Source organism: Idiotropiscis lumnitzeri, chromosome 1, assembly GCF_059441095.1.
Source record: "Idiotropiscis lumnitzeri isolate Australia: NSW breed Sydney's pygmy pipehorse chromosome 1, RoL_Ilum_1.0, whole genome shotgun sequence".
Lineage (NCBI taxonomy): Eukaryota > Metazoa > Chordata > Actinopteri > Syngnathiformes > Syngnathidae > Idiotropiscis > Idiotropiscis lumnitzeri.
Window position 1 is genome coordinate 34,745,447 of NC_142391.1, and position 239,925 is coordinate 34,985,371.

The window sequence follows — 239,925 nt, forward strand, 5'->3', positions numbered from 1 at the left end:
TCAAGATAATGCGCACACAAAACTCTTTAAGACAAGTTCAGGTACACTTAACTGCATTCCTATTTGAATTTGATGCCACAAGAAAGTGATATTAGACTGTTAGTTGTCGTCTTAGATATTCATAAAATATTTTCCATTAAAAGTAACTTGGAAATGAGCATAATCTAGACACTTAATGACAGCCACGTGTACAACATAAGCTGTAACAAAAATGATATAATTACAAAGATAATTCTCAGTGTGGTTAAATATTAGAAACAGCGTTCTGTATCATGCAGCCTATTTCTACACCTTCCAAACTCCAAGCAGAGCAATGAATACTCTCAAGTTAATACATTTCTAATGGTGTCAATCAAAGCCAAGTGTTAGTCAATAAAAAAATTATTTTTGCCCGTAAAACATTCCTTTTCTTTTAAAGGACAGACGAGATAGTAATTATCAAAAGTGTACATAGTTAACATTTCTATATTCATTTGGTAACAATATTTTGTTGTTACGACACTCCCTGTTTTAACAACACAGGTACTTCAAGAACTATTAATATTAATGTTTTCCCCTCTTTTGTCTCCTCACTCACAAGCTCTCCACCCACCTAAAAACATCAGATAAGCCGGAGACTGATGAGGCCGCCTCCTCCACCAGAGCGTGCGTTACTGGGAGACTGCGCACTGATTTCGTGCACGCTCACTCGAACAGAAAAAGAGCTCTGTGGAGCAGAAATGCTTCTCTTATTAGCAAAACTCATTCACCTGCACGCCACATTGACTCGCTGGCAATTTAACAATAAATCACGAGAAATGCCGATGGAGGCCCGGCTGCAGACTGACGCCGTGACGCCACCGTGCCCTCGCCTGTCACTTTAGACACTCTGAATCATTTTTGGGTTCAGTGACCTCGTTTCATCTCTGATGAACTGAAAGGTCATCTCACAGGCTACGCAAGCAATATGTCTGTGGCTCATCGTCTCCCAGTGCTCCCAGTGATTGCTCATTCAATTTAGAAATACTGCACCTTAGTGTAATATTTCACTGGGGATCCTGGGAAGTATTTCATGCAATTATTTCAGCAAAGAGAAAATTAAACTGAGAGCTGCTCTGGGAGTTGTCTCGTTCTTGAGTTTAGTGCAGGATTCTGGTGCTCAGACAGTGAAAATTGCACTGGACGAGCTTGGCGGTCAGCAACATTGTGCCGTGCATAAATGAGCTGGCTAAATCCCAGCAAAGAATCTGTGCGCTACTTATCAGCCTAAACACCTTAAAGCTTAACTAGCTGGACAATGGCTGAACATTTTGTGCTGCCAGTTGCTGAGCTTACATCAGCTTTCCCTCATTTGCAGTTTGAGAGTCGAGTGAACATGATTCTCACCGATTGGTTGACACGTATTGGTCGCGGCAAGCACACATATTTTGTTAACTGCATGCGTTTCCTGTGCAAGGGTGCATCTCCAGAGTTGCTGACAGTGATACTTGCAGGACCGAGGCCTGGCCTACTTAAGGGGCTGCAAAGAGGAGGGCAGGCCAACTTGTCAGCAGCACTAGGTGCTTGCTGCTTAGATAAACCTGAAGGATTAGTGGCCCAGTTAAAGTTGGGGCAAAGAGGATTAGCCTCTTCTCTTCTGAGGTGGCATGAGATTCCCTGCATGTCCTTCAGCACTGCTGGCCATGAGAGATGAGAGCAAGTGGATGGGATGGGGGGGCTCCGGGTTACGCCCCTAGTTGTCTCAGAGAGAATCACCTTTTTGGCATGTTTTAAAAAAAATAAAATAAAAAGAAGAAGGAGAAAGGTGAGAAATAATAATTCAAGGTGAAATGCATTGAGGCACTCCATAGATGGTTTCCAGCGTGTGCTTTCATTAAGAAGGCAAAAGCCGGTAATTACCGGCCAGGTGTTACGGTGAGGTCAGCCATGGTTTGGCAGGAATGTATTTAGACGGTGTGCATCCTTTTGTAAATTATTTGTCATTATGGTAATGAGACTATGCACTGAAATATCATATTTACATAAGAGATTCGGAACATCCTGCTCGATTTACTGTCATTTCGTCTAGCAAGGCTTCGTGCCGTCACACATTACAGACCTCTACTGCCACCAACAGGCAATCGACGAGAACCGCAGAAACCCTCAAATGACAAAAGGTAACGAAGAGACAATGAAAATAAGAATCTTTTCTATACAGTCTTACTTGCATGAATAAAGTTATAAGAAAATAAATAAATAAATAAATGAACAAATAAAAAAATAAATAAATAAATAAATTAGGCTACGGTGTGAGCTGCAACCGATTCCACCTGACTTTGGGCAAGAAGCAGAGTACACCCTGGATTGGTCGATAGCCAATCGCAGAACTAACAACCATTCTCATTCACAAGCACACCTGAGTACAATTTAGTCTTCAGTGAACCTAATACAGATGATTTTGAAATGCCAGAGGAAGCTGGAGAAAATTCATGCTAGCAGAGAAAGTACATGTAAAATCCACCCAGGCAGGCCCTCAGCCAAGATTCAAACCTTGAACCTCAAAACTGTGAATCAGTTAGGTAAACCAATCACTAATCACCCTCATTATTTTACGTAGAAAGAATTCAACCATTTTTAACTATACACTCCTGTATTGAATTTAAACTGTTTCTGACATGTAGGACAAAGAATACACATTATGCATACGCATAGAAAATACACGTTTGACTTCAAACGTCTCTCTGTTTATTGTACTTTTTCTTGTGACCAGCAACCCACAGTCCAAAATATATTCATAACAAGAATGCAAACACAGTGAAACGTGACCTGTGACCTTCAGATGTAAAGCATCAAGTTAAATGAACACTACAACTCTCTACATACCTCTTGAACTGTTCAAATGAAAGCACCACAACTAAAAAATGGCAGCATATACATAAATAAGAAGCACGAAAACAAGATGTTGCACAGGGCAAGGAGCCAAATGTGCCGAACATTCTCTCGCAAATAGAGGCGAGGCCTCCGCGTCGATTATGCAAATATCCTGCAGCTGCGAGGGGCATAATAACTCCGGAAATTCAAAGACTAACCACGCGATGTAAGGCTATTGTCTAGAACTTGCTTGACTGCTGTAACCTTGCTCATCAGGCCCATTTTTGCTGAACAATGGCTGCGTTTTGCAATGATAATGCATACCGTATATTGGAATGAGCACAATGCATTGTTTTGCTCCGATAGCTGCATGCCTAAACTGGCAGACCAGGCTTAGGACTCGTTTTAAATATATATACATAATTAATTCCATAGCAAAATATACTATAATAAGCATGGACACTCTATAGTCACGCGCTTATAGAGATCACTAACATAACACTGCTCTAGCAACGCTAACAATCCGATTTATTGTTGTTTTCTTCCTGCTGAGATTGTCTAGTACATTTTAAACAAAGTTCGCACCGTGAGTGCAATGATACAGTAATCCTGTTTCTGTAGGACTCAATTATGGGAATTCAGTCCTCTGACTGTGTCAAGTCCCTGAGTAAAATGCAACAATACAGAATATTTTAATCATGTGTTTTACAACACATATTACAGCTATAGTGCATCATTAATGTTGTTGATGCCAGGATTTTTTCTATAAATAGCGGATTATTGGACATGTTCTACATCCATTGTCAAATTAACGAGGGCACCTCACAATCCTATTGGCTTCTGAGAAATAATATTTACAATTAGGTCCAGAGAATAAAATGCACATGAGAGATGTGCAAATGAGTGAGTACACTGTAATGTTTGATCTCCTTCATGCACACAAAACTCTTGTTGTCTTGTAACGGGAATCGCAGCGTTAGTCCTCTGTGGCCTTCAATGCCTGGACGTGAGGGGCTCCATCTCGATCACTAGATCGCGAGGCCGCGGAACTCGATTTAACTCCACCACCCGTGGGACCACAGTGGACCAGCGGTCTGAGTGGGAAAAACAAAGAATGGACTTGCTTTACTCTGTAATGAATCACAGGGTGGTGTGGAATGTGTTTGAGGGCCATTCCACCAAATTGGTGCCATTTGTATCACCAGGAAATGTAATGTATAAACTACGAGCTTTCTAACCATAGACAAAAATGCGAGTTTAAACAAAATATGTGGATGTGTAAAATACATCCTATGAATATATTTCCATCCATCCATTTTCTGATAATACATTTTTCATTGCATGTATAAAAGATCCATGACCCTAGCCCAACAACAGAGAACGCAAACAAAAAATAACCGCACACTGTATTTTTTTCAATACAACGGACTCACACATAAAATTTACCATAGAAGGATGGCACAAAACTGTAGAACAGTAAACCAACATTAAGTGCAAGAACTTTTTTTTTAAATAAAAATCATCTCAAAATAATTTTATTGAAGTAGGTATTATTTGTCCTTATTAGGCCTACTCACATTGTACTTTAAGGCAGATAAAGACCCAGTCTAAGCACAACTAAGACATGTCTGCTGTCTAGTGGTGATTTTTGGTATTACAACTTAAAACTAAATACGATCCCTGCATATTAGCAGTTTGGCAGCCACAGTCTTGCATATTCACTGATTTCTTTTCCAATGTTTATTTTTGTCATATTTTGGATTTTTCAAATGTTTTCCACATTTTTTCCCCCTATCACCACCAGCCCCACCCTAACCCCGCCGTTTGTGGAAAACATTTACCAGCATTTACCATTTATCGTTTAAACATTTCTTCGTTTTTAGGGTTTGAAAAAAATGTTTAGGTTTTTTTTTTTTTTTAATTAAGAAATAAATTGTCAACCAGCTGAATATCATGTTCAGCCCTTTTACACAAATGATTTATTTCTATTTGAGTACAATAAAACAATGATCTAAAAGATATAACAGAAATGTGTTTATTTTGAAAGAATTACAAGAAGCAAATGGCACCCATTCTGTGAAAAGGCCCCTGTGCATTTATATTCATGAAGTGCAGAAAGAATCTCACCCCTCCTCAAGCCTCTGACACTTTGTTGAAGACCGTTGGCCTGGCAGGTCTCATTCTTGCCTGGGTCCTCATTGATTATTGCCAGGTTTTGATTCCAGTGGCACCAGTTCACCTCATCCACCCTGTTGAAACACGTCATGTGGCCTCTTCAAGCTTTAATTTGGAAACTTCCTATTTACAGTTTTTACGATTTTGATCCACAGTTTGAAATTTGGTGGATACTTTCAGTGGATTTATCATTCATATCCCTGACCTGATCAGAATATTTTGAATACTAGCTTTTGCCCCATTCTAAAGAATTGACAACATCCTACCCAACAACAAATTTAGAGCATAGATATACCAGCATTGCATTGCTGGAGTTGTACCCTAAAAGCTAGTACTTTTGTACCTTTGACCTCTAAAGCACGAAAACAAACCTGGTTATCTTTGTTACAAATTACGAGAGTTAACTTTACTTCAGATAGTGTACATGTCCCACATGACCCAATAGAACACTAACAATACAAAATGCCCTCATTTCTCCAAGTACAGAAAAAAATGACCAAAGTACCTGAAGCACCATCGTCGGTCGGGTGTTCCATCCCAGTTCTTGCCGACAGTAACCATCTCGCCTACTCGAAATGACTTGCGGATACAAACTGGGAAAGAGCGTTCAATGTCCAAGATAGTTGTTGCCCACTGCAAACAGACATTAGAAGATGTTTTTTTTTTTTTTAATTGAAATACCTGGAACTCTTTTTTTCGCAACCTTTTCAACATTTACGTTTATTAGCACTATATTTATAAAGATATAATGTCACAATGTGCTCATTTTAATATGTGGCCTTTTTATGCTGACTGGGAGAGAGAGAACACGTCATGATTCTGTTACTTTCGTGAGGCATGTGATGTTTCTTTTAACTTGTGTATTCCACAAAATATGATTCCATTCAAAATGAAGGGCTAAATTTACTTAATGGGTCTATTTGAAGCTCATACATGGATCACATTAAATTAACAACAGTTGGTAACACGCATGGATAATTTAATATACGTGTGAAGTACAGTACGTGTGAATGAAACTTAACTGATGTCATAATGAAAACACAAAGTTTTCCCGGGATTTGATTCAGTATTTTTCTTTAAGAAAAACCCACTGACCTGCAGCTTCCAGATCTTTTTGCTCTCCTTCGACACCTGGCCCACCGTCTCCCCCATCAGGGCGATCAACATGTTGAGCAGCAGCACAAAGGTGAGGATGATGTAAGTCACCAATAGAATGAGGAAAACCGCAGGGTATTGTGCACTGTGGATCATGTCCAGCTCTCCCATCCCAATGGTCAACTTGAAGAGGTCCAATAAGAAGATACTAAAGGTGTTGGGATCCCTGCACTTGGGGTACGTCGGGCAGCCTCCGTCACAGGCCGTGCCCGCGGGAGGGCACACAGTGAGGAGGGACACCAGGGCTATGCAGGATTAAAAGATATGGTTTTGACTTATTTATATTTTCCCTTTATTTGTTAAGCATGAATAAAACATATCAACAGACATTCTATTAAATGCGCATGTACAATCTAACGAGAGTAATAATGTCGTATAGGCCTAGTGGCCTACAGTACTTTTGTTCATTAATTTAACATTATGGTCAAAAATTGTTAGATGGAATATGAAGGAGGTTCTAATGCAGAGGCTGTGAAAGATAAGTGTACATTGGCTGAGCCTGAAGTACAAAAGGAGATAATCATACCATCAAATAACATATTTGTAAAATGAATGTTTGTAAATACTCTTTCAGTTTTATTGTTGTCTTACCTGAAGCATAGCCAATCATGAAGAGTACGTACACCAGTAGAAACCTGAACAAGTCTTTGAAAAGAATCTGGGGATCAAACACAAACACAAACAGGTCTCATCTTAGTTGCTGTGGTATTTGAGGTATGATGATGACTTGATTTTCATGGCATGGCGTTCACCTTTTGTATCATGATGCTGTAGGTGCCAGTGAGCTTAAGACCTCTGGTGAAGTAAAGTGTGTTCATCCAGCCCAGGACAAGCGCAAAGACCATCACCGACACATAAGCCTCAATGCCAGACAAGTAGAGAGCGGCTGTGACTATGATCAGTATAGAGTAGATGAAACTAATAGGACAAAAAAAAAAAAGAGTCAAGGATAGCGTACGCAGTGCTTAAGTTTGACACTTTACTGCCATATCAACAAATGTACAAAGGTGTTCAACATCCAGTGCTCTATGTTTTAATTAAGCACGCAAACTTGAAAACATGGCAGGGAGGAGATAAACTAGACGATTCAATTAAGAGGAAGCAGAATTTGCCGCGGGTAAAAATTCACAAGATGTGAGGTAGAGTCATGTGTGGGAGGTAGTGTGAGACTTACTACAGCAGTTGAAAGGATCCATCAATAAATAACGACTTCACCCCAGGGCACTTCTTCAAGAAGAGGTCCTTAATCTGCAATGAGATGAACACACATTTCCATAAATGCAACAACAAACACTCATAAAAGACACAAGTGAGTAACCAGCCATTAAATATTTGAATTGAATTCACATTAGTTATAAGGAAGAAGATTCCGGATGCTAATGTGATGACCTCTCCTGCCATCCGCAAGTAGTCACTGGATGTTGTATACGGGTACGGGGGCTGCAAGATAAATTGAACAATCTAAATATATATTTTACTGCATAAAAAATGTCAACTATACAACGATAACCATACACTCATAGCTGACAATGAAACCTACTTCTCTATAGTAAATTAAAGAAACAAATTTTATGTCAGTATGGTGGACAGAGATGGGCAACTGGTGGTCCCACGCTGAGCAAAGCAAACACCCGTTTTCTGTGGAAAATATATAATGGAGGTTTATCAGCGTTTTTATTTTTTGTAGAAATGTTTATATTCTTTTACAATGCATTTAACAGATGTTCACGGGGGAGAATAGGGACCCGGCCGGAATACCAAAAATCCACGTATAATTGATGCCCATTGAAATACATTTGGGGGGAAAAACAGCAGGGTTCCACTCCGTAGTTTTACCATTATTTCACATATTTTTTTTAAAATACATATGTCAATATAATACTTCTTGTATGTTTTATTTGGGGAGGGGCTGTTTTGTTATGGGGATTTTTTGAGGAGGGGGGGAGAAATCCCTTTCTTCCTGGAAAATGTATAATGAAGATTTATCAGCATTTTTTTGAAGAACTTTTGGGGTTTGCAAAAAGATCTAATAATATAGTGGGGTTCCCCTGTTTAGTTTTAAGTTGTAACAACTCTATTCACCACCAGATGGCAGACATGGTTTAGTTGCGCTTGTGTTCTATTTATCTAAAAAACAATATGAGTAGGCCTAATACTGTAATTTTCGTAGGTTTGGAATGACATGCCGGATAAATATAATACCTGATAATATTACAATTTTGAGTTCCTAGATTTTTGTAAAGAAAAAAAAATCACAATTCTTGCACTTAATGTGGGTTTGTCGTTCAACAGTTTTGTGCCATCCTTAAATTGCGCTCAAGAGATTTTTGTGCTGGAAAAACAAAATGATGTGTGATTATTTTTTGGATTATTCAAACCCTTTGTTGTTGAAGGCTGGACCTTTTATTAATGCATTGAGAACTTAACTCTGAAAAGTGAAATATTCAGATATTATAATTGGTCATTTGTTCAGTTAAAAAAAGACATATGCACGAATCTTGGTCATATTTAAAATGGCATATTTGTCAGTAACGCTATTGAAAATTTTTAACCACTTCCATCATTTAAGTTGTCTGTCTCTTGTACAAGTATTTTGTGTGAGTGCACTTGCAGTTGACTCTCTGGCTTTCACAGTTTCTTCTACCCACCGTTCCCTGTGTCGGGTGGTAATAAGCCACCAAGGTGAAGACGATCATAGTGAAGATGTAGGAAATTACGTTGATGTAAAAGGTCACAGCTGCAAACTTTTGCCACTTGGCCCTCAGCAGTTCATTGATGGGCTCCACTGCCAGCATTTCATGACGGATCTGACAACAAGACATTGTCCTCTGATTTTTTAATTCACTGGACTTGAAAGAAACTATATCTTATAGATGCTTTTAGGTTGTTTTTTGGGTGTGTGTGTTTTTTACCTCACTATGACTGTTGTAAACAAGGATCTCCAGCACAGATGGTTCACCTCCACAAGTGTCCAATGAAGACAGATCATAGAGGGAGGAGTACACTGGTCCATACGCCCAATCCTTAAACTTGCGCGACAGATGACGGACGTCCTCATCTTTGATCTCACGTCGGATGATGTGTTGAAAAACCTATGAAATGAAATTTACATGATTCCATGCAGGACTGAAAGCGAGGGTTTGTTGTGTTTTTGTACCTGAATGTTGTTCTGTCAACAAAAATCTGCAAAAACACTTCAATTCGTTGTATTTTTTTGTTGTTGTTGTTTTCTTGGGGGGTTTTTTGTTAGTTTTTTTTTTTGTTTATTTCAGGGGGTGTTTTTTTTGGTTTTTTTTTGTTTGTTTTTGTTACATCCTAAAGTGTCAGAATTCACAATGTCACAATGTAAAAAAAAAACACTCAGTTTTCCAATTTAGTTGGATTTTTACTGTGGGTCTGACAATGATTTGATTTTGGCGATGATTGCCACTGACCTTCACGTGTAACAAAGTCCAAAATTCTATTCAACTAACAGCAGTGACAATCATGCTGTTTATTAACCCTAACACCTCAAACCTACAACTCAATTTTATGTGGCTTGAGTAATCATTTTTTCCCCATGACTTTATTTCCAAAAGTAATTTGGCGATAATTAGGGGTGCCACATGGAGTATATTCAGTAGAAAAAGTGCAACTGCCTCGCATTCAAGCTCAATTTCTAACTCCTAGACATCATGGCTAATGAAACACTTTCGGCAGTGGCTAATGTGTGAAATTGTTTGAAATGGCATAAAAAAAAAAACAAGCGTGATACGAAGGTAACATCAAGTGGCATTTAAACAGCCTTACCTTGGCTCTTCAGAACAATGACAAATGCCATAGTTCATGTTTTTTACAGCATATCACAGTAATACATTATATCACTGTTCAAACTATTACTGTTGAATGTCTCCATCTCTCATTTGCAAAAAAAGATTATGTCGTTTCATTGTAATTGGAAATGGCATCAAATATGTTGCTTTTTATACAAAACATTAACAATTTGTTTTGAAATTTTGCACCATAGCTGTAAAAATTATAAATCAACGTTTGACCTTAAAAACTGTGATTTTTGGCCTGCAAGTATTGTTTTTAGTTATGCATGTATGAATGAAAATTGCATCCATTGTTTGGGGAAGCTCTAAGTTGAATTTGTGAAATTGTTGTACTTGTTGTCCTATTTCCCATCAGTCTTACCCCGATCTTTCCTAGCTTGGCCGCCATCATGAGTGGAGACATGCCATCATTATTGAGCACCTTCTCCAGGCTGCAGTCTGGGTACAGTTTGGCGCTCTTGATCAGAAGCAAGTCATACATCTTTGTGAGGAAACGAGTGTTGTCCTTGGTGTTGTCCGCAATGTGCACCAGGGCGTGCAGGACAGTGTTGCCACGGGAATCTTGGCGCCGCAGGTCAGCCTTCTTGTGGGGATTCTCGGTCAGGTAGTGCACAATGTTAGGCTGGTTGGTGCATGCGGCCAGTGAGAGAGGAAGCTCACCTTTGGGAGGCAGAGGGGAGAATTCTGAATTCACAGTGGAAGACAACAATTTGCTTGGAAAAACCCCCCCAAAAAAACGTTAATGAATACGAGATTTAATTAGGAACTGTTGCTGGCTTCTGTTTGTTTTTGCAAAGCATACCAAACATGGATCAAAGATTGGACTTTAATCCCTGCTATGTAAACAGCACAATTAGCAGTTGTTGGAGGGAAGGTTGCAATGGGGCCAGAGTGCCAAAAGCAGCTGCAGAAAATGAGCCGTTGCCATGGGTGACAGATTACTTTGTCACCTCGGATAGAAACGCTCCTCTTCATGGATTTGCACGGGTGCACGCTGAGTGTTAGCGTGAGTCGAAATCCCATTAGCCATCAGCCCTGCCAGGTTCCTGTTCACCTCGCCGCAAAGCTCCGCAGCAAATTACTCACACTGTGCACGGACACGCTGGGATTTGGGAATGACAACCGTGCTACGTGCAAATAGAAATCATCTCCTCTGTGATGGGTGAGGAGTGAAACATGCGTTTACAATCAAATATGAACAAGCCTTTATATTGACTAGACAAGACAGTAATGAAAGAAGGCGCAATCAACTGCTTCATTGCTTTCAGTGTTAGATGGAAATATTGAATCCGTTGTGTATTTTTTTTTCTAATCATTACCAGAGAATAATGAGAACAGGATTTTGTAAATACACTTCTCCTGCGAATATTTCTTCATGAGGTGCTTCTTATTTTGGTTCGTTTCATTGACGGATAAAAAATGGTGACGTTAAAACAGCATAATGCTCTAATTGAATTCCATCATCCATACATTTATTGATGAGCTAAGTGTACTGAGGTTTGTGGTTCGGATCTCGGCCTTCTTATCTTCCCTCCTTGCTCGTGTGTTTTTGTTCTGGGTAGAAGCACTTCATAAATGTAACAATGGACATTTTTCAGGTATCTGGCCGTTGACTATTTCTGTTTGTGACAACTTTTTACTTTTGCTCCCCTCATTTGAAGATACTTCTAATCCTTACCTTATAGGCTCAATTTGTTTCAACCTCCGCAGATGACAATGCAATTTAAAAAATGTACATGAATAGAGAGAGGAACAGTCAATAACGTTTGATTATTGATTAATTGATATCTTGGAGACATATATGTAGTGGCGAGAAAAATCAGGAACTGGAGATTAACTTTTTTTTTTTAGATTTTTTTAAAAGATTCTTTTAAAGAGTTTTTTAAAGATTTTTTATAAGATTTTTTTAAACATTTTTTAAAGATTTTTTTAAAAGATTTTTTTTAAATGAGGAGGCAAAATATTGCCTATCCATGGCTTTTTTAAAAAAAAATTAATATCCATCTATTCGGACACTGTGCAAACAAGTACAATTTTTTTGTATTGTCATGAGCTAATTTACTGTTGTATTACTTCATGCACAACATTACCGAAGCTACAGGAATTTATTAGATTTGATAGCATAAAAGCCTTATCCATTGCTAACTAGTTCTTGGTTAAAAAAACAATAAAAGACATGTAAGGCGATTTTTCTTTGTCACCTTTACTCCTGTATCTATCAAGTAACCAGTATCTGTACTTCAACTTAATTATACAGTGCGAGTACTTCTCTACAATCTCTGCTTGCAATAGAACACGTGCACCCATCTAGTGGTAGGTCAGTATAAATCAGCCACATCGACCACCAGAGGGCAGTGTTGGATTTTGCTCTAGGTGAGACCCAAAGCTTGCCTTCCAACACAGGATGTTTGTTTTCCACTCCAGAACACAGTCACCTTTATCTGATGCAACTTGAACATGCGTCATACTATACAGATGTGTTTGTGGAGCATAGCAGAGCTCCCTTCAAGAAACCCTCGTGAAAGGTGGAGTCGTAGTGCAAGACACTGGCAGTGTCTGAATTTGCCAATTTAAAAAAGGTGTGGTGAAAAGGTGGCACTTATATTTCCCTGCCAAGAACATGTACCAAGAAGGTCCTCTATCTTGGCAGCTGCTTTAAATGCAGTCAGAGTGGAAACGAGTGCCTGGTGAAGCTGTAGGCTCGGCACATCATTCATTACCTCTGCATCATTTCCTGAACACAGGATCCTTGTCGTCAGTCTTTCATGACTTAAAGAAGAGGTTTGAGGTTTAATAAAGTGCTTGGTTAGAGACAAAGAAGCACAGTTTAAAGTAGGCAGAGACTATTACCAAAGTAGAAGTAGCCACCCTCATCCCTGGGCTGGAAGAAGCGTCCTCTGGCCTGTGCATAAACATCAGCTCCTTTCTCCACAAGTAGTTCCACATACTGCTTACAGCGACGCTCGATGGCAATGTGGAGCGCCATCTGACCTGACAAAAACATCAATGTTCAATGTATTGGCAAATTTGTGATGAGAAATGATCTCAGGATAACCCGCTTTTGCCAAAAGACTTTCAAGTTGTTTTATAAGAGTGTGAGCAATCTTGTTTCAATCATGAGAAGGAGGTGCAGGAAAGGGCAGAATCTTTCTATGGAAACTTTTTTTCTGTTTTGTCACATAAACCCAACAGTTTTTTAGAACTGGTGGAGAATGAAAAAACCCCAAGGTGCATTTTAGCCTCTGTGGAGAAGAAAAATTGTGAGCACCTTGGACAAGAATGAAAAAATAAAATCAAAATCAGACGCACTCAAAGTCAGGCACACAAAAGAAAATCATTTCTACTTCTGTATATAGTCATTGAGCACATTTGCACTGTATATACTGTAGTCATTTTTCTCACGTTAGGACCTCGACCTCCACACCCACCCTCCGCCAATCTAAACATTGGTAACTTTGACACAGTGCTGGAAGAAGGAGGGACTCAAATTACACCAACAAATGGGCCATAGTCATACCTCGGTAGTAGACATCCCTGAAAGGTGTGTTAATAAACTCCCTCAGGTTTCCTGTCTTCTCTGCTATGTCCACGAGCAGCGGGATGGTGTCATTCTGCCCACTGTAGAGGTTCAGCAGGGCTTTTGGAAGACATGTTTTACCAGTGGATGGCTCTGATGGAAAAGAAATGACAATTAAACAAAGAATGTGGAGTGGTTTTTGTAAATGACAAGCGGGAATCTGGCGTTTTGAATACTTTAAAAAGTACAACCGAACTCAGTTTTGCTCTCATTGCCTTTTTAATAGCATAAGCTAGCATGCATGCTAGCTTATGTTTTAAGATAGCATACCATGCCTGCACCCTATAATATGGTGAGCCCTATGTATATTTTGAATTATTTAACTACAGAAATAAAAACATATTACTGAGACAGCGCCTCTTAAAACGGTGTGTCTTTTGGACGTGAAAATACACAGCAGTCTGCAGTTAGAATGGCTTCCTTCTAGTTGAGATGTTCGTGCTTTGAATGTCAGGTTAGGCAGAAAAAATGAACTCCTTGTCTCATAATACTCGACTTGCACTTTGATTTCATCCATCCAATGGCAATCTAATATATCTTTTAGAATTTTGTATTCATATTTTTTGTCATCTCGTTTTCTATAATTGCCTCTTAGCAATAAGGTAAATTTTATCATCATCTATTAAATCCTTGAGATTGTGTATGTCATGTGGGAATTTGTATAGAGAATAACAAGATAAATACAAACAATTAGGACGTTTTGAGCATTGTTGTACATTTTCAGGTTAAACTGAAGCAATGAAATCAAGTCACATCTCTATTTTTAGCTTCTTTCTGAATAGTCTTTCAGACCGTTAAACACCTCAAATAGGCCACAGCTTGCTGTGATTTTTCTCTGCTCCCCGTTATAAGCTTAGAGCATACACAGGAAACTTTCCTTGGGACTGCCCATGGTAGGACAAAGTCTATGACATCAGCGCCCTTTCCCGGTCAAATCTATCTGGGTCAAAGAACCACAAAGACCCAGAGGATCAGCGGAAAACACAAAGTCAACAAGGTGGAGATTACAATGGGTTCTGCTTGACAACTAAAGGCCCATTCTCTGCCAGCTCTGTTTAAACACATCCTGAGAATGCGCACACTCGCAGGCCTACCTTTGAACTCCTCATCCGTCAGCCTCTTGTGGTTACTTTGCAAGTACTCCAATAGGCCTTCCAAGGCCTCGGGATCCCCACGTGACACACATTCAAAGAGGACAGAGCGGTTGAACACTTTCATAACCTTTGGGGGGTCTTCACTTGGACCGTCCACATTGGATGGCTCTGTTTTACTATGGAGACAGAGAAATTGCAAGTGTCATTTATCAACTGCAAAATATTTCAATTAAAGGCAGAACACAGTAATAACAGTGCTGTAATAAACTACAATTTTTTTAAAAATATATACTCTTGCCCATATAGTGTCGGGCTCTGTGTTTGAGCACGGAGAGTGTTGGGTGGAGGCAGTTGTCTAAATATTACCTCAACGGCCACGGAAGGCACCAACAACATGCGCTCTGTTAGATTACTGAAAGAGGCCCATAGTGTGTGTGTGTGTTGTGTATATGGGGGTGTGCATGTAGGTGTGTGTGTGTGCTCACATTTGTGACACACCTCAGTCTACAGCACTTAAGGAGTATTCTTGGACAATATTTTTCCAACCCTTGTGCCAATTAGACATAATGTATCAAGTCTATTTCAGTAATTTCAAATGGATGATGTCTGTGAGGTGTACACGTGATCCCGAGTGTCATTTAATGTTAATAAATTGCCTTCTCACCCTCTAGGCAGCTTCTTCCTGCGTCGTTTCTGGTTACTTGTGTTCCTGTAGGTGCCATAGTCAAAGAGGGAGTCCATGGGTGCTTTCTTTGGACCCGGGACCACGTTTGATTCATATATGGTGGTTTCCAGTAGATCCATAGGGTTTGAAATGCCCTTCTTGAAAGCACCTTGGAACTTCATCCGCAGGTTTTGTCTCCCGTCTGTAGACTGAACCAGTTCCTGGGTTGAATCCTGGCCAGGGTCCTGAGTCGATGGGGAACCATCCACACTCTCAAACAATTCTGAGAACTCCGACAAGAACTGCCCTTCATTCTCAGCCTGAGCGACATTTCCATTGGAGGGGTCAACAGAGAGAGCTGCGCTGGCTGGGACAGAGCTGACGTTGTCGGCCTTGGACAGGGCAAGGTGGCACCTTCTCAGGAGGGTCGTAGCAGAGCGACCCTGTAATAACAATAGTTACATTTCAGACAAAGAATAAAACAAAAGCTATGTAAATTAAATATGGCCACACTGTTTTTAAAAAGTCAAGTTAACTAAAAATTTCAAGGCAACAAACTTAAAAATAATTAAGTTAACTTAAAATATTAAGTTGGACAAGTTCGTAAAAAAAATGTTATCTCCCTGTCGTGAAAATTGACTCTCCCGCATTTCACAACAAAGAAAAAAAGAGTATGAAGAACTAATTGTCCCATTTTATTGTATAAGTAAAAACTACTTCTCTGTTGCTCTTGCCTTGGAGCCATAAATGGCAGTAATTTACATTTTAACGTTGCTCCTATTAAATGATGGTTTTAGCCCCCCAAAATTAAAGTAGGTTGTTTTTTATTTTTACAGTGCATTCATGGTTTCTGTACCTCATTCATTGCTTTTATCACAACAGTGTGGTAAATTCTTCGTCAAGCAGAGTGGAAATGATGCTGAAGCATGGGTTCAACCTAAAAAGTACCAAAGAAGAGTTACTGCAAGGCCAACTATAAAACTTTCTGCACGCTTTTGAAAATGGTTTGACCAACAAGAGTTGGTTCTCTGACATTTGGAAAATTTGGAAAACTGATGCCAAAAGCAATAAGGTGACTGTAGCGTCTGGTCTCTCACTGGTCAGAGGAGCCAGCGAGCAGTACCACTCTAAAGAGCAAGTAAGCTTCAATTTTTCCCATGTCATCCCTTAAAGCATCCTCTCAAATCGTGCGTTGACTCATGCCTATGCAATCTTATCTAAGCCCTGAAAGGGAACAAGACAAACACAAGAGGGGTGCTCGGGGGGAGTGGTCTGGCTCTGAGGGACAGCCATGACTCACACACAGGATTATCATGCCGTTACACTTCACTTCACATTTGATATTGAATACACACACTAAAAGATGATGACTTTGATGAACTTTCTTTTACTTTAAAGTTTAAGTAATATGATGTTTAATGGAGGTGTCTGACGGGCTCCTCTGTACGCACCAGCTGTCTGATTTGACAGCTCAGATGCCCTAAAACAATCAGTCATACTGAGAGACACGGAGATGTGATGATGATGATGATTCTAAAGGCTCATGACTGACAATGGCCCTAAGAACAGTATTTTCAATCGGTAGCATTGAAGTTTTTTGTTTTTGGTTTTTACACAGAAACATGCCACTGGACACTGCTCATACACACATTGCAACTACAGTACTGAATGGATTTTCTCTTGGGAAGGTCTGGACTTGAACCACATTAATTGCTCTACTGGTGTGACAATACAGGGGAAAACAAATCTCCATTAATTCCCAAATTGATTTTTTTATATAAAAAAACATTTTCTTAAATTAAAGAAGTACTCGTGTGAACAGAAAACCACGGGAAATGTGCTAATCAACAATAATGTTCGGATTTAAAATGTTTACATGTAGCTTCTGGCGTTGTTGAAACGTATCAAGTCAGCAAAATGAGCAATTTACCTTAATCTGCAAAGTGGTTTGATTTCTCTGCCATCTCAATTCTTCTTCGCCATTTCCAGAGATTTACATCCACCCAAAGTTGAATTTTAGTCTGTCTTCAGCTTTGGACCTTCAGAGGACAGAAACCGCTTCAATTTAGACAGCCAAACCGTGCTGAAATGCAGAACAACGCACGCTTCTTGTTGTGATTTAGGGTGGAGGAAAGTTGTCGTTTTCTAACTTGGCTCCAAGTTGGCACTGACGCGACAGTGTAACATGCAGTACCAGAAATTCACACAAGGTGGGGACACTTGATCGTGAACAGAGAATGAACAAATTCTGTGCTATGATAGAAATGGAGTATTGATTCAAGTATTTTACGTAAGGAGAAGTAGAAAGCTTAAAAAGAAAAAAAAAAAGCAACAACGTTAATTTTTTCACTTATTATTATTATTATTATATTATTATTATTATTATTATTATTATTATTATTTCTGTCTTTCCCTCATATATTAACTTGTATAGAAGTCATACAGAGACAAGGGGATTATTCCGACAGGACTGAACTATACCCATGTGTCGATCTTGCGCAAAACATATTAAATGCTGAATTAGCTCATGATAACTGAAAAATATTCCTTTGCCCGGATAGTGTTTTGCGGATCAGACAGAGAAAAAGAAATTGGTAGACCACATGAGCAGCATCTTCTAAAATAAAATCACCTGTAATGAAACAATGTGATTTCCTAGGAATGTTATAGAAAATGAAAATTTGAAAACATAAACACTTGCAGAGATTTTGGGAAATAAAGTGTTACATATTTATATTTGTGTCATGTGTCATCATCAACACGCTTAACCTGTACAAGGTCACTGGAGGGTGCTGGAGCCTATCCCAGCTGACTTTAGGCGAAAGGCGCACTACACCCTGAACTGGTCTCCAGCCAGTTACTATATGTGTGTTGCCCCTAATTGTTAAATCGATGTAACTTTTTGTAAAAATATAAAATCATTAAACAAAAACATTAAAACATTCTTAATGTCTACATGAATAATATGAATTATTAAGAACATATATTTAAAAATAATTTGCACAAATTTATTATTTCAGAGGTGTCTCAAACTGCTTACCCTTCGCATTAAAAAACCTCTCTCTAATTCTCACTTTCAAAAAGGTTGGTGACCCCAGGACTGGAAAGTACAGATATCTGTTTTCAATTCTTAGGTCATGTATCATCAGCCACACCACTTATCATGTACAGGGTTCTCAGGGGGGCCTATCATCAGCTGACTTTGGGCGAAAGGCGCACTACACCCTCAACTGGTCGCCAGCCAGTCGCAGGGCACACACCGACACCATCACTGAGCAGGAACCAATCCCATGCTGCCTGCACTCAAGTCAGGTGAGAGTACCGCTACACCATCAGTGGCTAAAATGTTAGTTGTTCTGTAAAATATTTGTACTTCATTACTTTCCACCATTTGTCATTCTGTCATTTGTACACAAATACGGTCAATTTCATGGTTGCAATCTTATGAAAGAACAAAAAAAAAAATGTAAGCGCTTGCCGATAGACAACTAATTATAGACAACAGTCAAATGGACAAAGATAAACAAATAAAATGTTACATTTTTTTTTTTATTGTACATAGTTATGCACATCTATAGCATGCTTTTGCACATGTGCATGCTACAACCAAGTTTCACTTCATGTACAGGGAGCAATTTGAGGCTTTCGGAATTTACTAAAATGTGAAGCACTATTTTGAAAGACTATCAAATGTTCATTTGCAGGTTTTGCGGAACAGTAAACAGCATTTTTAACACATTTTATATTATACTGCATATGAGTAAAAATGCCCACAATCAATAATCCCATTAAAACAATATCAATTCGTTCAAGTCACGTGGATCACAATAGCTTTGAGAGCCTACCACCATGTCAGCTGTATGCAGATATCACATATTCAACACTAAAGTGCACAGATAGTACATTTGTATTACTTGAAGTGTAAACAAATCGCATAAGAGAAGGACAGTGGGTTGTTTTGCACTCAAACTCTGTAGTCAATATCAGCATTCATTTTATTATACAGGTCATAAATAGCATCAACTGTGGCAGAGAAGTTGATCAGGAATTTTTTAACTTTCTCCAGACATTCCTCTTCCTTGACTTCGCGGCCTTTGGACAGCGCCTTCAGGAAGTCCGATCTGTATGGTGCAGCAAACAGAGCTGCCTAAAAACAAATACAAATCTCAATTATGTTACACACAGTTTAATATTTAAAAAAATAAAATGGAAAATATTAGTGTTTGCATCTTTAGCTTGACAATGTTTCCTTATGCGGTTGTAGTTGGCAGTGGAGTAGGACCGCATGATTACACATTTTATTCATATTTTGCCCCTCTCATAGGCTAAATCCAAACAACGGTTAAAGGTTAAACATGTTAAAACCTCTCTCAATATGGTGGTGGTAGTAATCATATTATTTCTTGATAAAACTCTCTATGCAACATATTTGATTTCAATAGACGATGCACCAGTTGAAAGCTCCATGGTTCAAATTTCAACGCAGGTTCTTCTGTTTGGAGTTTACAAGTTCTCTCATGCTTGCGTGAGGTTTTTTTCCAGATACTTTGGCTTGCTGCCACTTTCCAAAACCTTACATGTTCAGTTAAGTGAGCCCTTTTAATTATCGTGAAAGTGATAGTCAGCAAGGTTAGGCTCCAACTCACCTATGACCCCGATGAGCATTCGAAAATGGATAGGCTATGGGCATCTAGTGTTTCTGCTTTTACATCTTGTGGGCGTATATGTGATCAAATATGTCAGAACTCACCTTGAAAAGCTGTTGAAGCCACCAACCATGGTACCGCTTCAATGTCAGTTCATATGCTTTAGTCACATTGACCCGAATGAGGTTGGGGTTGTTTTCATCTTTTTCACCATCCAGCAGGCTTTGAAGGAACACGTGGATAAAGCGTAGACTCCTTGAGATATGAAGGAGATTATGAACACACACGACATTTAAAGGTTGACTGTTTACACATGTGTGTGTTACAGACACACCTTTTCAGCCACATGAGTGCCAGCGTAGCTCCAACTTTGGGCCATTGTGATCCATACATATCCTTCTCAACCTCCAAAATCTGTTGAAGGGTCCTGAAGCGTCCTGGGTTGGTGTCGTAGACTGTCTTGATTTTCTAAATATTTGACCACAAATATACACTCTTATTTTGTGACAATGTGACAAATATATCATTGCCGTCGAGTGGAATGCTTCCATCACAAAAAAAAAAAAATTTCAGGGAACAGAAAAAATAAGTTTGTGAAGCAATTAATATTGCACTGCCAAAGAAAGAAAGCCATTTTCAACACACTAAATTGTTCAGTAATTTGTGAAAATACTGAACTTCTGGGAAAATATGAAATTGACCAAATTTGCACAGAGGTTTCCACCTGACAGTGACGATATGATGTGCGTGTGATAAATAATAATAAAATAATACTTATGCACAGAGGTGTCCAAGATGTATTCCTCTAACTTTTCTGCTTCAGCTGTCATATTTGTGATTCACAACAAGGGATGTCACACACGGACATAAACGATAGGGGCAAGGCAGTCTTCAAGTGCCTATTTCACAGCGGTGATCTGTGATCGCCTCAGCCAACTTTACATCATTCACCTGTGAAGGTTTGCTTGCGGTTTCAACTTTGCACGCTATGATCTTCTGCATGGACTGGAGCGAGTCTATTTCTGCTTCCGGAATGTCAAAGGCTGTGTGCACTGACTTTGAAGGGAATGAGAGGAGCCTCTTAAAATACCAAAAGAACAAAAACTCGACCAGTGCGTACAATTAGACCGTGCACTGGGCATGAAAATAGATGTTTGGCTAGTGAAGTGGTATCTGTGTCATAGCATTAGTACAGACGTACAGTATCCACTACCAATACCAGTATCGATACTGATACTGGTGATGGTAACGATACTGGTAACGGATTCTGTGCATTCCTAGAATGCATATGTATGTACGTAAGTATAAATATACTATATGTTTGTACTTCTATATGTATTGTGCTACCACCGGCTCTCAGTATGGGCCGTGAGGGCAAATCAGGGAGTCAGTGTGTGTGTGAGGAGTGTTTACGTATGAGTTATAGCCGACAGCAGTTCTTGCATCAATGTGCTTTCTATTACCACCCACGGTATTAAAGCGACTGAAGTGCATCAGCGACGTTACGATCCTTGACCACATATGAGGGCATTTCAGTAAGTATATTTGTTAATCTGAAGCAGAAAAGTAGGCAAGAAATAAAGTACATTTGCCATGGTAGAAATTTGTTAGATTGCTTCAGGTACATTTACTTGTACTTACTGTAATATTTGCTAATATGTCAGACTTGATGGGTGCAAAGATAGTCGAGCCAAGGCAATCTGGGGACACATTGCATCCAGAACTTTAGGAAACTGAACATGCAATTTGTATTCATTCCAAAGTATGACAAAAGAAGAGCAGTATTCAATATGTGGCATACATTCATATTCAATATTATTGTATTTGGAATTGTATTGTTTTCACAGATATTTTGTTTTGATTACTAGTGCAAGCCATGTTAAGATGGTAATAGTTTCATGTTATTGCTTATTTGTACATTAGTTGCAATGGCTAGCTATGACCACTAGAGGACAGCGTTCGCTGCTTGCATGTGTGGCAAAAGGGGACCAGCGCATTCTAGAGCGAAGAAGAGCCAAACATAAGCTGGAAACAGCAGTACAGAGCGAACGTTGTGAATAAATGTGAATATTTTGTGTTTCAGCAACCCAAAATAAAACCCTTCAAAAATTAAATGTGTAGCGACAGATTGATAAGGATAAGTCATTCTGCACCCCGCTACAAATACAATGATGTGTTATTTGTGCACACTTCATTGAACAACCAGGATACAGTTTTTTTATTTCAACTCAGATGGTTAACCCTATAGCAACCTCAGCATGGAGCCGCTAAAGTGTCTCTTTTCATAGCTCTATTGGTACAGTATTATCATTAGTTGTTCTTGAATTAGGCTACGAGACAGGTTGAGTATTTGGTGTCAGGAAAGTGAACAGTGACACAAGTGGACCCACGTGGCGCTTGCTCAACTTACAGGCAGCTTTCATGCCCTGTCACTAATGCCCTAAGGCCACATCTTGTTTGGGAAACTGAGCTGGATTATACTTAATTCCTCCAATAAATCATAAAGGTCCGAATCAATTTTGCAAATCGATATGTTTAAAAATGGCATAGGAAGGAACAAAAAAGCAGAATTCATCCAAAATGCCTTGAGCTTTAGCCGTAATGTTTGCAGGAAGGTCTCGCAAAAAACAATGAGAAAGTAGGCACCAGACAGTGCTCGTCACATCCTCATTTCATGGCTGAGTGGGCCAGTAATGGGTCATAGCCAAAAGATTTCTGGGTCAGCCAAAACAATGAGGCTCTCGAAGAGTGTTCAATATTGACATCAGACTTGGTTCCTCTCAAAGGTTTCACATAGCAAATTCCATAGAGAACCTTTTAGCATATTAATATAGAATGAAGTGGCACAAAGATGCCCCGCGCACATGAATGGGCAAGCGGAACTCAACACCATACTAATCATTTTCACAACTTCAAATCCAGGGCAGGGAATTAAATTATGCATGATAAAACAATTGGAGACCGCTTGATGAAGAGAAACGTGATCCAAAGAATTTATTGTATGAGACAAACAATTCTGTTTAATTTTAACCACTAAACAAAGAAAGCAATTAGATCATTTTATTAATTCCAAACAGTACTAAGCATTTAAATGCAAAAGTACTTTTTAAATTTGCACTGTCGAAATGAACACAGGGTCCACTCCAGTATCTAAAAATGATATACGTACATAATAAAGATTATTTTTCTAAATGTTCCTGATATGAAAGCCTATCACTGCTTACCTCACGATAGCATACTTACCAAAGAATGGTGGCAGGTAGGACGCAGCCTCGAGAAAAGGTCTGGTTTCCACTTGTCTGTCAGCTGGTAGTGGTCTAAACTGGTGCTCCAGTAGCAGAGCCATGGTGTCTTGTCCGCACAATCGCTTGTCCACTCAGAGGTGATGGGAACACTCTGATAGACTTAAAATGACCTCCACGAGACTCGGGTGACACACACGCACACACACGCACCCCCCCCACCCACATACATACGCACACACCCGCGATCAATTGATAAGACAAACAGTAGACACTGGTGTGCTGAACAAGAGTGCTGATTTAGAAAAGGGGAAAGTCAGGATCAAGCGTTTTTGATCAAGTCAATGACAATTCTGAATGACTACTTCCTTGTATAAATCCCACTTAAGCAAGTTTTTTAATGTGCAGTATTTGACTGGAATTATAATCAGACTGACAATCTTAATTAGAACTTTAATTCACTGTAATTGTCCAAAAAAATTTGTATACCACTGGAGCTGTATAAAGTGAAGAAAACTGTAATTTTATGTCCCCGCCCCCTCAAAAAAAAACAAAAAAAAACATGATGTGATGCACTTGATTGGCTTTCGTGGATCACAAAAAAAATATTTTGGGCTGTATCTGGCTCCCAGGCCTCGGGTTTGACTCCCGTGATTTAGACTCTTCAATTAACCTAACATATTGAGTGGGAGAAAAAAGTCCTCACAGGAAGGCCAGAGACTGTGAGGCAGATGTGCCAACCACTAGTTGTCCGTCTCCAAAAGTAGGTCAATCTCACCCGTGGGGGAGGAGTTCGACGCACTAGAATAATGTTTAATTGTACATACACAACAGTTGGTGGCAGTAGTGCTCTCATTGTCAGCGTGAGACGCAAGAAGTATTAGCGCAAAATACAATACAATACAATGCAATTTTATTTACATTGCACATTTCACAACAGCTGGAGCTGTAACAACGCGCTTTCGGGTGGTTTATTTTATTTTATTTTATTTGGTTTCATTTTATTTTTGCACTGAGTACTGTTTAAGACAAGAAAAGAGCCACCGTGGAAAAATATTTGATGATAAAAAGAAAGACATATGTTTAAAAAAGGCAATACATTTCTTCTTTGTTTTAAGCTGATCAATATTGCTTTTTATTGGTCCTACAATGTTAATATGGATGTCATTTTACGTCGAGGTAAACTTTTAACAAATTTTATACACAAATTATACCATTGATATCACTGCAAACATTTGGGGGCGTCGAAATACAGTTTTTCTTCAAGGAAATTAAAAAATAATATTTTCCACGGGGTCTTAACAGAAAGTAAGAGGCAGTGAGGCCCACTGTAATAGGATAATGGAGCGATGGCTGATATACTAGTATATTAATTGGGTAATTGACAAAAACATGACTAAATGTTGCTTTTGTACTGCGTATGATTCTGAACATCCGGTATAAAAAAGGCACACGGACACACACACACCCACACACACCCGCAAAAAGAAAATACACACTTTCTTTATTGTGAAAGATCTATTACATCCTTTGATCTCTCCGACTTTCCGTAGTAGAGTGAGTAGCAAGTAACCAGGAAGTGGAACTACAATTTGACGGCGGTAACCACGGATGCCTCCGGTTAATGCACTTTTTGAATGTTCTTGCGTTTTAATACTAAATTATGGTTAAAGTTAACTCGTAAGAGAATACATCCGACCTATTAGAGCCAAATGATTAAAGTAATATATTTTCAGTGTGTTTTGTAAATTATTTTATAAGCTAACGGTTATCTGTTGGATGCGTTTGCAAGCAAAACGACAACTTCGTCACGTAGATGGAGCGAGGAAACTGGGCTGTGCATTTGTCGTTTCATCAATGTGTCTTTACAGGTCCATGGCTCTGCCGACCCTTTCCACATATGTGCCCTATCGGCAACGGGCGCTTGGCATCCAGTTGGCCTGGAAGAGGGAGCAACAATGTCGGAGGCGGGAGCAGTTGGCCCTCAATGCTAAGTACTTCAGGGACCAGAGTGTCCGCAACCATTTCTATTCCGAGTGGACCTCTCGGCACTCCTTCGAGCAGAGGTGGACAGCTCACAACAAATGTCATTACTTGCATTGATTGATTGACATCTATATGAAGGAGTCTTATGATGCACCCCCTTGTACCCCACCGGCAATTTTAAACAGTACGCTGGTGTCTGAAAATACGTCTGTGACATGTTATTGTCAAAATAAAAGTCATTATATTCAGCATCTTTCTTGCCATGGTCGGTTTGAGGTTGATCAGTCTAATCTTTTGTGGCAGCCTTCATCCCGCCATACACACGCTTGAACCAAATGGCAAATCCAGCTTTCTTTATTGACAACCAGTGAGTCCCGCTGGCCTTTCTGCTGCACTCTCCTCTTCCGCTCTTCTCGGTGAATGTTAACAGCGACCAGCTTACCTGCTTCTATAAAGTAGAGACCAGAGTGTAGGAAACAAGTCAACACAATTAGAGTCAATACATTTTAAACCTATGGCCAAACGCATACACAGAGTGTTGCGTTTACGAACTCGGAACTCTCAGTACTCAAAGTACATCAATATGAGCTAATTGCCAGACTGAGATTGTCCCTCGACTCTTGCCCTAAATTAGCTGATGATAAGCGGTATGAAAATATGAATGGATTGATGACATGCTCTCACACTATATAAATGTGTATATTATATGGGTCCTTATTTTTGCAAACATGGAAGCCTGAGGCAAACAACTTACCGTATGGCTGTGCTTTTCCAGCATGGCAGCATATTGTCAACAGAAGCTGGAGGATGACAAAACCAACACCCTGGAACAGCGCAGGATGCGACTCAAGGACATGCTTGAAGAGGAGCAAAAGCAACTGGACAAGGAGATGAATCTTGTGCAACCTCACAGGGGTACAATGCTGACAAAAGCAGATGGTCAGCATTCGATAAGAGATGAGAGGAGAAAAAAGGTAGTTAAAGCAATTATTATTGTCATATTTCCTTTCCGCCTGTGTTTTATACTTATTATATATTATATGTTATATTTATTGTTATTGTCTTGTACTTCTAGCTTGCACAGGAGCTTCTGAAGGAACACCGTAAGAGAAGCAACCCTGAATTGCAACAGGTAGCCAATTTGATTTTTGAAAAAAAAAAAAACAACTAATTTATTGGCTGTGGAAGCATAACAAATAGGACAATGTTTGTGCCTCTTGCTATGATAATCAATGCTATCTCTCTTTTGTAAATGACAAACACGCTAGGGCTTTCCCAAACAATTATTTTGGTAGTCGACTAATCAACAGTCGCAATTAGTCGGCTAATCGGATGTGTAAATTGTGGCATGTCGCACCAGCAAGCAGCTGTTATTACATAACCATAATTAGTTTACAGCTTAATTCTCTATGTATTTCAAAATTAACGATGATACATTCAACTTTTATTCAACTTCACATCTTGTACGAACCTTTCTGAGATGTTCTTAAATGATGGTGCAGCTTAACTTGAAAGCAATATTGTGGCCTTAAAGGTTTTGGCTTAAATTGTTTAGTGCATTTTAAAATTAAACCTAAAATATACACTATGCAGAGTTGCATTAATACTATGAAACTATCTATAAATACAAAAAGAAATACATTAAGCATTTTTTTAAATGTAGAAAGTAGTGAAATCAGAGGAGTAAATTAGGAAAATGCACTGTGCTAAAGAAAACTAAAATAAACACGATTATTGTTTTTTAATTTTGTTTTGATTTAACCTTTATACCAAAGATTTTGTTTTTCTTTACTAATATGGGTAATTTAAAGGGACACTTCACTGATGTTAACATTAGCACTTATATAATAGGTGCGCATGTAAAAATGACATCTGTACTGCCCTTGCCCGAAAATATTCTGTCGTGATTTAATTTTTTTTTTGGTGATGAAATTTACCACAAATTTACCATAGTTTTGGAGCTCAACTTGTTATTTATTTTAAAATTTTTTCGGTTTCAGCATCTACGTCACGGCAGGGAGGCAAGCGTTGTGATATTGCTCGCTTTTTCATAGGGGTGGGCCATCTGACGATATTAGATTGTTAAGGGGTTTAATGAGTTGATGATCTCATTTAACCGAAAGATCGTGAGATCGTCTACGGGCCACATTCCACACAGTTTAGCTCTATGTGGCTCAGAGCCGCTGATGCGTACCCGACCAACCTGTCACACAGTGCACCGTGTGTGACATTCCCTCCTCCCTGTTTCTTTGATGTAACGGGAAGCCATAGCGGAAAGTCACTACGGAGCATAGCATGTCCAGAAAAGAAACTCCACATCCACAGCGTGGCGTACAAGGAGTAAAGCAAAGTTATTTGCAAACACTCCGTTCGGATGTCGGATGGCAACACGGCGAACCTAATTCCTTGTGGAGAGGGTCTCAAATTCCTTTTTGCATGTAATTTGTTCACAGGCTGAGACAGCCTCACAGCAACATCAGGTTTTCAACCCCTTGCAAGTACCAATATCTGAAAAGAAACAGGTAGGAAATCCAGCAAGACAGTCTTAACATCACTTTTCTTTTTTGTCATTTGTAAGCTCAGTTTTCATATTTAATATATTCTCACATCCATGCTCCAAACATGGTTTGTAGTTGAACTTATAATTTCTTCAAACATGCAGCAAGAAGTGGAGGCGCAGGAGATGTGTCGCTTTCAAAGCGAATGTGAAAGGACCCGAAGAGAAGACCTTGAGAAGATCAAACAGGCAGAGGAAAATGGAAATCTTGAAGAGAGTGAGCGAGCACAACTTCGTCAAAAAATGGAAGAATTGAAGTTGATGGAACAAGAGGTACTCAGAAGTCTACAAAAGAAGATGTTGAGGGAAAAAAATGGTACAATTAAAGTTTTTTTTCTGGCTAAGGGAACTCATCTAAAGAAGGAAGAAGAAACTTTGCAAGTCAAGCTGTGGGAGCTAGACAAGATGGAAGTAGAGAGGAGAAAATGTGAGGATAGGCGCAAAAAGGTTGAAATGCGGTAAGGAAAACGCTTTTGGTGCAGAGACATTCCGGCTGGTGGAAGACTAAGATATTTGAATATTTCTCCAATTAGGCATTTCCTGGTCCGACAATACAGAGCTCAGCTTCGGAGGCGAGCCCAGCAGGTGCAGGAAGAGCTGGTGAGTCTTTCAATTGTTGCTTACTAAGTTGTATTCCTGAAGCCATAGTAAAGCTATTAATTGACATTTCATCAAGCAATCAATTCATTTCGATTTTTGTTGAACTGCTCCCAAAAAGAAATAATAAGAATGTCTCTCATAGATGTTAAGATGACTGTAGGAACTTGCGCACAATGGTTGACAAGCCGAGACAAAAAATGTATTCGGCTATTCATGGTGTATAGGCACCAAGCCCAACCACCAATAGAGAATTCTGCAAATAGTTACCAGGGGAAATAATGATTTGCATTACACAAAAAAATAAATACATAAAAATTGGGTTTGTTTTTGGTGGGGGGAGAAAATGTATATTGGAGGTTTATCAGCATTTTTGGTTGAACTTTCTTTTGTTTTTTTTCAGTGGCCGTCAATGATACACGGATTTGCAATATTGGCAGGGAATGGGGACCGTGCTAGCTCGTGAAGGCCGACAATCGGCATGGAATTGGTCTTATACTGCAACATGAGTATGCCAAATAATTTTGGGTAGATTAGGAATGACAAATCACAGTATGTGGCTATTTTGTTGTTTACCTCAAACCCTTTGTTCCTGAATAGTGGATCTTTTTAGACGTTCATTATGAAATGTCGCACATATTTTGTCCATCTTTAAAATTGCATTTTTGTCATACTTGTACATCTGGTTATGATGTGTGTGGTCCTCTGTGGTATCCCCAGTAGCACTGATGAAAAATGGCATTTATGTTGCCCATCCCTGATGTAGTGTTGAAAAAAAAAAAAAAAGTACGATTCAATCATGACGATGTACTTAAAGCGTTGCTGTGTGTATGTATGGCTTCGTACCCTGCAGGAGTCTGACCGTAAAATCCTGGCAGCCTTGCTGAAAGGAGAGCAAGAGAAGGTTAAGAAGGAGGGGGGACGAAGAGAAAGGGTCTTCGCTGATGCTACCTGGATGAATCGTGTGATTGAAGAGCAGCTTCAGTTGGAGAGAGAGCGGCTAGCCGAGTTGGACTTCCTACACAGGTGAGCAACAGCTTTCAGTCCGCTCTCCAAAAGAAACTTTGCTTGTGTTCAGTATCACTCCCTAGCCACTATTTACTGCTCTATATAATGGGTTGCCCATTTTCTAGTGCTGTTTGAATGTGTAATGACTATGTTGTCATATGTATTTTTAAACCCCAATATTCTTAAAAAAAAAAGAACTGATAATCACGATACGTTTTCTATCCGTCAACCTTCCAATTCAGAGACGAAGCGCAACATATATGGGAGAAACGAGAAGCAACATGGGAACGGGAGAGAAAAGCCAGAGAACTTCTCATGCATGAGGTGCACTTTCTTCTTAATAAGCACATTTGATATCTTATTATCTCACAGCCATTGCAAAACATTAAACAAGTAATAAAAGGGGAATTAAGCATGCTTGTATTTGCCTTGTAAAAGGTGCTTGTAGGAAGACGGCAGCAGCTGGAGTTGAAAATACGGAAAAATCGCGAGGCGCAATTAGAGTCCCTGAAGAAACGGGAGGAATTGATCCAGGGGCTGGAGAAAGAGCTCAGATGCCAGGAGAGGGAAGAAGCGCAGCGGTGCAGAAAAGAACAGGTGCAAGAGATTGGTGCTCGGGTTTTGGATCACTGCATTAGAATTGTTTTGACTGTTGAGGCAATTGAATGAAGAAACTTTAACATTACTTCGCGATGTAATGCAGTTTGCATGTGCGTCCTGCAGGAGGAGCAGCAGCTCAAAGAGAAGTGGGAGGGGCAGTGCAGGATAGAGGAACCACCGAAAGAGATGGATGCTCAACTCATCCTGGAGGAGGCGCTACAGCAGAGGGCTATCAACAACGCATACCCGCCAAAGGTAAGATCACAATTCAGTGAACAAGCGCGTTCAACTGGCAAATGTAAAGCCCCAGTAATCCTTTTTTTTTTTTTTCCATTCCAGGTGTTTAATAAGCCTAGAGTAGCGTGGACATGAGCAACATCAAAACAATTGTTTTCTTTATTTTAATCACAGTCAGTGCCTTATGAAAAGGCCTGTATGCCATCTTTGTCACGTCCAAGTGTTCAAGAGTATATTTTGTACATTCAATTTGTATAATCATTTTAATAAATAGTTGCATAAATTCAATGTCGTCAATTAACAGAAACATTCTTTCCGATGTCATTTTAAATAAATTAAGTTTATTTAGAAAATTATTTTTTCCAAATTGCAACTCAAACAGCTGCATCATATACAGTACAGTACATCCCTGCAATAACGCCATTCAGTAACATTAAGTTGTGCTGAACAATCAGGAAACAAGACATTGATAATGTTGCACAACACAAAACACGGACTCACACATTGGTTTTAGCTCTCGTTTGTAACAATGCCAACATTGTATTGGCACACAGACTGCATCATAGTGCAGCGAAAACACATTTTCTTTTCATCTAGTTAATGGTGGCTCACACAAGCGTTGAATGCATTCCCCAACTTAGCGAATGCGCTGCCGCAAGTGCACTGCTGACTGGCTACACAGGAGGGCAAATCAAAGAAATGAGCTTTTCTATTCCACAAATTGTATTGCAAAGCTGCACAAGTATCTGTAAATTAGAATTGAAAGGAAGCAACAAAAAGGTATTCATCTTTACAACACGATCCCAACATTGCGCAATTGGCATATTCTCTCATTCACGCTGCCTGCCGACATGCACACTAAGGATGAGAAGATTCTCCCATCCAGACTTCTGACACACCCGCCAATGCGGAACCACCAAAGAGGCGTTATTTGGTGAAGTCTGAGAGTCGGTCTGATTTATGCATCGTGGAGTTTTCATGAGACGTGAATTCCGTAGGGATCCATTTAGAAAATGTTACAAACCAAATGTGAAATAAACTTGCGTCGTGGATAAGTTAGACTTATCGTTGAAGGGATGGCGGTACACAGCCGTTACGTGGGGCTATAGCCCCATCACATATCCATGTAGCCCCAGTTAAGATCCTGCAGTATTATAAGATTTGATTTTTTCATATTCTAAAATATATCAATTATTTTCTCAGCCTCTTTATGTATTGGTCAATGGGAGAATCTGCACAGCCAAAAAGTGTGCAGCAATGCCTTTTCTAATTGAAGCACATGCGAGAATATGCCCCTTGATGAGGGGAAGCTGACAGTATCATGTGGTACTGGATGGATTTACTAGTACTGTGCTTCATCCTACTAGATTTTAGAAGAGGAGATAAGGTACATGTTTTAACCTACCTTGAGTTAAATTGTGCTATTACAGGCAATTGTAAAGCTGGGATTTGGTCAAGAGTCCATCTGTACCAAATTGTCCAAAAATAATAATTTAAAAAAATGAAGTCATGCATATATCCCAAAGGTGAAAACAAAACAAGAATAAAAAAAACTAAGGACTGAGATGCATGTGGTGCTTCAGTGCTGTCAGTTGGTGTTCTCCTTAGTGGTGATGGTGACAAGCTGCTTGGCTGCCTTGGCAATATCATAAGCACATTGGATGACCTGCTGGGTGACAAGCTGCATGTCCGGTCCTGGGCAGCCTTCTGGAGGCACCGCCTTCCTGCATTCGCTCTGAAGTCTGCATGCACTGGAAGTCAACAAGCGCAAAGAGCTTCTCACAGTCTCCGAGCGTGGCCTCTGCGGAGAGAAGTGAAATTTGGAAGTGGAAAACGTGTATAAGGCTGCAGATGTCATTTCATGTTCATCGTTAGATATCATGCATTCCCACTCTTGAACTGACTCTGGTTTGCCCCCAGTTTAACAGTTTTCTGACCTTTGGGAAGAGCGCAGCCATTTCTGTTACAGCCACATGTATTCTTTCTGAGCAAGGTATGAAGCTGTGGGAAATCAAAACAAAGAATTACGAAGATTGATTCATTTTAACAACAGTAGTGTAAATTCACAACACACAATGCAGTCAGAAGTCCTATTACAATAAATCCATGCTCGACATTTCAAGCAATACAGCACACATTTTAAAGTTATGTTAAAGTCTTGTTTCCAACACATTCCGCTACAAACAAAAACAAAACGCTGGATAACATCGCTCATTAGAGAGTTCCAGAGAGTTAAGAGAAACAACAATCCTGTATACGAGACCTACATAAACTCAATCGAACTGTCTAACAGGTGCGTCTCAACAAATTAGAATAATGTGGAAAAATCAATAGTTAATTGATTCAGTATTTCATGATTTGATTTTTTTTTTTACCGTTTTGAACATGATTGAGATTACAGCTAATAAAGACTCTGGGAAAAAAAAAAATTTCCATTGGAAATAATAAAAAATGACTGTAAAATCAGCAGTTATGAAGTATTTTCCTCCATTTAATCCGTACGTACGAGTTTCCCTTTTTGAATCCACATTTTCTGCGATATTCTTATTGAGATGCACCTGCATAAGCATCTTTGTGTAAAATAATAAATAGCTTTTCCATGCTAAATCTTTCAGCTAACTGGGCAAACAGCAGCTCCAACAAGGATTTCTTCGCCTTTGGGACCAGAGCATCACGATTCAAATCCCACAGGAATAAGACAAACTAACCAGTTGCTGGCAGGACGTCAGCCTACAGCCTGACTACCTTCGGGGTACCTTTATTTTGGGAAAATTATATTATTATCAGACTTGGCTTAAATTTGACCTATAAATTTGAAAGGGTTTTTGAAAAGACTGAGATGTTATGTCAAGGATAATCATACAAACAAATAGATGGACAAACGGGCAAACTCATGCTGATGCAAACCTAACCATAAATAAATCAGACCCATGTAGTGAAAGCTGGAAAGAAATATTGTTTGTGTCAAATGATTCATTAGTGGGTAAGAGAGTGGAGAAAAGGGTGGAGACAGAGGAAGATCAAACTGTGCCTGGGAGGCAGGGACAGAGGCCAGAGTACCAGGAGGAAGGGTCGGGGGATCGCAGGCTGAGTGGCTGAAGAGGGGCGGGGGGCTTCTCAGCCCAAGGCACCAGAGTGCTGAAACATCCCAGACTGTGCCTGAGGCGGCGCACGCCTTCACGCTCACACGGTCTGCTGACAGGCATGAGGCCCGAGGACAGCGAGCGCGAGGAGAGGAGTGAAGATGCCAGACAGGTCAACAAACGGAACGCGACAGAGAAACGAGAGGTGCAAGAGGTTTGAAATTAAACAGTGGACATTTCATAAACCTGTCAGATCTTTCTGACCTCTCATGTTTGTTATCCTGAGCTGCTCGCAGAAGCTCCTGGATGTTCTTGGTGATCTGTTCGGTTTTGCGGATGACGTCCTCTGTGCTGGGAAGTGTCGGGTCCGACCCCACCTCCGCGTCATCCAGCTCAGGGATGGAGCTGCCCTCGCCCAGTCGGCCACTGCTCCTCAGCCTCCCTCTCTTGCACAAACTGCGACGGGGACACAACTTTACAGCTTGCAGCAAACTTTTTATTTCGTGTAAACAAAACAGTTTGATTATCTCACAGTTCTTACCCAGAATCGTCCACCTCGGAGTCGTTGAATGTATTGTCATAGTCGCTTTCAGGCATGCTGCTCTGCTTCTCTAACTTGGAGGCCTGCGGAGGAAGCGATTGATGGCGCACGTCATTGGGAATATAAACCAGAAACATCTGTGGTGAAAACACAAGGTGAGGGCTGCAACACACTCACCCCACTACGGGATAAAAACCAACTGTAATTTACTGTTTATATTGTTGCCAGCAAGCGTGAGCTCAAATCACAACAGTCATAAAACAAGTAAAGCTTTTGCAGAAGAAGTCTGAAACTGGCTAATAAAGCTGTGAAGCAAGAGTGTACACTGTTAAAGCCATTTCACTGATTGTTAGTACAGTTACTTTTTTTTAGTCTGCATAAAGTAATTGCAAATCGCTGACACCAATGGAAAACCATTAAAAAAAACATTATTGCAGGGGAAAACGGCAATGCTACATCTTTAACCAATTAGGTTCACACTTTGGCAGGATGAAGAAGACTGAAACACTCGTCTAGAGACAGCAATGATCACGAGATGACAGCACCGTGAAACAAAAGCTTGTTCTTCTAGTGAAGAGTGGACTGTGAAGAGTTTATGACGAAGAGGAGAAAGTCCAGATGGTTTCAAAAAATAACCATCAAAACATGAGAGTAAAATTAACAAGCAAACCTCCTTGATAGTATCTGGTACATTTTCACTGACTTCATAGTATGAATACATGCGAAGCATAAACGCAGTCCATGGCTCATGACAGCATATGAAATGATATCAGATGTTTATACATAAGCCACAAATTCCTGGATGATCGTTTTGTTACCAGACTGAGACGGATCATGCTGGTTTACAGTGCAAAGTGGTTTTGCATAGTTGGAGACAGCAGCACCGTTACTTTGCACTGAAGCTACAAAATGTATGATTAAGCATTAATTTATTTCATAAGATCTTATTGCAAAGTATTTTATCTTAGATTTTTCGGTCTTGATGGAAGTTATATATAGATTTTTATTTTTTTTGGGGGGGGGGGGGGGGGGGCGAAAAGAGTAAGTAAAACAGGAAGTCAACACCAAAAATATATTTGCAATAAAATGTTCTATGCGCCTTCACTAGTCTAAATATGGCATTTTGATTATATCACATTTGTAGGATGTGAGTTTCTAAGCAAAATCCACCCGTTTTTAGTCAAATCAGGCGGCGGCCATTTTGTGACTTTCATAGACTGAAAATGAGTTGTGCAGGGCTCCACTAAAGATCAATCACGGCTCACCTGTTTTCATTATGATCCCTGAGGAACTGTGATGTCATTTTCAGTCGACAGAAGTAAGAAAAAGGTGGAGCCCTCACATGGTTAAAATCGGATGGATTTTACTACTTAACTAACGCAATAATCAGAATGCCGTGTTTCGACTAAAGGGCTTGCAAAAAACATTCTTGAATTGACATTTATGGTAACAAGGTTAGTTAGCACAACACAAGCCGGTTTGCTTCAAAACAATTTGCTGACTTATTTTTACTTTTATCTTTAAGTTGGGGTCCATTAGTTCCGCAAAACAATTTTCACATGAGCAAGACTTAAAGTATTTTGTTGACCTGCCCAACTTAAAATATTATCCAAGTTTGTTGCCTTGACATTTTGACTGCACCCAACTTTTTTTTACAGTGTACTTGTAATCAATTGACAATACTATATATAAGATTCATTGCTGTTGAGGTTTGCAGTGGTGTAGCGTTACAATGTTTTTTAAACACACCTTTCAGTTCTGTGTTGCCAAGACGTGAGATCGTATTACATTGTGTGGCTTTACCTAATGTTGAGCGAGTAAATGGGACATTTTCTACAAATAAAGAAACCTTTGTCACAAGTGACATTGTTTTCTATACTCAATATAGAAATGTTGTTTCCTTGACAGTTTTTTTTTTAGCCAGACAGCGAGCGAGACGTTGATGAAGGCAGGTGTTTGATAAGGTGGCTCATGCAGATTGGCAGGCAGGGAGCGGCGATCGATAAAAGAGTGAGGCAGAAGGAAGGTGATAAAAGCACCCAGTGGACTTGCTGCGTCCCGCAAGGTGAGCCCCACATGAGGATGTACTTAACCTTTAGATTACTTTCATCCTTGGACCAGGACAGGGTGGACGGAAATGAGGGGAGGGATGAAGAGGTGGTCACAAAAGCGCCCTTTTCCTTCTAAAGATGTGGTCCAAATCACATTTTAGGGAGACAAAGATTAAATTGTAAAAACTAAAAATCAATTAATTCTTTCGAATTAAACCTCTAAAAAGGACTTGACGTGTCTAGAGGGGTAAAGTAAAGAAACTTACTTTGAGAATCGATAACACCTCAAGCTGTTTCAATAAAAAATGAACACACTGAGCTTTTCCTTGTTACCAAGCACACGTTGCCTAAAAGTTTTGAGATCACCTCAGGAAGAGAAAGCATCTTCATTTGAACCAAACGGGAAGAATAGCAGATGAGTTCATGAGTTTGTCATGCAGTACAAAAACACAGTCTTTGTATGGTTGTTTTAATGCTTCATCAACATAAAAGACAATACAAGACTGAAAATTAAATCACAATATTACCATCTCCAAGCAAGTACAAATAACCGAATGTCTAAAAAAAAAAAAAAAAAGACAAGAGGCACACCAGTAAACAACAGATGGATGTCGATAAAGGCCTTGCAGCCTTAGCAGAACCGGACAAGATGAGGTGTGAGAGAATGATTGTGATTTTAAAGATGCCCACAATAAAAAGAAAGGAAATGGGAATGGAAGACACTGAGAGGTAAAATGAGAAGAGTGAGGAGGAAAAGGCGAAGGAATGCAGGGAACAGGTCTTACTTACATGAGGTGGGAAGGGATGCAGGGTGGGAATAGCCTCTTCTGGGTAAGGACTTTCCCCTTTAGGGAGAAAAGGCTTCAGGCCCGAGCCGGTCTCGTACATAGACATGGGCCGACTTGCCCGAGCTGATTGCCGGCGTTTCAGGGCTGAAGGACTGGAGGGATCGGGATAGTCTGACGTGCTGGGAATCTGATAGATATTGGCTGTGACCTGCCGCCTAAGAGAGGTGTTCTCACTTTGCAGAGATTGCAGCTGGAAGAGACGGTCAGCAACACACTAAGAGGTGCTCTCAGCAAAGCAAGCCTTCATCCACTAAAAGTCACAGGCGGATCATCTTTCTTTTTAGGTTTACATCGAAAAAGCCAGTGATAAGCAAGCAAAGGACTGATTGCGCAGCTAGGTGACACAGGTGGAAGTGGAATCAGAGGTGCCATTACAGATCAAGCGTTAGCAGCAATGGAGATTTAGAGATTGACTAAAGAAAGAGGTTTTGTTGGCATTGGTGATATGGATTATACTGTATTGCATCACTACATTCACACTGGATTGGATATGGATGGAGGTTGAAAACTAGGAGGAAAAAAATCTATTCATCTCATTATGTGAGGATCACAACACTATCATGTTTGCCAGATCGGAATAATTACTTTTAGAGATTTCTACAATAATGTCCGGTGAGGAAAAAAAATAATACTGATGATACTGTATATTTACTGGACAAAATCTGAATCTCCCTTTTTTGTCCAAACATTAAAAAAAGTAATGAAATCATTTTTTCCCACAGACTAAGTCAAATATTGGGCTCAAGTCGTTCATTTACAAAACAATCCTGCAAAAATAAATGACCCGTGTTTCTTGAATTACATTAAAAATGATACAGTGACTATATTTAAAATAAAAAAAAAATCCACGCGTACTAAAAGCTCAAAAACATGACTAAGAGCACACAATAATGTGATGAAGCATGGCACACACATACAAATCAAGTTAGTCACTATCACCTATGTCATTGATTAAAACAAACATGCATTTTAAAACACTCTTGTTAGTAACTTGGCAATATTGACCAGTCAATTGTGAAATGAACTGGAGTGATTTCCTCATCGTCAGATGACTACAAGTGAGCATGCTGGCCGACAACAGAGGGAGGGTGGAGCAGAAGGGTGTCACAGCAGCCTTCCTGTTCACGTAGTCGCGCACGGCCTAATTACAAGGCACAGGCCGGGCCGCTGTGGCCCCCCCACACCGATCCCCACCCTGACTCAGTCCAGGCCATCGGTGATGTTAGTGATCGTATTGTTGGAGCCCGGCGGATACCTTTTTCTGCATCAGTCGCAGCTCATCGCTCAAGTTGCTGTTGGCTTTCAGGAGATGCTGAATTTTGGCCTCGGAGGCCGAGAGAGCGTTTTTCACCTCAAGGTACTCCTGCATGGTGATGGGGCCATCGGAGAGGTCAGAGTCCAGGCTCTGTTGGGAGCAGAAAACGCATCCATTGTTGGGACTCGGGAGGTTGCACAAGATTATCTGACAGCAAAGTTCCCGTTTCACTGTGAGAAATTTGAAGCATGTCACCTTTGTCCGATCGCCTTTACTTGAAGGGATTTCTTGGTCTGTATCCTCATCAGACGCGACGCTATCATAGTCGGGCTGGTCATTATCCTGGCTGTCACTGCACGGCCTGCCAGACACGTTCTTCAGGATGAGATCCACATTGTCTGCAATTCAAAGCCACAATTTGGAATTCGTCTTCTGTGCTCAAAGTTTTGTGTCAAACAAAAATAAAAATAAGCTCATCCCAGTATGGCCAGCCCAGATCCGGCTTGCATATAGGCCAGGTGGAGAAAGCTTGTAAATAACTAACTGGGTAGATAGTGTGACGTCATAGCAACATGACAGTATAACCCTGCAATGTATTCGAGAAAGAAAAGGAATGTGACCCAGTAAATAACAATGTAGCACATCCACCATTGTGTATACTTTCTTTTTGGCGTGTGGCTTTTAATTATAAGAAGACCAGACTTGTTTTGAGAACATTTTTGTCTGATCCTTACATGGAAGTGATGATTTTCTGTCAACAAATAAAATGGAATTCAGCTCTGTGGCTGATGGTGCAACACAGAGTACAGACCATTGTTTTGGTACCCATTCACAATTTTTATCTACTCAAAATAATATGGGAGGAGGTTCAATTCAAAGAAGGCTTTAATTACTCACCTTTGGGGCTGGCTGCTGAATTCCCTTGTTGTCTCCGCTTTGCATCACTTAGTATGTCAATCACAAGAGTCGCAAATTCATGTGCATTGAATCTAGCAAGTTTTTGTCGTCCCTAAATAAAAAAAAACAACAACTCATTATTATGTGGTCGGTATGCCAAGTGGGAAAGCAAGCATTTCAGGACGCTAACTTGCCTGGTTTCTTGTGGAGGAATACTCTGGATTGACGGGAAGAAATGGCACCACAGTTGTCTCTGTCACGAGGGCACTGTGATTCTGTGTTGCTAACCACACTTCAAGAGAGCGTGACAACTCAAATCAATTCACTGTGGTTTTATTGTAAACATCAGTGTACAAAGAAACATATTTCAGAAAACAAGTCAGTGCAGAACCCCATTCCATGTTAATTATGTACGACAATTTAATGAAGAGAGGCAAGAAATAAAACACATAACTGGTTTACACTCTCGTGGAAATGGGCTGTGCGCAAATCTTTACCTGCATCAGTCTCTCGCCTGTCAACCTCATCATACACATCCATGGCCAGCTCCTCAAATAAATGATTACTTAGCTGCAAAAGAGTAACAACATTGGATATTGAATGGAGGAAAGAGACAAAGTGGAAATAAAATACAGTCAAGGGCGCCATCACTTACTGACTGCAGCTTCTTCTTTGCTGCCTTGGCCAGTTCAGATAGATCTAAACTGCTACAGTGAAATATATTTTCATCAACTTGCTGCTGAAATCTCAAGGCAAACATTCATCTGCATGCCATTTGATCATACTTACATGTTCCTAATCCATCAACAGAATGCATAAAGGAAGACCAAACATCATTTAAATGCTAGTTCTGTGACTCGAATAAAAGCTAAAAGGGTGAAGTGAGACATATTTGTAGGTACTCGGTTTCTTCTGCCACAGACAGTGGATGTTTCAGCAAGTTCCAACAAGCCACTTCAAAGTAAAGACAACTATCGGCTGCTGCCACTGCGAGTCAAGTTAAATGCACTGCGTGAGAAAATATTCTGTGGAAAAGCTTACCTGTCAGCCATTTGAGGAACGATGAAGTGCTGCCCATTTTTATGGTCTTGAGGGAACAAGAAGAATGATGTGAATTTACTTCTCAAACTCAAAACTAGGAAACTCACAGTCGAGGTTTGTTCTACTTTTTACTGCACATGCTTCATTTTGTCCCACTTTGAATAATTCACTGAAATTGTCGCACACCTGGTTTTCTCCCACACAGGTAGAACGCCAACCGATCTGTCAGCTCATACTGAATCTCCACCAGTCTATCCGCCAGGTCGTGGTGGCCGGCCTCCCTAACAAGACAAAGAATTGAAACCCCGCAGGAACCAACATCACTTGCTTGAGTGTAATAAGAACACGACTAACCTCGCATAATCGATGGGACTTTTGCTGTTGCTATCAGGGGCTCCAGGATCGGCGCCATAAACTGTTAACAGTTCAGCCTGAGAGACTTGTCCTGCCTTTGCTGCCACGTGCAAGGGAGTGTTTCCTTTTTCCTTGAAGAGAGAGAGAATGTGTGAGGCCAAAATTCAGCTAGAATGGGAATTGCAAGTCCATTAATATCTGGATAAAAGGTGACTTCTCATTAAAAATGGGGACTTGTTTAAGGTTTATTTTGTTTCCCTGGCAACGTTGTGAATTGTGATAGAATCATACAAGGGGCCATTCATGAGGAACCTACGAAAGGTTAGATATAAAGTGGCGGGAACCTTACTGGGTGAAAAAAGTTTGCTTGAGCTCCCAGAGAGAGCAACCTCAAACACGTCTCAAGATTTCCAGTGCGAACACTTGAATGAAGTTGCTAGAAGAAAGAGGAAAATAACTTTCTTCACAATGAACTGATGTTGTATTTTCCTTGTGAGCAGCAGCAGTATTTCTCCTCACCTTACTCAGATCCTTGGATGTTGAGCTGTCATCCTCCCGACAAGGCATGCGGTGGACAAATGCCAGCATTTGATATTTGGCTTTGATGAATTCTGACTTGTTGGGGCTGTGACGAACACATGGAATTGAGCAGTCCACAGAAAGTAATAAGGAGTGAGCGTAATGCAAGGAAAATGTCAATTGTTTTGAAATAAGAACAACTCACTGCAATTTGTCTTGGGGGTTGGCCTTGCGTTTTCCACTCATCACAGATGCTGGGTCCAGAAGGGAGTGCTCCCAAATTGAATTTGCGCCATTGCTGTATAACGTCTGAACCATCTATGTAAAATGGAAAACATGGACATTTTTCAGTGATTCAGAAGAATCCACTAACGCTTTCTAATTTAGGCCAAAAATCAATCGACTTGTCTGCACAGGACCAGTCAAAAGTTTGTTCACACGTTCTCATGCTATTGAAAGAGAAACTGCCCAAGCTTTAGACAGGTCGTGTATAAATGTGCAACAATGGAATTGTAATCGTTCATAAATGAGCTAAGACATCATCTCAATGGGTACTATCATATTATGTGACTCAAATACAAAACAAGAGGAAACAAAATAAGAGTGTGCGTTACTTGTAGCTGCGTAGGAGGCCATGACGTGTGCGTCAGGTGACGGACTTGTGAGCTGTGTCTGCCCAGACTTCGATGAACACTGCAGCACTCATCACAAATCAACACCCCCCTGTTCACTGAGGCCCAGCGGGGTTCTGTGAGGAAGGGAACAGAACACTTACTTGCTGTTCACTGTTGCGATGTAAAAATAAGACATCCATTACAAACAAGTACAAAAGGCTGCTTTGTTTTTCTTTACAATTCTAAAGCAAATCACATGCTGTACTTGCCAAGCTAACAGCTACAACATAACCTCATTTTAAATATAACAACTAATGCTGTACAGCAACAATATTAATCACCTCCAAACATGAATAAATAAGTGAACAGCTACAATCTTTGGCAGTGTTGCCCAACCTTGGAGCGTAGACACCCATTTTACAATCGAAAAATCTCTCAGGACACCACCTAACAAAAATGGCGCAAAAAGCTATCAATAATTAAATATAATCTTATCTCAATTTACACATAAACTGACTTAATCATTCTGAAATATCGGCCTGTTTAATTACATACAAATCCATTACTTTTTCTGTTACATAAGTGGCAACCGGTTTATACCAGGTTTTGTTGCACCATCTACAATGCAAGAGCAATTGTTCTGTCACAATAGGTGGCTGGCATAGAGGGATGAACAAAGATATTGGAAATGAATAAATAATGATTGTATACATTGCCCGCTACATTCCAATGATTTATCTTGGCAGACTAAACCCGGTCACAAATGACGTAAGATAAAAAGATTCATTTTCATCCAGATCCAAAGTTTCATACATATTCCTACATAAAACATAAAGATCACATTATGGATTCTCATACAATCCAAGTCATCAATCGATTGATTGACATTGACAGTGGATGTTAGATTTTAAATGGAGACTTTAGAGTCAAAAAAGACTCTGAACTGCACATCACAAGGCCTCCAATTCTAGGTGTGTGTTTCACAATAAAAACTAAAAATTTATACTGCCCTCCTCCACTAGAGCCAATAAATCGTAAGACGTGATTGGCTGATGCTGCGGTAGGACAGCAGCTGAAGTGGGAACAGCTGCAGGGGGTTACTAGTCACATTCAAGGCGCCTGGTTGGAGTTTGAACAGTCTCACCAAAACTACTGTCCTTCGAGACCTCTACGCTGGTGGGCCTCCTTTACGCTTTCGTCAAACAAGTGCTGCTAAATTTAATAGCAGATCTTGAAAATCTAAAAATATTCACAGCCAACAACTGGTCACAGTTGCAAGGGAGTGGCAAGGGAGACCAGCTGCTTTAGAGACCTTAATGTGTCAGAGTGACAGGATGAGCGGCAGAAAGGGGTTTAAAGCTTGATGAATTAAATGGATTTTCTCTTTTGATCAATTGTGCTTTTGTCTGTGTTTTAATGTATAGTGTTTACAGGATATCCCCCCTCAGAAAAAGACTTCCGAATTGAAAACACTCGGTCAATTCAGTCAGCATCCTGTTGGGCTTCCTGTGCTTGCAGAAAAACATCACGTCACAACTACAGAAAGGGGATTTCACACTGAATGAAAGTACTAGTCGGATTACTCAGAGTTTGTGATACAGTAGAGCTTTTATTGTTAATACTTTGTTAAATTTCTTTTCACAACGAATTATGGAAAATTCTCAAATCTGATGTTCAGATTAAGTTGTGTCAATCCATTGATTGAGTCACTTTAGGATCATAGGATGGGATCTCCTGTTTAGCGTGCAAACAAAACAGGACGGAGGCTGACAACATGCATTCATTCAATAAATGAATACACACATGCGAGTCCTAATGTTCCAAGGATAAAATTAATATTAAGAACTGAGCGCTTGAGGTGAAATGGCATCTTCCCCTGGGAGCCCGGATAGATGTCAACAACACTAAACATGTCACACATTGCATTTAACAGTAAAGCAGACAGTAGCGTGGGTGGGCCCAGCAGCACTAATAATCCGATTAAAATCAGAAGGACGGGGTGTGAAACTAGTGGACCAAGTGTCAAAAAACCAAACGTCGTTCCAGAGTATCAAGAACGGATGCGAGGTAACGCGGTGAAACGTGTCTAATACTCACTTACCTGGGACGCAACAGTCTGCACACACCTCCGTGTTCCTCATGCGTTTGGACATCCTAAAGCGTGGGAATGTTTGCAGAAATTAGCTCTGTATATTGGCAGTATGCACGTTGATCATTGATGACTCCCCGGAGATGCCGTCTGCGTTAGCTAAAAGCTAGCCAATTAAAGACAACCCCAAACAGCAAGACGTTACGTCCGATTGAGGCCGTTTGGGAAATCATTTTAACGCCATCCTCCTTCAGCGATGAATGCCGATTCCCTTAAAGTTAGCTGATTTAGCACCTGGCTAGTCGACAACACTACGCCCGCTTAACGGGACGCGCTGCGGTCTGTGGTGGACAGACAGCAGCAACGCCACAGCGAGCTTCAGTCTGCACAAACCGTTAGTAGGAGAACCCCCAATGACGTCTTACAGGAAAACCTTCTCGTTATATAAATTGGCGGCATAAAATTGGTTCTTAATTGTCCTCTTTCATTATTAATTACACTTTGCATCACAATTCTAATTATTTATTGTGTAATCGTAGCATTGGTTGTGCCGAAAATACCCTGCCATACACAGATGAGGGCAAATTTAAAACGCAGTAGTATTGCGGGCGTAAATGGAGATTTGAGTAGCGACGCTACAGTTACAGAACTAGCACAATGGTCGTACAAGTATCACGTCTATGTCCTAGTTGAATGAGATCAGACTTGAGAGGCATTCGTGTGCCAATGTTTCGTTTACATTTTGTTCGTAATCTCAAATAAATGACATCGCGTGGTAACAGACGTGCTTATTACGGCTAAAGGTTATAAATGGCATGATAGCTGTTGTATAGCACGATTAGCAGTGAAATATCCAATTTTGATTAACTTACTAAATGCAACAGGCGATCCTATTTTGGGCATAATTCACCTGCGCTTTTCCACATTTATATGTCTTTCTTTGTGCATTATACATGCACAGCCAAGACCAATACACGATTTGTAATTTTTATACGGGTGTATAACTATATACCACTGTAATATGTGATGTTTCATCGTTATGTACATTTGTAAAATATTTGAACACCCCCATTTTGTTACGTTAAATGGACGTGTCCAGCGGGAACTTACTATTTCAATTTTTGAGGACAAAACATTTAACGTTATTTTTTATTTTTCCCGATGTCAATCGGACGCTATGAAATTAACAATCATGTAAAATCTTGGATATGTCCGTACGCGTTTAATTTGCATTAATTTTAGTTTAATACGACTAGGTTTCTAGTTGGGCTACCCCTGCAATTGTTATGGACTCTTCCTGCCACTTCCTTGTTCGAACTTTTGTTTTGAGGAAGGCATAGGCATAAGTTTAGTGAGACTGCCACTACTCTGATTTATCATTCGAGAAATGTCAACGCCATGACCGATAATAATTCTATAAGTTGGTTGGGAGACGGCATTGCTATCACCGTAGTCGTGTCTAGAACAAGCTCGCTAACGTTGCTATAAGGTTCCAAATAGAGAGAAGATGTCCGCAGCTAATGTTAGCGAAGACATTCCAATGGAGTTCCCGCTGCACGCCTCAGTTTGGGAGAATAATTACAGGAAGCTGGAGCAACAACTTACTCTATTGCACGTGAGTAGAGCAGCTGTCTACCCGAATATGCAAGGCACAAATATTTGTTAGCTCAACGAAGCTAGGAATCTGCTAAGAGGAAATAGTGGGCCGCCTTGTTTGACAGATCCTGCTCACTGCCACACATTTGACGTTAATATGCACCTGATTTCGCTTTCTGTTGACTGCTTTGCATTTTTTCACTGTTACCATTTTACATTATTTATCTACATATAATTAAATCCGTAATCACCGGCCACAAATATGTGCACTTGCTCAATCAATTCTGTTTTTAAAAGATCAATGGTCAATTTTGATTGATGCCAACAAATACGTGTTCAGGATCAGAATGTCCTTTTTGTCATGATTCAATTATACGCATGTTTATTCAAGTACTTATACTTTGAACACTTAATGCTGTGCCTGTATTATTTATTTATTTTGTTGTACACTCTGTAATGACGATTCATTTTGATTACAGAAGATCAATTCAACATGTTATTGTGGGTGATTTTGTTACAGTGAGTCCCGTCAGTAATCCCGTTACTGACTTGTAACAATTCATAAAAAGCTGTATTAATGAGCTCAGAACACATTTTTTTTGTCATGCTGGAATTTGTCAAAGATATTTAATTATTTTGAAGTATTATGAACTGCATGCTGTGCAATAACTCTGCAATTGTGTCAGAAGAGTTATGTTGTGCTTATGTTGTCCTTTCCGTGACATTTCCTGAAGTGCACGTCCCTTTTTTTTTTTAATTCCTCAGAATGACATTGAGACTGTGGATCCCAGAGGTCGGACACCTTTGCACCTGGCTGTGTCACTCGGGCACATGGAGTCGGTTAGAGTCCTCCTGAGACATGGAGCTCAAGTTACGAAAGAAAATGCTAATAATTGGACAGGTCAGCATTTGACCACTTCATGCACTGCTGTTTCCTGGATGTGTCTCACCGATGTATATAATTTAGCTGTTTCTGCAGGTTGTAACTCTTTTTATGTACCGGTAAACATTTGTCTTTGTTCTGTCTCTCAAGTGCTGCAAGAAGCCGTCAGCACGGGAGATCCAGAGATGGTTCAGTTGGTTCTGCAACGGAGAGACTACCTGAAAGCATCAACAGCTTTGGAAGGAGTACCTGGGCTTTTGTCAAAGATCCGAGAGGTTTAACTTAAAACATTTTTGCCCTTTATTTTCAGCAACCTTTAATTTGATTTCTGAAACAAACTATTTTTTTTTTCTGTCTTTCATTCACAGTCACCAGATTTCTATATGGAAATGAAGTGGGAATTCACTAGCTGGAGTAAGTCCTGTGTGAAAATAGAGCACGTCTTGTATTTTTCTTTGCACATTGACTGTCAGTACTGTAAAAACATTGTTGTGCTGCTTTTAAAAATATACACATCCACACAAAAGCTTTTCAGGTTATACCGGACTAGCTACATAATTTACCTTCTGTATTAAAAAGACTCCTAATGTTTCTACTTACCTTTTTTTTCTCTATTATTCCCCTCATAAACTGTTGTTTCGCAGTCCCTCTCGTGTCACGGGTTTGCCCAAGTGATGTGTGTCGCATTTGGAAAAGTGGAGCAAGCCTTCGTGTGGATGCTACTCTTCTAGGCTTCGAGAACATGACTTGGATCAGAGGGCGAAGGAGCTACCTTTTCAGAGGAGATGGTGAGTGTCTATAACAAAATGAAAAGTGAACTTGTCTGATCCAACATTACCAAACAAGCTGCTTGGCAGATTCATGTGCAGAGTTGATGGAGGTGAACCATGATGATCAAGTGGTGGACACGGAGCGTTTCATAATATCGCAAGAGATGGAGGATGTCACACTCGAGTCAATGCAACCAGCAGAACAAGAAGTGGCCAAAAGATTGACCACTCCAATTGTCAACACCTACTTGGACACCAAGGACATTGCTTTTGAGAGGTAAGGGTCTCATTCTGTTCATTTATTGGCTTCTTCACAGCTTGCACGCTGTGCTTGCCTTCAACTACATTTGGATGGGATTTCTTTCAGGTTTTGTCTGCGCTGACAGATTATTTAAGCAGGAGTATAGTTAGGAGTCCCACCCAATATAGTTGCTTATGTAGCTCATAAAAGTATGAAAGCGTGAAAGTCATGACACATGATTAAAAGCTCTAAAATATGACAAGTTCATTTCTTGAGCTTTAAGATCATCCTGGTTTACACGGTCTAATCTCTTTACTAATCAGATGAGAGTTTCAGGAAATCATTTACCTTATAGCTTTTATAACCTGTATTGCATCTTTAATAACAGCATATGGTGCACTTTCCCTTATAATTATCTTTTTGTTTTTCCTTTTTCTTGACTTTTGATAGGAACAAGACCGGGATTTGGGGCTGGAGGACAGACAAAACTGAAGTAGTCAACGGATTTGAAACAAAGGTTCAAATAAATGGCCATTTCATCAACTCAAATGTGTGTGATTTCAAAACAAATCATTTCTGTTAATTATTGTCATTTGCTGTGGTTTTCTTAGGTCTTCAGTGTGAACAATGTGAATGTAGTCATCAGGACTAGGACTGAACATCTTACAGACGAGGAGAAAGCCAGGATAAAAAGTAGGTGGCAGCAAAATGTATTTCTTCCTTTAAGAGGACATTTTTCATTTTTAATTACTTGTATTCAATGCAAGTGTGAAATTACACAACTAAGTAAATCTTATGTATGCAGCGGTGGTTGTTTTCAAGTGCTCTTCAAATAAAGTTGAGTTTTCGGAGCTGCCTCCATCTGAAAATGTCTCTGAGCAAGCATTTGTGAATTTTCAACATACAAAGTCATGGCGCAATCAAGTTAGTGTCAATAAGAAAAGAAAAGAGTGGATGCAGAATTTCATCACCAAGGCACACTTCGACTTGTCACAAAATGTAGCTATGTGACGCATGCCATTGCCAAACAGGCATACTTTGGCTTTGACGTGGTAGTGCTACAGCTGCCAAAGTTATTCAGTCGTTCTGGAACTTCAGCCAGTGGGGCTGCGAAGTCGTTGGTGGAGAAGCTTGGTGCAGACTTGGGCATTGTGTTTATTAGCAACAGTGGGGCATGCAGATAACTAAAGATTTACTTGGTTGTTTAATTTCCTTGTTGATTGGTTGGCCGAGCACTCTGGACACCCAACTATTTGGACATAAACATTCTAAAGTCAACGTTCCATAATATGTTTAAGACTTTTATACATAAATGTCAGCACTATGTTGCATGTGCGTCTGCGTTCAATGTTGTGTTGTTGAATAGTGAATGTGGACCTTTCTCTAAAAAGGTGAAAGGAACATTTTGGAGTCTCTGCTTGGGACAGTTGAACAACACATTAGTGCACAAGGGGTAATGCGCGCATCCTGTGACCCAACACATTGACTGCATACACTGCACTACCACAACAGGCTCGCCATGCACATTCCAATGAGATCAAACTCAACAGCTTCTTCAAAAGTTACCAAAAGATCACGAGAATGGCACTCTTCTTGGGAGCAAAAGTGGGAAAGAAATGTTTCCATTTGTTAGTTAGCAAGCTACTGCCTGCTTCCAACACCATGACATAAAACATTACAAATGGATTGGAAGTGACATTTAGATGTATTTAAGTGACGGAACCAGCAAAATGTTAGACGAAATTCAGTAATATTGCTCCAGATCAGTATTTAGAGCCTTTTTCATTGGTCATGGCACCACTTTCATCATAGTTTCATGGAAATTGGTTCATTGCTTTAATGGAATTCCAAAAACGAACTCTCAGATTTACTGCATAAACATTTCTATTTTTGTAGTTTTCAGTATGCTCAATTGATCGTTTGGTGCATTCTGTCATCCTGAGACTCCTAAATTATGATTCCTCTCTGACAGTGACAGGCAAAACTGAGATTATCTTGGCAATGAATGAAATTAAATAGAGCTCGTGTTGGATCTCAATAGATTGTGCAGTTGTACCTGTTTGTCTGCCAGTATCTTTATTATAAAGTTAGTTTTTTTTTTCTGTCTCCAAAAGCTGATGAGGTGTTTGTTTACTGTTAACAGGACCTGACACTTGAATATGCAACTGCCACAAATCCTACAGCCATCACTCCAGAGGAATATTTCAATTCCAATTTCAATTTGGGGCACAGAGACATTGGCCGACCGATTGAGCTAAGCGTGCGAACACAGAAGTCAGACAACGACCCTTCAGATACTTGAACTGAATAGTATTCAGCATTCAAGCAATGTTACCTTCTCACTCAGGTTTAAAGGGACATTGTGGATGAGCGAAGATCATCCTCTGTCCTTGGTGGAGCAGGTGACCCCCATCATTGATCTCATGGCTCGAACCAGCTCGCATTTTGCACGGCTACGAGACTTTGTCACGCTGAAATTTCCTCCTGGATTTCCTATCAAAATTGGTGATTGCCATCACGTTGCGAATGAGGAAACGTACTTTTTTTGTCTGTGTGTGAAACATCAAAATGTAGTGATTTCTTGTGTTTTGCAGAGATTCCTCTATTTCATGTGCTGAATGCCAGGATTACTTTTGGTAACGTTAATAAATGCACTACTGAAGAGGAAGCCAACGTAACACCAGCAGGCACACCATCATCCTCAGGAGACGACGAAGAGGCCAGAGGTAGAAACATACTCAAATTGCACTACCAAATGTATCAAACTCTTTCTTTGCTCCACAACTGTCGCTTCCGTGCATTTCCAGTGCCTCCAACATTCCGAGTGTGTCCGTCTGTGTTTGCCATACCCGACAACTACCACCGCAGAGGGGGCAGCCGTCACGCCCCTGCGTCCACTAATGACGAGGAGTTTTTGCAGTACGCAATCCATCAAAGTCTCTTGGACTCCCACATAGGCTCAGGCCAGGTGAGGCCTCACCGGTTGCTCCTAATTTGCTTCCGTTTGTCCTACTCTCTTATCCATTGTACTGGGAATCACTTTTTGTCGCCACAGGAGGGCATAGGGAACGATCCACACAGCGAATCCACTGACGCCATGGTCAACAGCCAGAGTGACAGGTAGATATTCAAATGGAACCGTCTCTAAAACTGTCATTGTAGACATTGAATGTAATTTGATGAATTCCAAATCTAGGTGAAGCAAATACATTTCATACAGTAGATTCTGACAGATGGATACAGAGATTCATAAAAGAAATTACTCGTGCCATCTAGTGGAGGAGCATTTAATTGTCCTTCTGTCACAAATATAATGTACATTATAATGTAAATTATTTTACGACATGTTAGTATTGCTCACAGTGGTCTGGAATGGCCGCCGATGCAAACATTTCCACTTCATAAACACTCGTTGGCCTCTGTGATTCCAGGAGTATCCCAGAGGGGGTGCTAGTGGATTATGGCGACACCTCCAGCCCCACAAGCACCTTCTCCGCCTCAAGCCACGATTCCGAGCTCCACTTGGCCATGGAGCTGTCTGCGCGGGCCCAAGAGCGAGAGGAGCGACTAAGGAAGCAGGAGGAACAAGAGCTGGAGCGGATTTTGCAGCTGTCACTCACTGAAAAGTAGAAGGATAAAGAGGGAATCGGAGTCTATCTGAAAGCTGCCGCCTCACCTCAGTGACAATTGACACTTCCTGTCTTCTATGCAACAACCAATTTTCCCTTTAATTGCCTGGTCTTGCACAGGCAAAACCCTTTCCTCATTTTAACTTTTTGAAGGGTGATTTGGGGTTAGAGGATACTTATTATTCCATATCTACATGCTGAGTCTCCGTCTTCCAGCTTGATCAATGGGCTCTGATGTGTTGCGGGCTTTTAGTACTTTCAGCAGCGGCCCCATCATATCTTTGTCTTACGGCAGCTCCCAAGAATGTTATCAAAAGTGACTACTTCAGGTGACTCGACATTAGTTGCCACTCCCACTTAACTCTTTGGTGCCAGTGGACAGTTTGTATTCTTGGCATGGCTCTAATCCTAAATCTCTGATGTGATATTTCGGGGAATCTAAATATTCCCATAGCGTTACTTTGCTAAGGACCACGAAGGGTTTAATGTCACAAGCCATTTCCATTGGATGATGGAAAACTCAGGGTCAAGTTTTAACAACCCTCTCTTTGGAAGTAGCTTTTAAACTACTGGTAATTTCTCATTCACAAGCTCTCTGCCATACTATTGACTAAAAGTACATGCAGATATCTTGTACTTTTCAGAAGGCCAAGAAGAAAACGCTGCAAGAGAATTTAAATTTCAGCAGCAACTGTATATATTTTGTGTGGAAGTGGAATTTGTATGATTTTATTTTTTTTTTTGGCTGCCTGAGCAATTACCAGCATTAATGCCTCAGTTAAAAAATGCAACGGCAGTCTGTCCAAGCAGCCAAGCAGTCTTGATATTCCTGAAGGCAGTCTGCCTTGACCCTCCTGTAGCCACAAACAACTGCAAACCTCTTGTGTGTGCGGACATGTTAGCCAGATCAGGACTCCTTGATTTGTTGTTCCAGCATGTGCCAACAGACATTTTGTCTGTTACTTGATGAAAAGCTTAGCCTTGTGCCACTCAAAAATTTTCTTTCCCCAGTATCTGATCGTGAGCAAGTTGTACCCTCAGTGATGTTGAATAACCACTATACTGTAGTTATTTTACATATGACCAACCACTAACTTGAGCGCTTTCGGCAAATCTTACCCTCTGTGCTACATGATAAACTATTGAGCCGTTATAATGTTATCATTTTGCCAACCGTTTGAAAAAGGCCAACTTTTAGTTCAGTCAACTGAGATCTTTGTAACATAGATACCATTTGAGCTGCAACTGTTCGTAAAATAAAAGCACTTTATTTCCATACTCGTTGACAGTGATTTGATGCACTTTGATGCAGCTGTATCAGAAATGATACCTTGACGAAGCAACTAATGTCTACTTTTGATTGCATTATTAAAGAGGTTTCAAGTAAAAAAAAACACGAGTAAACAATTATTGTGACTTAAGTGGTGTGTGATAATTATGATCTTTGAGAAAATCATTAATATGATATACAAGAATGCAATCCATCTGAGGGACAACAAAGACAAATGGTTTGATTTGTGAGGGTAAAATCTTTCGCCGCGCCCTGGAGGCCCACATCCTTACGCTGACCTGTTACCCCATTATACTCTTGTAACGGTGTGTCGCACCAAATTCTTTTTCACATTGCACTGAGCAGTTCCATGTTTCCACCGAGCCATTGGTAAAGGATGTACCATTCCACCTTTTCTGCTGCTCATGTTCTTCCTTGAAATGAGCAAAGCCAGGGCTTCCTTTTGTAAAGAAAGATAGCTCTTCATTGTAGTGGTACTGCCGCACATCCCTGTCATGCTGATTGAGCGCAGTATGAATTTTAAGGTTTCATTTTTTGTGATTGAGCGCAGTATGAATTTTAAGGTTTCATTTTTTGTGAGGCTGCCATTGTGTTCCCGTGACTGCATGACAAATAATTGACATCTTTTTAGTCACATCTACTGTCTCGGGTTTGTTGTTTTTATTTAAATAGAGCCAGAGATTTGTTCACAGAATATATTTATCACATACTGTACTACAGTAAAGTCATAACTGTTCAAACAAAAGGGACTTTCTTTTAAATAGCAAAATCCACGCAGGAAGGCCGGAGCCGGAATCAAACCCTGCACCTCTGCACTGTGAGGCCATTATGCTAACCAGTCGGGACCCGCCCGCATCAAGCTTTTTTTTTTTTGAATATTCTTTTTTTTATTGGATATTGTGTAAGTTTAATGAACAACACTTGACTGCAGTGTTGAAAACATCCAAAACATTTATTTACATTGTGAGGTCAACAAGGTGCATTCCATCTAGAATAATTTATAGTCTTCTTTAAAAATAAATAAAATTCAAATATAACTCAAGAATGGATAGCACTTGATTTCTACAAGCATAATTGTGTATCGCATGAGGTGGGATCAAGGTGCCCTTAATAAATGGGCAAGTGGCAGAGCCACTCCAAGGCCCACCTTTCTCTGTCGGGTGGATTTGATGACCATTAAGTAGCCCCTTAGGTTGTGTTTGAATCCGAGTCTTTGTCTCTGTGACTGAAGAATGAAGAAACGCTCAGCGCCTGGGTAGAGGCTTGTAGACGCACACGGCCATGATGATCATCAGCAGCAGCAGGACACCGAGGACGCTACCCAGCGTTACTGGACACAGAAACCCGTATCAAATCATTCAATTGTATTGTATCTTATTTTGCATGTTTCTAATTGTCGATATATGTAGGCGTAAAAGGGGCGAAACAACAAAAGGTGTGGTCAACCCTTGGGAACGTTTGGAGCTTGAATTGATGTCTGTTTCTTACCCAGATTTTGTTTCTGTAAAACCACGTAAGGTCTCTCGGCGACAGAGAACTCGTCGTCTTGGCCACCTACCAATAGCATTAGTGACATGATGAATAAAGACTGTGGGACGGCAGCTAGCATCACCGCAGTGGAAGCGGAAGAAATGTTGGCGATGAGAATGATGTTGATGATGAGGGTGATGAGAGAGAGAGAGAGCGTGCTTCCGCTAGGGGAATCAGGGTCCTAAAACCGTCCAAATTTTTTGACTGAGCTCAAATCAACTCACTTAGAATGGAAGATTAAAATTGTGGAACTAATGAGATTAGATCAGTAAATAGGCCTATACAATGATAATACAGGATGCATTGCACTGTTTTTTTGTCATTTGCATCTGTGACCAAACGCGCTTTACTGCCAGAGGACATTTTGCTACATGAGTGGCGCAAAACAGCTAGCACTGGCATGCAAAGTATTTTTTCTATTTGAATTAGTATGCGACGAGCCTATCTGATCGTGTCAGTCACAAAATATATTTGTTTGTTTATTTATTTGTTTAGTTCATTATTTATTGGGTTAAGGTTCATAGTGAAAATAGCATTGAGTAGGATTTGAAATAGCATTGCATGTAGTACACTCCTCTTAAAGTTATTGATCGAATTGTTTAAAAAAAAAAGTTTAAAGATGCAATCATCCACAAAATATGCGCATCAGTTACTCTGGGGGATATTGATCTGCAGGTCAATGTGATGAAACTAAGGAACGTAGCAGATCCATGTACAGAATATAGAACTACTGTGGTCATTTGGTTGATGATACATAGAATCAAAGTTGGATCTCCATTTTTACAGGTCTTGGTAGTCGTGCTAGCTGTAGACCTGCAGTACAAAAGGTATCAAATCTCACATCTCACTGGAAACCATCATGCAAGTGTGAGGCGTCTCTGAAATGTCGAAGAGCAATCAAGAATTGATGTAAAGGTCAAGCTCCTTGAGGTTATATCCTTCTATAATTTCTTTGCATGATTGATGTGAGTATATGGCCTTTACCTTCATCGCTATAGAATTTATTTGGGTGCACCAATTCTTAACAGATAGTGCTTCTAATTTGCAGCAACGCTTTTTGAGAAATGCAAAGTAACATTAAAATTCATATTTTTGTCACTATACATATAGTAACTTAAAATGGTCAGAGATTCTGGTGTTTTTAATTTATTCATTTGATTTTGGATACTGAAATTGTTTTCTATTTTTTTTTCTCATACATACTTTTACATTGTCAGGGCAGCCTATCACAGTGCTTACATCACTTTTGCTCGTGTGGGTTATGTGTTTATGGTGCCAAAACCTGTACTATAATATTATGTACTATAATGTGGTGTCTATATTGTGTATGTTTTGCCTTACACTCCCTGAAACAAGTCGAAACCTTTTAAATCCTTCCCCTAATCCCAACGTTTAAATGGAAGTCAGAATTACAGTAGGTCTAACTATAATCATATAATTTACATATTTTGTGAATTCATGTTCATAAAAATATATATAATGTACTGTATGCCCAGTAATCACACTACTATAGTTTTGCCCCATTGCCTTACCTTGTGAAAATTGTATTTTTGTGTTGCCGTTTGAATTGAACAACTGTAATACCTAATATTTTTACGTCCGTTTTGGTCACAATTTCATAAACAGAAATAATGTGTATATTTTAATAAAACTGCTACCTTTAACTGTCAACACCCGCACTAGTTTTCTTTTTGTGCTTCATGGCAGACAGGGAATTATTATTGTTTTTTTTTTATTCTATATAGGTAGTCAAATAATACAAGTAAATTACACTTAACAATCGATAAAGGAGCACACAGGAACGATTTTTATATTAAATATTTAATTTTATTTTCTTAATATCATTAACAATTAATGCAGCAAATCCATTTTATTTATTGTCGATTTGGTCTTTTTTCCCTTCCACTCAGTGTCAAGCCGCTGATGTTTGGTAGGTAGCGCCGCAGCATCCTATTAAGAAACATCTGTTTTATGTGTTTGCTGTTGTCGACTTCAATAGTCACTGACACAAAGAAGCTTTGAACATCGGCTAGCCGCTCAGAGGTGGATCATACTGTATGTTATAAGATACTCTTGTGTATTTTTCTACCTGTTGTGTTTGAAGTGATGGGGCTTGGTTTCCTCTCCATAATACGTGTTTGCGTGAATGTGTGTGTATGTGTGTGTGTTGTATAGGTGTTTCGTGTTTCATCCTAGATGAACTCTATTGTGTATCCTGTCTGTCTTCGGACAAAAAAAACAAATGTTCCTTTTTAAGGTCAGTGGTTGAATTTGTTCAATTTGATATGAAGCGATGTCCGTCAACTGTAAATAGCCATCTCGTAAGCAAGGAAAAGTCATTCATTTTCATTCAAAAGCTGGTATAGAATCCTGCACATGTGTATAATGATGCTGTTTTACAAATAATGACATAGTAGACAAGTATGAAGGTCTCTGGTAAAGACAATGTTTCTACAAACTGATGCCAGAACTACATCATGTGTTAAAGAGGAAGTCACGCCAAAAGTTTTCTTTACATGAATTTGTTCTTAGCATTCCCACTAGTCTGAACATGGCATTCGGATTAATCTTGTCTTTGTGGAATATGAGTTAGGCGGCAAAATCCAAAAGTCTTTAGTTATCTCACTGGGCGGCCATTTTCTTACTGAAAATGACATCACAGTTGTTCAGGGCTTAGCTAACGAACAATCACGGCTCAGCTTCCGAAAACAGTCGAGCCGTGATTGGCCGTTACTTAAGCTCTGAGCAACTGTGATCTCATTTTTAGATGACATAAGTGACAAAAACTGGTGTATTTTGATGCTTAAGTCATATTCCGCAAACAAAATGCAATGTTTAGACTAGTGAAGGCGCATAGAACATTTTATTGAAAAGATTTTTGGGGGGTTGACTTCCCCTTTAATGATATAAAGTCACACACAAAACATTATTCAATTAAAAAAAATAGCTCAACACACATCTATCTTTTATTATATTTGGAAAACAGTAATTGACTTGCGGAAATTCCCCCATGCAAGACAATGCACGTGATTTTCTTTCCTGACCATATGTCAATGTGAGAAAAGTACTGGGAACAGACTTTTAGAGACTAATGCTATAAAACACGAACTTGTGAAAACTTGTTCCGTTGGTGCAGACATATCTGTGAGCACAGAAACAAGTATTTATTTTAAAATATTAGCAAAATGTACCTTTTAATTCAGCATTGGTTTGATAAATAAAAAAAAAAAAAGACCACATTAGCTGTAAACAGTCATTATGTCACAGATAAACTCTTCAGATACAAGACAGACAGAGATGTTCTTTTTTCATCTGCTGTATCTTTCTATGGGACGATGGCCATGTTTAGGCTGTCGGCGTGAATGTCTGGTAAGGTCCTCTCCGGTCTCAGACACACTGCCAGCCTCTGTCAGTTGAGAAGTGAGTCATTGACAATATGCAAAAAGTTTTCTACTCAAAGCAGATATTTATTTTGTGTATTTACAGACCTGTTTGAGAGAGCCCGGTGTCCACACCATTTTGTAAACCATGTAAATAGGGATCCACATTAAGGATGAAAAGCCAATTATGTATCCAACTGTGATGCTCCAGTCCGGGTACTGATAGTCAAACAATGTGAGCAGTGGGGCTTTCAGCAGCGAACTCACCATGATATACTGAAAATAGTGGGGGAAACGTCACATTACCAGACAGGTGACACGGGACTCTTCATATCCTGCTCACAGTTGAGCTCAAAGTGAATTTAATATACCAATTCCTGAATAAGCATCTCCGGGCTGGAAATGTGGCAAAAGAGTGAACAATGTGTGGTTGTTGATCCGAATATGTGTGTTTATGAAAATGTATTCCAAAATATATTTTTCTTGATTTTTGGAATGATTAATTCATTGCGACTCCTTCTGGTGTGCGAACAAAGAACACTTTCACAACTAAAGTAAGTGACTTAGCAAGGTGCAGGAATATTAATAGATTTTTACAGAGGATCAAGAATATATGCCAGTGAATGTTAATTTATCTGTCTACATGTGTTGCTATGCCATTTGTGTTATAGTGCTGCCATACACAAATACACAAGCTGTTCAGGAAATTGTACTTATTTTCCCGAAATTCCTGATAGCCACCGTGTTCACAGCCTTTGTTGTTGAAGAATGGATCTTTTAAACGTGTTTTGGAGCATGAACTATATTACGATACAGTAATATACTGCGCTTTAGTTCAATGAAAGAACAGACTTATGCGCATATTTTGGTCTCATGAAAATGGCATTTTTGTTTTATATTCCGTTAGGAAGTTCCCAGTTCTATATGTCCCACCTGGTAAATCTGGAAGACATTGTGGCCCACCTCCATTGTTAGAGTTGCCCATCCCTGAACTAGATCATGGATGTGAATTTGATGTTTGCAAAAACAACGCACACAATTTCAGGCATGTTGAATAGTTTTCATCCAAATGTCGACTAGACTTCTTACCGCCAGAAAGGCTGGACTGATTCCAACCCAGCACACCTTCCAAAACAGTCCTGGTGCTTTGCCCAGCATGGCTTCAACATCATTGCTAAATCTGTTGATACCTGAAAGCAAGAGATGGAAGACAGCATTTTGTCTTACGGTTGATTCTCTTATATTGCAATCACAGGAAAAGATCAATCAATCTTGTGTTTACCATAGAACCAGGCAACTGCAATGGCCTCAAGGAATCCCACAGCAATGATGGAACATCCCACCCCAAACTCCTCCAGCAGCTTCACAACGTAGGCACCACCCTGCCATTCAGTCAACGTTAATCATTTTTTTTCTCCTCCTAAAATACATCATCTTTACAAAGAACATGATGACCATGTGGTCAGAAATCTACAACAATCACAACATACATTGGTAAGAGTACTCAAAGAGCCCAGAAAGCAAACCACCACCAAGCAAAGGACAAAAAGTTCACGTCTCTGAGAGAACTGATCGGGGTATTCATCCAACACAGCCGTGATGATCGCCTCCAGCCCACCAAACTGAAACAAGTAGAAAGTAATTGTCCTCAGATTGTCCCATTATTTGGGCTATCTATCACTGCATCTACATTTTTAATCGATGCAATATCTGTGATTTGTCAAATTGTAACACCCTGGGGGGAATAACGTGTCTTAGACTAGTTTAATACATCCAACAGTGGGGAGAATTGATTTTCAAGTGTTTCAAATGTTATTTGACTTGATTATGTACTGAATGCAGATGCCAGGCCGTACCGTACTGTCCAGCCCCAGAGTGATCATCATCACAAAAAATATGATGGCGAAGAAGGTTGAGCCCATCATGTTGGCGATGGCCTCGGGGTACGTGATGAAGAGTAAACTGGGCCCTGAGATTAAGACAACATATTATGAGTTGAGTGTGACTCTGGATAATGTTTAATATCTTGGGATCACCTTTATCTCTGGCCACATCCTCAACTTTCACTTTCCTCATCTCCGCCATGTAGCCCAGCACCGTAAAGATGACGAACCCGGACACGAAACTGGTCACGCAGTTCACCAAACTGGTCACAATGGCATCACTAAAAGAAAACATACTGGATGTGCATATTGATTTTCTTGATTTTCAAAATCTATATCCAATTGAAAATGTGGTTGGTATTTTTCTAATTTATTTCACTGGCCTGAGACAAGTTGCGTACGCTAATTGAATGTCATACATATCGGGGATAATACAAATTGTTCAATCGTAGGAGTCAGCTCTCACCGATAGCAATTGTTGGTGAAAGGGTTATAACTGGAGAGTGCCAGGAGCACTCCAAAGCCTGGACCAAGGGAGAAGAAGATCTGAGCAGCGGCATCTACCCACACCTTTAAAACATGTGCAGAGGAAAACATAAGTCTGCGAAAGCAAATGTAACAGTAACAAAATCATTTTATTCAAGGTGAAATCCTCAATAACTCATCATTGTTATTTCCCCAAAGTATGTGGAAGCTAAGTGGTGTTGTGTCATTAAAGCATATACTGGAGCAGCCATGTTGCCACCCAGCTGCACGCCGGGAGATCTGAAGAGCAGCGTGTTAAAAAGAAGAGGGCAGCGTTGTGAGTCAGAAAAGGGAGGCCTTTGTTAATGGGCAGAAAATCTAAACCAATTATGCATCTTATTATGCCGCTCTGTAGTTTATTTATGCATCTCATTTCATCTCATCCATATTCGCCTCCAACCAAGAAGCACACAGGTTTTACCTCCCTGAGCCAGAGGGAGAGAGATACAGGAACAGCCTTTTATTGTCAGTTTCTCAAGGGATCACATATCAAATAGCTATAAAATAATATTACTATTATTATTATAATTTCCTCGCTGTAATTTGAGTTTGACGGGTTTAGTATCTGAGAACAAGACAAAAGACTAAAATCATCAAATGGGATTTTACGATTCATTTTCCATCTTGCCAAAAAGTTCAATTACCAAAATGAATCAGAAGCTTTCTCATTAGTCAGGCATATCCAATGTTCTAAATGCACTACAATCTAGAGCAGGGGTGGGCAAACTACGGCCCGGGGGCCACATGCGGCCCGTTGAACGTTTTAATCCGGACCGCCGAACTTGAAAAAAATTATATGAATAAACCTTGTTAATGTTTGATTTTCTAAATACTGTGGAGTGCCAAAGACAGATATTTTGTTGTAATGCTTTTGTTCATTTTCATTTAAAATTAAATGGGGTTTTTTTCTCCAATGCGGTGAGGTTACCAAAACACTCCATTCATCTGCTCCTGGTCCAGCCCCTCTGTCAAATTTTAGAACCCAATGTGGCCCACCAATCAAAAAGTTTGCCCACCCCTGATCTAGAGCATATCATAACCTAGAGTCGAGATCGGTGTCATGAAAAGTGCAAAGTGTAGAGATATCTCCCCTTCGGTCTTATGAAACCCAAGCTGATCACTTGCATTTTAGAATTTTAGATCGAACTGTGCATTTTAGACTACAGAAAAAAAAATCACACAAGAGGCAGAACAGCTGCTGAAGTTCAAAGAGGTGATGCTGCAAATTCAAACCTTAAACTACATTCTAATATACTGTAACTATCTGTAAAAAGGGTTAGGATTGTGTAACTCTTTTGGACATGTTAAATTTTCAGTGATTGAACCACTCACACTAGTCTCCAGAAGCTTCTCCCAATTGGGTTTTAGGTAAAATTCCACGCCTCTCCAAGCACCTGGTAGTGTTGCGCCTCGGATCAACAGGATGAAAAGGACAATGTACGGCAGGGTGGCGGTCACCCATACAACCTGGATGCAAAAGAGATAAATAATCACCATCTTTTATAGGAAAGGGGGAGAAAGCAGAGACAACCTTTCCCGAAGTCTTCACTCCCTTCCAAAGACTGAAGTACACGATGGTGAAAATGAGAAAAAGGCAGAGCATCAACTGCCAGCGAACACCTCCCACATTTGCCAGACCTGACGATTTGTGGATCTCAAGGACATTCCTCCTGTTAGGGTTGAACACATGCAGCCATCAGAACACGTTCACCATGCAAGACTCAACTCCAAGCAAGACGCTTTAAATCTATTCATCTGACATGTTTTTTTTTTTTTTTAGTCCCACTTACGTGCACTTACGTGTAAAATTCCTCTGCCGGAGATCGGGAAGAATTTGTCCAGGTGACGTTGTCCATGCCAAAATAATTAGTGCAGTTGTCGGTGTTCCATGCGTTGTCACAGTTTGTCCATGGCAAGATGGTGGAGAACGAAGAGTAGAAGTAAAAGAGGGCCCAGGCGATGATGGTGTTGTAGTAGAAGGAAACATACAAAGCGATGACGCAAATGGCATAACCTATACCTAAAACACAAAGAAAGTAGTGCCCATTAATAGAAAAGAAATATTGAAAATTTTGTTTTGTCGTCTTTCTAATAGTATTTTGGTTACCTTAATGTGCCATACAAAAGGGCAGATTTCCTAATAGACTTTTTCTTTTTTAGTTTTAGTTTTTTAAATTGGATAACAAATTGTGACATGTTTTTCCTCCAAATCTGTGCTGCGTTTGTCTTACCTTTAAAAATGGGACAGATGTGTTTCCATATGGATATGGCTCCAGTTCTGTGGAATTGTCCCAGAGCCAGCTCCATATAAAAGAGTGGCACCCCGCCAAAGATGGCCATCAGAATATAAGGGATAAGAAAAGCTCCTACACTCTCACACGCACACACACGCACACAAGCCAAAATTAAGATGCACAGTCACACAAACTATTGGATTAAGTATTTATATTTATACAGTTTTGTAATGTCACATGACAGACAAAGTGAGGATGTTTATGAGGCTTGAATTTAAATTCAAATGTTTATTTGTGATATATATCTGGGTTGCATTTTTCTGCTATTAATTTCATTAATTAAATCTAATCGTATTCACAAATAATGATGTAATTTGTGAGAAAAATAGACTGCTCCTAACTGCTGAGCAAATGTCATCCTAATATATGTCTGCATTTTAAGAATTGCATTTGATTTTTTTAGCATTGTCAAGGGATTTTTTTTTTCACTCGAATTTAATCACAGTGGTGGGCAACTGATTCATTTATTTACTTTTAACATACTGGTCAGATGAAGTGTAATTACTTTCATAAATGCTGAATGTAATTAAAAACAAACGATTTTCTAGAATTCTAATTTTGATACAATGCAATTGTTTAAATACTCTTTCATGTAAACTGATTATTTTTCGAGTGACGAACTACTTTCAGCACCATGGACAGTGCATGTGCACCTTCTGTTTTTTTTCTCATTATTCTCTGATGATTTAAAATGACGTGCAAATATTTAACGTAAATAAACGACGGTGAAAGTAACATGAAAATCTTACCGCCACCGTTCTGGTAACATATGTAAGGAAACCGCCAAACATTTCCCAAGTCCACGGCAAAGCCCACGACAGACAAGAGAAAGTCCATCTTTTTGCTCCATTTGTCCCTAGAGTCCGTCTGCGTGATGACCGCGTTGCTGGACGCGTATCCGGGCTTTGGGGAGCCGTGGTGGATCAGACTACCGGCCATGACCGCTGAGATCTGTTGGGCCACCGGACTGCGAAGTCAGTCAGAGGAGCAGCACCATGAGGGGTGGGGAGGGGGTAGAGGAGTTTTCCTGTAGTGGTAACCAGGAGCTGGGGGGGTGGGGCTTGGATAGTCACCTGGATTCCGGTCAGAGAAGATCTTGTCAAAGCCTGCGCTGAAGTTCAGCTTGATGAAGTCACATTTGAATTATTAAAACAAGTTTTTTTAAGCCAGAAGAATTGTATATAGTATGTTCACGTTCATGTAATCTCTTTCATTTCTTTAATATTTTTCCACACACTTTTTGGGGTGCCTTAGTGGCTTGCGTGACCCAAGTGGACACTTCTTCACTTTTTTGGGTTTCCACACATTTTCTATACATTTTTCTTATGTGGGTTGCAGGTCAGCTAAGCCTATCAAATCTGACTTTGAGCAAGAGGAGGAGTGCATCGCCAGGCACATGAAAACAACCCTTCATAATTGCCCCTCCATCCGATTTTTATATATCGGTGGGGTTGTTGGAGCAGGAGCATAAAAAGGGAAGCCCGCATTTCCCTCTTCTTCCTCCATCTCTTCAAGGAGAGCTCGAGACGTTCCGTCAGCCTGACCACGTGAGGCTCCATTTTCATGAGAGAGGCGTGGACTAAAACTGCGCAGGGGCAGACTCAACTAAGTTTTGGTATTTTTGCAGACTCGTGTAAGAATCTGCAACAAGGCACATTTAAAAAGGGTGTTGTGCCCTTGTGGGTATGAACACCGCAGAATTTATTCACAGCTAGTCAAGTGGCTCCTCTTATTCCCTTCAAGTGTACATTCGAGAAGCACATTAATAGTCCTTGACATAGCAGAAGAAGACACTGATTTGCTTTGTCCTGCAGCAAATCGGGATGCACATAGCATGTTTATAAGGAACTGCAAGCTCCCCTCCACACGCGGATGATTTGAAGTTGCAAGGCCGGGTCGAGTCAGGCATGTGTGAGGGGGCACCCTCAAAATTTGAGGGGGCATTATTACATTGTATATGTATCCTCAGAATGACCAGCAGAATTGAATGCAAGCAATCTTTACACTTGTGTTTACAAGGCCGAGTCCCTGAGGAGAATGAGATACATGAGGTTGGGTCAACCCTGCTGAAAGATTTGCAGGAAAAGTGAAGATGCGATTGTAAGATATCAACCTGATTGCAGTTAATTGGGTGGGGGCGGGGCTTTCTTAAGGGCTCTGCACACACAGAAAATTTGTGCTCAGTCTGTGGCAAGGAGGGGACATTGCGCTCTGTAGAATACGCTACAGCTTGTCTACTCGAGGAATTTGGTTGATGGTTTTGGTTCCTAATTCACTACCGTTGCTAATACTTAGACGGGGTTCCTGCAGGTAAAAAGTTTATTCTTCTTTTTGCCGCAAATTTTTCACGTGCGCTGGGTGTCGGTACGCCAAGCAACCAAGCATCGCATAGAGAGATGAACCAATATTACCAACAAGTGCACAGAGGCTTGCGTTGGAATGCAAATAAGGATCTGCCAGTTTTTACGCAATAGCGTAGTAACGTGGTCTATATAGCGCCCATCCGTCATATGTTCTGCATCTATTCTGGGGCGGCTCCCACCTTTCCATGAAGGTGTCCAGGAAGCATCTAAACCAGATGCTTGAGCCCAGCTCTCATCTCATCCGCTTCACATTCGGCCATGAACCGCCGCAGCAAAAGTTGAAGATCGTGGCTTGACGACGCCAAGACAGCCACATCATCTGCAAAAAGTAGAGACACAATACTAAAGACCACCAGAAAGCCACGGCTGCTCGTGAGTCCAACCGTCACTTATCCAACTTAACGTTGGCAATGCAGACTAACACTGCTCATACATGGACCAAGAAGATCCAAATCAGGGGGCCAGGACCACATTCTCAAGCTAGTCCACTGCTCAATCGCTAGAACGAAATGATGACCAGACTGCAATGGATGGCCAGTGGGCAATTTGAAACACAATATGACGCTATACAATGTTTGCTGAAATAGTGTAAAAGTCCATAAAATCATACGAAGCACTGCAGGACCGCCGACTTGGTATGCCAGTCAATAGGCACCATCCCCAAATTTGTTCTTGTATGTTGCAGAGGCATGACAACCAGAACCCTACAAGATCCAGACCCTTTAGAAACTCGCGGATATCGCCCCCCCCCCCCCCCCCCCTTGGGGCTCTGCAACCATGGAGCTTTTTGGTGACGTCAACCCAATCGATAGGAGAACCTGTCTCCGAGTCCCAAGACACTCCCCACCAATTCGCAATGTCCGTGTCAAGGCCAGCTGCTCCACATCCCCACTATTGTGCTGAAGGTGCACTGTCCCGAGACCCCGTCATTCCCCATGGCCTCAAGTTTTGGCATCAGTGACCACGGATGCTGCATTCCGATTGGCCTGCTCATATTCTGCCCCCGAGTCCCACACGTCAAGGTCTCCACCTTCGATTGCCGCCCATGACATACCTATGCCCGTTGGCCCGTCCCACAGTTGGTGAGCTTATGGGAAGGGTGACTGACTCACGTCACCTCTTTGAGCTGTGCCTGCCTGAGTCCATCAGGCGGGCCCTATGTGTCTGAGCGTGGTAAAACTTGATTCATTTTGGGTTATCATGGTTTGTCTGGTTCTTCGCCTACAGGACCTGTTTGATGCAGTTCATTTTTATGCCACTACAAACGACAATCACAATAATTACATTTAATTAATAGACCACTCGGTATCAATTAAAATTCTACATAATTCATTTAAAGACAGGATTTTTTTTTTCGCAAGATATTACATTTTAGTATAATGTTCAAAAAGAGGTCACAGCCAATATTCCAGTGAGCAGGAAACCGTGATCTCAAATGTTTCTTTTACAATTACTTGTCTACATGACAATATTTTGTATTCAGACACACATTCCGATGCCCGTGCATGCACAGTCATGGCAAAAATAACTAAAAACAAGCGAGTTTTGAGGCAAGCAAAAGCCAGCAAGAAGGCTTCATATATGAAGTTTGATGCAGGAAACTCTTCATACGGTAGCACCTTGGACCAATTGAACCGCCTCATCAAGCACTAACATGGTTTAGAATAAAAGCATTGAAGCTAAAATGCGCTCATTAAGAAAATCTGATAAATGATAAATCAAATCTATCGCTTGAAAAACCTGCATACCGGATATCTAGAGAGCTCACGTTGGCCTGTGAGTGCATCAAATGAAGTTAGTCTGGTAAATGGAGACGACACTACGGCACATACAGCACCATCATGAATGTGTCACCTAAAAGAATAAATGTCTGTGTGTCCAGTTCCATATGGAGCCTGTAATAAACTAAATGGACAAAAGTACGATGCCATTGCAGCGCCAGAAAAAAATAGAAAAATATAGTTTTGGTCTTTCCCCCCTTTGCAGCTATAATAGCATTCACTCTTCTGAGAAAAACTTTTTCCAGGGTGTTGGAGTGAGTCTGTGGAATTTTTTATCCATGCATATAGAAGACTATTTGTAAAGTCAGTGATCAGTGATTTCCGGTGAGGCAGCCTGGCTTGCATTTTCAAGTCAAGATCCTCGCAAAGGTGTTTGATATAGTTGGCTCATGTTCTTCCACACCAAAATGCCTTCATGGAGAAGGATCAGCCAAGAAGGGCGCAAGCTGTGGCTGATCAGCCGAGGTGTTCCTTTCCTGGGGGTCTAAAAGTAACAAGACAACAGCCCATGTAGCGCTGGCCTTCTCGAGCATTCCATTCTGTCAATGTGCATTGGCACGCAGCAGTAGAAGAACATCGGACTGACAGGAGTCTCCATCGCCCGTTAGAGCACGTCGACTCCAATCACACGCGGACATGTGCATGTCAGAGATGCCCGCAGACGCTGCTGACAGGCAAACACACATTGTTGTTTCTCTAACTTACCGATACGATGAAGCACTGAGCTGTTTCCAATGATCCTTCACCAAAATGGCGGCCATGCTTCGAAACAAGAGTTTGCAGATAACTCTTTTCACCCTCGTCTCAGCGATGATGCTCAAGTTGTTTGTATGCTAATGACAACAAACCCATACTGGAGTTGGGGGAGAGCTCTGGTGTGCTGTTTACTCGAGCAGAAGCCGTGCTTTGACATTTAACAACGAGTTATTACCTCATGTCAGAGTCAGGTGTGAGTCATTCTCGCAAGGGAATCCTCAGATAAACATGTTTGCAGGGAAATAGAAAGAGAAAGAAAGAAGGAAAAGCATTGCAGGATGCTGGGCTTTCCTCTCTGCCTATATTCCTCAAGTTGTTGTGAGTCTTTGACGGGTGCTAATCTTAAAACTTTTGTTGCTTTCGGATGGGATTGATATGTAAGACTAAAGGATTTCAGGTCAGTATTTGGATGAAAACACTATTTGGGCTGCCAACTTGACATTCACATTCTCAGTTGGGTTTTGTTTTTTTCTGGTGCTGGGACCATGAAAGCATCTTTGGGGGGCATCCACCTCCTCAGTCTGTCATGCTGCATAATCACTACATTCTTTCGCCAAGTGATCCACCTGACAGCTCTGTGCCTCCAAGGCAGAGATGGACTCATGGCCCTGAGACTCCACCATCTGGAACATTGATGTATATGCCCACTTCATGCTGGTAGTTTTACTCATTTGGTGGAACTTGTTTTAATTTCAGACAGCTGGAAATTAAAGCGTTTTGTATATAAAGTTGACGGTATGGTGGTTTGCATGTCCACCTCTCAGTTCTGTTCTCGGTTCTTCTTTTGAATCTCAGCACTGGCCTTCTTCTTGTGGCGTTTGCATGTTGTCTCCAGGTTTTTGTAGGTTTTCTCCAGGGACTTTCTCTCATATTCCAAAAACATGCATGCATTTTGGAAGACTAAATTTTACAAACTGTGCGTGAATGTGACTGGTCTACCTACCAGTCCAGGGTGTAAACTGCCTCTCACCCAAAGTTAGCTAAGATAGGCTCCAGCTCTTCGGTGAGCTTAATGAGAACAAGTACAGTAGAAAATAGACGGATATATGATTTTCTTAAAATAGTTGCAGTCACATGGATGGCATGAATAGAAAAAGTGTTGAATTTTATCTAGAACCATTTTATTCATGTAATAAGAAGCAAATATATATACAATATTCGAAAACGTTTGCTTGTAATTTTCAAATTCAGCAATAAGAAAATCAAGAGCCATTACAGTATATTTCATCTGTGCCTGTAATTTGTCCTATTGACCAAAAGAGGGCCCCATAACAAAATGTATTGCATCCATTTTCTTCTTGTCTGACAACAAACTGTATGAGCATATATATATATATATATATATATATATATATATATATATATATATATATATATATATATATATATATTATTTTCCAATTTTGTTTATTTTATTTTATTTATCTAATAAATAACTGGTTCATTTATTTGTTGTAAATTGTAAAATGAAACATAAGACACCCTAAGACAACCTTCATCAGTCCCACAATATGGATATGGTAAAATGTAAAATGAAACATGTAAATTAAACCATTTTACATACACATGTAATTTCTAAAAGTATATTAGTAAATAATCAGTTAATTAATTCTAGTATTTATGAATAATGTGCCAAATATAAAAGTATAAATATATTGATAAATATATCCATCCGTCCATTATGTGAGCTGCTTCCCGTCACGTGGGTCGCGGGCGTGCTCGAGCCTATCCCCGCTGTCTTCGGGCGGTAGGCGAGTGCGCCCAGAACTCGTTGCCAGTCAATCGCAGGGCACACAAAGTCGCACAACCACTCGCGCTAATTTAGAGTTCTCCATCAAACTACCATGCAAGTCTTTGATTGGAGCAGGGAATCGCACCCTGCACCACTGTGCCGCCCCAAATATACACATCAATCCATCTACTATCCAAGCCGCTTATCCTCACAATATTGATATAAAAAGTATTATTTTATTCAAATAAAATGTCATATATGAATGTCCTAATGTGTCGTTTTTAAAACAGAGTGTGGCTCTCTATAGACCAAAAGTTTGTCCACCCCTTGATCAAATAGAGAGGCTGGAAGAAAGACTGCAAAAGTCTCGGCGTCCAATGGAAACTCTTGCCTGCATCTTTAAGAGGCGGGTCCTGTGTGGAGGAGGCGGGGTCGCGAGACACTTCTCGGAGTCGCAGGTCTCTCTGTTTGATGGGAGGTGCTGCCTGTGCAGGAACACTGGACCCACTGGATCCATGGCAACAATCATGGCAGGTTGGAGACCCGAATACGTCCACCATACATCGATTAACATAGCTCAATTGAGCTTCCAAAGCTTGCACCGAGTGAGCTTTAAAATGGCTTGTGCTTCTTTTGTGTCTAGAAGCCGAGACGCGCCAGAAGCTGCTGCGCACTGTCAAGAAAGAGGTGGGTGTCTTCAGCTAGCTACAAAAACAAAACACTTTTTCTTTTTCTTTGGACGGCAAGGGAAAAGACTCCCTTTGAGATTTCTAACGGCCAAAACACGGTGGTACTCTGAACTGTTTTCGCGATGTCGTCTCCATGACACCTGTAAATGTCGTGTTGGATGCTCCTCCTTCAAATCTGTGAAAGTACAGTGTTTTTTCCTCTCTTCCGGAGCAGTACTCACTATTATGTGTGTGCGTGTGCGTGCGCGCGAGTGAGTGAGCGTGCGTGTGTGCACGCGCGCGTGTATGCGTTATGTACAGTGCGGAAACAAATATGGATGCTTCTCTTGGTTTGGTCAGCTTTGTCTCTCAAACATATGAAGAACCTCTTCACTGAACGTTACTGTGGTAACACACTAACTTGTTCGGCCGATTCGCATATCTGAGAATTCCTCCCAATTTATTTTCAATATTTATGTTTCAGCTTTTTTTGCCCCGTTTCTCGTCTATTACGTATAACAAATGTTTATCAGAGTTTTTTTTTACCCCCTCGCCCACCAATGCATTTTAACAGACGTCAATTATACGCAGATTGGCGATTCGCGGGCCAGCCCGTCCCTACCCTGGCCAGCAGGGGTCGGTTGTCGAGGTGATTCCCTCAGTGTATCTCAGACTGCATCTTGAAAAGCAGAGCTGGCCAGTCCGTCCCGGGGGCGGAACGATCCGGCCCTCAGTGGGGGCAGTGGGCGGGGGCATGGGTCGATGGGGAGTAGGGGTAGAAATTTAAAAAAAGGGTTTGATTAACAAAGGCCAGAGTTGATTTTACTCCAGCCCACGCATCGGCCCTCGTGCATGTGATGAACCTTCTCGCGAAACTGGCTAACGACAAAAATTGTCTCAGAATGCATCCAAAGCGCTACCACCAACTGTTTGTGTATGAAGAGACGTGAGACAGCAGTATGTGTTCAAGTGTGCCTGGATTTCCTTATTCTGACTTCATGTAACCCGCGGCTCCCACCTGCTACTGGGGCAAACCATTACAAGATAGGGGGAAATACCACTACCCCAATAACACCAACAGTTTGTACTAACTTGTATTGGTCACGTTTGTGGAAAAGACAAAAGAAGAAGAATGAGACGAAGGAGATGAATAAGACCGTAATAAGCCCATAATAAGGTAAGCGGATTTGAATAAATTAACCTCTGCCGTTAGCATCCCTCCAATGGCGGCGTCATGCACTGAGATCGCGGTCGGAGGGCGGGGGGGCTGACCGGCAAAAAAAAAGGGTCGATTGCCCAGCTCTGTCGAAAAGTAATGAACAACCGACAGCCACTTGCAAAGCAAAGTTGCATTGTGCCACTACAGAAAGATATTATTTGCGGGTTATATTTTCTGCATGCGACAAATTCATGAGTAGTGGAATGAAAATATCATGAATATAATTCAAGCAACACATCACTACGTGACACACAACATAAAGCGTGTTTATTTTAATTTCTAAAATGGGCATAAATAATGATCTATAAATATTCAATTTTGATTCAACACAAAGATAATGTGCCTGCTTTTGTGAAGAGCTATGAATATCCAAGAATATTTACTAAATTTAGAGGCTGAAAATCTGAGAATTTGGTGAATTTTGAAATAAGCAGTCTCTAAAAGATTCACTAATGAGCAAAATAATTGTTGATTCATTTGTTAATTGATTAGTTGTTGATTAATTAATTGCAGCTCACTATAAAAATACAATTATTAGCTATCTGTCTATTTCTTAAAATATTAACATTAACATAACCAGCCCCACACCATGTTACTGAGCCAATGAGGTGGCAAGTAAAACAGGAGTTAATCAGTTATGCTCAGTGAACTGAAGTCTCAAATGACATCTCTAATGGTGATGGTTTTTATGTGCCGTTTTACGTGAGTAGAATCCAAGAGTGGCGCTTTTTGTGGCTGGGAGGGTGTCAAACTCGTGCACTTCCATTATTCGGGGTTCGCACATCCGAAACAGCAATTAAATACGAGCATTGCAAAAGCTCCTCTTAAAACCAAATGGCAATTATTAGTGGTGTGCAAACAGGGAGATTAAAAACAATCACAGTGCTTGTAAACCAACATCATGGAGGCAAAAGCAATGAACCACACTGTAAAATAAGCTCAGGCATATTCTGCTTCAGGATGCCAAGAGATGCATTAAATTGGTCAGACAGCTCTTTGGAATTGGAGAGGTCCAAATTCATGTTTTTCCTCCGACAAAACCGGGAAGTGGTGATCATTGGACTAAACAATGTCATTTTAACCTTAATTTTCATTTAAAGCAAAACGGCTGAGGATCAGTTCCCAAAACTATGCGGCAAAAATGAGAACACGTCAGCAATATATTTTTTAAGTTACTTTGCCATTAGCACAATTGTGTGAATCATTTTGTAGCAGTTAGAGTGGGCAGGTAGGAAGATACAGGCCAAAATGAATCACTGTTGGATCCAAATGTTCAGGGTACAATAGTTTGTTGTCAAACAATTCTGAATCATCAGATTGGAAATAGATGAAAAACATAAAGGCTGAATGTCTAAAGGTCTGCACTCTGCAGCCGACTCTGCTATTGTGGCTTTCGCTGGGCTGGGAGCTTCCTACTGTTTGTTCTGTTTAGGAGCTTCTCCCTTAACACATCCGCTCTTTTAATCACATTGTTACCATGGCGATTCCCAAGACACACTGAGGTCCTCATCTTGTTCAGAAAAAAAACAGCAGGAACTATTTGTCACGTTTTGTTGTACAGTCACTTCATAAATACAATGTCGTTTTTGTAGCTTTTGCTGTCTAGAGTTCACTTGGTTGTGACGTATTCTATTGTTTGCTTTTGCCGAGTATAGGAAGGAGCTCTACTTTCGGCCTGGATTTTAAGATTAAATCAAGGAAGCTTCGAAAAGCGGAATGTTGAAAATGTAGTCTGATTAGTTTTGAAGTCTCATCAGTAGTAACAGACCCTTTCCATGATGAACTCCATACTCACAATACAAATGAATGACTTAACACACGATATAAGTCAAGTCAAATTCATTTATATGGCCCTTAATCACAAGAAAGTCTCAAAGGCACTCACAAGCTTACAGTTGACTACGACATCCCTTGATCTTAACCTCCACGACGGCAATAAAAAGCTAAAAAAAAAAAAATAACATCTGGGGAAATATGAGAAACCTTGAGAAGGGACCACAGATGGGGGGGAATCCCCCTTCCAGGATGACCAGGTTGCAATGGATGTTAGTTGAAAAATATGAAAGTCAATCAAACGAAGTGCTGCAGGAAGATGACTTCAGTGGAGCGGGTCCTTGTCCATCACCTGAAAGGGGGCAGAAAAAAATGAAAAATAGTTCAACTAAATGCTGAAGTGTATGAATTAGTCTTCAGTCGTTAGCAACTGCGAACTTCTTTTTGGCTCACGAAAAGAGCAGCATTTTGCAAACAAAGGTTTTGGGACTGAGCAAATGATACCACTAAGTTGACAAGATAGGAAGGTGGTAAGACATGAAACATTTTATAGATAAGTAGCAAAACCTTGCAATCACCTCTCAATTGGACCGGGAGCAAATGCAAATTGGCTAGTTTCGAGTAATATGATTGAACTTTTTCGTTCTTGTCAGGAGTCGAGCTGACACCTTTTTTACAAACTGCAGTTTTTGATTTTGGGAAGTGGCAGAGCAGAGAGCAAAACATTACAATAATCGAGGCGAGACATAACAAACGCATGGATTATAATTTCTACGTCATTAGTTGATAGAATTGGTCACATTTTAGCAATATTGCTCTGGTGAAAAAACCAAAATTCTAGTCATTTTCTTAATGTGCATTTGAAAAGACACAGTTGAGTCAAATATAACGAGATTTTTTCTTGAATCACTTTGGACAATCGTACAATTATCAAAACTCAGAGTGGTGTCTTCGAATAGATGCTGATGACATGCTGGGCCAATGATCAACATCGCTGTTTTGTCTTAGTTAAGAAGCAAAAAAAATTAAAGACATCTATTTTTTTAATTTCAGCAAGGCACGCCTCTAGATTAAAGCAATTACGCGGGTTTGCAACCTGCTCAAACAGTAATCTATGTTTATAGAAAGAGTGATGGCGCCTTCCCAGTTATGGTGAAGGCCGTCCACTTTCAGCAGGTTTGGTCAGCCGCAGAAAGAAGGCCAGTTATCTACAAACTGTAGTTCCTGCTCACTACAAAAGCTAGCCAGCCACCAATTAAGCGAAAATAATCTGCTAAAACTCTCATCATTGCCTCTCGTAGGCAAGGGGCCAGAGACGATTACTCGATGCCGACTTATCTTTCTGGCGAGATCACAAGTCCTTGCTGTGTTCTTCTTTGCGATCGCTGATTGCCTCCTCCTTGTATCATTGGAGCCGACGTATAACACATCCGAGTAGCTAGTGTTGCTCGCACTACGCTGGCGTCTAGATCCCGTGCGTGCCAGCTCCCTGAGGTTAGCTTCTGGCCCACGAATACGCATTGCTGTGCCTCCATTTCCAAGCTTAATGTTGCGAGTAACGGTGTCACCGAGAACTAAAGTGCGGGAGCCAGAAGACTGAGGTGGAATGCAACTGCGATGCGTCTTAACAGGCTCACCGTGATTAGCAAGCCGCTCACTACCCCGCCCTCCGGCCGCGATCTGGGTCGCCTTCTGGCCTCGACCCTCCGGCCTTATTGATAAAAATTGTCGGCCCCCGGCTTCTTAAAGACACTCTCTAAACTCCAGTGTTAGGGAGAAGATTAATGCCGTTCACGGTCACTAGCGAAACATTCTACTGTTGGCTTCAAACCAACGCAACATAATTCATCCAATCACAATATAATCACTTTAATATTTATTTATTTATGTGCGACTGACATCCACTTCTCATCCCTTTGAACTGTGTCATTGCCTGATGTTTAGATAGGTTGGTAGATTTTCTTTTTTTTTTTGTTGGAGCTTCGAATATTATCATATTGTCCACTTACCTGCTCTGAAACGTGAATGTTGCTATTGTGATACTACTGAGTTCACCCATTTTACTTATTTTTCCTTTATGATATCAACTATTGCTTGCCCGATTTTTTTTTTTTAATGAATTTATTTTTTTTGTCTTGATTTTTGTGCAAAAAACGAAGTTCTAACTTCACAACAAGCAGATGTTTGGCAATGTGCGAGCTTCAAGCAGTTTATTGCCCCTCCCAAGTGAAGATTACTGTAAAACTAAACAGACGACAAAGAGAGATACAAGTTGTGTTTGCATTATCAAAGTCCATTGCCTTCAAGCTAACACAACACACAAAACGCCATAGACGGGCTAACAAAACTAGCATCAACCTTTCAACAATTTATATACAGTATGAACTCGTGGTAGCAACACACACGGACCAATCATACAACAATCCTACTGATTACTTATCGCATCAGAAAGAGCAGCGCACTAAATTTAAAGCATGGAATCCTGACATTATTCTTTACGCTCTATTTAATTCAATTCATACTCTGTTTTTATAAACAATCACTCTGCAGAGTGCCATTTTCCCACTAAAAGCACAATTTTGTGAGGCTGGACAGGATGAATGGAATTTCCATTAATTTCCCCACTCTATTCTCATTTAGTTATATGAGTCAGTTTTTTTTTTAATTATTATTAATGAATTAATCTCTGTGTCACTTAAATCTGAGCGTGATTACCTTTATAAAGACTGACTGTTCCGTACAGTATATTGTCTTTTTAATTAGCTCGTGCCTGTGTTCTTAGAGATGTAGTGTACACGTGTAGGCGCCACCATATGCACGTGGTCCTCTTCCACTCGCTTATATGCCATCAGTCCACTGAAATGCACTGTCAAATAACGTGGGCCATTATCTAGAGAGCACAGGATGTCTGAGGCAGCACAATCCACTTCTGGCACAAAAATCGGCTTGAATGAGACCTCTTATTTGCCGCAGCTTTCATATATAACCATTCTGTGCCACCGGGTGATTGTGTTTGTGTTGTGTGCACAGACACAACACACGTCTGTTGCCGAAGGAGAGGGACAGAAAGATGGAAGAGTCTGTGAACCGTACTGATATCAGCACGTTTTACTGTCGTCTGTCCAAATGCTGTTTGTTAATCACAAATAGGTTGAAGCCAATTAAACGAGTGCAAGATTTCATGTAGAAGCTACTGCAGGGAAAGAAACAAATATTATCGTTGTCATAGATAGCGATGGCAGTTATTACACTGAGAAAATTATTCACAGTATTGGTTTGGTCGGAATGTGATATGAACACGCTGTACTGGGAGAATAAAAAGGTGGTGTTTTTATAATCAACCAAGCTTAATGTGTTTGTACATTCCGTAGAATCAAACAAAGTTACAAGAAGCTGCAGGTGTAACATTGAAGGCAATGCTTGCTGTGATTAAAGACGCTCAATGTGAATGATGTGAGCTTCACTTTTAAATTAAACTGGCTAACAGCCTCATATATTCTGAAAAATAATCTCAGGTCAAGAAATAAGATTGCATTGTCAGCTCTTCTGCGGCTGCGATATGGTTGCATGGATTTTGAAAATGGAATTCTGTCCCCTCATTGCCTCTTAATATTATATTGTCTTCTCTTCTAAATAAATAATTATCCCGCTATTATCATGTCGATGTGGTATATCATTATGATGTACATCAAGAGTTGGCTGCTATAAAGAAGGGAATTTGACAATGTCACGCTGATCATTCAAATATTTTACATATATTCTTTTAAACTTGTTTCTTTGGGTTCAAGGAATCTCCAAATTTTCCAATGTTTGTGTAACATAGAACAGAATAATGCACATTCCATAGCTGGCATCATGTTCATTTTCAGTTTGCAAACAAGATAAGGCTTTTCTTCTTGTGGTAGCCAAGTAATGCACTCCGATTTCCCCAAGACAACATGAATCAACCGTCGACTCCACACAATTGACAGAATTCTTGACGATTAGTTGACCGACTAATCGGTTAGTGTGCCTTCGTCAGTTGATGAACAGCATGGCTGTATCCTCTCCGCTTATTCAACTGTGTTGACGCCTGTGGCGGCCACCTAGATGATTAATAATGAAGATTGGATGCAAATAGATGAACCTTTTGCTTCCTGGGCTCTGCGATTGCAGAAGTGAATTGGAATAGCCCGAAAATCCTTTATCACTCTGAGTGATGCCTTCCGGGTGCGCTGCATCGAGGAGTCTCATTTCACCCGTCTGCTGAAACGCGCATTCATCAAACTGTCACAGCTACGGCTACATTTGCACGTTGTTCCCGACAGCCATGGCCACCGCGTTTGCATGAAACATAGTGCGGCGTGGGATTTTGGCCATTTCCAAGTCTTGGTGCTTCTGTTTACAGTCCAACATGGTATCCGTGACGGTCAGTGGTTGGACGGGGCTGCTGAGTCCCGGAGGCTGAAAGGTTTACCACAGCTACCAGTACGGTGCCTCTCGGCCCGTCGCAATCTGATGGGGTCACTTGTGTTTCTCGACATTCTGTCAAGGATTACTTCAGATGAAATATGGAAAGCAGCCAGCTTTGGAGCAGAGTCAAATGAAGCTCCCTTTAGGGGCCCGTCTTCGGAGGTGGCGAGTGCCAGATGCCTGGCAGGTTTCCCGTCCCACTACAGCGGCCTCCAAATTTTAATAAAACCTGTTATCTAGTGTCAGGTTAAGTCGTGGGCTCCCCGTTTGACTATACAATCGACTCGGTTTTTCATCTGCACCGTAACCGCTATGGAAAACGTGGTGACAGTTTAAAAATCTTGCTGGGCACCCAAGGCAATCACAGCATGTCATAATTTGGTTGTCATGTCCCACTGCACTGTCTCCTGACCATCCGGTTTGGGCCCCGACGGCCTAAAAGAGGGGAAGCCACGAAGTGTACACATTGCAGTATCTGGGAATTTAGCAGCAAGTAGAAGCAGATAGGTTAAGGTGACATTTTAGTTGCAGTTATAACATCTACAAATCATCTCGATTGATTCTCTGCGATGCCAAATGATCACAGATCTTTGACATGACTTAGCCGCAGTGAGGTTATTATTTGAGGGACTGCTTTCATTTAGTTGCTCCCAGAGATGAATGAACATTATTGACGTCTGGTCTTCAGCAGAACTGTACTGTGCAATACGTGTCGTCTCCATAGCAACCTGCAGACTGTCAGTGCATGAACACTTTGCCTAAGGAATACATCTGAGACCTGATCAGTAACCCAGATAAGACAGATGAGAAATAAAAAAAAATAAAGCTGCCAAAAGTCAAGGAATCTAATCAGGCTGGTGAATTCATCATGAACATGTGTGTGTTGGTGCGGGAATAATAATTGTTGATGCTCAGGGTACAAATATTACTCATCTAAAGAGGCAAAATGTGCATTATGACTTCTGTTACATAGAAAGTCTCTCTAGGTTCAAATGTTTTGTTCCCTTTTGTTTTCCAATATAAAAGCGTTCGTAAACCTGGCGTAACCAGAATGTTCATTTTCCAAGAGTTTATTACACCTATCTATCTGGGGAAAGAGCCAATGGAGGCTATTTAGAAAAGGAGCAGGCAGTTAAAAACTGGAAAGCCGCTTGGACAAATGTACCTGTCACACCCATTACATGCTAATATGATCAACAAATATTGCAGCGAGCTTGGTGTCTACGCCAGTCTGAGGACAGGTGGAGACATTCTATCCATCAAGCAAAGTGTCCAGTGCTTTATTTATCATCAAGTCACGTTGTCAGATACTGAATAGTGACTGACACTTCCAACAAGTGTTTTTTAATGATTAAACCTTAAAATGCTTTATGAGACAGAAACAAGCCAAACGGGAGGCAGTAGAAGGAAAGGCTGCCCTATAAAATCTTTTTGAATGAACCGCTCTTGCCTCATAACAGTCGTCAGAAATAGGAGCATCAACTTGAATGCTTTGTAGAGAAATGTCCACCAAATGTAAACACAGCTGAACTAATTCACCAATGTTGACATGCAAACAAGACGAGTGTGGTCTATTGCTTGTTCGCCTTGATGGTGACTTTGCTAATGCGAAGAAAGAGAACTTTATTGACAGGTAACTGGTATCAGGATCAAACATAGCAACGATTTGATAGAATTTAGGGCCTTATAAAGTTTGTACGAGTCAGTTCCAGAGCCTAGGATTTTGGAAAATGATCGCAAACCATTGTGACCGAAAAGCTGTAAGAGTAGCAAATCCATCTATGGTCAACCTCAAACCGCGCACCCTTCAGGCCTTCACAGCTGTTAGGATGGTTCAAACTCAGAGTTCCTTTCCATAGTTAAGCGTTACATACATTGTATGCCCTTAATAAAAATGCATTTCAGCTGCACAAGCCTGCGCTGATTATGTCAGTTCGCATCAGTTTTTAAGTGATGGAAGAAACTCCAAGTGCCAGAATGAGCAGAATAATTCTGCCTGGAGAATGTGCCAAATGGAAGTCTGTTTGGATGAAGATCTTAGCCTAGCCGCATTTTTCTGCTTCGACAATTTTCAATGAAACCGATTTTTACTTGAGTAAAATCTTCGAATTAAAGTCAAATCATCAAATAGGAACTATATTTAGATTCAAAGACTGTTCCTATAGTTTTCTTTAACTCTTGAATATAATTCATCTTCTGCCGAACAAAACAATCAATGACTCAGCTTCACAGGCTTTCCTTCTTATTTTCCTCTCATCGACACCTTTCTCAAAGGTTCGCACATACGGGTTTCGTTCTTCCCACGTGTGTCACACTCCAGCAGTGTTGATTTATGAGGCTCTGCTGAGGTAACTTCAACAGGGTTATTTTTTTCTGAGGTGATACGCCAGAGATGTATCACTATTATGGGGTTTGAATTTAGCTATGCAAAGTGTGCAGATTACTTCAAACAAGTAAAACAGAATGTAGCTTGTGGGTATAAAATATGAACTGGCCGGCGTGGGTGAGGTTGGTAATGGACAGACTTGTTTCGACAGGAAATTATAAAACGGTCACAACGACTGCGGAGCGGTGCTCGGCTCGCGCAATGGGACTTCGCCATGGTGATTGATTTATTTGATCTTCTTAACAAGTGTTCTTTAGCTGTTGTCAGGAACACAGGGGGAACTTGGGATCCCCATGACAACCAATTACGAGTGTTATCTTGAGAGCATGCATATCTGACCTTGTTTCGTTTTGTTGTTGTTGTCGTTGTTGTCTGCAAGAAAAGATGTCAGAATCCTTTAATGCAACACAATCAGTTGCTCCCGCCCGAGATAGAAAATGTGGTTGACATAGAATAGAAACGAAAAATAACAAGAAAAATCCCTTTTTACTTCCAAATGTAACACTTGGATTCATTGGAAAGATCCTCTGGGTGAGACATAGTGACTCATTCAGCAATTTAGCACTCATCCCACTCCAATTTTAATTCGCTTTCACTTGTCAACGGCAGTTCTCCTAAAGTGCTTCATTTGTCTACCTTTTTTGTTTTTTTTCCAGGACATCCTTCTGATTTATTCTGAAATATATTTATCCCTCATTCAACAATCCATTTAGAGACTGTGTGTGCAGCTGTGGCATATTGATGAGTGAGTCATCCAGCATCTGCCGTGTCATTGACAGGTGAAGCAGATTATGGAGGAAGCAGTCACCAGGAAATTTGTTCATGAAGACAGCAGCCATATTGTTTCCCTATGTGGTGAGTAAGCAAACATATCGCAGGATCACACCTCTGCTTATTGAGAGACTTTGCACTATGAACAATCCTGCAACAGAAAAGCACATTCTGTGTGCATTTACATTTACATAAACTGGTAAATTGTATTAAAAAAAATAACGGGAAGAATCATCCTATGGGTGCAAGAGTGTCGTAACTTAATTATCATGAGCTGTAAGGCAGCTCATTTATTAATTTAGCAGAAATCACGCACAATTTGTTTTGGTATGCCGGCCGGTGTCAATTTCGCTCCAGAGGGAATAATGGTCATAGAAATAATTAGTCTACCCGAAAGCACCCAATAGAATTCATTAATGGGCCAAACAGTTATAGGTAAATAATAAAAGGCAAAAATATCAAGGGTACTAAAGTTGTTTGCTGAAAGTAACACACTTTAATTTTCCAACCATGTATTATTTTATGTTTTATCCACTTCCATCTTTCTAGCCATGGCTCTGCAATATCTTTACCCCGATCGACCTTTTTAATCATCATTGAAATGTTTGGCTCTGTTCTTTTCACCAAAGCAGAATAAACACTCTCAAACCTTTGCCTTCCGAAATTGAACAGGCCCTTAATTAATGTTTGTAATTACACCTGAGATTACCATGCACTCTTCTGTCAAAGAACTTCCGTGAAATGTATTTGTTGTACTGGCTAACTGACTGAATCTATTGCACTCTTCTATGTTTCTGAAACAAGAGATGGAATCTTTTCCCACTTGCCTTCTCGGTATCTGATACAATACTCTAATTTTAAAAAAAAATCATGTTTTTACTGCATAGACCAAAATATAAAGTAATACCAGTAAATGCTATTAACACGATTAAAAAAAAACCTGAAAAATACTGTTGATAGCTGGTTCCCCCATTTGTGGGTGTCTTTGAAAGACAGAAAAACTTACTGTAAGGTTATCTATCAAGTGAATGGTAACGTCAATTTAATCTGAGCTTTTTAGTCGAGCTAGTCAGTTGTTTTTGCTTCATACAAATTTGGCTGTTAACACAACATGGTGTCAAACCAGTGGCATTAAAAGTTATTTTGTTTTTATCACCAAATGGTGCCAGTGAAGAATGATATTATTATAGAGTGTGAGAAACACACTGCCCACATGCAAGCCCCGCTTGTCAGCTGTTTGGCTCAGACCAAACAAGATTTATTTGTGGCGTTCACTTCATCAGTTTGTACAGACGTATCTTTGGATGACAGTAAAACAGTTCAACATAAGCAAAACATGTAAATAATCATTTTTTAAAAGTTTAACTGTAAAAAAAATAGAATGAAAACAAGTAATTTACGTTACTTGTATTTATGTAAAATGAATACAACTATGACAGTATCAATCAAAACTGAGCTTCATGACTCCTTTCCCAAGGTACAATTTTACTTTTAGTTGTTCCTCTTGCTCTTTACTTTTGACTTGAACCACTTAAAATGAATTCAGCTTTTCTGTAGTATCTTTTTTTTTTTTTTTTTTTGGGAGGTGGTGTGTTACAAAAATACGAATAAAATAATAGACATCCAAATAAAGCACAAAAAGCTGCCATTTAATGAGCTCTCAATAAGCATTTCTTAAAGCTTCTCTGACATTTTACCTCAAATTCCATGATGATGGTAAAAGTTAATTTGTCAGATTCCCCAACAGATGTCAGAACAGTTACAAACGTCTGAAGCTGCGGTCACCGTGACATTTAATTCAATTTAATCCTTATTCCACATCAATGAGCATGTTAGCGCCTGGGGGGGGGGGGGGGGCACTGGAGGACCGAGAGGAAATGAGATAAATTTCTCGAAGGACAGAAGGTTGTGCTGAAAATTGTTATAAAAGAAGAGTATGCACACATTAAATCTTCTGTGCTTTTTTTGTGTGGCGCGAGAAGCACGGGTAATTAGATCTCTTGCATTTTACATCCTAAGAGGAACTTTAGTGTAGATAAATGATGTTGCACATTCCTCAGAGATTTCAAACGTTTATAAAGTTTATCCAAATATGGTGTCACGTACTTTGCAGATTTCATCAAAATATGACTGTTTGTCTTCTTTTACACGACACTTATCTTAATATTTAATGTGGTAGGTTTTGTGTTTAATAGTGCATTCATGGGAGACTTCCTTTGCTTGTCAGTTTAATCATTATCCACTGAATCTTTTAAAAGCCTAACTGGTCAGTCGGCGGAGAGTGTGTGTGTGTGTTTTTTTTTTTTCTACCGTCATTTATCTTAATGGACACTAAGCAGTTCACAAAATACCCTTTCCATGCTCTGTTTTGTTGTAAGCCACCTTCCCCCTCTCGCCATCTCGCCGTGGCTCTTGTTACCACCCTCTTTGGGTTGTGGTCCGTGTAGACTAGAATTGAGCGAATGGAGGATGGGAGAAGAGCTCAGGCGGCTCTCCGGAGAGCAATTAGCCTTCAACATCATGGCTACTTTGATGAGCTGCCGTCGAAAGTCCAAACCACTAGACGCAATGGAGAGTGTGTGGCGTGAAAACAAATGATGTGACCGGTGTTGAATAGCCTTAGTTTAAATTATTTAGGGCCATTGGATCGAGTATCTACAGTATATCAATCTCTATCCGAATATGCAATAGTGATGAGTCCACGTCTGCGAAACAGCCAATGTATCGCTCAGTTGCTACCTGTCAACTCATTCACTACCAGCCGAGTGGAAAAAAAAAAAAATGGGTCTTTGACGTTGTCAGGGAACGATGAACAAAGACAGTGACAGAAACTAGGGGACAAGGGCGAGCGCGAGAACAAGAGCATGAACGGGATCAGCGCGCAGTCGTGAAAGTCCGTAACGGAGCGGCGATGTCGGGAATGAAGGGCATGGCGGGAGAAATGCACCGACAATGGGTTGCCGGAGTGAGGTGTTTAAATAGTCCAGTCATTAGGGGAGCAGATGGGAATCAGTTGTGTGAGGCTAACGGGCAACAGGTGCGTGGCTGGTGGGGAACGAGTGCTGAAGGGAACGCCCCACTCAGCTGACCAAATAAACAAAGGAGCACATGGCAGGAAGGTGAAGAACATAACAAAAACACTAACATGACCGACACGGATCATGACAGACGTCTATAGCCGTCAATGGCAGTAAGTGAGTTAAAGAAGAAGAAAGGATTCCACCGTCTGGGTCCATTTTGATCTCATATGGGAAAATAAGAGACATTATTTTTCCATTTCACTTTCTGTGCCTGCTTCAGAGTGCAAGTCACATTGACGACGATGTTGGATCTTTAGCTCAACGGTCAGCGTGCCACGCATTGTAATCATAGATTTCATCCCCGAGTGAGGTTTATAACGCTCAATTGAATTAGTCAGTCGTCGTTTTTCATTTTGGAAGATCAAACATCCTCTTCGATCAGCAATCTCTGTTTTTGGCACACCAACCACAATACCTTATGAGTGTTTTCCAAAGCTAGAGAAATTGATGGAAAGAAATGAATCACTCCTCTGTCAAAACACTGGAGAAAACTTTGTTTCATAAAAATGTACATAGAGAAATCATTTTTAAGAACTCCGTGGCTCAAATACATGTACTTAAGCAACATCAGTAAATATCTGTTACTATCTTCAACTGAGCGAAGCGGGGTTGTGGCAGTGTCCTGCTCTGGCGCTGTTTTTTGTTCATTTTCAAATGGGGTCTCATGGAATTATGAACAGTTCAAATTAGCAGGCAGTGTTAGCATCAAACATTCATCCTTCTGCTACAAAGCAATAAAAATGCCCACTGCAACATCTGAAATTTGTTGCATGTTAATCTGAGGCACTTCAATTGGAGGCGGGTGTGTGCTGACTCTCATTGAACATGAATTTGAATGTGATTGGCAAATTATGAACGCAGCCACATCCCACTTAGGCGCATGTGAACACTCTTGCAATGACTTTATTTTCAATTCCCTTTTCAAGAAGATTTCAAAACAATTCGCTTGAGATGCACAGGTTATGGGTCACATTAATAGTGGAAAAAGCTTTGAAATGATTTATCTTAGGCTTGTTTTTATGATATCACAAAAGCCTTGAAAGGCGGGGAAGGGGACTTTTCATGTCTCAATGTGTTCAAGCAGCATCGATGGTGACTGAAAAGATTTCAGCAAAATATTTTTCTTTATGAGAAGTCTTGCTGGTTGAAATGGTTTTGGTTAAAAGCAGCAAAGAAAACATTGAGTAAAGCTAATACAAATCATTAGGGAAGAAACAGACTTGTTCACTCAGTTCTGTTTTTTAGGAAACTAACAATTTAATTGGCAACACTGAATTTAAACCTTGCTCGCAGCCATCGTGAATGTGGTTTCAGCGGCGACGGCGAAAAAGGACTCGTTCCCATTTCCAAAGCGGCAGGAGATGAGACGCTGTGTTTGAAGGAGTCAGGATGATGAAAACACAGATTGTGATGTTGATGAGTCTCGGCTGCCCCTCCCTCACTCCGCGAGCTCTTCCGAAGCTCTATCTCGCTATCAACAGGGGTTGCCACAGCAACCCCAGTCTTCCATGTGACCCCATGTGAACAGAAGCACAGGATTAGTCCTGTAGAGGACTCAAATGTCAACACGGCTACAGGTGCTGCGGCTGCCATGTCGGCCTTCAAAGAGAGGGCAGTTGTCTTTTCTGCTCATTCTAGTAATTGTTCAAATGTGTTATCTTGTCAGAGACATATCACTCGGGGTAGAGAATAAACGGCAAAAATGATTATGTGGATGCAGTTAATAACATTTTACTTTACACTTTACTTTTAATTTTTACTCAAGTAATTTTGTTACCAAGTAGAGATGGACAAATTATCAGGCTGATCAACTGGACCGAGAACGGTCGATATTTTATATTTTGCAAAATCGCTGATTGACTGCAATTCATAATTTGCGCAATCTATCAATGGCGTGACTCATGGGATCCGCAAAATAAGACTTCACAGCAAACACAACCTTATTCACCCCGAGGTCGTTCTGTACAGCCGTAGTTCATATGTGAGCGTGGAAGCGATTCTATTTATAGCCTTCACTGGTAAAACGTGGGGGAAAAAAACATTTTATTTGCTGTATAATCTCCACTTTTGCGTGACTCTGTAAATTTCATTTCAACATCCATTTATCACAATGAATATGTTAATTCATCAATCACGTTAATGAATATCCCGCAGCACTAAAACCACTTTGCTATTTCAAAACTTTGTTGTTAAAATCATGGGAGAAGCAGGTTGTTAATTACTCCGTCGTAATACAGTTGTGTAATATAATCAAAGAGTTTTGAATTCTTCACTTTGCTTTTTTTTTTTTTTCCCCAAAACTTATGTGCTCAAACAGCTGCGGTGGAGGCGTGCGTTCTGCACGGACTGAAACGTCGAGCGGCTGGCTTTCTTCGAAGCAATAAAATAGCCGCCCTGTTCACGAAGGTGGGCAAGAGCTTTCCCCCGGCTGAGGAGCTGTGCAAGAAGGCCCAGGCGCTGGAGCAGATTATTGAGACTAAGTGAGCGAATAACGCGGAGCAGACAGCCGACAACGATTCCGTGTCGCTTCTGGCGTGTCATCATTTCACCACAACTTGGCATGTCTACTTGCAGACGAAGCCAAAGTTTGCAAAGCCAGGATAGTCTGCGCAGAATGCCTCGACTTCCCAGCCTCACTCCAAAGGCCATGAAGAATCTATGGATTCGGACTGCTCTTTTTGAGAAGGTGTTGGACAAGATTGTCCTCTTCCTCGTGGAAAACAGCAGGTGCTTTGCAAAGTGTCAAATGTCATGCTATTCAACTGTGTGTGTGTGTGTGTGCGCGCTCTGTCCTCTCCACCGACCTGATCCCATTCCTATTTCTCTGTCTTCCAGTAAATATTATGAAAAAGAGGCTGTTCTAATGGACCCTGTAGATGGACCGATCCTTGCTTCTTTGCTGGGTAATTTGTGACTTTATTAACAAGCTTTTACTGGAGTTTTCAAACAAACGTGTATTTGGATCATTCATGCGTTGAACGTGTGGGATATTAACGGTCTTTGCGGTGAATTTCAGACTAAAAGCTTTTTTGTGAAACCTTTCCTTTGGTGATAATTGTGCCCCTACTGAAATTAGTTTCTGTGAATCACAAAAACATTAATTTCACATTTAATCTGATTTATGATTAGTAGTACCCAAGGACTAGATATAGAATCTGATGAAATCGAATACAATAGACGAATAAAAAAAATTCTGCCTTTCATCATAATGATGATTATAATACCCTGTTGTCATTGGGACAGTCAGAGAAGTTTTCAGTTAACAGTAGGCTGCGCGATGTTGATGAGCTGCACTGCATCACATGGCTCCATATGAGGTACGTCAGAAAAGTACCAGGCCTGATTTTGCTAAAGGTTTCATTTCAAACTAAAACTGAACATTGCGCCAGATATTTCCTCTGATTTTCCTAAATAGTCGCTGCAAATGATATAATCCAATCATGCATTGTCGAGTCAATGATCGAGATGTTCCTTGCAGCATGAAATTGGACACCATTTCCCAGAAAGCCTACGAGGTGGCAGTGTCATGGTTTCACGTCCCTGAGGGTGTGAAAATGACTTCTGAAAAGTAGGAGACGCTTCGGCACAAAAGAAGTGTGCATTTCGTGACAAAATCATCTTCATGCATGACACTGCGGAATCTCATGCTGTGGGGAGCATCTCATCATCATGCGTCGTTGGCTGCCACGGACAGAAAAGGAGAGCTCAGAACTCGCCCATCCTCCCCTGAATTAAATCCTGTTGAGAACCTTTGGAGCTTCCTCGGGCAAAAGATCTCCAAGGTGGGAGGCAGTAGCGGAATATCCATAAGGGTGGGCGCAAGTTTACATCCAAACAGCAGCCACGGGAGGCTATTCTGAAACCCTACGAGGAAATTCAAGCAGCTATTGACTCCAAAAAAAAAATACCATCCAATACAACTTTATTTATTTGGCGCATTTCACAACAGCTGGAGCTGTAACAAAGTGCTTTTCATATGGTGTAAATATAAATTAGCGGGAAATTAGCGCACAAATTAAAAGTCATAAACAATAGATACCAGTCTCAGGTTGAGTCGAGCTAAGGAACAAAAATGGTTCTTTAAGCGGGTTTTAAAATCAATGGATGCAAGAATTGTGAAGCAGGAGATGTTGTCGAATAAGCAGTCCTTTGTTATAATGCATCCTTGACCTGTTAAGACGCTTTTGAATAGAATAGGTTCTGATTTGAGTAAAAATGAACTCATAATGCTGCAACTTGACTTTTCAGTTCCCTACATCCTATTAAATGTTTGCAAACGTTGTTGCGCGGAATTACTTGAAATAATGCGTTGCAGTGTTTTCTTATTGCTTATAAGTGCAAAATATGTGTTAAATTTATATTTTGGATCTTATTTGATTATGCAGGTAAAGCGAATAAAATGTTTGCAATTTGTTCGAGCATGCACATAATTTTACAGCTGGTGTGCTGATGTAACTGTACACCCCCCCACCCGCCGCTGTCACAGTGGGACCTTGTGCTTTGGAGTATACCAAGATGAAGACAGCCGACCACTTCTGGACCGATCCCTCGGCTGACGAGTTAGTGCAAAGACATCGCATCCACAGTGGTCACTGCAGGCAGGACTCGCCCACCAAGAGGCCTGCGTTGTGTGTAAGTCAAGTATTGGGCGCACCTTTATGTCTTTGTCACTTTTTGACAAATGATTTCTATTCACCTGCGAGTGCGGGTGTGTTCGGTTCAAACGACTCTTTTAAAGTCGGTGTGTGTCAAGCCAAAAAGCATTAACGCACCAGGTAAATTAAATGGATTAAATTGATCATATTTCAGATCCAGAAGCGTCACTCCAGCAGCAGCATGGATGAGCGCCCCTCACCCTCGCCATCAGCTCGCGACTACGTGGAGTCACTGCATCAAAACAACAGGGCCACGCTGCTGTTTGGCAAAAACAATGTGCTCGTTCAGCCAGTGAGTGTTTGATGAACAAACTAAGCTAAGTAAGGTTACCAAAACATTGGAAGCACTTGATTGTATTATCCAATACAGATCTACACCAATGCAAACTACAACCACAAAACAAATAATCTATAAATAGATATTAGAGCTGTCAAAATTAAAGCGTTAACTAACTAACTAATTTTTTAAAAAATGAACGCGATTAAATATTTTAACTTAGTTTTATTTACTTCAAAAAATAATTTGCATATCTTGCAAAGCCAAATTCAAATACGGTACCACATTAGGTGTACATCTTTAGCACTCAGAACAAAAAGACCCTGATTAAGTTACCACTGGGCCTTGCAAACCAACACTGCTGGAGTGTGACAATGCTTGACGGCTCAACTAAAAATATAATTTTGAGAATTGTTTCGAATGAAAATGCCTGTAAGGATGACACCGTTTAGATCGTATTCAAGGATCAAAGAAAGCCATTAGAACGGTCTTTGATTTAAAATAAACTTCATATTTGGTGAATTTACATGAATTACAAGATATTAATCAAGTTAATACCTGTTACAAGCTTCTTGAAAAAAAAATAGTAGTTGAAAAATTTCGTTAAGAAATGTAATCGCTTGACAACACTAAATTAAATAAAATTATATATATCAAAGATCTGTTTAATTTTGCATCGGATGACACCTTTTCTCCTGATGGCTGTTGCAGAGGGACGACATGGAGGCTATCCCGGGTTACCTCTCCCTTCATCAGACGGCCGACCTCATGACTTTGAAGTGGACACCCAATCAACTGATGAACGGCTCTGTTGGTGATTTGGACTATGAACGAAGGTGATGTAGCGTTGGTGCGTGTGTGTTTGTGTTGGATGTTGCTGTGTGTTTGTGAGATACAAGTTGCGCTGAGCGTGAAACGTTGAAACATTTCTTTGTTTCTGAATAATACAATGTGTGTGCATTATGTGTGTGTGTGTGTGTCTGAATGCATTTGTGTCTCAGAGGCTGTGTGTGCACAGCTCATCTAATTAGGCTCATTTTCAGCAGACAGGCAGCCTGCAGGTGGTTTATTGACTGAGACATTGTCAGCCCAACGAGCAATGTAATTTTCCCGTGTTCGTGTGTTTCTGTGTGACAGTGTGCTTTCTTTTCGTAACAAGGCTTCATTATTGCTCTTATCTCTTTGCACAAGCTTGACTCTTCATTTGAATAACAAAATAAATAAATGAACTGAATTGTTTTTGTTTTCCCTGAATGAATTGCAGCGTGTACTGGGACTACGCCATGACAATCCCTCTTGAAGAGATAGTGTACTTGCACTGCCATCAACAAGGTAGGCCCAGGCAATAAAATGCTTCCATTCAAGTCCCTTTTTATTTTTTTATTTTTTTTAAACCTGCCAGTGAAGTGCAATGGTGAAACCATTTCCCCCGCAGTCGACAGTGGAGGCACAGTGGTGCTTGTGAGTCAGGATGGCATCCAAAGGCCTCCACTTCGCTTCCCTAAAGGAGGTCACCTGCTTCAATTCCTCTCCTGCCTGGAAAACGGTCTGCTTCCGCACGGTCAGCTGGATCCGCCTCTCTGGTCTCAGAGGGGAAAGGTCAGCACCTTTGCTCATCTCTCCCGATGCAATCAATTGACTCGTGTTAGCCATTGTTATAGAGGAACAACACTTGTTCTAAATCATCTCTTACTTGATCAATAAACCAATAATAGACCAACTGCTCGGCCGATGACGACGCTTTGGTTTTATATTCTCACTGCATGCACCAGCACAAATGATGAGATTCTGTTTGTTTTATTGTGTGCAGTGCAAGCAAACGGAATAATAGAAAACACCCACGCTTGTTCGACGACTATTTATAAACTCGGGCATGCAGTGGCTCGTCATCTTGAATCCACATGAATGAATAATTTCTTCTGCTGCTTTTTGTAAACTTTGCCAAGGTGGTTAGTTTTTCATCCGCGTGGGTTTGTCCAGATTTCAGTTTTTTGGCAAAGATTCAGCATAATTTAACATAATTTGACATAATTCAATGAGGCAATTTAAATACAAAAGTACCATTCAAGAAGGTTCATATTTCTTAAATCTCATTCAAGTTCAAGTTGGTAAGATTTTGTGCTTACGTAAGATCTTTGTACGTTTCCTTGCACTCTCTCAAAACACTCGTTACTATTTTCATATTATTTTCCTGTTGCAGGGGAAGGTGTTCCCAAAGCTGAAGAAGAGGGTTCCTCAGGGAACTGGATCTACAGACTCTGTCTCAGACAAGGAAGAAGAAGAGGCCACAGACTATGTCTTCCGCATCCTCTTTCCAAATAGCCTATCAGACTTTGGTGAGACACTTGTTTTTTACAACGCATTTATTGTTCTTTGCATTTTGTTCACATTTGTACGACATCAAATTGTTACACGTTATCGCCTCACTTATTGTGTTATTTGTTTTTTGTTTTTTGTTTCAGTGGTTTCGATTAGAGATTTTGAAAAAAATGTCGAAAGTCGCTTGAGTGTTTTCCACAAAAGGACCTCATACCGAGAATGCAGCTATGATGCTGCCCCACTTGGATTTGTGTGGCCGTCTTCCGTTTTATCTGATTTAATAACCTCCTGACCTGCCATGTGCCTCTGGTCAAGCTCCTTGACGTGTCCCAATAACAAAACCCCTCTAACTCCATCCTATCGCCTTGTCACACCCACTTTCATGCATTACGACAACATAGCCTTTAATTAACTGCAGGATTGACGAGTGATGGATTGATTATGGGCGCTTTGCTGAGAAAGGCTTTTGCTTGCTTTGTTTCCATTGTTTCTTTTCCGTAGGCAGTCTGTTCGATGTTTTCAGTCTTTAAAAACAGTATGATGAAATTTGTGATGTTTTATTTATGATCCAACAGTGCGATCAATTTGGACGTTTTAAGATCTTTTAGCATCGGAGAGCACAATTTAATTTAATTTGACTGCTAATGCCTATGCACAGGATGCAATTACATGTTAACGGTGACAGTAATGATTTGCTTGTGTATGTGTGTGCGCGTCTTCTGCAGTGACTCCACCAGATTTGATGGATCAGAGCTCTGCAATGTGGCATCCCACTCTCAGGAAGTCCTCATGCTCATCCTGCTCCCAGGGCAGCCTCTCCGATGGGTCCACACCCAAAGGGTGCAACCAAGAGAGGTGAGAGAGTGAGAAATAATCACATCAAGGCTTCAGATAAGCTTTTGCTTTGCTTCAACTAATTGAAGCACAGTCACTGGTTGGCCACATCTGTCCATGCAGAGACAACAACAGGATGTTGCAATAGTCCGAAAAATGTGTGATATTTTCCTCACTGACATGATAATGTGTGGGGACAATGAGAACAAGCAAAGCAGATAAAATGGTAATTGGAACTGTGTCAGGGCATCAGCTTGTGTTAGATAAAGCCCTTCACTAATCCACCATCAAGACAACTGCATATATCAAAATGTATCATTAGAATTTATGGAAATATGACCAGAGCTGTGACATTGTTCTTTGTTCTCTTCAGGACTCCTCTGAAGCTGTTATGTGACAACATGAAGTATCAGATCATCTCTAGGGCATTTTATGGCTGTATGTGAACTTTTCATTTCACACTATTCACCTTTCCAGTGGGATAGTGCGCCTCAATAATGTATGTTGACACCAACAAATGGTAGACAATCATTAGGATTTAGTAAGGAAACAATGGAAGACGTTCATACAGTCTGTGTGTGTGTGTGTGGCGGGGTGTGTGTGTGTGTGTTGTACTTGCGGCAAGGAACACAATGAGACAATGGAAAAAGGTTGTCCGTACAATGTCATCAGCCTCGATTTTTCCACAATGTCGGGCACAACAGGTTAAGAACAAAGAACGATAAGGTGGCAGCCATCATGTCTAGAGCTTTAATGTACAAGTCTGTGGACGCAGTCTCATGATGGAGCTTAGTCAAGTCTAAGGTCAGAAATATTATGTGCCCTAAAGTGCTGTCCGTCGCTTCAGTGAATATACTAAATAAACTTGTTTTTACTTGAAAATGTGTTCCCTAGTATCCAGACATAGTCTGAGTAAATGATCAGCATTCAATATCCAGTAGCTAATTCTGTTTAAAGCTTGAAAATATATTCTCAATATGAATTTTGGTTGTGCAGTGAATCATCCGAATGAGGATGGACAAAACTAATCTATGGGGTCTTTTCATTATGTTTTAAGACACTAATATTGTAGCTGTAACATTCCGTGCCTCATCCGTGGCTCAATAAAGGCCAGAAGAGAGAATAAATTCTCATGTTTGAGTAGGATTGCTGAATATCCTATAATAATGCTTCGGCACACGCAGTATCCCCCCCCGGCTTTAAAGCAATGATATCTTAATTTGAATCAACAGGATCCTCGGTACAAGGATTGAATATTGTCCCGTCTCCTCAACCAGGGTTGGCATACTGCCGTCACCTGTCCACTGTGCGCACTCACCTCTCGGCTCTCGTCAATCACACCATCGTTTCGCCCGACTCGCCGTGCGACGCATACAAAGGACTCACAGCAGATGTTTGGCAGATGTTCCTGCAGGACTGTAACGTAAGCATTTCCATGAATCTCCCATTAAGCACTTCTTCTTATCCACACAAAAATGCCTGTCGCCTTACAGCCTCTCTCTTTCTCTCGCTTGCTTGCCACTCAGCCGTCTCACACATGCTCATTCTCTGCTAATTATTTTGCTCACATCATTAGTCTCGCAGCGGCGCGCATGATGCTTCGCTAATGGCTGTGCCAGTATAACCGTCCTCGTTGGGATTGTACATCAGCCTTGTGAATCTTCCAAGCGTGTTCATTGCTCATGAAATTAACATGCTATAGATAATCTTTAATGTTTCCGATTGTGAGGCAATTACATCGAGCCCCAATCAAGACTAGAGACGTTCGCATCCATTCTTTGCTCTGGTCGAGTGCACGGCACATTTGTCTGAAAATAAAAACATACTAGGTTTTGTACACAAAAGTGACAGCAGAAATTTTTCTTTCCAGACGTTCAAGGAGCAAGAGCTGCTTCGTTTGGTCTATTTCGGCGGCGTGGACCCGTCTTTGCGGAAAGAAGTGTGGCCATTTCTCTTGGGGCATTACCAATTTGGAATGTCGGAAAGAGAAAGGAAGGAGGTGAGATATTTTTCACAATTAATCTTATTTTTCCCCTCACCCCCAGAAACATTTTCCCACATTGACACTTCATTTGTGACTGCAGGTGGATGAGCAGGTGCGCTTGCGCTACCAGCAGACCATGCGCGAATGGCTCGGCTGCGAGGAGATTGTTCGACAGCGGGAGAAGGAGCAACACGCTGCAGCTTTAGCCAAATGCTCTTCAGGGGCGAGCATGGACAGTACCAGTTCAAAGATGGTCCATCATGACTCAACCGTCAGCAATGAGGTGACGCATAGCAAGCGTTGAACGGTTAATCATATTCAAGGTTGGTGGGGCCAGGATAATCCTATCAAAACAGAAAATTTAAAATAAATAAAATGAAAATAAAGTGAGTGTAAATGCAGATAAGCATTATAGAAAATTAACAGTGGATGGATGAATATTAGAAACTCATTTTAGTTCACGTCACTTCTCTCAGTTGAGTAATCTGACAACAGTTTCTTTGCAAAGCCACGTTTCGTTTCTGCATTGCAATTACCTACGGCATGCTGACCAGCAGCTCACAGAACTCTTAATGATGTTTATCGCAAAATGGTAGTATCCTTTACTGCCTCTTCAGTGCAGCGGTGAGTTACATTTGACAACACTTGAATAGAGATTGCATACTTTTTCAAATGTGGCGTTTTCTCACATCTACATAGAACAAAATTAATAATTAACAAATTTGAAAATACAGAAGGATACCCCATTTCTAGATAAAGACACACAGCAAAAAAATTTACTCCAGTGTATATAGTGAAACATTCCCGTTTGTGAGAGTGATATCGCGTATGTGCCATGTCATGTTTTGACCACATGAAAAAATAACAATGGAAGAAGGAGAGACATTGGCATCAACGATGTACATAAGTAAACGTTAAGTTTTGCCATGACAATATTAACGTTCAAATATATCAAGCCAAAATAGTTAGCCTCAAGAAAATATTTGAGTGAAGTCTGGTAAGACTATTTGATTTTTTTTTTTAATAAAGACAAGGCGCCCATTTATGTTCATATTTCATTCAATGACATCTTGGCCTGAATGTCTTTACCTGCCAGTCCCGGTCCTCCCAGAGTTCAGACAGGCAGAGTCTGGCTCGTCTGCAGAGTGACTCCAGCAGCAGCACACAGGTAGCACACTCATTGCGTTGCACCAGCGACACAATTTAAATCTTTGCATTTACTTGAAATCACCATGAAACTGGTTAAGCTATAAGCTCGCGCGATGTTTTAAATCAGATTCCTTCACTCTCTTCCTGCTAGTCCTTCACATCATCCCATCCCTTCCCCTGGAGTAGTCTGCTTCCCTTTGGCTTGTTGTTGCAGGTGTTTGAGTCTGTAGAAGAGGTGGAGCAGATTGAGACAGAATCCAAGAGTGAAGAAGCCAAGCAGGTGCCAAAGATGACCAACGGGGCAGTCCAGAACGGCCCAAGTTCTCCCGACTCTGGGCATCCCTCGTCCCGCAACTTCTCAGTTACCTCGGGCCTGTCGGACGGCTCGCTCAGCACAGAGGATAGCGCTGCACCCGAGGCTGCTTCGAGAGCTTCAGCCAAACCTCCTCAGGATGTAGGTCTGACAGAGAAGGACAAACGTGAGAAACCCAACGTGACCAAGACTGAAGTGTTAGATGTACCAGAAGAGTCCATCGAGTCAGAGGATCCGAAAGTAGAGGCGGCTCAGTGTGGAGGTGGCTCCTCAGTAGATACTGAAGGACAACAAGTGCCTGACAAAAATAGTATGGTCATGCCAGGAGCATGTACCGAGTCCCAAGATCATGCTGAACAAAGACTGAAAAATGAAAATGCAGCGAAAACTGCCGGAAAGCATCCGACTGAATGGTTCAAAGGAGAAGACAAATCCAGCCAAGGTGAGACATCACAAGATGTTAGAGTAGAAGCTGACATCAAAAACCCCAGCACATCCGAAGGTGACAAGAAACTGTCTTTAGCCACAGACACTCGCGTGTCTCGAGCAAGAGAAGCCTACTGTGCCTCTCAGAAGGCCGAAGCTCAGGTCCTGACTGAGTCCGATGAGTCTCCCTCAGCCATAGAGATGGAGGAGATTCCCAAAGCCAGTGTCTCGACGGTACCCTGGAGCAGGAAGGCTCCCTGTGAGCCCTTGTCTTCCTCTGAGGACTCGGCCCCTTACACGGATCTCAGACCTGAGGGCGGGCAGGAAAAGCCAAGTCCAGAAGGCACTGAGTCCATATTGTCTGAGGAACCGGAGATGGATAGCCTCTATCCTCACTTTGAGTCTCTGGATGGGTGCGCAGACGCCACAGAAGCCGGCTCGCAACAATCTGCTCAGGGGGCGTTCTCTGTGTGTACCTCTCTTTTTCTCTGAATATTTGTCTCTCTGACTTCATGCAGATGTTTATTGTTCTGTTTTTTCCAGCAAGAGCTTTTAGACTTGTACACGTTGAATTTGCACCGCATTGAAAAGGACGTACAGCGCTGTGACAGGAACTACTGGTATTTCACTCCCGCCAACCTGGAAAAGCTCCGTAACATCATGTGCAGGTACAACAGTGGCAGTCAATTGATTTTCTTTCGTCCATCCATCGAATATGTTGACATTTGACAAATTATGACCAAAATGGTCAGTATTATTGACCAGCTGTAGGAGTAAGTCAAATGCAATGTCCCAAGCTCGTACGAAAGTGAAGTCAAGTCATCGCTTGAGTTAAGCAACTTCAAAGTCCAGTCAGACACTTTTGCTCAGTCATAACATAAAGGGGGTTTTAGAAGGCTCTCATTTTACAAAAAACAAAAGTTGAATGGTGTTTGCGCCATATTGAACATATGAGAGCAATTTAATAAAGCATTCAGTCCTTTGATATTTTTGTTCAAAATGTTGCCATTAAAACGTAAGATCAATAGCTGTCATTTGGATGTAAGGTCATTTAAAGTAACACGGACTTATGAAACACTCTGTTTTTTTACTAATCCTAACACCAATAAATATATTTACAGCTTGTACAAGTTGATTGAACAACTGAAAGTATGAAATAAATGTATTTCGAACGTGAACAAGCGACGCTATGGCTAGGCTATATGTAATTGGCTCAGTATCGGTCCAGCTTCTTTATTTATTTTTTTTTTTGCCCAATGCAGCTGGCAACGATGACGCCTTTTCTTACACAGCAGCACTTTGAAACAGTAATCCATGACTTCACCATGTCTCGGCTGGATTACTGTGATACCTTTTACTTTGGAGTCAGCCAGTCTTCTCGCAAACGTTTCCAATTGGTTCAAAATGCTGCTGCTTGCCTCATAACTGGAACTTTTGAGAAGGAGCATAAAATCCTTATTCCGAGCTTCCTTCACTGCTTACATGTGCTTTTAAGGCTTCATTTTATGATTTTGCTACTTGTCTTCAAATCTCATTCTTGCACTCTTGCTTCAGGTCTGCTGACCAACAACTTGTGGAGGTATCAAAGTCTAAGATAGACCTAGGCTATTATTTCCCGCCAGGAGCCACATGAAAAATTTCTACAGTGATAGAGGGCGCGATTAGCAATATCTTGAATTTACTGCATTTGTTTTCAGAATTTGCAGACTTTTTTTCATTTCATTGTATAAAAATAAAACTGTTGATTAAGTATTTTGATTAGCTGCGACTGCTGATCAGAACAGTAAATACTAAAATAAATGTATTTCCTTTCCGATCATTATTGAATAAAATGGAAATAATGAGCAGTTCAATACAACAATAATTGCATCACTTATTTTTAACTTGTTAATCTTCACACATAGTGGGAGGTCGTCTTCAGTGTTAAAAAAATAATAATCTCTCGTTACGCCTGCCACCTTATCCCATTTCAGTTCCAACTTAACCAAACATGTATTTACCTCTGTGAAGTTAAGAGCCAGAGCCAGGGAAAAATTCTTACGGGCGTGGAATCTTTTCCATTGGCTGACCAAACTATGAAGCAACTTTAAGGCGTGCATTCTCAGTATCATTTTAAAACACACAGATATTGTTTTAGTGTCTTATTTGCATTTATTGTTTTGTACATGTGCTGGTGGGTTGTCAAGTTTGCGCACGCTGCACAAATAAAAACAAACAAATGGCACACTAAATTAAAAAAATGCAAATCTCAAACTGTATTCAGGCAAGTTTTTTTGCCACGCAAGTGCCACGTCCTAATATTGGCAACACTATTCTGACTCAAGTGACGTTTGACTCGAGGCTGACTGACACTCAAGATTTTCAGCATGGACTTAAAGGCTAAAGTACGGGCACTGAAGCAGATAAAAGCAGAGGAATGATGTTTTGATCCCTGTTGTGTATTTACAGCTATATCTGGAGGCACCTCGACATCGGATATGTTCAGGGTATGTGTGACCTGCTGGCTCCACTTCTCGTCATTCTGGATGATGGTGAGTCACAATGCTCCATCGCCGCTTCGATTTCTTCGTCTGCTTTCTGGCTGCAGCATCTTTTTCATCTCTCGCTATCCCAGAGGCCATGGCCTTTAGCTGTTTCACGGAGCTCATGAAGAGGATGAATCAAAACTTTCCACACGGAGGGGCGATGGATACTCACTTTGCCAACATGCGCTCTCTGATCCAAGTAAGTTGCACTTGTACAAGTTGCAAATGAAATTCATCAATTCAGCCACACGCACGATAACTAACTGTTTCTCCAGCAACTACTCTGATTATTCCTCCTTCAAAATCTCTTTTGATCCCTGCTTTACAAACTGTAGATCCTGGATTCCGAGCTATTTGAGCTGATGCACCAAAACGGAGACTACACTCACTTCTACTTCTGCTACCGCTGGTTCCTCTTAGACTTCAAGCGAGGTAATTAGGGGGGTTGAGAGATTTCCATAAGCCATGTTTGGGTTTTAACATTTCAAACAACTGGTCTTGTTAGCCTGATGTGCAAGAAGGCGTTTTGCACTTGTGGAAAAATACATATCAATCCGAACAGGCACTTGTTTGGCCGGATCCAAGCTTTTCGTGTGTTTCCCTTGCAGAGCTGGTCTACGATGACGTCTTTGCCGTCTGGGAAACCATCTGGGCGGCCAAGTTTGCCTCCTCTAGTCATTTTGTCCTCTTCATTGCCTTGGCGCTGGTGGAGATCTACAGGGACATCATCCTAGAAAACAACATGGACTTCACTGAAATTATTAAATTTTTCAACGGTACAACACAAGGCTTTATGACTGCTCGCTAGATTGTTGCAAACAGCTCTTAATAGGCCACACTACAGATTTGGAATATGATTTCATCAACCATGTTCATGTGTGATGAACCAACCTATTGAGAAAACATATTTTTAGACTTTCAATATTATACAATCCAACATTTCAGGTAGCTTCTTCCTCTCTTTTAGTAAATAAATGCATTTTCCTAATGAGAGAATTGTTATTATTTCAGAAATAATGATGTGACATGTCTTGAAATATTTGGACAGTGAAAGAGATTTTGCAATTTTGCCTCAAAATAACTTATTCATATTTAATTAAATGAAATCAAGTTGTGTAGACTGTAGATTCATTTCATATAAATAATATAAATAAATAAATAAATGAATAAACAGCCTCCTAAGCATAGATTTTCTAGCACCCTTGTGCTATTGGCTTGGAATCAGGCCACTAACTTGGCCATTATACAGTATTACAGTTCTTTGTCTTGGTTTGTTTCAATGTTTAGTGTCATTATCCACCTCTCCGATTACTTTTATAGCAAGTGGCTGAATATGAGCAAAGCTTATAGTCCTATACTCACAGTTCATCTTGTTACTTGAAACAATTTTCAGCCAAGTATTAAAAATAATGGTTGCGTTTACAATTGTGCCTGTGAAATTGAAGGTGCTCTGCGTGAAATGCTAGGTATTCCGAAAGTTTAAATGCCATGTTATGTAAAAACCTTGTGAAGGTGAATGTCTTCATGTCACTTCAATCCCATCTTGATAGATTTTGGTGGTGTTTACTAGTGAGATAGCTCTCCTTTTATCAGACATCTTACATTGAATGTTACAATCAGGAGTTTAAGCACTTGACTGTATCTTGCTGCCTCAATAAGTTAAAATCTGAAAATCGGAATAATTACAGCTCTAAGAAGTGCCCTGCAATTGACTCGTGATGCATACATGGTAGAGTCTGCATTTCCTCTATAGTCAGCTAAAATAAACTTCAACTCCCCAGACTAAGCAGTGTGGGAAATGTAAATAGCTTCAGAAGTTATATTCAGCAGAAATGTGTCCATCAAATAATCTTAATGAACATGGTCTTGTCTTTCAGAGATGGCCGAGCATCACAACATCAAGCAGATTTTGACCTTGGCAAGAGATCTGGTATACAAGGTGCAGATGCTGATAGAGAACAAGTGATGTTGGTGTGTGTGTGACTTCTCTTTCCTTCCAATCAAGTGTAAACATTTGTAGCAGCATTACAACAACACACACACACGCACTCACATACACTTACACACACGGTGACATACATTATACTGTACTACAAAATGCCTTTACTATCATTGGTTGCAGCCTTGATCGAGGCTCAATGACAGTATGCTCCTCTATGTTGTTTGTGTCGTCAACAAGATTATGATAATATTATGCTTTAGAAAGTAATTGTCAGTATCTGCAAATACATATTGTGTTTTACGTCAAACCCTCAAGTGTCAATGTTAAGCGGAACAGACTTAATCATACTGTAAGTTAAGTTAGTTGCACATTTAAAAAGAAAATGAAGAGATAAATTCAAACTATTTTGAATGACTATTTATGAAGAAGTACTGTATGTTGCTTAAACTTGTTAAAAAAGACAATGTTTACATAATTAGATTTTTAAAATATAAACATCCGCACCTTCACCTCTCATGTGAAGGAATGAATGAATGTTAGTTTTACAGACACAATTAAAACCAATTTAGAGGTGAGTACCACGTCAGTGATTTTTATATTGACAGTGTTTCCAGTGTCCTCAAGCTGCCTCCCTGCCAAATAGTTGTGTGAATTGTTACTCTTGAGATAATTATTTGTCAATCATAGTCTGATTAATTTGTAAGAGATATTTAAAAATTCATATTTCACACCGATTCATCTGTGTTCTTTTGGTGTTGTTTTTGTTCTAGGAACACCTTTGTATTTTGTTCATTGTACGACTTGGATTATTGGATTGTTCGTCATTTTTGTTGTATTCCACAAATTACATATAATTTATATCCTCGAGTTTAAGTACAGAGAACACAGTGAGGTTTTTATATGACCCAATGAGGTGCAAATCAAAGGTACATGACCATGCTTGTGAATTATTTTCAACGTTGTTTGCAAAAATATGATAAAGAGCTGCTGTTTAAATGTTTAGGCATATTTAATCATTGATAACGACAAATACTATGTGCTTTTAACCATTCAGTTGATATTCATAAGTATTTCCCAAATTTCAAGCTTCCTATTTATTGCCTTTGTTAATGAATGTAGTAAAATGAAATGCATTTCTGTTTCTTCGTGAATGCAAGCTGATGTCAGTAAGCCTTCAATTTATTGTCTCATTTATTTGCTTTTTTTTTATTATTATTTATTGTTTTCACTGGAATGTTGCTATTTTGGTAAGACTTGTATTTTTATGTTGTGCCAAGTTCAAACTGTGTATTGTAAAACAAATTATATTCTGAGAGCTCATATATAATATATATTAAATGGTATATGTTATTTTAACGTCAGAAGAATAACCTTTTTTGACAAAAAACGGACACCAAAAAGGTTGGGTGTTTTTTTTCTTCAACCATTTCATATTCAATGAAATGCAATAATACTGCGGACAGTTTTATGATAAACATGTCAATTTACATTTTACACGTAATCGGTTAAAAAAAACTGCGATAATACGTATATGTCATATAATTCTCTACGGTAGCCGGCTAGGACAAACGCCGCGACGTACACGTTATTATTCGTCAGTACTATCATGATGACAAGCGAGAAATCTATTTGTAGTTCGCTCGTGCAAAAACATTTAGCAATGCGATGTCAAAAGTGGATCGCCCGAACAGGGACTTGAACCCTGGACCCTCAGATTAAAAGTCTGATGCTCTACCGACTGAGCTATCCGGGCCCTTTTAGAAAGCCGATATTTAACAATAATACCTCTCAGATATACAGTGCATTACAAATTTGGTGTTACGATTATGGGAGTCTTAGTTGTAGGGTGAAGGATTGGAAAAAAATGTGTTGGGGTGGGCAAATATTTTGGCCAAACGAGGTCAAAGGAAACCGTCTCAACGTGGGCTTCAGTTTTATAACTGGTACGACTGGTTTTCAATGAGACCTGGTTTTCGGTTGAGGAGCAGCATAAAATAAGTGATCAACTCTTTGGGCTAAAGAAATCCTGCATTAGAATTCACCGTAAAATCAGAGTATAAACAGTTTCTCAATAAACATTTAGTATCTTGAATAAAGCATATCTAAATATATCATCATCTGCAAATTAGCGACAACAAATAAATAATTGCTAAAAAATACAGTCTAAATCTAAAACATGATAATACTGTTCTCGGCAGATAGATATAGGACGCCGTTTTATTCGTTTGACAGTGCTTCTCTCTAGTAGGTGAACCATCTAGCGTCGTTGTCATCTTTGTCTAAGTTATTGCGCATGCGCTGAACAGTACTACAGCACCACTGCTCCATGTTTTGGTGTTCTGTTGACAGGGTCACTTTCGTATTAAAATTCAATGTCGGTAGTCGCTAGGAGATAAAGTCTTTTGTCGTTTTTTTTTCTTACTTTCAATGTTGCACAGCTAACGATGCTAAAAACAGCTACATTTTGCACCGCTTCCGGGCGAATGTGCCACAGGGTGTTACAGAAAATTAATTTTGCTAAGCCTTCATCACACATCGGCTCTTCGCAGTCACATTTCACCTGTGAAAGATGTTGCAGCTCTCACATCGCTAATGGGACGCGTGAGTTCAGTCCTCAACCACACAACTCGAAGGTAAACCGAGGGCGTCAACATGCAGCCCCAAGCCGAACGGATCACGTTTAATGACGTGCTCTTTTGGTTTCCTGCCTGTTTTTGAAGGTGCCCGCAGCTCCAACTTGGCAGCCGCTATCAGAGGACCAGCTGCCACCAGTATGACCTCTTGTTTCCTTTAAAATGTTGGAGTCCACTGACTAGAGACTCCACAACCAGACATGAGAACGTACAAATGACGTATTTGTTTTCCAGCCAACGCGAGTAGCAGCCGAACTGGTGGACAAACTTGAGCGTCTGGCCTTAGTGGATTTCCGCACCAAAGAGGGACTGGCCTGTTTGGAAAAAGCCATCAGATGCGCAGATCAGCTTCATGTTGTTGATACCTCAGGAGTCGAACCGATGGAGTCGGTTCTGGAGGACAGGTATGTAACACGCGTTGGCTGAATGCCAATCCAAAGCCTGCAGCTCATGGGCATGTTGTATGTCTTCTATGCACATCCAGAGTTTTATACTTGAGGGAAGACGCAGCGATTGAAGGCAACCATGCAGAAGAACTTCTGCAGCTCCCCAAAAACACAGTGGAGGAATATTATGTGGCGCCACCAGGTAAAAGACATATGCACTCCCCAAAAAAGTATTTGTTTTGCTTTGTGTAAAGATAGTGCTGCTGGAATTGGCACATTTTTCTTAACATTTACTATCGTAGATTGTTCACTAAAAATGTATTTCTTTTACCTTAGGAAATATTCCCTTACCAAAGAGGGAGGAGCGGACTGCCATGTTGAAGCACTCTGAATTCTGACAACTTGGATCTTCTTTTTCATACTTAGGAATAATTTCATCATTAGCTTTGACGCTTTTTCTCAGTATATTGATATGCGGTGTTCGCTCACCACTTTGCACTTCACATTGCGGATACAGTGCTTTGTGGGGTTTTCCAACTTATTCATCAAACAAAAATAAAGAAAAAAGAAAGCTATATAATGGGAAGACGCGTCGTTACAAAGAGAGGAGGTAACATGAAGGCTACCCATGGGCATTCATACAAGGGGCGTGATTGGTTCCTGGTGCGAAATCAAGCGATGAGAGGATTTTTTTTTTTTACTTCAATGCATGTTTTCATAAACATGTTGACATGATGATTGTGACAATTAAGTGCGTGATTGATGTCAGCAAGACACTGAGTGACTTCAGCAGAGAGGAAGGTCCAGTGTGCCGGCAGAAACTCATTCATCAAGCAGAAAATGGAGGACTACAACCTCGGAGCTCTGAGCACCAACAACATGAGCTTTTGTCAGAGGTGAGGCTGACAAATAGCCACTGACATGGTTTTTTCAGATTGACTGCATCCTTTTTTACATCAATATCGCTGGTGTGCGTCTTAAAGTACAAAAAAAGTCAAATGTGTCTTGTACATTCTTTCACATTTCGCAGACCTTTGTGACCACAAACAAAAAATAAAATGACACTTGAATATTTTTTACGCATTCACAAATCGAAAATAGGTTTGGGCGTAGTTGGCTTGTGAATGAAATTTCAGATGAACCTCAAATGTACATTAAAGGTGAACTTCATTTTGACCTCTGAACTTTTGAACATAAATGACAGACTGTAGAGAAGAAAAGGAAAGTTAACAGAGAGGGTTGTCACTTCCAAACAGGATAAGTGGAGATTGGCACATTTCTTTTCACAGCAATACAAAATAACAGTGTGCCTAATTTGCACAGCGACTGTAGCTGTTCAAGGAATCAAATTCCATCTCAAGTAATTCAGAATCAAGAGGCACTAACAGGCAAAAAATGTGAACTACGACAAGGTGACTCGGAACGAACGCCGTAACAATGGTCAACACTGACGCGTTTTCACCTCAGCAAATCTGGCCCTCGTTGCAAAAAGTTTGGACACCCCTGATGTAAGGAAATGTGGCTTTGTTGACAACTGAACCAATCACTTTCAAACTCATGATAAATGAGCCAAATTCTTCACAGAGCTGTATTGAAACTTAGAGAGAATAGAAACCGAAACACTTAGCTGAAGAAATCTTTATCAGGGTGGGAGGGAGCTAATATGCTGCAGATTATAAGAACGCTGCTAGAAAGCTATTTGACAAACAGCTGAGCAGCTGCACAAAAAACTTTGCTTTCCTCACATCATTACAAGGTAGGTAGCGGCTTTGTGCGAATTCTTTTTTTTATTTGTTTTTTATATTTTTGAAGCTGTACACAGCACTTCTGACACTTCCAGGCTGCTGACCATGGAGATAATCATCACTATGTTGACTGGGACGTCCCAAAGCGTGACCGTGCAGCCTGAGGACACAGTGGGGTCACTCAAAAGCCTAATTGAGACCAAGTTGGGGATCACCGCGCATACGCAAAAGCTAGTGTTGGCAGGCAGCAACAGGACGCCTCTCGATGACGACGCCCGGAAAGTCAGCTCTTACGGCCTGCAGGCCGGATCGAGGGTGTGTCTGCTGGTGAAGGAGTCTGAGACGATCCAGGTGTTCTTAAGAAACGAAAGGGGGGAACTGAGAACCTACGAGATCCACAATAGCATGACGGTGAGCGATTTCAAACGAAAGGTGGAGAACATAGAGGGTGTTCCAGTGAGCCAGCAGAGGCTCATTCATCAAGGCCGAGAAATGGCAGGCGGGAAACTGGAGGACTACAACGTCAAAGCTTTGAGCACCATCAACATGACCTTTCGGCTGAGAGGAGGCTGATGAATAGCTACCCGCACTTCGCTTAGCTGCATCCTCTTGTTTAACATTAACAGAAGTGCCGTGTGTGTTCTTAAAGTCCAGAAATAAGTCCTAGTATTGTCTTCCATTTATTTTTGACAAATGCGTTATCATTAACATAAATCACTCATCTACTTTCTTTCACATTTTGCAGACATTTGACCCATTTTTTTTTAGCACAAATCAGTAGAGGCAAACAAAAAGGGCACTTGTTTTGTTTTTTTCACTACTCAAAACATTTATTGATATTGGGCCTTTGGGTGAAAGATGAAGTATAACCTTTCCAGTTGAATTCAGTTTGAATTTCTTTAAACTTTTCGATGCACCCGCCCAACTGTTGAGTGTTTCATTCCTTTTTTGCATAGCTTGCTGTTCTCAAACAAGAAGATGAACAGCAACATTCACAACAGATGTTTGGCACAATTTTCAATAGCAAAGTTTGATCCGAGATGGCTTATTTTCCTCTAGCAAAAAACATTTTTGAGATTATATATATATATATATATATATATATATATAATTATTTTTTTTTTCAATTGAAGCTTGTGCAATATGAACTTTATCATGCATTGTAATTTGTAGTTATGTTCCAAAGGAACAATTTCATCTTAATTCCAAATACTTAATTCATAAATATTACAAATTATATTACATATTATATTATTGTTAAAAACAAAGGCAGATTCGGACAAAAGAATAGTATATTTGATATAAAAATGTTGTAAAATCTTTTTCAACAGTATTATATTGCATTTTAGGTTGAACCTGAAATTTCACCCAAAAGCCCAATGTCGCTAGCTTTTTTAAAATATTATATTTACAGTATTTTCAGTCATAAAGCTATTGTGTTGGGATGGTGATATTATCATACCAAATATAAGATGCACTTATTCTGATGCTCTGTCACAAACTCAGTCAACTATGTAAAATTAAATCACAGTGTTAAAGTCATTGTAAAGTGTTAATTATTGTCCACATCAGTTAGCTGCTGGGCAGCTGGCAGGAGAATCACAGTTTTCTGGCGCTCCTAATCATACAAACATGCTCCAGTTGCATTTCCTCAGTTGAAACCTTTGGATGTTTCATTTTCTCACCGTTGCAAGGTAAGCATACCAAAATAAGGCGATCACGTTGGCAAACAGCACTCGGAACTGAAAGTGAAAACACACCACAGATTGGACACAAAGCTGACTGGGTGCGGCTGTAGGCAGAATGTCAGTGAAATACGAACCTCAACAGGCACAAAGTTGATGTTGATGAACTGGAAAGGTGTCCAAACTTTCCAGTTCATCTTCAGAGCAGTCCAGTAACTCCCTCGAATCTTGTTTAAAAAGTCATCTGAGCCTTTCGCCTGAGAAAAAAAAAAAGGAAGATTATTCATTGCTTTAGAATTCATTCGGTGGATTTGCCGGTACTGTTGAGCTGTTTGTTGCGATACATATTTATTATGGCCGACATTTTCTATTAACTTGAAATTATGGACTATTTACTTAACATTTTTTAAAAAACTAATAAACAATAATTATTATATACATTATATTATCATAATTAATTATAATAACTAATTTTAGCAAATAACTTGTTGCAAGGTGTTTGAGAACTTTACGTTTATAGTATAAATAAATATAGTATAAATAAGTTTACAAACTACCTGATCTTATTTTGTGGACTCCATCAGCTTCCTCAGCATAGGCGCTAAAATATTATTGCCCTAAAGCGATCTAAGATTACCATCGCATAAATATTTTTTTCTCCAGCTCTCACGTCTTCCTTTAAAGTCTTCTGACCGGTCCAAGTAATTCCCAGTGGACGCACACTTTGTGTGAATTATGCACAATTCATAAATAAAACATGAGGGCAACAGGAATAATGGACAATTTGTGTTCTGGATACTGAAAAGTGAAAGAATATTAGTCCTCGTGTTTGGATAAACATTTACCTTAGAGATTTTCCTATTTGGTTCAAATGATCATCGGTACCCACCTCTAGGATGTTCATCACCAAGTAGAAAATCATCAGGAAGCCGGGAGCAAAAACAAGGCGATCCAATAAGAGACGCTTGACGACACAGTACCGATCTGTAGTTGGCATCCACATCTCCATCAGCTGGTAAAAGTAGTGACTGACTGGTCCAGTAATGAACAAACTGGAACAACATGACAGGGAATTACTGCCACCAAATTGTTGAATATTAATGTTTTAAATGGCTCTAGTATGTATGGTTAAGTGACCACGTCACAGTTCAGCCATTCGCAGGAGGATGAAGCCAACATTTGAATCCAGAAACCTTAGAACTGTGAGACAGATGTGCAATGTCACAGTTCAATTAAGTGCATACTACATAAGGCGGGAAAAGCCAACTAGAACAGCTGAGCTTTATTATGGGTTAGTCAGAGCCACCCTAGTGAGTCATCCCCAGATTGTGGGTAGGCACACTCTTGCAATCAAATTACCACTTGTTTATTGTTACTTCTTTTCTCTCTTAAAACAAACCAAAAAGTTTTTTTTCTTGCTGAAATGTTTATTCATGTTGGAAGATGTTTTCAAATGGTCTGTCTCGGTCTCATATTTTTATTTCCCAGAAAAACAGGCATTTTAAAAGGGATGTGTAGTCTATAGATAGACTATAAGTAAAATCCACTGTAAGTTAGGAATTAATATAAAATAAAAAGGAAAAACAAAAAAAAAAGTCTCACCCATAAATGGCAAATCGTGCAGCTCCAGCTGTGTCAATCTCTTTGGCTGAAGCATTACTTTGGGACTTTTTTCTTGCCTGCAAAATCTGAGAAAGAAGATTTCCCAAGGCTGAGAGGATGCCACTGAAAACAGGAAAGACAAACAAAGGAACACGCAGCAGAATAAATGACAGTGTCAAAACTTAAATGTGGTGAAAATATATGGAAGTCTCAAATGCAGAAGATGACTGGTCGATGAGCGTCTGTCGAGACACAATGTAGTTCAAATTGATAAGCAAAGCAAATTCAGAAAACAAAGGTGCGTGTCAAAAGAGGACACCAACAACTGGCTGCAGAGCACCAGAAAAGCAAACATGTCAAAGTCCACAACTACGAACCTTGTTACAGATTTAGTCAGAATGGGATATTTCTTCAGAAGAAATAGATACTGATGAAGTAACCGATACTGAACCGACGCATCCTGAAGCGGCACGCTTTGCACGGGCATTGTCACCTCTTCTACCACGTGAATTTTAAATTAATTAAACAATAAACATGGGCCGAACTTCGCTAGGGTGGAGTTTTTTCAAACGCTTCCGGTCGAGAGTTGCAACGTCATCACATTACCGGAAGTATTCAAACGGAGTACGTTTTGCCGACCCGTTGGGAAACAAATGAATATAAATTAATAAAAAATACTACTCGCCATTAAATTAAATGTCGTCGTTGGCGTCATATGTTGTTTATCATGTAGAGTAATGGAATACGGAAGACACTCAATGGCTACTCTAGTCTATAATTTTATTTTGATTGCAGTCATGGCATAAAATCCCACTTTACAAGGATATGCTGTTGGAAATTGAAGCGAGATATTAAGTGTACATTTGGCTGTTATGAAGGACTCCTTTGTGAGCCTTTCACGACACAATATAAAAAGTAGTCTTAGAATCACCTGTAGTAATAAATACATATTTGAAGTAGGACTAGTTTCTTGTCTCATCGTTTGGACTTTTCCACTTCCCTAAGAAGCTCACCAAATATTTACTTTTAGCTACCCACCACAGACCTTAACGTCATTTGCACCGCAATTGTCTAATATCAATGACTAAATCACAAGAGCTGATTAATCAATAGATATGTGCAGAACCAGCTAATTTAAGAGCGCAATAAAGTGTTGTTGTTTTTTTATGCATAAACATAACCTCATCACTTCTCAGTGTAACAAGTGAGCCAGACAGAGGTTATCAAATGTAAGAGGGAGTAACATTTTTAATGTATAAAAAAGTAAAAATGTACAAACGTTATGCAACACTAAAATTCAAAATATAACACATTTATAATAACAAACGGCGACAAAGACAAAGTAACTTCGCACAAACCATAACAGTGTTTCTTGTGTAAAGATAATGTTATCTACAGATATCTTTTAAAACGTAGACAAGCTTATTGAGGAGTTCGTGTAGTGACACAACATGGTGCGTGGGGGAAAAATGCAGAGAAGTGCAACAGTTTAAAGGGCCTTCCAGTCAACAGGCGACTTTCCACGTTTGTTCAGCAGCTCATTGGCCTTTGAGAAATGTTTGCAGCCAAAGAATCCACGATGAGCCGACAGGGGAGAAGGATGCACCGCCTGCAGGATGTGGTGACGTTTCTACGAATCCATGGACTATCATTAATATTTTTTTCAAGCAGTTATGTATTCAAAGCAACAAAATGCACTCACCCTGTCAATTGTGGCCCCCTTCTTTTGAGCGTACGCCCCCCAAAGAATGAATACAAGGCCTTCCAGGTTATTGCTGAGCCACTGCACCACTGCGTCGGTGAACGTCTCCCAGCCCTTGTCTTTGTGCGAGTTGGCCTGGTGCGCTCGCACGGTCAACACAGCATTGAGCAACAACACACCTGTAGGGTAGCAGATGACTCCGTTTTGGACACAGTTCAGCTAACTATATTGCTCAAAACCAACCTTGTTTTGCCCAGCCACTCAGATCTCCATGCCTCGGATGCTGGAAGCCTTCTATGTCATTCACCAGCTCTTTGTACATATTCTCCAAACTACAAACGAATGGAAAATATTATCGCTCTGATAGTGGTACCATGTTTGAAAAAAAAATAAAAAATACACAAACAACAACAAATAAAGAGGATAAGATCAAAAGAAAGCTTTCAATTTAGAGTACCTGGGAGGGGGAGGTACTGGTCTTTTGACACTGAAACACAATCCGTGAGCTTGGTTTGGACCATGATACGGGTCCTGACCGAGGATCACCACTTTTACCTGGCGGTTAAGAAACGAGGAAAGTCGACAATGAGAGAGGATATATGAACAAAACAAGGGTTTGTCCTCCACTTCAGCGGTTTATCAGGCGTTTTGCTTTTTTTGTCATTATTTTATGAAACGCAATCAAATGCGATTACCACCGTCATTATAAGTTATTCTGTTTTTACTTTGTCACCATCTGTGGTAACAAGGCACAATCACTTTCTGAGAGAAATCCTTAGGGCTCTCTTGGTAAAATGTCTAATTTACCTAATTTTGTTCTGAAAACCATTTATTAATTACGAAAATATCTTTGTTCATCTACCTATGCCAGTGATATACAATGGCAGGCAGAACATTTAATTACTCTTCTATTAAATGGCAGAAGGTACTTACAATAAATCTGTTGTCATTCACACAACAGAAAAAGTCATGCCTTCCTTTGAGTATATTATCTTGGTGTTTGATTAAACAGGCTCAGATTAAACGATGACTAAAGTTAATTTGGAAGTAAAGTAAACATCATTATTCTCTGAGATTTTTCTGATGTCAAAATCAACTGTCTTGGTTCTGTAAATGTTGTGAAATACTGCACTTGGGGAAATAAGCTGATGACTGACTAGTGTTGAAATTGGCATCACTGGCAACGGCAAAATTAGTCTCCACTTCTGCTTTAGCCACCGTATGAACAACATGAGGAACATTACTTCTGAAATGCTTCCAACCTATGACACTGTACAGGATTCTGCACATGGCTGCCAAATAACTAAAAAGTTCAAAGTTTGCACAGATCAGTTTAGTTGCTATTAACATTAATTAATATCTAAATTTAAGTTAGCAGTATTTAAGTATTGGGGGCTAAAATGCATATTTTTTTCCCCAAACGGCTGAAAATCCTTGACTCCACAGGTGGATTTCTGTTTCTCTTTGGCTTTTTTTTTTCTTGCAAAGCTTATTCAAAATAGACTCGCCTCGGCAAAGGCTGTTAAAAGGGAATATGACAGTATTAGTTTAATTTGTTTTTACATTTGTTGGTATTAAGAGGTTGAAAAGTAGTGATCGCAATTATGATCATGAACATGTGTGATTAGTTGAAGAGAGCACGTGGAACAATAGGACTCACATCTCGAACTTGACACATCTGCGTCCAGGTGAAGACATTTTCAGCGGGTGGGTACACCGTGTGACGTTTCCTCTCTTCGTTAACAAATTGCATCAACTGGGGGAGTGCAAGGGGTGTGTCATTAAACAGCATGAAACGTCATAAAACTGCTCTAACTACCCTTGGAGCACTCTCAAACGTTTGGCGCCCTCTGAGAAATTTTTGCAAGCACTCCTTCATTGTCTTCCAGAATCCACACTGCACGTGCGCAAAAAAAATACAGTCATCTATTGCATGAGAAAGGTGTTGGTAGCAGTCAAAAAGATCATGATAGATTGACCATTAACTGTGTCTTTAAGCATGTTAATTAAGACTAAAACAAAATTTACTTTAAATCAAACAAAACCTTAGAATCAGTTTCATAAGCTATTTGGGGGTCCGTGGAAACTTAAAGTCCCAGGCAATGACTTGTACTGTATTTGCCTAATTGTCAGTCCTGAATGTCACTCCTAATGTCTGTACATGGTACAGAGGGGAAATAAATAAAAACGCTGCAATGACAAAAAAATACTGAATGATAGAAAATACTGCAATGATAAAAGTACTGTAATGGTAAGAGTACTGCAATGATACAAAATACTGCAATGATACAAAATACTGCAATGATACAAAATACTGCAATGATAGAAAAAACTGCAATGGTAAAAGTACTTTATAATATCAAATCCAATGTTGGAGGGTCTCCACTGATTGCTGACGGGGCTGTAGCACCCCCTAGCCCCGGTGTAATGCCAGTCCTCACAGAATAGTCAATTGGGCCACTAACCTGTTTGAAATAAGGTTTGCCAAACTCAGCAGCCAGAGGCTTTTGCCAGCTCTCCCCAAACCCGGGAGGAGTCCGACCGGAAGAGAGCTTCTCCAATGCTGCCTTCTTGTTACGGGCGATCATGTCCAGCTGCTCCTGAGATAGAAGAGCCGACCGGGGGCTGGAGGGCTCTGGATCAACCGCCGAGGATTTGCGCTTCCTCTGCATGGTTGGAGTGAATTGTGCATAACATAGAGCAGGTGAGAAAAGAATACGGAAGGAAACTACCTGACAAACCGGTTGACAACGGAGCGCTAACATTTTTGCGTCCAGTTATTAACAAGACTAAACGGAGTAGTGCTTTTGAATGTAGCTTAGTTGTCGCTGTCGCTTAGAGGAAACTGCAACTGGTTCAAACACGCACCGCTGAAGCTATTTATTTGCAAGTAAGAGTTTAGAGAAATAAAAGCCAATAGGAAATGTTAAAAGCGTTATCCAAAAATATTATGCAAAAAGAAAACGCTCACGGGGTCTTTAGCATCTTGGTCCGCTTCATTTAATTGTTTGCATGACGTCTTTTTGGAGACCGGTGAGAAAAATGAATTAATAGTTTTCTGCCCAATCATGTTCTTGCCTCGGCGATGAGTGCGCAAATATAAATAAATTTAAAGCAATGTGGCAATGAATTGCTTGCAAACCCCTCCTGGAAGTAAAACAAATTCGCGCCAACACTGAAGTGACGAAACAGCGTTATGATAATGAGCTGTGAGACGTTCATGACCCACTGGTGTTTCCGCAACTCTTCTCTGCAACGTTCAATCCACGGTCGTTCAACGCGTGTCGTGTTGTTTGGGGGGGCTTTTTACAATATATGACGGCTTGCGTTAGGACAAAGGATCTCAAACTTGTTTTCATCGCTGGATACTTCGTATTGTTACCTCAGGTTAGCCGTTGTGTACTGTGACTGTAAAAAACACAGGTATGTAGCTTTTTTTTCGTATGGGAACAAATTGTCAAACGGACAGCTAATCTTTTATCTAAACGAGAACGGAATGCATGGCATCTAAAATGAAACATGAACATTTTAAATATTTTATTTTTAGACAAACGCAACACCTACCTTTGACGTCTTTCTAGAAAAAAAGAACATTGCAGTACATCAGAGACAGTTTCAGCAGTCTGAATTATTATGTGAACAAACCTCTGATGGCATTTGGCATTACTTTGACCCCATCTGGGGAGTTTGGGACTTCAGCTTGCACTTGTGGACAGGATATCTGCGAGTCAGAAGCTGAGCTGCACGTTTTTGTTTAAGGACTCAGGATAGGGCTACAGTGTATTGTAATGTAATGTAATGTAACTACAGTTCGTTACATTTCTTGTCCGTGACCTCATATGTTATGTGCGGAAACCAAATCATATTACATCATCCCTCCTCTCGTTTGGTGATTAATATTTTCATAGTATTGAATCGAGGTTAAGGAAACATGTTGATAAGATTTCACGGGCCACATAAAATTTCATCTTGATCTTGTCCATTGGTCTGGCACAATTCATTCAAACTGCCAAACATTTATAGCTGAATGAGTATTAACCTGATTGATTTAATTTAGTTTATTAATGTATAATCCGTGATCTAAAATCATCAGGTTGGTGCTTTACCAGCAGATCATAACAAACCTGCCAAGTTTGCCAACCCAAGAATAGTGTTGTTTTTAATGGTGCATCGTATTATTCTTTTGTGCCGACAGGTGTGAATCTTCAAATGAGTGCAAAGGAGAAGTTTGTGCGTCAACAATCATGGCCTGATGACACCGAAATAAAGAGTCCACTGAAGAAGCTTAAACCAGAGGGAATTGAAAGGAAGGAACAGGTGGTGGATGCTGAGGAAGATGACTTTTCAGATCCCGTTCCCTGGCAAAAAATAGAGTCAGAAGGTCTGGACTGTGACTATGCTTTGCTCTTCACCAAGCAAGAAGCTGACCACCTTTTCCAAAAGCTGGAAGAGGAAGTAGTCTACTCAACAGGTGAAAATCATGTCATTAATCTAAAAGTCATGAGAGGTAAAAGAGTGGTGCCGTGACACTGGTGTTATATTCCAGGGGAAGAAGCAAAGGTGCAAGTGTTTGGAAAGGTGTACGATATACCGAGGAAACAGGCATCATATGGAGATACAGGATTAATTTACACTTATTCTGGAGTGGCACGTTTAGCCTGTCCATGGACTCCCACCCTGGAATATATTCGGGATTCTGTCACCAAAATAACAGGACGCACATTCAATTTTGTCCTGATCAACAGGTAGGAAATATGAAGAATACACAATGGCTTTAATACTTAACTGATCTGTTGTCTTCAACAGGTACAAAGATGGGCAGGATCACATGGGTGAGCATCGGGATGACGAGAGGGAACTAGATCCGCTGTCTCCCATAGCCTCAGTCTCACTCGGCGCCGCTCGAGATTTCGTTTTTCGCCACAGGGATGCTCGAGGTAAACAAAGCAGTCAGCACATCAAGCCTGTCAAGCTGGTGCTGGCTCACGGAAGCCTCCTCCTCATGAACTCGCCCACCAACACTTTCTGGTATCACAGCCTTCCCGTTCGAAAGAAAGTCCTACTACCTCGCATTAACCTCACATTTAGACGCATCCTGTCCACCAGGAAAGTGCAATAACCAACTGTGGATTTGTGGGTGTGCACTGCTGAAGAATTATTTGTAATGGAGAAACTCAGAATTGCAAGAGGCTCAGTTTGAAGATGAATAGAAAAAAAAAGATTGTTTAAAGAACAAAAGAATTGGAATCTAACACAACCACTGGAATGTATGGTGAAAAATGTATTTATACATGTATGAGTTGTACCAATGGTGTAAGTTTGTTTTTCTTGTCACTATTTGTCGTTAAAGGGGACGTCAACCCCCAAAAATTCTTAACATGTTCTATGACCCTTCACTAGTCTGAACAATGCATTATGATTAATATCACATTTTTATAATATGAGTTAAGCAGCAAAATCCACCCATTTTTAGCCATCTGAGGGGGCAGCCATTTTGTCACTTCAGTCGACTGAAAATGACATCACAGTTGCTCAGGGCTCATCGAGCGACCAATTATTGCTCAGTTTCTGAAAACAGGTGAGCCGCGACTAGATGTTACCTGAGTTCTTCGCAACTGTGATGTCATTTACAGTTGACTGAAGTGAAAAAATGGCTGCCCCCTGAAATGGCTAAAAAGCAGATGGATTTTGCTGCTTAACTCATATTCCGCAAATGCAATGTTGATTAGAATGCCATCTTTAGACGAGTGAAGGCACAAAAAAAACATAATTGCAAAGATTTTTTTATGAGTTGACATCACCTTTAGAGAAAAAATAAGTTATTGGGCAAAAAAAACAACCCACAAAAAAATCTTGATATACTGTACTTGGGTTTTTTGTGCTAGGTGGAGAAAAGCAGACCCTGAACTTAGCCATGACTCCTCCATGTTTCATAGACACTACTGTGCAGTGTTCTTGTCGACGGGTGGACAAATCTCTCTGAGTAATAGAAATATTGATTGTGGTGATTGTGTCAAAGGTTCGGCCAACAAAATCTGAAATTAAGTGTGTACCGCCATGTTTGTCAATTTCATTAGTAATTTAGTTTTGATGGACGAACAAAAACAAAGCAATGCCTGATTGGGATTTGATCATTTACAGTCAGTTTTTACAACTTTTGTCAGTTTCAAGTTATTTCAGTAATCAGTGTGGGTCTTCTTTAATGGAGGGGTACCAACATTTTTGTTCACGTTAATGTACATACAACCTGAATCGTAAACTAGAGCCTTCTTGCTTGCTATATACTCAGCTGCCTATCAGTAAATGGACATAGATTGCAAATAAAACTAACATTTATTCACACACAATCATCTTTCAAGATAGCACACAAACATTTCACATGAATTTACTGTACAATAGTGCAAATTGCAAACATTAACAAGAGGCTTCTGCTCCACATCATTCCTTCTCTGCTAGTTTGGAAGAAGGAAAATGGCAGTAACTAGTAATGCAGGGTTAAAAATATTGACGATAACTTGCAGAGAAGCCACTGTCTGGACATATCTGTTAGAACTCCTCTATTGACAAAGCTGAATCTGGACACCAAATTATCCTTCAAATTTTTACATCAGAGTAAAACAATTGTCACGCACTTATGGCTGGATATTAAAAATCTCTGAGGCAGCATTGCACTTTAACTTCAAATGTGCAGCTACAATATGTAAATAGTCATTCTGTAATACAATAACAGACAGATCCAAATAACTGTATGCACAACTGCCAGACTATTTCTACATACATGATTAAATCATCGAGAACGATTATCATCAGTGTCATGTATGCATAATCATCAAATTCTGATCAAGTTTGACTTCTCGTTTCTCAGCATTGAAAAATGTAACCAACCTTCTTTCAAACAGTTCTGAAAACATCAAGAAGGAATGTGCCATATATGAACCAAGTGAGATTTGAATCAGGAATGTAGTGTACTATCACAAGTCTCAGTTTTTCCTTTGCAATCCTAGTCATGTCCACAGTCTTTGGAATTGGAGTCTCCTGCTTTGGATCAAAGCAGGAACTTCCCATGACCACAAATCATTGCTACGATCTGTTCACACAAGAAATACCATACAATCAAATGATGCGCTCTCATGTCAACTCCCATCAACTACGCTGTCATAACGGACAAATCCATTTGTGATCATATGACTGGAAAGGCAGCAGAATGAATTTAGCCATTGAGCCTTCACTTACTCCTGCAACGGCAACGGGGCACTCTGCTTCTGGACTCTCTCGTAGAAAAGCATGTAAGCATTAGAGGACAGCACCTCGTGCAGGCTGGCTTTACGGACCGAGTCGTCTGAGACCCAAAGCCACTGAGAGATGTATGACGAGGAACTGCAAGGCGGGGAGGGGCTGCGTCGGTATGTTACAAAATGTCCTGAGTGCATGTCACCATGGTGAACCAGCACAGCCGTGAGTTGGAAAAGGTACTCCGTGGAGCTGGCGGAAAGGAGATAAAGATTGCGTTTACATAGTGACAGATGGGAAATGTCTACATTTGCTCAAGCCTGCACATGAATTGAGAAATGGATGCCAAAGCCTGTTTCCCTGCTCCAACTCACGATTTCAAATTATCATCTCATCTGCAAGCTTTAAACAAGCTAGTTAGGGACTCTCGAGGACCGGACCTCTATAGCCTTTAAAGATGAGTTGGCATAAGTTCATTCACATTTAAAGCAGTCAGACTCCAGCTTCATCACTTCCTACCAAAGTCAAGGTATAATGTTTTGTTTTTCATTTTGCCTGCAAGCATGCTAAACTTCTTTCAATTATAAAATTGTTCATGTTCCATAAATGATATCCATGTTTAATAAATATTAGATGAGGGCAACTGTTTGACCATGGAACAGGCCACATTGGAAACTCTAGCCTCAGAAGTGGTACAATTTGCACGTCAAACAAAATTTGAGAGGCAAGCCATCATGTGTGATGTCACGTGAGATCTCGGGTCAGTGAGCATCAAAAGGATTAATGGTCTTAATTTTTTTTTGTGTGTTAGGCAACTGCCTTGCAAGACTTACTTCAATGTAATAACACATATAAATGCTTAGCAAAATAAGATCAATACAATAAATATTCGCATTTGGCTGAGAGCATAATGTCAGTCGTAGTGGGTGACATGACAAATTACTAAGTTATCCAAAGAGGACTTTTGAGGATTTATCTTTTTTTATTTTAGGGTAATCAAGGCCTTCATTTTGGAAAATGAATACTAGCCTAACATAATCAAGAAATCATAGTTATGTGATGTTATTATATATATATATATATATATATATATATATATATATATATATATATATATATATATTAGGTGTCTTTCGGGTCTTGTGTTAAAATGTCACTTAAATAAAAAGCTCATGCATTTTATGATGCTGACAGTTTCATACTGGAATGATTTCATTTTATTGCAAATGTTATGGAAAACGGTTTGGAAATTAGAAGCGTCGTAGACCAGACTATGTTCAACTTTGGTCAGTCTACTGTATTTCTAATTCTATTATTTCAAAATCCAAACAAAATGATTTAGGTTCTTCAACTGGATAGCTCCTTGTTATAGTTATTCTTGTAATGGACGATGTCGTCAGGTGTTGGGGAAAACAAGGCAGCTTACCGGAAGTCATATGTGAGGCCCAGCTGAGTGGTCCCACAAGTAGTATGTAAACAGACAGACGTACAGTTTCCATTTGCAAAGGGCTTGTTGTTGTTATAATGCTCGGCATCTGCAAAACATACAAGAAGAAACTATGAATGCATGTGATGATAGGAACAGGCTGGATTATGATAATGATGATGACCATACGTATAATATTAGCATCAGGCTTTTCCACATCTTTTCTCATATTTTCTGCCTTTTGGTGCTTCCCTGCACGTATGGTACGCTGGCTTGTCTGTATGGAGGTGTTGTGTTTGTAGCGGTCCATTGATAGATACTCCGTAAACTGAACATGCTCTTGTCGTTTTATTGGGGTTCCTTCGCTGGACCATGTGAGTCTTTGCAGATGGATGCAGAGGCACTGGGGCAGCTGACGGAGGAAGGAACACATTGGATGAACTAATATTTGCAAGAGCATCTTTGGGTAATGTTGCCAAAGTTGCAATTTCCAGATTAAACAAAATGAGAACAGTCTTTGCCCAAAGTCCAACATTCTTCCTAAACAGTATTGACATACGCTGGCTAAGTATAAGTCGAGGTCATGCAAAAATGCAGATTACCTTTCCCAATTTAAGCTGCTTTACAAATGTTGTCCGCTGACTTTCCAGAAGCTGTCCATTGACTCTTGTCCCTTGTTGAAGCTAAAATGGAGATAGGGGGGAAAACATGAGTCCTTAAGAAGGTCTTTACATTATGCAAGGAAATTCTGATGGAAAATACCTTGGTGCAATTTTCACACTCTACTTCCTTGATAGTTTCTGAGGAGATGAAATGCTGTAGACACTGATCCAGAGAGACCAGTCGACCCTAAACACAAATACTTGTCAGATTAAGGCAAAATGTACATTAAGATTGGCTTTAATGATTATTTCGCTTACCCACTGAGGTAAAGGAATAGATAATGAAAGGCTTTCAAAGGAATCATATCGCACCGGGCTCTGAAAAATAAAACATTCTGCTTGAGGGTGATGCCAGACATTAGGACCATACCATTTTTGACTGTGGAGTCAGCCGTTGTGAATTAAACCGCAAGGATACAAAATAAATTTGACAAAAGAAAGCTAAAATATTTGGGGGAAGCTGTTGCTTTTGTTTGTATGCTTGGAATTAATTAGACACTACCTTATGGTTCACGGAGAATGATTCATTTTCAATAATTATACATATATATACATATACATACATATATATATATATACACATATACATACATATATATACATATATATATATACACATATACATACATATATATATACATACATATATATATATATAGTAATAGTTATAGTTATAGAGTTCACTCTACAGTTTTATGTAAATAAATTAGGTCTTTAATGTGTAATCATATTAACTACCGGTTACCTTAAAAAACAGCTCACCTTTATGCTTTCATGTCAAATAAACTCACTTGATGCTCACACCGCTTGCACAACATGTTGCTCGTTAAACGGCCATGGAAAGGATGCTGAAACTTCCAGGGGCTTGGAATCGGGTGTAGAGGGGCTGCAAAAAGAGGGGGAGAAAAAAACATTTAAGCATGCATGCACCCTAAGACTTGAGTCAAAGTTCCTCTTTTACCTCGACTTCTGCAAGTGCTTGTCCTCTCATCTGGATCGGGAAGGCTCTGACGGAGGAACACATACACAATTTGAAATGTGTATATGGTTGCAACCTTGACTTACCTGTTTCATTCATTCTATCGCCAAAACTGGAACTAAATTAACTTGGATAATAAATTTATTAATTAATTCATTTAAATACCATTAATCCATTCAAGACCACTTTTGGTATTGTTTTAATGAAAAGAAAAACAGCTCTATGGTAATAAAAGAATGTGAAGAAATAAACTGGTATGTCTTCTACATTTTATGGAAAGTTGGGTCTGCAGACAATTTCATATCTCAACTGTTTACTATTTGATTCTGTTTTTCCACAAATGTGATTTAATGTGTAGTTAAAAGTTACAATAAGTGAACTCAAGTTGCGATTGACAAGCTTATCGTCGCTCTCTGGGAAAAACATGTATTTTCAATTTTTTATTATTATTTTTTAAAATTTCACATTAACACAATGTCTGTAACACGTTGACCCCATTCATGTAAAAATAAGAAAAATGCCAAGGCTGTGTTCAAACTGTGGGTCCATTGAGTGATTTGTTTCAACATTTGACATTTAAAGGTGAAAGATGACAGCTCACCTCAAGAGACTGCATGTCAAACAAGTGGGTGACTTTCGGCTGGCAGTCCCTCTCCTCCTCGAGAGATGATGTTAGGACATGAAAGAGTTCGTGAGCATCCTAAGGAGGGATAACAAAAATAAAACTGACTCATTCCCAAAAATAGGGTAAAAATCCCTACTAAAAAGCACCAAAGACCAACCTGCTCTTCAAAAGAACTGATGTGCCACCGGTATAGTCTGAGAACTTCCAGCAAGCACGCAGCATCCAGCACGTCTTCATCCCCAGGCTCATTACTGGACAGAGCTGTTAACGCAGAAACAACCCTCAACTCAAGTATCAAGAATGCTTTGCTTTTTTTACGCCTGCCGCATTGTTTCGCAACCTTTGAGTAGCTGGAGAAGTGTTGTGGACAACTTGTTTTGTTTGTACGACCGGATTGCGGGTGAATTTGAAAACCTCTCCAGCCACCGGATGAAGGACGGACATGCTGCCAGACCCTGAAGCAAAGAGTTCAGGAAGCAAGTGTTGCCCAAGTTCAACAGACCAGGAACCATACCTGTGAGAAAACAGCTCACTGTTCAAATTACATCTTCACAGCTGGCATTATGCATCTTGTGAAATCTCACCTCGCTTTCTCTTCTTTCGCTCCGTGATGGGGCCCCACAAAACGTACACACCAGCCGCAATGGCAGCAGCAACACCACCAATGACACCCCAGTTTTTTAGCATTTTGTTTCTAAAGAAGACAGAACATAATGAGTATAGCGATACCTCGAAGCATAGTAGTTGCAGCAAAGACTTTGGGGGGCGGTTATGATTTTACAGATACAATAGTGAGTCCAGTCAAGACTTGCTAGACTTCATACAACGTGTGTTCCATTTTATTCTTATATTCATTGCTCAGTAATTAAGAAATTCTTCCGCGTGCCCCCTAAAAATGAGCAGTGGGCAAACGTGGTTGGTTGCATCGTGTTGCAAACATGTCTAAAGCCATTTCTGATTTATAGCAAGCAAGCAGAGACAATACAGAGTGCAACCACTCTTTCGTTTTGTTGTATAGAAGTGGAAAAAAAGCATGTAAATATCCAAACGTATAACACCAGTACTGCATGATATTCGTAGAGTTGAAAATTACCAACGTCGGCGAGAGTTGTGCTTCTTGCAACCACTTGCTGAAATTTGACTAACAGCATGCAACAAGCCAGCCATTTGTGTTTGTAGTTATGCTAGCATTAGCGTGTGTGCTAACTTACCAGCAACGCTGAGTTTTATCTTCCAATGATATGCTATCTGAAATCCGCAGAGAGCTACACAAGGTACATAATTACCACACATCAATAACGCATTCGTACCTGTGTCTTCGCTAAGGATTAGAAACACGGGCATTAAACCGGTCGCTTGTTTGTCTGTCTTGTTTGCTGGCTGAGCGCGACGCATGGCGGCGTCGCGACCGGCTTCTATTTTGACCAGGTGAACCATTAAAGCTAAGAAGCTTAATGTGTTAATTGCCAAGTTGAATACTTTACCTGACACTTGGTCCGGTGCCAAGATACTCTCTGACAAGCTTATCCGAGCTCTCGGGTCGGCACCACAACATCCTGTTGTTATTGCGGAACTATTGTCTTCAGCATTGTTTGAGGGGAGCCACAAAGGAGGCGCACTGATGTTTTCACTGTTTAACAAAAAATGTTCCGACTGACAAAACCACATTACGTTTGATTACCTTAATTTTCTGCAGTCCTCTCAATTAAGTATTGTATTTTAATTTAGTATATAATTTTTTAAACTACGTTTGTGTCTCATCATGTGTTTATTTCTTCATTAGTGAGCAAGTGTTATTACATGAATAAGCTACCTGAAATATAAACAAATTTATATTCGGGGATTTATCGTAATCTACTTTGTTGTCATTAACACTCGTCTAGTCTGTCTGTCCTGTTTGTATCGGGTGGCTTCTCATTGGCCGTCTGTGGGTCGCTCTCCTCAGTGCTGAAATCGCAGCTCGTCGTGATCATGTAAACCGCGATGAGGCCAAACGTAGCGTCGGAAAATAAACACCAAAATGGACGATGATCTATTCCAGCTGAGGCAGTTGCCGTGAGTTAAACTGCTTTATGCAATTTGTCATTTTGATTTCATTTAATCACTCTGTATGTCACTTGTTTGTACGGCCAGCTCGCGACACAACAGAATTAGCTCACATTGTATCAGAGCGCCAGCGTCATGTGATGCACACCGATGTCAACACATTAAGACTAGCCGGAGGCAGTGCTGGATGCAATCGTCAAAATCATATAACATTCTGAAGCCGTGTCGTCGCATGTGCGTGTTGTTTGTCTGGATGAGGCCGATTTGCTCTGATTTCGACAATGATGACTTCTATACCTGAACAGTATCTCATTTCAGTTCTTACACTTGAAATCACATACTATTGGGTTGCAATCGAACATTAGATGTGTTGTAATTCGGAATTCCCTGTAATAGAGTATACGAACATGTATGCATTGAAATGTAAGATGAGAAAAATACAACAACCATGAATAGGTCTGTATTTTGTCAGTTTGCGTGACCATATCCAGAAGACATAGTAAACAGAAATGGTCATCAACCTTTTTTAATTGAGAGCTGCTACTTTGAAATTGAGGATCATTTTTGCAAAGTGCTCCTAGTACACACTTTAAAAAAAAATTGCTCAAACTACAATAAAGTTTATGTTTTTATTGACAATTAATGGTATTTATCTCTCTGACTGAATTCACTGATTATTTTAATAATTTCTCATAATTATTATTAATGATTTCACGAGGCGCTATCTTATGAAGCTTATTCCATCTTCAGGGGCGCCGGAAAGGGGGGAATGAGGAGGACTCTTGGGGCCCATGGTCGACAAGGGAACAGAAGAGCCCTTAATAAAATTATAAACTTGACAAAATAACATTAGACTCAATAATAATCGTAGAATTACCCATATATTACAATGCATTGACGGTAACAATAAGTGTATTTGTTTGGTAAACTTTCTCAACACCCCCCTCTCCATTTACGTCAAATGGTTCAGTCCAGTCGCTCGAGCCTGCGGTGTCCGACCGCTTTTCGCGTTATCAAACTCTGAGTGAAAGCGGAGAGGCAAGATGCCCTTCAAGTCAGAAAAACGTCAAACGAAGCTTAGGCAGTCGAAAGAAGCCAAGGGTCGACAATGTCACCCAGTTCGTTCATAGGCAAGGTGGGATCGTGGTTCATGTGATGAAAAGTTCTTGAGCAGCAGCTTGTTGGTTCTTGTTCTATAGATGATAATGTTCAAATTACAATAATTCATAAAAGGCAATATTGTTATTGGTGGTGTTTGCAGAGATGTTTTTTCTTTCTCTACAGATTATAATTGCATTTCATTGTATTGGAAGAGGTTACATAGTATTTAAATTTGGAATTTTCTGGTAATTTATCTTGAGGATTTTATGTTCAATTATTTAAAGAAAGAGATGGTTTGGAGATAAAGGGTTTCAGCCTTGCAGCAAATAATTGAATCTATAGGAATTTCATTATATTTGCTATGCTTATGCTACCAAGTAACTATCATATTGTTTCCACAAATAAGGAAAAGGTCAAAAATATCAATAAAATGCATAGTTGTATGTAAAACGGTATCAACATTTTTGGCCGGCCTAATTGACCGTTCTTCTGCTGGAAGAAGATGGATGGATGGGGGCCCAATAAGATTTCTTTTCATGGGTCCCAAAATCCCTGGCTGCGCCCGTGACCATCGCTGATCTGAACCTTTGCTCAAATCGACTTCTAGGTACCTATATGCAAATACATTGGGATAAACGTGTTTCCAACATTTTTTAGTTGAGATTTATGCTTCTCTCAATATTGTTTCAAATATATCCATCCCATGGTCCCCGATAGTAATTCTCTTAAAGTATAGATCAGGCATCACCAGATGGCGGACCGCGGTCCGGATCGACAGATGGTTTGGACCGGACCCATGACCAATCTATGATGAATTTTTTTCAGGGCGCATTCGCAAACGTTGAAGCTGCAATTCTAGTTAATACAAAAAAGGCGTCACTGATTTGAGCCAATCAAATCTTTTGTTTACGATCCACTGCCAATTGCGCAGCAGACCGGAAAAGAGTGCTGCTGACAGTATGCCGTGCTAAAAAGTTAGCAAGGTCAATGCGTCTTGTTTTAAATGAATGGACGGAGAAATTTAGTTTCGTTCTGGCTGCAGCCGATTCAAAACCAATGTGCATCATATGCTCCGAAACCGTCGCAACATTGCGAAGCGCCACTACGAAACAAAGCACCGCCCTTTTGTGCAAAGTTATCCGCTGAAGTTTGAGGTGAGCGCACGCAAAAACATCGAACTTCGAGTGCAGTATAACAGATTTTCACATTTTCGTTTACAGCCCAGCGGTAAGCAAACGGATGTTCACTAAAAGTATCATGGATTTTGGGGAAACATAAAAAAAACATTCAGAGGTGAAGGAGTGCATAAATGCGGTTGCACAAACATTATTTAAAGAAAAACACAAAACCCAGATGTTTGAAATAATCTACCAAATTCAAATGGCCCTGACTCCGTTCCAACCCAGATTTAAGTCACTGGCACAAACTAACTTTTCTCATAAAGAGAAGTTAAAAATATTCAAAAGAAAAGGTGTTGTCAAAGCTCATTTTGAATTAGTTTTTCATGAGGACAGCCATTTTTATTGATTGTGTACTGCACATGTTGACCTGTTTTACTTGGATAATTCGGCTCTCCGTTTTTTTTATAGGCTGATAACTCTTTGATTTAAAAAAAAAAAAGGTAAAAGATGTTAACTCAATGCTTAGCACTTGATATATTTCTGCAGGAGATATTTTACTGTTTTTTTCCGGAAGTGGCACCCTTAAATTCCTGGAGCCACATTTTCTTGAATGTGAAATAAACGACTGGCAAAGGTGTTTAATGGTAACATTGCTAAATATTTAGTATATAAGTGCGCTCTGTTGAAAATGACTAAATATTGAAATTATATAAAAATGTGAACATAGGCTAGACATTAAGGGAAGTTGGACTTTGGTTCGGACCTTTAAATTGGAAGAAATTTTAGCCGTGGACCTCTGTGACTTTTAATTGAATACCTCTGGTATAGATCATACCAGAATCAATCAAACTGAAAAAGACGGGCATCACAGCTTCCAAAAAGATCCTGGCCATACATGGAAGGTTCCATCTACAATCACATACGTATATAATAATTAACATAATGGATTAAATTAGCGATAGGGAGCTATCAGTGGCAAAAATGCATGGTCCTGGAATCGATATTGTTCTATTCATTGTCGCCAAGCTCTGCTTTAGAGGTGAGATCAGAGGTTTGGTCAACTGGCAGTGGTTCAGAGTAGAGCCACTACTATGCATCGTGAGGAGCCAGATGAAGTGGTTTGGGTATCTTGTTCAGATGTCAACTGAATGCTCCACGAGGAGGATGTCCCAGGACACGCTGGAGAGACGATGTCTCCCAGCTTGACCACAGGACCCCCCCCGGATCAGCTGGATGAAGTGGCTGAGGAGATGGAAGTCTTGGCCTTCCTGCTTAAGCTTCTGGATGATTGATAGATGGATGGCTGAGTTAGAATGTTTTAGAACTATGGGAGGGAGCCGGAGTACCCGGAGGAAACTCGCCCAAACTAATCTGCAGAATGTACAACCGAAAGCACTGAACTTACAGTGAGAACATTTCGCTGGCATTTTGTCAACTGGTCATTATCAGCATGTGAGAGAAAACTGCACCTTCCATTTCTGGAACGCTTTGTGGTATTTAGTCTGCAGAGCTGTCATGTCACACAGTGTGATGTTATTTTCATATTTCATATATTTTATTGAAATGCTGTAAAATTAGTCATTATCAGCCTTGCCTTGGTTGTGTCATGCAATCATATCCTCCAGCCAGCACATGAGCAGCTAAATCAGGTCAGATCCAAAATTCAGAGTGAAAAGATAGCTCATTGCAGCATTTGATGCTTCAAACAAAGCACATCTTCAAAAGAACTAACTTTGAATTGACACATAGTCATTCTATTTGGGGATGAAGGATTTGCAGATTTGATATTTAATTTCTAGTGTCGTCCGCTTCCGTCACACGGGTGAGAGCACACGCTCAGACGATGATGGCGAAAGCCGAGAGTCCTTTCCAGCGGTGCGGGCGGCAGAGCCAAAAGAGATGGTGTCTGTGGCCCTAGCAGAAGGAGCTCCTGTCCCTCGGGAGTTTGCCAACCCAACTGATGGTAGGCGCTGTAATGCGATCTCATTGTTTTTTGTCGATGCACTTTTATAAGCAAGATGATTTACTTCTTTTAGACACATTCATGGTCGAGGATGCTGTTGAGGCCATTGGCTTTGGGACCTTCCAGTGGAAGCTCTCCATCCTCACTGGTCTGTCTTGGGTGAGGACTTCTCTATTACACAGTCTCTGTGCTATGCATTCATGTAGAGTATTATACTTCATGTAGGTTTTTGTCAGTGAACTCCTGATTGTTGTGTTTAGATGGCAGATGCAATGGAGATGATGATTCTAAGCATCTTAGCTCCGCAACTTCACTGCGAGTGGAGGCTACCAAGTCTGGAGGTGGCACTACTTACATCGGTAAATATGCAGTCATATCAGCAATGTTATTAATCTTAATCGTGTGTGTGTAACATTTACTCTGAATGTTTTATTCTCTCCCAAGTGGAAATGTCACTCTGTTTAGACTGGGACCAAATATAGGTAGTCTTTTTAAAATAAAATCAGATACTCAGCAAGCTCTGCAAAAGCATGATAACAATCCTGATCATTTGAATCACCACATTTGGACACCCCTGTCTTGGACTCATCTGGACTTAATATCCTGGATTGTTTCTGTGAAAATCTCCGTCCATTCATCCAGAAGAACATTTGTGATTAAGCTGTCAAAGATCACTGATGATGCAATTGAGATAGCATCTTTCGCGTTACCATCTCTGTTCTAATTCAAAATTTTCCATACTAAACACATCCAAACAGACATTTATGATACCTGTTTCAGTGGTTTGTGTATTCAGATACAGTTGTGCTTGGACAGAAAATGGCCGTTTCAGAAGTTGTAAACTCAGAATACGGACTATAGTCCAAATGCTCGTTTAAAATGAATACAGTAGTTTATTAAGAATGTGTCTTATTGCTCGTCTCCACACCGTGTATGTGTAACAATTAACACTACAGAAGTTTGGAAATTTTCTTTTTTGTAAAAAAAAAAAAAAAAATCATGCAAACATTCTAGTGTGATGTTCTAGAATTCTCTGACATGTTTTATCAATTAACACAGGCGGTGTTTATTGGAATGATGATCAGCTCCTCCCTTTGGGGAAACATATCTGACAAGTACGGAAGAAAAACAGTGAGTATGTTTCTGCAAGATAAATCATCTCTAATCATAAGTGAAAATGGAGGTGGCAGCAGTTCAAGACTTGTGCCTTGGAATGCGATGGTCTCCAATTTCAAAGACTGCGGACAAAAATAATATGAGAACTGGTTGCTGGAGGGATGCTCATTTTTTCAGAGAGGCCCCTAAGCAAGGCGCAAAATTAAAATTTAAAATACATTATGAAAAATAGTAAGTGCATGGATCATTTCAGATGTTGTGTGAGTAAAGATATGATTGTCCTGACCAGGAAACAGCTCATTGCAGTTCTTGTAAAGCAATGGGGCTCTAAAATTTGATCTCACTACACCAGACGTTTGAAAAACTTCTCTTCCTCCATTTTATGTCAAAACAAGAACCGTATTGATTTTTAATGGTTAACTTATTTAATTGTAGCTGAGGCCAAAGGTTTCTTTTCACTGCCCTGACATGTTCAAGATTTATTTTATTACTGTTTCACGTGCGAGAAAGAACCCTCAACATTTTTTCAATTTCATGCAAAACAAAATGGCCAAGTTCATGTTGATAAATTTTGATAGTACTGTAAAATGCAAACGCCCAAATATCCCAAATCCCCAAATATCGTGCATCTTATGTTTATGTTTTGACACACAGGGTCTGACAATGAGTGTGTTGTGGACGATGTTCTATGGTCTGATGAGTGCTTTTGCACCCATCTATGGTTGGATCCTCGTTCTCCGCGCTCTGGTGGGCTTTGGTATCGGTGGAGCCCCACAGTCGTGCGTATCCCTCCTCCATCCATTTTGAACAAACAGCCAGAGCAAAATTTTAGATTAGCAGTGTTGTGTTTCTCTTCGTTAGGGTCACATTGTATGCTGAATTTCTTCCAATGAAGTCCAGAGCAACTTGTATATTGCTGATTGAGGTTTGTACTGAGTATCTCAACTGTCATTTTCTGCCTTGCCTGATGAGTATGGCTGTCAAAGTGTAACATGTACAGAATATCTTCAACGATACTATTCTGTGTCCTCGACTTTTGCCTTTCAGATATTCTGGGCACTGGGCACAGTGTTTGAAGTCCTTCTTGCTATTCTAGTTATGCCTTCTCTGGGCTGGCGTTGGCTTCTCGGTCTCTCGACCATCCCCCTTTTCATCTTTGTCCTCCTATGTTTTGTGAGTACAAATTCAGGAGTAGTTCATGGTTCTTTAAAAGGGACACCATATGAATAACAGACGATTTAATTGTAAACATATTGTTTGGCTTTCTTGTGAAATTACAAGCAGTACCTGGAATTTTTTTGTGAGCTGCTTATGATAGAAATTGTCTTTGAAAAGCCGTTCAGACTGTGTCAAAGTGTAATTTAACTGATTTTGTCCATTCCTTAGTAATCGGGTGTGCTTTTCGCTAACTACCCTCAGCACCACTCTTGTTCATCGTTGCAATACAATGGGCCCTTGTTTTGTGCGCATGGGGAGTTCTTTCTTTCTTTCTTTTGACATTGTTATATATGGTTGTTGTCTTAAATGGACATTTTTGCCTTTGTGGGACTGAAGTACAGCCAACTTAATTCCTGGCAAATTGAAGTGGCTCCCCTCACTCCATTTAAATTCAGCACAGGAGAGGCATGCAGTTTAAGTAGCAGAAGCATAACGGGCTCGAGGAGTTCATGGAGGAGATTGGCACAATACGATGACATCCAGCACACATATCAGCTGAGCTCAAAATGTGCATGCCTGTGCCTCGATCAAATCTAGCAAACTCACGTTTCACCACCTGCGCCACGACTTGGACATCAGTATTTTTTTCAGTGATACTACTTTCTGTCAAGTACACTGGGAGCGTGGAATAGAAAACGCCCTTGGTCTGTCAGAACACCTAGCGAGGCGTAGCGCGGTTTCCTAATTCCAAACACAAAAAATGAATATCCAAATGTGCCACTTTCTACGCTGCTCGCACCTGTGTCTGCAAAAATAGGGCCCTATTTAAATTGTGCATTTTCTTTAAGAAGCTTAGTAAACTGATGAATCTCTTTACTTGGTCGGCAGTGGCTACCAGAGAGTGCTCGATACGATGTGTTGACGGGAAATCAAGAAAAAGCTCTGGCGACTTTAAAGCGGATTGCCATGGAGAATGGTGTGCCCATGCCACTGGGAAAACTCGTTGCAGCCAAACAAGTAAATCAGTTCCTGCAGAATTTAATGCTCCCAATCCAATCCAGCTGCTATTTGTATCATAACTAGTGATTATTGTCAGTCTCCTGATTTCTGTTTTTTCATCAGGAGGATCGAGGGAAGATTCGTGACTTGTTCTCATCGCACTTCCGTTGGACAACAGTGCTTCTGTGGTTTATTTGGTAAATGGAGGAAATAATGATCTCATATATTACTTTTCTACTATTACTGGGAGTACTTAATGGACACATTGACCTTAATATTCAGATTGTTTTGTCACTCGTCCTCAGGTTTGCAAATGCCTTCTCGTATTACGGCCTTGTGTTGCTCACCACAGAGCTCTTTCAGGAGGGAGGTGCATGTGGAAGTGAGTTACTGTGTGTTCAACCAGTGCTTGGTAAACTTGTGTGGTGAGGTTGGGTGGTGTTGTTTTTAAAACAGACAGATAGTCTATGTCATTTAAAGAGTTTATTTTCATGATAAACTAGTAATTAAGTCTCATTTACATATCAATAATTAGTTTAACACTAAGAAAACAAGTTATTTTATAATAAAACGGTTGAAATGTTAGATGCTTTTGTAAAATTGATCATTTTATTATTTAAACATAAAATCACATTAGCTATTTATGAGTAAAGTGAATCACTAGATAAATAAACACTAAATATAGACTTAGTCATTTCAGCAATTTGGATGTGGTCGCCCTTAACAGCGACAAACGGAATGGAAAATTAGTGACTTCTGATGTTCACACAAATGTTTTTTTTGTCCACATCTTGCCCCCGTAAGAAAAAAAGAAAAGGTCTCCTCTGTGACTAGAAATCAAACAGCAATTCTGTAAATACTAGAGGAATCCAAACACTCATAAAGTAACTGTCAACTAGATTTTTTTTGTTTTTTTGCTGTCGTTTTTATGGCAGTGATATTCAAGCATAAAAACAGAGCCACAATATCGGACTGATCCGAGAGAGAAATGTGTTGTTCTTTATTTCCATCTAGTGTCCAAAGGTAATAAGATGGAGCTCAGATGCAGCTTGGAGTGTAAATATTTGAACAGTGATGACTACAAAGACCTGTTGTGGACAACCTTATCGGAATTTCCAGGTAAAATTTCGGTGGAATATTTAAAATACACTGTTTTTCTGAACTATTATTTTACGAGATCACACGCTGAAAATATATATTAAGGGTTGACTGTATTTTCTTTCATTTTTGTATCTTGGCCACGTTACTAAAACTTTTTGAGATTACGGGTTCACGTTCCACAGGACTGTTGGTGACTTTGTGGGCAATCGATCGCTTAGGAAGAAGGAAGACCATGGCCTTGTGTTTCCTGGTTTTCTCTCTGTGCATAATTCCACTCTATGGTTGTGTTGGGAGGTAAAAGGAGAAATTCTTTTCAGCCCTGTCTTTTGTTTTGTTTTGTATCAAATTGTGTCATTGTCTAAAACCAGCACTGCTTTTCATTTTCTTACAGAGCATCTATGACAGTGCTGATATTCATTGCCAGAGCTTTCATCGCTGGAGGATTCCAGGCTGCCTATGTGTATACTCCAGAGGTTAATTACAGTGTTCACATTGACTGGGAAGAAGTAGTAGGACCTTCATAGTATTCTCTGATGTTCTACAGGTGTATCCAACTGCAACCAGGGCTTTGGGCTTGGGAACAAGCAGTGGAATGGCTAGAGTTGGTGCCCTCATCACACCTTTTGTTGCACAGGTAGCACCAGCAAAGTTTGGCACTTTTGTGAAACAAAGTGGAATATCAAGTTCTCCTTCTGCTGCGTTTTGCAGGTGCTGTTGGAGTCATCTGTGTATTTGGCTCTTTCGGTGTACTGCTGCTGCTGTCTGCTCGCCGCCGTGGCATCTTGTGCACTGCCAATTGAGACAACAGGACGAGGCCTGCAGGAATCCAGCCACCGTCAGTGGGGGCAGGAGATGACGGGACGAGCATCTTCCTCACAAAACTCGGGGACAATCCCTCATTCCAGCTCGGGCTCTCAGGGCTGAGCAATGTTTAAGATTATTACAGTGAGGAGTGAAGGATTAAAAAAATGATGCAGCAGCTTTTCATGTGCATCTCAAGTCCCATCTACAGTTTAGACACAAAAGTGACTTCAGAGAGGAAGACAGCACAAAATGCACTTAAGAGTCTTCATCCACCATTGCCATTCCGTTTCCCACTGTATTCCTCCAACAGAAAGGCTGGAATGCTAGGCATTCAAGAATGAGTGAAGATAAGTGAGGTCTGTCAGGCTCAGAAATGGAAAAGTAAGAAAAAAAGAATCTTGCTTTGCATATGAAAAGGGGAGACAAGCTATGAGCTTTTGTCCGTGTTTCCCAACCAGGGGTAGCCCTGGGAGCATGTGAGTACTTTTCAGGGGGTACATGGAAACATCTAATAGTTTATTTCCTAGCTCATCTGGCACAGCTGCGCGAAAATCACAACAGCCGCGTATCAACTCAAGTGTCTCATTAAAGCTCAGATGACTGATGAGGAAGAAAGTAAAATTGCTATTGGGTCTGAATTATTCTTGTTCAGTTTTTTTGTTCTTGATATTTAAGTTAAAATGCCTGTTCAAATGGGAATCATTCAAAGGAGCTCCAGTTTTTTTTGTGGCAAATGATGTGAATTTTGTGCGTTTATTCTTAATTTTAATTATTTTTTATTTGTCTATATTACTTAACGGTATTTATGTTTAAGCCAACATATTTATTTGTATGCTTAATTTGAGTTAGAAAAGAAGATAATTTCTATAAATTTAATTAGGAAACAAGCACATTATTTTCATTTAATAATCAGTTGTGTTACATTTAACTTTTGAAAACTTTTGAATGTGTGAGTGAGCATGGTATGATAAAAAGATTCAGGGGTAAACAAGCCAAAAAGGTTTGGGGACCACTGGTCTAAGAGTTAGAGAATACAATAATACCGTAGCTTCGGGCCTTCCAACTAAAAAAAAAAAAAAAAAATAAATAAATAAAAAGCCTTACAAAATACAAATATATTATTTACCTGGAAAACATCAACTTGATTTGTGTTGGGTGCAATCTCCTCTTATTTTTTTTGTCATTCACTGCAAGATCAAGAAAATAGTCAAATAACCAATTCTGTTACATCATAATGATGGTGCTGAAGCATAAACCTGAACACCAATTTGTTTGAAAAAAAAATGGACAGGACAATTCCAGTAGCAATATTAATTTATGTCACGTTCAATTTCTGAGAATAACTAGTGAGATCAGTTGACAGAACTTTCATTTGAGTATTTAGCATATACATTTTCTATGATATTTCAGAAATATGATTCAATAGAACTTGCATTGCACAGTAAAACACATCATTGGATTCATGTATGGAAACAACAATTTTTATTTATTTTCATCACATCCTACAACGCGTAATCAGGCTGATTAAAAATACTAAAATATTGCTGTTAGAAAACGTACAATGCGAGTATCTTATTGGATTCTAAACATCAAACTGCAAGAACAGTATTTAATGTTTAGTTGAGACGAAAAACCGACGAGCAACTTAATTTATATCTCTGTAAATTCATCAAATCTGATTTAGTTTCCTTGGAAAGAGGTGACATGGAGAATGGTGTATTTTTGCACTTATTCTATAAACTATGCTTTAAAATGAGCTGCAGGTCGTTACAGTGTTAATTCAATCAGTATTCATGCGTAATGTACACTCAATCTTGTCAACACAAAAAAATGTAAATGTACCAAATCATGGCAGTGATAAAAGAAGATTTTTTTTGTCAATATTCCCTATGGGGAATTTTAAGATCTATATGTATGTCTTTTATTGTGAAGTATTTTTAAGATTGTCTTATCTTTGTTATTTAAAAGTGAATAACAATTGCCCCTTACTATGATAATGACATTATTCGGTTATGATTTGATAACAATTGAATCACAAACACTTCTAACAAATTCACAGGTGAGCTTTTGGTCCCTTCCCATTTTGTTCCAAAATCTGACCAAAAAGCCTGGCTGCTTCCTGTGCACAGCCTTTGCAAATGGTAATTCCAAAACCTCCATGGCCATAGTTGTGAATCACCTACAGGACAATCACAGCAACTCAGACACTGAGGAGCCAATATTCATATGTGGAATTGTGATCAAATGTTGAATAAATCACCTCAACTGCAGTGGTGCCACACAGTATAGTCTCTCTCTCTAGTCTGACTTTACTTCGGGCTGGCCTGAGGCCGGTCCAGTCGTCCACTATCCTGGCATGCTGTGGCCAGAAAACAAAATAACTGACATAAAGCAAGATGCAAGGTCATGAATAAAAGATTTTTTTTTTAGCAGAAATCCAAATTAACCTTGCAGACAGATAAAAAAAAAGGAAACAAGCCACAATCTTGCACATAAGCAAGGAAACTGACTAACAAAATATGTTGCATATGATGTGAAATTTGTTATAATAGATTGCAATAATTATATTGTAATTATACTGCTGATTGTGGGTTATGTTCTCATTAGATCGCACATATTGTAAATCTTTGAGCATCGTTGTGTCCTTTTTACATTTTTAAATCAAGTAGACAGGAGTTGGTGTAGGCCTTGCTTATATCCCGCTGAATTTGAATTTTTAATCTTATCAAGACCTTTTGGACCTCAGATGCATCCAAAGGCATGTTTGCTGTGGAAAAGTTTGACCTCAATCTTACCAAACACTTTTGGGGTGGACTGGAACTGCAATTGTAATCACCCTGCCATGAGTGGAAGGAATTTTAGCCGCAGAGTGACACCAACTTCTGATTTCTTTTGTTGTGGGTGTACATATTGTACTAGGGGGAGTCAAAAAGTAATGAGCCCTGTTCAATTCACTTGACTTAGTTTTCAAGAAATGTCAACAGTGTGTAGTTAAAATACTCTCTGAGCACTTCGGTTTCCTCCCACATTCCAAAAACATGCATGGTAGGTTGATTGAACACTCTAAATTGCCCGTAGCTATGAGTGTGAGTGTGGATGGTTGTTCGTTTTTGTGTGCCCAGCCCAGTGTTGTTTTTGGCAGGCATTTTAGATTTAGTCGTAGTCATTTGGACAAAAATGCTTCTCAGTTTTCATCACATTTAGTCATTCCTATTCATGATAGTTTTAGTCGATGAAAAACTCAAAAAGGTTTTAGTCTAGTTTTAGTCAACGGAAACGCCCCCCAAAAAGTCTGAGTCCAGTTTTAGTCAACGGAAACACCCCATAAAAGTTTTAGTCAATTTTCGTAAATTAAGTCGACGAAAACTGGAAAAGGTATTCGGCCGTTTTAGTTAAAAATAGGCATACACGGTTTCCAGCCAATAGCAAAGATTTATTGATCGACTACTAAGGATTATGCCCAAACGAAGGATAGGTTGCACCAGCATTGCATTTTTTGAAAGACAGATTACACGTACAATAGGAAGGGATGTCATTCATTTTGAGCATCTGACGAACCACACGCTAACAATTTCGTCCCGTCTCGTCTCGTCAATGAAAATTCATGTACGTCACGTCATGTTTTCGTCATCAAAGAACCTCGTTCAACTCGTCATCGCCATGAAAAAAAAGGGGCGTTAACAAAATATTTTCGTCATCATCATCGTTCACGAAAGCAACACTGCCTAGCACCTAGCAATGTAAGTCGATACATTCAAAAAAATTTAACAGGTTCTACTTAGGTGTGTAAGTAGGAAGACAAACTGTTGAAATTTTGGGGGGGAAAAAATATCAACTGTAAGTCTTGTAAAATGAACAGGGCTTGTTACTTTTTGAATGCCCCTCATACATGTTGCTGAGATGACAAGAATTGTAATAATACATTACCCTGAGACTCGGCTCAAGCTGGCAAGCCTTTTCCCAAATGCTATTATGAGTTGCAGAGTCACTGCTTTCGTTCCAGTTTCCCACCTGGAAAACCCCTCCGACTACCACAAGACGACTCCTGCAGATACAATCTTGTAAAAACGGGGAACAGAAAACAACACAAGGACAAGTAGACAGCACATCGGTAGCTTTGTAACCACTACCAAAGTGGTAAATGGGATTTCACTTGTATAGCGCTTTTCGAACTTCGGTACTCAAAGCACTTCAACACTGTTACCTCATCTACCATCCAGCATCAAGAGCAAATGTGGATTCAGTATCTTGCTGAAGAATACTTGGACATGGACGACATGGCTGGGGATCAATGACCACTCCACCACTGAGCCATGTTGCCCCACAAAAGAGGTAAAATGGTTGTCGTTGTTTGAAACATTTCTCTGTGTAAAAGGGCTCTGGTTTACATTACATGTACCATATACATTCATTTGAGGGGATACAGTACGTGAAAAATAAAATTGCTACTAAAAGTCACTAAAAGCCTCTTTTACCATGGGATTTTCATAGCTTTTGTGTTTACAAATGTGGTATGCAAGGTTGAAGTCAAAAGTCGCTTGGCCCAACCAGAGAGTGAAGTTTAACAACCCAGGATGCACTCTCCACATTCCTTTGTTAAACTTTAATTGTAGCTAATGCCATCTGCCATCAAAACATCTGAAAGAGACATTTATTCTGGTGCAAATGCACACGTTTCCAGTAAAGAGCCACTGTGGTGGGTCCTGTCACGAAGGGACAGCCGAACAAATCCCATCTTTTCTGTTAACAGGAATGCATTGTCAAAGTGTCATTGAAGTGCTGAAAATGTGCCAGTCTAATGTGCTACCCGGGAATGATATATGGTGAGTTGTAAATCTGTTTTTCGTGGGTTAAAATCCAATGCTTCAACCATGGGGCCTCCACCTAGAAAACGGAAATATGAAAAAGTAATAATTTGTTCCTCTCAAGACCCAAATGTTACATACAGTGAATTGCCGAACCTTTATAATCTGTCCCCGGGCTGGTTGGAGCTCAGGGTCAGGCTGGAGGTCTCCAGATCTCACCCCGGTACAGTTTATTATCACATCTACACCACTTTTAGACAGCTAAAAACAGGGAAGGACAAAAATGTAAAAATGCAAAAGACGTACAGTCATTCATCCATCATAAATAATTCACTTTAGACACAAATTTGTTCAGAATGCAAAGAATATGCGGCTTTAAATGTGTGTGCAGCTAAACAATTTTTTATTTAAAAAGCTAACCTCTGTAAAGGAGCCAATTTTCCTGTGGTAAAATTTCACACCCCGTTTTGCCAACCTGCGGAGGACACCAAATCGAATATTAATACTAGAACACATGACGATTGCGATGCTTTTGTTTCAAGGTGTTTGGACCAAATCTATATTGGACAGTACATCATGTAGATGTATGGGTTACTGTCTGGATTATAGAAAGAAATTAACTTTACAATGTTCACTGGTAAACAGTTTGCTGAGGTAAATTATTAACAGAAAAAATGGAATAGGTCAATTTTGCTTTCAAACATCAATGATAGCATAAAAAGCAGTCACTCATTGACAGTTGCCAATTGACGTTCTTATCAACTATAAAATATTAAGACTTTGTTTTTATGATTCAATTCTACTGGCTCGTAAGAGGGACAAAGTGAATCAAAAATCAAATTATATGGAATAGTGTATATGGACAACCGAATTAAAAGCTGCCACAAAGTAGTCTTAAAATGATCTTTGTTTTGTGCAACTCGGCTTACAACAAACAGGTAACATTGTATATTTTAAAAAGTGCGCAGATCAAAGTGGTTTATGAATTATGGCACTAATACAAGGATTTTAACTGAAATATAAGCAAACATTTCCACCTTATTTGTGTCCATATGTACGATAACTCACCAGTCCATCAGCCAAGGTAAGTATGTTTTACCTTCCAGCATGAGAGCAGTGTTGAACCACCCGTAACTAAAAAAAAAAAAGATATTGGATGTATACGAGAAACAGGTGTGTTAGAAATTAACTCAATCGTCCAGTCAAACATTACTTCAGTACTAAACTTGTGCAATCTCTTTAGGACAAGCCAAATGTTGCGGAACAAATAATGGCTGTATTTTTATGCCCCCTTTTGTGTTTTGTGTTCACACAGCAACTTTTATCGAATTCTACCTGTAGCCAGGAAACATCTCCAGCTCTCGCTCTGTGAGTTGTCTGAATCCCAGAACTATGTCTTTAAATGTTGGATCCTGTGCACAGAAACAACACATGACTGAAGGCTGACTTTATGGCCAGCATGTTGTCCACTGCACCGTTCTATGCGGAAACTGAATCAGAATTGATCTACCGCTTGTAGTTTTAAAGCACCTTCATAAAATCTCAGTTATTGTTTTATGACTGTTGTTGTCACACTATCAGGTGAGCCGGTGACTAGATATTCCATTACTATATTATACTCCACAAATATGAAGCTTTACTCACAGGCATTGGTTCTTGGCAGAGATTGTAACCGGACTGGAGGAAAAGACCCATTTTTACAGCCTCCGGTGAATGGAGACAACTCAGCAAGTAGTCAAAGGTCTGTTTAAGCCATTCCCTGAAGGTAATGACAATGCAGCAGTGAAAGAAGAACATTTTCGAGAGGAATTAGAGTTCAAAATAATACACATGCCTCTCCTGAAGATTGCCCTTGTCATTGAGATAGGGCTGCCAAAGGCCTGCCGCTCCATCACTGGTGGTCAGTGGGGTGAAGCGGTCTGCATACACCTCAATGACCAGTGGAGTGACAATGGAGTGGTACTGCTCATAAATGCTCTGTGCTGTGGACAGACCGATCACTCCAGCACCTATTACGGCCACACGCATGTCTGAAATAACAGAACATGAGATACCAGATCCATTACAAAGTTACAGTAGAATCCAAAAGTGTAAGTCAAACGGTACAGTTTGAAGTCAGCTACAGTCACCGTTACATGCTATTGCAATGGACATATTATCATGTTCAAACTCCACACAGGAGGGGCTGAGCTAAGATTTGAACCTGTCATGACTGTGAGGCAGGCTTGGATGCCACTCGCCCACTGTGCTGCCCTTATTTGAATTATAATTGATGTCAAAGGACTTGGGATGAAGTGTTTGCACGTTATAGATTTTATTGTACTTACTAATCCTTCTATCTAACCATTATCCGAACCACCTTTGCGCACTATAATAATAATAATAATAATAATAATAATAATAATGTATTGTTTTCAAGCCGGTGTATAATTTCATTAAATACAAGACAAGTAGTAGCGCAGCGCAGCAAAACAGCCAATCGATCAATAGTATGTGCAATGGTTGTGTTAAAAGTATTAATATTAAAGCTGACGTGCATTCACTGTATTCACAAGTGCAGCACGCTTGCCCTGCAAAATGTTTTCATACAAAACAACTACAAATTAACGCTAAATTAAACGATTGTATCTAGTTCATCAAATTCACGAACAGAACAACAGCTGTGTTGTACTCCTACTGGCAGTTCAAGAACTAAAGTTGGCGACTCTGCAAGTGTCCCCTCTGCACTTGGTTTGATTTTCAGCGCAGCATACCCAACAACAGAAGTGATCGTCAAACACGTTGAATCGCACAGTGACAATGTGGAAAAAGGTTACTCTACCGTCAGTGTAGAAGCCGATCAACGGATACGATGTGCGTGAAAACACAAAAAAAGTGCACTACCAGTCACGACAGCAGTCAGACCAGCCTCCAATCGCAAAGACGAAGTCAAGCCAGCCGCCACTGTTATTTGTAATACTGTGCAACACGGTGCATTACGGTATGCGCGGAAAGCACATGCTGTTGGCCACCTTCAAAATAAAAGCTCACAAACTCATGTATGCATGTGTGTGGTTTGGATTTAAAATAATTTTATTAAACTTCTCTGTTCACCCAGGGGGGATGCAAACTGTCTCAGAATTGCGTCAAGTAATGTTCTGAATTGAGATCGAAAGAGAAATTAATGTTTACTGTGCATCAATGGCTAACATTACAACTGATAATAAATCAAAATTAAGTTTTTGTGATCCCGCAACCAGACCAGTGCTGGGGATCACTAGGTCACCCCAGGTATGAAACCAAAGTACTGTCATTAAAATCTGATTTGGCATTCCAAAATAAAAGGCAGAAAAAATATCAACTTTTGACCCTTACACTCGATTACAAAAAAATCATTAAAAATCATTAAAAATTAAGTTTTCGTTATCCCGCAACCAGACCAGTGCTGGGGCACACTAGGCCACCCCGGGTGGTAGTACCCTACAAAAGCACTTTCATCAAAATCTGATGTGACATTTCAAAATAAAGGGCCAAAGAAATATCAATGTTTGACCATTATACCCAAATTCGAAAAATCATCAAAAATTACGTTTTCGTTATCCCGTAACCAGACCTAGGCTGGGGCACACGAGGCCACCCTGGGTGTAGTGCTGTGTACCAATCAATGGAAAGTGTCATGACGCGAGGTCTGTGAAGGCACTCTCTACCGCCCCCTTACTTGCGTCCATCTGTCCATTCACCAGACGCCAGGCGGATCGCTAGCCCGGCAGCTAGCTAGCTAGCTAGCGCTAACAGGCAGCTCACCAGGCCACAACGGCCGCCGGTGCACCTTCCGCTTCCAGCCATGGCGTTAGTTACTCTGCAGCGGTCCCCGACCCCCAGCGCCGCGTCCACCGCCAGCAGCGCGACCACCACTGCGGGCGAGGTCTGTTTTATCTCCGGGGGGCTAGGAGTGTGGATGTATTAAAACGAACTCTCGGTTTATCGTAGTGTTTATGGGGAGATGCTAATGAGGAAAGATGCTGCCGGAGGAAGGCCCCTTTTGATGGAAGCCGAAAGTAGCCATCGCTCGTTGCTTCTTAGGCCAGTTAAGTGGCAAACAAACCAATGCTTCCGTTCCATTTGTTTACGTGGTTGGCGATGTCCAGATAACAAAGATTAGCTAGACTTGAAATCCTAAGCAACGTAGCTAACATTAGCTAGTTCGTGACTTGACTGGCTAGCAGTGAACATGACGTTTAATTGAATTTGATTTAACAGTCTACCCGGCACACCAATGTAAACACAAACGACAACCACCAATTCCCCTCCTAAACTGCCCCTCGTTCACTGTTTGACATTTAATGGTGGAGCTTGTGAGACATTCTTTATTTTATTTGATGGCTTAGCTTGTCACATTCCTGTTAGGATTCTAGAAACTGGTCGTTCACTGGCTCTGCTAAGGAGTAACCATAACCAGACACTAGTCAAGTAAAACACTTGTACGCCTCATAGGGGCTTTATTGTGTCTTTTTTGGGGGGGGGGGGTTGTCTGGTTGACTTGGCATTTCTGTTTGGCTCAGACTGACAGCAAATTGCCGTTTCAAAATTTAAACAGTTGTTACCCTCGTCTTTACTAACTGATGGGGGCGCTAACTACCAAGTTTGGCAGCCACCCACAGTCAATGTCCAACAGATCTCGTATTCAGCTGTATTTTATGTTGCTTACTCTACTAATTAAAGGCAATTTTAACCAAAATCTCTCACTATTGTGCACAATTCTAAAATTACAACCAAAAAGATAACTATTGTTCAAGTAATAACTATTGTATAATACGAGAGTCCTGTATGCTGAACACTGTGGTATTTTTTTCATGGTTATTTCAACACTCATTTGTGTTGATTTTAGATAACTGTGGACAGAAAGTGAATGTAATTTGGTATTCAATATTGTTAGGGGTGATCTAGTATGAGACTCAAATGAATGAGACAACAACAAAAAATGCTTTTTTTGCAGCAGTCTCTACTTCTGTGTCATTTAGTATTGCTCATTTAAAAAGGCACCTGTAGTCGTTGGCGCAGCCAGCAGATGTCCTGTGACGAGGAACAGTAAAAGCTGCTGCAGCTATGATGTCATTGGCTCCACGAGGGGTGGGTGTGGTGGTGGAGTACTACTGCAGGAAAAGAGAGCATAAACAGAAATGTAATGTTGAGTAACTCTTGTTTTAAGCTTGATTCATCCTATTTACAGTTGAAGAGCATAGGATGGGAAATGAAATATATTATCCCCGCAAAATAATTGATCATATATGAACATACCCTTCCCATCTGCATATACACACACCTGCCATTCCAAAAGGTACACTTCACAATATATTGTTATTTAATTGTAGATGTGCAATAATAAATTGATTAATGGACAACAAATTGGTTATCAAATGAATATATAAATATTTTAATAATCAATAAATGATTCTACTGCATTGACTTATAATCAATAGATGCTTGTGCATTTTGTGCACTGTTGATTTGAAATAATGTCATGTTTTTGAGTAAAGCGGTGGAAATTAAAAATCGTATTCAATTGATTATTAAAGTAATCGTTAGTTGCCGTTCTAAATGATACCTTTGTGCCCGTAGAAATTTAAATTTAGCATGAATATTTTCATGAGTCATCTTTGAGCAAGCCGATGTATCATTTTGCACAACTAGTGGGAGTGTCCTTTTTTCTGCTTCACATTTGTTACAAGTCATTTGCAGGTGCTACGTTCTCACCTACTGTTCTCCTACGCGGGCATTCATTCACAACTGGATATTTGTGAATATCAGAGATGGGTGTTGTAGCCCAAAAAAATACTCAAGAAATAGCACTATAACTTTCGAATAACAGGATGCAAGTACATGTAAATTAGTCTTCCCAAAAATTACTTGAGTAAGACTAAGTAAGCATTCAAGAAAAAAAAAAACTACTCAAATTCTGAGTAACTGGTGAGTAACTTGAGATGTTTGTGGTTTTCAATCGTACTGGATTGTATTTGATGAAAGAAAAAAAAACATTTATGTGCAAATTCTGGCATTGTCTAACAAGTGGAACTAAAACAATAAAATCTTTATCATTTGAAAAATAATTAAAATCATCAATGGAATTTCTTATGTTTGCATTCTTCCTGACGTGTGTAATGTTGCATGAAAACTACTCCGGCAAGTACAATTTATCCTAAAAGTTACCTGAGAAAATACGGAATAAATGTAGTGTGCTAGTATACTAGTCATCTCTGGTGAATTTTCAAAATAAATCATAGTCAACATTAAGTAGGTAAATATTGTCTAATAATGAAGGGATGTGCGCCAAGGCTCCATAAGGAGACCTGGTAACATCAAAATACGCTTCCTTTACCCAAAAATAAATTTGGACTGTCTCTGATCTTTTTGTTTTAGATTCCCTGTGTTATGTACCATTTAAAATTGCATTGTATGATCAAGAGATTCCTTTTGCTGTATTTCAGGATTTTGGGAGTGAAGATGAACGGCGGATGAATCAAAGGTAAGATCCGTCTCAAGCCACTTTCACGTATGGGCAGAGGGGGCTGAAAAGGGGTGAATAAGGAGAAGGATTCTTGGGATCCGTGATTGACTGGGCCCCTAATAAAATTAGAATGCTGACAAAATAAAATTACACTCAATTACCCATATATTTCAATTACAATGCTGCTGCTCGCCTTTTAACGGGAGCTCGCAGGACGGATCACATAACCCCAATCTAGGCCTCTCTTTACTGGCTCCCAGTGCACTTTAGATTTCGCTTTAACATACTTCCGTTTGTCTTCAAATCTTTAAATGGCCTTGCCCCAGCATACCTCCGCTACGCACCTTCCCGCTGCCTCAGGTCTGCAGACCAAACGCTGCGAGAGGTACCTAAGCGCAGCCTCAGGGGGGATTGTGCCTTTTCTGTTCCGGTCCTTCCCTATGGAATGAGCTCCCATTGAATGTTAGGCAAGCCCCTTCATTGTCCACTTTGAAAACTCGTTTGAAGACACATTTTTATTCTTTTGCTTTCGAATCAACATGACACTGTCGCTGTTCTTCTGGTATCTATCATATACGTGTTAATTTGTGTTCTAATTTCCTACAAATTTATATTAGCAAAGTGCTTTGTTACACCTCCAACTGTTGTGAAATGCACTAAATAAATAAAGTTGCATTATATTTTATTAATATTCACTTTTTGCCAGATCGACTTTTGTTCCTCCATTGCATGTCGGCAGCACATTTTTGACTTGGCTTCTCCTTTGTCTCTACGTAGGATAGTAAACCATCTTACCGTTGCACAGACGTTGCGATTGTAAAGATTTGGACATAATGCTGATTTGGCTGTTTATTATTTGTAAAGCTTGAATCATGTTGTAAATAATGGACAATGGTCAAGGAAAATCTCTTCAGGCCTCAAGACGTTTTATGTCCCAAAGCTGTGCACTCGGTGATCTAACTATGGATGAGGCAAGTAATGTCTAGCTTCAAGATTGTACAAATGTCTGACATACCGTTGTGTTCAGACATACAAAGAAATCACAGGTAAATGTCAAATAAGATTTATTAGACGAAGCCATTTTAAACTGACTTGTATTTTATAGGACTACTGTACAAGTGATACTTTGACTTACGGGTTTAATTTGTAGCGACCAAGCTTGTGACTTCTTTCAGTTGTATATAGTGAATTTATTTTCCCCATTGAAATAAATTTAATCGGCCAGTTTCGTCTGAGTGAGGGTTTGCCCAAATGTCATCATTGTGACAAAAGCCAATTATTTCAGCAAGACAAGAAATATAGTGAGTATAAAGTGACATTTCAGAAAGAAAATCCACTTGTTGCTGAACCTAACCCTTAATTCATGAATGTTACAAAATATATTATGTACTATAATGCAATTATTATTATTATTATTAAAACTGATGTGCGCGAGAAAAAAAAATAAAGGTAGATTTGGAATCAAGTTAAAAAAAATCCTCTCGAAAAGTTTACTCAAAGGGTCCTACCGAATGTTGTTTTTTTGGGGGGACAATGCCGATTAAAAAATAAATAGATAATAGTTTCACGATTATGCCGCCAATTAATTAAAAAAAATTTAATGCATAAAATAAGTTAAAAAAAATAAATAAATAAATAATTTGAGAGTTTGGGGTGATTGGCACCTCTCTCACAGGTGGCCAGTCCTCACCGCTCTTTTCCATCAGCACTCATCCCATAAACATGTTCTGTTGCCCCATGATCAGGTGGCGTTCTTGTACTGTTTAGGTTGCAGTGATTTTAATTTTTTTTTTAATGACCAATTGAACCAACATTTGGTGAAGCTGGGCCTCTCTGTGGAAAAATATCTAATTGAGGTTCTTCCAAACCAGTGTGCTGGTTTGTATGTATTAGTAAGCTGTGAGAAACTGTCAGGTGTGCCCCTGAAACGTATCCAATTTTCATTTAACTCGTGCACAGGAATATACAACTGCATAAACGGTATCCACTAGATGGCAGAAGATACACAATTCCCTTTTATAATCTACCAGAATAAGTCATGGTACGCGTTGGCTAAGTAAATTTGTCAAATGATTAGTTTTACTGTATATACTTTTTGTTACATTTATTTTAACTCTAACATTTGTGCCTTCGCTTAATCAAGATTGGGAAACAGTCTAGATGGCAAGACAAGATCCTGTATGTGGACATTTTTTTTGCACTGGCAGGACGAGTTGAAGTCTTAATAATTCCCCTTTGCAGTGCCAATTATCATTGAGGACAACACCACATATTTTTAGCTCCAAGAAGGGGAAATCACTGTTAGCCAGCATACACTAATTAGACAAGCTGGCTTGTGTTTGTCTCAGGTGGCGGGCAAACACTGCAGCATGTCCATTCTGCCTGAGAGGCACACACAGACACTCAGGGGAGGGGAGGGAGCGCCAGAAGGAGTGGAATCTTAAACAGCACAGAGCAGGGTGGATGAGTTGAGGCTGTCTGTCAGTCTGTCACAAAGTAGCACGATCGGGTGAAGACTCAAAAGCGCCACTGCTTTATGGCGCTTTTTTTCTCAAGGCTGGCGAAGACAAAGGGGCTTGTGGATTCAACAGGATGCATCTGTTTGTCGACGCCTTTCAGGAGGCTATGATGAACCTACCTTATTTTGTGGAGAATGCTATGTTGACTCATAGTGAGGTGCGGCGCATGTGAGTGAAGTTTTGGCTCTTTCGACTGGAAACTTACATTTCTATCAACAGCAAAAATACTCCGAAGATTATGTTGACTTAAATTCCCTTCGAATGTAATTAATTTGTGAATATTGTTAAAATAATATCATGCTGTCCAAATTTGAAAACTGCATACTTAATCATTCAACTAACATGAGGCTTCCAACACTGTATAACAGATCTACTTCAGAAATTGCAAAAAAAATTTTCAGCCTTTTGTTGCTCTGTAAATATATAAAAACAAAAGATTTTCAAAGCACAGCTACCTAGGGCTTCACGCGAAATAGAATAAACAAAGATTCAAGTGCAAACACTGAGGTGGTCTCTATGTGAAATCATGTACGAGAGACTCGTTTTAAGACTTAATAACTAAGGGAAGTAAAGGATGGTGCATTTGTATAAACAATTAGGTGAGATTACAGCAAATGGAACAATCGAGTAGTTACTCATTACGAAGGGAGGGTGAGGATTTTTCACAGAGTCCAATGTTTTCTTAGATACTCTCTACACAGTTATTTTAATGATTGCTTGTGGATGAGCTGAGGCTATCCTGATCTTAGTCCTGTGACCTTCGTGTTGAGTTCACTGTTGAAATGAGCAGCCGGAATTTGTCCACCATACTGAGCAGCAAGCATCTGCTTGTCTCCCTTTCTGCTTCAGCCTCATATTTATCCATTACTGCCCCATCCCCCCTGACACTTGTGAATCTCACACAACCAACAAAGTCCAACTAAATCCACCACAGTGGGACAAAAGCTGTCATTTGAAAAGTGTCCACCCGCATGCTTTGTTTCTGTCGAACTTTTTTTTCCATGATGCTGAGGGCGGAGGGAATGTATTGTGAGGCTCACAAAAGGAAGTTCATTGTTCTTGTAAAATGGTCTGTTTGGTGCCGGCCTGCTCATCTGGAAATTTAGATACTACACTTGTGTACAGGGCTCTATTTGTATAAAATGGTTTTAGACAATGAGGTAGATAACCGATATTTAGAGCCGATATTCATTTTAATTGAAAAGGAGAATATTGGCATCAAAATCTAAAATAAATTAAAAATCTTAAGTTTGTTGAAACGTCTTATTTTGATTTATTATTATTATTATCCATCCATCCTTTAGCCAAGTTGTTTAGCCTCACGAGGGTCTCGGGGATGCTGAAGCCCATCCTAGTTGTCTTCGGGCAGCAGGCGGGTTACACCCTGAACTGGTTGCCAGCCAATTGCTGGGCACACAGAGACGAACAACCATCCGCGCTCACACTCATACCTAGGGACCATTTAGAGTGTTCAATCAACCTACCATGCATGTCTTTGGAATGTGGGAGGAAACCGGAGTCCCCGGAGAAAACCCATGCAGGTACAGGGAGAGCATGCAAACTCCACACAGGAGGGCCGGAGCTGGAATCGAACTCACCACTGTGAGGCCATCGTGCTAAACAGTCATCCACCGTGCCGCCCTATTATTATTTTATTTTATTTTATTTTTATTTTATTTTATTTTATTTTATTATTATTATATTAGCCCCATAGAGTTTTCTACAGTAAATTAAGTCCTACAAAATTACAAATGTTAATGTTTCACTTATCTTTGTTTTGATTTCAACACAGTTTTGAATTGATTCATAATCAGCCATTATATTTATATAAAAAAAAAAAAAGGCAGATGCCGATGTTCATCATAACGCTGAATCTCTGCATCGATAATTGGCCCTGTCGATAATCAGTCTATCCCTATTAGTGCGGCTCAAATACTTTCTTGGTCTACTATTATGTTTTTTGTAATGTCTTTTTTGGGGGGGGCGGTTTTCGACAGTGTTTAGGGAAAACATTTGTCTTCTCTTAGTCTTTCTCAATTATCCTAATTTTAATGTGTACCTGTCACTCAACAGTTTTGAGCTTTCCTAATGATGTCATAGTTTACATGCAAAGAAGGCAGGCGCCATTCTTCTGCCAGGTCCAAGAAATGGAACGACTGAAGTCAGCCTGGAGGAATCGCATCACTATTTTGTATTCACTGATGTCATCGTTTTGACATATTATAGACCAAACCTGAAGAATCCTTGGATTTTATTGGCTGGTGTGAACAATTAATTGCACTTAGTTGGTTCTAATGAATCCTGGAACTTGTTGCGATGTCACTCAGGGTTGCTCTGCACTGAGCCAACATTAAGCGAGGCCAAGTAAACAAGACTGTTGTAGGCGTCAGACGACTTTACCAAGATGGGGTGTTATTTCATCACCAGCAGAGAATTATAAATTATGGCCCAAATGTGTTTACATGTCATTAACTGAACCAAACCCTCCGACTCATGCCCTACTCATGAGTCTCACTGGCCCATTTCTTTAAAAAAAAGGCTGTAATTCTTTTATTGCATTTTTAGTTTTTGAATCTGCTTAAATATCTGATAAAATGCAAGCAAGTTCTATTTTCCAAACAGGTGACATAACCCGTATTTACAGGTTTTCAAAACATTTGAAGCTCAAAGGCCAAATTTGACATTTGCTAAGATACAAAAATAGATCACGTATTGTCATCACGTAGTTATATATATATATATATATATATATATATATATATAGTACTGAAAAAAACACAAACCAATGAAAGTTTGATTAAATTGTTCTTGTTAAAGTTAAAAGAAAAAAATTAGATTGTTTTACTTAATTTCTCAGTGAAGGCCAGTGAGCAGGCTCAATTGTGCGTATAAAAAGGTGAATTCACTTTTAAATTCCTCATTCCTGTTTCAAATAGTCGATCATTACAAGCTCACTGAAAATTAAACTGTCTGCGTTAAAGCATTCATGATTTTATTACTAAATTCCTTAACTTTATTTATACAGCACTTTCACCTGAGATGGGAAAAGTGTACGAACGCTACACAGTGTTTGATCTTTAGCATTTAATTATGTCAAATGTCTCTTTTGTGTTTTACAGCCTGAGTGAGAGCTTCTTCATGGTGAAGGGGGCTGCACTGTTCCTACAGCAAGGGAGCTCTCAGCAGGGCCAGAAAGTGCATCCTCACCACAAACATGCAGGTGAGAAGCACAACAAACATCCAGCGGTAGTTCTGCATTTCGTTCTCTTTGTTTCCATTTGTCAGACTTAGCATGCTGGTCAGTTTTGTCTAATGAGGAAGTGGAACCTTAACTCCCTAACGCTGCAGGAGCTGTTTTGTGGCTGAAGAGACAATGCTGGAGGTTACCTCTCATATTAGCATGTTCCCAATTTGTGGTTTCGCCAGTGCTGATATCCCATGCACAGGGGGGACTTTAAGACGGCATTATTTGGAACATAGTTATTTGATCAATCCTTCTCCTGACACTTTGGCTCAGTCACTTTGACTTGTGAAACATGTATGAGTCAGTTGTACAGTATGTAGAGTAAATTGATTGTATGAGGACTGACTAAGGCAAGACCTTGGCGTGCATGTGTTCACTCATCAGCGAGTGCACCTTTTGCTTTGACTTGATTATTTATGAGTCTTTTTGTGTATTACATATTTACATTATGTTATGTAATTATCACAATTAACTTAATTGCATCGTCAGTTGGTCACGGTTGCAGGTGACACTGCTTGCCGTCTTGCACGCCATTCAGCTTGTCTGAATTTTTTGCTGAAACAAAGTTGAAACATAATACATAATTCTTGGAATTTTCTGCTGATGTTTTGGATTCTGACTGTTCAACACCATCTTTGAACAGGCACCATGCCAACTTGGCTCCCTCAGAGCCATGGATTCACATTCACGCATAACTGTGTGATGCACTCAAGTTTATCCAAAACACAATTTTTAAAAAAATCACATTCATCAAAAAATATATTGACGTAAAGTCTGACATTTTTTGATATACCGTTTTTCATCTGTCTGTTCATGGTTTCAGTATAAATTTGTGGTTTTCAGTAAAGAATGTAATTTAAGCACTGTGAGGATCCAAAACACTATTTAGCCATCTGTCAATCCATTTTGTGTCCATCTTACCGTATAATAAATATTATTCTGTTGATACTGCTCTGATTTGGCACCTTCAGGATGTTGTTAAGTGTCAAGGCTAGAAATGACGCTATGTTGCAGTGTACGTTCCGTTTTTATGCCAAAGGTTGTAATTAACACCTGTCTAGCTGCCATAGTTTGCTTGTTCACGCGTTTCAACAACGTTGGTCTCACATCAATCAACAGTTGTCTGTCATTGCAGTTGGTTCCGCACACTCGGTTTCACAATCCAGTTCAACTGATGGATCATAAGAAGGGATGGAAAAAATGGGAATGACTTACTGGGACTTTGTTGACATTAAAACGGGAAGCCTATTACATCTGTGGACAATAATAGGTTGTATTGGGAGTAAATGACCAGTCGCGCTCCTTAGAATTCTTGAACCCTTAAATTGAATCACTATCTGACGCCATTGTCAATTTTCTTTGACAGGGGACTTACCGCAACACCTACAGGTGATGATAAACATTCTTCGCTCAGAGGACCGGATCAAATTGGTGAGAAACAACATACAGTGCATCAAGAAAGTATTCACAACACTTGACTTTTTCCACATATTGTCTTATATTGCCTTTTACAAAATTGAAAGGATAATAGTTTTCCTCAAAATTCAACACACAGCTCTGCTTATGGAGAATGTTTAAAATAATGCTTTTTTTTTTTAAATACTAAAAAAAAAGCACACTTATGTAAGTGTTGACAGCTTTTGCTCAATACTTAGTTGTTGCTCGTTTTGGCAGCAATTGCAGCCGCATGTGTTTTTGAATATAATGCCACAAACATGAAACACAACACCTATTTTGGGGTGTTATTGCCCATTCATCTTTGCAGCACATCTTACACTCAATCAAGTTGGATATGGAGCGTCAGCGCAGGACTGTTTTCTAATCTCTCCAGAGTTGGAATTTTTCTTCGTTTTTTTTTTTTTTTCAAATTCAAGACTGCGATCTGCCTAGGCAACTTCAGGACATTCACAGAGTTGCCCTAAAGCCACTCCTTTGATGATCAAGGCCACTGTGCTCATTGCGTCACAGCTGCAAATTTGTTTTCCACCCTTTCCTAGATCTGTGCCTCTAACCGACAATTCCTTTGACTTCATTCTTGGTTTGTTGCCTGGCGTACACTGTCAATTATAGGGCCTTATATAGGCAGGTGTACACCTTTCCAAATCATGTCCAATCTACTGAATTCAGCAAAGGATGATCAGTGGAAAATGGATACAGCAAATATGTGATTTGTTATTTTTCAAAAATGTACTAAAAAAAAAACATTTGAACTTTTCATTGTCATTTGCGTTGCTGTGTGTAGAGTTTTGAGGGTGGCAATGGGCAACAATGTGATAAATTTCAGACGGCTGTAACATAATAAAATATTGAAAGAGGGTAAAGCTTTAAAAACTTGTGAATATTCTGGAGCCACTTTAAGACTAATAACGCTATTAAACAAACACACACATTCAGTACAAGCCAGTGGCTTACCTGGCACAGTCAACCCTCAAGAATGGCATTCCTTGTGTGCTAAAGATACTCTACTTGTTCTTTATAATTATCAATTGTGAGAGCAGGTTTGAACAGCATGATTTTGAGAGCATGACCAAATGTTTCCAAGGTGTTCGTTACGTAGTAAGAAGCTTGGAAATATAAAACGAATACATACTGGTTGGACTGCCCATTACCTACATACTAATAATAAAACTAGAGATTTCTGTGTGGCAGCTCTGCAAGTAGTTCTAAATAGTCAGCATTGTTCAAAGCTTTCTTATCATGAGCATGAATACAACTGTAACATGACTTTGAAATGAATGTATATTGTGTGTCCCTGACTAGGCCGTGCGGCTGGAGAGTGCATGGTTGGATCGAGTGCGATACATGGTAGTTGTATACACCAGTGGACGGCAGGACACAGAGGAGAACATCCTACTGGGAATCGACTTTACTAACAAAGACTGGTGAGAAGATGGCTGTGGAATGTGCTACTACGAATAACACCCACATTGACGTGTGTGTGGTAGGGGTGGGAACCATAATCGTTTTTTTTTTTTTTTATGCATCGTTGGTCATATTAAAAAGATCAGTATCGATTCAGAGGTGTTAAAAATTTATATATAAAGTTTTAAAAAATATCAAACTAAAAGCCACTGCTGTCGGTCCGCATAAATAGCACTTCTGTGCCTTTGTATGTCGGATGTGTTACTGTGAGCTCATAACTGACAAGATAGCGTAACAAGCTAAACTCATACGAGGAGCACCATTCTTGCGGTTAAAAAAAAAGCAGTGTTCATTAAGTTAAACAGTAATTTCAATTAGACGCTGCATAGTGCACTTTTAAGTATTAAATTACAGTTTATGCTAAATCCGATTAGACTTAGTGTAAAGTAGTAATTTAAAACATTGGCAAATTAAATATTTTGGTGGCACAAGTAAAGTAATTACACACCATACAAATAATAAAGCATGAACAAAAAATATTTGGTATATTTGACGAAATAATAGTTTTTCCCGAAGTTAGATTCTGCCGAGCGACAAACCCGGACGTGTGACGTCATTCCAAGACAACTATGCCAGAACTCAACTTAGAAAGTGTATTAAGACAGTCAGAAATTGACTCGCAAAGCGCAAATCTCAAGCGTATCTGAGGGGATCCAGATATTTGAAGATTTGGAGAAAGAGGAGCTTGTTGGAATTATGTTCAGTGGACCACACGTACGACCCAGATGATCAGGAGACCGAAAATATTGTGCGGCTGTCAAATCAGCCCCCGGTAGGACGATTCGCACGGGTAGGACATATTGGCAGAACAACGGACATAGAGTGGACACTAGACTCATCAAGCCTGGAAGAATGGTAAAATATATGGACTATGATTATTAGCTTTGCGTTATTGTTTTAAATTCAAAGACTGTTCTCATCGCTTTTATTTGATCCCTGAATATGATCTAAACGTCACCTTTCCAGGCATTTTCCTTCAAAACAATTCTCCAAATTTCTATTGTACATTCAGTTCTGCCAATAAGCGCCACACTCCAGCAGTGTTGGTTTGCAAGGCTCAGTGCTAAATTGAGCATGGTGTTTTGGTTTCTTTACAAAGTATTCAAATTATTTTTGTAGTAACCGAGTTAAAATATTTAACTGTATTAACATTTTTCTAATTAATCTCCCCGTTAACATGGGTTTGTTTTGACTATCGCAAACTAGGTTGCCTTGCCGTAGATCCCCACCCCTTGTGTGTGGATAGGATTTTTACTTTATATCCAGAGTCACACACATCTTCTGCAATATTAATAGTATCACAAACAGTCTTTGCCAATATGATACCATCAAATAATGTTTTCATATTCCTGCCAGCAAAAGCTGTTCGATCGGCATGGTGCTGCCTCTGTGGAGTGACAGTAAAATCCATTTGGATGGAGATGGGTGAGTGCCTCAGCAATTTATCCCCTCATATCAACACTCCAAACAGTGTATGGCATTCCAGCTGGTAGAGTGACCATCTGTTTTATTTATTTATTAATTTTCACCTCAGGGGCTTTACTGTGAATACGGCGGGGCGGACTCATGTCTTCAAACCTGTGTCCGTGCAGGCTATGTGGTGAGTGACCGTCTGGAGCCAGAGTGGCGATTTGTCTCAGTTCATGACACAGCACAACAAATCTCAACATACAGCCACTTTATCAAGTCATTTTGGGTTACCGTATGCAGCAGTATGCCACCTGCTGGAAATGAGTGTTTTGCACTTTACTTGTGTTGTATGAATGTAATAGGGAAAGCACATTTATTGTATTTTATTGTTTAGATGGTATGGATGAAAACAGTCTAAATGCTCTCCACAATCTTTACCTCAAACTAGGTCAGCCCTCCAGGTGCTCCACAAGGCCTGTGAGGTGTCCCGTCGATACAATTATTTCCCTGGAGGTATGGCTCTCACTTGGATGGGCTACTATGAAAGCTGCATTGCTTCAGAGCAAAGTTGCATCAATGAATGGAACACCATGAAGGACTTGGAATCCACACGTCCAGACTCGCCTACTATGTTTGTCGACAAGTTAGTCATCATAAATTACATAAAAATCGGAATGTTTTGTCAGCTTCTGTTCAGCCTCAGTGTTGAAAGTGCACATATTTTTTTGCAATCGTGTTACTTTCTACGTGTCAGCACAAAAATGAAAATCTCTCGATTAGGCCTTCGGAGAGAGAGAGGACAGAGTGCCATATCAGAGCCAAACTCCGAAGCGTCATGACATGCCAGGATCTTGAGAACGTAACGTGCAAACAGGTATGACTCACATGATGAACCTGATTCCACTGTGCCTTGCTTGTTTACTTACAAGGTACTACTTATGACTTGGTTCATGGATGTTTTTATTATTGATCATATTAGCACTGTTTGTGTTCTCACTTTGCTGTTTGTTGTCGAAGCAGTGTTGTAACTTTCTCCACTGTTTGGCAATTTAGATGATTATGTTACATTAGCTTTTTATGTCCAAAAATGTGCTTCTTCAGTTTACTCAATGCAGTGAGAAACAAAATTATTCTCAATCAGTGCAGCAAAAAACAAATCTACACAAATGTTTGTGTGGCTTGTTTAAAGTGAAATTTGTGATCAAAAGTGTCTTGTTTAAAAGCTGTATTCTGATATTACCATTTTGTTAGATCCGTACGGAGTTGGAGCAGCACATGAGCTGCAACCTGAAGGAATTCAAAGAGTTCATTGACAATGAGATGCTGTTGATTTTGGGCCAGATGGACAAAGCTACTCTCATATTTGACCATGTCTACCTGGTAGGACGGCTTATACTGGATCACCAAACTCTGTGGAACGATAATAATAATATACTTCACCTCACCTGTAGATTTTTCTTTTTTTGTAGGGCTCTGAATGGAATGCTTCAAATTTGGAAGAACTACAAGAGACAGGGTGATTTATTTAATATTGTAGAGTGGCTGTAATAATCACACACAGGCTAAATATATTAACATTGTGATCCGTGCAAGAAAAGAATGACCTTTTTTTCTCTTCTTCACAGGGTGGGCTTTATCCTCAATGTTACCAGGGAGATAGACAACTTTTTTCCCGGCACATTCAGTTATCACAACATACGTGTGTATGACGAAGAGGCCACTGACCTGCTAGCTCACTGGAATGATACGTACAACTTCATTGTTAAAGCAAAGTGAGTCCTGATGCAACAGAATAAAAGCTGTTCACCCATTACAGTATGTGATCCAAAGAATATAACCTTCACCCTTCTCTCACCAGAAAGAACTACTCCAAATGTCTTGTTCACTGTAAGATGGGTGTCAGCCGCTCTGCCTCCACAGTCATTGCGTATGCCATGAAAGAGTACGGCTGGTCGCTAGAGAAGGCGTATAACTTTGTCAAGGAAAAGAGGAGCATCACACGACCTAACCCAAGTTTCATGAGACAGCTGGCGGAGTATGAGGGCATCCTTGATGCGAGGTATAGTGAATTGCTTACATTTTTCTTTTTTAACTTCTTGCTAGACTGACTCGTCCTTTGTTTTTATATTCAGCAAACAGCGTCACAACAAGCTGTGGCATCCAGACGCAGACTGTGAGATGGCTGAAGGCCAGCAGCTATCGGTCCAGTGCTGTGGTGAGGAGGAGGGAGACCACCTGACCCCAGAGCCAGCTATGTCTCCCTGCTGTGAAGATGCTCTGCCCGATAAAGGCGCAGCATGCCCCTCCCCTTGCCGAAAAGTAGCCCTGGAGATCAACCCCGCCTACAACAACTATTATTTCCGGAGGCTGTCTGACTCTGCGCTGGACAGTGAGCCCTCAACGCCTGTACGTGGCCCGCCTCTTATTGGCATGGAGAAAGTCTTCATCGAAATCGAGGATGTTGAGCGAGACGCTCTGCTGGATGATGAGGCATTTGATGGCGGAGAGGGTCTGGGGCTCCCCCCTTTCGGCTCATCAGCGGAGGGCACCGCAGCTCAGACCTGCAACCGTGGCCTAGAGCCCCTGGAGGAGCTGCGGCTCCGGCTGGAGTTTAGCACAGTGGAGGAAGAGGATGAAGAAGATGTGCAAAAGGAAGAGGCGGATATGGAGGTCCTGATGCAGCCAGATGACGGAGGGGGTGGAGATGGAGATGGAGGCGGAGGAGCGGCGGAAGCGCAGGATGTCGAAGTCGAAGGGGATGCAGACAGCAATGGCATGGACCTGGCCACTCTGAATGAAAATTCCAACAACAACAACCGTTTTACCTCTCACCAGAACATTAATGTGAGTTTGTATTTGGAAACACAAAAATGAAGCTTTGATTTGTAATATGTTGCACACCAAGTTTTGACTTTTTTTCTTTTTAGGGAAAAGCTGCCACGCTTGCAGCTGATGTGTCTTTATTTTCGCAGATGGATTTGAATTCCAAGCGGAAGGACATTTCTCCACTTTGTGTGTCTGATTCTTGCCTTAAGCTCAGTCCTCCTGACGTCCCAAGTGCTCCGTTCCTGCTATCTTCTCAAGACCTCGAGTGTTCCGACTGTGCCAACAGTGCTTCCTTTGGTTCTGCAGCTCTCCCCGATGTGCCACAGCAGCCAGCTGACTCGGTTCATGTTGTCGGGGTGCAGGACTGTGGTGATGTGTTGCATGTAAATAATGAGTGTCAGAATAGGCCATCTGCCGGCTGTTCGGAAGTTCTCCCTGAGCTGATGGCAGTGGAGTTGCACAAAGATACACCTGCCATGGCATGCCACGTCAACCAGCAGGAGGAGACATTTGTGGAGCTGCCGAGGTCCGGTTTGGTGCGCCGCCACGCAGAAAGACTGGAGAGGCTTTCGGGTTTGACCCAAGAGAGTCTGCATTCTCTGAAGCCTTTGCACGCATGTCAACTGACCAAGAAGAACTTTCAGCACAAGGAGGAAGAAGAAGAGTCCCCTGTCTTTCCTCGGGACTTGTTGAAATCATCTACACCGTGCCAAGTAAGGTTAGAGCCCCTGGTTGTTCCCCTCACCAATGAAGCCTTGTTGGGGGTGGTGGGGTCGGGGATGCTCACCCCCACCTCCTCGCCTCATGGCACCACACTGACGCGCAGCTCCAGCAGTGACAGTCTGCGCAGCGTGAGAGGAAAGCCCGGCCTCGTACGTCAACGGGCGCAAGAGATTGAGACACGGATGCGTCTGGCGGGCCTCACTGTGTCGTCCAGGCTTAAACGGTCCAACTCGCTGGCCAAGTTGGACAGCCTAAATCTCTCCTCCGAGGACTTGTGCTCCGCCTGCTCTTCAGATGCAGGAACACTACTGCTTCTCTCGCTGTCCCCGGAACCAGATCACAGCATGGAGTGGGAGTCCCCTGCCACATCCGCTCAATTCCGACCCTGCCAGGACTTGCACACTTCAGACAAAGCTCTAGCAGGGGAGCCCGTAAGCTGACAGGCATGGTGGTACCCCAGCTCACCCTTATTTCTCATCACGTAGCGCTGCAGAGGGTTGTACAGTTTGTGGGATGAAAAAAAAGAATATATACAAAGCATTCACTTATTTGCCACATTGTCAAACTGCTTTGACTGTGAAAGTCATATTGCTGTATCTGACAATAGAAGCCATCGGTTCACCTCTAACTTGGTTGGGATAAGTGCCTTATGTTTGAGACCAGAGAGGCACATAGTTTCAGGCAGAAGGATAAGAGGATAAAGACAACCTTCAATTCACAGCCCTTAGTACCTGGTATGTACTGAAAAATGGTATTGTATACATTTGGATTATTTTTAAATCAGCCTGGTACAAAGTAGTATTGTTCATTGACCAACCTGTTTTTTTTTCATGTCAGAAAGCATTGTTGTGAAAGTGTTAACTGTAGAGTTGTTTACTACACTGTTTTTGTTTTAGATGCCATAGGCCTTCATGTTGAATTCATGAAGAGCCGTTTCTCGCGAAGTTGAGATAAAGTGATGAAATTGATGCGTGACTAAGCGTGAGCTTGAATGAGTGATTGAAATGAAAAGTGGAGAGAGTGTGACTTTTTACTGTCTTACACCAACATCAGAATTATTTCTGAGTGTGTTGTTCCTTTGCACTGCTTTAAAAAAATATGTATACTGGTACACAACAAGCTATGTTAAAAAATAACATGGAAGTAATGTTAACCACCTCATCATTCCCTTCAATGATCTTTGGGAAAGCAGCAAATCTGTGGAATCATAATGCAAATCGAGGACTTCATATCAGAAATTGTGTTTCTTTTTCTTTGGCCATAGTTCTCTAAATCTTTTTGACATGCTATACGTACAAAAAGAAGTCATGAGGATTGCCAACTAAAGTCGCTATTTTTAAATGTGAAAGACCAAAGCTCAATGGCTGTCTCATCAAATTAAAGCTGTACAAAATAATCATGTCAATCGTGTATTTAAATGCTGTCACATCATTTTGCACATTTGGGAGAAATGGGGAAGAAAAACTTGAGGGAGTTGTTGGGCTTTTTGCTGTTCGGCTTTTATGCTCATATCCACTTTTTTAAACAACGATCACAATAGGTTACGCCAATTTTGGTAACCATGTTTTGGTTTCGTTTTTTTATACTTAAGTATGCAGTAACTTTTGTACTGTACATTGCTGTAGTCTGAATGCATATTGCACTTTTTATGTTATATAATGTACTGTATGTGTCGATTACGAAAATAAAAATGTTTTTTGCCTATATGCGTTCAATGTTTTTATTGTGATTCTGAATCGTATTAAACAGGTCTGTTTTTATTATCGACATGCGCCTGAACTTTAACCTTCAGTGAAGTCGAACTTGGAAGAGAGCAACCAAGAAAGGTGGATTACTTTCCATGTCCCAGCACACGCGTGCCGCAGCTGGCTTTTTTTCATCTTTCCTAACGGGAACTAAGCCAAAACTTAAATATTTGGCCAGGGACTTGACTTTGATGGAGTTCGTGTGTGTTACATCATTGCGTCACCGTGCTGTCATCTGTGTGCTTTGGCTGGAGAGCGATATTCCGAACAGTCAGGTTATATAACGTTCAGCTTCCCCACCCTGTTTTCATGACATCAATGAATGACTTATTTTACACGCTCTTGTTGCTCTTCTGCCCTGTACGACCGTGCGTGCCTTTCGACTGAATAATACGTCTGTGTACAATCGCATGTGATTGGGCACTGTTATGTGGCGGCGCCACTAGCATAAATACATATTTTCAAGCATCACCTTTATGTATATTCGTTAGTTTCAACGGAATATCTCACAAAACAAAGGTTTTGGAATATATTTGAACAATTTCCACCGGATTTTGTTTTCAAACAATTGACCAATAACCCAAGATCGAATATGATCAAATAATACCTGTTAGTTAGTTGAATTGGTCTGTATTTCTATGAATTGACCAGTGATTAATTAATAAAATTATAATTTGCTGATGTAATGCTGCTGCTGAGCTTGAAGCAGCGGGTTGAGGGGGAAAAAAGAAATATGCAAACAAACTGCATGTCCTCCAAAATGGTAGTTTTCGGTCTACAGTAACTATAGGTCTGGGTCGGCCCCTCATTTTGTAATTCCTAGTCTCCAAACTACCACTTTTGTTTTATTATTCAAGTATGCGTCCGGTTTGCATGCTATTATAGTTACAAAGACAAATCCATGAAAAGGGTTACAAACAGCAATATAGGAGACAATGTCCAACGCACACCTACTGCCAAACTAGCATGATTGCTATAATTAAAGGCCATCTTTAAAAAAAAAAAAAAAAAAACATTAATCTTTCCCCAACTTCTTGACAAATCAGCAAACGTAGTTATGACAATAGACAGTGTGAACTTTTTTTTTTTTTTTTTTTCAAAAGTCGTTCACTCGCTTATTGTCCACATGCCCTTGGAATAGAAAGTTTAGTTGGGTGTATTAACTGTCATGGTCCGTTCTGTCATGTCATGTTTTTGTTATGTTTTGCTCAACCGGCGTGGGGGCGTTCCCTTCCAGCGCGTGTCGTGTTGACTGGAGAGACGCGCCCACCAGCCACGCACCTGTTACTCTGGACTCCTTGATCACCTCGCGGCGGGAGAGACGCGCTCACCAGCCACACACCTGATCCTCGTGAACTCATTTAATTAGCCTACTTAAACGCCCGGCGCTGACTGCTCGGCGTCGGTGCATTAACCTTTTGATGTCACGGCTGCTCATTGTCTCTCGGTCACGCTCAGCGCTCATTAATCTCTGTCATTGTCGCTTGAGCCAGTCCCTGTTTCCAAGTCATGTTTTGTTCTGTCTAGTCGCGTCTTGTTTGTCCTCGTTATTTTGCACTTTGTTACCTTTGTTTCTCCCACTACCTTGTTTGCCCTACCCTTTCATTAATTAAATTCCCTTCAAGTTACCCTCGCCTGGCTTCCCTGCATTTTGGGTTCTCTCCTACCTCCTCCACCCGCGGAGCTTAACATTAACTAAAGAACAGAAAACTGCACATTATTTTATTCCCAAAGGAGTAAATCTTTAGATTTTAATCATACTCTAGGCCAAAAAGTCTGTTTCGAACATAGCATCATACATTCAAATTACATTTTGACAAATACAAGACCAGACACAGAAATGGGAGGACCAGATCTTTTTCAAATTTCACAGTATTGCTGTTTTGTCGTCAATATCTTGAAATGTGTCACCAGAGTTACACTTTAAGTAATAATTAGTCCACCAAGACCCATTATAGTTACTTATTCAAGCATAGGATCTTCTGTTGATTTTATGATTAAAAAATAGATAATATTTAAGATAATAATAATAATATAATAACAATAATGTTAGTTAAATAGAGTTTCCCTCAGAAAAAAAAAACAACCGTTCTGGATAATTTATGGATATAGTATTAAACATTATAATGCAAAATCAGGACAAAAGGTGAGCCCAACAAATGTCAATCGTGGTTTTTCTCAACACAGGGAAAAGTAAGTTTACAAGTTTCTCCTCAGCGTATTAGCCAAATGAGCTGTGACATCACATGGCTATAATACGAGGCACCCATTGCTTGCGTGTTTCAGGGAGGACAGATCATCTTCGAACAGGAAACAAAGAACACACTGTCGGTCCTGCCAGTGAGATTGAGCGAGGGCAAGATACACAGATTAACGCCGCTTCTTCTAACTGGTAAGTGTACAACTTCACTGACCTGTACGAGATAGGGGATTCTTATTAAATCCTTTATTTTGGATTGACTAAAGCCAAGGGTCATGGCATTGCACCCATGATATTGATATCCCAAAAATGACAAATGGTCTGCTTTCTGTTTTGGAAAATTTTATTGGTTTTACTTCCTCTTTAAGTGTGAGTATATTGATGCCGAAAAGCACGTGGTGATCAAGTGGGAAGCCTCGGGCATTAAAGGGAATATCAGACAGGATAACGAGCCGCTTGTTAGCTGTGATGGAGGCCCTCAAGGGATGTGCCTTTAACCTGATGAGGTCACATGAATGAGAAAATAAAATGTATCTGTGTCTTTCATTGATTCTTTGCTGGATATTTCCCTACTTCACACAAAATCTATACTTTGGCATTCATGTTTTTAAAATTACGCCATGTACTTCCTTTACCTGGTGCAGCTTTAGAGGGACTGATAGCATTTGTTCCCTGGGCCATGTGTTTGGCCAACGTGCAGGCTTGTCAGATGATAAAGTAGCAGCAGTCATATGTTGTCACACTAAGAGAGAGAAAATAAGACTCGGGCATGATTGTTGTCTGCCATTGTTCTTTGTTTGGCTGAATTTTCTCCACTTGCTCACAAATCTCATTTTGAGAACTCAACAGCATGGGGAAGCCCACACTGACCAATGTGATTCTACACTGCTTGCAATCGTTAGGGTCAGCCTAGATGACTAGGAGAGAGAGGTGGGATACACCTCGGACTGGTTGCCAGTCAATCACATATGGATAAATAACCAGTCAGACTCAAATTTACACCTATGAACAAATGAGAGTCTTCACTCAGCGTAACAATAACGGTGTTGGAATGCACCAAAACAAAATCCATGCAAACTTTTGGAGCACGTCGTCGCAGTCGGCTGGAATCCTCATACTGTGAAAATAACAACTTTACAACAACTTTGAAAACGGCACCTTGTTTGAGTTCCCAAGCACCACTTTGTTCAACTTGTATTATACATTATATTGCTATTGCACAATTACGTCAACATAATACTACCTTAAAAATACATGAAATCGCTCATGTAACACTGGCATTGATTGAGGTATGATTTCTTCAACTTTCACAGTCACCTGAAGCCCCTACCTTTGCAAATAACCTTTAAAACTTCAGAAAAGCTGCCCCACGTACGCCCTGCTAAATCTTCACCTCTTAAAGGTCTAAAGCAGAGGTATTCAATTAAAAGTCACAGAGGTCCACGACTAAAATTTCTTCCAATGAAAAGGTCCGAACCAAAGTCCAACTTCCCTTAATGTCTAGCCTATGTTCACATTTTTATATAGTTTCGATATTTAGTCATTTTCAACAGAGCGCACTTATATACTAAATATTTAGCAATGTTTCCATTAAACACCTTTGCCAGTCAAACAAATATAAGGCGTTTATTTCACATTCAAGAAAATGTGGCTCCAGGAATTTAAGGGTGCCACTTCCGGAAAAAACAGTAAAATATCTTCTGCAGAAATATATCAAGTGCTAAGCATTGAGTTAACATCTTTTACCTTTTTTTTAAATCGAAGAGCGATCAGCCTAAAAAAACGGAGAGCCGAATTATCCAAGTAAAACAGGTCAACATGTTGAGTACACAATCAATAAAAATGGCTGTCCTCATGAAAAACTAATTCAAAATGAGCTTTGACACCACCTTTTCTTTTGAATATTTTTTAACTTCTCTTAATGAGAAAAGTTAGTTTGTGTCTGCCCTGCCAGTGACTTAAATCTGGGTTGGAACGGAGTCAGGGCCATTTGAATTTGGTAGATTATTTCACACATCTTGGCTTTGTGTTTTTCTTTAAATAATGTTTGTGCAACCGCATTTATGCACTCCTTCACCTCTGAATGTTTTTTTTATGTTTCCCCAAAATACATGATACTTTTAGTGAACATCCGTTTGCTTATCGCTGGGCTGTAAACGAAAATGTGAAAATCTGTTATACTGCACTCGAAGTTTGATGTTTTTGCGTGCGCTCACCTCAAACTTCAGCGGATAATTTTGCACAAAAGGGCGGTGCTTTGTTTCATAGTGGCGCTTCGCAATGTTGCGACGGTTTCGGAGCATATGATGCACACTGGTTTTGAATCGGCTGCAGCCAGAATGAAACTAAATTTCTCCGTCCATTCATTTAAAACAAGACGCATTGACCTTGCTAACTTTTTAGCACAACATACTGTCAGCAGCACTCTCTTCCGGTCTGCTGCGCATTTGGCAGTGGATCGTAAACAAAAGATTTGATTGGCTCAAATCAGTGACGCTTTTTCCGTATTAACTAGAATTGCAGCTTCAACGTTTGCGAATGCGCCCTGAAAATATTCATCATAGATTGGTCATGGGTCCGGTCCGAACCATCTGTCGGTCCGGATCCGGACCGCGGTCCGCCATTTGGTGATGCCTGCTCTAAAGCCATGTGTGATGCAAAAAATAAAACAATGAGCCAACTAACCCCGGGTGTTAAGTTGATAGCAATACGAAATGGAGACTTAACAACTTTAGTGACACACGACCGAGGGTCCTTCTGCAACAAAGCTTGCAGGACTTGATTTTAAACATACATACAATTTTACTATTTTATACTTACTATTTTCACTCTTGATTGTCTGGAAAAAAAAAAGACGTTAAATAGGGCTGACAATTACGCCACACAACTTCCACAAAACAAAGAAACTGCAGTAGTTTTGCCACACTTGTCAAACTTAAGTTGTGTTCAAGAGCGTCAGTGAATTAATGTTTGTATGTGTTTTCAAGCTATTTTCACCCCTTGGCCCAATAACAAGTCAGTCAACTGTCTGTTTCCAAAACAAGAGTCACAATTAATAATAATTGCTGGTGTGCCAGGTTTAAAAACAATACAATCTAGTAGTCCAGTAGCACTGGAGTATGTTCGACTATATAAGTCAGTTACATCGTAGGTCAATAAGTAAGTACACAAGTATGGTGAGTAAATACCAAAGTAGGTAGGTAGGTCGGTATGTCAGTCGATCGGTAGCTAAGTTATACTTTAAAATTACCAAAGCAACGTCCACTAACGCACGCTTGGATGAGTTTGGTGTGGAGCAACATTATCTCAACTCCATATTTTTTGGTAAGATTTTGTCACATTTGGGGGACCCATTCTGACCCTTCCGTAAGATAGACGTCTCTCATTTGACGCAGATGGTAAAAGAGCAGAATGTGCAGAGCAGGCCTGACTGCGCTGCAAAAATCTTGTGACTGTAATTTGTCCTAAAAATGTGCACGCAGAGCAAGTGGTGACATTTCACGTGCATGAATACCCGGCAGAAGCAATACAACAGCAGTTATTGTAATAAGATGCTCTGATTCACTGCAAACACAAAAATGACCACCGTGTGACAATGAATTGTTTGGTACGTGATTCTGTCATCACACTTTTTCAATTTCAATTCTGTTGACAGTGACAGGATTATTTTTCTGCAGTTTTATTTGTGTGTTCTCTCTCTGACAAGGTTATTTTTTATTTGCAAATTTGTTTGTTAGTGAGCGAGATTACAAATTACCGACAAAAAAGGGTCAAGTGTCCAGCTCTGATTATATGTTTTCTGTGATTACCGTCATGGCCAGTCAATGAAGTATAATAAAAATAATATCCGATTATTAAAGCAGCATACATAATTTTGATAAAGATTGTCAGACGTAGTTACGAGTGGGGGTCAAGTGCAATCATTGCCGCCTTTTCAAACAATAAACCTCTTTGACCAAAATTGATTCGCTATTCTTATCTCGCTAGTAATGATGTTACATTTTCTTTTATTAATATATTACCTGCCACAGGTGGCCTCTTCCCTGTTTTTTGGGGAAATAATATATCACACACCTTGTCCAACATGACAAACCTGCAGCCTCACAACAAACCATTTTGCTAAAAGTCCACTTTAAAAAAGGCCAAAAACTGAAAGAGGCTACTGCAAGTCTATACTATAATATGGCCTCTGGCCAGGATGGCCTAGTGGTCTAAGGCGCCGCGTTCAGGACCCAGTCTCCCCAGGAGGCCTGGGTTCGAATCTCGAATTTCCCCATTGTGGGACTAATAAAGGCAATATTATTATTATTATAAATCACATGGCTTGGAATTAACCAATAACAGAGCAGCAGGGGTCTCTTTAAAGAATGTGCAGACTTTTCTTTGTTTAACTTTGAAGGCACCAATGTTAAAATAATATTATGGCACATCACCCGAGTTTAAAGTCCAAATTATTATTTTTTTTTAACATTCTGTTAGACTGACCAAAGCATGTCACAGATGTTTTAATAAAATAATCTCTAATCTCTATTTTCTTCCCTTTGAAAAGCAATTTAATTAATTCAGTTCCAATCATTTTGAGGCTGATGTCATGTGAATATAACGCTTTGTCTTTCTCCATAGACCAGTATGGGACAGACCCAGGACAAATTAGAAGGCGGAGAACAGACCCTTGTTGACGGAGTGGAGGACGCACACACTGACTTTGCAGATTCAGACAGTCATGCAAATGATGTCATGAAGGCAGGAAGTGCCTGTGAAGAGGAGGCTGGCTGCTCAAAGGGAAAAAAAAATTCAGAGGAGCCAGACACGGAAGATGTGGATGAGAGCCACTATCAGGAGCCAATAACACCTTCCAGTGAGAAGCACATTGATTTGTGGGTGAGACAGTTTGCTGCTCAAGGAGGAGTGTCAGGAAGTGATAGAGGAAGAGAAGAAGGAGGGAGGGCTACTCCGTTGGTTCCACAGGGCAAAAATCAACAAGGTAGAGTCACAACCGAGGAAAGAGCTTCGACAAACAAGGTGTTCAATAAAAATAAGACTGGAGAGAAGAGTGCTGAGAAGCTGTTTGAAGTTTCCTCGAAGACCAAAATGGAGGATCAGGGTGAGGGCAACCAAAACAAATGTGAGTTGTATGGCCATATTGCACCTTCTTGGGATTCAAACTCTTTAATGCTAGAAATAGAAGCAAACAAAGCTAATCAAGACACGGATCTATCGAATCCAGGCACAGATGACGAACCCAGTTTCATTTTGGAGAAGTTGCTGAAGAAAAACCGAAAGGAGACATGCCCATCTCTTGAAAAAATCCAGGAGATGGAAGCCGATAAATTGAACATGAAGCTAGACATGACCACGCCTGCTGCTGCAGAAACTTTCACCGCTGAGGAAAGGAACACACCAGCATACGTCACCCGGAGCATATTATCGTCATCTCCAATCAAAGCAACACAGGGTGACTTTGAAGAGGAAGGTCCCGCTGACCGTTTGACCAAAAAATCCAATTTTTACAACAAAACTGATACGGTGAAGAAATCAACAAAGACTGCCGGCCACAAGGCAATCATAGCGAATCAAGGCGCTTTAAACCCTTTACAAACAGATAGACATAAAAGAAAGTCATGTGAGGTCAAGTGTGTGACCACTAAAGAGGCCGCGCAATCCGTTGGGCCTCCGCCACTGATAGAAAGTGACAATCAAACGGCAAACTCAGAACATGTTCCCGCAAGAAAACATGTGGATGCCAGTTCAATTTCGAGCCATTCCAAGACAGCAGAAAGCCACCCGAGGCAGGATTTTTCTACGACCAAAAAAGAAACTGAAACACCAGAGCAGCCCGATAAAAAATCCGCCAGAGAAAGTGATGGGAGTGTTTTAATGAGAGAAAGGTCTCCCGACACTGCCAGGTCCAGGCCTGTCTCGGATCTCATAAAAGAAAACATACAGCTGCATGAGAAGCGCCTCCACCAGGATTGGGCCAAGCCCGTCGAGGTCAAATGCGACGAGCATAATCAGTCCGTAAAGGTAGCGCAGATGAAGGCAACCTTTGACTCACCTCACAAATCCCCAGAAAAACCCATCGAGAGGAAGCCTTCCGTCAGAAAAGGTAAGGCAAACTGTGGGATGACAATCAGTAAAACATGTGTGGGACATGGCTGCATAACAGTCATGAATTTGAGGGGTTGGAGTGGGAGCTGCATTATGCAACTTACCATCTGCTTTTCTAGTTTGTGAAATTTTATGTTTTAGCAGCCATAGTTACTACAAGCACTGAGGAATGACACTCAAGTCAAATACTGAAAAAATTGTAAATAAAAAAGCTTGCATTCTCCACGACCATCGTTGCGAAACAACGCCATCGTGTGGTTACATTTTAACAAAATCTCTCTCTCTCTCTCTCTCTCTCTCTCTCTCTCTCTCTCTCGCTCGCTCGCTCGCTCGCTCGCTCTGGCTCTCTTATTTTATTTAACTAATCACAAAAAAATTCCATGATTAATTGCGATTAATCCCTTTTTTTAAACTATGACTTTTTTAATGAAGCTTGTAATAGATAATTATTTGAATAATATCTTGGAATTAATGCAAAATCACCAAATATGAAGTATACGTGATTCAAAAGACTGTTTGAATAGCTTTCTTTGATTCTTGAATAGGAGCTAAGTGGAGTCATCTTTGCAGGAATTGTTCTTAGAAACGATTCTCAAAACGTATACAGTACATTTAGTTGTAAATGCAGCACTCCAGCAGTACTGGTTTGCAAAGCCAAGTGCTAACGTAAGCAGGGTGTTTTGTTCTGAGATGATGTGCTAAAGATGTACAGATAATATGGTACAATATTTTCAAAGTATGCAAATTATTTTTGAAGAAAATCAAACTGAGTTGACTGATTTAAAATATTTAACTGAGTTTAAATAAATTAATCTCCCGAGTTAATGGTTTAATTTTGACAGCCCTAATATGTATGTGTATATAGGGAGGGTACCATGTTGGTGACCACTTGTGTAATTGAACAGTGGTTTCTGAAACAAGATGACAAACACGGTTTTACGAAAAACTGAAAATACGCAGATGTTGCAACTTTGTAAAATTATGCAAAAGAACGACTTCGGGATTTGTTTTCACAACGTGGGCTTGAAATAATTTATTAATATATTTTTAAATATCAAATGAAATGCTGTAGGGGATTAATTGTTGCTACACGGATTTGGTAAGGGGCTATAGCACCCCGTAGCCCCGCAGTGTTCCATAGGCCAGGCTTTTCTCTGTTGTTGGCGGCTCCGGAATGGTCGCGGGGCCCTAAACAGATGCTCAGTTCGCTTCTATTGTGGGCTCTGCAAGCAAGGAAGAAATAAAAAGCAGACACCGTTTCCCTCACAGTCGCGTTATCACAGAACTGACGCTGATTGGTTCATGGAGATATCCATCAAATCCGCTGTCCTAACTCAGCGACCGTCAAACTGAGCCGGTGGGCGGGTCTATCTGCAGAGCAGGGAAAGCACACTGAGAGGACGACAACTTGGATCTGCCTCTCAGTCTCCGGCTGGAATCATTTGGGTTACGTTGTATTATATCACTCTCTTTTTCTCGGAAATACTTTCAATTTCCTCTCAGAAGGTAGGCCACATATCATTTTTTTAGGTGTTCTCTGTTGGGCAACCCTGATTTCCCAAAGAAGTACACGCGTGATTGCGACCGTATATGAGTGGTTTCAAGCTAACATTAGCCGGCGACGGCGCTGAACCAAACTGTCAGTGGGAAGGAAATAGCGAAATAAAGCCTGTCTTAATGGTGCTTTCGATTAGCTCGTATGTGGGCAGATCGACATTAATTGCGGATGTAGGACTTGGAGCGGGCGGGGTGGCGTGGCAAACCTGAGTGCGGCAGGAAAAACTTAGATCTGCGACGAAACAACACTGGAGGAGGTGCAGCAGGCAGAGAAGCCGCGCCCTGGCCGCTGGCACCCTGCACCCGCGAGTTTGCACTTCCGCAATGGGCAGGAGCTGCATCGGGTTAAAATAATCTTATTTTAATACGATGCGTTGTTAGAACTAGCATCGACAAATTGACCCCAGTGTCATGAGTCGTTGTGACCTCATGTTCACGACACGTGGTTAAATGGGAAATTAACTTGACTCAGGTTACATTCAATGAGATTAATGTTATTCCTTCTTTCATTAAACGGCGATTGCATTTTACGAATAGATTTTTAATTTATCCAGAAATAATCGATAACCGACAGTGTGCACAGCTTACTATAAAGTATTTTTTTAGACCACAAATTAGATTTTTCAGCGCGAGCAAAATTGGGGTCTGCAATGTTTCTCAACCTTTATTGGCATTTTACCACTTTACTGAAACCAGAAATCTCAGCGCACATCACCTGACAAAAAATCACAGAAAGCGGAAACAACTTCTACCATCTGGCGGAAGCGCAAGTACTTGATCTAATAGATAGTTAAACAAATGTATATTTTTTTTGTCGTAAAGAAAATAATTATCGGGCCAAACATGTCAAATTGGTTTATTTCCCGAGACACATTGGTTCAGAATCAATGAACTACATTATATTGGTCAATGACTTGCGTTTGTCATCAGTCAGTTTCACTCAAATATTCTTTTTTGGATGTCTTAACTTCTACTGTGCCCTCATCAACATTATTGTTTTAACAACATAGCTACAAATTGATCCTAATTTAAAAGCTCATAAATTCAATGGAGGTCAGATTTCTTCTGCAAGCCCAAGAACATAGCCAATGAAGACAGTGGCTGGAAAAGTGTCAAGAGGAGAGCATGACTTGCAGAATGTTACAATAGCGGTTGTGTGATGTTTTGAGTTACAAGGATTTCTTCACAGAGTCCTACTTTGGCATGAATGCGGTTGACTCACTGTCCCCTCGGCTTGACAGTCTACAGCTGTGTTTAGGCTGGTGAACTATTCCAGACATATCAACTTTGAGTGGTTGTGCTGCAGTGCAAGGTTTTTTTTTTAAGTACATTGACTGCATGGCTAAGGAAGTGGGTCAGGAAGCAAGAGGTGAACAACAGAAGCAAGGGAATTGGAATTAATTTGGCCACTTCTTAGTGTTCATAACCATATTTCAAACATGGTGGCATGACGAGGGATTGTTGTTAACCTTTATTTCTAAGCTAAGGCGAAAACAAGTTAATTTTCAGCCTCCTGCTTGATTCATCTTTTTTGTCTGTGCCTTTGTTAATCTAAAGCGATCAATGCGCCTAATTGACAAAATGAGGCAATTGTTTTTCAAGATATTATCCTGAGGTCCTCACCACCAAGTAGGCACTGTAAACTGCACATTCTCTTCTTGTCCGGTGTGCATGTTAAAAATATTGCTCTTTTGTTTGCAACAGGTTCAACTTGTTCTTTTTCCGCCAACAGCGTAACAAGTTCTTACGCCATGCTACGGACGGGGGCTCGTGATGTTTAAGGAAACAAAAACAGTTCAAATAAACCGCTCTGGGAAAATTAAAGCCGCGAAACAAATGGCTCACTGTTAATTCTGAAACAAAAAAAAAGTTGCACACGGTCTGATAATTGGCCCAAAACCATAGCTACAAAAATGAATTTGACCTCCTTGTGCTTAATCAAATACTTCTACTTGGTACTCATGGCGATTCTGCAGAACTTTTTCCTTGCCATCACAGTTGAATTGCGTTTATTTGTGTGTCTGTGATTCTTAGCACAGCGTTGAACTTTGAATCCCTTTCGATATTGTGTGATGCGTTGGCGTTCCATGTGTACTTGAATGGAGCAGAGGGGTGAGTATACCGTCTGGGGAAGTGAAAAAAACATCACCTTATCTCATTGGTGCACGAAGCACTGGAATGTAGCAGGGAATCAGATCACAATGGTGCTCTGTGGCCTTGGATACAGGAAGGGGATTTAGCTGGCGTCCCTTGCAGTCTTGGTGACAAAAGAAGTGTGGGTGTGAAAGTTATCATAACGACAGTAATGTGTCTCGGGTTTGAGTATCTAAGCATTCTATCAAAACGGTGTATATCGCTTCATTCGCATACCTAATTTTTGGTGGGAATTGTTTTTGTTGCCTTAACTTGGCTTCAGGTCTTCTTTGTAGTAGGTGAAAATAAACTTAAAAATGATTTGATTTACGTCAATCCAGAATTTTGAGTTAGGGCTGCTCGATTATGAAAAAAAATATTAATCACAATTATTTTAGTAATATTTTAAATTAAAACAATTATGGGCACAAACAAAAATGTTTAAATGTAAACAGTACATTGGAGTTTAATTGCTATACACTTATAAATTGCCTGACATCCGTTGTAACATTTAAATAAACAATTTAAATCGAATGCTCAAATTTTGAACAGTATAGTAGACTAACTATAGTAGTAGACATTGTAAAATGAGCACTATTTTAACAATTTCATGTATAAAATGTGTATTATAATCGTTTTTTTACAATTTTTCCAATTTTGTAATCTTTGAGTGTGCTAATCATAATTTTAATTGAATTTCGATTAATTGCACAGCCCTAATTTGAGTGTTAATTTACTGCAAGCAGAAGGGAAAAAAAATCTTTGTAATGTTCACACGTATGTGAAATTTGACACGGCACAGCTGTGGACACAGATAACACACATTTAGTGTCACACACTGGGGCAGAGGATTACTCAATCACCCGGTGAGCAGTTCAGCGAGGGATTCTGCGAGTGGATGGTCTTGCACCGGGGTCCCCACAGCGGCTGGCTAGAATCCTTGGCCTCTGCTGCCAATGTAATCATCACAATTGTCATTTGAGATTATGGTATCGGATGACGTGGGTTTAGCAGCGTTGAATTAGAATATTAAAATTTTTACATAGCACTTCTGTAAAAAAAAATAAAAATGCTCTAAATATATACAAGACTCGTAATAAACGTATTTACAAAATTAGCACTTTGTGCCAACAGCACACTGCGAATTAATGTGGCAAAATGCTGATTTGTTACACACGTAACATGTCATGATCCGAATTTAAAAAAAAAATTATCAGAGTGGTTTAATTTTAGTTCCACTTCATCAAATGCTTCAATTCAGCACTGTGCAGGCCTCGGGATGCAGCTGCTCCGTGGTCCCTAATTAGCGATCAGTTAAGGCAGTCCCGCTTATCGGCACATTAGTATGATCTGTCGATGTGTTTTGCAAATTTAGTGGAGGACATATAAGCCATCAGGTCGCTGTTAATGTCGAACCCTGTCTCTTCTAATGTTGTGACTGGTCCATGTCCAATGATGGCCAAACTATTAATTGGTGTTTATATATTCCATTTCAAGTAGTAGGAGACACAATATTGTTTAACTCAGTGATTTTCAACTTTGGCTTGAGTTCAGTTGTCTACACTCAGAAGTGCTGTCATTCTTTCACTTGACGTTTTCATTTTACTCGGAGTGCAATGGAAAAGCCCCATTCAGACACACTTAAATGATCCAAACATTGATGTGCCAGAAAGTAGGGCTGGGCGATTAACCGAAAATTTACCGTTACCGAAATTTATTAGAATGACCGACATCATTTTGCCCATGTCGGTAAATTCGGTGTCTAAAAAAAAAAAATGAAAAAGGAAAGTCTTTTCTGTCTGCGGCAATGTTCATGCCTCTTTAAGTCTGCTCCAGCGCATGTAGTCACGTGACTCAGGCGCTGTAGAAGAATGTAAACACAAGACGCGTTCGTAGCTGGCGATTCAAATTCAGAAGCGGCTGACACGGCTAAAGACGAAGTAACGTTAGTTGAAATTGGTCTTGTCGCGCTTGTCCCAAAAAGAAATTCGACATCTGTCGTTTGGAAATGTTTTGGGTTCCATAAAGACGATGTTTGCGCAAAAGAACATGAACTACAAAGTGCGTCGTAAGCACCTGAAACAGCGCGTCCAACCTTTTCTTTTTCACCACCCACAACACAACCATGCTGTTGACTTGGAGCTTGTGCTAAAAGTTCAAAGTGAGAAGCAAGGTTGGACAAGTGACAACAGCCCACTAACGGAGGCGAAACCATACGAGAGAACGTCTCAGTGGTGGACGGGATAGCCTAGCACATAGCTAAAGATAGAGCTCCTGAAGTTACAGTGGAGCGCACAGGATTTAAACGCCTCAGGAACCTAGCCGACAAGAGGTACGAAAATATTTGCCGCAAACAGCACTTCCCGATATGGACAACATCGGGACGGGAGCGGAGACATGTCGAGCATTTTGCATCCACATCCGACTTGTGGTCGAGTCGCAACATGCATCCCTGTTTGAGCCTGAAATGTGCAGTACATAGACGACAAGTGGCGACTGCGCACCGGAGTACTCGAGACGGCACATTTTACTGATGAAGCACACGCGTTTGTTTGGCACTGGCATTCCATTGATTTTTTTTTTTTCATTTTATTTAGCATTTTGTTTACAGGCGACTAGTGCCTTTGCACATGGCATTATTTATATTGTTTACAAGATACCTTTACACAAATCTAAGCATTTGCAAATGGCATTACACCATCTCGGCACAATCTATTTGCAGGAAAAGATTTTGTGAGAGGTACCCTTTTTTTCCTGTTCTTTGTGACATTGTTCAAGTCATGCAAAGCAAGCTATTTTGAATGTTTATTCAAATGATTTTTGTACTTCTATTTTTCATTGAAAGTAATGTGTACCAGTTGGTCAATAAAAAAAAGCAGTTAATATGCATTTTCTGCATTTATTTTGATTTTGGTCCTCAGGGGGAATTTATCGTGCATTTATCGTTATCGAGGTAAAATTGCCCAATTTATCGCGATATTGATTTTAGGTCATATCGCCCAGCCCTACCAGAAAGTTAAAAACTCAAGTCTGCTTCTCTGACTTGCATTTTGACACGTAAACTTAGGGCGAGCAAAGTGTGCTGTCATCCATTTTATATTGGCGTGAAGTGTGCTGATGCTTGCCTTAAAATGCGACAGGGAAGTCTGGTGTGAAAAATCGAGGAAGCCCATTTCACGATTAAAACACAATTCCTCCCATTTCAACAAGACTTCCCAAAACTAAAAGCTGAATGCCAGCCCTGCGTTTGGGCACCCTGGCCTGCACTAATATCTGCTGACAGAATGGGGTAGCCATTGTTTTAATTGGAGTTGGTCATCGTATACTCAACATGCGATGGACACTCCACATTAAAGGATGTCTGCCATTTCTATCTATACTAGTGGTGTCCATTCTTCGTCCCGGGGGCCGTTCGTCGCCTGCCCATTGTGTGTTTTTTTTTTTTAGCAGCCTGCGGCAGATACTTTGAGTAACATCTGACATGGCCTACAATGCTACCTAATTAAGGGCGTAGGGATGTGTTCGAAGTGCGGCTGTTCAAAAAGTGAGGAAAGCTTTTTTAGATATGCAATGACAAATTTACAAGAAAATAGTAACAATTTGTGTGGCAACTAAGACTTAGAAAAAAATGGTTTCCTTTCCTTTCAGCTAAATTTCAAAGTCTGATTTGTCACCATATCACGTTAATGATCCTCAAGTAAAGTCACATCTTACTCCAGATGCCTCTTGGTTTCGTTCGAAATGTTGAGATGGTGTTCAGCTGCTGATCTATTCTAGTGGCATGCAGGGCTGTGATTTGTATTAGTGTGTTTAATAAGGTAATCTAAAAAAAAACAAAAACTAGACATCATCCTGGCTCTTGCTTCCCGCTATTTTTCTGACTGCGGCCTTTGGAGGACAAAGTTTGAACATGTTTGTCTACACACACACACACACACACACCCACCCCCACACACACCCCCACACACACCCACGCACACACACACACGCAAACAAACGCTGAAATTTCCACGCACATCTTCTGTAAGAGACCCCTCGTCAGATTTGTAGATTCAGCACCTCATTTTGCGGTAGTAGCCCAGTGCCTCTCCAATAGTGGGGTGGGCCCCTCTGTGGGGGCATGGTGCCATGCTGAGGGTGGTACGTGTGACCCTGGGGCACAATCTTTTTTTTTTCGCTGTACTACAATAAAGTGTAATTGCACATCTACTCCAGTAGTTGGCAGTGACGCTCTCATTGTCCATTATGTGCAGCGAGTATTAACTCCACGGTGTCGGTTTGTTTTGCAGCAAAAATGCTATTATTTATCGTTGCAGCGGAGAGTGGGTGGTGGGGTGGGGGCACAAATTCTTTTTCTTCTTGCTAGGAGAGGGCGTAACAGAAAATAATTGAAGCACTGTGGTGGGCGGACATTTGTAAGAGGAAAAATGAATGATGAGTCTCTTGTCTTTCCTGTGACTGCAATAATTGGTGGCATGCTGGTTCTCGTCAGCGTTAACCCTTGCCAAGCTCTCTCTTAATATTCTATTCAAGGATAAATAAGAAGGTTTAGTTAGAAGTGAATCAATTGTTCTTGACACACTTGCAAACCTCCGATTTAGCAACTAAGGCCTGCTACTCAAGATGATGTCCACGACCCAGTTTAATGAGCATTTTTGGACTTCCCACCGCTTCATGACGAGCTGGTTCCTCCAATTCTGCGGTCCACCTGACTTTGTTGGTCAGGACTGTATTTATTTCCTCCTCCTTGTTCCTCACTCAGGTTGCTATGTGATTGGTAACATTACGTTTCACGTCACAGACTTGACTCTCAAGTCAACAGCTTTGCCTACACAGAATAGATTTTTGGTCATAAATAGTGAACAAGATTTAATGTGTAAACTACAGGCTAATCTTACAGGGTAATTAGGAAGGGGTAAAATTCGGACAAAAGCAAGCGATTGTCTTTCCGTGTATACCAGGCCTAAGGCAGGTAAACGTTCTTTGTATACTGGAACTCAGAGAAGCCTGCTAAAATTTGGTCATGGTGCTTTCCTCTTTGTCATTTCTTGAGGCTCTGGGGTCCTCTTTCTGTCTCCCCACATCAGGGTAAACCGATGATTCAGTTGGCAGTAGGGTACATGACTCTGCTAACATCAGATTCACCCAAAAGATTTGCAGCCACTTTAATTTAGTGAGGGCCAAACCAGGGCTGTAATTCTCAGTCGGCTGTCACTGGGAAGCGCGTCCCACCTCCAAGGTGTGGTTGTGTAACTGTGACATACATCAAGGGGTGTCAATCTGGTGCTAACTAATGCTGGCATAAACACTACTTTGCTGACATTTTCCTGAATGTCACTCTTACTGGTATGGAAGGAGAGGTAAGCGATTATTCTATACAATTTCCAACAGTCTCCAGATGTTTTATTTTCACACCCAATGTTTTTTGTCAAAATACGTATCAAGCGTCATACATTTTAAAGACCCTGTTGTCTTGCTTAAATCAGCAGATTTTTACAATGCAAGTGAGCGACTGTTCACCCTGCCCCTTATTAGTGATTATCGGCCGGGCCATTTTTATTTTTTTTTAAATTTATTTTCCAACTTTCAAGGCAGATAAATTGTAAGATGGTTTATTTTGGCTCACTGAAGCACTCTCGCTCTGCTGTGCTTGTGGCCCTGCCTGCAGAAGCAGATTGGCCCGCCCACAGCACCATCTGATTGGTTCCTTCTGCAGTGGGTAACAGCCAATCAGCAATAAGCTGCCTGTTTGCTTTTTCACCTCAAGTCACACAAACCACGAGAGAGGTCCCATGAGCAGCGGAAGGTAAAGCAACAGACTTTGGCAAAATTTACAACTCACAATAAGCTTTATAGCGATGTTTGTTTTCATGAACTGTAAGACATTCTCTTTTTTTTTTTTTTTTTTTTTTTAGAAAAGAACTTTGTTTTAAAATTCAAAGATCTAGAAAAAAAGTCATTTAAAGTGAAGTGTTGGGGTTTTCATTTTTCAAAATTGTTTACACCATTTTTCCCCCCTACGGCCTCTGATAATCTAGATCGTGTCAGCCCTGAAAAAAAATATTAGTTTAACACTAAATGCATGCCCAATTCATTTTTTTTTTGTTGAATCTAATCTTTTTAGGTACTCGTTTTCTGCCACACCATCCACTGTTGCTTTTTGTGCCGTCTCTTTTTTTCAAGCACTAGTGATATTTGTCGACTTTTGACAGCCTCAGTGTGGACTGATTAGTCCTTAAGCAAACACAAATTAGTGATAGACCGCTTTTTTCAGGGCGTCATGGAGGCTGATAGCCGAGATTTGAAGCTGATGTTCATTTGTTGGAAAAAAAAAAAGGATTAAAATGGTGTCAAAATTTTGAAAAATCTAAACTCCAAAACTTAGTTTAAATGCGTTTATGTGAAGCAAATTTAGTTGTTTTCCAACATAGTAAAGCTTTTTTAAATGTTAGAAAGTAGACAACTCACTTGCATGTCTTATAGTTCAATGAAAACAAACAATAGTTTTCTATTAGTTGTGAGTTGTAGTAGACTTGACATTTATTAACATTTTGGCACAGTCTGTTTCATTTCATTGCTATGCTCGCGGGACCTCTCTCGTGGTGTGTGTGACTGGAGGTGAAAAAGCAGACAGGCAGCTTACTGCTGATTGGCTGCTACAAGGAACCAGATAGTGCTTTAGGCGGGACAATCTGCTTCTGCAGGCAGGGCCACGAGCACAGCAGAGAGAGAGAGAGAGAAAGATGTGTGCTGCAGCGAGACAAAATAAACCAGCGTTTCATTTATTGGCCTTGAAAGTTTAAAAAAAAAAAAGGCTGATGCCGATACTCGGTCAAATGCCTTTTTTTTTTTTTTTTTTTTAGCATTTTCAGTTTGAAATAATGTCCTGTTTTTTATGTAGGGATGGAAATTAAAACACTTTTAAAAATCCTAATCATTGATTAATCAACAGAACAATCAACAAATTAGTCAGTTATTCAAATAATCCTTATTGGTTGCATCCCTCTGAAAACGGCATCTGCTTGGTGGAGAAAGTGTTGTGAGAATATGCGTTCTTGAAACTTCTAGCAAGATTTGAGTGGAGTCTCACTTCACTCTTCCCTCCCCTACTTGAGTCTCCACCCAAAGAAATGCCCTCAGCTCACAAACGTGTGCACTGTCGCACTTGAAGGCTACTGGTTTGATGATTTTTTTTTTAACTCCGCTATCAATTAAAGCAAAGGCGTGATCAACTTACCTGATCTTTATCCATCCTGGGAATATTCGGAAAAAGTCATGTTAATGGACAAAAGTCACGAGGTTTAGTACTTTAAGACCTGACAAATGAGCACATCTAATCAGCAAAATTAGTTTTTTTCTTTTTGCCTGCCTGTTCTTATCATTCACCTGCACTCAGTACTCTGCTTGTCACCAAATCACTGTTTTTGTGAAAAATCGAATTTTATGTTCCCGCGTAAATCTCATGCTCGTAAGGTTTTACATGAGCCTTTGTGAATTTTTGTTAACATTTCAAAGAAGACCTTGTTTGTTTTGGGCTGTTAGGACACTCCCGATATCCCTTCAGGAAGAGCTTCCTGCTTGTGTTATGATCCTTGTCCTACAGAACCGTATGTGCTTGTCCCCCCACTTCTACAGGCTTTTTATGTCATTTTTTTTTTAATGCAGCATTCACTTGTGCTGTGGCAAACAATGGAGTAAGTCAACCCAAACCACAACCACTTGTGCGATTTTAGCTCGTTATGTTCTGTTCGAACAGACCTAGTTTGATTTTGTTCAAACTTTGTTTTGTGGCAAAAAGTCTTTGGTCAGATTTCGTAGCCAAATTTGTAGCATATAAATGAGCTTGTTTTATAACAAGATGCTTCTTGGTAACACATTAAACAAATCCAAGTTTGTGTCATTTCGGTTGGATATGTTTTTGGTTTTAAATGTTTGCTATTCAAACGTTTTTAATTTGCGACGTTCCTCCTTTGTAGTCTGTGTGCATTTTAAATTTAAAACGCTGTCTTGTCTCTCACAGATATGAAAGGAGTTGTGCGGAAGAGCAAATTTCGTCACGTGTTTGGCCAGGCGGCGAAAAATGATCAGTGTTACGACGATATCCGGGTGTCAAGGGTCACATGGGACAGTGCATTCTGTGCGGTTAACCCCAAGTTTGTTGCCATAATTATTGAAGCCAGCGGTGGTGGAGCTTTCCTGGTTCTCCCTCTTAACAAGGTAAGCTGAATACACATACTGTATACTCTCTTCGAAGAATTTGGTATGCTTGTCATATGCTGGTCAGGTGATATAAAAAGTCCACACCTCCCCTGTTCAAATGCCGATCGATTCCAAAAAGATTAGTTTGTGACATCTATTCTGAAAGTACCCTTCAAACCTGAAATAATTGAAACAGATTGGTTATTAAAGTTGGCCAAAATACCTGCCGAGTGGCACAGAAGCCTCATTGAAAGTTATAAAATTGGCTTGATTGCATCAAAAGGTTTTACAACGAAATAGTAAGTTAATGGTTCCATCATTTTTGTCACTGGTTATTTTTCCACAAACTGTTTTCATTACTTTTGTCAGAACAAAGTTATTTGCGTGACCACTATGGCATTTTCTTTCATTAACAGTGGATTACCAATGATTCTGTCCATGTGTGTATTGAAAGAATTGGTAGAAGGCTTTACACACATTTTGAAGCTGATCAGTGATTAAAAAAAAAAGAAAATCTCTCTCTCTATCTGATTGACTGAGGCTGAAAGACTCCCAAATGCTTTACAGCATACATGTTTTGCGTTAATTATACTTCGTTGTTCCTTGTTTTGGTTGTTTTATTGTTTGTTATTATGCTGTTCAGTTGATGTTGACAGTTTTGGTTTTGATTTAAAACCGTGACTGTAAGGAGTGTGGTTTCTAGCCAGATCCCTCGCCCAACATGTCATTACTTGCTGTTAATGGCAAAGTGTCTGACTCACTGCTTGAGTTGTCACAAAAGCTGTCCAAGCACCTGCGGGACTGCTAAAGAGATGCGACTTACTCAGTTTTGCTTTTTTTTTTAAAGCCACTTTGATTAAAACATATGCTACCATGCATGCTTGTTATTACTTAAGCTGAGGCATGTCTTGTCATACCTGTGCTCGTTAATGAAATGCACCCTTTGTATGTGCATTATTCATAAAAGCACAAGCAACAGAGACTCCGCCTAATACGGTGCACCCTATGGTCGTGGCAATACGGTAGTTACACGCTGGTCATATAAGAGGAGCAGCAGCAGCAGCATCAAATATCAGTGGCACGTCTCGTTTTAGTTAAAAACAGAACCGTCAATGGTATAAATATTTGCTCCGGGTCTTTTATTGTATGTTGTAAACAAATAATTCTTTTTCCTTGTACGACTGGGTAGGATGAAGTTGCTTCTCGAGGCCACTTACTCAGCATAGCCATGCATATTGTTCCCTCCTTTTGGAACTCAGAGCTGAACACGCCATTCCTTTCCCTCATGCCTTCAATCTCATCCTTTGTCCCACTTTGCTGAATGTCTGCTAATTTATTCCTTAATTTCCATATGAAGGACGCGGTGAGAGGGAAGGCAGCTCAGCAAGGGAAACGTTTCTGATGATTCCGCTCACGTTTTGGCTTTGTCTCTACCTTATTCCTGAGGACTGTTTTGCACAAAACCTCCTCTAAATAATCAGAAGTTCAAAAAGTTTTGCTTTTCGAAAACGATCACAACTTAAATTTGCAATTGAGAGAAGAGTTCAGAAAATAATCTAACATTTGTAGGAATCGGGTTAGAAATATTTTCTCTTTTTGAGATGCGACAATTTGTGTTCCCACATTTAAGTTTGTAACTGTCATACAAAGTGGACTCGTGTAAACGGCTACCATGTAAACAGAACATTGTCTCTGGTTCATACCTAAAGTTGCGCCCATAATTCACTCTAAGGCTAATGCTAATTGTGCGGTGTATATATATGAGGTAGTTGGAGCTGATGGGAAGGAGGATGGTGCCGCATAAATGACAATTCTTGAAGAAACCTGTTGGGAGTCTGCAAAAGACTTGACTGGGATGTGGGTTTTCCCTTCCAACAAGACAATGATATATTTATATTTTAAATTAAATAATTTTATATTTTGTTTGGTCCTAAAGGAACTTGGATCATTTCAATGTTTGAAAGAATTAATGTTCTTGTTGTGGACCAAAAAAATAATTCGTTTGAATCATCGTAATTTCAATTATTACCTTTAAAAATAGTCATTTTTTTTTCACATCATAATCAGCCCTACATATACTTCTATGTGTTTGTGTGTATAAACGCACGCGCGCACGTGTATGAGTATATAAGTATGTATATACGTGTGTGTGCGTGTGCACTCGTAAGATACACACGAACATAAGTTTAGCCTATTCTCATGCGTTAATCAGCTGATGTTGCTAAAGATTGCTTTATTGCTCAGTCGCTTGTTTCCGCCTTTGCGTCTCCCGCACTCAGTCGTGCTGAGTGCAGAATTTACCATATATGGTCAAATCTGCTCCCTGCCTTGACAGCCTTCCAAGAGTATTTCCTCTGTGCCTGCTATTGGCTGCGCCATGCAGTGTCAGTCCACATGTGAATTTAGAGCAGCTGAGATGAAAGAACTCGGCTGAAGTCAGTTGTCCCCATTAAATGGCACACGTATATGTTATAGTCTCTAACGTTGATTGATTTATTACGTGATCATATTCTTGTAATGTGACACTTTTACTATAATTATGTTCCAGACTGGATTCTGCTGTTTAAGCTTGTAAAAATATTCTAGTTCACAATGAAGCAGTAAGGCAGGCAATCGCTAATATTTCAATTACAAGCCTTTTTTTTTTAGTTCAAGAAAAAATGTCGTGCGTTGTCCATGCTTACAGTACGTTCGCTTATTCTATAATGATTGTGAATCTCTGCATTTCCGTCACTGTATGGTGCTCTTTTCACAGCCCATCATAATTGCTGTTATAAATCTTTCCAGTTCTGACTATGATATACCTTTTAATTCAGCCCTGTTTGTGTCCAGCACTTGGATAGAAAGACTTGTGAAAGGGGAATTTTCCATCACACTGTACAGGACAGCATCTGCATTGAAAAGACATGTGAATCATACCTTGTGCTACAACGGGGAGGAAGTGTGCAGGCCTCTTGTGTCAATGAAAAGAATGTCCTGTCCTGCCGGATGGAATGCTGTTCCTCAAATGTTTTTTGTTTTTCACTGGTGCGCTGCTTTGTGCATGTGCTTACATGCGTGAGTGTGAGTGAATCACCTTTATTTTCTGCTTTACTACTGGTTGCTGTGCAACTCGTTGTTCTCTAGGTTTGGGTTGCTTTTGTTCTATACTGGTTAGAAATTTTACGTAATCGTGTACTGCATTTAGCTTTTTGATCTGGGTATATTAACGCCGTTGAACTTTTTTGTTTCTGTTTTTTTTTTTTGGCTGGCATTTGTAGCATACAACTGTTAATGAATTTGTCAAGATTGTCAAAAGGGATTATATCTCATTTTAGGCCTTTCTGTGTGGACATTGCATTGTTCGCCCCATTCTTGCATGTGTTTTCTCAAACAGAATAGATTGATTCAGACGTTCATTGTGTGATAAGCACTTTTCTATAAATCGTCTTCAACAAGAAACTGGCAGGGCACACTGATTGGATATTTTTATATTTCTGAAGAAATGTGTTACCAGTATGGCAACGTCTGCATTGATTTAAGTCAAATTGATAAGGAAAACCAACACAGATTTTTTGATATATTGTAGTTGACGCCCAATCAAGCAAGTCACTACCAAATTTCCAGCATCTAAAGTTATTACTTGGTTCAAGCCAATCCTAAACCATATAATCTTGCTCAGACACAACATACATTAGTGGTTAAAATATTGTAGAACTGATCTTAACGAAAAAAAAATCATTTTCTTAAAAAAAATAATAATTTGAATATGAAATAAATGTATACAAATAATGATTTATTAACATATGTGTGTATGTATCACTGTGATGATAAATATTAAAATATGGTCAATGTGAGCGTGAACATTTATAATTGTGAAGTTTAAAAACTAAATGTTTTTGGTGTCAATCTGTTTCCCAAACCTACTGGTGTGCGTCAAGAGGTGAATGAGACGCGGTCACTTTGTGCACGGCATACGTTGTTACCTCATGACATTGAGGGACGTTGACATGCATTCGTTTATGGCGGCCCTGCCACATCTAATATGGTGGACACGCTTCACGACCACAAAAGTACTCAAAAGTCTATAGACGTCTATGCTTTGATTTAATGGTGCAGTTTCAACGTTACACTGGTCTTAATGGTGTCTAATCTATAGCGTTAGTGCCTTCTCAGTTAAATGCAAAACCTACATCAAGTTTCGTTCATAACAGACCAGTTATTGGTGGGTGAAACTGTCGCACTTCAAATATATTGCACTTCAATGCGCAAATGATGTGTGAATGTATTCACACACAATAAGGAATTCCACGGTGAGTGACGAACACCTGTTGATCTTTCCTCATGCAAATCTCACTTTATTTTCACATGGGCTGTTAAGTAGTTTAATTCAAAATAACGTGCTTTGCGCACTAGCACCCTTAAATCAATTTCAAATTAATTTCCCCTTTGCTTCTGTTAAGTTGGTCAGGAGTGTACATAGCAAACTAATTCATGCACACCGGCTCAACCGGTCTGAGGACACCTGCAAGAGGGTCTTATTACAGTTTTATTTGCTGTAGCTGTGCTTGCATGTGATGACAAAGGAAAAGCCAGACGTCCGTTGTCAGTTACAGGCATCACAAGCGTACTTTTACCCTCCAGATGTACAGCTAAAATCCCAGAAGAGCAAGATTTTGTGATTTAGGATTTTCTTGAACCAATTAATGACTTGCTTGATATTTGGGAGTGACTTTGTCAACTACAATATATATATATAAAATAAAAAAAAACATTTTCACTTATGGTAAATCAATAGTTAGACGTTAACATACTGGTTACACCTTTCTTCAGGAATGTCAAACTACCCAATCAATGTGCCCTGCCATATATTTAAGGCTGAGTTAACTTTATCCTGCAGTCACCAAATTCTACAGAGACTTCCAACAAACCAATTCGTGAGAGGCTATTGTAGCAGCAGCACGCAAAAATTCTGAGGTCTGACTTAAAGAGGCATATCAGTGGTGCATTCCTCATTAACATGATTTTGTCCCACATTCAGTGGCACTACAGATACTCAAGTTGTAGAAAAAGTTCAGTTTGCGTGGATCACTATGGGTTCTGCGAACATTCGCGATGCTCAGTAGGAACTTAGAGACTGGCGATCGGCACCAGATACCCGTTTCAAGTGCCAGAATTGACACCAGGCCAGCGTGCACGTGTCTCTTCAATGCAAGATCGAACGTGGGATTTTTGCTTTGTTTTAAATTAGAGTGATCTCATGGGGAAACAAACACCGTGAAGAAAAAGACATCATATTATTCATTCATTGTCATTCTAGCTAGTTCTTTCTGTATGTAAATTAAATATCGATTATGAAACCGGTCGGATTCTCCACCACCAGGCTAAGCAAGTTCTCTGGGGGAAACCATGCCTGATTATTTCCACAGATATTGGATCAGTCTCTTTTCTGACTTTGCACTTTTATTTTGAGTTGTATCCCAAAAACAGGACCCTATGGGATCATTTTGCCTTGATCATTTTTGTTCTCAACACATTCTACTGTGATTAATAAAGATAAGATTTTAAATGGGTGCATTTCTTTAATTGATATTTGCGATTCATTATTTTAGTGTTCCCGTCGTTTTTGTTTTTTTAGTAGTGTGCTAAACACACTATTGAGTCTCACTTACTCTGGACTTTGATCACTACCGTTGGCGTTGGAGTACTTGCCGCAATGCGGCAGTCAGGTGACTGCATGGTTAGACAGCTAATCATCATTTTCAACCTTATTTGGACTCTGAAATAAAAGACGATTGTCAGTACTCCAGCAGTGACTTGAGCTGCTCCCATGCACTTATCTAGAAATGACCCAGAGGGAGAAGCGTGTTGCAAATGTGGATACCCTAATCAGTTGCACAGAACATTAAACAGACTTGACCCTCCCTTGTACAAAGTCCACATGCAATTGGCCTTGAGTAAATACAAGTTAGTTGTTTACATAATTTACAGCACAATTCTAACTTTACTGTCTCTTCTTGCCACCAAAGAATGTAGCTTGTTGTTGTTCTGTATGAAGTCAAAATACAATCAGAGGCAGTCAGAGCAAGGCATTGAAGACACTGAAAAAGCACCTGGCTCTCCTTTCTTCTAACGTTACACGACTATCATTTTCACCTTTAAGGAGTCTATTAAAATGCTTTTTTTCTTCTTTATTTTGTCCATGTTATTAATGTAAAGGGTTTAGGATTCATTTTCAGAAGACATATGTGGCTTTCTAAGGGCGGTGGGCCTTGACAGTTTCGTGCAAAGTACTGTGTGTGGTTCAACATGGCTTTAACTCTAAACTTGGTTTGCCACATGTGCAGCTCCAATAAAGTCTTCAAGTCCTTTTGTCACAATTATAGGCGATGCGCTGTAGGCATTTTGGGGCAGCTGGGGGAGGTCATGTAATCATCTTGAAGTTGCTGGTTCGATCGCTAGCTCCCCTTTGATGGTCCTTGTGCTCCAAAACAAGAAACTGAAGCATGGGTTGCCCCTGATGAATAAATATGGATGGCATGACCATAACAGCGGATGTGAATGGCTGAATGAGAGCCCACCGCGTAGTTGGTAATAAAAATTCTCATGCCGCACAGTTTTTCTTTTTGATCGCTCAAGAGAATGCTACCATGTTTTTTTCTTTTTTTTTGTCAACTAAATTACCGATCTTTATGATTGAGGATCTTTTAACCACTTTTTGTTGTTTGCAAATGCACTGTAGATTGTACTTTAGTTTTCCTATTTGAAAACAAGCAGGTGACCAATATGTGAGACTTACTTCCTCTCCCGTTGTCTTTGCAGACGGGACGTATCGACAAGGCCTGCCCAACAGTGTGCGGTCACACCAGTCCAGTGTTAGACATTGACTGGTGCCCCCACAATGATCAGGTCATCGCCAGTAGCTCTGAGGACTGCTCAGTGATGGTAAGATCTGCTGCACATTTTACGCTTCAAGCTCCTCTTTTTAACTATGTTGAAACAGCAGCACACAGGTTTTGCCAACAAATGACCAGAAATTCCCCTGCGTTTATTGCGAAACACGGGCCTGTTGTAACTCATGCGTGGGTGTGGACCTCACCCTTCGGATTAGATTAGAGTCATATTTTATTGAAATCATAGCGGGGAGATTAATTCAACAATTTTTTTGTCTGAGGTTATTATCGTTAATCATTATCATCAGTGTATAGTTTAGTTCATTGAATCAGTTAAATTTCAGAGGATGGTCCATTTTTGAACCGATGCATTTTTCTTATCAGGAAAATTATATGATCTTGCATTTTTAGTTTTATGAATTTAGAGAAATCAATGCAAAACTAAGGCCATTAAAAATGCCTCCTGGTCATGAGCATTATGGCCATTATACATATTGGCCTACATGCGGTACAAATCTTAAAGGCCCTAATATGCACTTTGTGCAAAACGTAGAGCAGGTGCCCCCTTGAGCGCACTGCCCCAGTGACAAACCGTCAGTTCCTTAAAGGTACAAATTTAGCACTTTTTTTTCTGAAAGTGTAGAACACTATCATGCACGTTTTAGATGTTTTCCTCCTCCAACAGCCCTGACTCAAACGATCAAGATCGCTATCAGACTTCTGCAATGATTGCTAATGATTATTTGAATCTAGTGTACTGAAGGAGGGAAACATGTAAAAAAAAAAAAAAAAAGTTCGATAGTGGCCCTTGAGTACTGGAGTGTTGACACCTGTGGTGTAGAGGGCTGAAAGGAGTATAGAATGTTAGAAAATCTTTTTTTCCTGGGGGGGGGGGGGGGGGTAGATGACTCTTCCTGTTCAACCCGGTGTATGGTTGGTCCACTATGCTTCAGTCATCAGCCACTGCACTGTAGGCTTGTGTCCAGTGAACATTTGTTTCCCAATGTCAGTCTGTATTTGCATTTTTAACAAGTGACCCCATCTTTTTGACACAGTTAACTGCTAGGTCACGCATACCCTAAATTGTGTAATATACTGCCCTTCATACTACAATTGGGTTGCTGCTGCCCCCTTGAGTTGATTTTTAGAATACATTTCCCAACAATCGTTTTTATACAGTAGTTACACCCATTTTAGATTCTATTATGGCCATCACTATCAAATACCTTGATTTGATTTCATTTAGCTTATTTCAATTTAATTGAGTGCAAAATATTATTTGCTTATTTGTTTATTTGATTATTGTTCTTTATTTGTGAAAAGCACGGAACGTATAAAAGATAAAAAAAAGAGTACTCTATCGTCTGCCTTTAGCCTTGCTAGAGATGCTCTTAGTGGAAGTTTTCAATCCTTCACAGGTGTGGCAAATTCCTGAGAATGGCCTCATTGCTCCTCTCTCTGAGCCCGCTGTGGAACTGAAGGGCCACTCCAAGCGAGTCGGCGTAATCACATGGCACCCCACAGCTCGCAATGTTCTTCTCAGTGCAGGTGAGCCCTCCTCTTCTTTCTGAAACTCTCCAATTCTATGGCTACTAGAATAATTTCAAAACTTTGCTAAATTCTTCTTTCCATTAATTAGACTATGGTCTTTTGATTGTCTTGAAAAAGTTTGCCCCCGTGAAATATCTTGAGGGATTAAAATGAGACCATTTATGTGCTGTCAGGTTGTGACAACGTGATCATCATCTGGAACGTGGGCACAGGCGAGGCCATGATCACTTTGGAAGACATGCACCCTGATATGATTTACAATGTTTGCTGGAATCGCAATGGCAGTCTCATCTGCACTGCCTGCAAGGACAAGTCTATCCGTATTATTGATCCCCGCAAGGAGGAAATTGTTGCTGTAAGAGAGAAAAAGTGGGGTGGGAGCCATTTTATTCATTTTTTTTAAAGAAGAATATTTTGTCTGAAATGACCAACTCTTCTTTCAGGAGAAAGAAAAAGCACATGACGGTGCCCGTCCCATGAGGGCTATTTTCCTGAAGGATGGCAAAGTCCTCACCACCGGATTCAATCGTAGGAGTGAGAGACAGATCGCCCTCTGGGACACGGTCAGTCATTATGCAGTCTCGCTGGAACACACAGGAGGTCCTCATTTTACAAACGAGTTACAACCTGAATTTCCGTGGAAGTCAGAATTTAATACTGCCTAAATCTCTTAGTAAATATCCAAATACATGTTTCATACTTCTTATTGTTCAAACAAAATTAATTAAAATAAAAAAAGAAATAAAGATATTGTACACCACTGATGAGACGCGCCATCATGTGAAAAAGGTTTTTATGGTAGCGCATTGGTAATGCGTTCCCAAAGTGATCCGCATCCGCAGACGAGACTACGTCACTCAATACATAGTGCTTACGGGAAATGTGGTCCAGCGCGTCGGAATTTCTACAGTGGAGTGATTTGATGGGAGATAGAAATACAGTATTGCGGATGTGGGGTGGGGGTTAATGATGATTCAGGTCTTGTTAAAGTACAGTTACTCAAAACAACTTTGCTGCCAGCGCTCGCAGAGCGCAGTAGCATTTTGGGCTCTGAATGACAATGATTGGCGGCTTAGACAAAAATCATGATTGAGCCGTTCAGAGGCCGTCTTAAGAAAAACAAACATGTTGCATACGGGCAAAAAAAGAGACACGGCGGTCGTAAAGTCGAAACGTAGGTTTGAGTGTGTCGTAACCTGAGGACTTCCTGTATCCCTTGACTTTCACAAAGCGCTTCTAATTTATGTACTTCTATTATTTCCAGAAAAATTTGGAGGAGCCCATGACTGTGCATTGCATGGATGCCAGCAATGGAGTGCTCTTGCCCTTCTATGACCCAGACACCAACATGGTTTACTTTTGTGGAAAGGTATGTTCAAATTCCTCAAGCCCGTCGTCTTAGAAATTCGACCTATATATTATTAACATTTTTATTGCATGTGTTTTGACAGGGTGACAGCAGCATCCGATACTTTGAAGTCACAGATGAGGATCCATATGTTCACTTCCTTAGCAGCTTTATCTCCAAGGAGTCTCAGAGGGGCATGGGCTGGATGCCGAAGAGGGGCCTTGATGTCAACAAGTGTGAAATCGCTAGGTAAGGCCTTGTAAAATGCAGTTCTTACCCTCACCACTAGAGGGCACTATATGGTCAATAAACAAGTCAATTGCTGTTTTTTGTTTAAGGCACTGAACTCTTCGTAAAAGTTAACTTTGTTCATTACCATCAGGTATTATAAACTGCATGACAGGAAATGTGAGCCTATAGTGATGACCGTACCAAGAAAGGTGAGTGTTCACCCTTAGCAGACACTTTGCACTCAGCCAAACTAACCCAACACACTGACAAACACTCTGCTCTCCGCTCTCAGTCTGACCTGTTTCAGGATGACTTGTACCCTGACACAGCTGGGCCCGACTCGGCCCTGGAGGCCGAGGAGTGGCTTGAGGGTAAGGATGGTGACCCCATCCTTATCTCCCTCAAAAATGGCTATGTTCCAACCAAGAGCCGTGATTTCACGGTTGTCAAAAGGAACGTTTTAGATGCAAAGGTGACCAAGAGCACCGAGAACTCTTCCCCGGCCGCCCAGAATACATCAATTGTGAGTATTGCTTCATTACAATTACATGCACTATGGTTTAGTTGATTTAGTACCTCTTTTTCAGTCAATTATTTAATTTGAAAGGGCATCGCATTGGAAGAGTAGTTAGTCATTGTGCGCAATATTCCAATCTTGGCTTGGGCAAAAACATTGGTGTGAATGTGACTGAGTGGCTGTCTGTTTCATTATCAGCCTTGTGAGTGACAGTTGATCCGTCAACGGTGTTTCCTCCCTGGCTCTAAACTTGCCTTATCCCTCAACATGATCAATGCATGCATGGATGTTTTTTTTTTTTTTTAACATATATACAGCACATATAAGAAGTGCGCTGTTCACATGCCAGATTTTTGTGATGGAGAAAAATGAGACTAGGATAAATCATTTCTAAACGTTCCACCATTAATGTAATAAACTCATCCTTGTACAACTCAATAGAAAAATGCCCTCAAAAGCAAATATTGTATGCTTACTTAATGTTTCATTGAATATTGTTTACTTATGAGTAGTATATTTCTTTATCTAAACTTACAAATGACCAGGTCTGCTCTGCTGCTAGCGCTCAACCGAAACACGGTCGTCCACCTCGACCGGTTGCCATGTGCAAGCTATACAGACTAACATACTTTGTTAATGTTGGCTTGTCTGGACACGTTTCGGGCATGTGCTTTCTTTGACAAAAAAATCTTGATGTTACTGTACCCACAGAAATCAGACTCCAAGCTGGAAGAGATTTTGAAAGAAATCAAATCCCTCAAGGACCTGGTCAGCAGTCAGGAGAAGCGACTTGTCAAACTTGAAGAGCAAATGTCCAAAATTGCTATTTAGGGACTCTTTGCCTGCTGCTGCTACAATCCGCAACGTTCCACTGGCTGGGAGGACGACACGACCAGTCACTGCCGAGCTCAATGACAGCGTTTCGTCTGAGGCCTGTCTTGACGACGATCCTTAGCAACATTCCAGATGAACTTTTCCTAGCCAGACCCAAGCCCTCTGCATAACACAGTTGGAATAAGGACATGTGGCAACTTTTGCAGGAAGTGTTCCTTCTTTTTCCTTAACAAAGAACTGTTTCTCTCTTCATTCTATGGCTACTTCGAAAACATGTCTTACACTATCATTTCCTTTTTTTTTTGGACAAAAGGGCCAAATAATTTCCAATATAAGAAATCACTTTTTTTGTTGCCATATCAGAAAATGGTAATGTAGACAAATTGGACTATTTGTTTGCCAAACGCTCACTTGATGACTTTTTCTTGGTGATTTTGCTGCACAAATCAACCTCCATCGTCTTATCTTGTTCTTACTCTCGCAGGCATTACTTGCACTGTATGCTTGGTGCAGTAAATGAAAGTAAACGTCCGCCTGTTTTTTTTTTTTTTTTAAATGTGTCCCCAGGAATAAGCAATTTACCAATCACTAGGAGTCTTATTTGCTTCTGGGAGAGGTTCAGGCACACTCCACACACAATGATAGTTAGGTGTGATTAGATCATTGGTTGTCTTTAATTTCCAACAATCATGAAAAACAGGACATGGTTTGACACAAATAGTAACAAATGTAAGATTGCTCAAGGTATTTCTTTTTATGTACATTGTGTGACTCAGAGCCTAATGTCTTTGGCCTTCTTATTGTATTGTCAGCATGTACATTCTGCCTTTGCCTTTTTTTTTTTTTTTAAGCCCATTTCTCATTCCAGCTGTGCTTATGTCCCTTAGGCGCTCCCACTTTTTTTCCCTCCTATTTAGTACACAAACCTTGATTGTCTCACGTGAGCTGATATAAAGTATCAATTTTCAATACTTTCCATCTGCTTCCCATTGGGAAGGAAAGACGGGTAAAAGTGCGTCATTCACTTTGGATATTTGTTGCCACTGTAAAGCCCTGAAAGTGCCATATCGGTGCGACTGTGCAAATGTTTTGTAGAGCACTGTTGAGTGTTAGCGTGTGTAGTTCAAGTCACGTCGTAAAAGGAAAATGTGAAACCATGTAACGGTTCATCTGGTTTGGTTCCTCAACGAGTCTGATTACTGGATGACAGCTTTACTCTGAAAAATCTCATAATTGCAGCAAGCAGCATTAATGGTCCCCATTTGGAACAACGGTATGACTCTTTAGAAGCCATTTAAAAAAAAAATGTAACATCAAGTCAATATTAGTGGGGGAATATAGTGTGACGTGACTATCTGTGGTGCTCTGTTTGCGCTGTTGGCACCTGAGCTAGGTTTCGCAAAATGGCACAAGACAACTAATCCAAAGGGACACCATAGATTGGAAAAGTTGAAAGATGTATGTTTGTATTATGGTCTAGAGAATGAGTGAAAGCTGTTTAAATGACAATGTGTGTACTTGTGCGTTCGGGATTATTTTTTTGTTTTTGTTTTTTTATTTTTCCTACGCTTTGTGGCTGTGCCGAAGAGGGTATTTTTTAGGGTGGCTGGGTTTTTAAATGTTTCTCCTTGTTAGCGTTCCCTGCACCTTGCCATAATGCAACAGCTGAAACCTCTGTTATATTGGAGGGGCGTGTATGAAAATCAAAGAAAAAGCAACTGAAAATGAACCAGGTTGAAGCCTCATTGCGAGGTGTGCTCAGCATTTTTGTCTTGCTTCAAGTATCAAACATTGATTACAAAAATAAAGACGTTTTAAAACGGGCTAGTGATTGGGTGATTTGATTGAATGCAATTGGCAATGCTCTTTTCAACAGTTGAGTTGATGAAACGTAAACATTTGATGAAATATGTTCATGTTATGAATTTAGTGTGTCTGGCACATGACTTTTTTATTTGAATGCTCATGCAATTTTGTGTAGTTCATGACACTTTAACGTGGGCCAAAGATTGCATTTAAGACATTTTTCTGAATTGGTCCAGATGACACACAACAGATAATCTCAATTTTCAAAGGTACTGAAGAACAACTCAAATGCATTCATAGAAACCTCCACAATTTACAGAAATTTAAATAAAAGTTTGGAGCATATCATTCAATCAATTTCTTGGAAGTTAGACTCCACCAGCCGTGCGACGGCAACTCTTGAGTCCCAAGCCAATGAGCTGCACAGGCACACTTAACAAGGTGTTATGACATATGACCAAAATCATGCTCTTTTCAAAACAACTGAGTCAAAACTAACAGAGAGGCTCTGTTAATACAAACTCAAGGATCACTTGAATAGAATGTCTTTTTCGCTGCATGATTTGGGCAAATGTCACATATATGTTGTGTGTGTATTGATTATATAAATCATCTGACAAACATCCACAGTTTTATTCAACAGAAGTGAAGCAAAGCACAAGAGAAACACAAAACACACAGCCCAAAAGAGATGAATACAAACGGTGAAAATTATATCCTTAGACTTGTACAAACTGAGCATTTCACATTTGAATGAGAGACTTTTAGTTGTGCTTAAACAGCGGGACGCACTTTGATAGTCTATAGTTTCAATCAAATCAGATAAATACTAAAATAATCCACCTAAGATCACCAGCCATATGTTGGCAAATAAATTGACACTTGAAACAAAGCCGTGGTCCATTTGTAAATACTGCTGTTAATTTTAATAAGAAAAAAAGCAATATTTAATAGTCAAACTTCGATAATTTACTGTATACATGAGGCAGCACGGAAAAAAGAATGTTTACACAAAAAAAAAGTAACTTTTTGACAACAAGCATAAACATATTCATCTGGAGTATAATATATACGAATGTCTTTGGTTAAATTAATGTCACAAGTTGTATTCCATAAAGAGTTTGTGGGGAATAATAAGATTAATGCAAAAAAAATCATTAAAAAAAACAAGCAAATACATAGCAAACATGAAATGAAAGTGTCTATAAAGAAATAATTTGAATGTAATCAAGACAAAGTTCCATGGCAACTGTAGCACCCAAAAAAAATAAGTCAAGCTGAATTGTCTTGATTGCATATACAGCAGGACATTATGAGGAGATTCCTCTGTCTTGGCAGGCATGTGTTTAAACTTAATATTTTAGTATTTATATTAGGCAAACATATTACACAACATATCAGCACTTGGGATGCAAATTGTTGGATAAAATGTATACGGAGTGTATATATTATTATTTTACTTCATTATTTTTTTCTCAATACTGTGTAGTTAATGATACAGCATTGCAGAAAATGAGGACATCAACTATGTTGATAATAGAATCTTTTTGGGGATTTTTTATACATTATGTAATTGCTATATAAATTTACCATCCACAACATAAAATTTGCCTTTGTATCCAAAAGTCAGCATTTACAACCCTAATAATTCTCAGACTTTCTCGACACAGAAGAATGACAAATGCTAATTTTGGCGATATTGTAAAGGTATTTCTAAAATAATATAGACGTTTGATGCACTACATTAAACATTATAAAACTAGGTAATATTGATTACCAAAAGTTGTGGCCAGTAAGTGTGTTCGTCAATGCAGCACAATTCCCATTATAAGATATTTGACCATTTATTCAATAGCTTTGGTATCCATTTTAAAGTCTCTGCAAAGTGAAAATAAGTATGTATCAATAATTGGACAGGCCAAAGAAAAGTGTTGCTAACAACCCCTGCCGAATTTGAATGATTAAAACAATTTTAAAATAAAAAGCATGTAATAGAAGGCTTTATGCTACTTTGACATGCTACTTTCTTATACCTACACCTCAAGATAATATTTGAGCCATGAAAATGTATCCACTTAAAGCCTCCGGTGGCTGGAATATATCCCACGAGGTCGCCACAGGGCTTTCCACGTCACGAGGAGAGGCACTAGCCACCAGCTAGCTCGAAAGCGCAGCTCGCTAGCTCCTCACTGTGAAATTTAAGCACCAAGCAATTCTGTGGCATCCAAATACATTTTAAGGGTGAAGCCATAGCTAGCTAGCTAACTGCACATGCTAGAGGTGGAAATGGTCTGAGTAATACGAAATGGTGAAAAACAGTCCAACAATATTTCTCCTTAATTCAGAACTGCATAGTTCGAACATCTCATCACATTTTCAGCACTTATCTTCTATCATGTATAAAATATTTAGAAACAAATATCTGAATTCACTTTACAGGGTCTTTAAGGACCATGGCCCTGATTAGGGCATACAAGTAGAGCGACTGTCTCAAATTAGTAACATCCTTTCCGCTACTACCTTTAAAGCCATTTGAGCATTTATTCCAAATCTTTGATATCCACGTTAAAGTCGACGTACTGGTGTGCTCTTCAACCTCAATAGTAAAGACGTTTTAGCACACTAGCAGAACAACGAGTGAGCACAGACTGTCTTCTTTCCACTGCTGTATGTCATTTCTGTTCCATAATGCAGTGGTCCCCAGCCACTGGTCCGCGGACCACTTTGGACCGGGCCGCACAGGGAGGGGGGAAAAAACTTGCACTGCTCCCAGTTTATTTAGTATTCGAGGCTGAAAAATCTTTTGAAAAATGACCAGCTTCTCTCCATTACATCAGATTTTCGACGCATCTCAAGATGCTAATTGTCTAATTCAACCCACAATCTTGCAAAATGAGTGGCAAAAAGCCCTCAAACCTCCCCCAAAGATTGCCGGTCTGCAAAAGTTATGAACTTGTATGAACCGGTCCGCGGTGGAGAAAAGGTTGACCACTGCCCTGATCAGTCAACTTTGACATTTTCACAACTAAATTTGTGAGTCCAAACTGTGTAACTACATGTAATATGCATGCGTCTATAGGACTACAAGTGAAACACTACTAGATTTTATAATGTCGAATAAATGGTCAAACATCTTTCCATAATTCCCTGTTTGCCGTGTCAATGCGATGCAAGCAGCAGGTGTGAGTGCGCGTTAGTGGTGGGCCTTCTTCAGATGACAGGTACAAACAGGCTGACTGGAGGTGTGCTGAACCTCCTCCCTGCGCTTCGTCTGCTCTTTGTGTTTGGGCTCCTCTCTCCGCTTCTCCACTTCCTCCACGTCCCTGACCTTCCTCACCTCCGGGCGTGGTGACGATCTGACATCCCTGCCCATCTCTCCCACCAAAGCCTTGGAGGGCATGCGCAGGCTCTTGGGTGAGGCGCTGCTCTGCATTTGGACCCGCTTGACGTGATCCACAGCGTACGGCCTTTCCTGGAACTCGTTTGAAACTTTGTGTACGACGTTTTTTTCCACTGCTGACTTACTGGAAGGTTGAGGAGGGACCTTGTAGGCTTCCAGTTTGCGTTTCTGACTCATGGCAGAGGCGCAGCAGATAATAAAGACCATGACGATGAGAAGGGAGGTCACAACAATGATGATGAGGAGATTCTCCTCCAAGAAGTCCACCACTCTGGTAAGTACAAAGTCCTTCAGACGGATGATGGTAGTGGTGATGGTGTTGGTGAGCGTGGGGGTGTCGGAAGCGTCGGGAGCATGGGTAGCGGCGCTGACTTGAACGGGTGCACGTGTGGAGAAGTATTTCGGGAAGAGGAGCTCCAAGCCGTCATCACCGCTACCATCCATGGACACGTTGTAGAACATCGGAGCTCCCCGAGCCACGCCGCAGCACAGTGACAGCAAGGTCACGCAGGCCAAATGGATAACCAAGCGGGATGTCATCTTTCCTGCAACATCATCAAAACAATTAGGTACCGTTCAAGTTGTTAAACACTCTAAATTGCCTCCAGGTATGAGTGTGAGCGATGCTGGTTGTTCGTCTCTGTGTGCCCTGCGATTGGCTGGCAACCAGTTCAGGGTGCACCCCGCCTACTGCCTGAAGATTGCTGGGATAGGCTACAGCATGCACGCGACCCTTGTGAGGAGAAGCGGAACAGATAATGGATGGATGAACAAGCTGTTAAATCTAAGACGTTTTGGTGTCATTAAGCCCCAAAGTTACAAAGGCTGCACCAGCTCTTTCCAGGTTAGGACATCTAGCTCTCAACTGAGAGGTCCCTGGTTTAAATCTTGGCTCAAGCCCTCCTTCTGGACATCGGATGTTCTTCCTGAGCTTGTGTGGGGTCTCACCCAAAGTCAGCAGGGAAACACATCCCCAATGATGACATAAGGACAACCCTAAGTGCTATATTGAATCCTCCATCCTTTATTCTAATACCGATTCTCTTCATTTTGATCATGGGTTATCTGAACATCTACATGATCTCTGGTCACCCCACTATCACCCCCACATCAAGATTTTGCTAAATGTGAGTCTGTGGTGCAGATATTAGAAACATCTTACTGCTGTTTCCACAGTCACATAAACCTGAGGATGGCTTTGCAGCCATGCATTAAAAGTGACTATTAATCTAAGTGTTGACATTGTAGTTGGCATTAAACACAATTATTTGTTTCTCGCCTTTGAGAAGTCAGGAAGGGGGGAATGAATCCAGTACTATTGAAGTGACACAGTTCATCGCACAAATCTGTCCTTTCTTGCGTGGACACAGCTTGAAAGAGTAGCTAGCTAGCCCTTGGGTTGCTTTCAAGGTCAGGAATAAATTTTCACAAAAAGCAATGTGAAATTTTAAGATCATCATGCAACCCCTCAAACTATCTGATGCCTAGGTGGGTCCTGATCTTAAAACAAACAATCCAGTCTCCATCTGTAATCTTAACTACAAGTTTCCACCTTGATGCAGGTTTTCTTCTATTTCCCATCTTGCAGCAGATCTATTTTAGCAGGCAGCAGAGCCATTACTTATTTGGGGTGGAGACAGTCAGTTTGGTGCTGCAGGCCTTATAATTTGTACAGGAGGGAGAAGCCGCCCATCCACCACACTAAAGCCAGCAGGAAGTTCTAGTCCAGATTGTGCGCAGAGGCGTGGGACACCAGTGGCTGCGGCCTCTATACTTATACTGGGCACCAGCTGCTGTGGGCTGGTGCACACAGAGAGAAATATGTTGACTTGCTGAAAGAAAGAAAAAAAAAAATCCCATTGAAATATTATTGGCAATATTTCTACCTCGCGCTGATCACTGAAGTTCCGCAGAGAAAATATGAATATTGTCTGTGACTATTTAAAGTGTGGAACCTACAAGAGCGTGAGTGATGACGGGTTTTGGGCTAAAATGAAGGTGCAGCGCTTCTTGTTGACACAGCACAGCGAAAAGGGCCTCCCTGTGTGGTCACATAGACACACTCAGCCAGATGGTTGGCTGTTTAGCTATTGGAATTCTCTACCCCTCCAATCCCCGTAATTATGCCAAAATTACATTTCCTATATTATGCTGGTGGGTCTACAGTGCCACTAGTGAAAAACTTTACATACCGACTCCAATCATGCATATAGTCAAATAGATGCAAATGATTTGCATTGTGGGCATTTAGATACCTGTATACAGTAATTGGTTGTCAGTCACGTTGTAGGTCGTAGTAGGATTTAAAAGTTCACAAGGAGACAAAATTAAGAAAGACGGCTGACACTAGTATTTAGTCCTTAAATAAAGATGATTTTTGTTGCTGTTGAGGATGCCTTTAAAACAGTCATGTTTGGTAATGAAATATCAATGATAAAACGCATACCTAATACAGAAATATACCGTAAATATATCATACTGAACCAAGATACAATTTCCTATTGCAAATAAATCACAGGTGAATGTGTTTATGTAGTTACCAGGAACGCTAATTGCATCCATAGCATTAAAAGTGATTAAAGTGAACATAGAAACAAATTAGGTAACATAAAAAAAACAAAAGCACATTAAGAAGCACTGCACATATCCTGTCTATGTGATACCATCCAGGAGGAACTTGAAAAGAACCCAAATATGAGTCCATACTTACAGGTTATCCTGGTTGATGTTGTGAGCAGGATCACAGCGAGCTGAAGACAGAGTGGGGGGGGGAAACGAGGGCAACACGAAAGTGAAGGAAGAGAGGAGGAGAGTTTCCGAGCATTTCCCGTCCCTGTTATACTGAAACATTTTTTTTAAACCGCTCCCAGGAAAATGATGTCCATCCCTCTATTTTCAGCTTCTCCTCCCTCGTCCGTTACTGCTCGACTTCATGACATGTTTGAGATGCAAGGGCGCCATAAGAATGAAAAAAAGCTATGATAATTCTTAGGAACTTAACTCGAAAACAGCACTCTGATCCATTTGAAGTTGTCTGGCCAAAATGGGAACATTCTTTTGGGATCAAACCTGCTGCCTTAACACGTGTCGAAACATTCTACTCTGCATTTCTTTCTCAAGGTGTAATACAGGTAAAAATATGTCGTAAATAATATTTCTGCACATACTCAAGACAACAGCAACTTCAAGCAGAGCTTAGGCTTGCGTGCAATCAGACAGCATTGAGTAGTGATTGCTTCATAGGGACTGGTGAAACTCGCTAATAGTTGAGCTGATTATGCTTCAGCTTACATTGACCACGTTGCATTTGGTACATGTGGCCCATGTTTCAGTGTATTTCTGTCCACAGTGGGGCGACTCCCAAATCTCCAGTGTCTCTCTAATTACGTGCCCTTGATTACAGCCTGCCTCTGCAGAGCATACATGACCAGTACAGGGAGAAAGCAAGCCTCTCATCCCAAAACACGAGTACAGAGCCAGCATATAAATTGAAAGACTTTTAGAAAAGCACTTATCGCAACATTTGAAGAGTCTGTGTTTGGGGCATTTCTTACTTAATGCCTTGGTGGTAAGGGCTGATCAGGGAACAAAGTGGCAATTTAGTAAAACTTTCCACTTAAACACCTAAGTCACATAAGATTACATGTAACAATTATTACAGCAGAGTCACTTCTGAGTGCTGCATGAACGTATCACTTAAATCATGTATTACGATTAATTCCAGTAAATGTACAAACTGGGTAAGCTAATAGGTTGAATCAAATTTGATTTCAGAAAAGCAAATGTTGTATATTTTGTTATTGATGTGTGGGTCTGGCTCAGCTTCGCATGGTAGAATTGGTGATGGAAAAAACTTCTCCGACACAGTCATTTTGGTTAGAAAGAGATTTTATTCTCGTCACATGCTGATCTCAAAAGAAGTCTCCCCAAAAAGAAAAAGAGAAAGGGTTCCCCCTCTTTCCGGCCATCCCTTCTTATAGGGAATGGCCACACTGGTCATGAATATCTCATTTTACCTTGTTGCATATGCATTCTCATTCTACTAGTCTTCGATTTTGCCCCCAAAGCCTCTTACGGTGAGAGCAGATGTGGTTGCTCTTTGAAGTGGCCTTCTGGTGCCATCCTGACTGCTACTATCAACTCGAGTGCTCCAGACCTAGATACTGGTCAAGCCTTTGGTCCCCCTGGACAGTATCTCATTTACATTGGAATTTCAACACAAAGACTGGTCACTTCTTTAGTCTCCAATTCCCTCATAGTTTTTTTTAAGAGAATTACTAAAATGTTCCTAGTGGATATAAAAATACACTACACAAACATGAACATTTTATTGCAGTGACCTTTGAATTGTTGGGTTGATGTCTTCAAACTATTTGTAAATAATATAACGTGAAATCCTCACATACATACACATATCTATATATATGTATATATATGTATATATATATATATATATATATATATATATACCAATAAAAACTACAAACTGCTCATAATCAAGTGATGAAGCACAAGTGATGGATTTTCTTACATGTCGCTGTTTCCAAAACGGGCCGTTTTCCTGTAATAGTTGAAATGTAAATAATAGTTTTAAAAAAGGTGAAAATTGAGATTACTGTATACCCACTTTTCCAGGGAAAAATAAATTTCTGGAAAATGGTATTAATACCAGCCAAGTAAAAAAATAAAATGGATCTTTGACGTCTTTAGCCGTCAATGGTAGTAAATGAGTTAAACATATTTAATTCTTGGCTCATTAAGACAATTACATGTCATGCAACAAATCAAAAATCAATAAATGAAGAGGAATTTGAAAGCTGAGCCGTGAGTCAAGGGTCACGTCCCACCTTTTTTTTTTTTTTTTTGTCAATCGGGTGTTAAATAATTCGGGGAAAATGGAACTGCTTCGTTAGGCATCACCAGATGGCAGGGGTCAACCAGCTTGCTCTTGAGCACAGCTGGCAATTTGCATGACTCCCTCAAACACGAAGATGTGTCTTCCCCTTTGTTATTTGGACCTCTTCTTGTATTGCAGAGATCACCAGATAGAGCTCTCAACTGTTTTAAAAATCCACAATAGGTAACACAGCACCTCAAAGAAGTCTTTAAACTTTGATGAGTATCTGCCTACAATTTTCAACATTGAAAGGATCTTTAAAAGAGACCAGGAGGAAACAAGCCAATGATGAGGAGAGAATGGTAAGAGCAGGGCGTATCAGCACAGTAGCTCCTTGTATTGTTTGTTTTATACTCTTATAATTCTCTTGCAGTGATTTCATTATGTTGTCCAAATACAGAATCCTTCTGGTCTTCTGCATCAGTTCACTAGTCTGTACTGCAACATCTCTGTGTCCCATTGGCTGCGGCTGTCTTCGCCCGGGAGTTTTGGTTATGTGTGAGTCCTTGGGCCTGAAGTCGCTTCCTCATTCAGTCCCTCTCAACACTGCCGTCTTGTCAGTGGCGAAAAACCAACTCTGTAACGTGGACCACCTACTCCATCCCTTCACCGGGCTGCAGGAGCTCAGCCTCAGTCACAACTTGCTGGCCCGCTTCCCCCGAGGCCTCCCTCCCAGCCTGGAAGAACTCTTTCTACGACAGAACCGCATCACCTACATCACCTTCGGCACCCTGAGGCTACTGAGGAACCTCACTCGGTTGGATCTGAGAGACAACCGCATCCGTGCCATTCAGCCAGGAGCGCTTCAAAGTCTGATAAAGTTGCAGGTCCTCATGCTGAAGGGCAACAAATTGAGCGGCCTTTCCCCAAATCTGCCTGCTTCTTTAACCCACTTAGACCTGTCTGCTAATTGCATTTTGGCGCTGGGCCTGCCCTCTTTCTTCACCTTGCGCAGCATGCCTGTACTCAAAATCAGCAGCAACTGCTTACGTTCTTTTTTGGACAGCAACTTCAACAAGATACCACATCTCCATTCTGTGGACCTTATCAACAACCTGTGTGTGTGTGAGTGTGATATTTTGTATCTATACCGCCGGATGGTAAGCAGCAGGTCGAGGAGGACCAACACAGACATTGTATGGATTGATCCAGTCCATCGCGCTTTCTATCTGCTTCTAAACCTCACGATGGTGCCCATCTGTCCTGGTGTCCTCATGCCAGACGACAAGACACTTCAACTGGAGGCCATGACGGTGAATCCTGTGTCATCTGGGGTCCAAAGTTCACCGGAGAAAATTTTGGAAGGCTGGTTGGCACAGCAAATAGCAGAAGACACCTCTGCTGGCCATCTTCCTGAAAATAAAGCCACTGTGGAGACAGTCTCTATGACTTGGATTTTAGATGAACTCTTATCTTTGGGGATTTTGATTTATGAGGACTGTTTGACATTGAATACAGACCAAATCATGGTCCTTTCCCATTCAACCCCAAGACCTTATGAGGAAAAAAGGCACAATGAGACCACCGTTTACTCCTCTCCCAAGACGATTACAACCCATCCTGCAGCGACACCATCTTTGTTTTTCACCAAGAATGACACTACCTTGCGCACACCCAACCTCCTTCACTCAGTGCTCATTTGGCTGCTTACAGTCTTGTATTGCTCCTCCTCTTCATGCTGCTGTTGCTAAACAAAGTTCTGCAGCGCCAACAGTGGCACCTCTTGACGGAGATGCTTATGGATGACATCAGCACACTGATGGTATTATATCAAAACAAAATGCAGAGGGACTTAAGATTCACTTTAGTGCTTAAATATGTATGTTAGCCATCCAGCCGTTTTCAATACTGTTCACTCTCTCGATCAAAGTAAGAACTGGAACCTGTCTTTGTGAGTGGTGACCGAATCGCAGGTGACATACAGTAAAGACAAAGTAAGGATTCACACTCGAATTCTATCCGAAGGTCGATTTAGTCTTTAATGAACCTGACATGCATGTTTTGGGGAAGTGGGAGAAAAATCCAGAGTTGTTTTAACTTTCGGCTTGACTCACATGACGAGTTATTACTTAGCATTCAATTGATTAAAAAAAATTTCAACACACCACAGTGAATATGACAATTTTTTGGGTGATGTAAAAAAAATACCAAAATAATTCATTTAAAATCTTTATCCACCGTTTATGCGGCCAATACCAAATACTATGCAATTCGATAGGAAAAAAACGATTAAATAACTGGTGGTTAAATAATTAATAATTCCCAGTTATATTGGTGCAAACATAACTCATCTTGTCACCAAAAGAATACCATACCTGCAGTGAAGAAACAGGATGGCAGCATCATGCGTTAGGGTTGTTTTCCTTTAGCTTAAACTGGGGGGCCTTCCTCTAGGTAGAGAATTACGAACACTTCCAAATACCAGAAGGGTCAAATCCAGGTCCAGAAAGTAAAAACGTTGCCAGTTTGCATGCCATGGGTGCTTCTCCCAAACAGGCAGGATTTGTACTTTATGTATCTGGATTTGGCATCTTTCGGTGTTCGCACAAATTGAATCAGTGCCAGCTCCTATTTAACATAAGTTTGAACATAGTTAATGGTGAATAAAGCCACATCCTGAATTATCAGTGTGCACATTAGTGCAATTGTTATCTTGGTTTTAACTTCTCCTGAAAAAAAATTACATTGAGTTGTACACATTTACGGGTCACACTGATGGTGCCAGGTTTTTAAAATCTTTTTTTTTTTTTTAATCATAATACATGGGAAGGGTTATGGTTTCTGTACATTAACCTACACTTAACAGTTGGCTTTATTGCTATTGTTAATGGTGCATCAAAGTCAAGTGTTTTGTCGAACAAATGGAACACAGCTCATTTATTTTAAGATTGATCTTTAATTTCCAGTTTCAAAATCTCTGTCAATGTGAATACAACTGAACTACTCTGATATCATACTGTTTTTGTCTATATGGTACTTGGTATGAGATTGATGCTAAAAAAAAGTTACTATTGCAGCATCACAAATGTAAATGTTATTGAGCAATAAGCTTGTTATTTTATTAGCAGAAAAAAATTGAGGAATTTATCCATAAGACCCAGGGAAGAAAGGGTTCAACATCTCCTGTACAATCCTGCGACAACATACATGACACATCCCTGAGGTACACCAACCCATTATGGATACTTAATGATAAGATATTAACCGCTGGCCTTGACACTCTGCTCCTCCTTGGTCTGTTTTATTCTGTAGTCCGACAGGGCTGCTTTTATGGCGTCCTCTGCAAGCACTGAAACAGGAGAAGAGAATCGTGTACATATTTCTGACTGAGTCGAAACCGTCAATTTTTAACTATAGACAAATGCCCTTTGTAATGCATCTTCCTTCCTGGTTGTGACGAAGAAGATGATTCATTTGTTTTGAGGGACATTTGTAGTTAAATGTGATGGAATAATCTGGACAGAGCATGGCATGTTTTTGATGTCCCTGCACTGGGATATGCTTTCTGCCATATATATATTTGGTACAACTGTCATGCTGCATCAATTTCTGTTTTTAAATGTGCTCATATTGTATGCTTACTGGAACAATGAAGCTTGACAGGCGGAAGGCAGAGTTCTTTTGCAATGTCTGTGTTCTTGATTCTCAAAGCTTCATCGATCTGGAGAGAAAAAGATGAGAGCGACCACAATCAATACAAGTATGAGTTTTGCAGAAATGTTTAATTCTTTGCAAACTTACCGACTTCCCTTTCACCCACTCAGTTGCCAAAGAGCTGGAAGCAATGGCTGATCCACATCCAAATGTCTTAAATTTGGCATCCACAATCTTACCATTTTCATCCACTTCAACCTAGAGAGTAAAAATAAAGCAGTTGATCTGCTTGACAAACAGCGGCAGTTATATCAGGTTTTTGACCACTACACTTACCTGAAGTTTCATGACGTCACCACAGGCTGGAGCGCCCACTAAACCAGTTCCCACATTCTTGGCGTTTTTATCCAAAGAGCCCACATTTCTTGGGTTTTCATAGTGGTCTACAACCTTTAGAATGATATAAAAACGTGCTTACCACACACAGTTGGGAATCATTATAATACAAAGAGACGTAAATTGGTTTCGCCATGTTTGAAGAACTGCCAGAGCATTTATTCAAGATCTAGAATATCCAGGTCCATGGACTCGTATGCTTTTTGTCCTCACTTAGAAACAAGTCAGAGTACCAGTAGAATATTATTGTAACGTGTTTTTTTTTAATACTCCAAGCCACGTTTGGCCTTGTAACGCGTAAACAAACCCTGCAAGTAAACAACTGTACTGTACTAGTAACACTATTAGGCCTAACTTATAGGCATGTGCCACGCACTAAGTCTTCTGGAATCGACTAGTGACAAAAAGCCAGTGTAAACGTGTAGTTGTAGTGCGCTAAATGGACTTACTGGTGAGAAGAAAGACACACTAGGACATTGACTTGAATCTGGCAATCAAGGATATCGATTACATGCTAAAACGGTTACTGATCCAAACAACCACGCACACAAGCAAACGACATAACAAATGCGAGATCTTTGTTGCAACAATTGAAAAATACGTCAAAACGATCCATTAGATTACCTTCTTGTGATATGAGCAGAGAATATTTAGCTCCGGACGGAGAAACCTTGCGTTCAAAAACAACGAAGACTTTCGTAAGGCCATCGCCATGTTCAGAAGCCGATGAGTTCCGGAAATGCACGAGTAAACACGAGCCGCAATGGTTTGTTTATAAGCACTGTGGTCGGTGGACAAAGGGACGTAGCGCCCACAAGCGGCTCTCGTTTGATATTACAGCTCGGGTCTGGGGGCTGTTTTGTCTCGTTACCAGGCAGACAGCCTTTCCAATATGGCAGCAGCGAGCAACGCAGAGCCTACGCATTTGCAAGATATAGAAGAGGACGACGCAGAGATGGACGATAGGGAAATGGACTCGGAGAGCGATGGCGAAGAGGGCATGGGAGTGGACAACTCGGAGGACGAGGAGGACGAGACGTCAGAAGACGAGAAGGAAAATGAAGCCGAAATCCAACGCCTAGAAGAACAGGTAACTCTTTGAGGTTAGCCGAGTAGCTAAACGCGAATGAATGAGTGCGAAACAAGTCGGTGACAACTTAACGAGTGAAAGCTTGCTATGCTATTTGTGTCCACGGTGCATTACAACAAACAATTGTCGGTTTAAGTTGTCGAAATCGGTTTTATTCGCTACGTTATTGACATGATGCTAGCTGGTCGTGACTACACGCGCCGCGCGTGTTGCTTTGCGACGTCACAGTTTCAGGATGAAAGCCGAACAAGTCATCAGTGCACAAAAAAGTAATACAATACGAACGTAATGTACAATCGTCACGTGTTGCTAAATGCACAATTTAGTTTATGGATTATATAAATATGTTCTTCAGTATTTGCTGCACAAATGTGGCAATTTTCTCATTTGTTATTCTTCAAAATTATTTTTCCAAATTCATTTAGTTAGTTTCTTGCGTACTAGGTATTAAATACAGTAGTAACATTAAAAAAAAGCAAAATAAACACATTAACACACTCTTTTATTAAATGTTTGATACTTAATAAATTGCGTTTTCACTCACTTCCCATCTTGTAGGCCTGTGCTTCTCTGATGTGGTTCTCTGTGCTGCGTGCAAACACAAATTATACATCATAGTGTGAATGAATTTCCCCTTGAGGGATGACTATATATAAAACGAAGTATAGATGTTTTTGTTTACCCCCTTTTATGTTTGCATGACGTGGCCCTTGAGCAGTAAGTTTGCCCCAAAACAGTATATCATTCATTCAATAAATCAAAAAACACAATATTTGACGGTAACTGAGCGCGCCTCATTATGCTACATTTTCGTTCATAAATGTTGAGTCGTAACGTATGTCTACTGTTGTAGGCTAAGTGACCCCTGTAGATAAGTTGGACATGAAAGAAAGATGAGTTCAATTGTAACTGTCTCATCATATGCACTGAATTGTGATTTCTAGCTATCAATCAATGCCTTTGACTACAACTGTCACGTTGACCTCATCAAACTACTGAAGCATGAGGGCGATCTGCTCCGTCTGCGAAAGGCAAGGCAGAAAATGAGTGAACTTTTTCCTCTCACGGAAGGTTGGTGTATACCTACTGCAGGTCCAGATTCAGAACAGCAAGTTTAAATGTATGAATTGTTTACCCGACGTATTCTGTGTAACCTCACAGAGATCTGGCTAGACTGGCTGAAGGATGAGATTCGCCTGACTGAAGAAGAGCCAAACCGAGAAAAAGTTAATGAGCTTTTTGAGAAGGCTATAAAAGACTACATTTGTGAGTGCATACTGACAAAACAAAGATTGGACACCTAGCTGTAATACAATCCTGAGAGTATGTGTCTTCTTTCTACATTCAGGCCCAGATATCTGGCTGGAATATACCCAGTATTCTATTGGGGGCATGGGCTCACCAGGCGGCATTGAACGGGTGAGATCCGTTTTCGAGAGAGCTATCACAGCTGTTGGGCTTCACATGACCAAGGGACAAACGGTGTGGGAGGCATACAGAGAATTTGAGAATGCCATTCTGGCCACAGTACAGGTCAGTATTGTTTTCATTGGCAACATTTGAACTAATGTCTGATGCCGCCGTCCCCCAGTCAAGGCTCGTACTATCTCGCCTTGCCTCATAACTGTGACATTTGTCTTTGCTGATGTATTTGGGTGTGCTCACTTTCCTTGCTGTCATTGTGTTGTTCATCCTCTCGATTGTCTTTCCTTTTAGCCACCTCCTGGCAAGATTCCCAGCCACGACGAGCAAGAGCTGTTGAATAAGCAGCTTCAGCGCATCCATACACTGTTTCGCCGCCAGCTGGCCATCCCCTTAATGGGTAAGGATGTCCTACTCTTGCTCCAGATGAGCAGCTGGACAATGAGCGGCAGTCTGGCTTGTGTTGGCTGGACCTGAAGAAATGTACATGACTCATGTTGAGAAAAACATTTGTTGAACAAAAACTGTCACAATCAGCTTTGAATAGTGAATAAAAGCAATCAAGTCAACGCCCCCCCCTCCCAAAAAAAAAAACAATTTTTTTTTTCAGTTACTCATTAGTTTTGAAAAGCCTTTTTAATAAATGTAGACATAACTGAAAACATTTCTGTGTTATCTTGACAATTATGTGATTATATGTGATTTATGTAAATTTTATTTATTTTAATTGAATTCTTTTTCCCGTAAGACATGGAGGCAACATTTGCAGAGTATGAAGAATGGTCTGACCAAGGGCCACCTGAGGAAATTATGCATCAGTACAAAACTGCTATGCAGCTGAGGGAGAAGTACAAGACTTATGAAGAGTCACTGGTAAGCAACCACCAATGAGAATTTAGACTTGATTTACCTGCTGGGTCACATGACAGTGAAGGCCTTTCTCTTGATTTATTTGGTTGTCCTGTTGCAGCTGGTGGCAGAGACGCCTAAACTGGCCGAATATCAGGCCTACATTGACTTTGAAATGAAGGAAGGGGACCCGACCCGCATCCAGATGACCTTTGAGCGGACTCTGGTCGAGAATTGCCTGGTACCGGACATGTGGACCAAATACACTACATATCTCGTGAGTATTGACTCGCATTAGGGCTCTCAGTGTTTGAGAATTAGCGACTCCTCTGATTACTTTAGTTTCAGTCAAATAGTTTTGTAACATTGTGGAATTTTATGTTGGTGGACTACGAAGCCATTGGTTAGAACAATATTATAACGGAAGATAATGGCAGTATTGACCTGGGTGTGATGTACTTAATAAAAAAAAAAAATCATCACGCCCACATTACAGTGGCCTTGTTTTCTTTGGCCTGTCTAGGATCGTCAACTGAAAATCAAAGATCTGGTTCTCTCCACTCATGATCGTGCTGTCAGAAACTGCCCGTGGACTATGGTTCTTTGGAAGAGCTATTTGCAAGCTGTCGAGAGGCACGGGGGCACTCATCAAACTGTTTCAGGCAAACATTTGGACTAATTGACGCACATTTTACATGTCTGTGAGAATGATAACTGAAGGAGATCCTGTTGTTTTCCACAGATTTGTTTGAAAAGGCTCTGAATGCTGGGTTCATTCAAGCTACGGATTATGTGGAGATTTGGCAAGTTTATCTCGACTACCTAAGGAGACGTGTGGATTTCAGACAAGGTGAGAACAGCACCAGATAAAATCCGTAGTTGTCTGTGTTTTTGGAAATGTTTATGCATCGCCCCTCTGCTGGCGACCTCCTCATGTCACAGAGTCAAGTAAAGAATTGGAGGAGTTACGAGGATCCTTCACTCGCTGTCTGGACTACATGGAACAAGATGTTGAAGAAAGTAGGCGAAAACTCATTCACAATGTTCTGTTGCAGTTTAATGTGAATATCCACCTGACACATTGTGTCTTGCCACTAGGATTTGGAGAAAGTGGAGACCCTTCCTGCAACATAATGCAAATCTGGGCGAGAATAGAGGTACGTTATGTTACTATGAAAACTGTTTGGAAGGGATGGTCCTTTTTCGTTTCAGTCTGCATCAGGTTTTTAGAAATATGGTAACAACCGTGTGCATGTGAAGCCCTTGTGTCTCTCTTCTTCTCAAGGTCTGTGTAAACATTTGACGTGTCTCTTTTTTGTCGTTTTCACAGGCCCTGCATTGTAAAAACATGCAAAAAGCCAGAGAACTGTGGGACAGCATCATGACAAAAGGGAATGCCAAATATGCCAACATGTGGCTGGAATATTATAATCTCGAAAGGTTTGTCAGCGCATGTCATATTGAAAGTTGAAAATATCAAGCAAACTTTACAGCATGGTCCGGTGTACTTTCTCTCCAGAGCTTATGGAGATTCGGTCCATTGTCGAAAAGCGCTGCACAGAGCAGTCCAGTGCACGTCTGACTACCCAGAACACGTGTGTGAGGTCCTGCTTACCTTTGAGAGAGTGGAAGGTGAGCTCCCCCACATATGACGGACTAATATGGCATTTTGGGGAGATCTTCATGACATATCCACTCATCCAGGCTCTTTGGAGGACTGGGATGTGGCAGTCCGGAAAACCGAGACTCGTCTGAACAGAGTGAATGAGCAACGGGCAAAGGTTAGAAGCTGAGAGCAGCAATTGTCTTTTAGAAGCTTTTGACTCTCATGAGTATCAAATGGCTGTTTTTTTTTTTTTGAAGGTGGCAGAGAAAGAAGCCCTCCAGCCTCTACAAGAGGAGAAACAATTAGAGCAGAGGCGGAAGTCCAAGGCAGACAAAAGGATTCAGAAGAAAGTTCAGAAGGGGGGTCGCTTTGGGGAGAAGCGGAAAGCAGAGCACAAGCTGGATCAGGATGAGTGGACTGACCATGCAGGTAAATTTGCTACAGAACGAAATATCATCCACAGAGATTGAGAGGTTTTCCTCCGAAAATAACATGATACACAACTTATTCTATAAACCAACTGTGATTGGCTGGTAACCAATCCAGAGTATACCCCGACAACATAACATCAATGAACCATGACCCTAAAGGCCTTTTCACACTGCACTTGGTTTGCGTGGTGCATGCTTGGATGACAGTATCCCGGTGCAAGTTTGTCCGGTTTAGAAAGTGGAACTAACAGAGTCGTCTGAAATCACTTCGCCAGCCCCTCCCCCATGGGTACTCTCAAATGAAACATTTTTACAATGGCATTGTGTGCCTACTTCGAGTCCTTGTGACTCATACACAATTAATGGGCTTGCCCACATTGCTGAGTGCAGTGTGAAAAGGCCTCCAAGGAGGACAAGCAGTATAGAAAATGGATTGATGCTATGAAACAATAATAAAATGAATTAGTTGCATTAAGTTGGTTGCATAAGGCAAAAACTGATACTTTTATTCAAGTGTCTTAGAATTCAGTTGTTTTCAAAGGGAGTCCATGGTACTCGTTGACTTGACAATATTCCTTGCAAAAGCCCTCCAAATGTGGCAGATTGCGAGGATATCTCCTGCTCACCACAACCGAACATACGATCCACCTACTGCCAGGTGAATCAAGGTTGGCTATTCCAAAACGTTCACATTTTCCTCCTGTCACGCTACTTTGATAGAGCACAATACAGGCGTTTGAGCTTCAGGTTATTGAGAGGTAACAAAATGATTTTTTTCCAAATACAACTTTTTAGCAGACTTCTGAAGGCTTTTAGTCATTACTGATTCGTCAATGTGAATGAATTGTTATTTTTAGAACCCATGTCTTCTCTGTTCTTGACAGAACACGCTCCTAAGCGACACAAAGGAAATGGTGAGCAAAGCAGAGAGAAGCAGATAGAGACTCTTGAGATTGACTTTGGTGAGGAGGATCCTCCTGGCTATAAAGGTACAACAAGGCCTGGATACAACAAAGCCCAGCAGGCCAGTGCCCAGAATCAAAGTGAGGAAAAAAAGGAGCTTCGGAACGATGACAACAGTGTGTTTGTTAGCAACCTGTCGTACACCCTGGAGGAGCCCGAGGCCAGACTGAGGACATTCTTTGAGACATGTGGAACCGTCAAACAGATACGCCTCATCTCCACAAATAAAGGAACCTTTAAAGGTTATGGCTATGTGCAGTTTGAAAGCTCTGAGTCCGTTTTTGAAGCCCTGAAACTCGATAGACGGGAAATGGAGGGCAGGCCAATGTTTGTGTCACCGTGTGTAGACAAGAACAAGAACCCGGACTTCAAGGTAATTGCAAATTATTATTATTTTTAAATATTTATTTTTATTATTAAATCCCGGTTTATTGTTCTAGACCGACCACATAAAATAAATGTAAAATTTCCTATATACTATAAAAACACAAATGATGGCCTAAAAATCTGCAATGTATTGTAGCAGGGGAACATTGTATTGTATGCAAAAGTTGTCCTTTCTTTAGTGTAGGTGTTGTACAACTAACTACTTCACCTCTGCAGGTGTTCAAGTATAACACATCGATGGAAAAACACAAAATCTTCATCTCTGGGCTGCCATTTTCCTGCACCAAGGAGCAATTGGAAGAAATATGCAAGAATCACGGCACCATTAAGGAAGTTCGTATTGTTACATTCCGTTCAGGAAAGCCCAAGGTGAGACATTAGTTGCTATACATTGACCAAGAGAGTGATGAGGACACAGCTGACTTTCTGATTGTGGGCTTGTGCAGGGTTTGGCTTATGTTGAGTTTGCAGATGACTCTCAGGCTTCTCAGGCAGTGTTGAAAATGGACGGCATGTATGTGGAGGGGAACAGGATCTCTGTTGCTATCAGCAACCCTACTCGCCGCTATGCCTCCAAACCTGGTCCCAGTCAGCCCGCCACAAACCTGACTCCTCACCAGGTCCACGGCGCGTAAGTTTACCATGGGCCTCATAAATCCTCTCACTGAGTGCTTACAGCTTTGCTTAATTTTGTCATTATGCATTTTTTTCCTCAGGAGAGGACGAGGACGCACACAGTTGTCATTGCTCCCTCGCTCTCTGAATCGCCAAAGTGGCCCAGCAAGCAAAGTGGAGAATGGGACCTCATCTGAGGACGGTGCCGGAGATGCGAAGCCTTTGTCCAATGCAGACTTTGCTAAGATGCTTCTGAAGAAGTGAAAGGATGCTTGCGATTTTCATGCGGAAAGCCACCATGTGATCCTTTCAAAATTCCTCGTGTATGACGTTGACTTTCTCTAAATGTCAGCCTTCTCGTTGTTGTTCCTGCGAGATTGCCTTAACTGCAGAGTTGCTGCCCACCACCAGCCCCTTTCAACCAAGAACACCTTTGACCCTTGTCATTTTTACTTTTCCTTCCTATTTCTGACTGTGATTAAATGTTGCCGTCAGGTTTTATTCAGTAATTGTATAATATCCATCCATCCATCTCAATGGGACACTGGCTAAACAATGTGTTACACATTAGAATAGTGTGTACATACAAAATATAGATACATACCTATCAGCTGTGTATTAACAGAATTGTGCAAAAATAAAATTTAAGACTCTGACACCCATTCTAACAGTTAAATGATAAACGGTCCAACAATCTCTTTTAACATGAACTTGAATTTAAACTTGTGATGCCCTTATTTTAGGCAAATTTTTGTTCAACTTTAATATGTCAGAATTTAAGAGTCAGAATAAATTAACTGGTTGTGGCTGATTTTCTTTAAGCACTCACATTTAATTTCTATCTATGCACTTTGGCCAGTGTTGTTCAGTTACAATACATTTTGTCTTAGAACGCCGCGCATATATAAAGTCTCCAAATGACAATTTGTAACATTCTCCAGATTGAATACAAACTATATAAAGTGCTCACCACAGTGGCCTAAAGTTGTATTCGATACACATTGTTATATTGTGTGAATGTTTTATATACAGTAAATACAATGTAGTGTTTGAGTTCATAGAATATTTTAACGGCTAGTTTATGGTTTGAAGTAATTCAGCCTTTGTTTTGAAGGCTGAAAAAAATCTCGTTATAAAATAAAGATATCAACCTCACCAGAGCGACAACGTAATGTGATAAGTGCATTTAAAATTCATTCAATCTGAGCATTAGTATCCATTTTTTATTTGCATAAAATAAATAATCAAATGATGAAAGTGCTTTTACATTCTTCCCCAAAGCAATCTGTATTAGAGGTCCCAAATGTCAATTATTGAATCCTCTCAGGTGACACTTTTTCCAGAAGACAACTTCTGACAGTGCTTGCGTGGAATTAAAATACCTCTTCCTACTCAAAACAAGAGCCAGCATGAGCCCTTCAGACTGAAAACCAGACAAAGCGGTTGCCCCCCCCAAACACCAAATCAGTTGTGAACTGGAATAGTATGTTTGCAATCAGGACAGGCCTGGTTGTGGCTAGCCCCGGGGAGCCCCACGGCATGCTCAGTGGTGGAGATCAATAAAGTGTCCAGCGTAATCTCGGTGCATCTGGCAATGAAACGAATGAAAGGCCGCACGTCGCCCTCATTGGCTGTGTCGAGAGCTGCGTAGTACTCGGCCCTTTGCTCTTTACGAATGGTGATGGGCGGGTATCGAGCTTGCATGAGCACGAGGTTCATCAAGAGCCGTGACGTGCGCCCGTTGCCGTCCACGAACGGGTGCACGTACACCAGTTTGTAGTGAGCGAGAGCGGCGTACTCGACCGGGTGCAGCTGCAAGGCCTCGTCCGAATTGAGCCACTGGACCAGCTCTTGCATGTGCCGCTGCAAGTCCTGAGGATGCGGAGGAATGTGATGGCCGACAAACACTTGGTTGGTGCGCAGGCGCCCGCCTTCCACAGGGTCCACGTAACCCAGCACTCGTCGGTGGATCTCCAGGATGTCACTGACGCTGATAGCTCCTGTTCTGGACAACAGAGTGGTGTTGATGTACTTCATGGCCGCGTCCACACCGATGGCCTCATTCTGCTCCTGCAGGCTTTTGCCGGGGACGGCGTAGCGCGTCTCGATGATGTGACGGATCTCAGATAAAGTGAGAGTACTGCCCTCTATGGCCACTGTGTGGTAGATGTGGTGATAGTAAGTCTCCTCCATTACCCGACGTAGCGCAGAGTTGCTTTTAGGAATGGACATGAGCCTGCGCACCTTACTGTCTATGATGCCAAAGTGACGCTGGTCAATCTCCTCCACCAGTGGCAGGGTGCGGTCTCGGCTCACCAGTGCCCTCTTGTTACAAGGAGAGATGGCCAAAGCCTTGGTGTACAGGTGGTCTGCCTGCACCACGTCCTTCTCCTCCTCCAAAATAGTCCCCAGTTCGGTCAGAGCATCCACATAGTCTGGATTCAGACTGAGTGCATGCACCAGCAGCTTGTGGGCTTTCTCCCTCTTGCCGTGTTTCCTCATTTCCTGTGCCAGCTGCAGTGCCGCTCGGGCCTCAAAAATCATCTCTAGATCACAATAGGAGACAAAATTGATGTCAGGCAAGGATACACAAGCGCTAGAGACGGTAACATATCTAAATTTCACAGTGGCGTCAACATTTTTTGGTATAATATTTGTTACAATTGTGATGGTACACACACGTTTCACCTTTCGAAGTGAATTGACTTTTACTCGATATTATTTTTTTGGGGAACATACCCATTTTGCAGAATATTTGTAAAGTTTAAAAAGTGACTCAATAGCCTGAAAGCTGGAAATGAGTACGCTTACTCAAGAGGTGAGTACCTTTGCTAGGCTTGGACTTGAGAGGAAGCAGGTCGAGGCTCGTGAGAGGCACAGTGAGGCTGGTGGTCTGTACAGCTGTTGGCTGCTGGGGGCTCCCCCACAGCCGGCAGCGAAACTGTGCGATGGCATTCAGGGAGCCACGGCACTGCTCTTCTATTCCGACAAGGGGCGTCAGCAGGGCCACCAGAGAGCCCAGAAAGACACACAGTAGCGGGCCCCATCCTCCGAGGGGACGGTCGCTAGTGTATCGCCACGCCGAGACATCCGCCATGACAATCCCTTAAATCCTCCATTCTCTACGTCCACGCCACTCTTTCTACTCTACCCCAGCGAGGAGCGCTGAGGGCCGGATGGCTAAGAATGGAAATCAACCGAGCATCAACAACACGTCAACGAACCAGTTACTTCTCCAGTCCCTACGGCTGATGAGCTTTTTCTGGGAGATTTTTTTTTCAACACAATGCCCCACGAGAAACATTGAAGTGAAAAAGGCTAAACGTTGGTCCGAAAACTGTTGTTCACGCGTACGACGAAACTGTACAAAACATACACAACCACATCCACGGCTCGTCGGCGTATTTCGTTTCCACCTGTAAATATAAAGCGAAATCATTGGCCAGTCAGAAATACAAAAACAACGGTGATTGGTTGAATCCCAGCAATACAGCGAGAGTTCGTAGTCGTTTCTGATTGGACAGTTGTCAGTCAGGCAGCCAAATGCTGAAACCTCAACTAGACATTATAGACTGAATTAAATTTCAACGTTCAATTTAATGGTCGACAATTTAACATCGAAGTATTACATTTACTCTTTTTGGTTTGCTATTTTTTCTACTTTATGTTTCACCGATCTGATTACCAAGTGCAACTTCACCGATAAAACAAAGAGGGCAGCAGTGTATCGTTTTTCGAACCGCACTTAATGTGCAACGTTATGTGCAGTCCGTGTTTTACAACCTTACTGGGAAAAGGCTCATGATTTTTTTTACACACATGAAAAAAAACCCTTTTGGAACATCAAACAAAGGTTAAACACAAAAATTATGTTTGTATCGACTCACAAACTGACTTACGCATTGTATGATTGATTTCTTATTGTAATAATTTATTTTGTTGGATGGCAACAGGTGGCCACACAAGTTCACTGTGTAGGCTGCCTTCTGTCATCTTGTGGAAGCGCATTTAATTTTTCTGCTTGTCACTGTACGTCGCAGGTGTATCAAAATGAAAGGAGATACATTCCACTGGTCAAAAGCACATTTTAATGTTTTAATCAGAGATGAATTTATCCATTGTGACAATTAAAGAAACGCTTCACTTGTCTTTTACCTGGCAAATCACGTTTTTTAGATATTTTTTTGTTTTTAAGTTTGACCTATGAAAGCTTTACCCCCTAATTATTATTATTATTATTATTATTATTATTATTATCATTATTATCAAGAAAACTCACACACATACATACATATATACGTACAATATATATATATATGTATTATATATATATATATATATATGTATATATATATATATATATATATATATATATATATATATATATATATATATATATATATATATATATATAGATATATATGTTCACAAATATAAATCAAAGGTTTTCCCATCGCTTTTCCCTTTTATGGGGAACATTTTACTACAGATGTCATTTTTACATGCAAACCTATTACACATAAGTGTTAAGCTCATTCAAGTGTCCCTTTACATCCTTCATCATTCTAAGAAATGCCTTGGATGGGGAATATCTTGTTTTTCCAAATTACCGACATCGTCATTAACGCTCTCTGGTTAACATTATCAACATAGCAGCTGTCTCTTTTTCGTCTACCACAAAAATCTTTCACTCATGATGTCGACTTTCCTGCTCTCTGTTTACATCACACCATCATCTGCAGTGTAAAAAAAAAAGTGAATTGAACCTCTTTTGACAAACGAAGGAAAGTACAAACATTGTTTTTTAAATGTAGCGAGTTAAAGGGGAAAGTTAACAGGCAAATAAATACTCAAGTAAAGCAGAGGTACCTAAAAAATCGACTTAAGTGTCAACACAATTGTACTTTATTTGCCTCCCTTTTATTTTAGAACTGTATCAAACATTCACCAAATGTAACAGTTTGTGGCTTATATTGTTATACGGTGTATCTGTGTGCATGTGGAGCCAATTCAGTTTCCAAACAAACATGCGTGTTCATAAAACCTCTCCTTTGGTATATTGCAGGTGTAAAGTCTCTTTAGATGTGTCAATTTTTAGCACTATCATCATAAAAATGCTAACTAGGTATGAGGTAAGGACTAGACACGACTACATGGTAATAATGTCTGCTAAGTGTAATGAAATAATGACTAATGTGACTCCGCACATAATAATGTACAAGCAATTACTAGAGGCAGCAGAAGGGATTTCGGCCTCAGGCTCCTGTCAGTTATGGGCCTTTCGAGACCTTACCACGTTTCCTCTTTATTGCACCCCAAGATATTACTACTGAGTCCTCATCTTGCCTGCTGGATAATGTAAACTTCAACAGGTTATTCAGGCTACAACAATAGGTATTGCTGAACAAGTCTCAAAGAGATTAATTAAATACTGTTAAATTGATACAATTACTGCACAGTACTTTATTATTTTTTTTTTTAATGCCCATGTCTACCTAATAGCACGAGTTCTTTTGCAATGTTACGTGTCTATAATATAGTGTCAGTACTTAGCGCTGTATTACACAAGTGCTAGGTATTATGTTATTTAGCATACAAGTTATCAACAATTTATTATATTATTATTACAAAAATGCTTATTGGTTGTTACAGTATTGATTGCCGTGGCCAGTGAGTGGCTATACAGTATGTAGCTGCTGTGATTCAATTCCACAATGGTCTCTTGCTAATGCTATTTCTAGCTGTCCTTCACATCCTCTACACCCGTTTATGACATTTTATGGCTTTTATTAAGGGATTTGATACTTTAACATGTGATGTCTAAATAAAGATAAATAGCCTTACTTGCATTTCCCAGCAGCTGGAACCCGCCGGTGGTAATGTAGTGTAGATTGATTCCTGGCTGAATGCCAGAGCTGACATATCTTCAGCAGATGGCCATCGTGTGTTATCAGCGCTAAATAGCTGATACTATCACACACTCAGCTTGACGCTCTGCAGGGGCAAACTGTGGCCCCCAAAGTGTTGGGAACATATGAATGTTGATGCCATCACCTGCCTCTAGTCCCGCTACGTCTCTACTGCAGTATGACCCGAGAGAATAACCTGTTGGAGTGGGTTTGATCTCCATTATTTTCTCACTCACGTTGTTCATATGCAACTACACTCTGTGAAGGTTAAAAGGCAGACAGAAGAATTTTAAATCGTTTTTTGAAATTGATATTTCCTATTTGAAAATGCATCAACATGTGTAATGGTTTGCGGTGATAATTAAGCGGATTGTAATTGTTTGATTTTTTTGTATACCATCCCCATACCAAATTCATATCTAAACAAGAAGAAAACATAAGAAAAAAATATTATACATTACACCGCTGTACATGTTGAGGAAAGTAACTGATGACTTCTTTTCTTCACAAAGAGAAATCAGACACTCACAAGGACAAGGAAAATGAAAATGCAAAGTAGAGGGATGACAGATTTCCAGAATTTTCTATACGCTATTGCAGTTTGTCTGTGATGGGATTTTTTTTTTTTCATTTTGATCTCTGAGGAGTGAGCATACCGATATTGGTCCTGGAAGAGGATTAGGCTGCAAAAGTGTTTGCTGGGGTTCAGGTCAGGGCTCTGTGCAAGCACATGCATTTATGAAGCTTAGATGTGTCTCTGGATATTTTTCACCAATATTTCATAAATGTATGCATTAAAATTATATGGTAAATGGTCTTTCACTTGTATATATAATATTCAGTCATGTAGGTTAGATTCTGCTTTCAGGCCGCACGGTGTACAAAGAATTAGCTTGTCTCCTTCGCGGTTCAGAGCTTTGGGGCTCGAATCTTGGCCCCGGCCTTCCTGCGTGGAGTCTAAATTATCTACAGGTGAGAATGTGAGTGTGAATGACGTGCCCTGTGATTGGTTGGCCCTCACTCCAGAGCAAAGAGTCAAGTGTGTACCCCGCCTCTCCGCCAAAATCAACTGGGATTAGCTCCAGCTCACCTCTGACCCTACCGAGGACCAAGATGGATAGTAAATGGAATAGAAATAATATTACAAGAAACAAAATGAAACAGCCATTGCCGAGGTATGAAGTCATCAGCCACATCAAACTGACAAAAGGATCTGGGTCTGGTATCCAGGGATTCCATGTAGGCATCTTGCTCCAGTTTGATGAAGTGCTGCTCTCTTAGATCACACTAAGATTATGCAGAGAATGTGTTAACAAGGTACACCTGCTCCCGTGCTGGCCAAAAATATCTGCTCGAACCAACTAAATTTAAAAGTTGGCTACAGACGAAAAGTGAGCGAGCACTTCCACCAAAATAGAAGCGCTCTCCTTTGCAAGAGCGTGAGATGATTTGCCTTTCCAAATCTGTAAGCGTGAGCCGACTGCATCTTTGTGTCGGCTTATGGTACAAAGGTGTCCTCTCCTCATGGCAGAGATATACAAATACCGATCTGTCGTGGCTCAGGAAGTGTCGCTTTTCTGCTTTTTTACTGATCCTTTAATTCGAAAGACTAACTTTCATCATTATACAACCTTACTTAAGGTTTGTCACAACAGTTACCCAGTTACTCTGCTTATGTCCACTCGCCAATTCGTATTTGATTCTTTGAAAAATAAATTGGCTTCCCCCTCAAGGTTTTGTGATGTCTATGATGTGGATTCTACTGACTTCAAAGTGATTCTTTTATGTGCTCCTTGCTGCCGCTGTGTCTTTTCCAAAACAGCATTGAGGAGGAAATTAATGAAGATGATGTTTCCTTGAACTGATGTTTAATATAATAAGTAGAGGCTAAAGACAGCAAATTTGCTCAGCTCTCTGGGTTCTGCTATTTGGCTTGGGTCCCGCTGCATGTCATCATATCAGGCTTTAGAGCCTTTCACTTTTAGTGGAAAAACATGAACAAATGTAGAAGAAGGGACACATGGCAAAGAAGAAACATTGGCATGAAAATAACAGCCGCGGGGTCATGTTTTTGAATTGTTGTTTGCCCAGCTGGCATATGTTCTCATGTGCCCCAAACCCTCAGCTGTGGCAACAAATAAAAAGCGCATTTGGCCGCGTCTGAAATCATTGATGAATGCTAATTACATTTTTATTTATTTTTTGCAATGTTGATGCAATTAAACGCCTCATATCACTTAGGCATGATTGTTATCTGAATGGGAACACTACACTCTTATCCTTCAATGCATTCCTCCGCTCCACTTGTATCTCCAACATCAGTGTTGATAAACGAGGCTGATGCACGCATTGTGCACTTTCACTTGATCTTTTCTCGATTTTTTTTCCTCTAATGGATGAACAGGCTTCAGGAAGAACTTCACAAAAGTTGACATGTTAACTTGAAGCACGCCCCAGAGATGACCTGTCACAGATTATTAATACAACACCTCGTCAGGCTGCTACATTGCTGTGAGAGGAAGAAAATCCATCAGCTCACCTGAAAAAAAAAAAAAAGCGACCTGTCAGGACAGGGAATAAATCCCTCTGGCTCAAACGCTTCGCCTCCTCTCCAACCATCTTGCTCTCCTCTCTCCTTGCAGCCTCTCTGGAGCATCCGTCTGCTTGGCTCTCTGTCAAAAAAAAGGGGGCTTCGGGTTGGGGGGGGGCTTTGTTCTGGGTGACAGAGCAGGGTGTCAGAGATAGAGGATCTAGTTAGGCAGGCAGAGAGAGGAGAGGGATGCAGGCTCTCTTTGCACCCTGGTGTGGAGGGCGCCGATGAGGAGCTTGTAACGACAGAGAGTGAAGGAGCTCTCCTTTGGGAGCAACAAATGTCTCTGACTGTCAGCAGCCCAAATATCTATCTTAAAGCGAGAGGCTGCTCCTAAATGTCAAGATCCACACTCGTTGGCAGACTGACAACAGCTGTTACGAGACAATTGGGGAGGTCAAGACATCTTTTTCTCCCCTCCCGTGAAAGAAGCGCAAGGCGAGGGTGTGATTTAGCCCCAGGGATGCATTGGTTTACGCTCAAACATCCAGATTAGAAACCCTTTTTATTGGCTCCACACTTGTTTCAAGCTTATCTCTGACTCACTTTGTGTCTCTTTTAACCAATAGCTGTTTAGAAGAAGTAGAAGAATAAACCATTCTTGTTCACTTGTCTTCACTCAGACCCTTGTTTAATATAATTATTCATTTCTATCTATCTAGCTAGCTAGTTCGCTAGCATTCTACATCTGTCCAAAGTCAGCTGGGATAGGCTCCAGCTCACCCGTGACACCTAATGAGGACAAATGCAGCGCAATAGAGGAATGGATGGATGAATGCTACTGTGCTTTGCAAACGACTGCTGTATACACTCTTAAATCACAACAGGGCATGGAAAAAAACCCTAGAGAAACTAAAAGCGAGATGTTACCCAAAACAGCAGACAAATATGTTACAATTTGCATTGGGTTTTACACTACAATCAAACTCACACAACACACACGCACACACACGCGAGCGCGCACTCGCTCACTCACAAAGATAGGGGGAAATTCAATTTACACTTGTACAGATGCACACAAATAATAGAATCCTATAGAATTGCAGTAAAGAGAAGACGTCTGTAGTCCCAAAGCAAAGTACTTCATGGACGAGTCCCCCCCTCTTGGTAGAGCCAGCGAGAAAATGAAGGGATGTGGAGACCTCAGGTGTTAACCAGGTGATTACTGGAACTGGTACTCCCCCTTAAGGCTTTACTGCACTAAGACACAACACAGAGCGATGGTAACGCTGTTTCTCTTGGCTCTTGGGAAAAGTCTGCATGAGACAAATTATACCTTTAAGGACTCAGCTGTTTATGGTTTATCTTAATTTCCTCCATCTGCTTCCCCTACTGCTATCCTCAACACATTGGAGTCAGCATGTGGATCACACTGTCGAGAGGTTCCGCATTCAAATCTTGGGCACTGTGTGGAGTGCCTGCTTAATTATTTTTTTTTTGCTTTCTTGTCAGATAATTGAGCTTTTTTTTAGTATTATTTTTCTTGGTTTACAATTTTTTTTCTTCAAATTTCCAGTGTTGTGAGTAGGACATGTTACATTGTTCAGTGCCGTAAAGCATACAGTAAATATGAAGTTTTTCAAAGTTTGGCTGCAAACCTTGCTCATGTGACAAGGAGCGTTGTTGGTGCCGAGAGTCGCACCTTAGTCGTGTTCCTCAATGTACAGCTCCCTCCGAGTCAGTAAAAAAGCAGCAATACAAAAACAAAAGCATTATGGATAATTAATTTTACTGGAAGGATGTCCTGGGATGGAGATTTCGTTGAGTGTCTTTTTTTTTTTCTCCTTGTGACTTCTCGCCTACGGCCTGGAGAAACTGCACATGATTAATTCACTTTATGCTGCTTTCTGTCCGCCGCCTCACTCTCATCATCGCAAGCCCCCCAAAGGGAGACATTTCACCAATTCTGAATGTTTGAACAAAGAGGAGGATTTGTGTGTGTGTATATGCGTCTCAGGGAAATATTTAATTTGCAGCGCTACAAAAGAGAAGCAGAAGTTGTCATGCTCAGGCTGCGCTGATGTTTTCTTTATGTGTTGACATGATTGCTTGTTTTTCAACTGTAGCATAAGTCACATTAAAGGCAAACTCCCTCTGGGCCGGTTTCAAGTTCCCTGTCAGGTGCCGCCGGCTGGTTACCTGCCCGAGGGCCCAAGCAGGGCCAACAGGTGAGCAAATAATGTGGAGAAAGGGGGTAGACAGAGATAATTAGGTCTCCACAGAGGGGCCATACCATTAGCAGGATCCTCCCTCCGACACTTCATGCTGTTTCACTTATTATCTCACTGCCTTCCAGTGGAGTGGGCGTGCAAGCCGCCAGCTCTGTCAAATGAACCAATTCCAGCACACAGCGATGATTCAGCAGCACTAGGCCGCTCGTTATTTTCCTCACCTACCGAAAGATGACTCTTTGGACCGTTTGTTTGGTTTCTTTGGTAACGTGCAGAGGATTTACAAGAATCAGTCCAACTCTTTGTGACAGGAGCAAAAACATTAAGATCAGCAGTATTTTGCTTTCATCCTTAGTTGGTAAACGCCAGTGTCAAAGTGGCTTGTGCGCCTGCTTCGCGGTCCTATCCGGAATTCCCATCTTTACACCGCATATAGCATCCATGCATGTCTTAATCAGACAACGTCCACACCTCGTGCTCCATCCCGATTCTCGTCGGCGACATGAGCTCAAGCTGAGTCGTTATTCTAATCATAGTGTCACAGTTCACAAGCTTCGATGTGCGGCACAGACATGCTTACATGGCTGCCACTTGCTGGTTTGTGCTTCAGAAGCATCAAATGCCAGCAACATCTGATCAAATATTGTGAGCCCATATGGTAATTATCTGAGGATCCCATCTGGAGGCTGCACTTCAACCTATAAAACAAAAACAAATAGCCTGTGGCAGCTTTCGTTCCCCCCGGGGTTGCATTTGCAAGTTCTGCTGTGCCGTGCCATGACAAATTGTAGGTGCCAGAGCTTCATTAATGTTTCTCACAGACAGAAGTGCACGCATTCACAGGCACAGACCAGACCAAACTCTTCTAAAAGGCAATGTACAGTACGCAACAGTACATAGACGACATACTAAGAACCAAATCTTTAATGTGAAGAGGGAAATATAGCTCGCACAACAAAAGGAACAGAATCTTTCAAGTCAAGAAAAACAGAGTAACTAGAAATACACTTTAGAATCCAAATCTAAACGATACATGTTTATAAGGATAGATAGGTGGGAAGCAAGATGAACTCAAAACTACTGACCTAAGTAAGTGAAAACGACACTAGGCTCAAAACCCAGAGACACGGAGTAAATCTCCGGTTTATCCTGTGCTTAAAAACCTGGCTGATTGTCATGGTGAACAGGTGTGTGAGACAGGCTCCTCCTATCCACATTACCATGGCGACTGAGGGAAAAAAACAGCAAAAAGACAGATAACGGGATTTGGATTTGACATCAAAAGAGATTTTTTCCCAGCTATTTACATCTGTGTCTGATACACAATTTAAACGATAGCACAGTGTGTAATAAAAAGTCCAATTTGTCATACTAAAATAAATGAAAGTGAATACATTACTATTCATTTGCAAATATTTTGTGTGCCTCAAACTTGTAATCTGTCAACATCATAACTTTTGCTCTCTTCTGTGATGCTTTTCCAGTCCCACACCACAGTCTCTTCCAGTTGTTGTTTATTTTGGGGATTTGTCTTTTCCATCTCATGTTTTGCGGAAATGAATTTCCTATAGGGTTTAAATCTGGGGATTGACTAAGACAGTCTAAAACATTCTGCTTCTTGAACTCTTAGTTTGTTTTGGCATCATCTTGCTCCACAATGAAGGATATTCATATCAATCAACCACGGAGAAACACATATTCCTCATTAAAAGTAGGCATGTTGCCAGTCGTCTCTTATTTCCTATCCATCTTGGATCTTGTCCTCCTTTAAATAATAACTGACAAAATGGTATATGAGTTCTCACTTTTTGCTATAGCGCTTACCTTCAGTACTCAAAAGTCACATCTAATAAACAAAACACATGTTCCAATGATTGTTATATGATCAGGATCACAAGGATCTGAATCCTATCCAAGATGGGTCAAAGGTAGACTACACCCCGGGACTGGTAATATTCATCCATCCATCCATCCATCCATTATTGGAGTCACTTCTCCGCACAAGAGTTGCGGTCGTGCTTTTTACAAAACACAGGATACAAAGTGTAGATTCCTTTGTGCTGGCACATACTTGACAGTGTTTGTGTTGTATTGGTGTTGACTGGTGAAATAGTGAAGGGTGGATGGCTAAGGCACCCGCTCCAGGGCTGGTCGTTTGTCTTCCAGAGTGGACGCAAGGGTCTTTAAGACTTCATTGTGACGTCACGTGTATTATTTATTTATTTATTTATTTATGTCCAAAGATACCTATCTATAAAACAAATTCTGCGGCAATTGATGTATTTGTATTAATTCCCAATGCAACATTTAAAAATCAAATGCAACACAAATTTCAAAGGAATTTTTAATAAGAATGGGAACACAACTGCGTGTTTGTTATTTTGCAGCTCTTTTCCTTCGCTTTCTTCTTTTTTTTTTTTTTATTCATCAGTTGGGGATTCCAGAAGCACAGTGGGCCCCAAGTGGCCCGAGCGCCGCTTTTGAGTTGGATTCTCCTTTAAAAGAGGTCAGCAGGGGCAGCTCAGTGAAAGTAACAGTCTGCCTTTAAAGCTCAAAATGCGACTTCAATGTCTTTTCCTCTCACTCTTGCGGCATCACATGATTTCCTTCTTCTGTATGGTTATGTACCGCTGACTGCCATCAGCAACTTCAAGTTCATAAATCGCCATTTCTCACTGTACATTCGTAACCCTTATATTGCTCCAATTTCCCGGTTGCCATAGTAAGACTTTAGAGACAAATCCAAACTAAAGAACCAGTTGTGTACTCCTCAGCAGTATTAAGTACTAATCCATGTTTAGACACCACCTCTGCCAATCGGTGTTTGGATGAATCAGAGTCTGTAAATAAGAAAAGTTTCAAATGAAGTCATGCTGGTCCATGGTAGCATTTTAAAACTGGCAGGCAGCCTGCACAAATTCTGTTAGATTGTGCCACTGTTGCCCAATATGACATGGACATAGAAGTACAAATAAACAAAACTATAAATTGGTTGCCTTTTGTCTATATTGTATCATAATTATAATATTTTGTGGACAGCTTGAATGAATGGGAGTGAGTGACCTTTGATACAGCGTTGACAGCTGACTTTGTTCAAACGAAGGATTTAATGCTCAGAATTTTGCAAATTTTTTTGTATCGGCGTACACTGCTTAACATACAAAAAGTGGTTATTATGGTCGCTAGTCAGGATTTGGGAAAAAGAGTTGCCAAAGGAGTCTGAATATTTGCGAAATGTAAGTTGGCAACGAGCCCAATGCATCGCATTTTATCTCTGGGGATCAATAAAGGATTCTTTTATTGCATCTAGTCTTTTACAGGTCTCCTTGAATTTCTATTCCAAGCATAAAATCGGAATGAAAACAACACCTTTGTAATATTGAAAGCAGTAGCCGTTTCTTTTAGAGACACAAAAGAGAGCGATTTCCCAACCCTAGCCGGTGCATTAAAAATCATGAAAATGATCTCCTCCGTTTTGTTACAGCCACGGAAGCAACAGTTTGAGGCCAATAATTATTGGCTGGCTAATATTTCCATGGCAAATTAGCAGGATTTCACTCACGTCACACTCAAAGGAAATCAATATTTGCGCAGTCAGGGGGGATCAAGCATTGACTTTTCTACTTGCTTGTTGATGAAAGACTCTAATTAGACAGCCAGACACGAGTGCACGACGTGAGCATGCAAATACATTTTGACATTTGTCTGGTCTTTCACAAGGCGGATAATTGTTCGCTTGGCTGTCAATCACCAACAGACTTTTCAAAACAATACCTTCCAGTTAGTTAGGGAGACTGAGGTCACACCACATTCTGATGGCTGCTGCTGTGTTCGGTTCAGTTCAACACATCAAACGCATGTCATCCATTCCCGAGACTGTGATTTTAAAACCTTGGTCCATTTTAATCAGTATCATAGAGGTGGGGTATAGGTAAGCTGATTATTGCTTCGACTGGCGCATCCCTGCAACTCTGTAATCTATAAAATGGGTTTTAAGGAGATGACGTAGTGTGAATGCCGTGATGGCGCCTGAAATTCAATTTAAACGGCACACTGGCTTGGCAAGAGCGGAACCCAGTACAGTAGACAACCTCTGACTCCTCGTGATTGCTGCCGCTATCATACATGTTACTCGCCGCCAGTTGATGGCAGCTTTAAAAGCCTGAAAAACACACTCGCTGATTGGCCTGTAGATGTTTTTTCCTCTGGGGAAGTTTCCGAAATGAGGACACGTTTCTAAATCAGTTATGCAGTTATTCTGTGCTCTGACTGGAGGCTCGAGGAGACGTTGTTTGAAGTGTGAAGTCAGCACATGGATGAGTTGTGCTATTTGCGAGCGGTGAACACCCAATGGAGCTGAGTAACTGGATTAGTAATAATATGACTGTAAAGCATGACTGTGGAGTTGCCACGGAACCGGCATTCGGATGCAGTCATCATGTCAGGGGAAATTAAAAAACGAAACAAAAAAAAAAAAACACTTTCATTTCCTGAAAAAAATCAAAAGCTGCCCATCAGGGTTTGACTCTTGAAAAGGAACCGGCGAGCTGTTCTTCGAGGACAAAGCATCACATTTTACTGCTACATCACTCTCAGATGCCCATATAATCGACATGGACAGTTTAACTGTGTCACGGCCTGTAAATGAGTGCAACGTGTGAAGGATTGGTGGGTCACTTGCATGGGAGCGAGTTAGATGAGCAGTTTTCAGGGTGGCCGACCACCGAGAGAAAACATTGTCAATTTGCTTCCCCATCAAATGTTCCGTTTTAAGAGTCAGTGAACAAGAGAATCATTGTTCAGTGGAAGAGACTTTTTATTGGCTTAATGTCTCGAAAGGAGAATAGACAGCAGTCTAAGACGAGTTAACAAACCGTAGAAAATGTAACTGAGCTTCAGTTTAGATTGAATGCATTTGTTACAGTCCACAAAATGGTTGTCACGTTTAACTTGGTATGCTAAATTGTAAAACGACGTTTTTGGAGCATTTATATGTTTGTCATAATTCAAAGTTAAGCAAGATCCTCTCTGGAGAACAACTTGAGCGCCAAGCAACTTGATCAAAGAAAAAAACTTGAGATAAATGACCAAAGTCTCACTGATAAAACATTTCCAGCTGAAAACTAATTGCGGATTCAGCTTGTTGCATTTTGAGTCTCATGACATTCATCTAGCGCCACAGATTGTTTTCTGTGCCGCGGGAAATTGAATGAAACTTCAAACAACTTCATGCGTGATCCAGTCAAATCCCACTTTACTCAGCAGAACCAACAGCAGGAGAATAACATTGTAGGGACATTTGCTATGTAAAGGTTCCTTCCAAATCCAATGGTTAGACTTCAAACCACAGCTCAGCGCAGATCTGCTGTCTGGAGGGCACTTAAGCGGGATTCCGAATTAGTCTGTCGAGGAAAATGCGACTGTTTTGGAAGCATTCAGCCGGCCGGAGGCTCGCCGGACTTAAAGCTCATCATGAATGTCAAGGAAGGAATTGATCAAGGATCAATGTGAATCTCCATTTCTTTGCTGAGGACGGCAAACCAACCAAAGGCTGCTTCGCATGAGACTCCGTAGACATATACTCGAGATAAACAAGTGTATGCCTTCGCCGTTAAAGCTTTTGTTTTCAAGAAAAATGGGAAGCAAGGCATTACTCTTTAACTGCACCGTGGAGCATCTTCTCAAACATAACAAAGGAATCGACATTTCCTCTGAGGGACTGCGGTGCATTTCCCAGAGAAAGGCCTGGTTATGTTGGTTATTTATAACCTCAATCTTCATTAGCAAATCTAATCTGCAGGGCACCGGCAGGTCTCTGCAGTGAAAGTGATTTAGTTGAAATTTATCTAAGTGGGTCAAGTAGGCACGTCGAATACAAGTAAATATTTCCCAATTTATCACAGAGCTGCACATACGGTAGCTCGCAATTTACATGCATGATGCTATCCTGAAATTGCCTCTTCGTCATAGCAATCAAGGCAAATCCACGAGGGCAACATTTCTTGTTTACACAACATGACCTGAGCTTTGAGCTCAAACAGTTTTGCCTGTTCAGTTTCTGGAATTTAAATGCTGAAAGTATTGATTCTTTAACTACAAAACTAGCACTGGCCGTTTTGTCTCAACAACCTGCTAAGTTATCAGAAACCAGGCATTCAAAACAGCTGAAAAATTATCACAATTAAAGGGTCTTTTTTTTTTGGAGAGCGGGGTCACATTTTGTTTTGTCTGCGATATTGCAATCCTGTTGTAAATTGTTTATAACTGCTAAACAAATGGAGCCGAAAAAACGGCTGCCCTATAGAAGCCATCTCACTGGATCTGCACCTACATTGAACTGTTTCCGCCTTGGACAATATCCCACTTCTCAGATGAGACATTAATTCTTTGGTGGAGGTAATAGTATCAAGTGGCTGTTTGAGCCATCAAGTTGGAAGGTCGGCAGAAGTGCTCATCTCCCTTGCACGTCTCTGTACACCAGTGTCCTTTTCTATGAGCAAGGTCATGCTTCAAAAGAAGAGTACAAATATGAAGTAGAATTTCAAGTGTGCGGCGTGGTAACAAATATTGGGTTATCATGACAGCCCCAGAGACATGTGGTTTTAGATTTACATGACTTTGTTATTGCACATTGATCTGCGGGCGAGGCAGCCACACATCCTCGCCGCAGCAAAACCACTCAACTTGATGCTCCAACCACATAAACACTTTGACTGCATTTTGTATGCTAAAAAACATCTGGAATTATGGAGAAATGTTTGTTTACAATGACATCCAGCAACATTTCTTTTTTGCTTATTTGATTACGTTTGATTTACTGCCTTCTTTTTTTTTTTTGCTTGTGTTGTCTCTGCATTGTTTCTATTAAAAAGAAATTGGCGCTGGTGAGCCTCATCCATCACATAATTCTGAACAGAGCTTCGTCAAACTTACTTAATATAGATGTGGAAATATAATTTTGAATGATCCAGATATCAAATAATGACAATTAAAATAGTCTGTGACTGTCACGATCCGTCTGCGGCGTCTCCAGCGAGTGGGCGTGGCCCGGCGGCTCCGCTCCGGGAAGCGGCCACGAGCGGGGCGCGCTTCCGATCACCACAGCTGCGCGTCATTAAGACACTAATGACTGAACTATTTAAGGAGCCGACGCGGACATACCCGCGTCGGATTATTGTTCCACATTGCTCACGCTATTGCTCATGCTCTCGTTCACAGATTGTTCTGCTCGCGATTTGTTCTCGTTCTGTTGTTTGCGTTTTCATGCTTTTGAATTTCCCCAGCTACTTTTCGGCTCGCTTTCAGTTTATCGTTATCAATTGGATTTGTCTTCACCCTTTTGTGGTAAGCATTGTTTTTCGGTTTCTTGCGTTGCAAGCGTTTTCTGTTGATTCCTTATCTTTTCCTGGAGTGACTCGGTCTCCCAGCGTTTTGTGTTTCGCCTTTTCCGGCGGTTGTACTCATAGAACCCTTGCGGTTACTAAATTCATAGATACTGCTCATAGTGATTATTGTGTTTTGCTTGACGGCTTCCCAATAAACCTCCTATCACCCAATTCCTCCTGAGTCTGCGATTAAGGATCCACCTTCCACCGCTTTCCAGCCTCGGCTGGGAAGCGGTCCTGACAGAATAATCCGACCATGGATCCCGCTGACTCAGCGAAGGTATTTACAGCTATAGCCAGTCAAGGACGCATGATAGGGCAGCAGGCGTCCGAACTCGCGACGCTCCGCGATGCGGTCGGCCAGCTGACCCACCAGCTCACGATCCTCGGTGCCCATCTGGGCACCTTGGCAGCCCCTGTCGCCCCGACCCCCGCGGCGGCCCCGACTGGGCAACCGGTCGCGGGCATGCCATTCCGAGAGCCCAGTTTGCCCCACCCCAACCGCTACGGCGGAGCGCCCGGCCTCTGCGGTCCCTTCATCCACCACTGCCGGTTGATCTTTGACCAGCAACCCCTTACCTATGCTCACGATAATACGAAGGTAGCGTTCATGATGAGCCTCCTGACTGGTCAAGCTAGTGCATGGGCAATGGCCGTGAGCAACGCGCGTCCGGAAGTTCGCTCCTCGTTCCCCGCGTTCATTGCGGAGTTCGAGAGGGTGTTTCACCACCCGATTCGGGGAAAAGAAGCGGGAGCGGAACTTTTGGACTGTACGCAGGGCTCCCGGTCGGTAGCGGACTACTCTATCGCCTTCCGGGTCCGCGCCGCCGAGAGCGGCTTCGACGACTGCGCCCTGCGGACGGTGTTCCGGAGGGGGCTGAGCCCCGCCCTCAAGGATGAGCTGGCGGTGCGAGACGACGCCGAGACCTTGGAGGAGCTCATCACCTTGGCGATCCGACTCGACAATCGCCTGCGAGAGCGCCGCCGCGAGCGAGGGTTGGAGTTGCGACGCCACGAGCCGCGACACCACGAACCGCCACGCTACCAGGTTCCCGAGCCACTGCCAGCTGACGAGCCGATGCAGCTGGGAGCCAGTCGCCTCGACACCCGGGAGCGAGAGAGACGCCGTGGGTCCGGAGCCTGCTTCTACTGCGGTCTCCAGGGTCACCGAGCGGCCACCTGCCCCCGCCGAGCCAGCCGTCGAGGGTCGCCCGCTCGCCGCGAGGAGTGCTGTGAGTCCGCGGCCGCTTCCACCGCGAACTCCAACTCCCGAGAGGAGCAACCTGAGGCGCCAGCGAACGGGTCGGTCCAGGCCGGCAACGCACGGAGGCTGGAGGTGGAGGCGGAGCTCATAGTCCTAAACACCGCGGTTAAAGTCCGAGCTCTAATCGATTCGGGGGCAGACGACTGCTTCATAGATGCCGGGTTAGTCGCTAAACTCGGGTGCGCCGTTACCGACCTAGACCAGTCCGAGAAGCTGTATGACCTAGACGGCCGCTGACTAGCCGACATTCGCCGGCTGACCGAACCCCTGACGCTGAAACTCTCCGGTAACCACATAGAGAAACGTTCGTTTTTCGTAATGCCGGCTAGAGCGGCTCCGGTCGTCTTGGGAACCCCGTGGCTAAAAGCACATAATCCGGATATCGACTGGGGGCGGCTAGCGATCCAGAGCTGGAGCCCCTTCTGTTACGCTCACTGCCTACGATCCGCCGAAGAGGGTCGCCAGGTTAACGTAGCTCCGGTCAAAGAAATAACCCTCGATAACGTCCCGGTAATCTACCACGACCTCCGCGCTGTGTTCAGCAAGGAACGCGCCAAGTCCTTGCCCCCACACCGCCCGTACGACTGCGCGATCGACCTCCTCCCGAACCCGGTGCTTCCGTCAGCCCGCCTGTACAAGATCTCGCAGCCCGAACAGGGGGCCATGAAGGACTATATTACTGAGTCGCTGGGCGCGGGCCTGATTCGTCCCTCCACGTCCCCGGTCGGTGCGGGAATGTTTTTTGTAGAAAAGAAAGATAAGAGCTTGCGCCCGTGTGTAGATTATAAAGAGTTAAACGCGATCACGGTTAAAAACCGATACCCACTGCCGTTGCTGGACTCCGCGTTCGCCCCCCCTGCAATCCGCCACGATCTTCTCCAAACTGGACCTGCGAAGTGCCTACCACTTGGTCCGGATCAGGGAGGGCGACGAGTGGAAAACCGCGTTTAAAACACCCCTCGGGCATTTCGAATATTTAGTGATGCCTTTCGGCTTGTCCAACGCGCCGGCCGTGTTTCAAGCGCTCATAAATGATGTCCTGAGGGACATGCTGAACACCTGCTGCTTCGTCTACTTGGACGATATCTTGATCTTTTCCCGCACCGTAGACGAACACCACCGGCACGTGCGCGCCGTACTACAGCGCCTGCTCGAGAACAAGCTTTTTGTTAAAGCCGAAAAGTGTGAGTTCCACAAGACCTCGGTGCCCTTCTTGGGCTTCATAGTCGAGAATGGACAACTCAAGGCCGACCCGGCCAAAACTCGCGCGGTGGTGGGGTGGCCGGTGCCAACCACCCGCAAACAGCTCCAACGTTTCCTGGGCTTTGCGAACTTTTATAGACGGTTTATCAAGGACTATAGCCGCCGGGCCTTGCCGCTCACCCGCCTCACGTCCACCAAGACTCGCTTCATTTGGGACAGTAACGCCGAAGCAGCATTCACGAGCCTGAAAGGGGCTTTCACGAACCCGCCTGTGCTTCACCATCCTAACCCTGATCTTCCCTTTATCGTAGAGGTGGACGCATCTGATTCAGGAGTGGGGGCCGTCCTTTCTCAGCGGTCTCCGGTCGACCAGCGACTCCACCCCTGTGCCTTCTTCTCCCGCCGCCTCACGCCTGCGGAGGCTAACTACGACGTGGGCAACCGGGAACTCTTGGCCGTGGTTCTGGCTCTCCAGGAGTGGCGGCACTGGCTGGAGGGCACCAACGAACCCTTCACCATCTTCACTGATCACAAGAACTTGTCGTACATCCGGTTCATGAAGAGACTCAACCCCCGACTAGCGCGCTGGGCGCTCCTCCTCAGCAGATTCAACTACACCATGACCTACCGCCCCGGCGCCCGGAACACCAAGCCCGACGCGCTATCCCGCATCCACGACCCCTGGGAGGAAGAGGAAGGTCCTCCGAGCGTGGTTCCGGGTCACCGACTGGTGGGGGGCGTGCAGTGGGAGATGGAGCAGAAGATCCGGGAGGCACAGGAGGACGACGGCGCCCCGGCTAGATGCCCGTCGGGAAGACTGTACGTGCCCGCGCAGTACCGGTCGGAGGTGATCGAATGGGGACACGCCTCCAAGCTGGCTTGCCATCCGGGCGTCCGCCGCACCCTAGGGCTCATTGGGCAGCGGTTCTGGTGGCCGTCCCTCAAGTCAGACGTCACCGAGTACATCCAGGCTTGCCCCGCGTGCGCCGCCAGCAAGGCGTCCCACCAGCCTCCAGCGGGCCTGCTCCGGCCGCTCCCGGTCCCGGCGTGCCCATGGTCAAACATCGCGCTGGATTTTGTCACGGGACTGCCCGCCTCCAAGGGTCACACAGTCGTCCTCACCGTGGTAGACCGCTTCTCCAAGGCAGCCCACTTCATCGCCCTGCCCAAGCTCCCGTCCGCCTTGGAGACCGCCCACCTCCTGGTCCAGCACGTGGTCCGCCTACACGGGATCCCGGACGACCTGGTGTCCGACCGCGGGCCCCAGTTCATTTCCCGCGTCTGGAAGCTCTTTTGCCGGTCCTTGGGGGCCACCCCGAGCCTGTCTTCTGGCTATCACCCCCAAACCAACGGGCAATCAGAGCGGGCTAACCAGGACCTTGAGTCAGCCCTCCGGTGTGTGTGCCGCGACCAGCCGGCGTCTTGGGTCGACCACCTCCCGTGGATCGAGTACGCCCACAACACCTTGGTGTCGTCCGCAACCGGTAGGTCCCCGTTCATGACCGCGTATGGCTATCAACCCCCACTGTTCCCGACGCAGGCCGGCGCTGAAGAGGTCCCATCGGTCCAGCATCACCTCAAGCGGGCCCACCGGGTCTGGAAGGAGGCGCGGGCGGCGCTGACCCGTACAGCCGAACTCAACCAGAGGATAGCTGATCGCCGCCGGCGCCCGGCCCCGACATACAAGGTCGGCGACCAAGTGTGGTTGTCCACGCGTGACCTGAACTGGGTCCGCGCTTCGTGGGACCCTTCCCGATCGACAAGCTGATCAACCCGGTCTCCGTCCGGCTGAAGCTGCCCTCCACCATGAGGATTCACCCGGTGTTCCACGTCTCGCTCCTCAAACCTGCACATACCTGCCCGCTCGTGCCGCCAGCCCCCCCGCCGCCACCTCCTAGGATCATCGACGGTGACCCGGTCTACACCGTCCGGGAGATCTTGGACTCCAGGCGCAGGGGGAGAGGGGTCCAGTACCTGGTTGACTGGGAAGGCTACGGTCCAGAGGAGCGGCAATGGATTCCCCGCTCCTGGATCATGTGTCAAGACTTGCTCCGCGACTACCACAACGCCAACCCGTCAAAGCCAGGTGGTCCGCCAAGGGGCGTCCCTTGAGGGGGGGGTACTGTCACGATCCGTCTGCGGCGTCTCCAGCGAGTGGGCGTGGCCCGGCGGCTCCGCTCCGGGAAGCGGCCACGAGCGGGGCGCGCTTCCGATCACCACAGCTGCGCGTCATTAAGACACTAATGACTGAACTATTTAAGGAGCCGACGCGGACATACCCGCGTCGGATTATTGTTCCACATTGCTCACGCTATTGCTCATGCTCTCGTTCACAGATTGTTCTGCTCGCGATTTGTTCTCGTTCTGTTGTTTGCGTTTTCATGCTTTTGAATTTCCCCAGCTACTTTTCGGCTCGCTTTCAGTTTATCGTTATCAATTGGATTTGTCTTCACCCTTTTGTGGTAAGCATTGTTTTTCGGTTTCTTGCGTTGCAAGCGTTTTCTGTTGATTCCTTATCTTTTCCTGGAGTGACTCGGTCTCCCAGCGTTTTGTGTTTCGCCTTTTCCGGCGGTTGTACTCATAGAACCCTTGCGGTTACTAAATTCATAGATATTGCTCATAGTGATTATTGTGTTTTGCTTGACGGCTTCCCAATAAACCTCCTATCACCCAATTCCTCCTGAGTCTGCGATTAAGGATCCACCTTCCACCGCTTTCCAGCCTCGGCTGGGAAGCGGTCCTGACAGTGACAATGAAAATGTTGCATGCATTAACAACAGTGACGCAACAGATTCCCCATTCATGGGTTTATTTAAGATAATTGTTTATTGTTGGCCCCAAGAAGGATTTGTGGCAAATATATTCCATTATGTGCCATCCTTTCAGAATGTTCTGTCCAATATATAAAAAAACATATCAATGGTGTCTGGCTAAAATCTCACAAGTCACATTTTTGGTAAATTTTATATTTTTTAAAAGGATAAAGATAAAGATAAAGATGTCCTTTATTAGTCCCACAATGGGGACATTTGCAGTGTTACAACAGCAAAGATATACGTCACACAGAAACGGCGGTGTAATGTAGCCGTTAATGTATAAAATTAGCAGCAAACATTTGAAAAAGCAAACCTATGCAAATACACACAGTATATATGTATATACAACAAATCCCCATGTACGTATATACACACTTACATTCCACAACATATACAAGTGTAAGGAAACACTCCTAATGTCTGTCCATGCAACAAAGAGGAAATAAATAAAAAGGCTGCAATGATAAAAAAAACATGGCACTAGTCAATATAAATGCACCAATTGAGTAAAAGTACAGTTGTAGATCGATACTATCGGTCAGTCCACACACCTAGGTGTTATTTTTGCACATTATTGACCAGCCTAAAGCGTTGAAAATGGCTCGCTCTCTTTCACGATGAAATGCTAACATTTTTAGGGTCTGTTTTAGGTTTTGGTCAGGCACTAGAGATATATAGGTAAAGTATATATTTTTAATTGTTATAATTAAGTAATTTAGCAATTTTTTGTTAGTCAGTTTACAATGCTGTCTAAGCTTTGGGAACTTGTTTTGGTTGTATTTAGGCCTGAGCCATTGCTAGTTAGTACTTTGTTTAATAGAAACGACGACCAACATGCAAAATGTTCAAAGTGATCACCAAACTTACATGTAAGCAACAATAAAAAAATAAATAAAATAAAAATAACGATAATTTTATTTTTGTACTTGTCTGGTGTTGAGAGTTCAAAACACCCAATGATCCAAGTGGTACTCAACGCGGTAGTTGTCAAAGTCATAACTGTGCAGTGATGGGGTCTGCATGGGAAAGGATGGGCTCATTTCTCTGGCAGTCGAAGAAATGCATCACGCATGACTTGTATGGGGTGTGAAAATACCTTTTCTATGAAAAAGAAAAAAAGAAAGTCTTCATAAAATGTTGATCACATTTGGACTGAAGATAAATTATGAATATGCAAGCGCACACACTGGAACACACACACAGATACACACCAATAAAAGTACATTTTGTGAACGCCAGCAATAAGATAAATAGTATCTATTAGAATAGCTTTTTTCTCATTTATCTATATTAGATCTTGTATTTTCAGACCGGTAATTTAAATTATTAAGCAGATGAGAGCTTAGGGTTTATGTTCATGACTAAATGTATGCGGAAATGTTGTTTTCCCATCCATCATGTTATCTTAACATGAAAATCTCTTGATGCTAATCCATCTCTTTTATTCATCACGAGGAGGGGTGGAAAAGGGGGAGGAAAAGGGAACCAACTGTCAGTACATATTGCAGTCCTCTTTACTCATCATAACCTTTTAGAAATGGCAGAACTTTGTCATCTGTGCTTCTTCTTCAAGCAGATGTCCTTATTGCTACATCCTCGTGTTCGGGAGAAGCCGCAAACATTGTGGATGGCTGAATCTGTCTGAACAATTACGACTCAGTACAACCACAGAACCTCTGTGATTCGAGTCAAAATAAAATAACCACTAACCCACCGGAGAAACAGGCTCCTAAAGAGCGTGTTGCAAGAGCAACTACACTGACTAACAGCGGCATGAAGTGTTTCCGTCAATTTCTTTTAAGAAAAAGGATGCAAAGAAAGCTACACGCATTCAAACGCTGTAGGATTTGTCAACATCAATTCCGTTTGACGCTTCATCCCACTCCTGGGAGACCAGGATTCTAATTTTGTGGCAGTCACAAATGAGTTCAATGCATTGTGACACAGCTCTTTCCACCAAATCATCTCATTATGATCAAATCGAAGGTCACTCCCCCCCCCACCCCCGGGGTATTTGTGAATAGGATTCGTTCACTACTGAAATGCGGTGAACCAGTGTTATTAAGGATGAGTGGCAGGTGAAGAATTGAAGAAAGAGATGATTCATTAGTCGAGGTTCAAGCATAAGTGGGAGATGGAACTCAGACACCCCCCTTGCACATGCTCCCAAACAGTCTTAACAGAGTAGATTGTCAATGTTGTTAACATGATATTGTGTCGGTTACAAACAGGACGCTCACCGGGCAACTCATTAGGTACACCTGGACAATCTTAAAAGATTGAATACAATTAAGTGTAAAGGGGTTTGCAATCCAACCATTACTTGTCAGAAATGATTTATTGTACACCCAATTGCAAGAAAGTGTACAGTATGTGTACATTTGGAATTATCGTAAAATCTTCATCAACGGGTTATGAAATGCGATCTCAACTTCATCGAAATCGCAACAAAAGACAAATGCAATTTTCTAAAACTAATCCCACTCAAACAACTGTTACCATGTTTTTATTGAACAGAAATGTAAAGGTCACATTGCAGGGTGGAAAATGTATGTGACTCTTTGGATTTAATAACTGAATCAGCTACTGTGGGCGGCAATAACCTCAAACAAACATTTCCTGTAGTCACAGATCAGATCTGTTCTATGGTCGAGAGGAATTTTAGAGCATTCTTCCTGAAACAACAGTTCAGCAATATTCTTGGGATCTCATGGGTGCATCAATCTCTTAAAGTCATACCACACCAAACGGTGTACGTGTATTTTTCTTCCGTTGAAGCTACTTAAAGGGGAAGTCAACTCCCCCAAATTCTTTTTGCAAAAAATTGTTCTATGCCCCTTCACTAGTCTAAACATGGGATTCTGATTAATATTGCATTCGTGGGATATGAGGTAAGCAGCTAAATCATTTCAGCACGCGGCTTTCTATCACCTGAAAATAATATTAGAGTTGCTCAGGGCCCATGTAACGACCAATCACAGCTCACCTGTTTTCTGAAGCTGTGCCATCATTGGTGATTATCAGAGCCCCGAACAACAGTCTTGTCAATTTTAGTTGACATAAGTGAAATTAAAACACTCTGTTCAGAGCCCCCCATCACACATCTAATCCTCTCAAATTTTCGGTGAAATAATACATCTCTAATCCGATGCATCCTTCCACCTGAAAAGAATTAAGCGCCGCGCCAACAAAGTTGAGAAGGCAATAACTTTTGGACCCCCGGCGGATAAACCCAACCCCTCAGCCACAACCCCAAAAAACAACATCAGTGGATTTGGGGTTATTTTAACAGCAAGTACAATGGTAAGAGCGTCACAAATATTACTCCAATAATGTTGAATCTTGGGACAAAGCCAAAACATATGTATTAAATTAACTTCAGTAAATTTACATCGGTCACAAGTAGGGTCAATATGTGGGTAAATACGTGCCAATTTAGATTTGGGAAGATATGCTCTGTGGACCACCTTGAACTGGATGAGTGAGTGTCTCGCACTCAATGAGGAAGAATGGATTCTTCTCAACACATCAGACCAGTCCGCCTCACCGGAAGTGATCTGAAGATCCCGCTCGAATGTCATGTTTTGAGTAGCATAAAACACATTGGCAAAAAGATTTTTGGGGGATTGACATCCCCTTTAAGTCAGTTCATTTACTTCTGTTAAATCTGAGAGGTCTTTCGTATGAGGTTTGTTCACAGTGGGCAAAGCTTTTTGAGAATTGAAATTTAGAAACTAATGGGGTTTTTTTTCGGGCAGAGCAGCCAACACCTTCAAGCAGGTCTCATAGAATTGAGTCAAGTTTGGCTGACTCCCGACTTCAATTAGCTCTCGGAGAAATGATTAGCCTCGGGATCAATACGTTTTCCAACCTGCACTGCCAATGTTTAGCCAATGTGTGCCCAATAAAACTTTGTTTTTTCTTTTAACCAAAGAAACTGGATGCATTCAGGATAAAAAAAAAAGCACATCGTGTGGGGAGTGTAAATGATACTGTATGAGGTAAAAGGCTCTAATTATTTGAACGTTGTTTGATCATGTAGATTATGAGACGATAGCATCAGTGCTGTGAGATTGCCTGATATTTGTACAATTACAGAGCAGTATCGGTACAATGGAATACTTTTCAAAGTCAAACGTTGTCAATAAAATGTAAAGAAAGAAAGGAAAGAAGTCCGAAATGACACATTGAATGTGTTTCAGCAGTTCCATGATCGTGGATGGAAAAATGGTATTGTAATACGATTCATTTAAAAAAAAGTTCTGTTACAGCAGTAAGTGTTGTGTTGTGAAATCTAAAAATGAATTATTACAAGAGAATAGAACAATTGAGAAAGGCAGAGTTGAGTAAAAAGCTTGAAGAAACAGTCTCAATGTTCCCTGAAAATAACAAGCTCTGAATCATTGTGAGGGAGGGTAATAATAAAGAAACTTGTTTCTCAGTTATTGCCATGGCAACCCTGCACACCATCTTTAGTGGACCGGCTGAGTAGAGATGCACTTCTTGTAAAAGAAAAACATAGTAGCGTGTTCGATCAATTATGTTGTGTCAATCAACATTATATCATCATGTTCATTTGCGGGTTCCATGTCGTCTGCAGGACCAAAGACATCAATTAGAGTCTAAGACACATTAATGACAAGTGCTCGCTATATATTATCTGAAATGTTTTGGCTGATTTCCAGGATGACATCATCCGGATAAAATTGATGATATATCTTCTTTGTGGCCACTGAAATAACTTGAAAGTGACAAATGTAATAAGACAAATAAAGACATATGCCCCAGTGTGATACGACCCTGAATTTAATATCTCGTTGCACAACTTTTTCGAATCGGACAATTGTTGTAACACTCGACGCACGCTCGTCGACAGATACTTTAGCCCACTCCTTGCAAACACAGGTTTGACGGGTATCTTTGCCAGACTGCATATTTCAGCTCCGTCAGTTTCGGCATCAGAGCAAATTGTAACTGAGTTGCATCAAGCCCAGGGGGAAGGAGGAAGCACATTCTGCCAATAATATTAGCTTTCTGTCAACAACTAATATAGACTAATCCAGTGGTGGCCGGGGGAGTTTTGTCCAAGGGGTGAAAGCATTACTAACATGTTTATTATAATTCCAAAATTTCAGAATACATTTAAGAATAGTGACGTCTTAACTAGTCTGTACTGAGTTGAGTCAACATGATGTTACGCTAGCGGCCACTGTAAACACCTTAAAAACTGCCACAATATAACACCGCGTCATACTTGGAAATAAATTTGTAATACAAATATTGTGCCTCACATTGGTCTTTTCTATTGCATTGAAGAAGTGTCCAACTTTTAATATGAAAAAGATTCTGAGGCTCAGACCGCAAATGCGTCATTAATCAGACAGCACACATCATTAACTATTTACTATTTATCATGCTCATCAAAAAACAGATTGACATATTTTTAATTTTATTTATTTGTTATATTTTCATTGTGTATCTACTCTTCAAAGAAAGTATTTGTTGGAGAGGTGTCCCTCTTTTGACCAGCTGCCACTGCACCATGTGCATTAGTCACACCGTTTTGGATGTTTATGTCACCGTTATTGACTTGAAAAGATTTATTCATTGAATATAAAAATGATCGTTTGGCATGAAACAGCGGTGGCCGGGAGCACAATATGATTTGTGGAGCATTGCCCATCAATGGCCCATGACGCCGACTGGTTGGCCGGTGACCAATCCAGGATTTCAAGTTAGCAGGGGGATAGGCACCAGCACAAGCGGCGTGAGGATATTAATCGAAGTAAGTAGAGAAATCGAATGGATGCGTTAATAACACGAGATGACAAGAGTTTTGTCCACGTGCGTATACGTGTTTAAAAGCTACGTTCATTTTCAAGCCACTCCATGCTTTATGGATTTGTGAGCACTGTGCT

At 40.8% G+C, this 239,925-nt stretch overlaps 21 protein-coding genes, 1 long non-coding RNA gene, 1 other non-coding gene and 1 pseudogene across 39 annotated transcripts; 11 read left to right on the forward strand and 13 right to left on the reverse strand.

Annotated features, from left to right (window-relative positions):
* Positions 1-2,680: 2,680 nt before the first annotated feature.
* Positions 2,681-17,443, reverse strand: trpv4 (transient receptor potential cation channel, subfamily V, member 4). Its single transcript, XM_088305719.1, has 17 exons — positions 17,240-17,443; positions 16,166-16,246; positions 15,310-15,752; positions 14,646-14,821; positions 13,492-13,644; positions 12,825-12,965; positions 10,336-10,634; positions 9,072-9,251; positions 8,808-8,966; positions 7,507-7,599; positions 7,334-7,407; positions 6,912-7,077; positions 6,751-6,817; positions 6,100-6,404; positions 5,510-5,637; positions 4,957-5,078; positions 2,681-3,923 (listed from the first exon to the last, which is right to left on the reverse strand). Exons 2-17 carry the CDS (start codon positions 16,172-16,174, stop codon positions 3,823-3,825), a joined length of 2,616 nt encoding a protein of 871 aa, XP_088161845.1. The 5' UTR covers positions 16,175-16,246; positions 17,240-17,443; the 3' UTR covers positions 2,681-3,822.
* A 1,663-nt stretch (positions 17,444-19,106) lies between these two features.
* gltpa (glycolipid transfer protein a) lies at positions 19,107-23,339 on the reverse strand. Its single transcript, XM_088306818.1, has 5 exons — positions 23,199-23,339; positions 21,597-21,655; positions 20,290-20,423; positions 20,060-20,210; positions 19,107-19,456 (listed from the first exon to the last, which is right to left on the reverse strand). Exons 1-5 carry the CDS (start codon positions 23,299-23,301, stop codon positions 19,274-19,276), a joined length of 630 nt encoding a protein of 209 aa, XP_088162944.1. The 5' UTR covers positions 23,302-23,339; the 3' UTR covers positions 19,107-19,273.
* A 1,344-nt stretch (positions 23,340-24,683) lies between these two features.
* tchp (trichoplein, keratin filament binding) lies at positions 24,684-30,470 on the forward strand. The gene is made up of 13 exons (XM_088297392.1): positions 24,684-24,817; positions 25,069-25,263; positions 25,959-26,157; positions 26,259-26,315; positions 27,637-27,705; positions 27,846-28,013; positions 28,086-28,198; positions 28,274-28,340; positions 29,191-29,363; positions 29,588-29,669; positions 29,784-29,942; positions 30,069-30,200; positions 30,285-30,470. Exons 2-13 carry the CDS (start codon positions 25,073-25,075, stop codon positions 30,315-30,317), a joined length of 1,443 nt encoding a protein of 480 aa, XP_088153518.1. The 5' UTR covers positions 24,684-24,817; positions 25,069-25,072; the 3' UTR covers positions 30,318-30,470.
* Positions 30,471-30,503: 33 nt separating this feature from the next.
* git2a (G protein-coupled receptor kinase interacting ArfGAP 2a) lies at positions 30,504-44,251 on the reverse strand. Of its 6 annotated transcripts, XM_088297390.1 has the most exons (21): positions 43,487-44,251; positions 41,386-41,519; positions 40,977-41,089; positions 40,772-40,877; positions 40,602-40,688; positions 40,253-40,383; positions 40,085-40,179; positions 39,899-39,944; positions 39,513-39,564; positions 39,355-39,427; positions 39,052-39,149; positions 38,858-38,969; positions 38,216-38,358; positions 37,961-38,110; positions 36,647-36,895; positions 35,900-35,989; positions 33,807-33,889; positions 33,530-33,721; positions 33,243-33,377; positions 32,120-32,183; positions 30,504-31,983 (listed from the first exon to the last, which is right to left on the reverse strand). In XM_088297390.1, exons 1-21 carry the CDS (start codon positions 43,536-43,538, stop codon positions 31,771-31,773), a joined length of 2,418 nt encoding a protein of 805 aa, XP_088153516.1. In that variant the 5' UTR covers positions 43,539-44,251; the 3' UTR covers positions 30,504-31,770. The 6 variants fall into 6 exon arrangements, with proteins under 6 accessions (XP_088153516.1, XP_088153512.1, XP_088153510.1 ...); XM_088297386.1 differs by lacking the exon at positions 33,243-33,377 and having other exon boundaries at positions 39,513-39,561; positions 43,487-44,246; XM_088297384.1 differs by lacking the exon at positions 33,243-33,377 and having other exon boundaries at positions 43,487-44,245.
* Positions 44,252-44,751: 500 nt separating this feature from the next.
* Positions 44,752-51,977, forward strand: ankrd13a (ankyrin repeat domain 13A). Its single transcript, XM_088297391.1, has 15 exons — positions 44,752-45,089; positions 45,836-45,971; positions 46,104-46,228; positions 46,322-46,367; positions 46,598-46,741; positions 46,811-47,000; positions 47,415-47,481; positions 47,576-47,657; positions 48,356-48,417; positions 49,108-49,238; positions 49,312-49,469; positions 49,559-49,690; positions 49,772-49,932; positions 50,020-50,084; positions 50,396-51,977. The coding sequence occupies exons 1-15, from the start codon at positions 44,982-44,984 to the stop codon at positions 50,592-50,594; spliced, it is 1,806 nt and encodes a 601-aa protein (XP_088153517.1). The 5' UTR covers positions 44,752-44,981; the 3' UTR covers positions 50,595-51,977.
* An 840-nt stretch (positions 51,978-52,817) lies between these two features.
* Positions 52,818-53,570, reverse strand: LOC148344398 (uncharacterized). The gene is made up of 2 exons (XR_015846088.1): positions 53,373-53,570; positions 52,818-53,214 (listed from the first exon to the last, which is right to left on the reverse strand). It is a non-coding gene; the product is annotated as an uncharacterized LOC148344398 (long non-coding RNA).
* Positions 53,571-56,367: 2,797 nt separating this feature from the next.
* Positions 56,368-62,475, reverse strand: slc6a4b (solute carrier family 6 member 4b). 2 transcript variants are annotated; one of them, XM_088305720.1, is made up of 13 exons: positions 62,246-62,475; positions 61,434-61,568; positions 61,003-61,222; positions 60,734-60,872; positions 60,535-60,669; positions 59,144-59,247; positions 58,831-58,958; positions 58,651-58,763; positions 58,285-58,416; positions 58,077-58,176; positions 57,884-57,984; positions 56,903-57,070; positions 56,368-56,820 (listed from the first exon to the last, which is right to left on the reverse strand). In XM_088305720.1, the coding sequence occupies exons 1-13, from the start codon at positions 62,433-62,435 to the stop codon at positions 56,740-56,742; spliced, it is 1,746 nt and encodes a 581-aa protein (XP_088161846.1). In that variant the 5' UTR covers positions 62,436-62,475; the 3' UTR covers positions 56,368-56,739. The 2 variants fall into 2 exon arrangements, with proteins under 2 accessions (XP_088161846.1, XP_088161847.1); XM_088305721.1 differs by lacking the exon at positions 62,246-62,475 and having other exon boundaries at positions 60,993-61,222; positions 61,434-61,569.
* A 6,095-nt stretch (positions 62,476-68,570) lies between these two features.
* On the forward strand, positions 68,571-100,251 carry sgsm1a (small G protein signaling modulator 1a). 2 transcript variants are annotated; one of them, XM_088297394.1, is made up of 25 exons: positions 68,571-68,662; positions 68,772-68,815; positions 79,406-79,481; positions 84,795-84,957; positions 85,052-85,204; positions 85,313-85,380; positions 86,964-87,109; positions 87,287-87,424; positions 88,121-88,245; positions 88,674-88,741; positions 88,845-89,008; positions 89,610-89,745; positions 90,454-90,583; positions 90,936-91,000; positions 91,840-91,985; positions 92,433-92,561; positions 92,647-92,829; positions 93,643-93,714; positions 93,847-94,902; positions 94,978-95,102; positions 96,883-96,965; positions 97,049-97,158; positions 97,295-97,391; positions 97,568-97,735; positions 98,837-100,251. In XM_088297394.1, the coding sequence occupies exons 1-25, from the start codon at positions 68,644-68,646 to the stop codon at positions 98,923-98,925; spliced, it is 3,753 nt and encodes a 1,250-aa protein (XP_088153520.1). In that variant the 5' UTR covers positions 68,571-68,643; the 3' UTR covers positions 98,926-100,251. The 2 variants fall into 2 exon arrangements, with proteins under 2 accessions (XP_088153520.1, XP_088153519.1); XM_088297393.1 differs by having other exon boundaries at positions 93,910-94,902.
* Positions 72,114-76,183, reverse strand: LOC148344401 (uncharacterized; annotated as a pseudogene).
* A 330-nt stretch (positions 100,252-100,581) lies between the features above and the next one.
* On the reverse strand, positions 100,582-100,654 carry trnak-uuu (transfer RNA lysine (anticodon UUU)). The gene has a single exon. It is a non-coding gene; the product is annotated as a tRNA-Lys (tRNA).
* Positions 100,655-101,152: 498 nt separating this feature from the next.
* Positions 101,153-102,995, forward strand: gatc (glutamyl-tRNA amidotransferase subunit C). Its single transcript, XM_088297410.1, has 5 exons — positions 101,153-101,534; positions 101,622-101,672; positions 101,769-101,938; positions 102,019-102,122; positions 102,257-102,995. The coding sequence occupies exons 1-5, from the start codon at positions 101,346-101,348 to the stop codon at positions 102,316-102,318; spliced, it is 576 nt and encodes a 191-aa protein (XP_088153536.1). The 5' UTR covers positions 101,153-101,345; the 3' UTR covers positions 102,319-102,995.
* Positions 102,692-105,406, forward strand: isg15 (ISG15 ubiquitin like modifier). 2 transcript variants are annotated; one of them, XM_088297420.1, is made up of 2 exons: positions 102,692-102,816; positions 103,761-105,406. In XM_088297420.1, exons 1-2 carry the CDS (start codon positions 102,761-102,763, stop codon positions 104,236-104,238), a joined length of 534 nt encoding a protein of 177 aa, XP_088153546.1. In that variant the 5' UTR covers positions 102,692-102,760; the 3' UTR covers positions 104,239-105,406. The 2 variants fall into 2 exon arrangements, with proteins under 2 accessions (XP_088153546.1, XP_088153553.1); XM_088297427.1 differs by lacking the exon at positions 102,692-102,816 and adding an exon at positions 103,587-103,676.
* On the reverse strand, positions 104,333-111,861 carry pxmp2 (peroxisomal membrane protein 2). Its single transcript, XM_088297440.1, is given in 11 exon segments — positions 104,333-105,407; positions 105,488-105,607; positions 106,240-106,402; positions 106,953-107,075; positions 108,655-108,788; positions 108,790-108,833; positions 108,898-108,986; positions 109,112-109,209; positions 110,315-110,410; positions 111,120-111,320; positions 111,626-111,861. Coding segments are annotated over 11 exon segments (1,236 nt in total). The 5' UTR covers positions 111,725-111,861; the 3' UTR covers positions 104,333-105,338.
* Positions 111,074-115,001, forward strand: alkbh2 (alkB homolog 2, alpha-ketoglutarate dependent dioxygenase). Of its 3 annotated transcripts, none has more exons than XM_088297406.1 (4): positions 111,074-111,358; positions 112,850-113,125; positions 113,201-113,399; positions 113,461-115,001. In XM_088297406.1, the coding sequence occupies exons 2-4, from the start codon at positions 112,864-112,866 to the stop codon at positions 113,771-113,773; spliced, it is 774 nt and encodes a 257-aa protein (XP_088153532.1). In that variant the 5' UTR covers positions 111,074-111,358; positions 112,850-112,863; the 3' UTR covers positions 113,774-115,001. The 3 variants fall into 3 exon arrangements, with proteins under 3 accessions (XP_088153532.1, XP_088153533.1, XP_088153535.1); XM_088297407.1 differs by lacking the exon at positions 111,074-111,358 and adding an exon at positions 111,880-112,077; XM_088297409.1 differs by lacking the exon at positions 111,074-111,358 and adding an exon at positions 111,882-112,041.
* usp30 (ubiquitin specific peptidase 30) lies at positions 114,969-121,856 on the reverse strand. Of its 4 annotated transcripts, none has more exons than XM_088297403.1 (13): positions 121,783-121,856; positions 120,161-120,270; positions 119,917-120,090; positions 119,734-119,837; positions 119,553-119,651; positions 118,934-118,979; positions 118,764-118,858; positions 118,231-118,290; positions 118,073-118,159; positions 117,913-117,993; positions 117,500-117,722; positions 117,311-117,419; positions 114,969-116,136 (listed from the first exon to the last, which is right to left on the reverse strand). In XM_088297403.1, exons 1-13 carry the CDS (start codon positions 121,854-121,856, stop codon positions 115,884-115,886), a joined length of 1,515 nt encoding a protein of 504 aa, XP_088153529.1. In that variant the 3' UTR covers positions 114,969-115,883. The 4 variants fall into 4 exon arrangements, with proteins under 4 accessions (XP_088153529.1, XP_088153526.1, XP_088153528.1 ...); XM_088297400.1 differs by lacking the exon at positions 121,783-121,856 and adding an exon at positions 121,061-121,201; XM_088297402.1 differs by lacking the exon at positions 121,783-121,856 and adding an exon at positions 120,887-121,023.
* Positions 121,208-131,697, forward strand: svopa (SV2 related protein a). Of its 2 annotated transcripts, XM_088297399.1 has the most exons (17): positions 121,208-121,285; positions 121,522-121,631; positions 125,644-125,807; positions 125,881-125,966; positions 126,068-126,166; positions 126,867-126,938; positions 127,578-127,702; positions 127,785-127,848; positions 127,971-128,096; positions 128,970-129,098; positions 129,204-129,277; positions 129,386-129,462; positions 130,095-130,199; positions 130,364-130,475; positions 130,573-130,654; positions 130,726-130,815; positions 130,890-131,697. In XM_088297399.1, exons 2-17 carry the CDS (start codon positions 121,597-121,599, stop codon positions 131,103-131,105), a joined length of 1,656 nt encoding a protein of 551 aa, XP_088153525.1. In that variant the 5' UTR covers positions 121,208-121,285; positions 121,522-121,596; the 3' UTR covers positions 131,106-131,697. The 2 variants fall into 2 exon arrangements, with proteins under 2 accessions (XP_088153525.1, XP_088153524.1); XM_088297398.1 differs by lacking the exon at positions 121,208-121,285 and having other exon boundaries at positions 121,316-121,631.
* A 747-nt stretch (positions 131,698-132,444) lies between these two features.
* On the reverse strand, positions 132,445-139,442 carry LOC148344409 (D-amino-acid oxidase-like). Of its 2 annotated transcripts, none has more exons than XM_088297405.1 (11): positions 139,359-139,442; positions 137,625-137,820; positions 137,435-137,549; positions 137,126-137,202; positions 136,859-136,924; positions 136,211-136,265; positions 135,947-136,051; positions 135,793-135,869; positions 134,913-135,030; positions 133,246-133,344; positions 132,445-133,164 (listed from the first exon to the last, which is right to left on the reverse strand). In XM_088297405.1, exons 2-11 carry the CDS (start codon positions 137,816-137,818, stop codon positions 133,039-133,041), a joined length of 1,032 nt encoding a protein of 343 aa, XP_088153531.1. In that variant the 5' UTR covers positions 137,819-137,820; positions 139,359-139,442; the 3' UTR covers positions 132,445-133,038. The 2 variants fall into 2 exon arrangements, with proteins under 2 accessions (XP_088153531.1, XP_088153530.1); XM_088297404.1 differs by lacking the exon at positions 139,359-139,442 and adding an exon at positions 138,612-138,779.
* On the forward strand, positions 139,407-157,622 carry ssh1a (slingshot protein phosphatase 1a). Of its 2 annotated transcripts, none has more exons than XM_088297396.1 (15): positions 139,407-139,694; positions 142,255-142,292; positions 147,913-148,013; positions 149,404-149,468; positions 150,798-150,919; positions 152,316-152,384; positions 152,494-152,559; positions 152,818-153,012; positions 153,150-153,243; positions 153,621-153,749; positions 153,839-153,885; positions 153,995-154,141; positions 154,228-154,428; positions 154,502-155,213; positions 155,297-157,622. In XM_088297396.1, exons 1-15 carry the CDS (start codon positions 139,614-139,616, stop codon positions 156,356-156,358), a joined length of 3,129 nt encoding a protein of 1,042 aa, XP_088153522.1. In that variant the 5' UTR covers positions 139,407-139,613; the 3' UTR covers positions 156,359-157,622. The 2 variants fall into 2 exon arrangements, with proteins under 2 accessions (XP_088153522.1, XP_088153523.1); XM_088297397.1 differs by having other exon boundaries at positions 155,342-157,622.
* Positions 157,623-159,952: 2,330 nt separating this feature from the next.
* Positions 159,953-169,573, forward strand: LOC148344411 (uncharacterized). The gene is made up of 3 exons (XM_088306015.1): positions 159,953-160,055; positions 164,487-165,969; positions 169,563-169,573. The coding sequence occupies exons 2-3, from the start codon at positions 164,493-164,495 to the stop codon at positions 169,571-169,573; spliced, it is 1,488 nt and encodes a 495-aa protein (XP_088162141.1). The 5' UTR covers positions 159,953-160,055; positions 164,487-164,492.
* On the forward strand, positions 167,310-191,036 carry coro1ca (coronin, actin binding protein, 1Ca). The gene is made up of 11 exons (XM_088297454.1): positions 167,310-167,477; positions 177,682-177,878; positions 184,662-184,784; positions 186,151-186,280; positions 186,457-186,638; positions 186,727-186,846; positions 187,548-187,652; positions 187,735-187,880; positions 188,014-188,071; positions 188,155-188,385; positions 189,091-191,036. Exons 2-11 carry the CDS (start codon positions 177,684-177,686, stop codon positions 189,208-189,210), a joined length of 1,410 nt encoding a protein of 469 aa, XP_088153580.1. The 5' UTR covers positions 167,310-167,477; positions 177,682-177,683; the 3' UTR covers positions 189,211-191,036.
* Positions 191,037-194,212: 3,176 nt separating this feature from the next.
* Positions 194,213-197,243, reverse strand: tmem119a (transmembrane protein 119a). Its single transcript, XM_088290693.1, has 2 exons — positions 197,126-197,243; positions 194,213-195,010 (listed from the first exon to the last, which is right to left on the reverse strand). Exon 2 carries the CDS (start codon positions 194,957-194,959, stop codon positions 194,213-194,215), a length of 747 nt encoding a protein of 248 aa, XP_088146819.1. The 5' UTR covers positions 194,960-195,010; positions 197,126-197,243.
* Positions 197,244-202,192: 4,949 nt separating this feature from the next.
* Positions 202,193-204,096, reverse strand: iscua (iron-sulfur cluster assembly enzyme a). The gene is made up of 5 exons (XM_088297492.1): positions 203,931-204,096; positions 203,247-203,360; positions 203,058-203,168; positions 202,899-202,977; positions 202,193-202,605 (listed from the first exon to the last, which is right to left on the reverse strand). Exons 1-5 carry the CDS (start codon positions 204,018-204,020, stop codon positions 202,517-202,519), a joined length of 483 nt encoding a protein of 160 aa, XP_088153618.1. The 5' UTR covers positions 204,021-204,096; the 3' UTR covers positions 202,193-202,516.
* A 36-nt stretch (positions 204,097-204,132) lies between these two features.
* sart3 (spliceosome associated factor 3, U4/U6 recycling protein) lies at positions 204,133-211,480 on the forward strand. Its single transcript, XM_088297465.1, has 19 exons — positions 204,133-204,396; positions 205,341-205,467; positions 205,558-205,662; positions 205,745-205,929; positions 206,113-206,218; positions 206,567-206,691; positions 206,789-206,944; positions 207,191-207,329; positions 207,410-207,517; positions 207,610-207,687; positions 207,766-207,824; positions 207,998-208,107; positions 208,187-208,299; positions 208,372-208,448; positions 208,531-208,702; positions 209,589-210,040; positions 210,271-210,423; positions 210,501-210,685; positions 210,771-211,480. The coding sequence occupies exons 1-19, from the start codon at positions 204,199-204,201 to the stop codon at positions 210,931-210,933; spliced, it is 2,811 nt and encodes a 936-aa protein (XP_088153591.1). The 5' UTR covers positions 204,133-204,198; the 3' UTR covers positions 210,934-211,480.
* Positions 211,481-211,878: 398 nt separating this feature from the next.
* On the reverse strand, positions 211,879-214,097 carry ficd (FIC domain protein adenylyltransferase). Its single transcript, XM_088297478.1, has 2 exons — positions 213,496-214,097; positions 211,879-213,215 (listed from the first exon to the last, which is right to left on the reverse strand). The coding sequence occupies exons 1-2, from the start codon at positions 213,764-213,766 to the stop codon at positions 212,134-212,136; spliced, it is 1,353 nt and encodes a 450-aa protein (XP_088153604.1). The 5' UTR covers positions 213,767-214,097; the 3' UTR covers positions 211,879-212,133.
* Between the last annotated feature and the right edge of the window lie 25,828 nt (positions 214,098-239,925).

Excerpts from the sequence above, each read along its gene's own strand:
- tmem119a (XM_088290693.1), bottom strand. The coding sequence starts at position 194,959 with ATGACATCCCGCTTGGTTATCCATTTGGCCTGCGTGACCTTGCTGTCA.
- sgsm1a (XM_088297394.1), top strand. Across the intron at positions 84,958-85,051 it reads GAGCAGATTATTGAGACTAA|ACGAAGCCAAAGTTTGCAAA; the intron begins GTGAGCGAATAA and ends GTCTACTTGCAG. Across the intron at positions 85,381-86,963 it reads GATCCTTGCTTCTTTGCTGG|TGGGACCTTGTGCTTTGGAG; the intron begins GTAATTTGTGAC and ends CCGCTGTCACAG.
- LOC148344409 (XM_088297405.1), bottom strand. The coding sequence starts at position 137,818 with ATGCGTGTGGCCGTAATAGGTGCTGGAGTGATCGGTCTGTCCACAGCA. Across the intron at positions 136,052-136,210 it reads AAATTGGCTCCTTTACAGAG|CTGTCTAAAAGTGGTGTAGA; the intron begins GTTAGCTTTTTA and ends CCCTGTTTTTAG. Across the intron at positions 133,345-134,912 it reads AGCTTGAGCCGAGTCTCAGG|CATGCCAGGATAGTGGACGA; the intron begins GTAATGTATTAT and ends TTCTGGCCACAG.
- ssh1a (XM_088297396.1), top strand. The coding sequence starts at position 139,614 with ATGGCGTTAGTTACTCTGCAGCGGTCCCCGACCCCCAGCGCCGCGTCC. Across the intron at positions 153,750-153,838 it reads TATTTGACCATGTCTACCTG|GGCTCTGAATGGAATGCTTC; the intron begins GTAGGACGGCTT and ends CTTTTTTTGTAG. Across the intron at positions 153,886-153,994 it reads GAAGAACTACAAGAGACAGG|GGTGGGCTTTATCCTCAATG; the intron begins GTGATTTATTTA and ends TCTTCTTCACAG.
- sart3 (XM_088297465.1), top strand. The coding sequence starts at position 204,199 with ATGGCAGCAGCGAGCAACGCAGAGCCTACGCATTTGCAAGATATAGAA. Across the intron at positions 206,219-206,566 it reads GCTGGCCATCCCCTTAATGG|ACATGGAGGCAACATTTGCA; the intron begins GTAAGGATGTCC and ends TTTTCCCGTAAG. Across the intron at positions 207,518-207,609 it reads ACGTGTGGATTTCAGACAAG|AGTCAAGTAAAGAATTGGAG; the intron begins GTGAGAACAGCA and ends CTCATGTCACAG.
- tchp (XM_088297392.1), top strand. The coding sequence starts at position 25,073 with ATGGCTCTGCCGACCCTTTCCACATATGTGCCCTATCGGCAACGGGCG. Across the intron at positions 26,158-26,258 it reads GAGATGAGAGGAGAAAAAAG|CTTGCACAGGAGCTTCTGAA; the intron begins GTAGTTAAAGCA and ends TTGTACTTCTAG. Across the intron at positions 29,943-30,068 it reads AGCGGTGCAGAAAAGAACAG|GAGGAGCAGCAGCTCAAAGA; the intron begins GTGCAAGAGATT and ends TGCGTCCTGCAG.
- isg15 (XM_088297420.1), top strand. The coding sequence starts at position 102,761 with ATGGAGGACTACAACCTCGGAGCTCTGAGCACCAACAACATGAGCTTT. Across the intron at positions 102,817-103,760 it reads AACATGAGCTTTTGTCAGAG|GCTGCTGACCATGGAGATAA; the intron begins GTGAGGCTGACA and ends TGACACTTCCAG.
- svopa (XM_088297399.1), top strand. The coding sequence starts at position 121,597 with ATGGACGATGATCTATTCCAGCTGAGGCAGTTGCC. Across the intron at positions 126,939-127,577 it reads ACAAGTACGGAAGAAAAACA|GGTCTGACAATGAGTGTGTT; the intron begins GTGAGTATGTTT and ends TTTGACACACAG. Across the intron at positions 127,703-127,784 it reads ATCGGTGGAGCCCCACAGTC|GGTCACATTGTATGCTGAAT; the intron begins GTGCGTATCCCT and ends TCTCTTCGTTAG.
- usp30 (XM_088297403.1), bottom strand. The coding sequence starts at position 121,856 with ATGCGACGACACGGCTTCAGAATGTTATATGATTTTGACGATTGCATC. Across the intron at positions 120,091-120,160 it reads GCGAAAGAAGAGAAAGCGAG|GTATGGTTCCTGGTCTGTTG; the intron begins GTGAGATTTCAC and ends GTTTTCTCACAG. Across the intron at positions 118,160-118,230 it reads CTATTCCTTTACCTCAGTGG|GGTCGACTGGTCTCTCTGGA; the intron begins GTAAGCGAAATA and ends ATTTGTGTTTAG.
- ficd (XM_088297478.1), bottom strand. The coding sequence starts at position 213,766 with ATGGCGGATGTCTCGGCGTGGCGATACACTAGCGACCGTCCCCTCGGA. Across the intron at positions 213,216-213,495 it reads CAAGTCCAAGCCTAGCAAAG|AGATGATTTTTGAGGCCCGA; the intron begins GTACTCACCTCT and ends ATTGTGATCTAG.
- trpv4 (XM_088305719.1), bottom strand. Across the intron at positions 10,635-12,824 it reads GGGTGGCTACTTCTACTTTG|GTGAGCTTCCTCTCTCACTG; the intron begins GTAATAGTCTCT and ends TGCCTCCCAAAG. Across the intron at positions 3,924-4,956 it reads TGTCAGAGGCTTGAGGAGGG|ACCGCTGGTCCACTGTGGTC; the intron begins GTGAGATTCTTT and ends TTTCCCACTCAG.
- alkbh2 (XM_088297406.1), top strand. The coding sequence starts at position 112,864 with ATGAGTGCAAAGGAGAAGTTTGTGCGTCAACAATCATGGCCTGATGAC. Across the intron at positions 113,126-113,200 it reads GGAAGTAGTCTACTCAACAG|GGGAAGAAGCAAAGGTGCAA; the intron begins GTGAAAATCATG and ends GTTATATTCCAG. Across the intron at positions 113,400-113,460 it reads AATTTTGTCCTGATCAACAG|GTACAAAGATGGGCAGGATC; the intron begins GTAGGAAATATG and ends TGTCTTCAACAG.
- slc6a4b (XM_088305720.1), bottom strand. The coding sequence starts at position 62,435 with ATGGCCGGTAGTCTGATCCACCACGGCTCCCCAAAGCCCGGATACGCG. Across the intron at positions 61,569-62,245 it reads ATGTTACCAGAACGGTGGCG|GAGCTTTTCTTATCCCTTAT; the intron begins GTAAGATTTTCA and ends GTGAGAGTGTAG. Across the intron at positions 58,764-58,830 it reads GGATGTGGCCAGAGATAAAG|GGCCCAGTTTACTCTTCATC; the intron begins GTGATCCCAAGA and ends TCTTAATCTCAG.
- LOC148344411 (XM_088306015.1), top strand. The coding sequence starts at position 164,493 with ATGGGACAGACCCAGGACAAATTAGAAGGCGGAGAACAGACCCTTGTT.
- coro1ca (XM_088297454.1), top strand. The coding sequence starts at position 177,684 with ATGAAAGGAGTTGTGCGGAAGAGCAAATTTCGTCACGTGTTTGGCCAG. Across the intron at positions 186,281-186,456 it reads CAATGTTCTTCTCAGTGCAG|GTTGTGACAACGTGATCATC; the intron begins GTGAGCCCTCCT and ends ATGTGCTGTCAG. Across the intron at positions 187,881-188,013 it reads AACAAGTGTGAAATCGCTAG|GTATTATAAACTGCATGACA; the intron begins GTAAGGCCTTGT and ends CATTACCATCAG.
- ankrd13a (XM_088297391.1), top strand. The coding sequence starts at position 44,982 with ATGTCCGCAGCTAATGTTAGCGAAGACATTCCAATGGAGTTCCCGCTG. Across the intron at positions 45,090-45,835 it reads AACAACTTACTCTATTGCAC|AATGACATTGAGACTGTGGA; the intron begins GTGAGTAGAGCA and ends TTAATTCCTCAG. Across the intron at positions 45,972-46,103 it reads AAATGCTAATAATTGGACAG|TGCTGCAAGAAGCCGTCAGC; the intron begins GTCAGCATTTGA and ends CTGTCTCTCAAG.
- gatc (XM_088297410.1), top strand. The coding sequence starts at position 101,346 with ATGCTAAAAACAGCTACATTTTGCACCGCTTCCGGGCGAATGTGCCAC. Across the intron at positions 101,535-101,621 it reads CTCAACCACACAACTCGAAG|GTGCCCGCAGCTCCAACTTG; the intron begins GTAAACCGAGGG and ends CTGTTTTTGAAG. Across the intron at positions 101,673-101,768 it reads CAGAGGACCAGCTGCCACCA|CCAACGCGAGTAGCAGCCGA; the intron begins GTATGACCTCTT and ends TTTGTTTTCCAG.
- gltpa (XM_088306818.1), bottom strand. The coding sequence starts at position 23,301 with ATGGCTCTGCTACTGGAGCACCAGTTTAGACCACTACCAGCTGACAGA. Across the intron at positions 20,424-21,596 it reads ACATATTAGCAAATATTACA|AAAATCAAGACAGTCTACGA; the intron begins GTAAGTACAAGT and ends TCAAATATTTAG. Across the intron at positions 20,211-20,289 it reads GCACTCATGTGGCTGAAAAG|GAGTCTACGCTTTATCCACG; the intron begins GTGTGTCTGTAA and ends TCATATCTCAAG.
- git2a (XM_088297390.1), bottom strand. The coding sequence starts at position 43,538 with ATGTCCAAACGCATGAGGAACACGGAGGTGTGTGCAGACTGTTGCGTC. Across the intron at positions 41,520-43,486 it reads TGCAGACTGTTGCGTCCCAG|AACCCCGCTGGGCCTCAGTG; the intron begins GTAAGTGAGTAT and ends CCTTCCTCACAG. Across the intron at positions 39,150-39,354 it reads CAGGCGAGAGACTGATGCAG|TGTGGTTAGCAACACAGAAT; the intron begins GTAAAGATTTGC and ends GCTCTCTTGAAG.
- iscua (XM_088297492.1), bottom strand. The coding sequence starts at position 204,020 with ATGGCGATGGCCTTACGAAAGTCTTCGTTGTTTTTGAACGCAAGGTTT. Across the intron at positions 203,361-203,930 it reads TCTGCTCATATCACAAGAAG|GTTGTAGACCACTATGAAAA; the intron begins GTAATCTAATGG and ends ATCATTCTAAAG. Across the intron at positions 202,606-202,898 it reads TGTCAAGCTTCATTGTTCCA|TGCTTGCAGAGGACGCCATA; the intron begins GTAAGCATACAA and ends CTCCTGTTTCAG.